The 252077-nt window shown below is 38.9% G+C and overlaps 4 protein-coding genes across 13 annotated transcripts; 2 read left to right on the top strand and 2 right to left on the bottom strand.

The window, feature by feature from the left end:
* Positions 1 to 17611: 17611 nt before the first annotated feature.
* LOC122989910 (sodium bicarbonate transporter-like protein 11) lies at positions 17612 to 43798 on the top strand. Of its 2 annotated transcripts, none has more exons than XM_044362942.1 (20): positions 17612 to 17816; positions 30057 to 30107; positions 30917 to 31012; positions 31667 to 31710; positions 32102 to 32321; positions 32489 to 32570; positions 32756 to 32879; positions 33237 to 33446; positions 34708 to 34792; positions 34933 to 35058; positions 35234 to 35347; positions 35849 to 35981; positions 36314 to 36387; positions 37123 to 37402; positions 39531 to 39637; positions 39988 to 40153; positions 40309 to 40482; positions 40986 to 41181; positions 41536 to 41705; positions 42922 to 43798. In XM_044362942.1, the coding sequence occupies exons 1-20, from the start codon at positions 17756 to 17758 to the stop codon at positions 42986 to 42988; spliced, it is 2580 nt and encodes an 859-aa protein (XP_044218877.1). In that variant the 5' UTR covers positions 17612 to 17755; the 3' UTR covers positions 42989 to 43798. The 2 variants fall into 2 exon arrangements, with proteins under 2 accessions (XP_044218877.1, XP_044218878.1); XM_044362943.1 differs by lacking the exon at positions 17612 to 17816 and adding an exon at positions 24833 to 25010.
* On the bottom strand, positions 43266 to 239507 carry LOC122989911 (ecto-NOX disulfide-thiol exchanger 2-like). Of its 9 annotated transcripts, none has more exons than XM_044362944.1 (15): positions 239200 to 239507; positions 183592 to 183738; positions 123006 to 123137; positions 103023 to 103190; positions 95010 to 95216; positions 91019 to 91252; positions 86838 to 87050; positions 76969 to 77075; positions 72919 to 73039; positions 68163 to 68350; positions 60655 to 60756; positions 56391 to 56447; positions 55463 to 55568; positions 50056 to 50141; positions 43266 to 45400 (listed from the first exon to the last, which is right to left on the bottom strand). In XM_044362944.1, the coding sequence occupies exons 1-15, from the start codon at positions 239219 to 239221 to the stop codon at positions 45269 to 45271; spliced, it is 2022 nt and encodes a 673-aa protein (XP_044218879.1). In that variant the 5' UTR covers positions 239222 to 239507; the 3' UTR covers positions 43266 to 45268. The 9 variants fall into 9 exon arrangements, with proteins under 9 accessions (XP_044218879.1, XP_044218880.1, XP_044218881.1 ...); XM_044362945.1 differs by having other exon boundaries at positions 56397 to 56447; XM_044362946.1 differs by having other exon boundaries at positions 103035 to 103190.
* LOC122989912 (E3 ubiquitin-protein ligase TRIM21-like) lies at positions 162785 to 166796 on the top strand. Its single transcript, XM_044362954.1, has 2 exons — positions 162785 to 162862; positions 162988 to 166796. Exons 1-2 carry the CDS (start codon positions 162854 to 162856, stop codon positions 164623 to 164625), a joined length of 1647 nt encoding a protein of 548 aa, XP_044218889.1. The 5' UTR covers positions 162785 to 162853; the 3' UTR covers positions 164626 to 166796.
* A 2883-nt stretch (positions 239508 to 242390) lies between the features above and the next one.
* Positions 242391 to 243314, bottom strand: LOC122990094 (uncharacterized protein K02A2.6-like; the record flags this gene model as incomplete). The annotated part of the gene is given in 1 exon segment (XM_044363216.1): positions 242391 to 243314. A coding segment is annotated over 1 exon segment (924 nt), but the record flags the coding sequence as incomplete, so codon positions are not given.
* Positions 243315 to 252077: the final 8763 nt, after the last annotated feature.

The raw sequence follows: 252077 nt of genomic DNA, 5'->3' as shown, positions 1-252077 counted from the left end.
ACTAAATGCAAACAGAGTAAAGGAAATAGTTTATGAATGAGAACAGAAAATTAGGTAAATAACAACAATTCCATTTATATTTAAATGGACAATAATATATGTTAATATGTTAATTAAGACTGACAGTTTGGCACAACTGACCAATGTAAATCTAAATGTGAGCCAGTATCCATTGTATCAATCAGTGCAAAGCATTAATCGCAAACCTGGACCCACCTTGTTAAAACAGGTATTTTCATGGAAATGTACACATGTAGTAGCTCATAATAGAGACCAAATGACAATGAAAGCTTTTTTCTTTCCTAAAATGTATGTTTATCAAATTCACAGTGAAGTGCTCAGAGGAGGTGGTGGGTACAAAAACTGCAGGACTTTGACACCAGAAACAGGGTTTTACATGCAGCATCCAGTGTGTGGATGAGTCGAGATTAAAGAAACACTTTGGTTAAGATTAGAGAGAGATTGTGGTTTTGGTTAAATATTGAAAAACTAACATTCTGTCTCCTGCTTCAAGTCAGCATTTACTTTTTCAATATTTATCAGACAATCTTTTTCTAAATGTATCCACATGCTCTGAGTTGCCTGAACGTAATAATCCAACATGTTAATCAAGCTTTAGTTGCCACAAATGCATATTGTAGGAAAAACAAATTTAATGTTTGTTAGTGAATGTTCAATGGGAACATTTTGGGACTTGGAAGTTCAATAAAAATGTTTCCTCATGGTGTTGATAAAAAAATGTAATCCTGCCGGCGTTTGCTGTTCCAAATTAGTGGTGTAAACATAATTTTTTAGGAGACATTTGGTTGTGTGCCAAAATGACTTGATTTTATGCCTGTGTTTAAGGAATGAACTGGTGTGTATCTGTAGCACGAGTGGAAGTTCTTTTACTCAGAGTTATGACTGAACTATTCCAGGCAGCCTGGTCGCCAGAATAAAACGTTGGCAGTTTATGAATATTTCAACACGTGAAATACATAGCATATTAACATTTCAACCAGGTGTTTTTAGTGAGACATCGGCCATTTTTATTTTATTTTTATTTTATTTTAACCCAAACCATGATCTTTCCCTAACTCTAACCAAGTGATCTTTGTGCCTCAACCTAACCAGACCTTAACCACAGCGTTGTCACACCATAAAACGTCATTATTCAACAGGTAGAAATGTTAATATGCTACGTTTGTAGAAATGTTGATATGATATGTATTTCATTCAATGCCAACATTTTCTTCTGGCTACAGGCCACGTATAACACAAAATAAGTAAAAATGAACACCACTTGTCTTGGTGTTGTAGCAATGTCAAACACTGGTGCAAGTGAGTAAATCATAGATAACCTACCCTTTGTATAAACACTTAGGAGTCCAGTTGTTGTATAATTCACAACGGTTTTCAGGAAAAAAGCCTTTAACATCAGAAACCACAGAGAACAGATAAGAAAATAATAACTTTTTGATCAGTCTTATGTCAAGAACATTTGACATTTCAAGTAAAAATAATAGCACCCCGCACAGACGCTGTATATGAAATACTGTTTATTATTATTTGTTGTCGAGTCTCATTCACGCCTTGCCAGCACAAATATGAAAACAAAGCATGCTACAGAACAGAACGAAATGAATAAACATGGTTGTTGAGGCAGTATTTGCATCCAGTCACAAAAATATTACAAAAATTAACAAGAGAAGACAAGACTGAATGTCCCTACATGCAAAAGTGATAATGAATTATTTGTTAATTAATTATCACCTTTATCAGCTAGAGGAATCACACCTCATTATCTGCTACAATCCAGATAATAAATATTTTCATTCTTCTGGCTCTGTGCTTCAGCACATACAATTTGAAATAAAATAATGAATACTACATTAAAGTGCCAAGTCTCAGATTTAATTTGAGTACGTTTACATCATTGTTAAAAGAACTGTATATAAGATAACCCTTTTAACACATAGGGGTTCACACAAGGGTTCAAAAGTAGTTGCAATCTTGCCAATAAATGCTTCAGCTGTGTGGTGTTTCAATGTTAGTTCAGGCACAAAATAGCTCAGATTTGCCATTTAGATTGAGGTGGAGTTGTCTGTCAATATGCGGAGTAAAGAGGTGACCATGAAAGTGAAGAAGATAATAAAGAGAAAAATATATCAGAGAGATATCAAAGGTTTGTCAAAAGTAACAGTTGGGTATATTCTAAAAAAGCAGGTGTGAACAGGAAAACGAGAAGATAGCAAACGAGCTGGTAGACCGAGGAGCACAAGTCTTGTGGATCAGTGGTAAGCCTCAAAAACAGAGAGGGGTTGCAGTTCACAAAAACATACAAAAAGTAACTGATAGAGTTCTGGAGCAAAGTTCTATGGACTGATGAAACAAAAATCAACCTCTATAAAAACTGTGGAAAGAGGAAAGTGTGGAAAAAAAGCAACAGTTCAGGACCCAAAGCATCACCTCATCTGTCAAACATGGTGGTGCTTTTGTTATGGCTTGGGCATGTATGGCTGCCAATGGAACTGGCAAACACAACAATTATTGATGGTTTCATTGCTGACTGAAGCAACAGGATGAATGCAGAGATATAAGGAGCATTCTGTGTGCTCACATTCAGCCAAATGCATCAAAACTCATTAGACCACATTTCATCATTCAGCAAGACAATGATCCCATACAGCCAAAGCAAAAAAAAGAGCTTTTCAGGGTGAAAAGGTGGAATATCCTTGACTGGCCAAGTGAGCCACTTGATCTCAGTCAGATCGAGCTGCAGTCCACTTGCTGAAGACCAGACTAAAGGCAGAGAGACCCCATAACAAGCAAGAGCTGCAGTGAAGGCCTGGGAGAGCATCACCAGGGAAGATACAAAGCGTCTGCCGATGTCTATGGGTTGAAGACTTCGAGCAGTCATAGACTGCAAAGGAATTTCCACAAATTATTAAAAATCCCCTCCAGATAGATATGTGTTAAAACAAATACAAACACTCTGCTTGATACAATAATGTGTGTCTGATATGTGTTTTACACAAAAAAGTATAATTACCATATTAAAAACCTTAAAATACCTTCCCCCTCATTAAAAAATCCAGAAGCTGTGAATATGCAAACATATATAATTTCAAAAGTTTAAGTGCTGGATACAAGATGTCTCATACATCCTTAAAAAGTCTATTCTTAGTGTTTGTGCACTGGATACTTCAAATTTCCACATCAAACTTGTTTAAGTTGAATATTGAACCAGGATTGGCTTCCAAACCAGTTGTGATGTCACAAATCATGCGTGTAGACCCGCCCCTTAAAATCAGATTTTCAGTGAACACAGAGAAACTTTTGGATTTCAGCAATGTGTCAAACTCACAACACATACATTATTCTGCTCAGTGAGGCTCAAACATTTAACTGTAAAAACATGAAGAAAAACACATTTTTGCTAATTTGACTTCATGTCTATCTGTCCAATTATGTTTGAACCCCTAAAATGTGGGCATTGTGTGTTAAAAGGGCTATATCTTCCACACAGTTCTTTCTATATTGACATAAACCTACTCAAATGAAAGCTGAGACTTTGCACTTAAAAGTAGTATCCATTATTTTATTTCAAATTAAATGACCTGTAGTACAGAGCCTGAAGAACAAAAAAAAAAACGTGTAACTTTCCAAGTACATGCAGTCTGGACATCAGACAGCAATTTCAAGCATTTACACTGTATGTTCTGCAACCTTTATCTGAACTGTACATGTATGCATATCTGACTATGACTAAAGCATCATGTTTTAAATCCACATGGTTGATATTTGTAAACCCTACCACTCACTGGATATTTCATGGTATGATGCTACTATGAACCGATGTTGCGAGGTGTAGGATTTTTAAATATTTATGACAACAACCTGTGCGGGCTTTGATTTGCTTCCCACAAATCTGTTTAAGATTTAATATGATTTGGTGTTTTAGTTTGTCCATGAGGTAAAACAACTTATGTAGTTTTGAAGCAAAGATGGTGCACTGCTTATTTATGTTATCATTGCTTGATGGAGGAATTGACTTGTGAACTGGAAAAATAGAATATCCCGAAAAAACAAAACAAAACAATAACTATAATGTCTCCCACTGCTACTCTCTTTGCCTCATTCCCTTCTAATACCCTATTCCTCATGTGTGTGTGTGTTTTTAATAACTTTTATGCATTAAGAACTATCACCTGGATTCACTCACCCCCATTGCCCTCGGCCCTCCATTCACCGCAGTTTCTACCCAATGGTGGCTCTGAATCCAACACCGATCAATAAGAACAATCAAATGTTGCTCTAGGGTGTTGAAACCTCTTACCATTTACCACACGATCATTTTACCTGCAACATATCAACACACTTTCACCACTTGTATTTCCAGACTCCATGCCGTTCATGTGTTTTTTTCCCATTTCCTCCAATCCTTGTGTTTGCGAGGAAGAATTGAAATTGATTCCTCCCACTAATTGCTGTAAACACTGCAACAAAGTACAGCCAAGGCCTGTGACATATGTCGACTTAATTTTCTCACTGCTTTCCTCTCCAGCATAATGACTTGTAAGTAGCTGCAACATGATTTCACTTCCAGTGATAGGTGTGATTAAAACTAACTGCAATCACAAACAAAACCTATCCAGTGTTCACTGTAATATAAATCAAACATGTACTGGTAAAAAATAAGTAGTGATGATGATAATATAGCAGACTCTTCACTCCAATTTTTCTGCTGAAGCAAAACAATTTGGTGTTGTTGCACAATCTCTTATTCGTATGTAAATTTTTTAGGAAAGTGTTAAGTTTTTATGTAGAGGATCATGACACTTTCCCTTAAAAATTAAATACAGCATGATTGAAATATGACTTGAGACACACTGGAGCACATATCTACATCAGCATAAGCATCAACAATGCTACCAGCTGAAATTGCCTTCAGCCTATTTAGAAATGTGGCAAACAGGATAAAATTAATATGAATAACAATGTTCACTATAATAACCAAAAGTAATATGCAGCAGGTTATAACTGTTGAAAAAATACCCATGTGAAATAACTCAAACTTGTGTCTGCACACTGTGCCACTGTCTTGGAGCCTGTAATCCTCAGAAAGGGGGCTTGTTTACTCAGTGTGGTTTTTAATCAGTGTATCTCAGTACTAATAATCTGTCTGAAGGGCATCACTGTATTTCCCTCCAAGAGTCGGGTCCTGCTGTCCAGTCCTCACAGTGAGGCAAATCTAATGCAAAGTCGTTATTACACTGCAGTGTGACATTTATAATCCTTTCTGCAAAAAGTGGATATCCTGTTTTAAACTAGAGGTATAGACATTGCTTTGAATGTTCTTTGTAAAGTAGACTTCTCTTGGGTTAATGTTTAATTATGTGAGGAGTGTTTGTCTTGTTTGATATGATGATAATCCCTCCTCACCCTCTTCCAACTGCCCCATTCATGGAGACAGCTATTTGTACATGTGCCTTTCAATCTTTGACAAGTGCCTCCATGAATAGCTGCAGAAACCAGTGTTCCATATTTTGTTGCAAGTATACTCCTCCAGATGTATGCATATGTTCATGTTTGTCTGCTCACATCTGTGTTTGTATGGAAGTCTGCATGTTCATGCATATGTGTGTGAAGCATGTAGGCGTATGTCTGCAGACATCTGTTTTTGTGTCTGTAAATTGTGTGTCCATGCATATCTGTGTCTGTGTGAGTGTGCATGAACACACATGGACAAATCTGTCTTTTAAAGGTGTTTTTTTTCCCTGCCTTATTCTACTTTTTGTTTTCTGACAGGAAGAAGACTCGGTGTACCTACAGTAATGTATGCATGTGTTTTGAGTTTACAGGTGTATATTTGCATGTGAGCATATTGTTGTATGCATCTACACTAAAGTCTCCATGTGTATGAATTGCTGTTACAGTTGTGAGCATCTGCACAGTGCAAGATGCCTTCATCTCCCTGAGTGGGACAGTGTCAGAGCGGGAGCAGCTGGACAGTAATGACTGCCCACTATTCACCAATCTTTCACTTGCTTTTACCCCTATGGGCCCCAATTGTGGCCTCATGGGAGCCCACTAGATTGCTTGATACTTGAAATTCTCCCTGTGGAGACCATTTTCTGAGTAAATGCCCCTCCTCCAGATGCACTTTCACAATTACTGCCACAATATTTCATGGTGAGCTGGTTGACACTTTGTATACAGTGCTAAGACTCAGAATCACAGTAACATGCAAACATGATTTAGTGCCTCAAAGTAGAAAAATGTGGCAATATTCTAGACCAGTATCCCTAGGAATTAGGGTCATATTGGACATTTCTGCACCTCATAAATTTACGTCCACTGCCAATGCAGAGAGTAATGTGCCCTTTATCTGGTGAAGCAGAATGTAAGGGTAATTTCTTTTGGCCACTTGGGGCAGTGCAACAAGCTGTAAACACAACAGTGACACATTATCACCATATAAAGTTGATATGGCAAACGTGTTAGCAAACAGTTGCTAATTTACACATCCAGCAGAATAGGGCTGTGCTAGCCTGTAAACTTTTACAGTCTATCCTCGACCACTAACTCATAAGGGAAATATCCAGCTCTTTAGCTTAAATCCTCCACTATGTTCATCAGCTAGTTGCAAACTTTGTCTGTCTGCTGTTTGATGCTGGGCAGGTTGCATATAATTGGTTTTATCAGAGAAAACAGCTGCTTGCTGCAGCTAGAAACAACGCTGATGGGAGCGGTGAGAGTGGACCATAATGGTAAGATGTGGTTCGAAAAACCATAAACAATGAGCTGAAAGAGGCTCAAATCCTCCGTAGAACTGAGGGGAACTACAGAGTCAGAGTGATCTCTTCTTGGTTTCACTTCACTACAAGCATCACCTTTCACATTACATGTAGTTATTTGATCTGTTGTTAATATAAAAATACTGATAAGAGCAGCTTTAACCGTACCACACATACTGTTTTGCAGAATTGTCCAATATCAATGTTCATGTCTGTTGATAAGGATGCAATATTCTTATAATACCTAGAAAATAAAGTATCCAATGTCAGTTCGTCATCTCAAGGATATGAAGATTTGAAAACGTATACTTCTTGATAATAGCTTAAAACCAACACAGGGCAGGTTGTCAATAATATTTTGGAGGAACATAACAAATATAATGCAGGCATATAGTAGAAAAGTATCTCTACAGGAGGTGGATTCAGCCTCTGGTTATTGGTTATTCTGCTACACATTGACTTTGAAGAGAGATTCTGAATTACACATAATGCTACTTTTATCTGAAAGTGCAGTTACAGCATAAACAAAGACATGGTCTCTCTGGTATTCTCTATTGTGTCCACAACAGCAGCGGCAGGAAATACCCACCCCCAATTCCCCGACACAAAACCCCGCTGAAATGAAATCTATACCCCTGATAGTGTGATACTACAGTACAGGGATGAACTACAGATAAGCCAGCTGGCAGCTTTGCTCTTCTCACCCCTTTTGACATTTCAAAAATGCCACCCCCAATCATCCCTTGGCTTAAATCATGTCCCACCACCATGAAGTCACTGCCGCCCCATAATCTCTGCAGGACAGCTGTTTTACATAAGGGAATTATTGTGTAAGAATTGAATTTGAAATATGGACACTTTGGACTGCATTTTAAAAACCATACATGCATAATAACACATAATAACAATAGGAATAATGGTAAGATTTCTAATAATCAATCAAAAAAGATAACCCAAAAGTAACACTGATTTAAATGCAACATAAATTAAGGTGTTGTGGTGAATGTAGACTTTGAAGCTTTGATTTTGCATTAAATTTTAGACATTAAACTGCCTTCACCCACAGTGGCTTTACAGTGAGTCAGTGTTGCACAGTTTCTGTATGTGCAGCTGGTGACCTCAAGAAATTCAGTGTACAAAATCTCAGAAACTCGGCAGCCTTCTGTGGAGTTACATCGTACAATACTCATCCCATGCCTCACTTATCACGAGAAGTAAAAACTCTTTTCTAATGCCTCTTCTTGGCCTCATGTAAATCTTTACTTTCATGACTTAATAATATTAAAGGGATCATAGTTTTCACTTGTTCACCCTACTCATATTTCAAAGAAATAGCCTGCCAATCATTGTATTTTTGCTTGAGAATACAGTAAGTACAACATCCTTATGTTTTAGGAAGAACTGTCCGACCCCTTCAGTATTAACCTTTAGTTTAAGGCAAAGAAAAGCAAAACTGGTAACGCATGCTGTGGTTCTTCTACTTCGTGTTAAAGCTCGGTACATTTGAGGATGGACCAAATGAATACATTTGACAGGTATCTTCAGATTTTCTCTCTTTGAAACTGCAATTGAGAAAATGTAGACAGGTCCTATAAACAGAAAACTCAAGTCAAGTTGAAGTGCAATAATTAAACGAAACTCTTCACCCATGGTTATTTCTAGGCCCGTGGGATTTAATTAGCGGGTGCTATGTTTTGAAAGAAAGAAGGCAAGTAGAGGCAATAGAAGCATAGCCTCTGGTGCAATTAATTGGATGACCTGGTGATAAAAAAACCCCACAACTCTGTGACACAGTGACTCTTGAATGACAAAACGAGGATTCCCAGTCTAACATCCGTTAAACCACTCCATTACAAAGTTTGTGAAAAGGGCTTGGGATGTGATTAATCATCCAGCATATTGTTCGACTTTACAGAACTAAACTTGTTTAAAAACCCCATTACACATCATACTGTGTCGATGTCCACTCTCTGATATATACACTCATTCTGCGCACACACATGCATACAGATGTGCACAAAAACACACAATCCCAATGCTTCAAAGGGTTGACCTTGGACCAATTCCCTGACAGTAATCTTTCAGAGCATTTCTGTCTGTATTTCTGCTCTGCTGCTAAATGAGACGTTCTGAAGGCAACAGGCTGGTGGGTTGAGTGTATGAGGATGTCAGTTCACATCCACCTCTGATACCAGCCATGCCCTCACTCAGTCACTCTCATTGTAATAAAGCCGTTCAGACTAGAACAAGCAGCAATTTGCCCTGAAGAAAAGTCTCTGCATGGGCAAAGATATGGGCTAGAGGTTGGCATGTTCTCTTTCTGTCTCTGCCTTTTCCTGCAGACATCTGCTGAACAACTTTTCAACAGCTTTAGTTCCAGATGTAAGTCAAGCCAACACCTGCCCAATGGCAGCTTATCACCTGATCCAGTCAGCCTTGAGAAAACCACCTTTGCATTCTTTCTTTTCATCTTTTCCCAAAACAACACAAGGTGAAAATCAGCATGCACAAAATTTTACCGTTATTGTTCCTTTCATTCTGAAGCATTTTCCTTTTATAATTACATTCCAAACATGCATTCAAAACCAGATATGCCGAGATATCAATATTAGAGCTGCAATTAACAATTGTTTTGATTATGGATTAATCTGCCACTTATTTTCTTGATTTATTGATTGATTGGTTTTTTCATAAAATGTCAGAAAACTGCAAAAATACCCATCATATTTATCCAAAGCTTATGGTGATATATTTGAATGTCTTATTTCGTCTGACAGTCTAAAAGCCCAAAATATTAATTTTACTGTACTATCATATCAAAGAAAAGCAACAATTCTTTACATTTGAGAAAATTGTCAAATGATTTGAGCTCTAATCAGTATTACCAATTTTGAGCCCATTTTCAATGTTTTTAAGAAAATATTATTATGATTTTCCACAAATAATGTTGACCAAAGAAAAAGCACACTCTGGTTAAGTGGAGGTATGTATGAAATGAAAGCCAGTGTGAGGGGAGCAATTGGCAATCAAAACGCAAAGCATAGCAATCAGTCGAGGACCTGACACAATCAACTACGCTTAGTAGTCATTATGTGCTTAGCAAAACGTTCAGTACCACTTAAGGCTGCAGTCATTTTGTCAGTATGACAGCAACAATATCATTAGCATATCTTCTTCTTATTATTATCTTCTTATTCAGTTCAAAACATTACTTAACTCATGTGCTTTTATTAAAAACTGAAGAAAAAAAGCAGAAATTAAGCATTTCTAGTTAATGCAGGTCCTCTGAGTAACAGGCTTTTGGGAGAGACTCTGACCTGAGGCGATACTGCCCCCTAATGCTTTGGACAAGCAGTACATAGAACATAAAGGTCCTACCTCCCTTTACAGTTGCTGTTTACAATTCAGCTGCAACAGTGTTGCTGTCACTGACATCAAACTATTGGTTAGTGCACTCACTGAGAGTAATCTTATGTGTCTTTTGCGTTGGCATTCTCTTGCAGCCGTCTCTATAGGAGGTCTGGCGTTAGGAGCACTTTCAGCAACCTGCCGTAACTGAGGCTCTCTGCAGTCATGGCAACCCCTGGGGACACATACTGAGAGTCTACACAGGGGCTCAAACATACTTATAAAAGAAATGTCAAGTTTCATACAGACCATGGAGGAAAATGGCAAATGCAAATGTCATTTATTAAGACTTACTTCAGCATTTGTCAGACTGCAAACAGAATGAAATTAACACCTGAAAGAAGAAGAAGGCTCCTTTATATGATAAAATATGTAAATAGGATCATTCCGAAATGTGTTATGCTTGTAAATCAAGCAATACTCTGTGAAGAAGAAAGAAATATTTTATTAAATTACTTAATATTTTGGTGCTGAAAAGGTTAGCCGATTAATTGATGTCACCTGACTGAGAATGAACAATTTTCATATCAATTAATTGCTTAAATAATCTATTAAGAAAAATCAATCAAAAATGTATCAGATTTGCTGGTTCCAGTTTCTCAAATGCGTCATTGTAAACTGAATATATTCTGGTTTTGGACTGTTGTTTGGACAGACTGGAACATTTCCAGACATCACTTTTGGCTCTGGGAAAATGTCATGTCCATTTTTCACTATTTCACAGTTTTTAGACCAACCGATTAAACAATTGTTAGTTACAGTCCTGAAATATTTATTCTTTTGCATAATTCAGTGCTTATGTTATCCTTGCAAGCATGTATTTTACTGTCTTCTGAAAGGAAGCATTTAATGACAACCAAACCTAATAACCTAATTTCCTTTGTATGTTATGGACAAAAGACTTTAGTGTTACAAACTGGTCAGCAACTTCTTCAACATTTCTGTGCTACTGAATAGTCTCTAACAGCCAAACTACCTTGATCCAAGTTCTCCCTGTCACCTTATTAGTGCTGCCTCGCTGCCTCAGGCCCGCTCAACCAGAAAATATGTCACCTATCTGTGTCATTATGTCCCCATTTTTGTGAAGCTCACAGTTCACGTCTCGCTGTGGTCTCTATCCTGTTAAAACTAGATTGCTGGAGACAGAGCAGTAACATCTCTGGCAACACAATCCAGGGTCACTCATTACCTAATTGTTGCTCATTAACTCTGAAGCACCTCTGACCTCTTCAGAACACCATTCCTTATCAGAATACCTTAAAAGATGCACTGTGGCCTTCATGTGTCTCAAACCTCTGCTGATCACTGCCAGACTATGTGATTATATGATCAACTTTCTTTCGTCACTAGTATGTGCAAACTTAGTGTCTGCCTAAATAATACATTTTCTCTCTTAGATCCCGGGTTCAACTGTTTCACAACTCTTAGGGGAAATGTTTATATTCAATTAACTCATACATTTCATCTGAGGACCAAGGAGGCATATTGTTTTTTAACCATCAGGATTCTCAGCTCAGTTGGGTCAGACACACTTTCAGACACCCTCTTTGACCTAAATAAACCAGAAATTGACCATGATCTCATGGACCAGGATATAAGTGTTTCTGTCTGTAAAGTTCTGTATCTTATGGTTGTAAAAAGGGCATTGGTAGGTAGATAAAAACATAGGTCCATATATTGTGTTCTCAGTGGAAGCAGGCTGGAGTCATGAAATACATGTAAGGTTTCTGTAAAGTATGCATGCATTTTTAACCCAACCGAGTGAAGAGAAGAGAAATACAATAATGCATGTCAATAGCGAGCCTATGTGATAAAATTCTAACCTTGACATGTCATTATGAAGGCTTGACTTCATAATGACAGAGAAACACCTGACTGTGTCCTCAAAGGTACCGATCCTGCCTCATCTCCTGTACTTGTATGACCTGTTTTGTCTCCACATCCTTGACTAGTTCTGACTATCTGTCATCTTTGTTTTTTTTTCTCCAAAATATGGCTATTACAGTGTCTTGTAGACTTTCACACACTCTTATCAAATTTATCTGCACACATAATATTGGATCACAGCTGACAGGTGTCACAAAGAGTATAATGTCATCATGGAAAAGAACAAACAAAACATCAGATTGAGGCAAGTATTACCTCTAGATTCATGTTGGAATATGGAACTGATCTCATAGCTAATATTGCAGAGAGCAGGTGAAAGCCTGGACAAAGCTAAGTAAGGTCATTCCCTGCCAACTGTTTTCCTGAATCTCCACATGAATACTGCATTTTGATTAACTCTATGAACTGTGCAGTTACATTTAAAAGCAAGTTATACTCAAGAGCTGCAAGTTGCTTTAAGAACACAAATCTTCCCAAAAAGTCAAAAGATCATGTTCTGTTTACTTTTTAAGTGGATGAGCACAGCTTGTACGCTATCTGTCCACTTGGCTGCTGTGTCCTGCAGGCATGCAGCCAGCGGTGGGAACAGTAATGAGCCTTATTGCTTCACTACCTGTACAAAATTATTGGCAGGGATTTATCCGTGATGGCTTGGTGCACACCAAGTAATACTAATTGAGTAATATATTCATGTGGATGTCAGGCATGTGAAAATAAATAAGTGCTTTACGTTTTGATAAAAATCCAATGTTTGTCGCAAGCCACCTTTTTCACCTCAACAAGGAGCTTCACCAGAGTAGTGCAAGGCTCCTAAAGGTCTCAGCATGTCTGTTTGCACCTATTAACACCACACAGACAGTCAATTCAGTCAGGTGAGACGCTGTTGGGCATCTATAGCTGACCATCACCAGCAGTACCCATTCAACTCCCAGGGCACTTTACATTGTACTGTTTACTGTAGTAGCAATTTACCAGTTACACCATAAGTTTGTATCTTAAACAATACTGTAGTGTAATCAATTATTATGTTTACTACTAAAGCACCACAGATTTGCTGTCCATTAATCACTGCTAATGGACACATTCATCCAACAGCACAAACAGACATAAGACATCATCAAGGACAATGTTGTTTTATTGCCAAATCACTGCAGAAAAAAACTTTGATGACAATAATCCCATTTGCATCTAACTTCTGATGGTGAGATGATAGGACTGCTGCAGCCAAGCACTAATGTTACTTAAGGATAACTCCACTCATATCATATTAAAGGTAATAAACTGTCACAAACAACTATACAAACCACTGACCAACAAGATTATATGATAGTGTGAAGGACAAATGAAGTAAAATGCTACATAAAGATGCATAATGCAGAAAATTAATTATGTTCACAACAAGCAACAGGAGCTGCAACAGGACAAAAAAAACAAACAAACAAACCCTGCCACAATGAGCAAATATCCAACGACCAAACTGCATCACACAGCACACATTACATTTAATGCAAGTCTTACCTTAAGAAGAGTTTCTTCTGGAGCTTCTGTACAAAAACTGGATCATTGAAGTTTGTCAGTTGCATCAGGCTGGACTTTTCAGGGAGCAGTGACACCACAGAATTCAAGATTGTGATGTTCTAGAGTTCTAGATGTTTGATGGTTTTAAAAGGGTCTTGTTGTCATGACAATAATTAACCAGATTTACTTTTGAGATGGATTCAGCTTTTTAGACCTACTATAAAGCTAAACTATGTATGGAGTTTTTCATCCATTTTCTAAGCTTAATGGATGTCTAGTACTGCAATAATAATTAATAATGATTAATGCAATTTAAGGATTCTGTCATTTTAACAACAGTTGAACAATCAATATTTTTACCGTGTGAAAAATATAACAAACATTTTGATATAGTTTATGACCCAGAGATGTGTTAAAATATTAATCTAGACCTCCATCCACATTCAAGAAAAAACAAATTTGAGAAATTGATTGTGGTAGAGAACAATCTCTCTGAAGCATTCAAACTCTCATCCCAGACTCTTCCATTGGGATTAGGCTTTCCAGTAGCAGCCACATCTGGACAGTGGATACTGATGAAAATGTCAAGTAACAATCATCATACTTGGACAAACAGGCCTACATAACTTTTTTCAGGTTACTTATTCATTAAATCCTCAGTTTATAATGGAGAAATATGAGTATGCTGTTGTGAAGCTGGAAATCTGCACCACATGCAAATGATATTTGAAATGCAAAGCTGTAAATTCATCTGCAGTAAACAGAGTATTTCATCCCCCTGAATAACATACAGTAAGAATCAAACAAAAGTGAAATATATGTAGTCAAATATAATTTTAGGAATACTGTGGAGCACTGAGACGAGGAGCCCAGTTATCCACTTAGATCTTATTCTAAGTGGATCTTATTCTTAAAAGTACATTAAGCAATATTGTGTTTTGAGAACAATGTGTGGAAATCATTGTAAATCAAAACCCTGGAGTTCCCTGAGTTCTGAATAATAGCAAACTATACAGGTTGCACTGCACTAGTGAAATCAAAAGTGAACTTACTCCTAAACTATGACTTAGAGGAGTCCACTGCCAATTAATTATATAATGGGGGTGCTTGTTATCATGTGACAGGACAAACCATGTGATGCCAGGTCATTTCAATTCCCAGAGACAGATTAAATGAAAAACTGTCCCAATGAATATCTCATCCGGTATGGTTGTCTGATTAGATTTCGGCACATAGATCAGACGCGGAAACTTGCTCTGAATATATCCAGCTGGGTAGAGACTGAAAGTTTGAAATGTTTGTTCGTAATGAGATAAGTGTACTGCCCAGAGCCGATTGTATGAAGCTGCAGAGGAAGGCATGACTTCACAAAATGGTCTTTGTTAGTGTTCAAATTGTTAATCATGTCCTGATATGTCATGACATGATATGTAAGAATGCACGACACGATAAGTTACAATACATTACTGGTCTCCACTTTTAAAATTGCTATATTTCATGCATTCTCGCATATTACCATACCATAATTTTTGTTCCAGACATTAGACAAATATATTGAAGTAACAAACTCAACTGAGGTAATTAACAAGAAGCAGATTTTCTGAAGAAGCATTTTTCACTGTTTCTAGCTGGACTCCCTTCTGTGTAATGGCTTGAACCAAGAAGATGAGACTGTAATAGCCAACGGCAATAATCACATAACAATTCAGATTTTCATATAGTCCAATACAAACTTAAATTAACTTGTTGTAAAGGGTTAATGTCTGTACTGTATTTTTGTGGGAATCATGAGTAGGGATAACATACATCTCCCTTGAATCTCATGACCTATCTGAGAGCCTGTACATATACAACTACAACTCAGTTGTTTATGTTATTACTCATTTACTGTAATCATGCAATCATGTATTATAATACATGCATCTTTATTTTTTTACCGAACATTAATTGATTCATCATGTCGCCATTTTCTAGCAAAAATACCAAACATTATCTAGTTCCACCTTCTCAGATGTAAAGATTTGCTCATTTTCTTTGTCTTATGTGACAGGAAACTAAATATGTTTGGGTTTTGGACTGTTGGTTGGATAAAGCAAGACATATGAAGACCTAACCCTGGACTTCAGAAAAATGTGTATTTGTACACACATTAATTTGACATTTTTAGGCCAAACAATCGAGAAATAATTGTAAGATTAATTGATAATGAAAATAATTATTAGTTGCAGCCCTAATTGGTATCAATTTTGATGAAATTCTGTTCTGTGGCATAGATACCCTTCTTCATGTTCCTTTAGCGACAATATAAATCACCACAAGGTTTGCTTTGCTGACCAATTTAAATTCTCTTCCAGCCTTTACATCAGTTCATTGTTGAGCTTCACCAAACTGTAAATCTACCTTTATCTTCATCATTCAGAGGTCACTAACCTGACCTTACTTGGCCACTTACCTTTTATATATCAGCCTCTTGAATACCAAACTCAAAGAAAGAATTTCATTCATTTCAAAAGAATGTTGCCCTCTTCTTGAACTAGTAAGTTCAAGCATTAAATGAAGAGATTTGTAAGTAAGTGCTGGTTAACTCTGCAGTGGCATTCAATGAAAATGTGTTCCCACACAGAGAGGTGAGAGGAAGAAAAACAAAAGATATAAAGTGAGAATCCAGTAAAAAGAGGTGATAATTGGAACTAATTTGCCTCTTAAAATATCTTCTTATGCGGGGCAATTTGATACAAGACAGATTTTAGTTGAGTGGAAAAGAGACGTTGGGCAATGCAAATTCATTCGCTGCAATGCATGTGATGTTTGTCTGAGGAAGCTGACACAATAAGTGACAGATTACACATGAAGGTAGATGATTGCTGTAAATTCCTGTGAAGAGTGCATCTGTAGTGCATCAGAGTATCATCCGTGTTACATGATGTATCTCATATATTGCTCTTGACTTTAATAACCCTATGTCATATACTGTATATAAAGTACAATCTATGACCTATACTAACAGATGTTATCTGTATATCAAGTGATGTTAAAGTTGAGCTATTGCATCCAATCTTGCATACTTGTTCATAAGTAAAAACCTAGGGCCTCAATAACACCTTTTCTATTAATACATTATACATGAGTCACCTTTTCAAATGTTTTCCATGGCATTGTTACCAAGGCTGTATTATGAGAGGTCTTCAAGGACTGCACTACTATTTAAAAATCAACCACTGGAAGTTGCTGGAAGATACATCACTATGTTTCACTTTTGCATCTAAGGATATGACTAACAGCTTTTTATGCACAGTACAACTAAAATGCTATTCTTGCTTTGAAGTAAAATGCTTTATTGTTAAATGCTTACAGGGCCTATTTCTTTGCAGAGTATGCATTTCTGGCTAAAATTCTCCTACTTGCAAGGTGAGAAGTGAAAAAAGAGCGAAAGAGATCAAAACTCCAGCATCACTTATAGTATAAAGAGCAACTTAATTTTGAGAGCAACGCATCAGGGCTCATGGCCTTGTGACCCTAACAAAGGCCATGAACCGAATTGCACCACTCTCACTATAAAGTTGTTCATAAAACTACAAGTGATGGGGTTGTATGTGTGCAACTTGTCTTACCTGCATTGCAAAAAGTGTTTGAAAGTGCAGGTCAGAAGATCAGTCGCCAGGGATTTAATAGGTGCCGTTGAGTCTGTTTTAAGATTGGATTGAGCCATTTGAATAACATGAATACTGCAATGAATCTTACAGGTAAACACTTTGGGAGACTATACTATGGTTGCATTCATGGTTTAACATAACAGTCACGTGGTAAACATGTTACAGGACAGTTACATTAAAATATCAAAGAGTCCCAACAGGGGTTAAAAGCAGTTTCCTCAAAGCTTCCTCCCCCATCTCTTTGTCTCTGTTTTCCCTAAAGCTCACCTTCCTTATTACCTTTTGCACATAAATCAGCTTCACTGTGATTGGCAGAGAGGACATTAAGGTGTTATTCATTGGTAGCGACCCGGTCCCATCTACCTGTGGGTTTGCCTGCAAGATCACTCATGCTGCAACTCACATACAGGACCCACATTATCCCCTCTCAGCTCTCTACAGAGTTTCTCTTTTTATTACCATATCCAAAATCTACAGTTTTTTTTGTTGCACTGCAAGAAACACCACTTGATGAAGACTAAAAAGGAAGCCGAAGAGATGTCAGGAGTCACAATTAATCACTTTGCTGAAGGTAAGAATGAAGAGAGACTTGAATCTAAATGTTATTTGACAAATCCTTTGGATTTAGGCTTGGTTGGTGCACCAGATGAGAGGGATAAACAATGTCAGGAAAAGTTTGATCAATTTTCACTTAGATAAAATTCTGGAATAACTTTGATGTATTACCTTGTCATTGTGTACTAATTCATGACAAAATCTATCAATCTTGAAAAATAGTATTTTAACAAGGTGTGATAATTGTAACTGTTATCTGGAATATGCATTTATTTTCATGGATATACAATTAAAGCTGTAGGTTGTAGATGTGATGGCCTTCTTGGACGGAGGCCACAATATGATTGTGATGGGTAGCAGATCAGTGTGAATTTATACATTCAGCCATCAACTTAATCAGCACAGAGAAGCACTTATACTGGGACCATAGTCTAATTGTTGCATCAGTACTATGTAGTAGATTGTGTGAGTGTTTTTTGTCACTTTTTTGTCAGACAAATGTTTTTAAAAGTGTGCCATGTCAGATAAACTTTAAATGATTTAAGTTCATACAATAATTCTAGAGTAAAATCCATGTGAGTCTCGACAAATTCAGTTATTCATTTAGACTTAACTGGACATAAACAGTCTAAGGAGTCAATAAGGCAACGTCCAGTGTTTTCTAGGAGTCATTAAAGTTTCTTAGAAAATTTCTCCTGTTTCCTCAATAGGAGTAATAATCACACTGCCCAGCCTGTCTGCACGTGCCTGTATTTAATGTTTGACCGCAAAAAATAAAACAAAAAAAACAAAACAGGATCACTGTAAGCTTTGCACCCTGTTGTACATTTATAGCTCTGTCAGTCAAATATTGTCAGCAAATTCATTCAGCAGCTCTTATATGTCATCCAACACTAAAGTATGAACTAGTGAGCCTGTTACTACTACTGTTGATCATAGGCCTTCCTGCACATTTTAATCGAACGTCATCTAGAGGCATTATGTCTGTTGCTTTTATAACCAACAATGCAGACATGGTGCTTGTGTTTTGTGTTTTTCTCTGATAATGCCCTCAGGTGTGCTCGTGTGAGTGTGTGTGTGTTATTCCCAGTTAGGCCCCTCAGGTGCTCTTTGAGTTTGATTAATGTTTCACAGTAGTGAATAAGCCAAACTTAGTGTGTCCTTGCAATGAACTCTTTGACCGCAGAACATTTAGTTTATTAATGCAGCATTTCATTGCTTCCTCGGCTCCTTTGTTAGTGATGCTGTGGTCACTGTTTGACCAGTACTGAAGATAAAAGTCCATGTTACATATCTTTGTGCACGAGTGGGACAGGGAGTTGAGATTTGATTATTTGAGGATAATGTGGACAACAGAATGATAGAAGGTAAGAGTGGTGAATTAGATCAGTGAGCTCAGAGCTGATCAGTTTGTGACACTAATTTAAACTTAGTATCCCCTCCTTCAGTGTGCAGAGTTGTTCTTTCATGTCTTAATGTTGCAATATTTTATTTGTAATTAAAAAAGGATGAAGAAAATACTAGATAAAATATAAAAGTACAGTTGAAGTATATAGTAATTTCAGATGATCGTCAGCTAGAATTTTAGAAATATTGAGGTTTTGAGACCTACATGTGGCTTTTTAAAAACATTTTTTAAAACCTGGCTTCTGTTAGAAGAACTATTAACCAGTAGGTTTACATTTATATTATTTGGCCACACATTTTAAGAATTTTATTTTCTTATTCATCAAAAATGGCATCTGTGACCATGTGATCATTATATATCAACCACATAAACAAACAAAAAACACATGGTTACATACTTGGGCTGAGGCATACATTTCAAAACTAAAAATTATTAAAAACATTTCCACAGTCAAATTCCACCAAAATTGAAAATTAGTTTGTGGTTGCAAAATCTTTCACAGCCTCAAAATACTGAGGACATGACCTCAGTTTTCCTACAGCTCCGTTTCACATGAGAGACATTTGAAATGAACAACCATTTCCATGATTGTAGGTTCTGTCCCCATCCACTTTAAAGGCTTTGCAATTATCCAGGGACATAAAAATAGAAGAGAAAAGCACAACTTGTTTTGACAAACCAGGTTAGACAGGCTTGCTGCAGCGTGAGGGAATTATGCTCAGTTTCACTGTCAAGCATTTAATTGGCCTCTTTCACCAAGAGGAAACCACTTCTATCCAGCTGAGAAAGTGAGTGGCCTTTAAAGTAAAGTACACAACATAAGAAACAGAGTTTCTTATTACTCAGTCCTCAGCAGAGTCAGGTTCTGGCTGATGTCATGCTGCTTTTGAACAACAGACTGCGCTGCCATCTCATGGCAGACAAGAGAACAGTCAAGCCTGCACTTCCACCTTAATCCTTGTTTTTGCCTGGGGCCAAGTAGTGATTCACTGTTGTCCCAGTTCTCTTACCCATGTAATCAACATGCAAGAACTTTTCCTATCTGGAGACTTGGTTTGTTTTGTTTGCATCCACCCACCCATCAAACTCAAGCTGCTCTGTATGGAATAAAAATTCATTGAGCACCAAGGTGTGTCCTATAACTGCCTTTGATATCAGTTAAAAAGAGCCTGTTAAGTTTTACAAGGCTTGTAACTTCTAGAAAAATAACAAGAAGGTATAATGTGAGTAATTACATCATGCAATTAGGAATTCAGGGCAAATTCAGGGGAGAGAGAGTCACCAGTTTATACAAGACTATTTGTTTTGGATGCAACATTATTTCCCTGCAAAAAGTCACTCACTCTTGCAGAGGTAATTTCTGTCCTCTGTTTTGCCGTTCGTATTAATATTCCAGTCAGGCAATGAAATTTGTCTCCTAAATTGCCAGATAAAAACGCATCATTGTAATTCCTCCTACATTCACTCCAGTCAAAAGAAATAAGTGTATTTTTTCCTTCAGGCTAAACTGAGCATTCCTCTGGAGTCAAACTCAATCAAAAACATCACAGTCTGTGTAAACAAGTGATAGTCATGTCACATTGCCTCCATCAGTTTAGCTTTATCCAGTCAAACCAACTCTTATAAGAACTTTAATGACTGTTTGTACTACACATGTCGCTACTAGACTAAGAAGTTGAACAACATAACCAACAAATACATGAGTTAATTCTAGAAATGCCTCATTCACATTCACTTTACTGATACCTGCCGTTTTTATCTCACCTAATTGACAACTAAGTACAATTAGATTATGAATGACACAAGACTACAATGTTCTGAAAAAAAATCATTATATAAACAGCATATTTTCATTAACATTACCCTCCATATCTAAAAGCCATGATCATCACTGCAGCAATATTTTATCTTTTCAAATGTTCCTGTGAAGCAGGTTTGTCAGCGAGTTGATAGTCTAATTGCTGGGGGCAGTATGGCAATTTTCAGCCTTGAAATAGGCTGTTTTTACTACTTTTTTCCAGGTTTGTTTGTGCCTGTTACTGAATCTGTCCTCTGCTACTCGACTATTGGTCTTTTCTTGACAAAATCTGAGTAGAGTAGAGAAAAGTAGAGTGTTGCAGGATCCTCACATGGTATGTTAATGTGGCTTGAGTTATGAGGTGCAATACTTAAACATGATATCATAGGGAAAGATTAATTACTGAAAAAAATGCATACAAGTGTGGTGGAGTGAAGGAGTGACATGCTCAGTGTATATCTTGTAAAGGACTGAAGTGATATTCATCGTTAAAGGTACCCTGTGGAGATGTTGATCACTTGTAGTGCTATGGAGTGACGGTTTTGATAGTGATTTTTTCTTTTGTTAAAGGGAACATATCATGATTTTTGTGATTTCCTGTCATTTATATACTGTTATGATGTTCCAAAACATGAGGTGAATGTATGAAAAAATGCTCCTTGCAAGACAAAAGGCAGGGCTTCAACCTGCTCTGAATGCTTATTTTGCAATATTTTTTTTTAAGACATTATAGAAGAAGCCGTATAGAAATCTCTAACTTAATCACTCATGCACATTATATGCAATACAGGCCTGCAAATGGTTCCTTGCTATTCCACCGATTAACAGTTGGTGGCAGTAAAATGCCAAGAAAATTAGCGATGTGCCAATAACAGCAAGGAAGAAGACTGCTAGCTTGCTAAATGATGTAGATTTCAAATTCTTTTAAAAATTGGCTCTGCAAATGTTTTATGAGGAAGGACATGTTATAAACATGTTTATTAGGCCTCAAGGATACATAGATAGCAATTTGGTGAGAAAGAGTGACTGTAAACATATATTTTTTGTTTGTTTCTTTACAAAGAACTCCACAGTTTAGTGCTAATACTAGTAATGGAGCTGTTTTAAGTGTTTGGATGCTACATCATAGAGCACATTGGCAAGGGTAAAGAAATATAATAGATTTTTTGGCCTCATTTGTGTTGTTATAATGCCACTATCTGGATACAATCTGAAAATGTCCTACTTTAGTGTCTTTCTGGAACTGAGATGAATGGGCTGAAAGCAAAATATAGCAGGGTTGCCAACTTTGGTTACCTGGCTGGAGTGAGATTTTGACGCCATGGGCATACATGCACGCGCACACACGTTTAATCACGCACACATATTTGGACTCAGTTAATCATAAGGGTTTAAAACAGTATGCAGTTTACATGTTGTGGTGAGAGTGGGAGCTTAGGTCTAGGATTTAAGATTTAACTATTTTTTTCATGGGTGCTGCACTGGCAGGACGGACAGCTGCACTAACCATGAAGTAAATCTGTCTACTAATTTGTCATCCCACAACATACAATACGTAATGCAGCCAATACAATCTGAATTAAAAATAGGCTTTTAGAAGCATTTATGTTATATTTGTTGAAATTCTCTGTACATCTCAACAGCCATTAATGAATCAAATGAAAATCCAGTATGTGTGACTGTTGCAGGCCTGTAGTAATCCTGTCCAATCATTTATATAGCAGGTTTCAGTCTTGTTCTTTGACTTTTGTTAGTGGGATGTCTTTACATTTGGATAACAGATTTTGCCTTTAAAAATATTAACCAGGACAGTAATTAATTTAGATACAGGTATAATTTCCTTACCAGTTTTCCCTGTTTTGAATGTGTTCATGACTGTCTATCAGCTGACGCCTGGGCTGCTTCTATGTGTTTCTCTTTCCTCCTTAAACTTTTTATTTCAATCTTGACTCAGTTCTTTACTTTCTCCTTGTTTTCCTTTCAACACTATTACACCTTGCAATTCGTCCTCACATCTGTCTCCTCTCTCCTGATTCCTTCAATCGCTCTGAAAATACAAAAAGCCTTCCTTTAAAAATATGTGAGCATGAAGCAGAACTTTTACTTGTATGCTGTTAATTGCAGAAACTGTGGACAAAACACACAATGGGGATGCACCAGCAGTCAAGCTATCCAAACTACCAAGCTAACGTTACATTAACATTACTGTAAAGTGGGTCAAAGCAGCAACAGATGGATAAATTGGACGATTAAAACACTATTGTCAATTTGAAAAAACTTTAGCTCCATTTTTTGCTGAAGAGTTTTTCTAGCTACTTACTTTGTTGTCTTTTGTCTGACAGATTATTATTTGATGCTGGACATGACAGTTAGTGTCATATAAGATCCTCTGAACTCTGATTCATTAGTCTGTCTCATGAAAGCGGCTCCAGTCTGCCTGCGGGCTTCAGCGCGGATGGTATGTTTGTTTTTAACACCAGCGTAGCAGAAATGGGCGGTGGATTGTTGGTCACCCCTTGTTAACAGTAACAGCTGTCTCCGTGTCTCATATAAGGATACGATGTTAAATCGGAAAACAAAACGAGCGCTCCTAGAAGGTACTACAGAAACTGCGATAGGAGGGTCTGAGCCTTTAACAGCTGTAAAGTTATGTCTGCGTTAACGCTGTTTCAGAATTTGAGAGGTGGCTAAACGGCGTTTAGTCTCCACTACAGCCCTGTGTATAAATGAAAAAATCGCTTAATTTAACCATCACCTTATACTAAAAAGACTCGGACTGTTCATCTCTGTTGTTGTTACAATGTTTTGGCGTGAGAACTGTTTGGGCAGCGTGAGAGCGTGAGACTGAAGGTGAAGGCGTGTGTCACGCGCCAGAAGCGTGAGAGTTGGCAACCCTGAACACAGAAGTTTTACAAACAGTAACTTATGCGATCAAAACTAATTAGATTGAACTAATCTCGAGATATTATCTAAATGTTAATACCTAGAGATTTTAAGTAAAAGATTTAAAGCTAAAAACTGCATCACTGACAGACAACACACTCATCTCAGTGGGTTTAGTATTAAAGTTATTGTTAAAGTCAGATTCCATCCTTGAAAAGTTTCTCTTTTTTCCAATACATTTTTATATAGAGTAAGTTGAATACATAACATGCAATTAAACACATTTTGTCCCCTTTTCGCTCTCATTTTTCACCCTGAAAAGTAATCTCCTTCCCACCCAGAACACTTACAGACAAAACACAAAACTGACACATATTTATATCTAACCAAGCCTTCAACCAAGATCCCCGACCTCATCTAAATATCAAGGTCCAAAATATAAAGCGACAAACATGAAAAAGGAAAAGACCACAAGAAAAAAAACCAAAACGAAACATTTGAGCACAGCAGAGATGAATATTAGCATCCTGCTAATTTTATGTGCATGAAAGTTACAAGTTACTTATTGTGCCTTAAACAAGACATTTGCTTTGTAATTGAACGGAATGATAAATGTAGGTTATTATGTTTCAAAAGATGTTTGAAAATAAAACTTAAAATACAAAAGCAGTAAAGTGAAGATTTGTGCAAAACCTTTCAGACTTAACTGCATTTTTTTAAAATATTGATGTATAAAATAAAATCAGGAGAATTAGAGACAGCTGTAATACCAAAAACACCAAATCCTACTGTATGTACTTCCTTATTCATATTTCCGTTCATAGGCACAAGGACCCAGCAGAAACAGACATCCCTCTCACCCTTCATGCCTTCTCTTCCTGCCCCTCCCTCTTCCTCCCCTAAACCCACGTGCTGCTGGAGGAGGTGATTTCACCCCAGCATGAGTGTGTATGTGTATGTGTGTGTGTGTGTGTGGGAGAGATATTGAGAAGGGACCACCAGTGAGTACAGGGTGTTAGGGAGTAGGGCAAAGAGAATGATGGGTTGACCTTTGGAAAACGTCTCACCTGAAAACATGGAGAACATGGAAGCCAAAAAGGTCCTCCATTTTGTGCCAGCTGGTAAGTTTTACAGGGGTTGAATGGGGTGAGGAGGTCTCTCATGGTGCAACCTGAGCCACCTTATGCCAAACACGTGGAGAACAGTATGTGTGAGTGTGTGTGCTGTTGGGATTTCTAAAATAGTTTTTTAAAAGTGTTCACAGCGTACCTTGCAGGCATTCATCTTAAGAGCAACAGTAATTTCACGGCACCCCTTTGTTTTCTTTTGTTTGACTGCTTCTTTGGGTGCTTTTTTTATTGTTAATGTCTTCATATTCTTGTCATTAAAGCCTCTGAGTACGAGCAAGATACCTGTATTGCCAAGAGAGCCAGCGAGTCAAAAGCAAATGATCTGGGTCAATATTTACAATATGACAGTAAAAGGTAGTTGTGTGCCACGGGAGATTTTAGTAACAGATCTGCCGCATATGTTTTAACTGTCTTGTGGAGGGAAAAGTTCCCAAAAATACATTATTTTTTTCTAAAATACTTATTTGATCAAACTTTTTCATTGTTGTATTAAGTGGGAATGTCTAAACGTTGTTATAAGTAACTTTATGTTACTAGTGTGTATTGCTACATGACATTTCTTTTATCATCTACCATCTTTTATCACCTACAAACTGCAGTAATAACAAGTCTAACTCTAAATCTAGAGCTGAAACAATTAATCAACATAAAATTAATTGACAGCTATTATGATAATTAATCAATCAAGTCACCTTTTCTGACAAAAGTGCCAAACATTCATTGGTTCCAGCTTCTCAGTTGTGGGAATTTGCTTTTCATTCACTTATGCAACAGTTAACTGAACATGTTCCTGTTTTTGAAGATGTTAACGTTGGGCATTAGGAAACTGTTAGGCATGTTTCACAATTTTCCAACATCCTATAGACCCAGAAAATAAGTGGCAGATTGAGTAATGATGAAAATAATTTGTATTTTCTGTTCAGTGCCACTAATGGGTTAAAAAGTCCTGCTTGAATTTTCTCGGGTCAAGGATTAAGAAGATTATCTAGCAGAAAAATGTCTCATATTGTAATCTGGCAAATTTCAGGGTTTTCCACTCTTGTTTAAGGCATTCTGTGGTTGAAGTCGATCAACCATCTAAATCAAATACAGTATCCCCATTCATTGTCACTGTATAATTATAGGTTTCACTCTTACAAGTTGTATTTTATTCACCAAAAACAACAATTTGGTCTTTGAAACACTTCAGTCTCCCAGAAAATTAGTGCCATATGTCACATTAAATTCTCTGATGTCTATATGTGAAAACACTTCCTCAAATGTGTGCTGTGGCTAGGAAAAGTATAAATTGTGTGCATGTGATTACTGTTGGTCCAGCGACCATATCCACTGTACTGGATAAACAAACATCAGGTAGTCTTTATCGTCAACCTTTGAGGTGTTGAAGTGGAATGAGCTGTAGTTCCTTCTTCCTGTTATTTGCTTTATTTCGATGTATGAATGTGTACATTGTGACTTAAAGTGTACACACTGTGCATAGTACAACCGTTTAAAATTCAGTCTTCTAAAGGGTGATTGACCTTAAACAGCATGTATAAGAGTGTTATATGTATATATATTTGATAACATAGTACTAAATAAATATTTTATTACTGAAGCACAGCTGAAGTGCCTTCATATTTAAAAGAAAAGCTGCCATGCTCACTTAAATTTCTGAACATCATGTCCATTCTGCCTTGATGGTTTGACCTTGCACAGTTCAGCACAAGATAGTTCTTAACTTTGTAGCTGCTTGTACTTGTTTCCAGAGACCCAACAAGGATTCTTCTGTTTCCTAATGCTCAAGGACATCCCCTGTCCACAGATAGCAGGGTGGCAGCGATTAATAAAAAAATGCCTTATAGGCTTTAAGTCAGCCTTGTTGATCAAATGAGAAAGTGCAGTTACAGACATGAAATAACAGACATGAACAGAGCACTGTTTCAGTATCTTAGAATGAAAGAGCTGTAAGATACCAATTTTAGATTTAAAAATTCAGAAAGAAATCCATTGATGAACTGGTGGTTCAGACATGCAAAGACCATGGAAACATGACACACTAGGATGCACTATGAGGCTTTCATTAGGTGCAGCAGTTCTTTGAGCAAAAAAACTAACCTCAGCATTAGAGCTGCAACAATTGTCAAAGTCAATTAATTGATTAGTTGATCAACAGAAAATAAATTGTCAACTATTTTGATAATTGATTACATTTTGAGCCAGTCCTTAAGGAAAAAAATGCCCAAATTCCCAGGTTCCAGCTGAGTTAGTTGCAGCCTTAGTCAGCATGCCAACATGCTCACAATGACAACGCTAACATGCTGATGTTTAGCAGGTATAATGTTTACCATGTTCATCAAGAAAACACCAGGAAAAACTATATTGTTAAAACGAAACTGAAGGTAAAGAAAGTTTTACCAAAGCCTCTTCTGCCATAGTTCAAGCGGGGTCAGGGGATCAGAAAGCAGACTATTTTGAAGAGTGGTTTTGATGTCATAGTCACAGTGCCCCTTGTGGAAAAACTCAAGGCTTGACTTACACCACTCACTGTCACTGTCAGTGCTGCCTGACTGCTCTGTAAGCATGAGGAAGTCAGCCCGCTTGGTAACAGGAAACCATCATAACCCACAGGCCTACAGAAAGGCTGTAAAATCTGTCTACTATAGCAGTCTGTACTGATTTAACAGTGACTGGCAGAGAAGACAAACAGATGAAATTTGCCACACTGACTGTCCTGTCAATTTTCATTTTTGAAGCACAAATGTGATTTGTCTTCATACTGGTTTACAATTATGAAATGATAAGAAAAGTGTTGAGTGTTGTGTGTTGTGTGAGTAGCTGTTGTTGATCATGCTGCTGATAAGATATAGTCGAGAGTATTTATACTAAAGTTGACCTTTATCTTTATGAGACAAAACTGTAAAGGTCTCAATCAAGCAGACAAAATCATCCTCCAACACACCCGGCTGTGGTACAAACAGCTTATTGTATGAGCTGTGAGGCACCCTGGTGTCTGTGCAGACTCCTGTGAAGTGGAGGAGGCCTGGGAATGTTCTGTCTAATCTGCTTTGAGATATAGCCTTGCTTGGCAGCCCCTGGAGCCAAACTCTGCCTCAGGCAAGGAAAAGCTCATCTGTACAGCTGCAGCAGCGTCTCAGAGATACATGACTGCCTATACAAACATCAGACACAGCTGGCGTTAGATTTTTGTTGTAACTGAGAGTGAAAGGATCTTTTTCTCAGTTTCTCAGCATATGTTGTTTTTATTGTCCTCCTCAACATGTCACTTTCTGTATCCATTTTCATCATCTAATGTATCTCCTCACTTTAAAAGGTCTTTAATGTCCAACCAGCTGTGTCAATTTTGTAAAAATATTGTATTTTTATCAACAAAATCAGGCACCATGTGCAGTGAGAGCAGCTGTAGAAGCAGACATATTTCTGCAGGGTAGAGAGCTGGTTTTGTCGGTCGTAAAATGAGAGCTACTGTTGCACAGGGAAGAAGCAACAGGGTCAAACTGTGTCAGTCCACGCAGAGTCCAGTTTCACACAGTTTTAGCACCATGTGCTGGTCAGTTTAACTGTGTCAAACATCTACATCAAAACATACCGAACAGCGGGTATACAATGCAGGGATTTCAGAGTGTTCACTCGTGTTAATATTTAAGATGTTGTGGTGTCACATAGTAACCAAGTCTCTCCCACGGAAGATTCTGACCAGATCTAACTTAGGATGTTTCATATTTGATTTATTCAGTTACTGCTCAGTTATATTTTCTGTACATTTGATGTTCTAAATGCTGTTACAGCAAAATGCAGTGGGGGTTGGGACAATCTTTTTTTTTTTTATGTAAGTGGCCTGAAAGTAGTCAAATTTAAATATATAACCTGTTGAGTTTAATAATACTGGAATCAGCCTATAAAATACTCAACATGTTTTTAATTGTAGAACACAATCTCCCCTCCAAATCAAAGCTGCAATAATCTATGTCCTTATATTAACAATGGGTCAAATGACTGTGTCTAATGTGAAAGATGTTGCTCATAATGACAATAATGACAAGAATTATCACTCAACTCTGCAATTGCACTCAGCTCTACAGCAGAGCTGTAGAAAGAGCATTTTAGCGTCTTTCTGCTCATTGTTTTGGTTTTATGGTCTTTATGGTTTGGTTAAATCTCACTGCTCTCATCAGTGTCATTTCCAGCAGCAGCAGGCGACTCAGATAAAAGCACCAAACAGCAAAAGCTTAGACCAAATAAATGTTAATTATGCTCAATGTCTGCTTGATATTTACAGAAGTATCATTTTTATTAGGTGATGTTAGTGTTGTGTTCACAACTTGTTTGCTGCCCCCAAGTGGCCAAAAAAAATATTATTTCCACTCAGAAATGTGTTTTGCTTATTGTCACTTCAGTTGGATGTTTGAGCTTCACTGTGAAGAAAGATGTATGTGCAGAGTTTGACACTAGAAGGCTGTTTTCACATTCATCCGCTGAAAGGGGAAAGCTTCTCTGTGCTCACCTTAAATCTTAGTTAACACATGTAAATATGAGCATGATTTGTGACATCACAACTATCCAATCGTGGTCCCGTATACAACTTACACAAGTGTGATGTGGAAACTTGTAACTTCGAGTGCATTAACACTGAGAACTTCTTCAGTTAAACTTCTGAAATTAAATATATTTGCATTTTCATAGATTCTATATTTTTCAATGAGGGAGAAGGAGTAGATGTAATTTTAATGATTAGAACGAGGTAATTGAACTTTTATGGTATAAAAACCTTAGTAGAAACAAATTATTATTCAAAGCAGGGTGTTTTTATAAGTCTGGAGGGGATATTTAAATTTTTAATTTTCTGCACTCTGATATGAACCTCATAACTGTTTTTATTTCACATGACTAACCTTTTCATAATCTGCTTGAAGTACTGGTGGGTCCCTTTGCAAGTGAATACAAACTACTACAGGAATAATCAAACACTAAATGTAAAAGACTTAATAAAAAACATCGTAAAACGTAAATATCATGTCTGTCTTTTCTCCCCCACAGAGGCTCCATCAGCCGGGAGGTCCAAGAATGGATATGTTTTCCAAGAGATGGGTTAGTAGCTGGAGTTATGCATATTATATTTACAATGATTGCTTTGCTCAGCATGGGCCCTGCTCTTTCACATACTTGATATGATCTGCTTTGCAAACGCAGGAAACATTATTCAGGTTTTCCCCTTCAGGATCTAGAACGAGGGAAGATTACAGCAGTTTTTCACATGGAAATGTATTTCAACAGTTATTTATGCTAATGCCAATGCTCCTCACTGCTCACTGATGACCCATTTCACATGCTGGTGAGCACAGCCAGTCCCTTCGCTGGTGTGTTGAGAGGTTAATTAATGGGTAAATAACGAGGCAGATGATCTCTGAGTCAATGATGGTAAAAGGGAATAATCATGGCTCAAAGCTTTGCTCATGAAGGGTTAAGGTTAATTCTCTAATTCTGAGGCTGTTTCTTCTCCCCTCATAAAACCTGCAACCTAGATGCCATATTTATCTTCTATAACAATGAAGGAATTTACGAGGAGCTGCTATTGTTATATTGCTGCAGGTCTGGTTTAAGGGGGACTTTTTAATGGGTCTCTCTCTCCCTCTCGCTGTGTGCTTGTCAACAGATGGCGGAGTGGTGGGAGGGCAAAATAAATTGTCGCCTACTGGAGATACTGTTAATGTGGCTAGCATAGCATCTTAACCTTGATACAAAGAACAGTTTTTTCTCACCATAATGGCTTGGTTTGGTTCATCTTATTACTGGTTATTTTTTTGTGATTTGCTCAATTTTAACAAAGCACAGCTACAAAATCTGTTATTCACCTATGAACTGAGACTTGACTGTGATCATCTATGTTTTATCCACAGAGCTGCAGGATGGAGAACAGGAGGATTACGGGCAAGATTCACCTGTCACTCACAAGGACCACATGTATGACAACCAGATCCAGATCAGTGTGTCAGGTGTGTTTAAATGAGTTAAATGTTATGTGTGTGGTGGTATTTATATAAAGAATGAACACCAATGATCAGCTCATTACAATGGGCAGCCATACAGTTATATTTGACTTGATGTTTTTTTTAAAGGATCATTATATTACTTTCATTGTCTGAGAATAATTTGCTGCCACTGCAATTAGGAAATCAAGTGTGTCGGCTCTGATTCCCTGAGTCGGGACAACTGAGAAAGAGTTCATGGATGTGAACTGGCAGCTAGTGCTCCTTATTAACTATTAATACTGGAGAGAAGTAATACTATAGAAATATGAAGTGAATGTGCAGCGAGCAGTAGAGCATGGATAAGGTGCTGGAGACTGAGCGTGAGAGCAATTACAATGTGTCCATCTAAAGATATTGTGAGATCAGTGCAAATGACATCCTTTAAATCACTTCCTAAAACTTCACTTTAAAAAAGCTTTTATTAACTGTTTAGTTTTACTGTTATATCTTATTTTACTATATTCTGGGTATTTTATTCTCTACCTTTAATTGCTGGATTTCATTTAATTGTGTTTTTTTTCCTTTGTAACTCTTTGAACTCTATAACACTGTTTTGAAGGGTGCTATATAAATAAAGTTTATTATTATGATAAATGTACATGTTGCTTTTATTCACAGATTCTGACGGCCATGAGTTTGGGCTTTTAAATACAACAAGAAAAGTAAGATCCACTCTTCCAGTCATTCTTCTTTTTCAGAATTATGATAGCAGAAAACAGCATTTTACATACATCATTTTATTTTTCCTTTAACTCGTTTGAGTGATGAATTTGCAGCCCAGAAAAGATCAATCCATTATTTTAACTGTTCCGTCTAATGTAAGTTTCAAAGCTTACCTCCACTTTTCTATCCAGCTCATTGTTGATGTTCTGAAATTACCTGAGAGCTGACACATTTCAAGGTGTCAGCATTAAGAGGGAAGGAAACGTGGGGGTTCAGTGCTGCTGTTTGGCACTGCAAGAAAATCACAAAGTGAATCCCTAACATTTCACCTGTTTGCACTGCAACTTTGCTTTACCAGCAATCAAACTTCCCTGTTTTGTCTCCCACTAGCATGTGAAGCCAATGAACTTCCAGGATGAAGTGCGTGCCCACAGAGACCTGGACAGCTTCCTGGCTCAGGCAAGCATCCTCTTGGATGAGAAAGCTGCCACTCTGGACGAGGTCCTGAGAAGAATGTTAAGTCATGTGGCGGAGGACGGCCATGGGGGCTATGACGTGGATGAGGTCATGAACTCGCTGTTCACAGATGCAGGAGGGAGGGAGTTTAACGGTAAGGAAAAATGAAATGAGTAATATTGAAAGTGCATGAGCAGAAGATGATTTAGTTGATGTAACCTGTACATCAACTGTACATTTAGTTCATGTAACCTGTACCTTTAGATACATGAAAACTTTCTTGATTGTTCATTTGTTTGTGTTTATTGTTATTTCCCACAGTTCATCTTCTGTCAGAGACCATTCAGGGTGTGACTGCTACTTCCACTGGCATTCGTTACCAGCAGTCTTGGCTTTGTATTCTGTGAGTTCATCTCCAATAAGATTTATGTGCAGACGTCTGTATTTGACTAGTTCTTTCAGGCTCCAGCTCAGTAGGTGAATTTTGCTCAGTAACTAATTAACAGAGTCCTGGAAATCTCCATAAAACGCCTCTTGATTGATGTGGACACAGGGGCACATTCATTTATTAGTTTTCTATCAATTCAGCTCTAATGTGAGGGTCCTGCAAAGACGTCATGTCTGCATTGCCCGTCTGGAGAGGCCACAGAACTGGGGAGTCAACTGCTGCGAGGCTCGCTATGTCATCCTCATCCTGGCCCCTCCCAGAACGGTAAGGCCCAGGTCTTCCAGACAGATTTTTATTACTTATTTATATATTTTTTGGAACAAGTGGCTCACTTGGCTGAGGAAGAAGCCTCATAGTATTGGATTTAAGGGTTTATTCCCACTGAGGAAGCTTCTCAAATGTCACCCTTACTCTCATCCTTACTGTTTCTCTTGGCAATAATGCCGCTAACATGGCTAAAAAGGATATTAAGTGTGCTACTTAGTGAGACTTAGGTTAAAAGTGCAAATTAGTGGCACAATATATCTAAAATCAAGACACAATCATACAGTCTCACTGTAGCACAATACTAATTTTTGTATCTATTAAACTTCTCTTTAACATTCTCATCATCCTTTGCAGAAAAGCACCAAGACAGCCATTGAACTCGGCAGAACATTTGCCACGATGTTCTCCGATATTTCCTTCAGACAGAAGCTTCTGGACGCTAAGACCGAGGAGGAGTTCAAACAAGAGCTGGTCTACCAGCGACAGCAGCTCTCCATAATCAGTGAGAAGCCGGTTGTAGAGGAAGTGGAGGACTCAGATCCACGCAAAGGCAAACCACTTCAGGTGTGGGAAAAAGAGTAAATGTTCATACACTGTTCTGACAGCAGCTCATTGGTTCTGTGCTGTAGTCAATACAAAATATCATAAAAATAGCAATGTGGCCACATGACAAACTGGGCTTTAGTATTTTGTAAAATGTATAAAATAATGGCAATTTAAAAAAGCATAAACTTGAAAAAGAAACAGCCCCATTCAACAAAGCATACTCGTAAAACCAAGATTTATACTCTCTACAGACCTTTAGGTCTCTCCACATGTGGAGACCACCCTCATGTTTTCCAGCTCCATCCAGGCATATAAAGATGTGGTGCAGTAAAGTGAAGAAGTTGAGCCAGATTATCTGATTATCTTGTTTCCACACTTTATCAGCCCGGCCGGAGGAATGAAAGGCAGCTGGGCAACAGACTAAAAAAGCTGCCAAGTCTGCCATGGATCTGGCAGCAGAATGTGTGCAGCTCCATGTAATGATAAAGTACTTCATTATGTCCAGTGTTTAAAATAAGAGGAAATGTGTGTGCTCAGCAGGGGTTTGGAGAAGAGGGAACACCTTAATACTGCCTCGAGAGAAAGCATGTATTTGGGTTGTAAAAGACCAAAGTTAACAACAGGATTTAGTTCCACCTGATGTCCTGTTTGAGTTCAAAACACATTTAAATGTCGATTTGTTTCCAAACCAGCTATTAACTTATTATTATAAAATACAAAAACAAGACAGTGGGCAACCACTTATGTTAGTATCTTGCTAACCAATCAGAAGAGAGTGGGCTGATCAGGAAGGGGGGCCTTAAAGAGACAGGAGCTAAAACGGCCTGTTTCAGAAAGAGGCTGAACTAAGGGGCTGGGTAAAGGGCCAGTAGAAGATAAAGGAAATTTGCACGATATGTCCCCTGTAAAGCACATGATAATTGCACATCCCTGATCCAATATGTTACCCAATAATGCTGCGTGTGCTATAACACTGATTCTATGATCTCAATGTTGGAGACTTTTAATAATCACTATGCTGCTCCAACAGTTGCTGGACACTTTGTGGATGTGTGTGCTCATCCTGATTGGCCCCTTGCTCAAGAGCACATTACATGCAAATTTCATTGCACTGACAAAAAGAGTTGTTAATTCAATAGTCCCATTATAGGGCTCTCCATCTAGCCATATAACACTAGAGTTACAGCATAGGACTAGATATTGTTCCATAAAGTCTGTATACTCTTTCTCTCCTGCTGACTACAGTGTGCCTAACTGTATTCTGTCTTTTTCATAACAGTGCAAAGATTTCTTCAAGGCTGGTAAAGGGGTTTACAGTGACCTCCGTCGCAGACTTCCTCTCTATCCATCAGACTTCACAGATGGTATTAACATTACCTCGTAATGCTGCTTTCTTAGTGAGCACATACTGTATCTATTTAGCCAATTTGTTCTTCCCTTTTTTACACTTTTTTGGTTGGTTAAGTTTTTATATCTTTAATAACCCTTTGAATAATCCCTTAAGGTATAACAGGGAAGGACCGCTGTCTGCTGAAGTACACTACCACTGCCATTTTCCTCTACATCGCTATTCTACTGCCTGCTATTGCCTTTGGCTCATTGAACGACGAAAGCACCAGAGGAGAGATAGGTATGGACCTCTGTCTGTTGTTATTGTTTTTCTCTGGAACATCCTGTTATACTACAATACAATTACTTCAATGGAAGTGTACCAAAGCATGTTGAAAATAAACCCAAGAATAATGTGATTCAGATGTCAAATAGCTTTCACAAACACTTTAAAGTTTTTTTTTTGTTTTTGACAGATGTTCAGAAGACCATTGTTGGACAGAGCATTGGCGGAGTGATCTATTCTTTGTTTGCTGGCTCACCACTTGTCATACCACTGACCACTGCACCACTGGCCATCTTCATAAGCGGTGTGTATTGAGTGATGATATTTTATTATAAAAAAGGAGTGGAAGCCATATCTGTTGTTTTGCTAATAGGCGAATACATATGTGGATCACATGAAATGTAAAAAGGAAAAAAAAAAAAAAAAAAAATATATATATATATATATATATATATACAGTATGTATTAAAGAACAGATTCACAATTTTCTTCCTCTGTCCTTTTGGATCAGCAAATGCAATGTTTGTGACTGCTCACTGCTTGTGAGTGAAAACTTTTTACATTAAACAGGAACTAGGATTGTAACACTTTAAAAGACATGTACCCTAGCCACATTATTCAGAACAACAATTTACTAACCAACATGTTTTCTACTTGTTAAATACTTTTCAAAAATTCCACTGGGCATGTAAGCCACTGAAAGTGTAAGCCAAGCAGTGCAAAAGGAGAGATGATGTGAAATTGTTATTAATCATAATACAGTTCAATATAACTGTGTCTTTGTGCCTTTATGTATGTTCTATAGTGATCAGAGGCATCTGCGATGACTATGACCTTGACTTTGATTCCTTCTATGCCTGCATTGGTTTATGGAACAGTTTGTTCCTCATCCTCGGAGGCCTATTCAATGTCAGCCTGCTGATGAAACTGTTCAAACGGTGAATACACAACTCCTCTTTCAGACAACATTTCTTACTATTACATAGCGCAGAGAGAAGTCCTCATACTTCCAATATATTTAACAGAATCTATTTCAACATTGAACCGTGTGGCCATGCACTGCGGTGAGATCACTGATAAGAAAAGACACATCTGTTATGACTTCCTGTTTTCAGCCATAATCATCAATTTTGTTTAGTATACACTCTTTCCATTTCCACCATCATTTCGCCTTGAATTGGCTGTTATGTCTTTGCTGGTATGAAAAAAACATGTTTTGATATAACATGAATTATCACACCACGGCTTTTTTATTTCCATTATCTCTCAGCTCAACAGAAGAAGTCATTGCACTGTTCATCTCCATTGCATTTGTCGGGGATGCAGTGAAAGGCACCGTCAAAAGTGAGTCAAGTCAAGGTCAGACTACATTAAACATGTTTTGAATGCTTCCCCTGCAAAGCAATTTTGCCTCACTGTAGGGGTATGTCTAACGTCGTCCTGTCTACCATTTGTTATAAGTAATGTAACCTGGCAAATATACAAATCCATCATAGAGTCTTTAGAGGAAAAGCAAGCATGAAATCAAACTAGAACCCCCGTGTGTTGTATCATAATGTTAGTATGGTGTAGTCTTTCACATCACTTCTGTTTATATCTTTTTCACAAGAGTTTATCACAAGAAAGTAAAGAGAAAGACAAGCATATGGTGGATTTTTTAGAGCTTTCTTCCTTCCTCTGTGAGCCTCAGGCTGTTGTACGCAGCAACTAAACTACACCAAACTGAATGCAGTGCAATACCTGAATGCTTGAATGTGCTTAGATGCAGTGTACTGTCTGGAAATATACTGAGAATGACAATGTAAAAGAGAATTATATTGATAAAGTGGCACGATATGAATATGAAGGCACTCATACTGCAGTGTGAAATGGACATAAAAGTTAAAACAATTCACCATTTAATAATTTTTGGGGGCCAAAAATGGGCCAGAGGCATCTTTTCTAGATTTGACAAGCATGTTTAATATGTCATTTCCTAGAGAAAGAATAACTTATGAATTAATGTTGGGTCTTTTCTGGTAATACTCATTCTTGTCCCCAGTGTCATTTTTTCTTCCTTCTTTCCTCCACCGTTGCTAGTTTTTCAGCACTTCTACCACGGGCCCACACTGGCTACCACAAACAGCACGCTGGTGCTCCAGGAGATTACTGAGATTCTTGAGAAGATGAAGAACCAGACGGGAAACACGCCCGGGCATCATAATGAGACTGGGCCAGTGATGGTACACGCAGACGAATATGCATCAATCTTCCTGCCTGAGTCTCTGGTGTTATGCTCAAGAGAAAGGCCCATCCTCTGTCTGCTGCTCATGCTGGGGACTTTGTGGCTGGGCTATGCCCTCTACCTTATTAAGAGGAGGTACGTCCACTTATTGCAACACATTCATGACATTTGAATAATTTAAATTAATTAATTTAATTATATAAAAATATAGGTAACATTTTTTTACATGTCCATTAATTTTACACTAATTTCTTGGAAAATTTTGATGTAATTTGTAGGTATTTAACAGTTCATTCTTTAGGACATTTTACAGAGAGGGAGGTGCAATCTGGAGATTTAGGACAACAGTTAGACAGCCTGGGCTGTAGAGTATATCCCTGCAGCCCCTGTGAGGTGGGGGTGCCCCACAGTCCAACAGGGCCCTGCCCGTTATCATCAACTGTTATGAAAAAATACATATTTTTTAAAATTTGAATTTGTCCTCTTAACAGTGATGCAGGGTAAAATTTGGGAAATGGTCAACACTGTTTCACAAAATCTTCCAAAACAGAATATCGATGTTTTGCAGGCAAGCAAATATCTGAGATCCTTGCTTCATTCAGAGGGGAGTTTCACAGCCTTAAAGAGACTGCCAACTGCAGTCATGGGGTATTCCTCCTTTATTTCCACAGAAACATGTAAGGTGCATCAAAAGACATTTTGATGAGTTATGTGAGGATGAAAGACTATTGAATGCGGAGGAGCACTTCAAAGTGTCATTATTTTACGCAGCTGTAGACACTGCCATAGCACAGGTGACACGCAGGTTCTGTGGCATGCAAGAGGTGGGACAAAGGTTTGGGTTTTTACGCCTTTGTATTGCCCTAGATGACCAATACAAAGATGACTTATCCGCAGATTTTCCAGAACAAGTGCAAATGCTTGTCTCCGACTGTCAGTGATCAAACCAAACAGCCAATCAAAGGTCATGGACAGTATTCAAAGTGACCAATCAAAGGAGTGGACTGTCTATTCCACCCGGATCTGCAAAGTCTCAAAAGTCAACTTGATGAGCAAGCAAGTATTGAGCAGTTGCAAGTGTGTATGGAGGGTTTAGCTCACACTGGTCACTACCCCTTGCTCGCGGGACCTCATTTCTTCAGAAATGCTCCCTTGTGAGGATGCTTTTCCGCTCACGGGTACTATTCTGTGCGTAACTATAATTACTGGTTACTTCGAGATTTTAAAAACTCATAATGAGTTTGTAGAATATGGTTCTTTGTTATAAATTAAACCACCCAATAATATAAAATAGCCACTCAGCTCCTAAAACATTTAAATGCTGCCATCCCGTCCTCACAAGAAAAACAACATTTTTTTAAAAACTATAATGATTGCAGGGTCTGAACTTTAAGGAAGTAGAAACCACATTTCAAGAGATCATTTTAACCCAAACCATGATGTTTCCTGAACTCTTACCAAGTGCTTTTTGTGTCTAAACCTAATCAGACCTTAACCACAGTGTTGTCACACCATAAAACACCATTCATTTTTAACAGTGATTTGTAATGGCTTTTGAGGCGGCATGTTATGGTCCTATGGGTCATTCTGGAGTGCAGGTACATTCGACCTATGTGGTCTGGTCCCCATCCGTCCTATAGAGGATGTTGAAAACACTCAAGCCGTCATTGGAAAAAGACCTGTTCTGTTGTTTTGATATGATGGCTTTTACATGTAATGGAGTATATTTTACATTGTGGTATTACTACTTTTATTTAAATAACGGATCTGATTACTTCTTCCACCATACAGTTTAGATATGAAGTACCATAAAATGGTACAGTATCTACAGTAAGCTGCTTAAAATTGTACTTAAGTACAGTACTTGAGTAATTAGTCACTTTCCACCACTGCCAGTAGTAGCTGCATATAAATGTACTTACTGTAACTTGTATGAAGTTGGAAGGATCTGAAAAAGAGGAAATATTCACATCTTAGGAGTCAGGCACAAGATTACAAATTTTGTACAATGATTTGCACCCTTCAGGTATAATAATGTAATACAAGACGTAGATAAATGTGACTCTGACATTGTATATTTCCATGTCTGACTCCTGGGATGTCATTGTTCTTTCCCCTCAGTGGCAAACTTTCAGCACTTGACATGGATTATTTTTCAAACTAAGAGAGTAACTACCGTAAATACTGTAGTAAAACTACCTGCATAATGTATTACATCACAGTTACACCATGTTGAAATATGCACTGCTTCTTTTCCCCACAGCCCATATCTGAATGACAAAATCAGAGAGGTGGTGTCAGACTGTGCTTTGCCTATCTCTGTGGTGATATTCTCCTTCATTGGCTCCTACCTTTTCCTTGACATACAGCGTGAGTACAGATCTCTCAAATAAAAAGAACTGATAGAAGAGTTCTCTTGAGACTTGATGCCACAACCTTTGCACAGAGCACCTTTCACTCTCCATAAATCCTCTGTTGTATGGGGAAAAAAGGAAAATTTTTACTTCCAGTGGGCTTTAAACCCAGTGTGGGTTCTGGATCAATGTAGGACAGACACAGTTGCTTATAAAAGAAAGCTTACCAGCATCAAAGTTCACTATTGAACTATTTCTTTTATCATAGATTTGATGTCAACTTTTTGTACCATACAAATGTGAAAAAACTTTTTGAGATGTCTATATTCTATTTTATGTTTTCTATATATCTTACGCTCTTGACAGTTCCTGTGTTCAGTGTCCACAATGGCCCGATCTTCAGATACCCTGCATTTGACAAGTTGACAGGAATGAACACACTGAGCGCTGTGGGGCTGGGTTTTCTCCTCGCATTGCTCATCTTCATAGACCAGAACATCGTCATTTCGCTTACACATGTACCAGAACACAAGTAAGACCCTTATTTGTGTGTTTTAATTGCCAAGAAATTTGTCAATCTACCTATATGTTCATCTCTGATGTTTCCAGTAGAAACTCATGAATAAGAATAAAAGTACTTCTGCCTGTTATTCACTGAAAAACCACTTGTGTGAACGTCCGTACCAGGCTGTTAAAAGGCACAGCATTCCACTGGGACTTAATGCTGACTGGCTTCATCAACATCCTCATGTCCTGTCTTGGGTTGCCATGGATGCACGCTGCCTTCCCACATTCCTCCCTACACGCCCGTCAGCTGGCCAAAGTGGAACAGCACGTAGAGAACGGACACCTCTACACGACGTGAGTAAAGTTATAACAGGGACAAAAAAAAAAACCTAGCAAAGCTTTAAAAGACATCCAGAGTGTGTCTGAAAACACCAGTTTGTCTAAATCCTTTAAAATAGGAGGCAAAATACTGACATGAAGGATTTAAACTATTAAGTGAAGGCGAAGTTTGGTGCATTTATTTCAAAACTACTTGTAAAAATATTTGAAATATAACCTATGAGGTCCACTGAATACGAACAGAACAGAAGATCTTCAAACTTTCCATTATTCAGAGCAGCTTGAGGACTACTTGTCCATGTTGGATTAAAAATTGAGCTTGACAGAAGACCATGTAAACTCTGTGAGACTGCCAAAAGCTCCAGAAAAAGTGAGTAAGTGGACTTTGATTTAAGATGGTTTTGTAAAAAAAAGAACAAGAAAGGGAAACATTGCTCCATGGTAACTAAGATGTTCTCTAATCAGATAAGAAAGGTGTATTAAGATCCTGACACTGCTTTTCTCTGCCTTTCCATCAGTATCGTCAGTGTAAAGGAAACACGTCTGACCTCACTGGCGGCCAACATCCTCATCGGCCTGTCTGCGTTCATGCTGCCCATCCCTCTGCAGTGGATCCCCAAGCCCGTCCTCTACGGCCTCTTCCTCTACATCGCAGCCACTTCACTTGATGGGAACCAGATGGTGGACCGTATGGCCCTGCTGCTGAAGGAACAGGTGAGTGCGAAGGACATAAGAGACTGTGGCTTGATTGGTTTGCTAGTGGTTTGTTTGCCTGAATAAACTTCACATGGCAGCAGCCACTGAGTTGAACTTTGGAATCCAGATATTATTTAATACTGTAATTCAGTGGGCAGAGAAAGCATTCAAACACAAACCAGATTTAATTTGACTTAATAGGGAAATCAGTAGGAAAAATGGGCTTGTAATTTATACCGGTACAATAGATGCATTTTCCACATATAAATCTTTTCTATTACAGCTATATTGTGTCAATCTTCTGCAAAATATGAAGCAAAATGTCACTTAAAGCAGCTTTTAACCATTTTGTACTCCCACCTCTCTGTGCAGACTTCTTATCCTCCCACCCACTACATTCGCCGTGTGCCTCAGAGGAAGGTCCACTACTTCACAGCGCTGCAGATGATCCAGCTGATCATCCTGTGCGCCTTTGGGATGTATCCTCTGCCCTACATGAAGATGGTCTTCCCCCTCTTGATGATCCTGCTTGTCCCTATCAGGTAAGATGACCCAGGCCAATGGGGCAGAATGGTCCAAAAACTGAAGATACTCTGTGCACAGCAGTGGCTCTCTCCTGGGTGCCAGCTGGTGCAGGGTAAACCACAGTAAACCTGACTTTGTATTTTGAACTCTGACATTGTATCTCATTATCTTACAGAAATGGGTCTTATGGAAATGCAATATTTATATTTAATTTGTACAGTAGAATTATAGTTTCTATTGCCTATTATTATTGACTTTTATTATTGAAGTGAATTGAAGTGCATTTGGATTTGAAAATGAGATGCGAATGTGAACCTGTTGGATTCGCCGCTAATCAGCACCTGATCATTTATAGGCAAACCTAAAAGCAATCAAGTACAGAGCGAATCTGATGAAGCAACATGCAAAATGCATAGTTTGCTCCTCTTGTTTTAATGTAATCTATTTATAAAATAGTGTCGATCCTAGTCTCTTAGTGTGCGCTGGAATACTAGAAGGTTTTCAGGGAGCAGAGTGGTGTCATGGAAACCAACACAGTGCTCGAGTGTCTGCAAACACTTCTTTAGGTTAAGATCCAAGCTGTGATATTTTTAAAGGGGCAGTTCACCGATTTTGCACACGAAGATCAGTTTACTAATCAAACGGAGTGCTACTCTGCATGAAAACAGTTGGATGTAGTCTTCTGTGGCTCTGGAGAGAGCTTTCTGCAGTTAGAAAAAACAAAAATAACTTGATATCTGGGTTATCTCAGGTCAGGCTTGGAGACTAGATATTTTTAATGGAAAGTCTTTTAATCTGGGGCCGTGGAATTTGAAAGACATGGCTGTTTACCAGTCAAGAAGAGAAAAATGTTTTGATATCAAGTTGCATTGAATTTAATGTGAAGGAACCAGCATTTCTGGAACTTGACCCCCACAAAAGACTAAAAGTCACAATATGTTTGACTCTGCTGCCTTGATTTTGATAATTATTTTTCCAAAAATCTGTATCCCCCAAAATACTAACTTGCTAATGATAATAGTTGTTTCTATTAAGGTGTTGCATTACATTCAAATTATAAATCATAGTGACTACATAATTATCAATATTGCATTATATTATATTGTATATTGCATTTGTGGTTCACAAATTGTTTTAAGTTTTGTTCTTTAAAGGGATTCACCTTTAAATACAGTTTTCAGGTAAACAGTACACTAACTGCATCATGTATTATCTCTCTGTGTTTTATCGCAGGACCAGTCTGCTCCCTAAAGTAATCGACGCTAAGTATCTGGATATCATGGACGCCCAGCACATGTAAAACAAGAACAGCAACCTTCAGAAAAGATTCATTATCTCCTGTGAAAGGGAAAAAGACTCAGAAGTCACTGATTGTTAACGACTGAATGGAGCGCATTTGGACTGCAAGATTTCAATGCAAGCACTCTGCTGGTGGCGGAAGTGGTCGAATGACCATTTAACACCCCTCACTTGCTTTCTCATTGTTGAAAACTCATTTACTGTCATGTCAGTGTAGCTGATTTTAATATGTAACATTCCTACACTGTATGCAGCAATATAGTCATGAATTATTTTATTCTGTTTTGCTTCTTGGCACACACACACATACACACACACACACACACACACACATATGCATACATCTGTCTTGAGCTCGTAACTGACAGGTGCGCTAGTTAATGTCAGAGACATTTTTTCTAATATTTAAAAAATGTTAATCATTCATTTTAGGCTTCATGTTGTCTAATAGAGAGCTGCATGGTTTGTGTCCTCCTTGAGTTTCAAGTGTAACGTTGATGAGGTGATCTGGGGTATGGAAATTTCAGTGTAAGTAATTTTACCACCGTAGAAAATCCATTAATCATTTAACTGACCGAAAGGAATTCCTCCCTGTTAAAACATGCAGAGTGGAGTGTATTCCCACATCGGTAAAGTTTTAATCAATCACACTGAAGCCAGATTTCTCAAGATACATGTCCCAGTCTTTTAGATGTGAAAAAATTATATTTTCATTTTAAGGGGACACGTAACATGATGACGTATGTTATTATAAAGGTCATGTGGGGAATAAACCAAACTGTTGTAAAACAAATAAAACCCTTTAAAGGAACTGACTGAATATTTCTCATTATACTGCACCTATTCCACTTCTAAAGCAAAATACATAACATCAGACATTTACCATCACATACAACATCAGCACAAAGCCCCCCTGTATTGAGCCAAAAGGACTGGCAGCTGTAAAGCTATTAATGTTAAATTCCACCAATAGATGGCAGTAGAAGCTCACCATCTGAGATCAGGTTTGGCTGATGACATATGTGTACTCACCAGTACATTACAGAAAAAATAAGCGAGATGTATATCATCAAACATGTACAGTGTATACTGTATCATGATTTTGTTTTTTTTCTTTCATAAGTCACCACCCTTAGTTGTTGTCATGTGTCATAATTTTCTTTCATCTGTTACTTTGTGTAAGTGGGGCCCTTTTTTGTAAGCAAACAAACCACCTGATGCATTTTACTGCCTCTTTTCACATGAGCGATGCTGTGTTCAAATGTGTTATTCCTCTATTAATGTATCAACTGTTTTCCTGGCATGAAAACTGGACGTGTTGAAAACATTTGCAGGAAAGAAAATCACCCAGCTGTTTGACAAACAAAAGAAAGCTCCTTTTCACATTCTGCAACAATAAAGTAATGAGCAGTTAATGTCTGTGGATACATGACAAAAAATATAATCATGAATGCAGCAGAGGAGAGTAATAATTTAGAAGAAAATTATGCAGAGAAAATAGTCTGTCTTTGTAAAATGGACCAGACCTGGAAGGCACAACGTGAACATTGATTCATAATGATGAAGCACTGGTACAATCAGATTCAAATAAAACATTTGCAGCATTTTAGGTTCATGGTCTCACAACTCACAGTACAATCATGTGACACCAAATAGGAACATAATCCAACGCTGAGAGATGTAGAAATAAGAGAATCAACCTGATCACTGCATCTGCCACGTTTTCACTTTTAATAGTCGATACAGAAAGTAGAGGGAAATAATAGAATTTATTTTACATGCTCGTACAAAAATCAAGAGGTGGAAAAAGAGAAGCCGGAGGGTTTCAATGTTGAAAATAGACCCTGATGACTTTCCTGTGTAGCCCTGAAAGTCCAGGCCCGAGTGAGCAGAATTAGCCAACTGTGGGCTCGAGTATAAAAATACAAACGATCCCATAATGCAGCTGAATTTGGGATTTTTAGTTGAATCTCATGAGTACAAAAAAGAAAGAGAGAGATGTCTGTCACCATAGAGATACATCCACCTCTTGGTCACCATAGAGATGCTGCCAATTAATTTGCCATTACAAAAACCTGTATATTTATCTCTCTGCCACCTACATAGACCACCCTTTTCTGATCTGAGATCTGCGGTGAATAATTTATGCTGTTGTCTAAGTGGGTAAGGCCCATTGTCTAGTTGTGGGCTTCCTCCCCATTTCTAGAGCATCCTTAGTTTACCTACGTTTTCCTGTCAATCTCTCATCTCTTCATTGTCCCAGAAGTGTCACCAGCAGAGTCTATGTGCTCTTGATGCCCTGGAAGCCGTAGAAGCTCCAGCGTTTCTCCAGACTGGCTCCTACTCCGGTCAGCTCCTGTCTGAAGGTGCAAGGCAGCCGAGAGAGAAGAGCCTCCACTTCGCTGCAGTTAATCTGAAAACACACAGATACACAAAGGCAACATTCAGATGCCACACAAAACTACTTTCACACACAAATTAACAAAGACATTCTCACACCTCAACTATTCGCACCTTTGCTATTCATTTTCATTATGCTCACATTTATCTCTCACACCTTCATTTAAACCCGATGACGAGGGCAAGCGTCAAGACAATATGAGATACGTGACAGGATTCATCCTGGCTCACACTACTCGGGTGGGCTGAGGAGAATCAGTAAGCTGAAAGGCTAAGGTGACAGTACAGAGACAATTTCACCATACGAGCCGCTGTAGACTACCCACAGTGTCTTGCATTAATAACTAGGTTGTTACAGCCCTGCACTGATGTCAGGATGCATTAAGGTCCATCATGGAGATAGGGCTGGTGTGTCATTACAGACAATGGAGCTGTGTGTGTGTGTGGAGCCACCAGATAAGCAGAGGGGATTGGGCTTGTTGTTGGGGAGTCCAGCCAGTGGTATTGAAAAAAAATTCTGTGGGCTGCTTTATGTGCAGAGTCATTATCAAAACAACAGATGCACAGAAAAACAGACACACACACACACAGACCTGAACAAAAATTCAGATATGCACATCCACACTCACCTATAAAACATGCCAAACACATACAAAACACACACATACACCTATACGATAATAACTCTACAACATTTTGGGAAATACTTTTTCTTCTTTACTTAGATGAGAAAATCAATACCACTCTGATGTCTTTCAGCAGATTATTAACTGGAGAAAACAGCCTATTAGTTTAGCTAATCTTAGCATAAAGAAAGGAAACTGAGGGAAACAGCCTAGATGTGTCTGAAGGGAACAAATCCAGCTACCAGCACCTCTACAAAACTCTACATCTTCCTCATAAAAAAGTTAGATTTCTAAGCAATAAAATCAATGTTCCACACCCACCCTGACTTCTGTTTTGCTACAGCCAAAAATTTCTAACTGTTTCAGACAAGAATAACCCTTCATGGTCTAGCGATAAGACGATGAAAAGAAGCAAAGCAACAGCAAACTCTGAGATGTCTGAGATTCCATTTATCGATCATTGGATCAACAGAAAAGGACATTTTAAAATAACAGATTAAAGAGTAACTTAATATCAGTCTGAAAATTATTGTTTCACTGCCCTTGTTTTAAGTTTGAAGTGTGTTGCACCTTTAACCACACCTGATATGGTGACACACCCTGAAGTACACTTATACAGCACTGCAGCAAGATGAGAAGTTAAACTACTGAAGGGCAGCTATGGCAAGCTGTTTTAACATTTAATTGAACCGCACTCCTATCTGTAATTACATTTTAGATATCCATAATAGCATTTCTTATTGTCAAAATTGTATTCTCACTAATCAGAATGGCAATTAAAGATATCCACAATAACATTCTTACTAGTAGAAATTGTATTTCAAGATATCTACAACTTTGACTGTACTAGTCAAAAATAAATTTAAGATACGTAAAAAACCTAAAAAAGTAGAAGTGGCTGTTTTAGCGTTCAATAGCTAAACTGGACATGCATTGCAGATATCTGTAATTCAGATCTTCCTTGTCAAAATGAACATTTCAGATATCCACAATGTCATTCTTCCTGGACAGATGACGCTTTTGAATCACTTTTGTCATTTATGTGTATTGGGCTTTCAATTTCAGATATCCACAATTGCATTTTTGATATATGCAATGTAATTCTTACTGGAAAAACTCCCATTTCAGATTAAGATCTACAAACCAGTTGTAACTATGCATAATTTTAATTTAAGATATCCAAGATGAAAAAGCATTCCAGATATCCATAATGTAATTATGAATATCCAAAAATACATTTTGACTGTTAAAAATGTCATTTTGGATATATACAATGGAAATTTTACTAGGTTGCAGTTTTAGATATCTGAAATTGCAATTGACGTAGATCAGCGTAGTGGGTAATGTACTGCGAGTTGGGCGGTGCTTGGTTTTGGCTCGTCCGTTTTCAAAACAGCAGTCTGATCAAAAATTTTTATATATTGCAGTTAAAAAGTACACAAAATATGTTTCTGAAAACATTTGAGGCGAGAAATAGGCAAATCAGTAACAGAATCTTGATTCATATTTGATCAGCACTGCCCAGTTTGACAGTTTGATCTGATCATCACTCAGTCACAGTCATCTCTGAGTTTAGGACATGCGTAGTGTGACATCTAGCCACACTTGGCAGCCTTTTTCTTTCTTCACCGACAGCAAATAACGACTTCGGTTATGACTAGTAACAACGGGATTTTAGATATCTGAAATGGGAGATTTTCCTGGTAAGAATTCTATTGCAGATATCCAGAATGTTCATTCTAGATACCAAAAATGTAATTGTGGATATCCTAGTGCACATGAAGCCCAATACACACGAGTGGCGACAGGGACATCATTTGTGCTAGGAAGAATGTCATTGTGGATATCTGAAATGTTTATTTCGACTGGGAAGAACTGAATTATGGATATATATCCAGCCAAGCTATTAAATGTTAAAACAGCTTGCCATAGGCAGCAAAAACAAGATTCTCACCAATCAAACAAAAATGCCAAATATATACTGTTTCCACCCTCTAAAATGTGAGCCTTTGCTGCTTTACTCTGTTATATAACATTGTATTAACATATCTTGAAGTGTCGCCATAGGCTGAGGGAAATCATTATGGACATTTTTCACCATTTTCTGACATTCTGAGACTAAGTGATTAATTAGTTAATCCAAAAATAATAGACATATTATCTGATCATAAAATAATTGTTACTTGCTGCTCTACTACATTCTATTACAGATAGTGACCATTTCATTTTGTGTTTATTTCATTACATCAGTTTCTTTGTAATAGATAAATAAAAGAGGAGAGCTATCAGATCCAACAGAATAACACTGACTGTCTTTGTTATTGAAGGTTGCTGGATTTCTGGTTTATGAACTCAGTTATAAACCAGAAATCAGCTCAAACATGTCATCTCGTTCAGAGAAATCAAACTGACTAACAGCCTAAACTGGCAGTGGCAGGCAGCAGCAGATGGATGCAGAACATGAATACATTTATCAATAAGTTGCGTGAGCGAGGATGTGTGATAAAATTAGAAAGCGATCACTGCAACAGAATAGAAACAGAGAGACTCAAACAGAGCAAAGAAAAACATGCTGTACATAAAGGTTCTCACTCTCAAAGGGGACGTAATACCCTAGCTACATTTTTATTCTGGGACTCTACTGGAATATCTTTACATGCTTTACAGTTAAAAAAATCCCTATTTATCTTGTACCAGCCCTTTATACAGTATCTACACAAAAAGTGTTTCAGCTGTGTTTTTCAGTCGTCTGTCTCACACATGTCTGACAGAAAAGATACCCTTCAATTGGTTCAAAAGTCTATTTTCCACAGTTTTACAAGTGTAACTACAGTGATTGTGTATTGGGCGTTTCAACTTCAGTTTATTTAAAGTGCACATCACCCAGAGAGTCTCTGTACACTTTACAAGTCAATAAAAACAACAACAGAAAAAAAACAAAACAAAACAAAACATGGGTGACCTACACTCAACACTGCACCTGAACGCCTCCAGTGTAGACAAATGGAGCACTCACTGTTGATGCTGCTCTGCTAAACATGTTGCTCACACTACCCTGTCTGTGTAGACATGGTGTTATGCAGTTCAGCCTCTGTCTGAAACAGGCCATTTTAGCTCCTGTCTCTTTAAGGCCCTCCATCTGATGAGCCCATTCTGTTCCGATAGCTCAGCTTCTCCAAGCTGCATTGTGGCAGACTTCCAGCGGTTCTGGTGGTTGGATTTCACTTATTTTCTTGTTGTTTACTCAAAACGTCAACTTCTCAAATACATCCGTAGTCCAAATCCGATCCCAAATATGCAAGTGGACAACACGAACAGCCCATAGAACAACCATAGCACCAACAACCATAGCAACAAAGACTATGGAACAGACGGGCATTTGTGGGCAATCTGATGTCAGTTTGATGGGGAAGTAGAAGTAACTTTGCAAACGGAGCGTTTAGAGCAGGCTGAAGCCCTAGCTTTTGACGTGAAGGTGACATTTTCACATACGTTCACCTCAAGCTATGGAAATCTATGTTTAACATGAATATCCAACATTATAACAGTGTATAAATGACAAAAACAAAAAACATGTTATATCCCCTTTAAAAAGGTAGGAGCAGCTGTGGCCTACAAGGTTGAGATAAAAAAGAGTTTGGCTGCAGGGAAGGTGAGCAGTTCTGAATCCTGCATCAGTAGGAAAAACCTAGTGGGATTCACCCGAGTGCCACCTGCTTCAGTAACAAATGCAGGTTACTCAGCTGCCCATATTAGTTGGATGTGGTTGAATCAGGCAACTCCCAGTGTGATTGTGTGTAACTACAGGTGAACGAATGTGAGGCAGCGCTGCTTTAAATCAACACATTTGTTCAGCAACCTCTGCTCAGACAAACAAAGACTAAAAAAATGGTTCTCGCTTGCACTTCAGGCTTGTTGGCGTGCCAGGAGTCTAAAATGGCACAGCGGGACCCTGGCATACAGCAGGCCCATATGTCAGCCCCACAGGGAAATTTAATCTATGTCACTATGTCTAGGATGTGTGTGTGTGTCTGCCTGTTACCTTGGTGTCCAAACGCTGCAGGTAGGAACAGATGTACTCGATGCTGGCTCCAAACGGGTGGACGTACAAGAAGGTTGAAATGATCCCTGAGGGTAAACAAATAGGTCATGTTAAGATATGTAAATTAAACTGTCCTGATTCAAAGACAAGCCTTGTCACAAAGCTCCAGCCTTTTGAGTTTCAGTAACCTGTCAAACATCAAACACCACAGAATATTACAGAAATCAGTTTGTATTATTGTTCGTCCCTTTGCCTGGCTGAAAAACAAGCGAGCATGCATCAAGTGGTTTTTCTCAGATTCCCAGCACAGTTAAGAGCCTCTTGTATATTGTGGCTCCAGATTAGAGGGAGTGTTTAATGACAGCTTTGATGCTGTTGTCGCTCATCAAAGCCATGTGGTACTGAAACTTTCCTCCAGCTCAACCAAACCATCTGCTCCTGACTCACTCACAGGGACAGGAGAGAGATAATCTTCCACTTTTGCTTGTCTTTAGAGCACCACAAGGCCAACAGAAGTAACAAAAACACTATAAGCAGCCAGCTCAGTGAGTGGTGAGTGGTAAATGGTAAATGGACTGTACTTGTATAGCGCCTTTCTAGTCTTCCGACCACTCAAAGTGCTTTTTACACTACGTGATGAGTCCCCTAATGATCTGACCCCTCTGTGCCAACGATGCTCTGACAGGATTTCTACACTGAACAATGTGGTTTTTTTTCTTTTATAGCCAGTTTTGACAATATTTTACTTCAAAAAATGTAATTGAATAAGAAGAAATATCTGCAAAGAAGAACAAGAGAGCAAGGATCACAAGCAGTCAGACAGCAAGCCAACAGTTTGGCAAGATTATCTGAAAGCGATCACACCCGCAATATCTGTAAAAAAAGCCTCATTGCATAAATAAATCTGTAGCAAGTACAGCAAGCAAAAGTTATACATGAAGGTCTTTCTGTAAGCTGTAATGGGTGTTTATAATGGACAGTTTAATAATTTAACAGCTCACCTTTGTTTTCACTTCCAAATAAGTTAGGCTAACCTGGGGGTGCTGGTTGTTTCAAACTTGTATAATTATCAGATCACTCATGTTTCTTGCCTTGTCTGGCATCTTTTTAAAAAAGAAAATATAATTCAACAGTTAATACATATTAAATGTCACACTTTGGGACTTTTAAAAACTTTTTTTTGGTGGGTAGGCAAACATTAAATTGCACTCATGACCTCAGTATTTCTAAAATCCTTGCTCCAGCCCTGTTAATGCGGTGAGTAAAATCTTACTATTAGTCAGGGAAGCAATGACCAAAACTATGAAAATAGACTCATGTTGCAATAAACCAGAATTATTATTTTAAGAGTGTATAACTCATGACTCTAATGGTGTTCTCTGAAGTACAATAACGCTTTCATTGTTATTGAAAAAATACCACATGCTCTGAAAAGGCCTTTTGCCACTCAACAATACAAATAAAAACTCTCATCTTGTATACTTTTGATTCTGATTTTCTTGAACAGAATAGTTAAAAGACTATGCAACTGTGTTAATCTACATTCACTGTGTGGCACGTATGGAAGCCCTGAGAGGAAAGTGAGAAAAAAAAATTCTGGTGATCCATTTCCTAAGTCTGATCTAAATTGTTTTCTCTTCTGTTTATGACTTATTGGAAAAATTCACCACCATGAATATGATGATTTCTTTAAACTAGGTCACCTATGTAGTAGAAATGTGCAATTATTTTTGAATTTTGTGTCCTATGACTAGAGAAAACTAAGAAAAAGTTTGTAGATTCCCCATACTGCTCTTAAGGGGGAATCCTACAACAACAAAAATGCATTGCAGTCATCCCGTCCAATCAGACTTACTGACTCTACTTATGGTGTGTTCTCGTCCAGCAGCGCACCGAAGACAAAGTTAGCACAGACAAAGTTAGTGAGCACCATAATATCTCTTTACTGAGACTTATTTTTATTTACAAAACATTTTTCCTCATCAAGTCTAGATAAATCGCATCTGTTTTCAAAGGATCATGAAACAAACCAGCGCGCTGGAGTCAGTTAAGTTAGTGCTGCATGGTGCTGCTGGATGTAGCCGCAAATACAGGTAACACAGTTGTTGTTCACTGTTGTTCTGTATTCAGAGTTGCTTAAGTCCGATATAATATTCTGTCAAAAAACAAAGTCAGGTTCACCAAAGCACCGCAAAGTTTGTTGCAGCGTGGAGTTTTCTATCCGTCTCCCTGACAATCACCAGTGATCATGATGCAGCCGCCTCTCCGGCTGCAGGCGTGTCCCTCAGCAGTCAGCTGATGCTGTTACAGCTCCCGTGGTTGCCCTCTCCATACTCTGTTTTGTCTGATTGCACAGCACTAATTCAGTCTCAATAATTGTAATGGTGGTATGACTCTGAATGATGTTGTCTTGCTTCACAGAAGGCAGAATGAGACCTACACACTGTTGAGGAGAAATTCAAGCCTGATCAGTTGTGCATAGGTAAGTTGTTAGGTAGGTAATGTATGACCAGAGCTATCCAAGCATATTGGAGCAGTGAGCTAAACTTGATTTTGTTGGCAGATGAAAGTACTCAGAGAGAAAATAAGAACATGTTGTAAGTCTTACCTCATGAATACTTTTATGCAAAACACAGTAATGATTATACAATGTGCAGTGCATTAAAAAGACCCACTTTTAGCTCACTTTCTCAATACATTATAAATATGGTTCTCACTCAAAGTGGATTTTCCTCTCCCTTTCGTTTTTTTACTTTTAGACCCTTCCCTTTGTTTGCCATGATATAAAATACAATATAAGATTATCGCTGATTGGAGTAGCGCCATTTCATTTAAATGAATCATTCTTTCTCTTGATAAAATCGATAGGAAAAATGCAGAGTGCACAACTCAAGGGTACAAGCACACCTGAAGGTTTCATTGTTGGTCAAGTACCTGAACCTGATCAGATGCGGACATGACAAGTTTCCAGCTTTTCAATATTGGGTCAGAGTTGTACCTATGGTTATTTTTGGAGGACATAATCAGACATTTACACAACTTGATTATTTTCATTGCATGTCCAAGTGTGTTAGCTAGTGGGCTAATGGCTAATGGCAGTATAGCTAATGTTGACGGCAGATTAGCACCGATTAAAATACAATTCTGGCCAAAAGAAAGACATGACATAAATGTTACATAACTTGCTATCACACTTGTGTTTAGAGTGCATGGTGAAATTAAAACTCATCTGGAAAAAAACATTCTGCTTTCAACCCTGTATAGAACATGGGGTAAGGGGTGTATTTCAGCCTCTTGTGGCCAAAATGAGTATTACAACAACAAACACTTGGAAAAATGATCCTGAAAAATATTTTCAGCTACCAAAACTTAGAGCTTAGCAACTTAGAAAAAATATTTTTCCCCACCTGTTACAGACGAAGAAAAAATTAAGGAACTTAGATTATCCTGGCAAAACCTTTTTTTCATTTGCTCTTGAGTCATAAACACAGGAGAGAAAACAATTTAGATCAGACTTAGAAAAAGGATCACAACAATTTTTATCTCTCACTTGCCTCTCAGGGCTTCCATAGCGGAGGAGAGAAGGCAAAGAGATTCATCCCTTTGTTTTCTTGATGAAACATTTTCCTTAAGGAGCTGGGTGTCGCTTTTTCCTGCGGTGCTCACATCAGCTCAGCATCAAACAAGACATCAAGAGGAATGATTCTGACATAAGAAGGTGGCAGAATCTTTAACTGTGGCCCATCTCTGCCTCAGCAAACAGCCAGAGTGGGCATGAAAGGAGGACAAGCACCATTGATTACCTAACTACCTGTAAGCCAATCACACAGTCGCTCTGCTATATGACAGTGGACACTGTGCGCTGGAAAAACAGCAGAACTGGACACAAATGCACAGATACACAGAACTGCTATTTCTTAGTCAATTCTAGCCCAATTTGCATTTCTTTTTAACTCCCTAACAAGACACAAGTTTTATCTTTCATGCTTTGAGCCAGAGAATGTCCTTGACAATGAAAATGCAGCGTGCCGGAAAACAAGCAGCAAAACAGAACAAGGCTTTGTTTACGTCTATAAATAATGTAGTTTATTACACACATGGGGGATAGATGTTGGCCATATTTCCCATTATCATAAAGTCACATTGTGTTATGTAATCTAATGGGTAAAGTGGGCTCTTTCTCTTTTCATATCTTCCCCCTCTCTTGCTCTAATGTTTATGTAATTATGTATAGTTATTACCTCAAAACGACTGAAGCATATCAGGAAAATCCAGCAGCAGTAGAGGCAGCATTGGTAGTGCATGTTGTGGTTATGTTATACAAGGGATGGACAGTAAAAAATGAGCAACACATTAGAAAATAATGCAATCTCATTCAGTTGCTGTGTAATAAGTACTACCTTTATGAAGCTTATAATAGTTCTGTTAAGACTATTAGAGAAGTGTTAATTCTAGTAGTTTTTGAGGCCATGATTGTTGGCCTTGTGGTATTGGATCTCTTCATATTGGAAGGTGTTTCCATTATTTTGTCCACTCCTGTTAGTATTTTGATGGCAGGATGACCTAATTGTATCATTAAAAACAAAAGAACGCACAGCAGGAAATGGAAAGCAGCATAAAAACAGGGACAAGCATGAGACATAAACTGCTGTAGAGCAGGCCTTGTAGGTTGGGATTTAGAGTTAAAACTGATGATTACATTTCTTGAAGGAATGGCTCCACATTTGGGGAAATATGCTTATTAGCTTCCTTGCAGAGTGATAGATGAGAAAATTGATACGACTCACTCATCTGTATGCTAAATATGAAGCTAGATCCAGGAGACCTTTAGCATAGCATTTCTGTTCCAGCATGTAATCCCCCCAATAAAACCACAACTTGTCATTTTTATATTTCAGTTTTTTGGATTAAATAAACAAAATATAATGTGTTTTAGTGAGCTTTAGAGGTGCTGGCAGGTAGATTTTGTTACCTATGGACAGAGCATGGTTAGCTGTTCGACCCTGTTTCCAGTCTTTATGCTAGTTTACTGGCTGCTAGCTTCACATTTAACAGAGAAATGTAAGTGGTCAATCTCCTCATCGAACTCGTGGAAAGAAAGTGAATATGAGTTTTTCCCAAAATGTTCAGCTATTCCTTTGATTCCTCTTTTGTTGCCAGTGTCAGTGTCATATGTAAAGGTTTGGTGAAGAGGACAGATTTCCATCACTGGGGAACAAAGTTGTATTGTACAGTTTATAGGATCCACATTAGCTGTTCCCTAAAGCACGGCTAGTATTCCTGGGGTCAATATTTAAAAACATATATTAAACATTACAGTCAACACAAATGACATATATTAGAGAATAACACTGGCCTCACCAGTGCAAATGTAGTGAGGCCATGGATATACAGAAAGACAGCATACCGACTAGCAGTGCGTCCCTCTCAGAGTGCACAGGACTGGGCTGATTCTTCTCTGGAAGACCTTCCTTCTCTTGACTGCATGAGACCACTGATGATGCTGTTACATCCTGAAGAATGATGCACAAAAGCTTTTTGTGTCAAACCACAGAGGTCACAAATGGTGTAAAAACACCCACACAGTATCTGAACAGAAAAATATATAGTATAGTGTATAGTAACAGTCGTAGCAGTATTTGAGGTTGTACTACATTAATTTGCTTGGTGATGCAAAGGTGCAAACATGTATTAATTAACATGCAAAGTGTTTGCACTCTGAGCAAACGCAAAAGTAGAAAATAAACACAAAATAGTCTACATAAAAAGAAGGAGTGGAAGAATTAAATCAGCAGCTACAGCTCTCACAAAGGGGCAAAACAAAGCAAGAGAGTGAGAGTGCTAACAATGCTAATGATCAAGCTGTTGTTTACTGTGAGCCTCTGACAGCTTCATACACAGAAGTGTGGATAGATGATGAAATCTGGGTGTGTGTATGTGGCGGGAAAAGAGATCATGTGTGTCTTGCATGACTGAAATTTCTTGAAGATAATTATTTTCTCAGCAGCATGTTAGGTGGCCTCCTCTGTAGAGTCTCCCTTTGTGTAATCAGGATGTAGTGGCCTTCAAGTTGTAGTCTACACTGTGTGTGTATATTTATTGTATATGTATCTTTGTATGCTATGGCACAGTTCCTTCATTTTCTAACCCAATCATGTTGGGGTGATTTATTCAGTGACAAATACAGTCCCTGTGAGGACTGGCCTGTAATGGTATGTCATGTCAGTGGAAGAGTGAGGAGAGGAGAGGAGAGGAGGATAAATAAGTAAGGAAAAAGAGGAGGTAAGGGGTAGACAAACATTCACTGTGCAGTAGTGAGGTTTTTTTCCACTTACACTGACTTGATTAGCACTCTGTTTGCTCCCCCTGTCATCTTGCTTTAACATCTCCAGCTAGAGTCAATTAGAGAAATGAGAGGAAACGTCAATGAGAAACAAGTCACCCACTAATGCAATAAGACACACCAAAACTCACACTCCATCCCTCTCTAGCTCCCCTTCTCTCATACACACACTCTGACACATAAACACATCAGCAGCAGCATGAACAAGGACTAGTTTCAGGTTTTGGAGACAAAACTATATAAAGAAAAGTCAACTAGTTTACTAGAATATATGGCCTAAGAATAGCAACCAAAAGAATTGATTATTTAAAGTGTCCCCTGCTCCGTTCTGCGGTGCTGTGTGGACAGTCATTGATTCGAGTAATGAAACTTGCATCCACACTTCATAGCTGAAGGCAGCGATAATGTAACAACAGTGCTGACAGGTGCGTGACGAAAGATGACATCTTGAGAGTGGATTTGGGACACTATTGGGCTGATATGGTAACTACATTATTAAACGGATACATAGTATTAAGAAATAATGCAGCGCTGACAGCTACAATCCTGCATGAATGCACACAGTGAAAGTACGCCTGCAAGACTGAATTATCCTGTCACATTGTATGTGAAGAGCTGATATGTAACTTAGTGCAAATTACATACAGCACAGAACCTATAGTCTTGAGATTTTTTAGCTAATTAATTTAATGTCTGTTCTATTTTTAATTGTTTTACTGTATTATTTATAAGATTTCTGTCCTTTGTCTTTGTTGGTTTGCTGTATCCTATGCACTTTTTCTGCTCCAATGAACTGTTTTCCAGGAAATGATCTTGACATGATGACAGCATATCCTGCTGAATGACATGATGTGACGGGTCAGGTCAGAGGGACGTGAGCTAATATAGATCCAGTACTACAGGAATCGGTGAGGGTCAGTTAAAGGAGCCTTTAAGTGTGGTATTACTCCACTATTACAGCTACTCATTGTCTGCATTACCAGTACTTAAGTACACTGTAAATGCAATTGTGGAAACTGTGCTTCGCCTGAGCATTTTTATTTTAACCACAATACTCTTTGGTAATGGGAGACTGATTGTTGGGACCATGCTAAGAATTTATGATTGTTCATTGCAGCTGCGACAGGTCAGGAAGATCCCTACACATTAACCTTTTCAGTAGTTTTGTGGAGCCACATTTAGGGGCATAGCAGAGGGAGTTGCTGGAGTAATACTGTGACTTGTCAGACTCTCACTGACAACAGGCTCATGGAAAGTTAAGATGATGCTGTTTCTTTTTCTTGCTGACTCCACCAGCTGAGCCCTTTTTTCCTCTTGACAATTCTCCTCTCCTTTACACCTGTCTCTTTACCTCTTTTCTATCTCCAGTACAGTATTTCTTGTACACACAAGAAGGGGAATAACAAACAAATAAAATCAAGGTGTACCAACATGGAACAGCATTATTTAAACGTTACAACTCAGAGGTCAGTTATGGCAAATTAGTTATAATTATTTATAGTTTAAATACCATAACACTATACTATTATTTATAGTTTAAGCACTATAATTTTGTTGCAAACTGTGTGCAACTTATATAATCTTGCATTTTCACTTCTGATTACCTGATGAACTGACCTTGTGTCAGTTTCTTCTTCACAACCACTGACAGCACTCACAAAGGTCAGTCCAGCACAGGTACAAAGTTCACAAAACAACAATAAACTTTTGTGTAGTGTGGCCCACAAAGCGCACCACATATATCAGTGCAAGATAGTTGCCAGAGGAAGAAAACAAGTGCACAGCACATGAAGAAACTGCTGATTGCAATAATGTGGAAGAAGCTTAAATCCAGAGGGAGGAAAAAGGTGTTTTCTCCAGTGACAAAAGCAGCTTGTAGTTGAAGGATTGTCTCCTGGGAGAGTACGAGAATAGTTGGACAGAAGGCTCTGTCATCTCCTTAACGTCACCTAAGGACAAATATCCTTGCTGAGGTCCAGATGATTAAGCATCTCTGCTACTGTACAGCTTAGCTTGCGTGGAGATATAATTCTCTTGAGAACAGGGAGTGATGAATACCAAATCCAACAAATCTAGAAATTCCTGGTCCCTGAGAGAAGCATTTCTACTGTATAAATGTAGACTAGAAAGAAACTTGCTCAGTGGTGTAATTCCTGATGAATCTGCAGCCATCTTCATCACCAGTGCAGAGTTAATGTGAAGAATCCAGTAGCACCTCTGGACTGAAACAGGTAGAAGCTGTACAGACAAGCCTTGCAATCAAAAGATTTTTTAAAATCTAATCGTGGTGGTCATCACAGTCAGTCTGCAGATGTATCTTCAATATGAGCTGAGTAAAAAGGGGAGCCAAGCTGCAGGTTCCTGGCTCTTTTATAGAGTATTATAGAACCAGCCCATAGATCTGCCTCAAGGTCCAAGAACAGCAACGTCTGGTAGGGAAGGTAGGGAACATACAAATGCAACTAACTGATATAGTTCAAATATCTGCAGTTGAGTGACCTTCTATCAGCTTACAGCAGACCAACTTGAACAGCTCTGTGGATAAAAAAAAGATGACCTGAGAGCAGAAAGCAAGCCGCCGGAGTCCTCTTGCACCACTAGACAGTAGTATTTCAGTATTATCATTATCTAATTGCATAGCTGATTGAACTTGAAGCTCATTCTCATGTCAGCCCTCTTCCCTTTAGCCATGCTGTGTCAAAATTGGATGGCAAAAAATGAAAACATAAGAGTACACCTGCGCTGAATAAGATCTTTGTTGTATTTCAATAGGTGACCTGCAATGAAATTACATCTTTGTAGTAGTCTTTGAGCAGCTTTACTTGAGTTATCACTTAACTGCCTTACTCAAGGCACCTTGAACAACAGAGAACCCACATGTACATGTTTATATTTTTTCCATTTAAACTACCAAAGAGGTCCAGAAACTCGACCAAATGAATTCTGGTCTGGCTTAAAATCCTCCCACTTACAGCTGACTCCCTTTAACCAGTTTGTCCCATTTCTTATTTTATGTAATGGTGGGCCTGTCCTCCCAAAAATGTGTTTTGGTATATATATATTTTGTATATGGATTAATCTAAAGTTTAGATTTGGGCTATGTCCTGTATATGTACCACCAACCTTAAAAAAATGTTTTGCTTGTTGGTAATATCAAAAGGATTTTGAATGTGTAGGATTATAGAGATTCTATGTTTTTAACAGTTGAGGGAATCTTGAATGAGTGACCTGTTGTGCGTGATCATGGAAACTCCCCCAACACAGCTGTGGACTGTGATGCAATTATGGACTGTATTTCAGCACTATGTCACTTTATGACTGATATGTCTTGAGAAAGGTCCTTGTGACCGAAACGTTGACACTTTTTAAATAAATCAATAGAGAGGTGATAAGTGTGTGTGAGAATTGACTTTTTTTCTTTGGAATTGGATCTTCAGGGGAATTGATTCCCTGCACAACAGGAGAGACAAAGCAAGAGGTGTGCGTGCTCTTGTAACACCAACATACAACATCACAAGAGTTAAATGGAAGAGATGGCAATGAATGCACCCAAGACATGCAAACATTTCCTGCTTCAGAACTACGTACTCTAAAATAAATCTCATTTGGGAGTTCATTCAAGGATTTTATGTGCCCTCAAATGTATTCTACCCACATACACAAGGAACAGTTTTAGGCTATATCTCGATAACTTTACTGAGAGAAAAATCTAAATGTGCAAACTATAATTATTTGAAGTTATTATGTGGAACTAATCACACAATTTAGATTTCAACCTTTTCTTCTGTTCCTTTATTATCTAGCCTGAATCTCAAATTAAAGGTTAAATTATACAGTATGACCTGATCTCTCAGGTACTTCAAATGACCTGTCTTTTTCAATTTTCTTTGTGTAAGGCATGGTTGATACCAAAGATCATGATTATTTATTGCCTTTAGGCAACCTTCCACCCATTCATTTACTTTGCTGGGTTGATTTAGGGACAAATCATTAGCCACCACTTTAAATTCACTAAAATCTTCACTAAAATGCAGGCGGCAGTGTATTGAATTATTTTCCCGATATTCGTCATGCACTGAAACTCATTATAAAGTCATTTCTAGAACACAAATGAGGCAAATGGCTTTTCAGATTCAGTATTTCCATTTAAGCACACACAAGGTCTTTTCTTGACTTAGTGTCACTTGTGTGTATGTGTGCGTGTGCTTTCTTCTAACCTTTTGTGAGTGTGTGGCCTGCAGGTTGTGTAGTCTCACCTTGAAGTTATCGATTTGGTTCTTCAGCAGCTGTTTGTCTTCAATACTCCTCTCAAGCTCTGCCTCTCGCTCCTTCAACTCTTCTCTCATTCTCAGAAGTTGCTAGACATAAAGAAGAAGAGTGATTAGTCATTGAAGTTCATGTCAGCCATGTTTCACCAGTGAAAATCTTCAGAGTCTACAGATACAGGATTGAAACTGTAAGGCTCTGTCCTGAATTCCTTTGTATCAGAAGATAAAATTCCTCTTGAGAAAAATCTAAAATAAGGGCTCCCTCATCAGCTTCTTTTCATGAGATGCTGAACAATCCATCTGTTACAGTGGTGCTGTGCAGTGTGTGTCAAGTGAGGTGAAAATTGGGCGCTTGTCAGGAGACGGGGAGCTACGAGTGATTCAGCTGATCAGCAAGGCAGACCTGCACATAATGAGCTCCTCTGCATATCTAGAACCTCTTTCATACTCTGTATTAAAAGATGCCTTCTGCATATGTCATCTAGATAATGAACGAGCCAATTACACTCTAATATTTTTACATTATGCAGCATTACGGTCGGCGTTCAGTCTGCATCGTATATTATTTTTGGCATGCACTTCGTAAAGCAGGTGTGCAGATAGGTAGCTGGCAAATAGCACATATCCAGTAATCATTGCTGGCACTGTGATGGTGGTCTAGTTAGGAACTGGCTGTCAAATCGTGCTCAAATTACAAGGATTGAAAATGTGAAGGCAAAACAATATTTTATTTGTTTTACATAGCACAGCTCAGAAAATGAGGAAATTTAAGATTTAATTTAATTTAAGAGGAAAAATACTAAGAAATATCTTTAAATATTGTTGGGCTGTTGGTGAAGATTAAATAGCAATGGTTTATTTAGGCAAGTTACTTTCGAAATCTAGTTTTTTTTGTCACAGGAAACTCTGATATCAGAGTGAGAAGATTCAGTTCAGGTAACCTGAACAAACCCAAACAGTTCGGCTTTATTAGCTAATCAGCCAACAAACTATACAGTATATATACAGTACCAGTCAGAGATTTGGACATACCTTCTCATTCCCTTGAATAAGAAAGTGTGTCCAAACTTTTGACTGGTACTGTACATAGTGTATATACACACACATAAGGAATGTTCACAATAATGGACTGTATTTGAACTGCAAGAAGACTGATAAGACAAACTGCTAGCCAGCAAGTGGAAATCTGACATTGAAAAAAATGCATTTTGCATGTTAATGCAACAGCACATATTGCAATTGGAATATAATTGAACCACATGATTTCACTCTATTGTGCTGCCTAGATTTCAGATAGGTGTAAATGTAATCTGTATAGCTCATATTTGTGACATACTATGAGCTGAAATCAGCTGAAAAACCAAAGTTGTTGAGCTCACCCAGCTGCTTATGTAATTTTCCATAACAATTGAGACATAATGCAGGTAACAACAATAATTAACAATATCCTGATATGAGGCCTATTGAATTAGATTATTATCCAGATAACATAGTAAGATTAAGATTGTTTCTTCAGTGTCAGATGTAAATGAGGCCTTATCCTCTCATGGGAGGATATTTTCTCACTAAGGACAATCTTCTGCATAAATTGCATTTACATCTGGCAACCTCTGAGATGCTGAGGTCATATCATAATGCAACACCTCTGGAAGAGGTCTGACAGATCTAATCAAATTCTGTGTTTATATCTTGCATTAATATTTTCTTTACCGGGATAAGATACAGCTTAAATTTAAAATGTATAAATATTTGTCACAGATGCACCACAGAGAAGCTTGAGGGCAGAAACATGGAAATGTGGTGTAAGGCTGGTCAAACAAGGCTACGACTTTACACATTATTAGACGCAAGCCCAAAAGCGGAACATTAATTTAAAGGCTTGACTCAAAACACTGAAACCAAAATAGTGACTGCAGCACTGATGCAATTTGTTATAATTTAGACTTGGTGCTGAATAGACTATTGGCAAGCACCAGAGGCAAATCTCCACATATGCTTCCCCGCCCCTCAGAGACCCCTGTCACAGTGATAAACAGAAGATTGTGGTTGCACTGTGCAGCTCCCTGATGTAAACGTGTATGTGGAAAAAACAACAGATGTGCTCAGCCAACCATTCATAGGTAAATATATAATCTTAAATATGGTAACATTTGAGCTTTCAGCATCATTCAGATGAGGAAAAAATGTGGTTGACGGTGATATTTTGCAGCTTAAAGGATGCTTTTCTTAACATGAAAATACTCCACGCCAATATGTTCTGGATATATATCTTTCTCCGCTTGTCATTATACAACAGTTAACCTGTACATATACATTTGGTGTACATGTCACTTTGTAAAGAGAAGTAAACTTCAAAGGGCGAAACTAGAGAGATACTAAGGAAAAGGCTGACATGAAGACAATCTGGAGGTTAAGTTTCAAGGTAAACATCAATTCTCTCCTGCAGATCATTCAAGTGGTGTCATGCAAGTGTAAACAGGATAAATCTATCTGCTGATAATACTTCAGCCTTTCCAAGATCAGAGAACAACTACATTTCAGAAAAAGGGAAAAAAACAAAGTGTTCACATTGTCAACTAATGTTTCAACACATCCACATACCAAAACAACAGAACAAGGCTAGTGCCAATGACTTCCAAAATGACCCATATGAGTATTTTCAGGGTCCTCTAGAGGACGGATGGGGACCATAAGAACGACCCACAGGACCGTTTTATAATATAATGATGTTTTATGGTGTGACAATGCTGTGGTTAGGTTTAGGCACCAAAACCACTTGGATGGGGTTAGAGAAAGATTATAGTTTGGACACCTGATCGAGCCACAGTGACTTGTGGTGTAAACAATATCCTGTTAACAATAATCGCAGTGTAAACACCAGTGAAATACATTTGTGGGGAAAGACACTTGCATTTAGTGGGAGGCAAATACTGGTCTCCTGCAGCAAAGGCAACTTAATGCCATCTTGCTAAATATCTAGTCACCTCCCCCTACCCATCTCCTACTGCTAAGGAAGTCACGTAACCATAAGTTGTTTTTGGTGGCCTGAATTTTAGACCTATACGGTTTTTTTTTTTTGTGAGAATGAGCTCAATGTTTTCATATATGTGCTGGAGACACATTTCATAAAAGTATTTACAGTGCACTTTGTCAAATTAGATAGAAGTGGAGAAAAGCTCTTCAGCCTTGAAAACAATATTTTCTGTGACATCTCTTCGCTTAAGGAAGAGTAACTGCAAGCTGGGGCTATTTGACAACACAGCAGGTGATCAGAAAAGTGGATTGCTGCCTGAGGAAATGTTTTCTTTTTTCAAGCGAATTGCTAAATGTTCCTAAGGGTAATTTTCTATTAAAAATGGCCTGAAGCTCTGGTTCTCAATCCTGGTCCTCGGGACACAAAGACTTATTCCTTTTTCTTTTTTTTTCATTTTGTATGAGTATAATTTCTGTCTAAATGCTAATTTCTATTGTTCAATCAAAACAACAAAAAATTGATTCACACCCTGACCTGCACACAAACACATGACTGCAGCTGCATGTTGAGTCAGATTAGAAGTGTTACTTAAATTTACAGTTCTGTATGTAAATTTTTAGTATGCAAAAGTAAAAGGTACAATACACATTTTTCTGCAAATCCACAGCAAAGAAAATAAACTGACATTTACCAACCAGATAACACAATGTAAGTGTAAGTGTGAATGTAAACTAGATTTATTTATGAGAAATCTGATCAGTTTTTCTCACAAGCTGAGTATAGGAGGTATATCTAACTAATGTGTTATATCTGAAGATTCACCACACTGTGTTTAAAGAGGAATATAATCAGCTTGAAAGTGAACTGAAGTCTAAAACTATAAGAAAAGCTGTACAGGACGGGGTGTATATTAGGGCTGAAACTAAAAATAATTTTCATTATTGATTAATCTGTCGATTATTTTCTTGATTAATCATTTGGTCCATAAAATGTCAGAAAATGGTAAAAAATGTAGATAACTGTTTCACTAAGCCCAAGGTGCAACTTCAAATGTTTTGTTTTATCCCAACCAACAGTCCACTATCCAAAGATATTTAGTTTATTATCATAGAGGGCTAAAGAAACCAGGAAATATTCACATTTAAGAAGCTGGAACCGGACAATGTTAGTATTTTTTCTTAAAAAATAACTCAAAAAGATAATCAATTATCAAAATAACTGGGAATTAATTTTCTATCTATTGATTAATCAACTAATCATTGCAGCTCTAGTGTTGCTATGTATAAAATGATATCAAAAGATATAAACACCTATGGAGTGGAAGAGAGTGGCGGTTTTTCAATCCCAGTGTAAACATCTTTGCCTCTTTTGTCCTCTGATCAGGAAACTGATCAAGGCCCTCCTTAGCTTAACCTCAGCAGGTTGTGCTATACAATCAAGCCTTGGCTGAGTGTTAATATGATGAGGCTTTAAACTTCACTTGAACTAAGTGTGCAGCAAATTTTAATTAAATGTGGGTTTCAGAAAAAACATTGTTCATTAAACACCACCTTCTAAGGACAGGGGACTCAAGTTTTAGAGACTGCATGCGACCAACCTTGATCATAGTCCACCCACAGTACACCCACTCAGTGTACCTGATTCAGTGTACCTGAAGGCCTTCTCAGGACTGTGTAGGCACACAGGTTGTCCCTGACTCTCCTATTAGTTCTTTTGCATCTGTTAGGGCATGAGAACTAAGGCTTGAATTATGCTTGAAAAGAAGTGGTTTGTATGACGTGTTGTTTGACCTTGTCAGAAATCAAACGTGTTTATTGTTGTACTGAGTGGCCATACTCAAAGCCAGACTGAAAAGCCAACCACCATAATGCAACAATTACTCCTGGAAGGCATTCATAAAGTTGGACTCAGCTGTACATGTGAAAAATTAGAGAAACAGTTGATACAAGTTCAGATCCTCATTTGTTTCTCACCTCCACACATCTAGCCAATCACAGTGTCATGTGGGGATGAATGCTGGATTTATGGTTCAGGAAAATTACAGAAAATGTCGGACACAGCCCCCCTTTATCCAATGTTGGAAAGGTGTTGAGGGAAGGATTCCTGAAGCTGTTCAACTTCCCGACAAGCTGCTCTGATGGAGTATACTGGTGCCATAACACATTTATCATTCTAATTGGTACGTGGAGTCTGGTGACCTCAGTTTAGTTCCCATCAGAGCTCCACCCATGGACTGTATATAAAGATGGATGTAGCAACATCACCCACTGGTAGTGACATCACCCATTTGTTTTCAGTGGAGCCAGTTTAAAGCCCAGAGTTGCTGCTTATGGTCGGCCCCATCTTTTCTGTTTAAAGTCAGTACCTTCCAAATAAGAAGTGCAGGGTGTTGCCTCTCACGCTCTGGAAACACACCCCGCTACCTTGGACCGAAGAGTACGCTAGCTTACTGGGAACACTGAGTGATGCACGCTTGGGCTAACGTTTGCTACTTTATCTAAATTGTGCTACCAGGGCAGGTATTGTAATCAAGTAACATTAAACTTACCGAAATACTGTGACATTAGTCCGACTCAGTGCGAGTCCCGGAGCTGGGGAGAGCAGCGGGTGAGCAAACTGTCAGTAACAGTTGTCAATCATTGCCCACATGGCAGACATCAAAGCCTTGTATAAGTCTTTGAATGTTATTAACAGAGCAATGATTTCCAAAATGCCCACCAGCACATTTATAAGAGAACCCAAATTTGGTGATTTAGACCATAATGACTATTTGAAAAAAATGATTGACTCAGTATTTCTAGAGAGCTGTTGAGAGAAGTTTTTTTGAATGGGGGTCATTTGGAGCCAGAGACTTTTGGAGAGCCGGAATAATGTCTGTGCAGCCTTAAAATACACCTGAAAGCAGCCAAGCCAGATATGTAGCATCCCACCAGGCTCTTTAAAAAACACAGTGAACACACACAGTTAAAAAAAACACCTAGGGGCCATCAAAATCTTAAAAGTTTTACTTTCCTTATTTTTTACAGACTATAACATAGTCTGTAAATCATTTAAAAGAGAGAGCACATTTAGTAGTAAATACTGCCTGTTTCTCCCATTTGTTACACAGAAATGTTCAAGGGGTCATTTATTCTTGCCTGCCTTTCAACCTCTACTGTAGTTTTACAGTGCACTGACAACATTATCACACACTGATTTGTCTGAAAATCGTTGCTTCAGCTTATTTCTCTACATTCAGGTAATTTTGTATTGTCATAGCCTTGAAGATGATATGTAATTTCCGGGATCAGTGAAGTATAGTCCAGGCCAATCTTTGATTGAATCACTGATTACTATCAGCTGTGATAAGCCAAAGCTGCAATGATTTACACAAAAAAAGTCACTCCACTTCCTCTGAGGTTACAATTGCATACAGTATAAGAAATAATTGAGGCAGCTTTAACAGCAATAAAGATTTCACCTGTGCTGATTGGAACGAAGTTAAACATAATTTATTTTGTTCATGGCCTGTTAAAGCATTGCGTGCATGACTGGAATGAGGCTTTTGTTTCGCTCTTGTTTTCCTGATAAGTGAATAATCTCCCAGTATGATGATAGAAGCTGGATATATTCACTTGTTTTCCATGCAAAGTAACTTTTTTCAAGGGTGTTTTTGGAATTATGTGATATTGTAAAAGTCAAGCAGTGATCTTTTATTTCTCTGGTAGCAGGGATATTCTCAAAGCAGGAAATGCTGCATAGGAAATTACTCAAGTGCATTAAATGGTTGGTTGAGGAGGATTTTTTGCAGCGTCAGGGTTATTAATGTGTTGATTTTGTTTATATCATTTAATTTCATAATTATCATATACTGCTATATAAAAATTGTGTTAAAAGAACTTACTGAAGTCACCTGTTTAGTGGTCTAATCTTGAAGTGAATTATACATCTACTGAGATTATGTGATGTGATGTAATAAATACTTTAGAAAACACACCTTTATCTAAATACAGCCCATCTTCAGAAAGCACTATTGTCAAAATAACATACCCACATCAGTTGTAGCTGATATTGTTTTTGTCATTATTGGTGTCTTTTTCCAAACTTCTTTCCATGGTCAGTGGTAAACTTCAGCTCCCATGAGATAATTATTATCAAAATATCAATCTAGGGGCTGCAACTGACAATTTTTTTCATTATCGATGAATCTGTCTGGTTCACTGTTTTGGCCATAAAATGACAAAAAATAGTAAAAAAATCCAGTTTTAAAATTCCAGATGTCTTGTTTTGTTTGATCCATAGTCCAAGTCCCACAGATAATCTGTAAACAATCATGTTAGACCATGAAAAGCATTAAATCACCACATCACATTTGAGAAGCTGAAACCAGCTAGTATTTGGCATTTTTTGTGTAAAAAATTATTGAAACGACATCAAAATAGCTGCCAAATAATTTTCTGTCAATTGACTAATCGTTTAATCACCTAATTGTTGCAGAATATCAATCTAACTCTATTACGTATATGTGTATACAACACATTACCTTCTGCATGCCTTGCAGAGCCCGCTGTAAGAAGCTGAGCTGCTGAGAGTGTGTGTTGTCCTCCTTGCTCCTGGCTGGTTGGTTCTTGCCTTGCTCCTGTTTGAACAGCTCCGCCTCGTTCCTGTAGGCATCTAGCTGGCAGCGCAGGGAGTCATTCTCCTCCTTTAAGGCTTCCACTTGGGAAACACCTACAGATACATACAGTACATGAAAACAAACACACATAATGAGATATTATTTGACTGCCTAAGAAAGAGTATTTTCCTGTAGGTAACCAATTCAGGCAGCAACAAGAAACACAAATATATGTCAGATTCAGAAAAGCCAATTAAGGATTGAGAAACGGATTCTAGAAATGACAAATTCTAGTCATATATTCAGAAATGCTAGCAACAACAAAATACCTAATTTATTTCAAGTGTAAGATTTATTGTCACAAAGAGATGCAACTTCTTTGAAGCACTTGTCTACCTCACTTTATGCACATGTCCAGTGACTTTATACTGTAAATGGAATTATCATCCATATTTTTATTATACAAGGAAGCATTAAAAATACCATAAAATGTTTCATTAAGCTGCTGCAAAGTTAATTCTGTTTAATCTCAATAACAGCAAAAGTGTAAAGAAACCTCTAGAGACTTTTAGACAAAGAATCATTCGCCTGCTTTCATATTTCTAAAGCAAATGGAGAGTATGAGAGCCTTTAAGAATTATGTTCCCATGCAGGCACTGAAATACAATCCCTTTTGAAAAATGGCAAAAGTGCCTTTTATCTCTGAATAGGCTTTTGACTTCAATAGGATTCTTCTTTTTCCTATTTTTTTTTTCTTATTAACTTTCCTGGAGAAATTGAATTCACGCTGACCTCAGTGCAATTGAAAGCAGAACAAAGTGGATTTACTGATTTTGATATGAATGCCACCGATAATGTATTCATAAATGCCCCAAATGAGATTATTCAGTTCACTCAGAGAGACATAAAAATGCTAATCATGACTTAAAATCTATCCCAAAATATCAAGGTTACATGGGTCTAATGTGTCATATATAATATGATGGGAAAAGGTTTGGCAAATACAGTGTGTGCAGGATATATGAGTCATATAGGATTAAGAAGCTTATTGTCAGAAGAATAAGAATGTCCCCTCAGTAGTTTATAGCTGTTTTTTCACCACATGAACTTAACCACCAGTAACCTGGAGCTGCCCATACCCTAAACCTATCTATCTGCTAAAGGAAGGAATCATTATGTCTGTATGTCTGTGTGTATGTCCTTCACGTATCTCTTGAACCATTCATTGGATCGACACCACACTTGGTGGGTGCATTGCTGGGGAACAAAGGGATTGCCATGTTGAATTTGGTGCAATTTGGACATGCGATAGCTTAATATTGATAAACTCTGAATAAACCAGTGCTCGATGAGCCATTCCACTCTGTGTGGGGGGGCAGGGCGGAGCTTCAGGGCTCTGCCGACTGACTCCCGCAGGGAGAGAACATCTGAGATGAGGCATGACACGAGTCAGAGAAAAGTGCTCTAAAAAGAGAAAAGTAGACAGCGAAAACAGAGCTTTTAATCAAGAATGGACACTCTTACCCCGTGTCTAATCAGAAAGTGTAGTGATAGCAGCACGTTTAGCAGATCAGCAGCGAGTGACTACACAGGAGGCGTTCAGGTACATTGTTGAGCGTAGGTCACCCGCATTTTGGAAGTGCTCCGAGCCCAGTACACAATGACTGTAGTTACCTGCCTAAAAAGGAGCAAATACTTCCACGGGCAGATCAAAACCAGTTTGTTTCATATGTTCCGAGACCATGGCGAGGAGGTGTTTAGGTACATTGTTGAACATAGGTCAACCATGTTTTGGAAGTGCTCAGAGCCCAATACACAATGACTGTAGTTAAAATCTTTTAATGTGTTCGTACATTCACTGACTGAATGGAAGTAAAATTAATCTTGAGTTTGTGTTGATGTGTAAAGCCTTAGACTCTCAGGAACAAACAGACTGATCATCATCATCTGTGTGCTGTTGGATACGCTTTCACACTGCAGGTATAAAGCTTTTGTCAAGAGCTACCTAAACATTATTACATCTGCTAAAGTCTAAGCTTACCATCTGCTGCTTGAATCAAATCATCTGTTTGGTGACCACACAGTCTTCCCTATCTTCCCTTCCTTCAGTTTGATGGCTTTGATGACGGTGCCCTGCCCTGCACCTGTAGCCTATAAACTAATTCAATTTCAAGTTATATTCTAACTTGAACTTATTTTTGTTCTTCCATGTAGCAGTATATTTTCCTTTCTTAGACCCTCGATAACATCAATAATATTCTTACCGCACTATTCCTGCTTGCTTCTTCCACCACTTTAATATTTGCAACACCTTTTTAGATATTTGGGTTTTTCTTCTTGTGTCTCTTTTCCTTTTCATATGCGTTGTCTTTTATACATGTCTAAAATAGCAGATCAAATATGTGATTGCCAGGGTGTGAATCAAAATCAGCAAAGATACATAGCTTGTATTCATTAAGAGATAAATGTATATTTCATGAAGCCTAGGTTGTTTTATTTTGAAGCCAATTTCCTTAAGAATAAAAGTGAAAAGAGATTCATTCTGTCCAGCATTGCATAAAATTGAACAGTTAAATAGAGGTGTGTAGAGGGGTGTAAAAATATAATTCACATTTCCTGTTATTAATGAAAGAATTTTCATAAGATGTCTACTATTTCATTTAGGATGGATCCAATAGGTAACAATTATAAACTGCATATTAAGATAATGATGGTATAGATAACAAAATTCTTGTGTTGATTTTCTCCCCTATAATTAACGTGAACCATATCAAGAATACAGATACACAATAGCCATACTCACATAACATCATATACTATATACGTTCTTTTGTGTTGAGAAATTTATTAAAAGGACATTTTTCTTCCCCTTCCTGAGCCATGTGTGGAAACATTGTTAAATTACTGACTTATTGAGATAAGAATATGGCACAGTTTGTGTGTGTGTGTATGTGTGTGTGTTGTGATTTCTTCCAGCAGTATGCAGTGAGGCAAGTAAGGGTTGAGGATAGTATTGATTATCAAGTATTATTAACTTGGTGCCCAAAGAAAACCAACAGTTTGGCCAGATTTGTCCAATTTCCCCCACATTTTCTATTTCCCCAGTGAGGATTGTTATCAACAACAGCAGACACATGTACCTGCACGCATGCATGTACACAAATGCTAGAAGAAGAACAAGTTTATTCTCCCATTAATCTGTGTGCTGAGAAAGAAAACCCTCAGCCATAATTTGAGCTTTTTTTCAGCATCTTTGAACTTGTGCATCTGTATGTACACTGTGTATGTGTATATATCTAGCTCCATTTATCAAATCTGACAAAGCATACCCCAATATGACATATTTTTTATTGGAGAAAGCTAATACTAATGCTATTCCCTGTTTAATTCTACAGGGTTTTTTTTGTTGTTGTTGTATATCAGATTTATCTGTGCAGAGATTCTTGGTAGTAATAATAACAAAGCATCCTCCAATATGAAGCCTAAAGGGCGTAACTTTCCTTTAGAAAAGAGATTTCAAAAGATTAGTTCTATTTCCTGTTCCGCACAGCTTATTTATCTCTTATTGTGTTTCCTGTTTCTCATATCAGATTACAGGTTCTTTTGAGTGTTAATGCAGACCCCAGTTCTCTCTCTCTCTCTCTCTCTCTCTCTCTCTGTGTGTGTGTGTGTGTGTGTGTGTGTTGGTGATTTAGGATTCAGTGCTGTTTAATGTGCTCCAGGGGCTCCTTTGTGACTAACAGTTGTAATACAATCTTTGGTAAAGCCAATTTAATTGACCCTCCTTTGTCTGTAACTGTATTAGTCAGAATGTCTTTCAAGAACACATTGTAAGAGGCCTGTACTTTCTTCCGGAGAGAAAATCAAATGCTGGTGTCAAACATTTGCCTTCATTTACCTTTGTGACCACAACAGCAATTTATCAAACTACAAGTTTGAAATACAGATTATGACACATAGAGTGTTTGGCCAATGTATCATACCGTTGTGTGAGCATTTGTTGGATTCACCAAAGTTGTTTTGCTGTCTCTAATCACAGTGATTTCTTATTCTGAAAAATATCACTTTAACAGTCTACTGAAGAGTAAACTGTGTCCAAACTGAATACTATATACTGATTGTAATTGTGGTTTGTGTCATTTACACAGTGTAAACAACAAAATGTGTGTACTTGCTGATGCCAGCACACTAAAATCACTGGATTTTTTGTACAGCATGTTGATGGCCACTATTGTCCTGCAGTTCAATGCACAATCAAATACATGAAGGGTTTAATGACAACTACTAAAAAGTGGCAGAAGGGTGGACAGTGTTGCGATAGCTCAAGTCACAACTAGGCAAACCGAAATATACAGCTTATCATAAACACATTTTTGCTTGCTATTTTATGAGGTTTTAAAATTCAAAATTAGGAGTACTATCTGAATTGCACTACACTGTTCGAAGCTTACTAACTAATGCTGTCTCACTCAAAAATTAAACATTGGAAAAGTTATTTTTGCTGCCACTCAGAGGAATCAATATGCTTATCTAGCACAGCTTTGAATTACTTTGGTTGTAAAGAGTATACGCTCCTTTGTGCCAAAATACTACTGACAGGTACAGTATTGCCTGGTAGGATCACAGTATTCATCTCTATCAGCACCTGCACACTGTTGAGTGTCATCCCAAAAAACTTTACCTGAGTCCTCAGAGTCTTTGTTTTTGGAAGCAGAAGAGTCCTCCATGTCATCATCAGACATTTCCATCTCCTCTTCTCCCCTGATGCCCATAAGCTGCTCATGGTGCATGTTTCTAATATCCTGACAAACACAAGAAAAGCAGCAGATAAATATCTGCACTGTGGATATGCTGTATACTCACTCTACTGGTTGTAAAGCAATACCGCCGACTGTGAGTTGTTCACAGTTCCACCCCTAAACTTCTCAGATGATTCACAAAAAAGCAAAGACTGAAGTTCAAAAAATGAATCCAAATTTGCATAGCAGAACTTCTCCAATAATTATCTCACAACTAGTGATTGAAATTCCGGCTCTTTTTAGTGAGCCAGATCATTTAGCTCCGCTCAGCAATGAGAGCTGGCTCCTTTGACTCCCAAATGGCTCCCAAACGGCTCCCAAACGGTTCCCAAACGGTTCCCAAACGGTTCCCAAACGGTTCCCAAACGGCTCTTCATTTAGTACCACTTCTGGCTTTTGTAATTCAGCCAAATTTAGCAATGTTTTGACATATGACTGGTATGTGTGCACATATATCACTTATATTATTCAATGCAATTATACTAAACTGTATAATTTCCAGAATACCATCATTTTAAATGATTTTCGGTATAAAAACCTTAAATAATGTAAAAGGGTTAGCAAGGCAGCTATAGTCCATCAGAGCTAACCCCACCTCCACACACACACACACACACACACACACACACACACACGATTGGTCGCACATACATAGAGATCAACACAACATTCAGTCAGTGCATGGAGAGTGCATGGCCAAGTAGTGTGATGAAAAGATCATCCTATTATTCTGTCTTGTATTCATTTAAAAAAAAAAGGAAAGTAAAAAGAAATTGGCTCTCAGACATGAGCCCACTCCCATTAATTAAATTGTTAATTTAAAGGAGCCAGCTCATAGAGCCAACTCATTCGTGACTGACACATCACTACTCACAACCGCTCCAATTTATCTATCTAGGTCCGACCTCTAGGTTGGGCACCACCAAACTAAACTATCTAAGCCACCTGTGTATTAAGTTGTTAAACATAACTCCACCTTGAACAGCTTCTACAGTAAAATACTGCTTACACATAAATGCATCAGTATTAATACTATAATGATGTCATATATAACAATGCAGAATGAATACTTTTCCTTTTCATACTTTAGCTGAAAAGTTAACTGATAATTCTTCTGTTCTTTTTCTATTAAGTGGAATTTTGAATGCAAGGCTTTTACTTGTAATTGTGCATTTCAACATTATGGTATTGGTACTTTTACTTAAGGAAAATATCTATATTTCTTCCACTGCTGGGTAGACTTAACATTTTTAGCCCTCCAAGGAGGATAAAATAATGTGAAAATACTTTGACCATCACTCTGGAAACTATTAGTGTGGTACAGCTTGACCTGTACCGAGATAATTTTGTTCTGTCCACCTTCTACCTTACTATTAGTGCCTGGTAAACACACACACACACATATACACACCTACGTGTGCACACAAAACGAGTGTGCACCTGTTTTATTATCAAATTGGAGGGCATAAGGCCTTTCTTCTCTAGTTAATGCAGTGTGAAAGTATATAACAGATAAAAGACAGAGGGATTAAAATAGGCTATTGAGCATGTTAAGGTACTAAAGCTCAAAGAGCACTGTAATCCTTCATGAATCTAACTTCATGCTGTTAACACTGAAAACCCTTTGAATAATATCCCAGAGTGTTTCAAAGTAGTCGTGAATAAAACATTACAGAAAACATTTTTAATGTCCGATTTTTACATACGAGAATTACTACTACTGAAAAATACATTACATTTTCCAACCAAGCTTAAGGGTAGAATAACTACACAAAAGCACAGTGTGCAATAACTGCAATTTTTACAGTGGTTAAGTCTCTACATTTGTTTTCCACAACCATCTACCTTTCAATTTGTCCCCTTCAATTTCCGGTGCCATGTCAAAGGGGAAGAAAAACTGGTGTCCTTTAAGAGACATAACAGGTTTCACTTTACTGAGAGCAGGAAGGGACGTGACATGTCGCCTGAGCCGCTGATTTCCTCTGCAGCAGAAGCCTGTACACTGATACAATGATAAGACTGATTCTCCATGGTTTTCAGCACATAAAGCCATTCCCCAAACTTACAAAAGTTTTTTTTAATTAAAAACCAGAATACCCATTTGAAAAACAGCAATACCTAGTCTAAAACAAGTATGTCCAACATTGAAAACAGTGTGAATACTTAAAAATGATAGATTACAAATGAGCAAGACTAACAAGCTGAACTTTAGCAGGGATTTTTTTTTTACCTTGTTCATCATCTTTCCCCTTTCGTAACACAGCGTAGATGTTTAATATGGAGAACAAAAATAGGTATGCTTTTTCTATTGAAAGAAAACTGCATGCATAAAAGAAATGACAAGTTAACAATAATTGAGAAAGAAAAGAAGAAACACAGAAACAAAGTATGACTTGGTGGATTTTGATTTGCTTCATTTAGGAAACTAAAAAAACACATCAAGTATAGATGTGTGTCCTGTGTTACAATGGAGTTATAGACATATTTCTGCTGTGGTCTGTCTGGTGTACAGATGGTGAGGCAGTTTGCCTTATTACAGATACAGTGATGGAAACAACACCCAGGCTGACTGAGGCACTGAGAATAATTCAGGAGCTGATTTGCACTTACGTTGAACACAAGAGGCTCTACAGCAGCAGCAGTAACAAACCTCGAGATCTGAACGCACACTAACCCTACGAGCTAAAACCTCTGATGCAAAGGCTATTGTCTTTACACTGGAGAGTTAACAACAATGTGTAGAGCTATGGTGCTCCACCTAACAGCAAATCAATATTAGTGGGTCAAGTGTAAAGTGTGATTAATGTATCAACATTCTAATGTGGACAGCTCCCAGTAGCTGTTCTGAATGCTTGTTAATGTCATAGATCTATTTATGGAAAGTTATTAGCATTTTCATAGTTCTGCAGGGGATGGAACAGAATGAACGCTATTCTCTTTTGATACTGTACATGAATATTCACACAAAGAATAGGGCCTCATTGACATTCAACAGAGAAAATGTTTCAGCAACACGCTGTGACAAAGCTTGATTTGCAATAATGTGTGTTTTCAGTGTGTTGATATATCACATTATGCACAGTGTTTTTGTGAGTTGATGAATCTCTTTGTGTGTATGTGTAAAATATCTAAAATCTAAATAAACAGTTCCTGCACTCAAGCATCAGGAGAGTCTCAGCAGATCAAACCAGATCTACATCTAATGCTGCACTCTCCATTGAAAACAGTACAGAATCCATTAAACACAAGTCTTCATCATAATTAGTGTGGCATTTTCTGGCAGTGAACAATAATGAAAAAAAAGGAAAACATTGTCAGTTTCTGAAAAGAATTATGATATTCCTGCTAAAACAAAACATGCAATAATTTTCTATCTATATATGGCCACAAACAGCAAATTATGAGGCAGTTTAGAGCAGCAAGAGAGCATCTAAAAGTTATCTGTCTCCACCTGTATTAATGTACCATCTGTATCAGGATCTGGATAATGACATCTGATCACAGGCCTTTGCATTTACACCTGTTATTAATAATCAATAATTAATACTGAGATCTGACATGGTCTGGCTGATTCTGATTGCAATATTGATTCAGTGTAAGAGATTCAGACACAGCTCACATAGATCATACTAGGTGTAAATGGGGTTACTAAAATTAGAAACTGAGTGAGACAGACTGGAAAAAGTAAATCGGACCAACACATCTGAGAGGTTTAGCTTTGGATTTTGTTTCATTTTTGGATATAGATAATAATATTTGTCATAATGTTCCTGTATTGTTTCAGCTCAACCTTTGTTTCAAACTTATTTTTTCAACTTAAAGTTAATTAGTTTTTATAAGTTGAATAAAAATCAAATCAAAAAGAAACGCTCACAATTTGAGCACATAGCCTACTGCCAAAAAAAGTCCTATAGGAGAATTAAGATACCAACCTCTGCTTGTTTGCACCACATGTCCAAGTTCTTGCGCTGAGCTTTGGAGAAGTGGTCCCATGCCTTTTGTTTTGAAGCAGCGTGGAATACAGACACAATCTGTTCAACTGTGGTGAGGAAGAGATGTGTAGATGTAGAGAAGGGCAAGAGAAAGAGACAGAAAGAGGGCAGGTAGGAAGAAGCAGAAAAGTGAAATTATGAAGTCAGGTGGGGACAAAATAGCTGTCTGTCTATAGTACATTAATGTTTCAGACCTGTGACATTTAGCGATACATACAGTATATTATAATATTGTATGTGTGGTGATGTTGCCACAGAGACAGACACAGAGGATCCCATTGAAACTAGCTTAAGTACATTTTTACAATCTCAAAAACTGACTGCATGACATAAATTCCATCAATCTCATACTCATAATATATATTTTCCTCATCCTGTCTAGATCAGGTTTGGTATGGCCTTTTAATTATGTTATTACAACAAGTTCCTGCCTACCAAAGAGTCTTCTTTCAGATATGTAGGACCAAAAATTCTTGACTGTGAAGAAACTGCATCCAGGATTCTTTTGGTTTCTTCAAAGTTCAATGATATTGCATAATTTACAGAGGAGTGGCAACCAGCATGTTTCACAATAGTGTAGTCATATGTTTCATACCATTTATTGATATAAAGATTTGTGATTGTCCTGACCTATTAAGCTGCACACACCAGTAATTTACACTCTGTCCAACAGATTTCTATACCGCACTTATTATCTTAAAAATATGTCCTTATTGAAGAAGTGGTTGTTTTCTAATGTAATTGATTCTAATATTGGAGCTAATGGGAGTTCCTTATTTGCTTAGGGAATATAAAAAGGGCTAAAAAAAAAAAAAAAAAAGGCTGCTCTCCTCTTTAATTGTAATTGGATGTTTCAGATTATCCACCATACTCTGGGATTCCACCGTTTTAAATATATGAATAGCATTACTGATTGAAAATCACATACAGTATATTTTTAAATATCTTGTACTGCAATCCAATGGGACCATCATCAAGAAAACACTTGACATTTTCCATTACTAATTACAAATTTGCAGTACATAGAGAGGTATTCCCTGTGGTGGCATAAAATTGAAATTGCAACGTTGTTCTTTCAGTATAAATTGTATTAAAGCTTAACGAGTTTTTGGCACTGGCAAGGGGAAGGTTGAGTCAAAATCTGATGAAAAGTAAAATCTATTTCATTATGTTTATCATCTTTCCATAAGAAAAGGACAAAACTGTTAGCCAAAGAGACAACATTCCCTGTGTGAAATTAAGCAATAGGGTTTATAAAAAATCTGGCTGTAATTCTGAGACATTACAGTACTGACTAAACCAAATTTTCATACAGTGCATATAGTGGTATTTAAAATCAACCAAAATGTGTGTTTTAGTTGGGTGCTGTGCATGTAAAGTCTCAATGTAATCTCTCTGTAAGACTACTTTAAATCTACCAAACTACCAGCCACTTTATTAGGTACACCTTGCTAGTACCGGGTTGGACCCCCTTTTGCCTTAAGAACTGCACATCCATGCAAATTTCCCACTCCACAACATCCCAAAGGTGCTCTATTGCATTGAGATCTGGTGACTGTGGAGGCCATTTGAGTACAGTGAACTCATTGTCATGTTCAAGAAACCAGTTTCAGATGATTTGAGCTTTGTGACATGGCTTGTTATCCTGCTGGAAGTAGCCATTAGAAGTTACACTGTGGTCATAAAGGGATGGACATGGTCAGCAACAATACTCAGGCAGGCTGAGGCATTTAAACGATGACCAACTGGTACCAAGGGGCCCAATGTGTGCTAAGAAATAATATCCCCCACATCATTACACCACCACAACCAGCCTGAACCGTTGATACAAGGCAGGATGGATCCATGCCTTCATGTTGTTTAAGCCAAATTCTGACCCTACCATCTGAATATCGCAGCAGAAATTGAGACTCATCAGACCGGGCAACGTTTTCCCAACCTTCTGTTGTCTAATTTTAGTGAGCTCATGCCAAATGTAGCCTCAGTTTCATGTTCTCAGCTGACAGGAGTGGCACCCGGTGTGGTCTTCTGCTGCTGTAGCCCATCTGTTCCAAGGTTTGACGTGTTGTGCATTCAGAGATGCTCTTCTGCATACCTCAGTTGTAACGCGTGTTTATTTGAGTTACTGTTCCTTTTCTATCAGTTCTAACCAGTCTGGCCATTTTCCTCCCACCTCTGCCATCGACAAGGCATTTTTGCCCTGAGAACTGCAGCTCACTGGATATTTTCTCTTTTTCGGACCATTGTCTGTAAACCCTAAAGATGGTTGTGCGTGAAAATTCCAGTAGATCAGCAATTTCTGAAATGCTCAGACCAGCCCGTCTGGCACCAACAACCATTCCACATTCAAAGTCACTTGAAGTGAGAGTCACTCTGATGCTTGGTTTGAACTTCAGCAGATTGTCTTGACCATGTCCAAATGCCTAAATGCATTGAGTTGCTGCCACATGATTGGCTGATTAGATATTTGTGTTAACGAGCAGGTGTACATAATAAAGTGGCCGGTGAGTGTATATTTGATTTGCATTCAAGTGTCTGATTGGCAGTGTTGTCATAAAAGACAACAAACAGCCCACACTAATTGTTATTTGTTACTATGCATTTTTGTCAAATCTGGTTTACCATAATGTGGCTCACAGTAGAGAGACAGGAGAAAACACGAGGGAGGACACAAATGCAACTGAGATCAGACATATCACATCATAAGACATTATTGTAGATAATTTAGACAGAAATATATTCAACATACTGTATATAGCTTTTGATATTGATAATCATAATATCATTTACATAACAGTGTTTTCATTATAAAGTCCTTTTTAAGAAAGCCTAATGACAAAGCAGTGAGAACAGAAGAAAAAAAAGACATTTTCTTTTTGTAGATATTCTATTTGGCAGCTAACTCATTTTGAGTCATCATGTTAGCAATCTTTAATCTACTCACCTGTAGCAGATGCCTGCGATGGCTGTCTAGACCAGCAGGCAGTCATTTAGAATCATAAATACTTCAGCATTCATAAATTGCCAAGATAAACTTTGTGATGACCCCTGTGGTTTAGGCTTGGGTTGGCTGTATGACTGACCTTTCTGCTCTGTTTTGCAGGTGGGTCATTAGTGTAACTGGGAACACCTCAGTGCCCCTGTATTCCCAGGTTATAAAAGTTCTGGCTGCAGTTAACCTCTCCCTCTGCTCCTCCCCACAGGCACCCGTTTTGGTTTGATTATGCTGCCTTAGTTTCTTTTTCTGCACCTTACAACATGCACACACATCGTACACTCATGCACACCTTACACCACTGACACTACTGATATCAACACCCCATGCTTTAAATATTTAGTTCACTCTTTAATTCATTCAATCTGGTTTAATAAACTTTCTTTTGTTAAAACCTCTACATTGGTGTGTCTTCCTATTTGTTGTGGCCTAAGACCTGGGTCATGACATTTTTTATTTAATAGTTTTTGCTGACTGGCTGCCTTCCTTCTCTGAGGAGGCCATCATGGTACTTTGTAGGCTATTTTATTAGACTATACAAGTGTATGTGAATGTGTATCAGTATTATTGATACATTTATTCCCAGAATACTTTATTTTCATTGATCAATGGAAAATGGGGAGACAGAGCAACATTGTGACTGCAGTTTATGTGTGCACAGTATTTGCAATCTATATTTGCAGTCCATGGCATGCACCCTTGAGTGTGGTGGTCTAACAAGATAAAACATGTATCAAAACAAAAGTTTGTATGATCTTGTATTTATGTTCCATGTGCTATAATGTGTGAACATAAATAAAAGTATCAAATTGTGTGTTTATATATGAACACATGCATTTATCAGTATAAGTAGGCACTCCATCTATGTGGTATTTGTAAGAATGTCTTTATCATTTGTTAATTATGCTTTTGTTGTAGGATTCTGCTCATGCAGCACTGCTGCAGGGTTTAATATCCTTTTAAGGATACATTAAATATATGATATTCCAGCACTGCCATTAGTAGAATTAATGATAAGGCCACAAGGTCAGATCAGAAATCAAATGATGGCAAGTTTGAGAAGTACTACAGTGTCTATGTATCTATAAAACGTCATGTTTACAGCGTCAATATGATGATGGACAAACTGAAAATTTTGATGTTAATAGAAGGGGGTTGTTATACTAGTAGAATCAATATAACCAAATATGAATTTAATAAATCTTAGGTTTACTTAAAGTCCAAAGGCAGATCAACCAGTTGGTTGAAATGAATGAATCAAAACATCATATTTTTCACTGTGTACAAATTCTGGACCTAATCCACAGCAAATAAATTAACATGGATGGTTAGAGAACACAAGGAGGATTTATTTAGGAATATGTTATAAATTAGAATTGCCAAAACTATTTTAGAGTGACTGTAAGTTGGTTGTAAGAGGCCAGAAAACATTCTGTCAGCTGGAAGAGATAATTCAATTTAAGGATTTTAAGTGGTTGAACATTGGCAGAAAAAAACAAAAATCCATCTGCAACAAATTGAACCAATTGCAGATTCCCCATGTATTTATACTGTCGCCCAATCCTACTGGTGGGAGCCAGATGGAGGCATAAAAGCCAAACCCACTATGGAGCACTTTCTCTTCCAAAGCAGAAGGATGGCAGGAAAACTCTAACAACATAGCGGGATGATGCTTTAAGCAGGCTTTTTTCCTCTTCCTCTCTGGAAGCACTGAGTGGTGAAACAATCCCACTGGTGAGAGTGAACACCCTTGAGATCTCCCCTGTGTTTTTGATGGAAAGCAGTCATGCCTAGCAAGACATGTCAGAAACTGGCTATGGTTAGGGCCACGCCACAGGCCATGGTAGTAGCTACACTCCTGGTCAGGTTTTTTTTTTCATTTTCACTGCTAAAAGGGACACAGTCATAAGGTCTCGTATTCCCTGAACAGTTAACAGAAACAGGTGCAGAATAGGCAGTCAGCACTTCATCAAGTGGGGGAATCACTAGGCAACAGAGGCAGGTCTGGAACAACCTAATAGGGGTGCCAATATACTGTATACTGAAAAACTCCTCAACTAGTAAATACTTGTTTGTCATGATTTTGGGGCAGGAAATCTTATCAGATAACTATGTAATGTCGAAAAATTCACCTGTCAAGTTTGTTTATGTTCATGTATGTGGTGCATAACATTGTTACATTTTAAGGAGGGTGTGCAGAATCTGCTCAAGTCTGCACTGCAGGGTGCAATGTAGCCCCACCCTTACACAGAGCACTACTGTATAAATCACACAATACTTTTGGAAAGCTACAGAAACGGTTGGATGCAGCTCCTGCTTCATAAGTGAAGGAGTTTCAGATGCGTGTTGTTTGACTATTCAAGAAGCACTTCTGTTAGAGCATACTGCACAATTTCTTGTGTTTTAAAAGCATATTGAATACCAGGAACAGATATTTTGGGGGTGTATTTTACTCTTTGTAATACTTACTGTGTGCAACACTATTATCTTTATTTTGTACATGTATTTTCTGAACAGGGACCCAAAAATTCCTGGAAACCATTGATTGCATGGGAGCAGGGAGTAGTTATTGGATTTGCTGCTAGGTAGCAGGTAGCGTATGCGTACAGCTTAGTGAAACTGAAATTGGAGCTGAAAGGGAGAAGAATCTCCACTGTCGAAGAAATCCAGGAAGAATCACAGGAGACTCTGGACATGGTGACAAAAGACGACTACAGGAATGAGAGAAACACTGGGTCAAGTACATTGTATCCCAAGGAGAGTACTTTGAAGGGACTTAGAAAGGTACTAGTGAAAGATTTATGACAATGCCGTGAACTTTTGAGTCTCCCCTCGTATATAAGCAGAAGGAAAACCGAAGCATTCCTTCTTTCTTCGCTTCAAAGACTTCAGTGGAGAAGTGACATAAACAAACAAGAAAAGCTAGTTTTGCTATATACATGCAGAAAAAAAACAATAGCAAATAAAATACTCTATTTAATTTTACTTTCATGTCAATAATCAATAAATAAAGGCATTTATATACATACACAAGTGAATTTCATGCTTCAAAGACGAGCTGCTTAAGGAAAAATAGTGCTGGTGCGTTAAGATAGCACAGCGGAGAAGGGAGCAACACATGAGCCTCGGGCCCTCGGTTCACACATCAGGTGGACAAAGGCAGCATCGTCTTCAGCAGCTCTGATAAAGCTGGAGCTCAAACCAGCAGCGTCGATCGGCCATGAGGGGTGAGATAAATTTCTCAATTGAGGAGGTATTTTTCCTCTATCCTCTATTGAATCACCTTGACCAAAGTGTGTCTGTCTCGTTCTAGCTGTCTCACTCATGCCAATCTATTTTCTTGGGCATGCTTTACCTCTAAATTGTTAATGTCTACTGTGCGAACAAAAAGATGTGTGGACTGCCCGTTCAACTGGCAGACACAACCAGAAAATCCCGTGAAACCTTCACACTGTCAGTGTGTAGTAGCAATTTTACCGGATCCCATGCTTTGTTGCTATGGCATTCAGTAAATTGACTAATTAAAAAAAATCAAAACAGGGATAATATCCAGAGTTTTTCAATGAGGGTAATTCTATTCAGGGTGACAGAAGTGAATGCATATAATAATGTGTCCTTGAATGGCAGTCTGAGGCTCTGACAAAAGTAGAGCCTTGTGAATATGGATGTCTTTTGTTCACAGGTGTGGTGTGTAAAACTGCCTCGTGGGAGACCAATCCCGGTGTTGACATTTGCATGGGTGGAACCACAGTGAGCGAAAGACAAACTCATGAATAGAAATAAGTGTTTGTATGGATTACTGTGTTGGATGTGGATGGCCTTTAATGAGAGACAATCACAGACAGAAAGACCGGAGTGAGAAAGACAGTGAGTGAGAGAGACTGACGGAGAGAAATGGAGACATACAATGTAGGAGAGGCAAAGAAAGAGAATGTCCTGGGAGGTTGTAACCCAATTCAATCTGCCCTTTCAAAGCCAATACAACGTACACAAGTATCAATATTAGCAACCTCATAAATATGCATCAAACAAAAGGACAGCAAAGTGACGGCCTAATCTCAGGTGACGGATCTTCATTACTGTTGTTTTTTGCCATTCAGCTAAGCATTCATAGTTTGTTTTGCCCTTATTTCAACAATTGTCTCTTGTTATATGCCAAATTTATGTCCAAAACATAACTTTTGAATGTTTTTATATCAAAATACCTGTTTTTTCTCTTCTGTAAAATGTTTTCATATGTCTGATGACTCATCTCGAATTATATTTGCATATTCATAGATTCTGGATTTTTAATGAGGGTGAAGGAGTCTATGCCATTATTAGGATTTTTAAAATTGGTAATTATGTCTTAATACATGTCTGGAGGGGATCTTTAACTTAATTCCTCACACTGATCAAAGAAATATGTTGATTTAGGAGTTTTTATTCCAAGCTCTCCAGCTGTGTTGATCTCTGTCACGCTTGTCACCATTTTTCTAACACTATCTTTGATGACATAGCTAAATAACTAGCTAGCTATGTAGGAAGATGATGTCCCCACTCTTAAACCCACCTACTAAGGCAAACAGTTGTCAGTAGGCACAACACTAGATCTACAGTATATGAATCCCTGAACAAATCTGAAACATCGACAGCAATTCCTAAATCTGGAACAAGGCCATGTAAACATGGTTACTATAACAAATTCATGATACATAAATGATAAATGCATTTTATTTCTGTAACAATGTGAAAGGGAGTCAAACTTGGGTAGCAGTAGTAAAAGTAGAACAATAGTATTGCAGTCCATTTATTCCTGTGTGCTTGAATAGAAATAACCCATCTTACCTCTGTTATCACAAGGAGCGAAGAGGAGAGAATCTGTTTCAAGTTTATTTCTGTCTTACAGTGAGCCTTTACAATTTCACTTGCTCCTACATCTTATGTGTCTTTAAATAAATCTATTTTCATCATTATTGTGTATCAAATGATGTGCATGTGTTTATATGTGTGTGAGTGAGAGAGAGAGAGAGAGAGAGAGGGAAAGAGAGAAAGACCTTGTGTGTGTTGGTAAGTGTATGTGTGAAGAGCGCATTTATGTCATGGTATTTCTCTCTGGGTATTTCAGCATTTGATATGCCGTGTATAGAGCGGTGACCTGTGATAAAACGGCAGCCTGCAGTGTGTCATGGGAATTACTGTAGCGTGGCGTGGTCGATTGAACCTGTTACCCAAGTATAGCGCTAACTGAATGATAAATTCTGTATGATGGAGTGCTATTCTCATGGGGCTGTGACATAAAATAAATTGTTTACTGAGTGCACGTATGCATGATCAGGAGAGACACGCAAAACAGCCTACAAGCTGCTTAACCTGTAAATTCCCTGGTAATATCCTGTTTCCATGACTGGCGTCGAGGGGCCACAGCCAATTTCCCATGTTAAGACACAATTTGCCAACCAAGAACCTAGTAGGTTTTTGGTCAAGACTTCGTCATGGGTCAAGTGAACAGAAAAGAACAGAAGGAGCAGCATTTCTGGATACAGTGTACAAATGGTTATTGTGTTATAGCCAGCAAGGCTTTCTGGAGTTAGAAAAGAGATAAAGTAAAACGAAACCGTATCAAACATCAGAGAGGAAAAATTAGCGAGAATATAAACCGTGTACCCTCTGAATGTACTATATATATGTGGTGTTTAAAGGGGACATATCATGCTTTTTGAGAATTTTCCGTTATTTTTTATGATTTCATGATATCAGACATCTGTGTTAAACATGGTCAAAAGTCTGAAACTTGAGGTGAATGTCTGTAAAAATACTACCTGAAAGTCAAAAGCCCAGGCTTCAGCCTGCTCTGAACGATTCATTTGCAAAGTTACCTCTAATTTCTCTTTGTGATGATGTCTGATTGTTCATGCATGCCTACAAATGGCCATATCCTTTGTTGCTAAGGTTGTTCAATGTATTGTTCACATTGTCCACCCGCATATTTTGGATCAGATTTGATCAGAGAACAGAGTGGGCTCATCTGAAAAGGGGCCTTGAAGACACTGGAGCTAAAACAGCCCGTTTCAGGCAGATGCTAAGCTGCTAACTAAGGGGCTGCATAAAGAATATAAGATAAATAAAGAGTTTTTAAAACTGTTAATCATGCAAATATATACCAATAGAGCCCCAGAATATAAATATACTGTAGACCTGGAAATGTGCATAATACATCCCCTTTCACATGTTACACTCCAGAGAGGCATTCAATGTGGTAATTAATTTATGTCAAGTACACTTGACATACAGTGTGTCAGACACTGTGGTCAAAGCTTTTATGACACTTTTCCTGAGTTCCCTCCTTTACACTTTTATTTGGCCCTCAAATGGCTCAGCTTACTCAAATCAATGAATGTTAAGTATATCACCAGTCATTTCAGTGTGATTTTTTACGAGTATTTTATGAGTATTTCTTTTAGTGTTATGCAGCCACAGTGGTGTAATAATTGTATTTCCTCTTGTGGTACATTGCCATCCTTTTTGTGTTTTGATGGATTTGAAAATGAAGTATTTGCTATTTTCTTAATCACAACTCAATTACTGTATCTCCTAGCACTCATCAATCAGTCAAACAACTGCTCTCTTGCAGCTGTAATGTCAAGTAATGTGGAGAGAGGGGGTATGATGTGAATATAAGGGCTGCATTGGCCTGTTTATGGTGTGTCACATTTTAAAATGTAAGTTACATGAAAACACTCTTTAAAAAGACCAGCACATCATATATGTTCAAGAAGTTATATTATACGTGTATTATAGTGCAATAAACTGAGACAAAACTTTGAAGACTCACATTGAACCAGTATGCCGGTCATCGCGGTCTTGAACTTGTCTTGGGCCTCTTCCATCTCCTTCTCATGCTGACTCTTTTCACTCATCAACCGGCGGATGTGGCTGTTGGAGGACTGGATCATGGAGTAGAAGTTGTTGGCATTTCTGCGGTTGACGTCACCTCGTTCCAACCAGGTCAAGAGCACACGCACAGCATCTGCAAACTTATTGTCATCTTGGGAAATATAAAAGAGAAGAGGTGAAGAAAGCAAGAGTCAGAGTCAATATGAGCATAGCAAGATAAAGAGCAAATTTCCTTCAGTACTGTTTCACTGTCAGAAGAATTAGTGTGAAGGAAAAAGGCATCTACATAAGAAAGGTTTTAAAAAGTGCTGTCTTTACAAACTCTCAGTCATTTGACCAAAACAGGAGGAAAATAGAGAGTGAAAGGAGGGAAAGAAGACAAGAGAAATGAGGCCAAAATCGATACCATGGAAGTACAATAACATAACAGCCTCTGCCAACAAAGTTTCTCTAGCCAAGAGGGGACAGAAGAAAAGAGTTAGGGTCACCATGAGCAAGGAAAGCTGCCTCTGCAAATTTACTCCACATCCTTTTGATGGTCAGGAACAGGAGTGTTTCACAATGTACACATAGTGGAAATGTTATCAAAGCTTGTCATAGCTTTGGATTTTCCTAATTTCCTAAAAGGAGGCAAAAATCATCTCAACTTTAGCTTCAAATTTAAGTTAAATATAAATGTAAATTTCTGTATCTATATAAAGCTGCAGTTCCGTTTTATTTATGTTGTTGCATTATTCTACTGTTTGCACAAGCTGTATTAGCAACATCTAGAAAATTGTAAGCGGGGTTGTCTGCAGGTCACCAGGAGGAGTGCTGGGGAAGAAAGAATGAGGACATGAAGATAATGAGATGAAAGGAACTCCCAAGAACACATTTTCATCTTGGGATAGAAAGAACAGAACAAATTAAATAAATGTGCAGCATGACTGAGGATAAAAATGATCATATATATATACATATATGCTGAATATAAGAGAGCAGGAGGTTGAATAAGATAAGAACAGTTTGGGGTAAAATCAGTCAGCTCCAGTCTTTCCTATAAATATCTTCGGTAAACAACCCTTGCCAAATGTCTCTGGTGTCTACAGAAAAGGTGAGCACCATGTTATATAGCCACTGTTTACAAAGCCCAAGTTGTTTAGCAGTACTCCCGCTTTGTCTAGTGAATAATCAGATGATGTCAAGAGACTTTATTGATTTCTATTGTTGTTATTCCGCTGTGGTTGTCCTGTCCTCTGCTGTCTTGCTGTGTGCTTACAAGTCAGAAGAGCATAGGATGGAATATGTTCCCACACACAGACATCAGTTCACAACAAACTCCCTCAGACCTCCACACACACACACACATACAGACACACTTACACACACACACACACAAACAAATAGTAGTGCACATGCATCATGTACACACACATAAACATTACTTAGCATCTTTACAGACTGTGCAGCTGGAGAGGTTTATATTTATTTAAGCCCAGTCCTGCAGATGCTCTCAATTTCTCGCTGTCACTCTCTCTCTCACACACACACACACACACACACACATACTCTCATATATTCAGACACACACATAAACACACAGTGGGGTCCGTCAGATGGCTTGCATGAATGATGATCTATCACAGCTACATATATTGAATCAAGGTGTTATCTCATGAATCCCTGAAGTGTTCTTGTTTGTTTACAGGCAGACTCTGGTCCCATACATTACCCCCTGCAGTGACATTATTAATAGACAATCTGGAGGAATATTAGTGGTATTCAATCACTGACAATGGCCTGAGGCCAGAGAGATTCAGATTCTCATTTAATGGGTTTAGCTGAGGCATTACCTGAACATACATAAATTCACATATAACAATGTATTACCTTGGTTTATCAGAATAAATACACGATTAGCATCTAAGGCTTTCTCTGTTTCTTTGTTTTTTTCTTTAATCAGAGCTATTCTGAGAAATACCACATGGGATCGTTATTTTAAACATGCAGAAAAATATCCAGGACATACTGTTACAATTTTCCCAGATAAAAGCATACTATTTCGCTGTCAAGTGTCATTTGGTGAATACAGTCAACCTCAAGATGCCCTGAGAGCAGCTGTAAGAAAAAAAAGGCATTTAGGAAAAAATTTGAAATCCTCCACTGGTTTCCTACAGTTAGTTTTTCTCCTAATTAAACAAACAAATTAATGTTGGTAAAATCACTGAAAAATGGATGAAACTGAGGTTAAAAAAAAAAAAAAATCAACCTTTCCTCCACAAACTATCCAAATAGATAAGAATGGTGGTTGTGAAGTGGTCAATTAGCAGCTATTTTAATTAAAAGGGCAAGATATTTATCTTCCATTTAGTTTTACACTTTTGTTATATGATTTGTTTTGGTTGTATATTTGCAGGGCACATTTGTAAATGAGTATGTTGCTCTGAGTAAATAAAGGTTATCTATATCTTATCTGTCTATCTACCCAAACATAACCAACACTTCAGATCGAGTGCCTTCCTAGCTTGGATGTTAAAAGTAAAGAGATGTGGCTAAGGACAGGAAAGTCACTAAGGATCAACAAGGAATCTACTGCCTGAGATGTTTAATTGCATTAAGAATCCATAAGACTCTCCTCCTTATATGTACTTTGAACACTGATCAGAACTATACTAAACCATAAAAAGCATTTTTATATTTCAAATTATTGTACAACTTCTTGCAGTCAAGAAAAAAAAAAAGATTAACACGTATCAAGTCACTTTGAATTCCCAGTCGGAAGCAGAAGTGAAAGGCACTCACATAAGAAAAAGTCTCTATACACTAAAAGAACACTTTATGAAATGTCAAGTGTGTTCAGATTACCGTCTGTAAGGCTCTCGATACATTCAAAATCAGCATATTTTAAAGAGCATATTTTCATCCAACCGGTAAAGATTAAAGTTATTTCAATTATAGCTGAAATGATGATTAATGGGTGATCAACAAAATTTTAATCCGTAACAATGTTGATAATTAATTTATAATTTAAGTTATTTATCAAGCAACTATGAGTCTACTGCAATGCTATAATAATAATAATAATAATAATAATAATAATAATAATTTATATAGAACTTTTAAAAACAGAGTTTACAAAGTGCTTAGACAGACAAAGCAAAGGCAGTACAATACAGAAGCAAAGGCGCATAAAAGCAAGTCTGTAGAAATGAGTTTGATTCTGCAAGCATTATCTCCTCAGGCAGGTTGTTCGAAAGCCGAGGGGCCCTAATGGCAAAAGCACAGCCACCTTTAGATTTAAACCTTGACTTTGGAACAGCCAGAAGGGCAACACCCGAGGACCTAAGGCTGGAGGCTGGCTCATACGTCAGCATTTCTGTTATGTAGCTTGGAGCAAGTAAAATCAGTAAAATCTTAAAATCAATTCTAAAACGAACAGGTAGCCAATGGAGAGAAGCCAGGATTGGGGTGATGTGATGTCATCTGTTAAAACCTGTAAGACCAGTGAGATGCTAATGCTAGTGTCTCTGTGTGACTGTACTCACTCAAAACTCATTCAATATCAACTTATAGTGACGCTGGAGAAAGAGGGCTTGAACAAAGCCATTAGGATTCATCATCCAAATTTCACATCAATCTATCCCAGTGCCGCTGCTACATACACACGCATCATGAGCTGCACGTAGGGCACCAAGTGCCAGAGGGGGCACCAAACAGCACCTCGGTAAAGTTGCAAATAGACAGATTCAAACTTCCTGGATCAATAACTCATAAGTGAAACATTGTTAAAACACCAACAATGACCTCTTTCCTACCACGCCCTCCAAATAACACTGTTCTCTATGTTCAGCCGGCTGTGAGAGCAACCAGCAACCATCTATCTATCTAATAGTTGTTGAGATATTTCAGTCTGGACCAAAGTGACCGCCAGTGACTTACATGGCAAATAAAAGTGGCAGACTTTTACTGGTTCCAACTTCTCAAATAGGAGGATTTGCTGCCTTTCCTTGCTTTACTCACTACTCACATCATAGTTGAGTAGTGAGTAGTTGCTCTTTCATGTTTTTGTCTAGTTGGCAACCCTTATCACCTGCTCTAGGTACAAGTGTATGTATACATGTTTCATGTTTGTCTACCAACCTTTGATCTTGTCTCCCAGCTCACAGCACTCATGCTCCGAATAGTGGATGATGGGAGGAGGCGAGGGTGGCCTGAGGCGATCTGCCTCCATCTTGCGCCGGTGCCGCTCCTCTCTGGCCAGCATGCGCTGCCGACACTCCCACTCATAGAAGTCATCTCTGGCCTGGGCGAAGTCCACGTGGAGATGACCAGAGTCTTTTTTGTCTGTGCTGGAGCCCAAATGGATGCGGTAACCTGGGGAGACGAAGGAGAGGTTTGACGAAAGAAGGAAGAAATTGGGAAAAAGAGGAAAGTGGAGAGAAACTGATGGGCTGTAGAGACGCAGGAAAAACAGAGGACACAGAAGAGAGCAGAGACATTCTATTGATTGAATGAGAGTGACAACACAGTGAAATATCAATTTCTATTGATATTGATATAGAACACCTTCTTTGATCCAAATGTACAGTAGAAAGACAGCGATAAACACAGACAGAACAAGATACCCCCCAACACACACACAGGTATGTGACAAGGTTAAACTGACCAACTTGTCCTAGTTTTCCTCTAGATAGGAGGGAACACACTTATCTACGTCTTCTTTGTTCTCTTTGTGCGTCCTGAGGTTTGTAGACAAAACTGAGACAAAAACTGAGCAAGTCACTTGAGCTTTTTCCTCTGTATGTACAAGAGTGTGAGTACTAATTACAGTGATAGCCCTGGATCACCCCACAGCCTCTCACCTGACACTCAAAGTGCATTGTACATTGTCTGTTTGTGGGTGTAAAGTGTAATCATACTTGTTTTGTTAATTGATTGGTCTGAATGATCTGTGAAAGGCTGAGCTGTTTACATTACAGTGTGCAATCATAAACCAGGAAATAAATTCAGAGAGTTTGTTCACGCTGCTTAAGGCTCTTGGTTTGCTTCAATATTTCATAAGGGGAGACCTCAGTGCACCAAGGCTACTGTAATGTGTATCTGTGTGTGAATGTGTGTGTGTGCATCTGTATACATGTATGTGTGTTTGGAGGAAGAGCCCGCAGTGTACAGAAAGTCATATCTATGGGGAAGCTACACAGGTCTGTCATCTGGCTAATATATGGACTTATAGCTCCAGTCTCACTGTAGGGAAGAGGTGGTTGAAATCACACACACACACACACACACACACACACACACACACACACACACACAATAATGCATTAAATAATGCAGAACGTATTATTGCAGTGCCTGGTGTTTTAAATGAGCTTTGTGAAGCGGGAATATACGGCCAGCAATTCACATAGAGAGATTTAAGGCATCTGTGCAGGAGAAGCTGCTGGAAGGAGATAAAATAAAAAAAATCATAAGCTGGTGTCACATGACGAGCAGAAGGACCTCTTCTTCCCCAAGCAGCAGTTCAAGCAGCATCTCATTGGTCAAAGGAATTTCAGTGTGAGCAAATTCATTTGTACAGTAGTGCGAGCCTATAAGAGCGACTAATATTCATGTAAAAATTGATAATTACAGCTGACACTGTAAGTTAAGGGGCACAGAGCTAATTGAATTACCAAATAACAGAAATTGTTAGACTACTTGTATAGCTTGTGTAGCAAAGTAAATATTTACTTAAGATATAGTATATTTTGCATAAAATAACATAACACAAGATAAGTCTATTGATAATGTAATGTAATGTAAAATACACACTCCAATCATGTTGTTGTAGGCCTCCTTTTGCAGCAGTGAAGCATTTTTTTATTCAACATAATGGTGTATTCAGACTGAGAGAGAAGCAAATATTAGAGATGGAGAAAATGCATATGCAAAGATGTGAGTGAAGCAAACAGATGCATCAATCTATGCTCTACACATCACGAGTTGAGGCAAAAACACAGCTACACGAACTGAAAAAGTCTGTGTTTATCACAAGCCTTTATGACTCCTATTTATGGATGTATAGAGACAAGAGGAAAAGGGAGAAGGCTGTGGTGGTAAAATAACAGAAAGAACTGGAGTCTAAGCTGTCACACAAACATGAAGACAAGATTGGCATTTAATCTGAAAACACCTTATTATTAACAATTATTGACAATTATTATTTTCTCTTTTCTCTTAAGTTGTGTAGGCGGGTGCAGACTGTTGAGAGTGAACATAACATTAAGCTCAGTTACCGACTCCTTTTCAGTAACACACATCTAGCATTTCCACTGCAGTTATTCTGCTCACTCAGACGACCACTTTGTAGTGAAGGAAAGAAATTAACTCCAGTACTTGCGTAGCGTGGTAGTAAAGCAAGTAAATATAGGAATGTAAAAACAATTACTGTAAGGAATATGGCTAAAGCATGATATGACCTGATCATGTATGATTATGTCAACTGTTGTGGTGGTAAAAAGATTTTAAAGATCAAAGCTAGGTTTCTACAGCAGGATGGCCACAAACACCTTGTATCAAGTATGAACCCAGCTTCACACAGTTACACACAGTCACTCCTCACTGGTAGTAATAAGGGAGGGGGCAAGCACCGCTCTTTAAATTTACCCACCCAGATTTATCACTGCTTTATGGCTGCCAGTAAGATCTGCACACTGGCAATGATTTAACCTTGTAAGTCTGACTGGGGATTGAAGCAGTAACTTTCTGGTCACAAGTGCTTTTCTGTAACCTTAAGTCCTCTATTGTCCTACTTTACCTGTATATCTGTTCACAAATCTTCATTAATCCCCTTATGATAGAGAATTCTTGACATTTGCAAAAAAGGGAGTTTGACCTATAAAATTTGTAGACAATAGAGGATTTATGTACTGACTGCAGAACAAAATGTGACAGGACGATAAATTATATGACTGAACAAAAGAAATAAACAAAACCGCAGCTGTAACATATTCATTTAAGTCATTTAACTGGTGAGATCATGTGGCTCAGGTCCTATCTATTTGGCGGCACTTAGAAGTTCCTTGACGTCCTCCTGATAAGGTACTTCATATATGTTATCAATCTATAATTTTGTCATCCTCCTTGTCCATGATGTATTTCTGTAATTTTGCTGTCCTGGAAGAGAGATCCCTCCTTTGTTGCTCTTCCTCAGGTTTCTTCCTTATTTCCCCATTTTCTGGGAGGGGTTTTTCCTTATCTGAATCAAGTGACTAAGGATAGAGGATGTTGCATTGCTGCACAGACTGTAAAGCCCCCTGAGGCAAATTTGTGATTTGTGGTATTGGTCCATACAAACAAAACTGACTTGACTGTACCAGTTAGGCCAAAGCAGCAGCGAGTTCCTATGGTTAATAACAGGATTATGACACAACCACTATCTAAAATGTATAACTACCCTAGGTTCATGAGGTAAAAGATGCACAAATTATAAATTTGAATATTTACAAAAAAACAACATGACTGATGAAACAGCAGGGGTCTTTTAATTTTGTCTTCTTCTGGCTTCTTGACCAACACGACCATATATCCAGTGTTGTTCACGTCCAAACAATCAGTATGGAGTGCAGCAACTTTCCATCTATCTGTCCATCCATCCCCCTATCTATTTATCCATCTGCCAAAAGATCCTGAGTGAATGTATGAGGCTGGAGAATTGTAGTGCTGAGTGATAGATATCAGCTGTTTCATTTCCATCAGAGTAAAGGTTGACAGCTCATCATTCTTCCTCCACCAGAGGTGAAGGAGTGCTGAGGCACTGAGCAAAGGCTGGGTGCACTGATAGCCATGGACTGACAATACAAGTGGTCTTTACAAATTCAATATTTTCCAGGTGAGTAAGAAAGAAAACCGTTATTCTCTGACCTTTAAGCCCAATGTAAACCGATACATTCACAAAAAATAAGGTTGTGGGTTCACTGGGGATTCCAGTTAACAGTGGTGAAGATTTGGCATAAACAAAACAAACAATATGTGTGGAAGATGGTTTACCTGACATAAAATGTTCCTTATCTAATGGTTAGAAATAAGGATGAAATATTCTATATGAGGTCTAAAATAAGAGCTGGTTTTAGAGTGAAAGACACTTTACCAGAAAGGAGGAGAGCCTTGTCCACAGTAAACTCTTCAGCAAATCGAATATGGCAGAAGTTCTTCTTGCTCTTCCTGATGGCAACAATATCCCCGCACTGACCAAAGACCTCCATGATGAGCTGTTCAGTGGCATTCTCTGGCAGACCGCCAACAAACACCGTCTTACACCCTGGAGGGCGTTCCCTCATGGCTGGAGGCGGAAGGTCTGTCAAACATGGAGAGAGAAACAAATAGAGATAATATTATTTAATTTGAAAGGTCATCTGTTGTTGTAGCAGTCCTTCACACAGCATAACTGATGTACTACAGGATATCCACCTAAAATATTCATGCTATAGTTGGTTGACTGGTCCTCAATCTCTAGCTACAAGCATCACTTTTGAGCCAAGTCTCAATCAGGAAACATCACTGATACATGAAAAATACGAAGTCGTGTTCATAAGAGATGTTACATTGAGTAAAGGCATATGGATTCAGTACGCTTTCCAATTTCAGTCCAACAACAGGCTTAGTTTCCTTTACGTTACGTCCCAAGGAGTCAACGATTTTCTCCTTCTCCTGTATTTACAGTAATATGCAGTAGACAGTTTGCCTTCCAAGGTCTGCTATAGGTCGTAGCTTGTAGTTTAGTTTGCTTTCAAACTATTAAAACATCATAATCTTGCTGAGGGAGAAAAAAGAGGTGGCATCTTGTTAGGTCTGATTTAAAGTACAGCTGCAGAGATTAGTTGATTAGCTGATAGACAGAAAATTAATCAGCAACCATTTTAATAATAATCATTTTAGTCATATTTTAACAAAAAATACTAAACATTTGCTGCTTTTAGCTTCTCAAATGTAAGGATTTAAAGCTTTTCTTTGTCATAATGGTGGGTTTTAGAGTGTTGGTTGCACAAAATAAGACATTTAAAGAGATGACATTGGATTCCAGGAAACAGCAGTTTCACTATTTTCTGACATTTTGTAGACAAAGTGATTAATCAATTAATGAAGGAAATAATTGGCAGATTAATTGATAATGAAAATAATCTTTAGTTGCAGCTAATTTAAAGTTAGAAATCCTGCAAAACAGGATAGTTTTCCTGCCTTCTCAATTAGAAATACCTACCGAAAAACTGGTCTTCAGGTGTCAATCCAAGCTAATAAGAGTGGTCCATGGTAATGCAATGTTAACCTAAAAACTGAATTTATTATTATTATTTATTAAAAAGCCTTGAAAATATCTTAAGTTTTAGTGTGAAGTACATCTGCTCACTTACTCAATTAGATGCATGTTTGCATGATAAAACACTGTAACATGACCATTAAATGCATGAAATCGAGTGCTTGAAAATTACTATATTTAAGCCACATTATAGGAATGAAAACTCGATGCTATAAAGAATATTACGGGAGAAATCAAATGAAATGGCATCCACTGTTTCTAATGGTGAAACAGCCTCTCCTTGATATTTGTAGTGCATTTAGTTCCACATATTTTCTTATCCTTATAATGAAGTGATCTTGGGCAGATGAGGCTGCTGTGTTAAACCAATAAAATCATTCTAAAAGGTTAGCCAAGAAATAATTTCTCTATGATGGAAATATAGAATGATACGCTATTACATGGAACAAGATGCTTTAATTCCTTCTGTTTTACAGAAATAATCATGTCACGCCTTCCCTAACATGGAAATCTAATCCTTCTGACCAGAAAAAGGTTGATCCTCTCATGTCGATGGTCCGTGGCATGAGGTACGTCACTGCCTGAACAAAGATAAATGTTGACCGATCTAATCTCAGCTAGATCAGGCTTTTCATGCTTGATAGGAGTGACTGGTTAAGTCTGCACAGAGGGAACTGGAAAACTGGATGAAATGGATGCTAAATCACCTGGGATTTGATGTTAGCACTGTTATCTAAACCAGAAAAGGTAGAATAAAGCTTGAAGCTAAAGCGTAGTGTTAGTATGGTTCATAGTCAATTTTGTATATTCAGTATGCAAAATAAATGTAGCTTCTGTTTGTTTATTGATTTAACTCTTGATGCAAAGACTGTAAGGTGCACTTTGGGTTTTGAAGCAACATTTTCTGTCTTTGTAATAAAAACTGGGATAAAAACAGTATTTTCAAGTTATGATTGTTTAAGAAAATAACTTTCCCATTTATAAATCAGTCTCACTAATGGGGCTTTCACAGTTAAGCAGGTGCGATTCAAATGAACTCTTGCGCATTTGCCTGTTTGGTTTGGTTCATGTAGGCTGGTGTGAAAGCTGTCAATTAGACTGCAGTTCATTTGTAAAAGCAAAGCAGACCAACCACAGGATTTTGCGATAGCAGGTTTGATATTTTAGCATTAATTCAATGATATTAAATCCATCTGCTGATCCCGGGAACTGTCAAGAAAGCAATCCCCAAAGAGATATAATTATGCAAAAATGATGTGGTAACCATGGTAACACATATACAATTCAGAACATGAGTGCAGAGATTTTCTGGTACATCAGAAAGGGAAGTCATGTCTGCATTCAGTGTTTCCTACCACAGCACCTTATGTGTATCTTTAACAAACATGTTGAATGCATTTTCTCCCTCATAAAATATGTGCAAAGCCAATGTTTTGCTTCTCAATTGTTTCAACCATGCGTACGTGCTAGAACTTTTCTTCTTCACTGCCTTTTGCTGGCACAGTGATGTGTATCTTGATGCATTACCACCAACTGTAGATCGGTGAAATAGTGTGAAACCATCAGCGGGAATGTGTGTAGCGCCACCCAGTGGTTCGTGCATGTGCCTTGAACCAAAACAAGTACCCTTTCTCAGAAACTCCCCCTGTAATACAAGGAACAAGGTGTCTGTTTTTGTCCTGTTTCTAACAGTTTGTCGTTATTCATGTATCATATGTCTCAATTAAAATTTCAGTCACCACAACTGTCCGATATATGAGTTCATTTTTACGCTTCTTGGTTCAGCTGTAATAGTGAACAATGTGTCAAGAAACTGACCTAGAACTTAAGGGAAACCATGCATGATTTATTTCACTGGCTTGTACAAAGTGAACCAAGAATACAGCTTAAAATGTTCCATATGTAGAAGGTAAGTGTCCACATACCTTCTTAAGAGTAAAGTGACATTTGCTGACAGAGCAAAGCGGACCCAGCAGAAATGTGAAAAGTACTGGTGTACACCTGAAATGTAGGACTCATTCATGTACATGTTTGAGTGGCTAAAATCATTTTTCCCTTGGCTATAAAGCTGTGGCCTAAATCATAGGGCTTTCCATCAATCATTTCCTGAATTAGAAAAAAAAAACACAGTATATTTTCCATTCTGTACTCAAAAGTTTGGGCATGAACTTTTAAATTATGGGCCCAAGAGGAGCTATTATCTAGTCCCGTAGCTTTAGTGCTGGAGAGCCTGTAGCAAAGTTATGGTAAAACACATCAAAGGTACTTTATTGCTTTGTCCTCCTCATGTCACAGCTTGCTCTGGCACGTGGCCCAAATGCCTTCGTCCCCCGACCTTGGAGATCATGATGGCATTAAAACTGGAACATGCACATACTCACAGGCTGTTCTCTTTACTCGCATACCCAAAGCCAGAGCACACACACACAGACACACACATACCAACTCTGGAACAGAACCAAGGTGATAGTTTGCCGTTACTTTGCAGTCAGCTAAAACATGCTGCAGCTTATTGCACAATTCAGCATTAAATTACAATTTCTGACAGAGATGGTCTGATGAGCAAGGAGGACAATATAAAAGGACAACAAAGAAACAATCTGACATTTAGCTGACACCTTTGCTTCATAAAAGCCTGCCTTTAAAAAACAACATTTCTTTTCTAGACACACAAGTGATGTGACTTTTTCAAATGTTTGGCTTTGAAGAGATGATGAAATCTATAATGGGGACTTTTTAGAAATGTAGGCACGTAGAGTTCTGGAGGGCATCTTTGGTCTTTTACTTGAGGGTAATTACAGACAGACAAGGCTGACATCTATGAAAAAATGTAGGAAAAGGAAAGCCTGAGGAAGTGATGACCATTAAAGATACTCACAGAGTAATTCCCTGAAGCAATGAATGAAATGTAGGTCTTCAGCATTAAAGGGCCAGAGACAAAAATGGATTTTTGTCTGTGTGTATGGGAGTCATGGATTGACAGAAAAAGAAAAGAAGATGGGAGACAAAGTTGAATCAGATCTGAACTTTGTCTGTGTTGACAGAAGAAACAAATCTGAATGAAAATTGATGCTACTGGTCAAGCTGCTTATTGAATACATGCCATTTACTCTGAAACTATTATACAAATATTACCAGGTGTTACTGTAATGACAAATAAACTATTTTTCATTATTGTAGTATAATTGTTTCTCTCTGTAGTGTGGTAGGGTGTTAACAATGTTGAGTATCTGTGTAAAAAAAAAAACCCAAAAAACCAAGCAATTACCAAGCAAAATATTATATAGTATTATATGTAGTTTTAAAGAGAGAAAAAAGAATAAAAATGATAATGAAAGCTACAAAAAAGTACTCATAAATGTCAAAAAATGAAGGAGAAACAGAGAGAAAGACAAAGAGCCTGATAGAGAGTGAGAGCTGCAGTGCTGTTAAGTTAAAGGTCAATGAGGAAGAAGCTGCATGTTGTATCCGGGGTGGTGTAGCTGGGGGTCCTGCTTCCTGTGATAGCCACCATATGTAACCTGCTGCCCTCTATCCCCGTCACACACACACACTCACTGCTATCGCCTGCCGGACACAAATACCTGAGGAAATAGAGCACTGACTCACAATCATCCTCTAACTTTGTACACAGCGCACTATGTTATAAAGCAACATTTCTGTCCTCATCTTTCATTTTCTCGCATTTTTTTATTCTCTCACATGCAACCTGTACAAACACCTTATGACACTCCTTTTTAAAAATAAATGTAGAGAAAGATGCTTGTCAGCTGCTATTGTGACCCCCCGCGTTGTCCCCTGTGGAGGAGCTTTATCATGCTGTGACCCCCTTAGACGAACCCCAGAGGCTTCAATTACAGTGGAAACCCTACCAGTGAGAAAAAAAAAAGAACATCTCCTCAATCGCTCTGCTTGGTTCTGGGAGAATGTCTTCCCATCTGTTTAAATAAATTGCTCCATTAAATTTCTGCCCTGAAATACAGTTATTTAGATCGCATTTTCCCTTTTTTCTTTTTGTCCGCTTCTGAGAAATGTCTCCTTATTGGTTTCAAAGGACAGTTTTGACGCCCTCTTCTTCTATTGTAGAAGGCAACTTTCAAAACGAGGGAAAAAAAAGTGCAACTCTTTCATGTTGGGAGTAAATTGGCTTCCTCTGAAGACTAACTTTCCGACCTTGCCTTAAAGGTGGCATGAAGAAAAGGAAATGAGGAGAAAGAGACAGGTGGTATGAGAGAAAAAGTGGGTGGGCGAGTAACTGTGGCAGGAAATAACATAAAGACATGAAGAAACTGTTGTAGATAAGATAGAAGGAAAGGTTAAAGCTAGAGGCTTCGTTCAAGCGGCTCGGTGTACTCAATAGGTGCGACACATTATATCTTAACACGCCATTGGGTGGATGCTTTTATCCAAAGTGCTTTACAAGTAGCATGAGTGCTTAAATTTTTAGTATGAGTGGCCTTAACCTTAACCGTATCCACTGAGCTGCATCTGAATCTCTGCTTAATCTATCTTTAGCTTCTTGGCTGTTGCCCTTTGTCATCTGCACAATCGCCGACTCTGAGGGTGAAGTGAAGGCTTGAATGCAAGAATTTACTAACAGCAGTCTGAAGGATTTAAGGACATGGCTAACTCTGCTCGAAAACAAAAAGGAATGAAAATATGATAGTGCTCACACTGGGAAAGACCTTAGGTCATACAATGAGTGTTTTTGACAAGTGCTAGTGTTGTAACGTTGAGCAGTTAACAGGCTGACACCTCATTCAGCCCCAGGATTACAATGAACTCTGTATAAGGTACATGTTTTTCATCCATGTCTGATCACTTGTGAAGCTTGTGTGAATGTCTAAAAGTTCAAGGAAAAAATGTACTAATTTATGACGTGTGATACATTTTTCTGTCTTTATACTACAGGTGAACACTCAACTCAAACACACTTGGTATCAAAGGCAGACACCCACTGGTTGTAGTGAGGAGTGCTCACTACAGTCTGGGTTGAAACTTCTGTGTTCTTAACCTGACATGTGAGGCTGCCTTGAAAAAGACCTCAGACAGACAAGTTTTCTTGAACAGCAGGGAGAAAGTTCCTCCCAGAGGGAGTGAATACTTGAATCATGTTTAATTATTTACAGAATGCAAGAGTGAAGGAGAAGTGTGAGCTCAAATCATGCTCACTAGGAAAGGTTTTATTTTCCAGATGTTATTTTAAGCCTTTATTTATATATCTTGATGTGGTAACTGGAAATTCTATTCAGAAATAATTTCTGCCTTATTACCAGATGGAAATATCTATTTTTGGTTAATTCAGTGAATGAAATACCTGACAAACAAGGGAATTATTTACTGTAAATCCCATATTCCCATAAAGCAGTCCAGATAATGGCTTCGCAGCATTACCACAATGACCCCATACAACCAGAGAAATCAGTTCAGTATAAATGGTATAGAAGCATCATCTCACAATACTGTCATATCACCCAGCCCTATTTAGATCATTTGCAAGGGAAAATGTATTGAAAAATGAAATAATACATTTGTGTCGAATTCTATGGAGGCAGAAAAAGGGGGCCAGACTTCTTGTCACAGAAACAATGGCCCCTGTGGGACCAATCCCAGAATCCACTACTGGACTTTATGGGAGAGGTGCAGTGTTCCCCTCTCCGTTCACTCTCTCAACTCCTCTATTGCTGAGCTTTATATGATATTGGCTGTTTAACTTAAGTTGACCTTCTATTACTATGGTCAACATGTGCTGCCAACAATTTCTCTTGGTTCAGGTTCTCCAATACAAAGACAAATTCTCTTTTTATTCATTCAGAAAGAACACAATGGAAAGAATAACCCAATTACCATGAATCACCTATAGTGGCCCACAGCATATAGTGGCCATAAATAATAATGAAGATTGAACAAAAAGTGTGAACTCTGTGAAATGCTTAAAAGAACAGCCTACTGTTTATTATGAGGGTAAAGACTTTTGCTTCTTCACCCTTAATTTAGCATCGCTTTTTTTTTTTTGAATATTTAAGGATATTGTTGCCCCTATTCATTTCAGAACCTGATGCACAAACACAATATTAGGATCTGGAGTGACAGGGTCTGGTGCACACAGCACCTGTGTTTGTCCAGGTGTGCGTGTGTGCACAAGAGAGTGTGTGTTTGTATGTATACGTATGTAACAGACAGCCTGACAGAGACCTTTTGAACTGCAGCTAGTAGCTGGAAGACACAGAGGTGTTCAGGTAATTAACTGGATTTGACCCCTTAAATGAGAGTTGGGAGAAGAGGAGATGCAGTATATGATAGAGCGAGAGAGAGACATCCTGTATATACGTACATTGTACAGTAGAGCGAGCAGGTGAGGAGAGATTAAGAACAGATAAAGCGATAAGGGTGAGCTGAGAGAGGAGGACAGAGTCCATCACCTCTTTGGCCTGGCATATTGAAGACAGCAGCACAGCGTTATGTGTTCACAGAGGTCACTTCTCCAATTATACATTCACAGACATCACACAATGCACGCTCGCATGCATACATACACCCTCACGCCTCCTTTAATTCCTCCCTTCCCTTCCTGATGAAACTTGAATGCAAATCAGCTATGCTCTGCTGGATACAGGTACTAAGAGGTATTGAAGGTGACATTAGGGAGGAATACTCTCACCGACTGCTGCATAGGTGCCTATCACAAGCCCAAGTGTGAGGACTAGAACAGAGATACGTCATAGATAACGCACACTACTGCATCGATAAATAAAACATGCACCGGGCTTGCTGAAGATGGGTCATATTGCAGTGTTGCACTTGTGATGCTTATACAGCAGTGTTACAACAGCGGTGATAACTTACTATGAGACTTACTGGGGTTGGGAGGAAACAGTGTGCAGCTCTTGCAGTGGATGATCTCCTTGACAACTGGCAGGTCCTGGGAGAAGGGTGGGGGCACCAGGCCCAGGCCGGGAATCATGGGATTTATGGTGGAAATGCCAGTCATCAGCCCGAGATTGGGGTCAAAATCTGGAGTCAGGAGAGAAACACAGATGAGAATACATAGCAAGTGACACAGCAGCTGCCGGGCGAGCGTTGACACACAGTGCACACATATTTAAGAAATCTGTGTCTATTTCCTAACTGCTATTCAGTCAGACCTAACCTTTACCATGGCGTTGTTTGAGCACATGCCTGCTGTTTCATGTTCCATTTTACATCGTGTACTTTGTCCCTGAAGACAGAGCCGCACTTCTGTCAACAATGGTGACACACAAGTGGTTTATAAATAACTGAAAATATCAGCATCTCATGAATAAATCATCTAACGAAAATCATGAATGCTAAAATCATTTTTACTCAGTTTCTGTCTTTCTCTCTCTCTCTCTCTCTCTCTCTCTCTCTCCTGGTGTCTGTCGTTCTTTCTTGAAAACTCTCAGTCACTCTCTCTGTTTCTCTCTGTCACTCTCTCTCTCTTTCACACACACACACACACACACACACACACACACACACACACACTCACACACACACACACACACACACCCACACACACACTCTCTCTCTTGCTTCTGTGTCTCCCCCTCCCTTCCTCTTTTGTCTTTGAATGACGACCTGTAACATTACAAAGAAATTTCAACAAAACACAGCAGCTATAGTCTGATTGAGACTGCACCTGGGCGCACACAAACACACACACAATCATACTCATACACACACATTCTCAGCTTTTTTTGAAATGGAAATACATTGCCATCTCCACTGCACCTGCAGGAGACAGCAGCAGAGAAAGGATGCCATTGTGTGCATATGTGTGTGTGTGTATTCAATGAGTACGCCAAGTCTCCAGCCCCATGAGTGATGAAAACTTGGCTGAGACAAAACTGAAATGAATGCGCAACAAAACACTGATGCAATGTACGCTCAAGAGGACTAACATTGAGGGGGGTTTTTTGTGTGAAGTCAACTGAGAAAAAAAAAAAATCTATTTTGATGTGCTATCATGCAGTAATGGCGTAGTGGGAGGGACTGAAAAAGTTATCAGTGACATGATGCTGCTGAACTAAACACCATAAAGATGAAGAACTGTGATACTGAGGTGGTTCAACCTGGCTTTCTCTGTCTCCTGTTGATGACCTCTACATCCGTCTTTAGCCAGGTGACAGAGGAAGAGGAGGCAGGTGATAATGAAAACACTGCTAGGTTGCCAGAGGGATGAATGACTTCTTCTGGTGAGGTGGAGGAGAGGAAGATGGATCACACGGAGGGGAAGAGATAAGTAATGCAGGAGGGAAGCAGCAAAACAGAAACAGAGCCATAAAATCCAATCCAATTATCACTCCAGCATACCAGGATGTACAGTTTTCCATTAAAACTGTATCTCTGTATCTGTCTGGGGTGTTCACAGATGTCACTAATTGTATTTTTATCTGTATTTGTTGCAATAGGAAAACAAGAGCTGACTGCTGAATAGCCATGTATGCTTTTCACAATATTCATGTTTTCTTATTTCTGGGTTTGAATTTGCTCGGCAGCCACCTTTCATATTTTATAATAGTGTTTCATCAACACAAGGACAAATAATTCAGTGGCTTTTTGAATGAGTCTGTGCTTTCAAGAGCATTAGCCTGCAACATAAGGTAACTATGACATGAAGAAAAGAAATGAACAGTATGCAAATACAGTTTTTCCAAGTCAGCTCCACGTCACCAGTTTTAGGTCTTAGCACCTAGGTCACCGTGACCTCCTGTACCACTTTGGGACAAATCTGTTTTTTCCATCAATACTCCTCATCTAGAATTACAAAAATTACTACATTATACTACATTATTTGTATCCTCTGCCCAATTACTATACACTGTACTGTACACTGTAAAAGTCCATGGTTTAATCGCTAATTTTACTGACTGTAACTGTCATTGCTTTTAATGTTTTTAATTGTTCTTATTGTTCTTATTGTTTTATTTATTTGTCTCATTGTCAATTCCTACACATTTACTTTTTATCATTGTTAATTTGACTTTGTTTTTAATTGATATAGTCATGTATTCTTCTTTTATTGCTATTTGATTTTAGTTGTGTCTGCATTAATTGTATGTTTGTACCTTAGCGCCATTAAAAATGAGGGTGCTCCCTCAATATCTTTTCCGAGGTTTTAAATAAATAAAATGATGATGATGATGATGGTGATGATGATGATGATGAATGACACTACAGGCCAGAGCACCTGCAAAGCATCCGCCCGACAATAAGCTCCTATAACATTATGCATGTAAAGTCGTACATTTTAGGTTTCATGTTTTACATTATTGATCATCATCTATACTGTAAAAACATTTGCACACAGTCACAGAGATAAAGACCCCAATTTAACACATGGTATGAACATGTGATCTGTATCTGGATACATTATCTGGATAATGTAATCCTATCTATGGGCCTTTACATTTACACCTGGTACTAATAAGCGTTATAGTTATCTCTAATCTGCCAACATTGTGATCCAATCTCAATGTGCAAATTAGTTTGGTGTGGCTGGTGGACAACTTTGTGATAGGGTTACTCTTTTCTTAAAGAATGTGGTCATGCAGTCTGATCACGATGCAAGCCAGCCTCCAGATGTGGTCTGGTTGATCCTTTCTCATTCAGATCACATCAGCCCTCTGCGTGCGTTTACCCCTTGCACCATAGTTCCACCTCTTCTGTGAGCCTGCTGACAGCTCTGTCAGCCGAAGTGGCATACAGCAGTAGAGAAAGCAGTGCCAGCGTCTGCTTCAAGAGTAGTTTAGCCAACTTTGCCAGCATTCAGCACTTAGGCTGAGAACATCGAAGCAGCGGGTAGGAATGAGGAGGACGAAACGGTACGCATTGGGCTGTGCTGAGTCTGTTTGTCCACCTTTTCCACTACCCTTCTCTATTTTAATTTAAATCTGTTAGGTAATTTGGAGACAAGAGTTATATAGCCTACCATGCTGTTTTCCTGTGTTGCTCTGTGTATAATGATGGCCTCTTTTTTACTTCCAGTCTGGCTCCTTAATATGTGCTAATGGATGTGACAATAATTCACCTGATACTGTTACACCGTAGGAAGTATCTATAAAGACAGAGACACAACAATAGGAAGAAAGTCAAAGAATAGCTTCAGTTCAGTCAGAACTCAAAGGCACCTTCTGTAACAGAAATGTGTTCAAACCAAGTGGGAGAGGAAGAAAATAGACATGGACGTTATTGTTACTTTGTACACGCATGACTTTTCAACATCACTGACAGTTCATACCTCTGGGGGATATGGGTTACACACTGAATGGATATGAACAGTTGTCTGAAATTTTGAGATACTGTATGAGCAGCATTTAAAAGCAAATCATGATAGCCTGTTGTGTAGATGTACACATTAATCTGTACAACAGAATACAAATCACACATCATACATACAGGTAATCATTTATGTATTTTTTCTGGCTGTGTGGCAAAATGTGATCCCTGTTTGTGTCAGTGTGCTTGCTCCTGTGTTACCTTTTTGTACTTTTTGTGCAAAGTATTAAATAAGGCTCTATCTGATCCAAGGAAACATCGAGATCAGACAGGAAGTTGTCCCCAGGGTTACATCCAGGCTTCACCTGCTTATAGCACTCTGAACCCGGGCCAGACAGTACCTCCACCAGACATGATCTGACTGCTCAGGGCCGAGTTACTCTGTGTGTATGTGTTTCCCTGTGTGCTTGCATATTTCTGTATCGTTACTTTGTTCATCTGTTTTGCTACAGTAATCCTATCTAACTCAGAGCTGATATTCCTTTACATGTGCAAAAATGCAGTAAGAAATGCAGCTTATTTCTTTTGTTGTGTTCACAACTTAGATATTGACTGAGGGCAAATTAGGTTTGCATTTAGAATAAAACTAATCTGATTAGGAGCACGGCTGACTCACCTCAAGTTAAGTCCATGTGCATTTCAATTTTGATTTGCATATTGTTTTAAAATTTATAACAGATTTTAATTAACCCCTTAATCCAATAAAAAATATGCAAAAGTTTCCTGATGGTAATTACAAACATAACTGAAACAAGACTCGGTAGTATTAATAGTAAAATTGGGTCCAAATGAATTTTAACACAGTTAAATATTTTCGTAGTAGTGAGGCAGATTGGATTTCTGGGCATATTTTGATGGATTGGTTGGTCTTGCTTCTGCAGATAGAATCAAACACAGTGATTTCTTGTTGACACATTTCAAGCAGAGCTGCTGTGGAGCATCAAGCTAAATGTCATGTTTTGGTTTAAGTCCATCAGAATCGAACAGCCAGGGCTTCTTTCAACAATCAGCAATCACACTGTCGAATCACACAATCAAAATCCATAATAGAAGACACAGAGATACAGATTTTGCCACGCACACAGTAGTCTCAGTCGAATGCAACAGCCTCCAGACATCGCAGTTGAGGTTTGACTCTTACTCACTCGCTCTCAGACAAAAGTTGACAAGTTGATCACGATCAAGAGAGAAACATGGTGAAATCTTTAGTTGTCTCTCTTTGTCTGTTTATCTCTGATCTCTTTTTCTCTCGCTCACTGTTCAGCTCCGGCTTCTTTTTATTATCTATCTCTCTGTGTGTTCCTTCATTACAGTTCCAAAGCGTTTAGACATACAGCACAGCACACCCTCATCTTGCTCCTTTATTTTCAGTGTAAAACCTTTCCTGGAGGTTTGTTGAATGTAACTACATTTCAGTCTGCCTGCATATGAGCAGCATAGACATGAAATTAAATTTAGAAAATATGAATCTGACTACAATAAGCTCCTGGCTATCAATGTCGTACTCCCCCTTTTCACCCTAACACAACCTCTCCTCCCCTTCTTCTTCCTCAAACTGTGATTTCCAGAGTAAATGTTCCCTCTCAGCAGAGTCAGCGATGGGTGGCGGTCGGAGGGACATGGGCAGCTGCTGTGAAGCATGCTGGGTAATATGGGTAATATTTTCCGATGAACAGACAGGCAAGCCTCCTGGAACTTGGCCTTTCTCTCACTCTGCCAACTGTCCCCCATCTGCATTTCATCCATTTCTCTTCTTACCTCGACCAGATATCTCTCTAAAATCCATCAATCTGTATTAACCATCAGGAATTCTTTATTTAAAATCTCCTATATCGTGACAGACGTGACTATAATACATTTGTTCTGTAATAATCCTGCAATAGCTGTCAACCTTTTATGAACTGCAATTTCTGTCATTACTGTTTACACTGTTCATTCTTCCTCGCATTTAATCTTCCTTGACTTCACCATAAGGAACATTAAGTTCAGTCAGTCTCTCGCTTATCGCTGTAGTAGATCAGATCACAGAGTATGAGAATGTATGTGCGTTTGCGTCTGTTTGTGTGCTCATGTACAACTGGTGTGTGCCAAGCAAACACAGCGGAGAGAGCTGTGGGAGACTCTCCTCCTCCTGTGAGCTGTTTTGTTCATTCAAAAATACTGAGAACTGAGTGGATTCCACTCGTGTGTTTGTGTGGAAAAATACTGCCTGTGGTGTGTGTGTGAGTAGCGTTCATGTGTGTGTTTGTGTGTGTGTGTGTGTGACTGACTGGCTGGGAGAAACAGAGCGAAAAAGAGAGAGAGGGTAAATTCCTTCACATATCTGCCTTATGGCCGCCATCCAATAACACAATCAGAATCCAAACAGGCCAATCAATGCCATTATTGCTTGTAACAGAAACATCTATTTCTATGAGGAGAGCCTATCATAAATGCCCTTGTTGTCCTGAGGCACAGTAAGTCAATGTAATTGCCATTTTGCAGTAAATAAAAAGTCTGTCCTGTGACTGCAGCACCAGGATCTACAGATACCAGCACTGAAAACAAGGCACTCCATTTCCAGCTGATTCTGGCCTTCGACCTCACAATGGATTAGGGCAAGCGAGCATTGGATTTCCTGACCAGAATCTATATATCCTGTACTTTAGTATAAAGGGTCAGTGTTTTGCCCCGAAAGTTAGCGGGGAAATAATGAACAGCACTTGACAATATAAAGAGGTAAGCTATCTGCAGCCTTCAGAGAGGCAAATTAAAAGCCTTTCAATGCCTTTTTAATGTTTTGTGGAAATTAATTCAAGGCCAAGTTAAAAGGCAAAATAAACAAAGCTGTAAAACCAGCCTATTACTGATAGAGCATAACCAATTACAATGGGGATACCTGTGAATGGGCTGCAAAGGAAAACAAAAGAAACCAAGAATATAATAAAAAAGTACAAGATTTGTTTTGCTACTTGTGTTGCGGTGGGAGAGAGGCTACTCTGCATTACAAGGGAACGCTGACACACACCGGCTGCCGCTCCTCTTTGCTTAATAGACAATTGACTGTCAACTTCACTCCTCATGTGATTAAGGTGGCCTTCCTGCAGTTGTCTGTTTTCTGTCTGCATGTTTGGATCACTCGTTTGAACACGTTCTGTTGAACTGGTGGACTTTGGATTAACTAAAGTACCGTCTATCTTTTCTACTGGGATTTATGGATTTTGGATTATTCAATGCAAAGTGCTTCCTACCTTTTCTACTGGGATTTGTGGATTTTTGGATTATTTATTGTAAAGTGCTTGCTACCTGGATCCCTTTTCTCCAAGGGATAGTGGCTGTCTTTTCCTCCAGCCTGCCAGCTCAGGTGTGCCACAAAGCTCTGTCCAGCCCCCCTGCACTCTCTATCAGTGCGGACATCAGCCAGAGCTGCCCTGTCACTGATGTATTGTAGTGACTGGGGTTTTTCTTCAACTGGAGCTTTCCTCATGTTTCCTGAAATGATCTCCACTGTGTGACTGTGGCTGTTATCAACACCATTCTGCCCAGATTATGCAACTGCTTTAATTATGATGTCCTGAGTCGCCACACAGCTACGGAGTTTACGCAGCTTCCTAATTACACCCAACAAGGGGTTTTTAACCTGCTGCCAAAAGTCTGTGATTTTAAGAAACAGACCTCATAGTTACATCCATGGGGGCTTGTGCTAGAGCCTTGTGTGGGACTGTTTTCTTAATCCTGCTCCCTCTGGATTTCTGACCATTATCACCTGCTCCTAGAAGGTGTTTTAAGCTTTGTTTATACTTACGCGAGACACTGTGACACTGGCACAAGCTACGAGCATGCACAGAAGTGTAAATGCATTGTTTGTTGCAGTATTCTGTGAAATGACAGGGGGCGTCCAAACAGCGAAGAATGTCATTATCCAACATGGTTACACGCACTGCCCTAGAGCTTGTCGTTGCTGAGGAAAAATTTTTCTGCTTATGGCTATTAAAACTACAAAAGCAATGCAAGAGGAGATGGTCTGTCCATCCCTTACATGCTGAGAGATGTCTCGATGGGGTATATAGGTGATTGTGAGGCTGATGTGTGCTATCAATGGGGAAATACATTTCAGCTACTTTTGCATGTCCGTGCGCAGCACGTACCTAGTTACAACAATTCAGAGCTGCATGACCAAGTGCTGCAACATCTTGCAGAGCCTTCATGCTCAATGTGAAAGACACAATGACGTTATTTTTGGCATGCACACCCTCATGCTGGAGACACTGCAGTGAGCATAAACCTAGCATCACACACTCGCCCGCTCCCGCAATGTGCATGTCTACTCCCACCCACACCCACAAACATTCTGACTATTCATGCCCGCACATTAGAGTTCCATTGATTTAGTGTCTTCTCTCGTCCCGCAGGGAAAACACGTTATTTTATTGTGTAGTGTTAATAAAGAGATGCATACCTGTCAGTAATAACATAGCCAAATTATGTTCTAGTGCATGATTACATTCATACTAGTGCAATAATTAGAGTTGTTCTAGTGCAATAAGTTGGCCTACACCTATTGTAGGGCAAAATTACATTGTATTTATTCATTTTATTTATTATTTTAGAACATGTGTTGTTGGTTGTGGTTGTTTGTTTTGCTGAGGTTGTTTTATTTTGTCCAATTTATCCAAATGTCAGACTTGCCTTGCTTTACTTTTGTATTGTAATGACCTGCTTTGATCTTCTTTTCAACTTTCGACATTTGTCGACTCCATCCTTCTGGTTAGTTTTAGCTAAATCCCAGGACCCCCAGTTTATTTTTTGAACACCTGCTCCCACCCGCAGCAAAGTTAAAAACGCCCGCTCCCCCAAGATCTGCGTCCCTCAGGACCCCAATCGCAGTGAAACCTGGCATAAACTAGGGGACTACTCTGTGCTTAAAATATTTCAAGTAGTCCTTCATAAATGAAGAGATAAAAGTGTTGATCTCATCTGACAGACAGGGAGGGCCAGCCTACCTTCTGATACATGACACGATGATGGATGCCATGTGAGTTGTCAGTAATACACCTAAGAGTTGAGTGACAGACAAATCCAGATGTTTAAGATTAGAGATAGGAGCATGTCTATAAATAACATCGCCATAATCCAATACAGAGAGAAAGCTTCCACAATCCTTTTCCTACTACACAATGGAAGACAGGATCTGTTCCTACACAAAAAACAAACAAACAAACAAACAAAAAAACAAGTTGCATCTCTAATTTGAGACTTAAGTTGTCTGGGGGTTTTAAAAGTAAATTTATTATCAATACTAAGTATTTATAATGAGGAACTTTTTTAATCCATTTAAATTGCAGATCTGAGGATTAATGTCTGTTTCCATAGCTCTCGAGAAAAACATAAACTTTGTTGTATCTGCATTTAAAACAAGTTTAAGGTTAAGAAGGGCATACTGTAGGGTATTAAATGAGAGTTGCAGATTATCAATGGCTGACTGGATAGAGTTTGCTGAACCTGCATAAAAATGTAAATTACATGTATTAAGGGACATGGCAATGTTATTAATATAGATAATGAATCATACCGGACCTAAGATGGAACCCTGGGGAATGCCCTTAGTAAGGAAGAAACTCTGATTTAACTTCATCCACTTTTATACACTGCTGTCTGTCTGTCTGAGAGGTAGTTGATAAACCATCTCAAAGTGTTTGAGCCCATGCCAATATCTATCTATCTAGTCTATTTATGAGTGCAGCTCTTTCTGTGGTCAACAAAAAGTGCTGCACAATGCACCTTTTTGTCTACAGTGGACACAATATCATTAAAGACAAAGGCAGCAGCAGTGATTGTGCTATGTGCTAAATCCAGATTGATAAGAATAGAATATTTGGTTAAATAATATTTCATCTGGTTATTGACTAAAGATTTGAGGATCTTTGAAAGGCAGGGTAGTTTGGAAATTGTGAGTGAAGTGATCTTCTGCTGTTGCTTTCTTGCCATCAGTTGTTTTTTAATATATATTCAGTAAAAGGCAAAAGCTAGACTAGACTGAAACACTGAAAAATTGATATATGCATAAATATATTATTTGGGCTACTGCCACTACTACTGGTTCATATTGTTGATTTATTAGTGTTATGGTCATGTTGGTCCAGAATAAAACCATTGCAGTAGTGAACAAGTAGAGCTGACATCAGCCAATCAAAAATGCTTATTTAGTTGTGAGTCAATTAGGGGGTGGTAAAAAAAACATCAAAAACAAGTCAGGTCCCCAGCAGTTTCCTGGATGGAGGGTCAGATGATCAACACTTTGGGTTGAAAAGTAAGATATTGTTCCAAAGTAAATTATTGTGCCTTTCGTTGGTTTGTGATGGCTATGATATTTTTAAAAAATTTGCCACTAGACATGTGTGACACCTTGTCAGCAGTTGGGCCAAGTGAAAAGCTAGCTATCCCACATGCTAAAAACTTCATTGCATGCATTGCAAGAAGTAACAAGATGATGGTGAGGAAGATAATGGAATTGGGGATAATATCTAGGGATTATCAAACGTTTGGAGTTTAAAGTCTGGAGTGTCTGAAGTGTGAGCATGACTGACTACTTTGGAAAATGTGGAGTCATGTGGAGAAAATGTGGGGCATCAGCTGTGATGACCTTCTCTGGCTGAGGAATCAAATGATGTATAGTGTGGAATAACAGGAGTTTTAGGTGAATACTTTCAGGCCCAGATGTTTATAATGGCTGTGGTCCATTTTGGTCACCTTGCCACCTCAAATTGAATTTCATTTCTGTCATTTTGGCTGCTGAATTGTATAGTCAAGCTCCCATCAGATAAATCCTGTGCTGCAGAGATGCTATGGAAATCTTTAGGCTTAGGAACATGTGTACTGGAGTCTGTGTCGAACTGTGTGCTGGGATGGAAGGGGGGCAACAGGTGTGCATGAATGCTGCTGTGTGGAGTGAAAGATGCATTCAATGCCTCTGTGCTGCTATTGTCAGAGTATGTTGGGCAGTTGATAGAGCACACATTATAGACAGTGAAATTGAAAACAGATGGAGCAAAAGGGTGAGTGCCCATTGGAGGGTTCTCTCTCTTTAGTGCCACTAGCCAGCACAGCAGTAGGCTACTGTTTTCCGTTTCAGTGGCAGTTTATGAAAATGGGCTCCCTCCTTTTTGTCTTCTTCTCTCCTGTGGCTCCTCAGTCTCCATCTTTGTCTCTACTGTAGTATCTGCAGTTAGAAATTAGCAGCAGATATTACTTCTAGCTTTTTGGTCTGTTCAGACAAGAAATTGCTGGCTAGGTTGACCAGAGGACAGAGGGATACAAGGATGTAATCAGGACCACACAAAAAGTGAAAAAAAATGCCTTAATCTTTCTTTGGAGGAGAATGTGAGTTATGAGTCCCAAAGTCTCTTGAAAACTCTTTAAAAAAGCTAAATTATATCCCTGAGATGAAGTGTCTTAGACATAGCTGCCAGAGTGAATAAATCCTGCCAGATTTAGAGATAAGAGTGTCTGTGTGTCTGTGATAATAAGTGGTAGCTTGTAAGGTTGTAAGGTCACAGAGAGAGAGAGAGAGAGAGAGAGAGAGAGAGAGAGAGAGAGATGTAGAGAAACACTGAAAAAGAGAGATGGATGTAATCATATTTGACATAGAGGGGAAAGATGGAGGAGAACCATTCTTCTGGCTATTCCACAGTATTCTGCTGTCATCACAGTGTGGGTGTATGACTCAGTGATATAACAACCTCCATTCAATATCCCAATAATAACACTGCACCACTATACACAACCTCTATTCACCAACCCCAACCATAAAGATATCCATCATGTAGAGATCAATAGACTTCTTATCTTTATGGTCAACACAACTCAAACTGAGTACAAGTTTACCTTTTAGTTCAGAGCATCTCTGTGTCTAGGTGCAGCCACACAGAGCAGCTAACATGGCTGTGTAGACCTCTGGCTGTCTTATGGTTGGGGTTAGGGTTAATTATAATCCCATGGTATATTAATTAAGTATGCAAAATAAAATGTCGAAACTAAATATATTACCCCTCAAAAATAAAGCAAAATGATCTTTAAAATCAGTCTTACTGACCAAAAAAGAACTGAGGCATATTTAGTTTCGGTTTTACAGTAAAATCATCATCAAGAGCAGGTAGAGGAGCTAAAAACAAACAAACAAACAAACAAAAAAACAGCTAATAAACACCAGTTGAGCCAGCTGTTTAATCAGTTGCATTTAGGCAGATGTCACAGGACTATGAACAAAAAGATAAAAACATCTTAGATATTGATGTTTTTGTCCCTTTGTGGACCAGCCGGTGATAAATATGTTGCTTTGCTTTGACCTTAAGTTGTTATCCAAATCGATAAAAATGAGCACAGTGTTGAGTTGTAATATTTCTCCGAGTGTTATCAAATCCAGATCACTGATGTGATGACAGACAGATAGATAGAGCTGATCATGTGCTGCCTCCTGCTGTCACACTGATGGCAGATAACGCAAAATAAAATTAAATTATGCATTATTTCATGCTGACAGAGTGATGACACATTTGCTGAAGGAATTCTATATTCAGTCTGTCCATACCGGTAATACTTTCATAGCATAGCGCTTATCCAATAGCAGAATTGACAAAATGCTTCACAGGCTGTTGGTGCAGCTGTTTGGACAGCACTGATTAAATCACAGAGGATGAAATACAGGGACTTAAAGGAATACTGTGAGATTCTGGGAAAAAAAGATTTTGTTTTTTATCATCAGTAAGATGAGATTATTGATATCAATTTAATATCTGTCTGTTCACTACAGAAGTAGGTCCAGCTCTTGTTTAGCCTGGATTACAATCAACACTGGAAAGCAGGAGGAAATGGTTGGCCAGTGTCCGTCAAAGATGCCTTCTAGACAACTCCAAAGCTGTCATATGTGTATATGTATATGTGTACAAGTAGAAAATGACACATTGTGGTATAAAGAGCAAATAATTTCACAGACAGCAAGCAGCATCTCTAAAGTCTTGTCAGTGGAGGTGCTTGGTTTAAAGACCCTACAGAAGTGTTAATATTTTGCTTGATTACAGCTCTTCTGAAGCGTGTACAAACTGTGCTTGACTGACGTCTTACTGACTCTTCTTTTAGCTTGGTAACACCTCTTAGGGTCGGACAACTTCATAAATGTATTACCTGGATACTGGACTCTTGCTCGCCAGGCACATGAGCCAAAAAGGTCTCTTAGCTTCCGGGTTTGCCTCTGGGTTGTGTGACCCCCTGCACATGCACACTGGGGTTTTCCAGCTGGCGTAGTCTCACTTGGCCCACAGATTTTACATTGGGATGTCACACAGTATAAATGCCTTCCTGGGTTCTGGGAAAGTTTTGCAAATATAAAATAAAACCTGATAATACAAAAAGAAATAATACTTCCATCCAATCTCTTGCTCCAGTACACCGTGTGCCGAACCATTCACTGGTGTCCTCAGTAAGGGTCTGCCCAAATACAAATATGTTATTTGGCAAAGCACAAATAGTGGTTTTTTTTATGAATATTTATTTCATACAAATATTTTAAAAATCATTTGTTTTTGGGAAACAAAAACCATGTCAAATACCAATACGCAGGTTGGTTACGTAACTATCTCTAGTCTCTCTCCTGTGTTCTGCTTATACCTCTATCTGCAGGTCTCAATGAGGGGAGTCACATCCACCTGCTACATGACGCACATTTCCTCGTTTGGACGTCACACCCGGAGTTGGGGGTGTTCCCCAAAGATAAAGCTGAGCTACGGACCTCCTTTCCACAAAGCTAAGTTGTAAAAAAATAGGCAATAAATGAAAAGTGTAAAGCAATAATCACCTTTGAAGTTCTTCTTTACACATTACACACTGCGCTGTCTCTGTGTTATGGGTGTATAAATAAGTAGAGGTCTGTCTGTGTATTGGTGATGCACTCTGTTTAGTTCAGTAGTCAGCGCAGTCGTCTATGATCTGGGAGACTGGAGCTCGAGACCCGTTGTGGGGACCTCCTTTGTAAGATAGTTTATTCATAAACACTTATTTTAACACTTTAATATCCTAATATTAAAAGCATAATAAAAACAAAAACTGGAGATCTATAGATACAAATACAAATACTGGGCTCTCAGCACATCCCTAGTCCTTAGTCTACAGAAATACAATATGAAACATAACTGGCAGATAAGATAAATGGGCCATAGCCTTAAAAGTTAACTGCATTTATGAATTAATGAATTAATTAATATGGAAGCATCTTACAGTCTCCTGCCTGTATGAGAATAACAAAATGAGTGCCTTTTGTGAGGATGAACTCCAGCGTGTGCCCGCTGTAGACTGTCCAGGTGCTGCAGTTTAGTTTCGCCTTCTCGTTCTGTCAATATCATGTTATTAACTAACATTTACAAAATCAACTTTTGACATTCATGGATTGAGGCAGAATCGTCCATGTCCGCATTGGGATGTATCTTAGAATGGATTTTTTCCCCTACCCTTATTGGTAATTGGTGTTCTCTAGTTGGGTCTCCACTTTGGGTCCGGTTGAATTTATTCTTGGGTCTATTCAGACCAGGTTGTTGGGCCGGGGCTGTCCATGGCTCCCTTTTGGATCAGCTCTCTTAAAAACAAACAAAAAACTGCATATAGGGACATGTCTGTACTTTGGTTTAGAGGGAAATACAAGCACAGCAGATTTCCTTTAGCTATGATGAGGAGTCAACAGTAAATCCACCAGGATTAGTTCAAAGGCTCAAGCAAAAATGGTGACAAACACAGCACATCATAGCATGTGACTGCGTGTCTATGCATTTTTTATAACTTGTGTAAAGTTATGCTCTCCTCCTTGTGTGTGTTGGGGGGGGGGGGGGGGGGGGGGTTTGGGGGCAGGCATGGTTTTGCAAGTGTTGAGTATGTTCAGAGTGGCTCACAAGGTTCAGAGCTAACAGACTGAAAATATGACCACACATCTCTCGCCAGAGTCTACTGAACCAATGGATTATGGATGAAGTTCAGCAAAGGTCAGGTTTACTGCTAGGAGGCCTGCTTTCAGCTGCTTGCTTAAGTGCAGGCAGAACAGGGAGTGGGGACTCACAGTCATAACTCAGACTGCTGCAAGTTGACTGCAGCAGTCAACTTTGACTGACCCGAGATTTCCTCCTCATAAATGGTTAAAGTGAGAGACATACTGAGATGGTAAGAGTAGAGTTAAATAAATGAGCTGGTAGGCGTACTTCAAACAGAATAGTTTCATCCTGTCTGACAAAGTGTCTGTCTGTCTGCTCCACTGAGACAATAGTACCACACTGATTTAAAGTCCCCTCTACTGAAAAACGACACATGATCTAGACTTTAGATTTTAAGGATTATAAGTGAGATACTGTAGGTTTTATTATGTTAACTATCTAAATTGATATTTACTCAGTTTGCCACAGAGCCCAGTTAATCACATGTTCTGTTTTTTTAGTGCAACAGAGTGCAAACTAAACCTGTGAAAGCTCTCAACTCTCTAAAATCCAAATGAACAGCATGTACTCTAATGTGGCTGTGGATTACAGTGGCTGACTCAGCTTTAATGAGACATTAATGAAGATGTTAGGTAATTTGGGCTGGCGAGGCAGGGAGAAAGGGAGGGGGGAAATAGGGAAGGAGAGAGGTGGAAGGAAGAGGCAAAAGTAGGGAAGCACCAGCTGCTTTTCCAGATGATCAGTGAGGGGAGACGCAGCTGTCCTCTTCACCTGACTCTCCTCCCCCTCTATTTTTTGCTCCTGCCTTCCGTCCTCTCTGCGCCACCCTTCAGAAACTACTTCAGCAAAATGACTTTAATGAAGATATATTACCACAACTAAGGCCTTATCCATTGTTTGCCACACAGATCTAGTCCCCCTACACACCGCTCTCTCTCTCTCAACGCGTGGGCAAGAGCATTTCCCTCCATCTCCATCATGCCGGACAGCTCCCCACTCTGTTGGTAATGTTTATGATACTCTTGAAAGGAGAGCTGGCGGGGGCTGTTCTGAGCCTGAGAGCAGTAAATACCACAAATGAAATTCAATAAACAAGGTATGGTAGTGAGGGGCAGCAACTTGCATATGCATTCATCATCAATATGGACTAACAGACACTTGTATGCACATATGTGAACACATGAGTGAAAAACATATGCTCTGTTGCTACGATGATGAGGAAAAGCACCTCAAATAAGGAAAAGGAGAGAGAAAAGACTAATCATAGATGGAGGGTGAGACTACAGAGCTGAACCTAAAGTTATAAGTGGAAAGTGGAATTGTTAAGGCTGAATGTCATGTTATCAATGCAGAATACTTAACAGTAAGTGCTCTCTCTCTGAGGTTGTAATGACATTGGAAAATAATAAACAGATGAACTCATGCCTTAATGCTTCATTAATCTTAAAGCTCTTGGTTATAAAATATTCATCCTATCTTTCTTAAAGTAATGTTGAAGTCTGTGTTGGCTGAACCTGATTTGTCTGAGGGAGACGGTGTGTGCTTATTTAAGGATATCTCAATGTCACAGCTCTCTGATTGGTTACATAATTAAGCTCATGAGGCACATATTGTTAAAAAAAACATCAAGGTGACAAGCCTCTTTGAACAGAGTTGTTTCATAACCTTTACCCTCATTAACTACAACATGAGAACATCTTATGGTGAAAGATGATGACTGAATCTACCTTACTTGATTCTTTGGCAGGAAGCTGCCATAATCTATTATCCATAATTCATTATGTGATGCCAGGTAATGCCAGGTTAGCTTATCATTATAAAGTCAAAGCTTCAGCTTTTTGTTAGTGAATCAGAAAAGAGCTAACCTCTAATCAACTGTTGGTGCTGAGCTGCTGTAATGTGCACGATTACAGTGCGTGTGTATATTAGAGTGCAGTAACTGTTTAAGGTGTGTTCATATGAGACTCGGGTAGAGTTCAGCTTTTCTTTTCACATTTGACCTCACATGTTTCTCTATTATATGACACCAAAAATATTACAATATTATGTAGATCCAAATGTAGTCCAGACACACAGAAGAGACACATACAGACGTCTTGTGAAAATATAACTGGCAGATAAGTGACACAGTCAAAGTGGATTAACTTACAGGGGACATATCATGCTTTTTATGACTTTCTGCTATTTTTTACGATGTTGGATGTCTATGTTAAACATGATCAAAGGTCTAAAACTTGCCCAGATTTCAGCTTGCTCTGAACACTCCATTTACTCCTTGTGATGATATCAGATTGTTCGCACAGGCCCATAAATGGCTGTCCGTTCCATAGCCTTTGTTACTAAGGTTGTTCCGTGGGCTGTTCATGATGTCCACTTACATGTTTCAGATCATATTCAAGCTCAAACATGTACAGATGTGTTTGAGAAGTTTCCATTTTTAGTAAAGAATGATGAAAAAAGTGAAATAAAAATAAGATAAATAAGGATTTTTGGTCGGCATGCGAGGCGTTTGGGGAACATCCGTAAATTGTAGTGTCTACAGATGCATGTGAGGGGTTTAGGGGATGGGCTCTGTTCTCTCTAGATATTGAGAGATCGGCCTGTTCCGAACAGGTGCTGCACTAGTCCCCTTTAAAGTGTGAAACTAATTCAATATCATACTAATTCCGGTGTAAAAAGAGTCACAAATATTAGTTATTATATCATTAATGATCATCTCGATCATTAATGATATAATATACTGTAATTTGCACAAAGCCTTCAGTGTGGGCATTCTTGAACCTTCTTTAAACCCTGATATACTGCCAGGACACTGACAGCAGGGTGAACAGCGTATTGCATGCGGTTCGTTTATATCATATTGAATGTTTGCACAAGAGGACATTTTCACACGTTTGTCGGCACAGTCATAAATTCTGGGCTGCACATGAATATACACAAGATGTCTGCACAAACTCTGGCAGACACAGGCAGATGAAAAAATTTAATCATGTGGACCCTCGTAAACCCTCTAAGCTACGTGGAAAGTATAAATTTAGCTTTAACCTGTGGTCCAAATTGTCCAGAGGAGTGAGGATACATACTGTGGAGTGAACTCTGCTACTCTTGTCCTGTGGGCATTATTGACTCTGTGTATAGTGACACATGTATATATGGAGTACAGTATAAAGTTGACAAAGTTTAACAATTGTCATTCTGAGAGGTGAGCTTTTAGTATATTCAAAATCCCTTATTATTCCGGTTTAATGATTTTCCTTTAAAAAATATGGCCCAGAATGCACGTAACACTCCTTGTGACACTTTGCAAATGAATGTAGATTAGTTAAAAGGGTATTCAACAAGCCAATTTGAAGAATAATTTCTCACAGGCAGAGCAGTCACAATACTATCCCTGACTGGCAGACAATAACAGCCCCTCTAAATTAACAGCTGAAAAAATGCCTCATTAGAGAGAATTCAGTACTTTTCAAGTGTATTGTACCAATAAACATCCCATTCAGATGTGATGCATTGCCTGTGCTTCATCTTAAACTGCCTGTAAAATACAGTGCATACAGCCTTAAATTGAGTCATCTCAATGAAAAAAGCTTAAGTAATAAGTAATAGCATACAATATGTTAATAAACATGGGAACTGTAATCTTATTTCAATATGAGCCCTTTATGTTTGCATCCTCTTGGTGTGAGCAGTGGCATTTACGGAGAGGAGTATAAACTGCTGTCTTGTGCACTGAAGTTTATGGTTTTTGTATAAATTATTTCTTTTATGGTTGAATGTATGTGTATTGTTGCACTGTAACTGTGGCATTTGTGTTCTCAGGGCATAGCATACAGAGGCTGAGTCACACTCTTCAACAAAAGAAGTCTGCTCATGCCTCAGTTGGAGGTTGTGAACCTGAGTTTAAGAAACCAGGCCTGAGAGGGATTATAGGGATGTTGATGTGTTTTCATATCTCGACTTCAAGCAAGCTAGGTTATACATAAGGGATCAGCATACACAAACAGTATCTTCTCCTAAACCCCTTTGTTGTAAACTTGCCGCATTTGATATACCAACACACACGTACCACAAGCTGGCACATTTTCAGCTGCTGACCTGATGTGACCTGACCAAAGCAGGACGCTACTTATACATCACAACACTATTCTATGAATACACAGTGAGCCCTCTAATAAGTCTCTTTAAAGGAATAGTTCAACACTTTGGGAAATGCACTTATTCACTTTCTTGCTGAGAACTAGTTGAAATTTTGATACCACTTTCATATCTGTCCATTAAATATGAAGCTCTACCCAGCAGCTAGCTAGCTTAGCTTAGCATTAAGACAGGAAACTAGGAGAAACAGCTTGCCTGACTCTGTCCAACAATAACAAAATAGCAGCACCTCTAAAGTTCCCTATTGACTTGTTTTTTGATCCCTACAAAAAAATGAAGAGTAAAAACAACAATTTGTGGTTTACCAGATGGATATGTGTGGGATTATTTCTTTGCCAGGAGCAATAACATCCTGTAGTCTTGTCATCACCGTGCCAGGCAACAAGGAAGTCCTGTAGAGAGCTTTAGACTTCCTTGTAGTTGGATTTTGTTACCTATGGACCGAGGGAGACTAGCTGTTAGCTTTTATGCTAAGCTTAGCTAACCAGCTGCTGGCCATACCGTTACATTTGACATACGGATATGATAGTGGTATCAATTTTCTCTTCTAACTCTATAAAAAGGCAAATAAGCATATTTCCCCAAAATTTTTATTTTATTTTTTTTATCTACACCAAAACTGAATGTGCTTATGATGAACTTACTCAACACTACGGGGGCTGGATGAGGATTACTAGCTCTTCAGTGGAACAGCAGGGAAACTCCTTTAAGGGGTTACCTCATTCACTGTAAACACTCTGAGCTCCAGCTGGATTTTGTACACTCAGACAAGGATGACTTCCAGCCCCCACATGCCCACACAGGTATGAAAACACACACACACATATATACACAAAATCATCCTAAGGGCACATTTGCCATTTTAAAACCTTTACTTAAGGAAGTAAATGAGTTAACAGCACATCCTTAATTATAACTGCCTGGGAGAGTGGATGCAGAGGAGGGTAGGCTCCAGACATTCAAACACTGACGCATTGGGAGCTGCCCAGCGCTATGAGTACAACTGATGCTCACCGACTTGCTCAAGGGTACTTAGAGGGCAGCAGAGGGGGAGGAACAATGTTACTCATCTGTCCACCTACACAGATTTTTCCAGCCAGTCTGTGAATTCAAGCCAACAACCAAAAAAATATTCTCTAACCTTTAGGCTGCTTTTGCTCCCACCTCTAAACATGTAGGCCGCTATATCTTACTTACAGGACATCTCCTAACCACACAGAAAGCAAAATTATATTACATCAGCAACAAAGTTTGAAAATGTTGCTATCACACTGGAGTGTCAACATAAATCTAATAAATTTAGGTTTCTTATGGGCTGTGAGATATAAATTCCCACATCAATATATTCAGTTTACAACACAACACATTACTGTGGCACCTTGTGGTCTGTTCGGCAGCATGTACTGTAGCAGGTTTTCTGTGGTACCTGGCATGAGTTGCTGTCCGGTCATGCTTAATGGAGCCATCCCGAGGTTGCTCATGGCTGTTGCCCAGGCGTTGGGGTCTGACATGGGGAACATCATGGAGTTAGAGTCCATGGTCAGGTTATGGTTGCTGTCTGGAGAAAGACACACAAAAAGAGAGATAAGGGAGTGAGATTAAAATTCTCTTTTGACTATTTCAATTAAAATACTACAAAAAGATGTGAATTGATTTAGATGAGTAAAGTAGGGTACAAGGTCAAAAACAGAATTTCTGTCTCACAGATCTCCGGCTTCCTTTTATGACAAAATCTTCTTATTGACATGAGTGCTTTGTGATTTCCAACCTAATTTCAATTCTGTGTTTTGTCACAAGAAAAAGGAACGAGGAGCCAAGGAAAAAAGTAAAAATCCTTCATATTTACAAATTTAAGAATAAAAGCTAATATATTAATTCAATTTCTTATGCTTTCGGATTCAGTAGAGCTCCGGAGATCTCTTGGTTGCAGTACAGAGACAGAGGTGAGTACACACCTTCTGAGACATGTTCTGGAGTGATTGTACAAAATATCATTGGTTATAATGAACAAATATGTTAGCTGTATATGTATAATAATATGTATAAACCAGAATGAGGTAGTTTAGGCCTATCATTTGAATTTGATGAACATTTGATAGGATGTTACACCACTTTTTCTTTCTTTCTGCCATCACTCATCCTCATGCATAAATGTGGTACTTACATCTCCAGTTTGTTTTTCTTTTGGTCTCCAATTCAGCCAATTTCCTATTATATCAGGCCTATGTGCTGTATATATTATGTATTAGAGTATTAGATTAATTATTTAAATTGTCAATTGCTAATTAAGACATAAAGTATTTAAAAAAAAAAAAACTTTTTAAAAATCTATGATTACACTCGGACAGATTTTTTAAAAGAATGAACAATGGGGCAGGTGTAGGTTAAATCCTTGTCTTTGACTGGCTATTCCTGCTATGATCTTACATGTGGTCATTTAATGTTGTGCTTACCCCCACTTGATTAATGTGTCTTATTCTTCACACGCAGCAAAGGACTTTTTTACTCCTAAGTTGGCTCTGAAGAGCCAACTTAAAGGACAAACATGGCCCCTGACCAAAGTTCAAGACACAAAGCAGTACATCTATAACATTACCTCAAAGCAAAGTGAAAATCCTCATATTATTTTTCTGAGAATAAACACTGAAAATTCTCTTACCTACCACTACAGATTCACATATCGGCTGCCACACAAAACCTCAGGCTCATGTTTCTCTGCCAAGTCATAAGTCTTTCACTGCAAAGCAAACATATTCAGATCCCCACAGAAAAAAATAACAAAAAGAAAAACCCTGCAGTAAAGTCAACAGGAACACATCTTACATCCACTGGCGCTTCATTCTCCCGATCTGGAGTTAATTTCACAGCTCTAAATACTCTTACAACTCTTGCTGGTTGAGCTCTCGCTGGCAGACCTGTAAATTACTGAGTGGCAGCGGCTGCTGGCTGAGCAACAAGCCTGCCCTACTCTTCCATGACACTATGTTTAACTGTGATAATACAAACTACCGCCGAACAGCACTGGACCAGGAAAAAGCTTTATTTCCAGTGCCTGGTTTACTTGTGCTCACAATATGTGTGTATGGAGTTCCTGTTCACATTTGCTTGTGCATGTACTATACCGTACCAACAAACATGGCTAAGAAATGTGTTATCCTGCTGACAGACCAACACCAAGAAGCTTCTTGTGCTGTTTCTCTACAAATATGCTGGTGAATGTTTATAAACTAAACAGCTGGATGTTTTCCACATAACTGCATATATGACTGTTAAACATAAGTGTAATTATGCGATTTAAAGCATAAGAATTTCACACTATTTCAGACTATTCATGTTTACGTAATCGTCATGATTAGGACTGTGCTAGCGCTGCACTTTGTAAATAGGTTTCGACAAAGGGAAACCGTGCTCCTGACGTGTTTGTCATATAGCAACGGGTCTGTTTTGCAATGCCTTTCATTCAGCTAATTAATATTCTTCTAAAAATTCCACTAACACAACAACAGCAGACCCACTCATTAAAAGTTGTCTGTGTGTTGCCATGGCAAAGCCTGATAATACATTCATTGTTGTGGTGCTGCTATGTTAATGTTCCTGACAACAGCTTCACAGGCCTGTTAACCACTTACAATCCCACTGGCTGTCCTGCATGACTGGGTGGCAGTACACTCAGGGGAGAGATAATACAGTGGGAGGAGAGGAGTGGTGAAACATAAAGGTTTAAAACACAGGCATGATCATTTTAAAGCAGGTTTACACAGCAGCAACACAAGGAGTGGTGTTCACATTCTGTATAAAAAACTATTGCAGGATTTAACAATATACTATCTACTGTACTGTCTTGTTGCTGGCAGTAAGCTACTGATCTGGACTGGTAAAGCAGTCAGAAACTGGCCCAATTGGGCCAGTGCCCAGAAATAGTTTCCTGACTACTATTTGTCACCCGCTGATGCTGTTATCTTTGTTCTGCAAACAGCCCACTCGCCACTTTCTTACATCTTTTTAACAAATCAGATTAGATGCCAGCTCAGAGTTAGTCATAGTGTAGTGTGGTGCATTTGTGGGGGCTACTACTTTGAATTACAAAGCAAAGAAAAGCATCAGTTACCCATTAGGTGAAAATGATGAATCAGTCTTCACAAGGTTTATACTATTTGTCAGCAATGAGTTGCTCAGAGCTGGCAGAGTTTTAAAAGGCATCAACAGTTGACACATACAGACGTGGCCAAAATTATTAGTACCCTTGCATTTTATTAAAATAATGCACCATTTGCCCTGAACAGTGTTAAAATTAAAAGATATTTTATTATCAATGCATGTCTATGTTTGGTTTGCAGTGGAACAAGGAAAAAAGTTGTGAAAATAACTGAATTCATGCTTATTCTACAAAGACATTTTAAAATAGCCAACAGCCAAGCATGGTCAGTGTAAAGGTTACAAGACCATCTCCAAATAGCTTGATGTTCCTGTGACCACTGTTGCCAATATTATCTTGGTGTGTGGTGTGATTTACCAAAAATTGGAGCTTTTTGGTAAATCACACCAACCCTGCGAAAGAAGAAAAAGAACACCATGAAACATGGAGGAGACTCAGTGATGTTTTGGGGTTGCTTTGCTGCCTCAGGCACTGGGTGCCTTGAATCTGTGCAGGGCACAATGAAATCAAAAGACTGTGAGAAAAGGCATTTTGGAGCAAAACATACAGCCCAGTGTCAGAAAGCTGTGTCTTAGTAGCAGGTCATGGGTCTTCCAGCAGGATAATGACCCCAAACAGACATCAAAAAGCAGCCAAGAGTGGATGAGAAGAAAACGGTGGACCGCTCTGAAGTGGCCGGCTATGAGTCCTGATCTGAATCCCATTGAAGATCTGTGGAAAGAGCTGAAACTTGCAGTTGGGAGACCCATTAAACCTGAGAGAACTGGAGCAGTTTGCTCAAGAAGAGTGGGCCAAACTACCAGTGGAGAAGTGTAGAAACCTTTCTCAGAGTTACAGAAAGTGCTTGACTGCAGTTTTTGCCTCCAAAGGCTTCATATAAATTGCATACCATGCCATATTTTTGACATCTTTGTAAAATGTCCTAAAACAAATGTGTGAAGAGGAAGAAGAAGAAGAGCAGCCCTACTAGTTTTTTTTGTGGAGCTTTCAAACACCTCTCCCATCTCCCTGATACACACCCCTGCACAAGACACACAAGACCGTCCTCCAAAGAAAAAGAAATACGTCCATAAACAACACGTCTATGATGAAGAAACTACGCCCTCTAGTGAGTGTAGTAATTATGACTAATTGTAGAGTGGCAAAGTCTGCAGGGGTATTAGGTTGGTGTGGACAAGATCAAGAAAATGTCAGATTTAAACATAGGAGACTGCTGTTTGTTTCCCGTTTTCTATTGACAGTCAACCATGTAACCATGGCAACAACAGTCCCCTGACCCAAATGTTTGACAGAACAATCAGCATATTAATTGACAAATCAGTTGTCAAATAACTAAATTATCATTTTCCTTCATAAGATCAAGGACTACTACACTAAGCTGTTGCTAATAGAGATGAGCAGATGGAGGAAACAACTGTGCTATCAGCAGCTGAAATTGTTCATTTTATTTATTATGACATTAGGACTGCAACTAATGAATATTTTCATTGTTGATTAATCTGTCAATTATTTCAATTTTCAATTAAAGTCCTCCTCCAGTGACCTCATCACTGAACTGTTTCATGAAGAGTTTTGAGAATGACTCAACTCATCAAGTCACTGGAGGGGGACTTTAATCATTTTATCTATAAAATGTTAAAACTGCTGTATCACGCCCAAAGTGAGATTGAGTCAGATTGCTTTCTTAGTCTGACCAACAGGCAACAAATAATCAAATAAACTTTGTAATAATACAGTTACAAAAATTAGGCATTTTAGAAGTTGTTAACATTTTGTAATAATATGGAACTGAGAAAAACAGGTAATTCTTAACATTTGTGAAGCTATAACCAGCAAATATTTGGCATTTTTGCTTGATAAATGACTAATGTGATTAATCAAATATCAAAATTATAATTAATTATCTTCTTCTTAATCAATTAATTTTCCTGTCAATTGACTAATCAGTTAATTGTTTCAGCTCTAAATGACATGCACTTTTATGATATGTAAACCCCATAGTGATTTCAAAAATATAGTTCATTATTTTGGAAAGTAATAAAGTTCTAAAAAACAATTCAAATATGTCATTTTTGTGCACAGTCAACTATGATAATATGTGTGATATGTGATAAATGATTGATAGATATGTAACAAAAGGTGTATGATTCAAAAGATTTATTTTGTAGAGACAATAGCAACAAATAAGTAACAATAAACGTTATTAGTAACAGTATAAACACATGGTAACATATCAAGAGCCACTGGCAGAGCAACAGAGATCAAAAGTTACACTCTACTTGGTACAAAACCAACTTATTGGTTGTGTGAGTCGGGGTACCGGGTCTGAATTTCTCATACACAGCAGCTGGGGATCACAACTCTGTGTCCTTGCCCCAGTGCTCCACACTGCAAGACAACAAAATTGTTGGTAAGCAGCATACTGGAACTGCCTGTTGTCCTTTCCTGGATTGGGAGGGTCCTCCACAGCCCGGACATCCATCCCAGATCCTCCTTGCTAGCCAAAGAACCCCCTCCTGGAGGACGTAAAGCTCCAGATGTGGCAACAAAGAAAGGCAGTATTCAGGTTTCTGACTGCAACACTTTCTTTCTATGTCAGTCAGCATGTAATGGCACCATCAAAGCTGGTTTGAGGTCTGGCTAGGAGGGCCAGGTAGAGGGGCATTTGAGAAGGACATGGTAGATACCTGTTCATCTTGAATGCACTGGGCTTGCAGCTGCTGAACATCCTGGCTAAGAAGGTCTGCTCCCTGGCTCTGACCTCGACTCCTTCCCAATCCTCTGCCAAGACCCCATCCTTTGGCTGACCCTCTACCTCAGGGCCGGCCTCCAGGAGCAGGTGAAGGATTATCAGGCACAAATCCTGCTGAGTCCTCTCTGCTCTTGAGGCTCTAATGTCAGAAATACACATATAGGCTACTCTGACTTGTAAATTGTAACTTTTTAGTTAATCTACATCAGTGCTTACAACAGTTACACTGAAAAGTTACACTTACTTGTTAGTGAAATTGGAGTTTACTTCAATGTGATTTAATACTCTCTGTGGATGCCATCCATGCCAATATTCAACACAAGCCAATTAATGTTGTAGTTGTGGCCACAGAACATATATCAGATGCTGTACCTCTTCAATTAAATGTGCAGTTGTTATCAAAGATTGACAGAATATACTCATCTTTGTATCTGTGTGTAAACTTTCCTCACATGCTGGCAGACAATATAATGTTCTCCTCATTTTATCACATTCTGATTCACCTCATGGATCATTCCTTTTGCCCTACATTGCAGCATTTTCTCTGGCCAAGCATTTCATACTCCCAAACGCAATGATTTTGATGTTGCTGATGCACACTGACTTTCCCATAAAAAATTTAACATTTTTCTCATACCCAAACTAACTGGATCCATATATCCAGCTGCTTGGTGTTTGGGTTTGTTTTTCATACAAAGTCATAACTACTGCCATGTGTTTTTTGTTTTTTTTCTCTCGTATTTGCTGATTGCTCAACTATTGATGAAGAACAGCAACGGAAGTTGGGAAAAAACCCTGCATGGTTTTGTATAAACAGAAACAACAAAGCAGGTCAAAATTGCACACATTGCATCAAACACATGTGCAGTTCAATAAAACAGAGGAAAATATGGACAACAAACAAGGCATCTAAACATTACAATCCTCCAAACAGTTTTAATATTACACCAGCAGAGTCATAAAAGGATTTATCTGAATCTATTTGATGTTATTTGATCTGTCAGATATTTGCTTTTCATTTCATCATGCTCATATCCTGCTCACATCATCTTTCAGAAACAATAGACAGTATCACTAATGTGTAAAACCAATTCACTCTAAGAGCCACCTACACTGACTGAAGATGTGTGGCTAATTAACAGAGTCACCTTACTTTTCAGCTAGCAATTCAGGGGGGCATTGTAATCACAGGGTCAAGGTTAAAGCAAAGTCTGATAGCTGCTGATAATGAGTCAAAATGCATCAGTGAGAGACAATTCTCATTTGATTAGTCTCAGCTGGTTGCCACTGAGTTGAGTTTGGTTTGTCCAAAGGCCAACTCAACATGTGGCACCACGCTGTTCCAGACAATTATTTCTGACTCATGAATGATTGATTCTGTATTGGGTTGTGACTCAGAAACCGAGCAAGTCATTAAGAGAGCTGAAATTATGTCATGTCAACTAAACTCTGCAGGAGTTATAGAGATAACACTTTCAATGAATGCAGACCATGTGGCAGCAAGTCGACATGCCCTATTTGAAAGGCACATGTGTCCATACAACACTTTAGAAAAAAAAAACAAATTCAGACAGATGATGGTGATCCAGGAGCTGAGGCAAACAACGCCCAGTCAGCACGTTTTAGTGAAAAATTCATCCTCCTTAGGTCCAGGATATTAGAGTGTATTACTGCCCATGTGTACTAGTTTGTGTGGCAGAAACCATAACATTAATGAGCACTTCTGAGTAAGTATTTTTAATTGAAATTGGGAATTTACTTATTTATTTTAGTGACACTTTTATAATTAAAAAAACATTCAAATGAATGAATGAATCAGATTGACTCAGCTTTGAATTGTAGTGTATCATATAATTACAAATATATGTATCATGTTTTTGTATTGCGTTCTGTGTATTTAGATATGTATAGGAGGAACAGATTCACATCCCTAATAAGCTGTCAACCTTTTTCATTTGTTTTCCTGACAATATCTGCTTGTTGCAACTGAAACATGATTAAGGAATTTGTAGTTATAGTGGTAAATAAAACATCTATGTTAAAATGGGAGAAAAGACTGTTGTCAGGGTTGGATATTGGGTTTGGGTAGACATGAAATAAGAATCCCAGACCCCCAGGGTCAAACTGTCATTGAGTAAAAACCTTATTTACCTGACATTCCCTAAAAAATGATCTTGGGGAATATTTTTTGAATGATTAGTATTTGTAAATGAGTCAGTCATGAAAGTCTTAAAAGTCTTTAAAAAAAGCTAAAATGACTTAAAAACAAACTTTGAGAACCTGATACTCAATAGTTCCTCTCAAAAACTGAACATGGATAGACATACAGTGCAAAGCAGTTCAGAGCATACAGTTTTGGGTTTTGTTTTTTTTTTTTTCTTTTTGTAATTGCCAGCCAACACATCTAATGATGAATGCAGTGCTATCCCTGTGCCTGTAGTGCCAGATTACATTGCAAATTTAATTAGGCAAAGACAAATTCTCAAGTGCTTGTCATTTTCTTTGTGCCTTTTTATGACTTACATTTCCTGCTGTGTCAGAAATTGTAGTGTCAACTCATGATCTGAGTCTAATTGCTTGTAATCACTGATCGTGGGAGCAAATTCATTTGTATTTCAGCCTACTATCAACTTTATACAGTAAACATTGTTTTTCTAATGAATGAGAAATACAGACTTTCTTTGCACTTTTTTGAGGTCTAGTAAGTCAATTTGTAGTTTGCCTGAGGTGGTAGAGGAATTTCCTGCAGTATATTATATTTGATTTCTCTGCCTCTGATCATGAAATTTCATTTCCATTTTAGAGCCAGAGTGCCTCCACTATACAGTACTTCCTGTCAATTTGGTCTGAACCCTACAGCCAAATGCTTTGAATCCACTGACACCCTCTTTGCACCATGGAAGCCAGCAGTCAGTGAAGGGTGAATTAATTATTGAACATACCGTTAAAGCAACAGGTGGGAGCCTTCATGTACATTTTTTTTTTTTTTTTTTTACCTCGAATACATTTTTGACTTTAGAGTGAGCAAATGCCAGTATATTGGCTGAGGAGTGCTACTTCCCGTATGCAGGTATCAAAAAACAGGAGCTCTTTAGATCCAAGGACATATCATGAGATCAAAAAAAAGAGCAAAAGGTTAGACTTGTACTTTGCTTTGTGATCAATAAGTCATGACCAAAAAATACCAAGGCACACTGCTTTGCAAATATTAAAAAGCCTTTAATAAATGAACTTGGCACCTATGAGCTAAAGAAGACGGCGTAGGCGCTAAGCCCATTCATTAAAGGCTTTTTAATATTTGCAAAGCAGTGCGCCTTGGTATTTTTTGGTCATGACTTATTGATCACAAAGCAAAGCACAAGTCTAACCTTTCTCTCTTTTTTTGGTCACATTTTTGGCTTTGTGAGCTCACAGCTAAATGTAGAAATTTTATCTGTCTGCTTCTCTTAACATCCTTCTCTTGTGATTTTTGCAGATTTAGTGAGGCAAATTAATGCAAGATTACACCTTTTAACATAAATTCTGTCCCCAGAATTTTTTACATGCATGTTATTATGTCATGCATAGATTTTTTAAATTGATATTGACAGACTTTTGGTGTTTCTAGAGGGACTCTGTCTGGTCAAAATGAATTTGTCGATGGGAAGTTGATTCCCCCTGTGCCCCACAGTCATGAGCTCGTGAACTCTGAGGATTGATTTCAGACCACGGCTTTACTGATCTCCTGGATTCTACTGATTGGCCTTTAGCTCTGCTAAACGCTCCCTCAGGGGGGTGGGGCTGATGGGAAATGAAGCCATTTTAAGGCCTATTGGCTGTAAACCTCCCGGTCGAGAGAGAAGCCATGGACCATTTCGTTCACAATGAGCAAGCTTTCAATAGCAAGCCTTTCCTGAAGAAAGAAACAGAGAGGGAGAAGTTGGAGTGAGATAGGGAGAGAGAAAGAAAGCAGGAAGGTGATGACAGAAGTGAGAAAAGCTCTTTGAATTTACATTAAATAATATATTGGCTGTCTGGCATGAATATGAGAAGAACAACCGCATTAGATTATGTATAAGCTCATTATATTAAAAGAAAAGAAAAGAATGTGCACATGAGAATGTATTTGCATGCTTAAATTAAGTGGTGGTGGTGAGTATCACTTCATGCAGTATTAGTTCAGTTACATATATGATATATATATATATGATGAAATCCAATCATTTACATGGTAAGAAAAATTTCACAGGATTTTCTTACAAGTGCGTCCTTAATCATGAAAACACACAGCAGATACAATAAAATGCACAGATTGCAAAACTGCCTTCTAGTAGTGGATGGCTTTTTGACCTTACTGAGTTTGTGTGCATTTGTGCATTCATCCCCCTTTCCTCAACTACAGACTACATCAGCAAAATGAGGCAAGTGAAACTACATCAGCACAATGTGGCAAAACTGGGACCATCTCAACCGAGAGCAATCTATCATAAATGTAAGTGGAGAGTTTGTCTACAGTATGTGAGGACAACTTTAATGAAGATGGGGACACCTGCCCTCATACCAGTCCAGTCTCAAGTGACTGTTTTGCATTAACAGTTATAGTTTGGGCAAATATAATACAGGCTGAAAGGCATTATGTAACGATAAAAAAAGTGGAGTAAGTTTGGATCGTGTACCATAATGGTAGTCAGTGAAATGTTGTCAATTGTCAACTTTTTTCCCTACTTATAACCATATGGTCTTAGTTGCCCAACATTATGAGGGGGGGACACAAAAATTCCTGGAATTGTTTAAAAAAAATTGTCATTATAAATCTTTTAGTAGTACCTTTCTAATCTCCTTCAAAGTACTCTCCTCCAGACGCGATACACTTGTCCCAGCACTTCTCAAACAGTTCCTGTTGTAATCTTTTGACACTGTGTCCAGAGCCTCCTGCGATTCTTCCTGTATTTCTTCCACAGTGGCGAATCTTCTCCCTTTCAGTCCTAGTTTTAGGCAAATCCGAAAACTACACACTACTCCCGTGCTATCAATGGCTTCTGGGAATTTTCTTTTTTTTTTTAGTCATATATTTTATTTTAGTAGACTTTGGTATCATATTTAAACCCCAAATTAATTCAGATTAAAAGGCTAGTATTGTAGAAAACAAAAAAAATAACTTTGGATTGATTAAGGTGATGGTGAGGGCCCTCCTGTGCTGTAAAATTGCCTAATTCTATCTCCTCTGTCTTTTAAAGTTGAAATTTTGAGATTCGCAGCTCAAGAACTACCAGTGTTGAGCCCATCCCTGCTGCGACTTCTGTAGTCAGAGTTTACATGCACTCTCACATTTGCTTGACGAGCAAAGCAGGACACTGGAAGTGTGCTGTTACTGGTTGTTCAGCAGCTAAAAACTTTACATAGCCTTCCAGGGGATGGAAATTTAGGTCAGGAATGGCTAAAATTAATTTTTGGAGACAATCTTCCCTCCGTTATCGTCCATAAGTGGCTGTGCGTGTGTGTGTTTCACACATTTTACAGGATTTTAAACTTTTTCATCTTCAATCTTTGGATGAAGTTAGAAGAAATATTGTTTCTTTCTGTTACTCAACTCAAGGGATATAAAATATCTGTGCTAAAGCTAAGCTAGCAAACTATGGCGACATTTGAAAAAATGACTTTTACTTACAGTTCTGAAACATCCTTTTGAAATCTCAACTGTGCAACAGCAAGTTCTTCCCCTTCAGGATCAGATTCTGGTTCATAGACCGCTATATACTGTCTTATGTCTCCAGCTGCAGCCATTACTCTAGGTAAAGATGTGGTGTAAGGGAATTTGCATTATTCATTAGGTAGTATTCTGATTGGCTGGGGGTGAAGGTGGGGGCTACACCTCCAGCCACTCAGAAACGCTGATTTTATGTAAATAGCGTCTGAAACAGCCTGCCGGAGGACAGAGAGGAATCTGGGCTGTAAGGAAAGATGGATTTAGAGAAATCTAAACAACTTTTGGGGAATAAAATGTCACAGATATCTTTAAAATAGACTCAGTATTTATAAAAATGAATCAAAAGAGACCATAGTACCAGATCTGAAAGTAGTGTCCAATAAATGTAATGGTTGCATATAGGAACACTTATTCCGAGGAAATATTCTTGAATGCGCGCGCGCACACACACACACACACACACACACACACACACACACACACACACACACACACACACAAAGTTGCTCTTACAGTCTTACAGTACACAAAATACTGTAGATCCTTGTCAATCAAATATGCAGCCTTCCTCCCTGGTGCACACACACAAGCACAACAACATTGTTAATATTTTATATCTTTTCTTCTCTGCTGCTTTGATCTGTTACTTACAGTACAATAGAACCAGTGGGGGTAAAATAATTAGAGTTGTGTTGTGTAAGAAATTGCAATTTATCTTATTACTATTTATAGACCTCAGTTCTTAATGAGAAAGACAAGTAGCATCAGAAGAAGCTGAAGCTTTCTCATCTCAATATGACAGCCTACTGTACATCTCCTTTCTTCTTGTAAATGCAGATGTGTGACTGAACCACATCCTCTAGAGTGACTTTGTTGCAAGTATGCCTGGATTTTTTGTTACTTTAAGATAATTGTCGTACTGTGACTGTGTCTGATTGACTGTGTGATTAATCGAATTTTATTTTCCATTACGATTTTGGCTTCCAACGATTATGAAAACAAGATAATCGAGATAAAACGATTATTGTTTATTATTGTCATTTCTAAATGATGCCCTCATTTTGTCTTGTGTTGCAAATCTAGCAGATCCCTTTCCTTTACAGCGGTGCGCTTTCGCCCCTCTCTAAATGCCTCCGACAGGCGTTGAGCGTCTCTGTCCACAGACTAACCTGTCTTCACCAGGCAAACTGACAGCTGAAATTTACTGAACCAAAATAGTTTGCATGTCGGCTCCACAGGAAGAAATAAACAGTGTTTGTACTTATTTATTTATTGGTTTTATTTCCTCGCCCACTGTAGCGAGTGAATCTGCCTGTAGTGAACCCGAGGCTAGCCGGTGTTTCCTCCGCAGGCTCCACTTCACTCAGCTGCCTGACAGACCCGCTGCTTCTTCCCACTTTAACCTGAATAACAAACCAGGGCTCTGCGCTCCGGCTAGATCCAAACGGACAGCTGAGGCTAACGTTAGCTGGGAGGCTAGCAGAGGCTAGCTGGCTGTGCTTCCCTCCGGTCATGCTGCGGCTAACGCTCCGCTAGCCTCCCAGCTAGCCCTAACCCTGGCTCTCTGTTTGGATCCAACCGGAGCACCGAGCCCCAGAACAAAAGATTAAATCCTACACATTAATCTTGTCTGTCTAATAAACTCAAAGAAAACTACTGCTGCACCCAATCAGCAGGTTCATTAAAGTTTTAATGCTGAGCTCCTGAACTCCAGTCTTCCTAAGTTCTTCCCTCATATATTGTCTTTCTTGATCATTAGCACAATCTATGATTGCATGTTTAATAGTCTCCTCAGCCAGATGGAAAAAAATATGTGCATATATCAACATTGGCAATCGGCAGTCAAAAAGTAATCGTGTTAAATAATGGTGATCTCAATATTGACCAAAATAATCTTGATAAAGATTTTGGGCATAATCGAGCAGTCCGACTGTGTGATGTAAGGAGCCCAGGTGGCACTGCAACCATGAGACAAAACAGTGATTCTACCTGGTGGCACCACATGCAGTAAAAGTTGCGTGATACGTTTAACAGCTGTAATATAAAATGTCAACAGAGAGGAAGAATATAACCTAAAACAAAATGCTGTCTGTGTGAGGTATCTGGTCCTGCGCTCACCACCCTATATCTGCAACTGAGAATTATTATCTGAAAGTCGCAATATTCTACTAAATCAGTCAGATCAGAGTTTTCACCACTTACCTGTTTTAGGTGTAATCAACTAAATCTAATTTATCTGACGGGTATTTCTACATTATTGAACAGATTTGACAATTGGACTATTAGTGCTGCAACTAACGCTCGCTTTCATTATTACTGGATTTATCAATCTTTTTTTTATTTTACTAAACATTAGGTCTATAAAATATTCAAAAATATTCAAAAATGCATGTCACAACTATTGAGAGCCCAAAGTGACATCTTCAGATTGCTTATTTTTTCCAACCAATAGTCAAAAACCAAAGATTTCCATTTAAAATGATATAAGAAAGAAAACAACATATCATCACATTTCAGAAGCGGGAGCCAGAGAATATTTGGCATTTTTGCTTGATCAATAAACTCAATGATTAATTATCAAAGCTGATGGCAATCAATCACCTAACTAAACTAAATTATCAACTAATAATTTCAGCATTAATAAACACCTCACAAAACAATGTAATACATGACCACAAACTAACCTCCAAAATCAACATCTTTCTCTAGATAAAGTTAAAAACAAGCTTAATGTAAACAGAAGTTTCTGCACTGTTGCTGTACTGGACTGTAATAGACTTTGAGAGGTATACCTAATAAACTGGTTACTTGCACATGTGTATTGTAAATCTACTACAATGCTCATACTGTACTTTATTCGGATAAAGGGAGGGTTGGATAGCTTTGCATATTACAGCAAATAACAGCAGTAGTATATTCTAAAACAATCTGCCATATTTTTCAGATGAAAAAATAAATAATACATAATGCCACCACTGGTCCGTGATGCATTTCATTACAATGAATGTCTCTTTCTAAATGTGAGTTAATAAAAGGCAGGCATATGAGGAGAAAGCACTCTTTTTTGGAGTGTATAGTTGGAAACTTCCTGAGGCGTACATTTTTGTGGCTGTAAACAACCCTTTTTTTTTTTTTAAATCAGAGGTTATTGTCAGGGAACAGCATTTGGAAGCAAAGCTTTTCTTTTTCTTAGGGCGCAGATACTTAGATTCCCTGGATGTGGATGTGTGTGAGTGTATGTGTGTGCATGCATGAGTGCATGCATGTGTGTGTAAGACAGAGAGAGAGAGAGAGAGCGATGATAGCGATAGGGAGAGAAAAGCCTGGGTTCTCTTATATCCATATAAATCTCCTCCAGCTTTGCACTTCAAATAATCAGCAATGCATTATGAAGTTTGAGATGAACACGATTGATCGATCCTTTCTTCTTCTGTCCTTGAGGGTGTTCTGCCAGAAAGAGTGTCTTCCTCCTCTACAATTAATCTAATCAGCCTTAATAAAAGCATCCATTACTGAGGCAGCATCATCGACTGGCAGAGCTGAATGTTTACTGATGAATAATCCAACACAGGAAAATACTGATTGGTCTGCTGATCTTAACAACCTCCAAAGCTGCCACATTACCAACCATGTATTCAGCCAATGAGCCAGACTGTATCTGTTTTCTGTCAGTCATATTGGACAGTCAGCCTGTAAACCACTGAGTTTTATCTTAATCAGCTACAGCCAGCTGATGGTTCGCAACATAAGTAGGAAGAAATTTCTCAACAGTCAGTACAGACACACAAATATGGCTTACATTATACATTTAGTAGAAAGACAATGGTGATTCAATAGTTGCAACGCATTTCCATCAGAATCAACACACTATTATCAAACACACAAGCAGACGAGGATGGTAACAGACACTTCTTTGTAACAATACAACTGCTTACAGGGTTTATTTTCCCTTTACTTGCTCACTGGCTCAGATAAGGTGAAACACAACTTCAGGCGATGTGAACACAGGGGAACAGGAAATTCTGATGTATTCATTCTCTGTTCTGTCTTTGATGAGCAACACCACTCAGACAAGAAGCATCTCGGTAAGTTTTTTTCTGTTACCTGTACAGAGAGGAAAACTGGAGTCTGGAGGCACCACCTACGACTGTCTTAAATTGCGAGTGTGCATCTGACACAAATGTCTTTTATATTAATATAAATGGAGTAAATAAGAAGTAAACTTATAAAAGAGTAATTTGAGAACCTGTAAACATCTGTGTTTTGGGACTAACTTCAGGTTATTTTGTTTTCTATATTTTTCATCACTAGAAATAATTTAGTTCTGGTTTTCTGGGATTCCTGTGGCACAGCTGTCGGTGTAAACTCAATACACAATACAACACTGCTCTGCCCAGCGCATGACTGCATACAGAGAGTATAATAGTGAGGAGGCTGACATGCTACGCAGAGAATTTTTTGGGTTTGACATAAAACATGTCTGGGGCAGTGGGAGCCTAGAAATGAGAGAAGTGGACTTGTGACTGAAATCCTCTTCTTGTATTTCCAGGCCAACAGGGGAAATATGGGAGGAGAGACCCAGTGACTATGGCCTTGCTCAGACTGCCAACCCAAATCTGTTTTCTGGCATATCCAGATTTGTCCAGATTGATTTTAGTAAGTCTTGACAGCAAATCAAATCCAAGACACACTTGGAGGTGGTTTCACCAGCGTCACCAGTGTACATAGTTACTGACGCCTACGTCGTTACCACAGCAGCCCGTGCAGATAGGTTGGTGATGTCTGGACACACAAATCCCATCTGATCACTTGTAAATAATAGTTCGGACACTCTGTCTTAAAGATCTGATTTGAGAAACAAATCTGATTTGCCTGCAGTCTGAACAAAGCCTAACAGTCTCACCTCCCTTAACTACCACTAATTAGGCCTTGATAAAGAAACTTCATCATCAGCTGCTGCAGTGAAGCTACCAGGGACCCCAAAGTAGAAGACTGCAGTCAGACTTAGTGTGAAAAGAAATTGAAATGTGTATAATTTTATTTACAGCTTGTAACTTCACTGTTTTGGTTCACTCTCACCACTCAGCAAGCAGCTGTTTTCAGTGAAAAAGCTCTAAAAAAAAAAAACCAAAAAAAAAAACGAACCTTCTATACAACCTGCCAGGCAACAAACAAAGAAAAAAGTTAACTGCTGTATCTGGGGAGCGAAAGTGGAGCATTTAGCAGCTAGAAACCAAAACAAAGTTTAAAGAAGAGTGAATATTGAACTTGCTAATGTTGCTCTGTGTCTGCTGGATGTGTAAATAGGCAATTTGTGTTCGCCATAACAACTTAATAATGCAATTATATGCCAGTGTTGTGTTAACATAACTGCAGGTTATAAGAAATCATTGTTGTCTTGTGCTTTTCTAATATTTTCCTGGGCTCTTCAGTTGAGTGGTAAAATATTTTATAGCCTTTATTGGACAGAGACTGTTGAGATACAGACAGGAAACACAAGGATAAAAAAGAGGCGTATGACAATATGAGAGAGTTATGTTTCTATGGGATGTGTCTTAACCACAAGGGAATCAGGACTCGGAACATGTTTCTTTATTTGAAATGGGCGGAGCAGGTGAATGCAGTTGAAAACATGTGAACCCTTTCTGATTTATAGATTAAATTTATCTGAGTCATAAAGGAGAGATGCAGATGAAGGCGTGAAGATAGGTGCTTAGCCCTCTGGACAATCAAGATATCGGTTGTGCACAACAGGGTGCAATTTACAGTGGGAAGGATCTCATATTTTGCACACTGTTTGTAAGCTGCACTGAGCAGGTGTAGTACTTGTAATTAAGGTTATTTCATTTTTAGATTATGCATTGTTACCACAGCCCAATTTATTCTGTACATCTGTCAATCAGGTTTGTATTTCTACTGCAAACCAGATGCGTCTTCATTGACTGAATCGCAGCTGACCAGTAAAACCTTTAAGTACACTCATTATCGCTGCTGAGTGTAAGTGTAGGAGAAGCAGTCAAGTAGATGTCTGTACACGGCGGCCTATTCACAGGCTTCTACGTGATTATCAGGTCACAGAGGCATTTGGTAATTAAGTGGAGGAGCTCTGAGGTCCCGGAGCTGGTCAGCATCCATGCTGACAGAAGCATGACACCCAGGAGCAGGAACAGGAACAGCAGGTCAGTTAACAAAGACAGCCACTTCCTGCTCCTGATGCTCGCTACTCATTCCCCTCCCTGTCCTCCAGCTCCCGTTGGATGAGCTGGGATTATGACCTGTTCCTGCTGACTAGTCATGGTGGCTCAGTTTCTGTCTCTGGCAGTGATTGCATGTTTGCTGAAGTGTGTTAGAGCATGTTTCTTTGAGCAACAGACCCAAAGCTGTAACCCAAATCATGAGAGCTGTGATAGGGACCATGGAAACAAACAGGTTACACACCACCTCACCTGAATACAGAGCACCTTATCGTCTCCATACAGTCATCAATCACTGCATCAGATAACCATATGCAGGTGCACACACAGATATCCTTATTTTATACGTGAATTAGTTTCTTTGTTTGATTTGAATTGAACCTTCTATGTGGGTTCTGTCATTGTTTTCTTTTCATTTTCATGATATAGAGATGATGGACAAGTGAAAATGTATTTATTTATGGTCAATAAAAGACTCCTTCAACCCACCTCTCAAGCATATGGTACATCAAATACTAATCTAATCTTGCAGAAGAGCAATAAAAATTGGTTTTACAATACCTATTAAATATGTCACAGCTCAGTATGAGAATATATTGGATGAATAATGATAGGCACACACAGGTAATTACTATAGCAATGACTAGAAAGGCCTCCCCAAGAAAAAGTAATTGGAAAAAGTTCCTGTTGTGTTTCTGTAATCAGGGTGAAATATTCAGAACCAGAATGACCGCAGGAAGTATGACTTACATTTTAGAGTAATAAAAAAAAACACATTTGATTGGTGGTTGTGTGAGTTCAACTATATATGCTCCAAATCTCAAACTGTGCAAGGTGAAGTGGATTTTTCAGGTGAAGTTATAAGTTCATTAAAGATGGCAGCTTAAACATTCCCTCATGTGATTCATCTGACTCATCTATTATACAGTGAGTCAGAGTGGCGTGATGTGCGCTGGCTGATGCATTCAATGACATTCAGCCCTCCTGCTCAACAGCTAGCCAGCCATTCAGTCAGTCATAAAGGCAAAATGGACTTGAGCAAACAAAGAAAATCCTTATGGCACAAAAAAGGAGTCTGAAAGGGACAAAACAAACTTTTAACAGACACAATAAAGATGAAGCCAAAAGAATAAGGGCTGTCAGAAAATCTAGCTGTCAATCAAAATGATCCCTCAGAGACCCGCAACAGAGAAAATACTCTGCTGTTGTCTTGTCACTCAGACATACGTTTCTTCAGAGAGAAAAACAAACAACAAAAGACTGAATAAGCTGTTGATTCTGGGTGAGCAAAACATAACATAACAGAAGACCAGGTACAAAGGATGGTCAAAGCCCAACTTGTAAAAACATTCTGAATTTTTCAATAAAAAGAGGAAAGTTAGAGTATGGACATATTTTTCTCTCACTCAGTTTTGAATGCTTTCATTTTCAACATCTTTAAACCTTTTTTAGAAATAAGAATTGAAAGAAGGGCATTCCCAAACTTTTTAAGACTCCAGTGATACAAAAAGGATTTAATGAGTCGTGGGCATACAGTATATGTGAGTTATGAGTAATGACTTGCTGTGTTACTCATTAACTCTGTCAAAACAATGGATTCATTTAAATAAATTTTAAAAAATGAGACTCATTACAAATGTCTCTTCAGCCTGGTTTGGGGGCTATTTAATGGAAAAAAAGACTCAATTAAGATACTTATACCTCATTTTAAAATATCTCTGAACTTTGATGCAACACATAATGGTCTAAATTAATCAAAAAGCTCCACATTGACCAGTACAGGTCCTCTCCTCCTTCTAAGTGGGTGTCTGGGGAGAGGAGCAGCAACTGAGATGTAGGCGTATGGTCAGAGATATTTATCTATACCCTCTCTCTTTGTTTCCCTCTTCTCCTCTCTCTCTCTCTTTTTCCCTTCCAGTCTTTCCTTTGAAGACATGAAGATGCTCTCTTCAAAGCCATATGTTATTTGATTCAGAAAAGGCCAGTGCTTTTAAAGTCTGGCAATTATGGCTCCCTCACTCTTGTGTCTGAAAATAAACAGCAGGAAGTATCTAAGAGGACCAAATAAACATGCATGCAAGTGCATGATGGATGCGTTTCGTACATGTACTGCATACACACCGCAACCATATACACAAAGCAGTGTTGATGTGGCGTACACCTCCCAGTTCAGCACAACTTCAGTGAGCGCATCATTAGTGCTTTCTGAAGTGTGCGTTATTATTGCTATAAAGCAGTTTTTTTTTCAGTTGGTAAGTAAGTACATGGATAATTGATGCATGGCCTTCAGCTATAAACTCGAAGCTTATTATAATTTTTTACCCAGTCTTTCAATCCCAAACCTCCACCACACTGCTGAACCACAGGGGAAAAAAAGGTGCCATAAGATCAAGGCCAAAGTGAACATTAATAGTCCTCTCTTTGTCCATCTGTCTATCTGTCAGACTGCTCTGTAACTAAGCACTGACTCCCAGCATCAGTTGTCATTGAGACGAATGACTTAATAGTTTATTCAAGAACAAATGACGGTGAGAGGTTGAGCTGCATTTATTTTCTCTCTCTGCAATCTGTCCCCCAAATTACCTTTAAAGGAGACCTATCATGCTTTTTGTGGTTTTCTGTTATTTATATACTGTTATGATGTTGGATATCTATGTTATACATGGTCAGAGTTCCAAAACTTGAGGTTAAGGGCTTCAGCCTGCCCTGAATGCTTCATTTGTGGTGTTTTCTTTCTACCTTGCTAATAAGCTGACATCAGATTGTCACGCATGCCCGTAATCGGCCACCCATTCTGTAGCCTTGGTTGCTAAGGTTGTTGCTAAGGTTTTTCCATGTGTTGTTTGCGTTGTTCACTCATATATTTTGGATCAGGTTCCAGCTCAAACATGTAGAAGTGATATCCTACTACTGTAGTTTGTTTCATGGTTTGTTTACAAAGCAGCTGGAAGTTGGCTGTGAAACAGCTTCCAGAAGCTAACCAATCAGAACAGAGTGGGCTCACTAGGAGGGGGGCCTTAAAGAGACAGCAAAAAACAGCCAGTGTAAGATGAATATGGATTTTTTTGAACTGTGAATTATGCAAAGCTACTCTAGTGGAGTCCCAGAATAAAAATATAGAGCTGGAAATGAGCATAGTGGGTCCCCTTTAATTAAACAACATAGCTTTCCTAGCAAACCTTAATTGCTGACGTGAGCAAACCAACTTTGGTTAACCACATTTTTTTCCAGTTATTTCAAAGTGCTTTATTGGAAGATGAGAGGGGGAAAAGGGAGGTAGACAACTTACAAAGTTATAAAATCAAGAAATAGCCAAAGACAACAAATGGGTTTTGAAGTTATAATCATCAAAACTATCATAAAATAAACCCAGTATTTAGTCCATTAGTCTGCATTTTTTCAGCAATATTCCTTTAATGTATATACATTCTGTAATTATCTATACATGAGGGATTTACAGGAAACGATGCATGTCTGTAACCCAGTATAGCTGTTTTTAATGTTATCTCATTGATATCAGTCTCAGTGTTTACTGTTCACTCTCCTAGCGCCATGTCAGAGCTGCATTGAGTTACTGCTAATGCAAACCCAACATTTCCGACTGCAGCTGCTTCACATTAAAAGAATTTAACAGGTGAAACACAGAGTGGCTCCTTATCAGAAAGACTTCTACAAAACAAGACATGGTCGTCCAAATAGACCAAAAAGAAGCAGCTACACTGAGCTGTTAGATGAAGAGTTGCAGGCAACAGGCTGCACACCTCCAACCCCTCTGTGATAACCTACTAATTTTAAAGTGCTTTGCTGTTGGGAAAAAAAAAACTACTTGCACCCTGTGCAGCATGAGCTCAGATTGCAGATTATTTTAAGATGCATTTTAAAGATGTGAACTGATTTGGCTCCGATTTGGCTTTCTGTGTGTTGAGACAGACTTTAAATTTTAGAGGCATGATTGTATACAAAGTCAATTTCTTGACAGCCACACCCAGGGTATGAAGTGATTGAGACTCCTTCCAAACCACCTCTCTTGGCTGCTTCGCCTGCTGCAACTGCCCAATGAGTGTGAATGGATGTTTACAAGAAAATGGCAGATTCCTAGCCTCCCTCACTCTAGCTGGCTGGATAAAACAATTCATGCAGGAGGCCAGGTCCTGGCTGGCCATGTGTGCATGGTTCAGCCCTAAGCAATGCACACATTGATCATGACCATCCTCCATTGGCATCCTTATCCCACAGCCCAAACAGGTGTGGCCTACTGGGCTTGCCATTTTCTCTGCACAACAAAAAATATGGGAATGCTTATGAGCTGAAAAGTACAGTATGCACTCAGTGGTGCTATTCACCTCTCATACATTCATCACGCTGACATGGAAGCCCAAGTGGACCGTGGAGGCATGCCAGTTACCTGGCTTTGTTTTCCCTTTGGAATTACCCATGGCTAAAGTACACCTGCTCGCGAAGGTCGGATTCCACAAGGGACCACAACTGTGGATGCTAGATGGCGCTGCTGCTGATACACATGAGCCACACTTGGCCACAGTGGTGTAGCAATCAGCTGGAAAGCATGCCCACTATTTCTTCTGACAGGGTCAGATTTCACCTGAGACAATGGCTATGCAAGCAGACCAGCAAATCTGATGTCACAAGCTGCCACGTTTCCACCAGCCAGAGAGGGTTCCATAGACCAGCTCTCCTACTCACTAGGTAAGCGGACAATGCTGATGTCAAAATACACATGCTAAAACATGCACAACTCAAATGTCAAGATACACACACGTCTGACTGCTTGATCATGGGAATCAAGGAATTGGAGAGGTCACATACACATGGTGCTTATGTAACCACATGTTGCTAATCAGTGCATGGCCACCACAGGTGATGTATCCACATCAGCTGTCCCCGTAGGAATCGTCCCTGTACATATGGAATATGTAGGGGAGATAGTCTTGACAGCGGCTGAGATGTCAAGACTATCTCGGCGTATGTAGATGTAAGCATATGGACCATGCACGCATAGCCAGCCAGGACCTGCCCTACTGCATGGATAGTTTTATCCTGCCAGCTAGAGTGAGGGAGGCTAGGAATCTAGCATTTTCTCGCAAACATCCAGCCACTCTCATTGGGCAGCTGCAGCAGGCAAAGCTGCCAAGAGAAGTGGTTTGGACAGAGTCTCAATCACTTCATACTCTGGCTGTGACTGTCAGGAAATTGACTTTGTATACAATCATGCCTCTAAAATTTAAAGTCCGTCTCAACACACAGAAAAAATGTGCTACAATACATGTCTTTGGCCTTCAACACCAAAGAACACCTTCACTAAACAATCAACTCAAGACTTCCACAAAGTTCTTTTTTCATTTAGTATCAATAATGAAACCAAGAATAACTGCCCAAGAAATATTTGATTCTCTGGTCCCTTGAAACTGCGGGAAAATGGTTACAACAATGTGGCTGTAACCTTCAAATTAAAGTTGTGGAATAATGGAATTTGGTAATAAAACAAAAATATGTCTTTGTACTTAAACTCTGCAGCACTGTTATGCAATTTGCTGTAAATGGGAAGGACACACACTAATGGTCCTTTAACAGGGAAATGGGTGGGTTTTTGAGCACCCTTTTGCAGTTCAAGCAGCATTCATAGGAATCATGACACTGCAACCTCTTGGGCTAACCTTTAAACTTGTATAATGTCATCAGTGTGAAAGAGGACAAAAACACATAGGGGTAATAATTGGAGGAGTATCTAATACAGGTTTTTGAACATTGATGCCAATATATATAACTTTAGGTCATTAGATATTTTGTCCAAATGTTAAATACCATTATTATTATTATTATTATTATTATTATTATTATTATTATTATTATTATTATTATTATTGTTATCAGTCCACAGAATGTTCAAAATCAAGTCTCACACTTGTTTCCTCTAAATCTCCACTGCTACAGCACATACCCATAAAAGTATTTTTAGAAGCAAATGTCACCACACTAATTGTCTGAATTTCAAGCAGTTACCCATCATTTCCTCCCTTGCACATATGCTTGATATTAGGGCATCTTCCCTGCAGTAATGGCTCAGCCATGAATGGCAATAAAGAATAAGCATAAACAATACAGTAAACACAAATTACAACAAACACCAAAAAACAGCCAACAAGAAAATACACAGACAGTTGCTATAAAGCTGAGTTACAACAATGCAAATAGGCAAGAAACGACTTTACAAGGGTAACACACCTGTTATAAATGGTGTGTTACCACAGAATGGTTCAGTGGTTGCTGATATGCTCTTGCAAGAGACAGTAATTGCTTAAAGGAAAACCTTCTCTCTTAGATTTCTTGCAGGTACCCTGAAACAACAGTCTGGGCTGACATGTTAAGACTTCCAATACAGGCTAGAAAACTAAAGTTCAAACATGTTCAATTAAACTTCTGTAAAAACAGCATTTTTTTTTGTTTTTGTGCAATGATTCAGTCCTGTGTTTCTTGTAGCCCTATCCCCTTGTCAGCAGGATAGCTTCATGAGCAAGAGTACTGTTCTACAGATGGAGAAACAATTTTGTAGGTACAAGCCCTCGTGTAAGCAAGCAGCAATTTTGCTGTTGTGTCCATGAGAAAGACAGTGAATCTACCACCTCTAGGTATAGCTGTGAAGTGAAACAGGTATTTTCCAATGGAGCTAATGATGTATGTATAACATAATCATGATTTTATTGTTTAAGGGACAATTACTCTCAAGTGACTGAACATTTTGGGCGTTTGAGTCAGCAACACTCTTAATTCCTCATCCATCCCTCACATCAACTGTGAGCAAAATGTGTTATTCTCATTAGAGTTGGGGAACCCACAAAGTCAAAAAAAATTGTCGTGAAAAGTTACCATCAATTTGGTGTGATATTGCTTCATCAAAGGTGAGAGCTATATAAATCATCTTTTATCAGTTGTCAGTGGATAAAAGCAATGTACCTTGGAGAAGTGAAATCAGCTGGAGTATTCCCCATCTTTTACTGTCAAGCCTGAAGGTAACAATGCTGATTCATGTCAAAAGGGTGTGCAAGACCTTGGGAAAAGTTACTTTAACTTTGGTGGTCATCATGTTTCACGGAGCAACTACAAGGAAACATGGAAACACTACAGACACTACACTACAGTCTATTTGATCCATTCACCACAGATGCATTGTCTTTCTCTGGGTTTTTCCAGGTCCCCGGAGTTTGAGAGGATAGACAGAAAAACAGACAAGAGAAATGAGATCCTGCCAAAGATATTGATTCACTACAACATGAGAGTCCACTGGAGCCCCATAGAAGATTTGGCATACCAGAAGCTACTATGTATACGGTAATACATGATGGGTGGGGGATCAATGAGTAGTCATGGAACTGGATCTCTCCATGGTCACATAAAGTATGTGAAAGATAAGATCCATACGTTTCACAGACACCTCCATCAGTTAGGCACTGTGGACTGCAGAGGGTGTTGCCATGTAATGGATCTGTCTCCCAACTAATGGCTCTGCTGCGATCCATTTACCAATAAAAGAAATTGCAGCTCTTTCACAAGACCAATTAGTTAATTATCCAGTCATGTCCTGCAACCAATGAGATTTCACAAAATAAGCTTTTGTGCAAAGTTTCTTTGTGTAGCAAAAGAGATTACAGTTAGACAGATAATTAAGACTGAAACTGTGTTATCGAGAAGGCAACAAAAATCCTCTTTAGCCTAAACATGAAATTTTGAGCCACTTCAGTTAGTGACGAAAAAGGGTTTAATACGGTGACCATTTCAAAGAAAAAACATTGGTTTCAGCTGGCAGCTAGAAAGAAAAACTTGAAGTGGTTCCCCTGGGAAATAGCCAAGAGCGCCAAAGGCCATAATATACCATAATATAGTGAGATGGAAACCAAGGATTTAAGTGACCACATGTGGGCAAAAGTAAAGGTGTGCTACAACAAGTCTTTTGGTATTATGTAGCCTTTTCACAAATTGAGCTGCAATGCTTTCAAGAAAAACGAAAAACATTCAAAAGCTTTGACAGTGACATTCAGAAGCTTTAATTTTCGTCCATTCAGGTTAGCTGCAGTCACCTCACTCTCCTGCTCAGCACTGCAGTATTTTTATCATCAGCAGCCAAGTACAGCACAGGAATCAGCCAATTAGAAGAAGCCAGGGAACTGCTGTTTGAGAAAATGTCAAAAGCTAAAGTGAACTCACCAGAGCTCTTATCTCACCACGCCTCTCCATCCAGACAGCTCTGAATCTATTGTCACAGTAACCACAGATGTTGTGACTGAGGATGTTGGAGGTGTAGGCTGCCTTCAAATATGCAAATCTCTCAGGATGTTTTCAATAAACCTCGAAAAGCTGTGAATATTTTCCAGAACATTTCTGATACTTGTTTATTTAAAAGATTGCCAACATTTACTCATTATTTACTGTATATTTTTTTAGGAAGCAGCTGTGTCTATATTTGTTTATGTGGAAGAAAGGAAGAGGAAGAGAGAGGAGGACCCCACCATTTAACAGCACAAATTGTTCAGTTTCCTCATGATTTAATACGTTAAAGTGGATTTTCTGAAAAGTGACTATAATGATCTCTTATTTTGCCCCTGTGTATGTGAAAAATCTGCTTGTTGATAAGGATTTTGGTTAAACTTCTTTTTTTTTTGGTAGCTTGCGGGGATTAAAAAACTGCAGTTCTGTACCTTGGATCACCCCAATCGAACACACATACAAACAACACCCTCTAATTCTGTTTTACTGCCACTTCATACAGAAATCCTAGATATTAAAGGACGATTACATCTGTGCTTTTTTCCGGATTGCTCAAATGAAAACACCCACTCGACCGTTAGCACAAAGCAGTGACATGGGTTGATGGTGATGCCAGATTCTGCCCTGATCTGGAGCCATTTACTGGCGGGAGGAGAGTTCAGAGTTTATTTTTTAAACTTTGAGCAGCAGCAACAGTGAGTGTTCAGTCTGTCTCTGTGGCTACTGGCTAGGTAGGCTGGGGGGTTTATATTGGTTTATATGTAGCAACATAATCATGCAGAAACCTACATCAGGTCACGTGGGAAAACCTCTTTAGAACGACTCAGGAAAATGCCATTTTCATGCTAAAACATATGTACTTCCACCAAAATTTGAATTCTCATATTTGAGTACATATGGAACACTACGGGTAAGCTAAAGAATGATATAAAAACGTCAAAAAAACATAAAATAATGAACCTGCCCTTTGACTAGTTCACAAAACATCTGTAGAAAATAAAATAAGTGTGTACTTTGTAAAAGCATAGGATTGCTAATTGGCAGAGTTCACTTTAAAACACGCAGATAGTTTTAGAGCAGCTGCTCAAGGTTTCTGTCTTTCTTGCACGCTACATTGAAAAACCAAGGTTGGACAGAAAGAGTGAGTGGTACTTTGTGGTCCCTGAAGGCAACAGCTACACACATGGTCACACACAAGTGTTCATCAACATAGACAGGCGTGTCACAGACTATCACGTGTCATTAAATTTGATGGAGAAACTCGACAGCCCGACCTGATGTTCCACACAGAAGCTTCTACAAGACGAATAAAAAAACAACAGGCGTAACCTCCAGATGGTCCATCAGAAAGCTCCAGTCCATCTATATCACTAGTATATCATCATCACTCAACACAGAGTGATGCACCACCTGGACAATCCTGGAGCAGAAGTAACGGTCATGAGATATGTAGCTATGGTCAGCTGCTTCAGCCATTAAACCCGTCAAGACTCAAGGTCACTGTTATTGTTTTAACGGTTGACCTTTATTCAACTCTTGGGATGGTTGACTGGAGCTCTGACGGAAAGCTGCACAGCAGTGTCAAAACAGGAGAGACATTGATGGAAAGAGGAGAGAAGATGAGGGACAAGAAGATCACAAGAGTAAGATTTAAAAGAACAGAGTAAATGGAGAGAGTGGGGGATGGAAAATGCTTTAAAAGCTCCCATTAAAATGGGCAGACAGTGTATATTTTTATTAATCTTGTACATTGTGTTAAAACACACTACATGTTCAAATCGCCCTTTCTACAAGACCAAAATGTAGAACTTTTCTGCTTACACTAAATGGATCAATTGACCAGTCACAATGTGGATGCTCACCTTGGACTTGAAGGTGCTATATATGAGATTCAGAACATTAAAATAGCAGCAAACGACTATTTGCTATGTAAAAATATAGTGGAGAAATGGCATCCGTGTTGTAATCCGAGCTTCTCTGTTCTTTGTTTTGATAGCCGGTCAGACTACACATGCATGTTAGTGCATGCATGTCTCTTCCTGTGAAACTTCTGGCTCTCCCAGCATTTATAAAGAGACTAATGGTCCACACAGACCGCCTCTCCACTCCCTTTGTGTTCAGCTGGTGGTGAAGTGATGGGTGACGTACTGCAAGTTGGACGGTGCTTGGTTTTGGTTCGTCTATTTTCAACATGGCGGCCAGGTCACAGATTTTCTCATATTACAGCTAAAATGTACACTAAACTGTTGTGTTACACGTCACTCCTCTGAATCCGGCATGCCGTGTAAAAAAACATACACGGGGGCGGCATTATGCCTGCTTGGTTTGGTTTAGTGTAAAAAAGAGAAGGTGTCTTAATGACAGATCTTGTTTACAGCTATAATGCGGGATCTCTGTATAAAAGAGCCTTGTGTTTCACAACACATTGCTGTGAACACAAAGGGAGGGGGGAGAAACGTGAAGGGAGGGAGGAGGAACATGAAGAGAGGGGGAGGTTTTGCAAACGTACCCATTTGTTTTGGTCTGAGATGCTGGTGCTCCAGTGTGAGATCTAGTGGGGCTGAATGTCGCATATAGCACCTTTAAACATGGAGCACCTTTGTCTGCTGATAATTTCATTAAGGTTCAAATAAGATGACTGCTGCCTCAACAAAATAAACCAAAAGAAAAAGAAAAATTTAATGTAGAGCTGGGCGATTAATCAAATTTTATTTTCAGCTACAATTTTGGCTTCCAATGATTATAAAAACAAGATAATCGAGATAAAACAATTATTATGCCGCATTCTTTTTTGCAATGATGTTGTTGTTTTGTCTTGTGTACCACTTCATTCACAAAACAAGGAAATGCTCTAGTATTCAAGACCAATTTAGGATGAAGGGAGGACATTACTCTTCCACTGCCACGAAACAATCATAAAATGTTTTATTTCTCTCATTCACTGGCTTTGTTCTCACTACCGCCGCTCCTTTTCTTCATTCACTCTCTGGCTTGCTCTAACTTTTCTTTTAACATTATCAAACATTAGGAGTTTTCAGTGGGTTGTGGCAGTACACTACAGCATAATTGATCTTATTTATTTTGATCCAATTTATTTTTGTTTATTATTTTTATATTATTTATTTAAATGTGTATATATATTTATATATCATATGTTATTTATTTTTATTAATTTATTTATCTCATTTTTTTTACATGTCTTTTTTTATTTGTTTTTCAGTTGAATTTCAAGGAAATCCACTGTTGCTGTTAAAGACCAGTTTTTTTTAAAGTTTGATAAATTCATGATGTTTCCAAAGTCAGTGAGTAATTGTGTTAAATAATCCTGATCTCAATATTGACCAAAATAATTGTGATTTTTGCCATAATCAAGCAGCCCTAATACTACTCCAGTAATATTAAAACAACTTCACTACAGTTTATGATGTATCTTTTGACAATAGCCATGAGGGAGATCAAAATGTGGGACAGCTCAAACTACAAAGCAAACAAACAAAAGCATATTTTATATACTGATAGTATTATGTATAAATGTTGATCTGAAAAAAAGCAAAGAACTACAACTCTGAAGTGGAGTAAAAAGTACAATATTTCCCTCTAAGTAGCATAAAAAGGAAATACTCAAGTTAAGTATAAATACCATATACTTAAATACAGTACTTGAGTAAACGTACTTAGTTATACTTGATTACTGTCTGGTGGATATTCGGCCAAATGCTAATAGTCAGGATCGACCGATTTGGGGTTAAAATCTGGCTTAATCCATGTGTCTGCCCATTATTGCTGTCCTCAATAACAGAATATTGACCAATACCTGCTGTCATGACACAGATTACATATACATAGCATGTATTTACTGAGAATCTTTTGGATGATGGCTTGTCAAGCCACAGTCAATACTGTATGGGATCACTGTAAGAGTTAACCGTCTAATCATTTGCTGTAGTGAGTTCAGACTAAATGAGCAACCCTTCTTATTATACAAAGACCTGCGGGGAAGGGAAACCCATAAGCTGTAGCAGGGGAATGTTAAAAGGCTGCTAACAAAGTGACTGCTGTGTTGATACTAACATTGCAACGCTTCAATACCCTGCGGCCCTTGTAATACTGTATATATGAACTGACACTTCAAAGAGACAAGACTTGTTGTCACTGCCAAGTCGCCTGACATTAGCAAAAGAGACTACTGTGCACTTTACCAATATATATCTGTACAACACAACGCACATTAGCTTTTTATTGAGGGTTTTAATCAAAAATTGCTGGGGACCAGGACATAACTCTATTTAATGTGGCGATACATCAATATAATCATTATAAATACAGTAAGTTTACTTTGTTTTATCTCTAAAAGAATCAAACCAGAGTCCTCCATGAAAAAACCAAAAGGGCCAAATCCACAAAGAATGGATTAAGCCCACTAATAGCACCGTGAAATGTGCAGAATTTGCACCCACAATCTGTCCCGTTTTAAAGTCTTATTCACAAAAGATTTTGCGCTAATGATATGCCAGCGCAAACACGTCCATAAAGATTTGCAGCTGAGTGCAGTTTGCCCTTGTTTTACATCTGTTTGAGTGAGTGGAGCGGTTTCCAGTGTTTCAGGCTCTTGTCTACATTTCAGCACACAGATTGGTCCATAATGAAAACTGCAGAGGGCACAAAAGCTTCAAATTGTGCTTTAATTAGCAGAGGTGCGCACACACAGGCATCGGTTAGGATCTGATGGTAATTGATGTTCTGTGTTTATCTACACAGATTAGGACACACAGATTCCAGGTTTATATGGTTGAATTGTTTGTATTAAAGCAGCCCTTATGAATGAATCCTGAGCTCCATCAGAACTGTCAGGACATTTTTATTTTAAGTAGCTGAAAGTCCAAGATAAGCCTGCCACCCCGTACTTGATCCACCCCCATTGTCTGACTGAAGATTTCACCCTTGATATCATTCAATATCAATTCAATATCATTCATGCCTCACAAGCTTTGAAGATGGGAGAGAGAGATTTGAAGAGAGACAGAGAGACAGAGTGAGTTAGGAGTGAGTGTGCGCGCAGTTAACACCAATTATCTGAAGACACTAATAACTCCACCGTAATATTAGTGCTGGTTTTTGTGAATTAGACTGTTTTTGCAACAAGGCTTTTTTGCATAGAAAGAGGCCAATTTTGTGCAAAATGTATGAATATGACCTAATTTACATACATGCAAATGGAACAGGCACACTATGATGCTATTTGCTTGGCAGCACAGTTTGGGGTGCATTTCACACTTTACAAGTGCTTTGTGAATTACACATACTCTGATTGTCTTATTTGTGCAGGTTTAGCAGCCACAAAATCCATGCAATCCTTTTGTGGATTTGGTTTTTAAGTATGGTTCATTTAGTGAATCTACTTTAGTAAACTTCATGATGATCGCCATCATGAAAACAACTGTGTGTATGTTGTGTTCAGTATAGATACAAGAAAAGAAATACAAAATTGTCACTTGTGTGAGAAAGATCAGAGAAAGCTAGAAAAAGAGGAAGAGATGCCACACTTCTTGTTTTGGAGGAATTTAATTCTTAACTAGCAGAGCAGTTTGTCAAGCAGATGATAAGCTACATTTTCTCTGCACAGTGGATGTATGTGTCATTCTTATGGGTCAAGGATAGAACAGACTCAGCTAAAATAGGAATCAAGAAACAGGTAGTGTCTTTAATTTAAATCCACCAGATGTCTAAAACATGAACATTCAAATGCTGTCTCTGTAAGACCCTGTAATTTTCAATTTGCCATTTAAGAGCTGATAATTAATATTTCAAGAGAGTATGTAGAGGATAGCTGAGTCTTAGATAATGGCTTTCAGGACAAAAAAGGTTTTTATGAATAACCTTTACCTGATCATAAAGCTTACCTGTCTTACAAAATCAGCGAGAATACAGGCTTTTAGGTTGTGTGTGGTTCTAGAGATGATTAAAAAAAAGAAGTACTGACAAAATGCAAATATGTTGGCGTATTCCCAACAGATCAAGGCTCACAATAATAACGAGAGGGGTGGAGAGAGACAAGTAGAGCCATGGGCCAAGAGCCTGCTGCCAAACAACAATAAAAAGCACTTGTGTGTGATAGATCAAGCTGTGAGAGGAAGATGAAGGGCACACCGGGGTCAGATAGATAGAAATCCTCAGTGATCTCTCCCATCTTTCACAAAGACCGTCTGTGGTGTTACAGGAGACACTGAGGGGAGACAGATGGCACAGAGGGAAGATATTTAGTAGGAAGAAAGAAGGACAGAGACAAAAAGAAGTAAAGAAACTAAGAAAGAAACAATGACAGAAGGAACTAGACATGGATATGTTATTAGACAATGAGTCCCTGGGCAAAGACACGCAAAAGACCCCCAGACAAAAGTCACTGTAGTCATTTTGGGTCTCTTTGTGGTCATTTTGTGTGTATCTGTAGTTGTTTTGAGTCTTAATAGTTTTTTTTGCATCCCTTTGTATTTGTTTTGCATCTTTGTAGTCCTCTTGCATTTCTCTGTTTTGAGTCTTTGTAGTTGTTTGAGTCTTTGTAATTATTTTGCATCCCTCTGTTTTGCATCTTTGTAGTCTTCTTGCATATCTCTGTAGCTGTTTTGAGTCTGTAGTTGTTTTGCATCCCTTTGTATTTGTTTTCCATCTTTATAGTCCTCTTGCATCTCTCTGTTTTGAGTCTCTGTAGTTGTTTGAGTCTTTGTAGTTATTTTGCATCCCTCTCTATTTGTTTTGCATCTTTGTAGTCCTCTTGCATATCTCTGTAGCTGTTTTGACTTTTTGTAGCTGTTTTGAGTCGCAGTTTACACAGTTGTTTTGCATCTCTTTAATCATTTTTGCATCACTCTGTAGTTGTTTTGGTCTTTGTTGTAGTTTTGTGTCTCTCTGTGGTTGTTTTGCGTCTTTTAGTCATTTTGTGTATCTTTGTAGCCATTTTGCATCGTTTTATGTCTCTCTGGTTATTTTGCATATTGTTTTGCATAATTGTGGTTATTTATCTGTCTTTGTAATGCTCTTGCATCTCTCTTTGGTTGTTTTGTGACTCTGTAGTAATTTTTTTTTCTCTTGGTAGTCATTTTTCTTCTCTTTACAGTCATTTGACTGACTTTACAGTAAGAAATATGAATAGTCACCTCAAACTGAGGCTCTGGACCCCTCTGACCCCTTGGGACCCTGAGAATGTGCCCAGTAGGCCCATTCAGTAATCTATCCGTGGAACTAGAGGGTCTAGCAGGACATCTGGGAGATGGCTAGTTGACCTTTGAAGCTTCAGCACTGCATGGCTGGCTGAACACGCTGCTAAACCAATCGAGAGAGGGGATGGAGGTGGTGGGAAGGGGTGCAGTGGAGTGGGGTGGGTACTCTACGGGTTAGGTGTGAACCAGGCCTTTCTCACATTAATCATGGTCAGGTGGAACACTGAATGAACCTGAGCAGCCACCCCTCCCCGTCCTTTACTGCAGCTTAAAGATGATGGAACGCCACAACCCACTGGGGCTTTCTGGGAGAACATTGTAGAACGCTGTAGATTACTGGAGAAACAGTACCGAGGAATACGCAAGGGAATGTATTTCAGAATAACACAGCAATACTTTGAACTGTTTCACTGGTCTGCTGAAGCTCACTAGCTTTTGCCTTCTCCTAGAAATCAATTAAAGAAGAGATTTACTAAACCTTATAGAAGTGTGACGACTGATGAGTATTTAAAAATCTCTCTGCCTCCCTGTGTGTCTCCTCTGCTATGGATCAATAACTCCTTTATACTGTCTATAATTGAAATGCAGGGAGCCTGAGGTGATTTAGTCAGCTTTAATTTCCTTGTTCGTTATGAATACAAATATAAGCCCAAGGACATCATATCTCCATTCATCAAACACACAAACACAGCTATTAACTGAGACGTGCTTCAGTATATGCATTGAATTCATCCATAAAGCATAGAAGGGCTGCAACTAACCTATTTTCTACCAATAATTGTCTCAATTAATCGATTAACCATCTATCTATAAAACATCAGAAAATAGGAAAAAAATATCCATTACAATTTCCCAGAGTACAAGTTGACATAATTTCAGATGTCTTTTTGTGTCTGACAGTCCAAAATGTTTGTCAATTTTGCTTGAAAAATGACTGAAACAATTAATTGGTTATCAAAATTGTTCCAGATAAATATTCTGTTGATTGACTTAACAATTAATCAACTAATTGTTTTAGCTCTAAAGCAAATTCATAATATTCTTTATAATATACTGTATATCCTAACATTTTTTTTTAATATTTAAGAAGCATCTCATTGGTTCCTATTAAAAAACTGAATATAACATTCTCATTCAACACATGCCTGTGCATTAAGTCAGTTCCAGTTGGAGCAATATGTTCTTCCAGAGCCTTAAAGGGGGCTGAGAAATGTCCAGGATTCATATTAAATAAAAGGCAAAAACGCTCAAACCACTTCCCATCTCTCTCCCCCTACTTTAGTCAGGCAACTGTGCACTTTACCCTCAGAGAAAGGCAAAATTACAGGGGAAAGAGGGGAAAGTGGTGGCAGCATGGTAAAATGAGGAGGAAAGAGTGAAAGGAGCGCAGGACCTTGTTAAAAGCCCCTCTGTGACAGCCAAGGAAAGGCTGCGGCTCAGAGTCATTAAATGTGGCTGAAGCTGGAGAGTGACTGAAAAAAGAGACGGAAGGACAGAAAGAGGAGGTTTCAGAGGGGTAGGGTGCTACAAAAGGAGGAGTGAAGTGCTGGTTTAAAAGGGGAAAATAAAGTATAATAGCTCATTTAGATTACTGGTGTTGGAAGAAAAACCAATGATCAGTTTGATAAACTCCTACTACCAAACTTAACAGAGTTTTTACTGCAACACTGGAAATGAAACATTTAGCCTTGTGTCATGAAATCAGAAAATGGCTTGTAAAAATGTAAATAATATAACAGAGAATGAAGGTATGGAGGAAGAAGATACACAGTTTAAATTTCAGCTTGAGATTTTGTTAATTGAATTCGCCATGACCATTACTTTAATATAATCCTAATAAAACCTTTGCAGTAAGCATTAGTTAGTAGTTCGCAATTCTTAAAGTTATCATTAATCATATATTTTTTTTAAAAAAACAATGAAAACTAAATAAGTTGAATGTGCCATCAAAACATGAACTGCAGATTTACTTTCACCTTTACATGGAACTGGAAGCTAAACTGCACAAACTGATGGTTTTTGGACAGAAAAGACACAAGGTTATCCCACTATACTGACACTGAACTTGAGAGCAAGATACAGTAGGCCTGGTTATATTTTCTTGACTTTGGTTCTGTCTGACATGTTTGCTTGATGAGCATCACCGATTTTTCTTTTCTTCCCTGTCAAAAATCTGTTCATCTTGTACTTGACATGTCATTTTGCTGTCTGAGTCTTGACAGCCTTGCTAGGCAGAGAATTCTTTTGTTTATTTATTGTATCCTCATTCAACTTTAGTTCCACTCCGCATTTTTCCCTTTGACATCAGCATAACCCCAGCAATACCTCTATGACCCCAAGTGTGGCCCTCCCTTCAATATTAGGTCTTTTACACAACAGGATCTCAATGACTTGTAACCTGGAACTTCTCATGGTCAGAACTTTTAAGAACTTGTAAGATATTGGTTCTTGGTTCTGTACAAACCAGAACCTTTTGGATATTCATCACTGAAATAGAGACATCACTTTGGTGTTTGTGTTATGGGAGAGATAAAAATGGAATATGGGTGGCTGATATTGATTAACTTTCACGTTTACACATAATAACTTATAAATGTCAGTATTATTAAATTAATGGAAGGGCCCCACCCACAGTAGGAGGTTGAAAAACTGGCGCTAAGAGAGAGAATAAGATCAGTTCCCAACCCGCTGACACCTGGCTCCAGTGCCGGGTGTGTCCTTGTGGGCAGCTGACATGTCCCAAAGGACGCACCAGCAGTTTCAAGTCCCGCTCTCTCTGCTCTGTACCGTCAAACCAGCCCGCAGCTCAATTCTCTCTGGAATAAGACTAACAGAAGGTGAAGGTGAATGTGAAGAATCTGGTGGAGATGCAGCACAATAATTTTTGTCTTCCAGAAAAAATAAAATGAACGGATGTAACATCTGGCTGTGCTGCCGTACTAGTTAGTAGGAAAGAATGAATATAAAAACACCAGTCTAACATTACTGAGAAGCATAATTAAACTAGCGTACTCCCCGACACTGAGCAAACAAGCACAGTTTACACTTACAAATGCATAACAAGGCAGCAAAGCACACATGATTTTGCTCGTATATTTCCTTGCAGTATTTACTCTCTGTAAATGTGTGACATGCCATAAACAAGCTGTTGTTCACCTTTCTGAGAGTACCTGGAACCTGGATTTCATACCTCCTGAGCAGTGACAAACTTTAAGCGGAGGAATCCACTCTGAAAGTAGGCATCGGCAGAACCTGCGGTAATGGCTACAAGTTACGGTTTGTTAAGTTCCTATATATTGGAAAAGGCTTAACCTAACATTTAATCAAGTGCTACCATCACAGAATAAAAGCTTCACATCATCATGTACATCTGCAAAATCTGCATTTCAGGGTTTATGCTTGTGCAAAAATGTTCTACAATTTCACTAAAATGAAGGAAACAAAAAGCTGTTATTCTTGCTTACTCAGGATCCGCAAACAACAAACGCTGAGGAGTTTTTGACCTCTATAACATCAAAAATATTCTACCTCATTGAGTCTTCAATCATTCGATCCTTGTTGAATTTTCAGTCACGGACACCGACTCTGGCAAATAGCACAAATGAATAATTCACCAGTTGGAGCAGCCTATCAGAGAAACTAACTCCTCTGGCGGTTTGGAGCCATCTCAGATGGTGCTGTAAATCCAACAGTCACCACACGCTTAATGAATAAGAGTGTAGATAAAATAGCTCAACAGCCTTTACATTTGAAGCTAAGCTTTCTGATCCTTTCAAATCTCCAGGCACCCCTCCAGGTACGAGAAAATGTCCGGTTTGACTTCAATGCAGGTGACTAGAATCGATACAATTCAAAATACATTCAGGTCTCAAAGAGATTTCTCACACTTTGACATATTAAAAACATTCTTCAGACACCAAATATATTCCTATACCAACAGACCTTCATTCAGTATTCATTTTCTATTTTGGTTTCAATGTGTCACTTAATGAACCTCAAATAACTTCTTAGCTGCTGGTGTCCCACATTTATCCATTCCTTTTCATATGACTGTACAGAGCCTAAATATCTTCCACCACACTGAGAAGAAGATGAGAAATGTTCTGGGTGGAGAAAAGATGTAATATTACAGTTGAAGATTTGAATGGCATGAATTGCCTCAAACAAGATCTGCTCTGAATTGACTTGCAACTCAGGTTCAGTGTTTCTACTTTGCCAGGCAATTTCGATGAAAAGGTAAAGTAGTATCTCCGCTCCCTCTTTCCAATGCTAAAAGCACTGCTTTTAACAAGAGCCACGGAAAAAAAAAAACTGCTTTTAATCTGTGAACACCCTGACAAAGATGGAGTTGTCCTCACAAGCTTTTGAACGTTTCAAAGTCATCCTATCAAGGAGGGAAATCTCAAGCTGAGTGTCTGGGGAACAAAAACACTGGAGGGAGAGGACTCTCATTTGGCTTCAGTTCTCCTATAGCAGCCATGTTCCCCAGGCTGATGGATGAAGGGAGAAACTCATCTCATGACTAATTATTTATCTTCCCTCCAGAACTGTTGTGTCTGGGGGTTGGAAATAACACAAGCCTCTGCTCTGACCAAGTAGTAAACAAACTAGAATGATGGAGGTGACTGAGTCTCCTCTTCCTCCCTCACAACACTGTACAGCAGGGCTCCCATACATACACCCCATGGACAAAATCTGACAGGTTATATTTTCACCTTCCTATGGCTGAGTATATTTCTTAGGAATTCTATTACATTAAGAATAGTATGGTTTTATTAGGAGTGGATTTATTAGGAGTCTAACAGCCTCCACTATTCAAGGCAAGACTATTACACCAGAAAAAAACAACTGTGATGTTAAGATATTTTTTTACTCAATACAAAACGTACATGCCATATTGCCATATTTATGTGGAAAGAGTTATCGGTTGTTGTAATCATTCCTCCTCTCTGAACTGGTTGTAAAGAGATACCTTTGTTGGGTGACTACACTGTAACAAATGGGGGACAAACTCCACATAAAAAATACATTCTGAGGCTAATATGAGATTCTAGCAGTCAGGGTTAGCCAAATCAGATATGTCCTTGTCTTTGTGTACAAATGGTCTTTGGCTGAACTTCTGAATACAGTTGTGCACAGGACAAGAGCTGTGGATTTTTATCTCTATCTTTTACAGAGCAGTTGCTGTTGCTTAATGGACACTGTGGAGGAATGATTACAGTGATCAATAACCCATTCAAAGAACAAACGGCATGTGACTGTCATATTAAAATATACTTGAAAAAATCAGAGCCTATCCTTTAAGATGTCCCTTAATTGAGGAGATGAAAACCTCAGTATGTGGACAGGGAGTGCCCCCACACTTTAAAGTTTATAATATTAATATAATGTTGTTTTGTTGATGTATTTTCTTGTATAATCTGAGAGTTTAGCCTGTGAACTGTTGGCTGTGTTGCAGTTTACATTTTAGGCTATAGGATGTGCTGCAGAGACCAGGCTTTACTGGATATTTACACTCTTTTAAAACTGAGCAGACACGTAGCAGGAGGCATTCAATTCTAATAGAAGAGGTCTGTGTCCTCTAGCAGTTTGAACTCCTCTAATCTCTTATTCATGTATTGAAGGTGAGAGGACAAAGGCACAGTTACAAGTCAGAGCCCAACGGGTCAGAGGACAGGGTTGAGGAGGCGAAGAAAGCGCAAGTTGAGAGATGGAAGGAGTGAGGGAAAGAAAAACGGGAGGAGAAAATCCCTCACTCTCTCTCATCCTGCGTTGAACCCATCAGTGGATCCTGCAGAGGAGAAGAAAGGCCTGGGTCTTGGAGCTCCACACAGACCTGGATCAAAGGGAATCCCCATCTGATCAAAATGTCGTTTGAATGTTTTATAGTAGCCAAGGCATTGAGGTGAGGCTTGAATAAGATGTGGCTCTGGAGAGCGTGATCAGAGGTGGCCTGTCATTCTCAGATGAGAATCTCACTTTGGGGAGGTTTTTTTTTTGTTTTTTTTCTGAGCACATGAACTTTATATACATAATTCAAAATTCTACATATGATTGGATTTTCAAAGTCTTGCTCTCTTTACATTATGTCTTGATATTGCCAGTCACTGAATTCATTAGTGCCTACTCAAGCTGCACCAGCTATTCACATTTACACAGCAAAGACTACAGCAAACACACGATTATTAAATAATGGAGCACTGAAATACTGAGATATGAGTATATACTGAGCATGCAGTGTACACCCACACACACACATATTTAAACACATACAAATGGAGTTTAACTGACATAACAAACTGTCACTGGAAGATTAAGTACAACATATAACTCACTTTCTTTTCCAATTTATCAACCATCAGTCAGTTTTTAGATCCTAACATCAGCATACCTTCCAGCAAAGCCCACTTTGCGGATGAACCCACATTCAGCAAAATATATACATTCAGCCATGCATGAATGCAGCTAACGTGCTGAAACCTCCACACAAACAGAGACTCTTTCAGCTCTGACAAAGCCCTTCAAGGATGCTGGGAAGCTATTGTGTTCAAAGCCTTGTTTCCTCAGAGGAGAGAGCGCAGGACGAGTGTATTTACAGTTTATTGTGCAGATACTGTCACTAAGCGCTCTCATGTAATGCAAATGCACGCACATACATGCATACAAACTCATTTACAATCTAGCATGTTGTGTTGCCTTGGAGATTTCATTTCAATTGTGAATACTGTTGATGAGAGAGATTTCTAAAGCAGTGTGGATACATCAACAAGTAAACAACATATCTTATGCAGCTAGAGTGGATCTGAAAGAAAAAACAAAAGAACACTAAACGTGGGTCACCAGTGAATTGAGCCAATAAAGGGTTAACTTGTTCCAGTTAGATAAGGAAATAGGAGGAGACTGGTACTCTGACCTCACTACCGAAAGAGAAACTAGAAAGACGGAGAGAGACGTTTGTTTTTATTTTCCTTTACACATCTGAAAGAAAAACCTACATGCCTCAGGTAAAGTTGCATTTTACCATATTTGCAATCCTGTCTTGAATGTAAATCAGTGCATTTCATACACTGACAACTGTACAGTAAACCTGGATTAACTCTTTTCACTATTTCACATCACATTTTTCTAGACAATGGCTCTTGCCAGAAGTCTAATGGCTGTGGAGAATTTCCAATGTTCCATCTGTCTGGATGTGTTCACTCAACCCGTGACTATTCCTTGTGGGCACAACTTCTGTCTCAACTGTATCACAGGCTACTGGGATACTAATAACACTGTCTATGTGTGTCCACTATGTAAAGAGGAATATAACACCAGACCAATGCTTCGGGTTAACATTATCATTGAAGAGATGGCGGCGCAGATCAAGAGGTCGGTTCAAGAGAAATTTTCTGGTAACCCTGAACAACCAGGAAATGGAAATGTGCTCTGTGGTGTGTGTACAGGGGCAAAGAGCGCAGCCCTGAAGTCCTGCTTAGTGTGTGTCATGTCTTACTGTGAAACACATCTGGAGCCTCATCAGAGAATTTCAGCCTTGAAGAAACACAAGCTGATCAATCCAGTTGAGAATCTGGAGAGCAGGATTTGTGAGAACCATAACAGGCCATTAGAGCTGTTTTGCAGGGTGGATGAAATGTTTTTATGCGAAAGCTGTAAAGAAAGTGACCATAAAACCCATAACATAGTGACTCTAGAGGAGGAGGCTCAAATCAGGATGACCAAGCTGGAAATAGAAAAGAAAGGCAGGGATCAGATGATCCAGGCACGTCAGCAAAAAATTGACGAGATTCAACACTCAATGGAGGCTAGCAAAAATAATGCAGAGAAGGCACTGTCTTGCAGCATGCATGTGATGTCAGTTATGGTGGAATACATACAGAGAAGCCAAGCTGAGCTGACTGAGGTAATTGAGACAAAGCAGAAAAAAATTGAAACAAAGGCAAAAGGCTTCATTAAAGAACTGAAGGGAGAAATTGGACAAATAAAGGAGAAAAATGAGCAGCTTAATCAGGTCTCACTCACCAACGATCCCTTTAAATTCCTTGAGAATATCTCACATCTTACCATCACTCCGCCCCAGGTTAAAGACTGGTCTGATGTGATGGTTGACAGTGATCAGTTTACTGTGCAGGGAGCCATGATCGCCCTGGAGGAGACAGTAACTAGAGAAATAAGGATGGTGTGTGATCCCGAGTTGAAAGAACTAAAGAGGCACGCCGTGGATGTGACTCTGGATCCTGACACAGCAAACCCCTTTCTCATCATTTCTGAGGATGGGAAACAAGTCACGCTTGGAGACAGGAGGAGGAATCTCCCAAACAAACCAGGGAGGTTTGATCAAGTCTATAACATTTTTGCAAAGGAGGGCTTCTCCTCAGGGAAATTTTACTATGAGACACAGGTTAAAGACAAGACTCAGTGGGATTTGGGGGTTGCAAACCAGTCAATTAACAGGAAGGGGGATATAAGACTGAGCCCCGAGAATGGATACTGGACTATTTGGCTGAGAAAAGGAAATGAGCTTACTGCCAATGCAGGCCCTGCTGTTAAACTCCGTGTGAAGGAGACGCCACAAAAGGTTGGAGTATTTGTTGATTATGAAAAGGGTCAGGTTTCCTTTTATGATGTGGACAGCAGGGCTCACATCTTCTCCTTCACCAGATGTAAGTTCACCGAGAAGCTTTTTCCATTCTTCAGCCCCTGTGTGAACGACGGCGGCAAAAATTCAGCCCCCTTGATCATTACGCCTGTAAAATACAACAACTGAAACAACTGATGGCTGAAAAGAAAGAGGGGGAGAGAGTTGTAGAGAGATCAAAATGTCAGAACACTGAAATGTTTTTATCTGTGTTTCCAGTGTGTCATTCTGTTTCTCCCATCCATCAGTGTCAATCCTGTGTGTCACTGTGTATCGCCTGTCACACAGACAGCTGTAGATCTCCACCAGACTCTCTATTCTGCCATCAGGACGCTCACTACGCATATACACATAACTCTGGGGGACACTGATACAGCCATTCTTAAATTACAAAAACATATCTTTATGAGCTGGCTGTTAATTTTGATACTTTAATGCTGCTTTTATCTGCCAACAGGGCCATACCAGTACCAGAGCTGGGTCATTCACAAATTATTTATAGTATCTGTTTTGTTCTGCTATGAGTGCCATATATCAGGACTGTATATTTATCACATGATGGATGGGCTTGGTACTTGCAGCTGGTAAAAATAACTATTTTTGTATTCACAAAATACTTGTCTACCCACCTGACAGCACTACCCAAGGTGACCCCTAATACTGAACCTGCAATGGAAAATAAATCAGCACTCTGGTGTAATAACAACAACAACAGCATACAGAATCGAATACAATAAATTAAACAGCTCTGGAGATTCAGATTTTCTAATGTGGCTCAGGATATGAAATTATGTTCTCTATGACTTGTTTCCCTAAAATAAATGTTATTTAGATGAAAGGGTAGTTATTGAATGGATCAGCCAAAATACTGGAGTCTGACTGGCACATAATACCATGTCCTCTAATTAAAATTAGGTAAACCTGCAAGGTGCAGGCTGTGGTTCAAATGCAGCAAATCTGCCTGATTAGGGGACTTAAGCAACTGTTTATTGAGCAAAGACAATTATATTATCTGTTCACTGGTGGATACATTTTAATTCTCTGTTGTTGTTTCTTTTAGTTGTGTATCTATTTTGTCATGTCTCTCAAATGATGTTGTATGTTTTAATCTTCTTTTTAATTTTGACATAAAGTAGCTGAGGAGGTTAGGAGAGTAACAATAGGTCCCTCGGCTCAGCAAAGGATGGAAATTAATGAACCTGCCGCATTTAGGAGGGGAGGGGCAAGTTTTTGTCCCAGCTGAGATGCATCAAGGAAACTTGAACTCTGTATGAACTTTGCACAGTTGCTGGGCAGAAAAGCTAAATTTAAGACATTGTTTTTTATACAGTGAGTCCAGAGTCACATATAGATCCAGCAAGCATTTCGTTAGTGCGGGGATTTTTTATTGATTGTGTGCCTTTAACTTTTCTGTTACTTGACTTTTACTCCTTTTTAGACGAATCACTGTTCATGTTTGATAAATACTTTTAACTGCTTATGAATACTCTCAAGCTGCTTGACATGCTTAAGAAAAACTTAGATACTGATAACACTCAGTGAAACATTTGATCTGAGTATCCATGTTTTACATATTTGTATAAGTTGACTGAAGAATGAATTTACCATTAATTTACTTTGATTTTGATTGATTTATTGATTCATTATCAGTGAGCTCCAGATTTTGTTTGATTTATTGATTGATTGTTGCTTAGTTCTTGAATTTGGAGTTGTGATTCAGCTCATGTACAAAGTGTTATGAATGCATTTTTAATCTGTCTCTAATTTATGACTTATTATGACTGTCACCTTTGGAATTGAGATGACATTTCATACATTTTTTTAAATTTTTAATGATAAAAATATAATTATACCTTGCAAGACAGCTGGATTTGTGAGGTCATGACATCATGAGATCATGTGAGAATCCATCTTGCCTGGCTTCAAGTTATGTGCTTATATCCTATCAGTGTCCCATGAGGATTCTTGTGTGCTTTCATGTATCCAGCTGCCTCGCAAGGTAAGACGGTGATAGACAGATGGTTCATCCAATCACCTGCCAAGTATTCTTTTTGAAAGTGCCTGCCTTTTTCTAAACGGTTTCCAAGGAAGACTTCTCAGATAGTTCTGTGTAACAAACCATCTGGCGTGTCAGGTTAGTGAAAATAATCACCAGATTAATTGATAATGAATGGATTGTAAGGTGCTACCCTAGTACATATGGAACAGTACACATGTTGATAGACAGAAAGGTATCTGATGTCCACTATTTCATATGTGACTAAAACATAATGATGAAAAAAATAAAAAGAGATTTGAGGAATTGCAATAAGTGATATACTTGATTTCTTTATTTTGGACCAAACATTTGATAAAGTCTCTTATATACAAAATTCTGGCAACAGATAAAGAACTCTGAATTACTCCAATATGAAATTAAACTGCATCTGTCACTTTGCGAAATATAAACACAAATTAGAGACTCTCTTGACAGCCTGAGACTCCCACAACATTCAGTTTGCAATTTTGCAACCACCACTCACAAAATAATCCATTACATTTCTCCCCATTGCAATTTGAAAAACAAAAACAATGTTAATTCAGCCTTTCACAAACAGGGGAATGAGATTTTAATGATGATTTACATAGATAATTGCATGCCATGTCTAAAGTGACAACAGGTTATCTACACAATGGGAAATATGTAGATGTTGCATGAATAGAAATCTTGGGTTACTGTCATGCAAGCATTAAAAGATTTGTTTTACCGTTTACAATAGTCAACAGGTTAACAGGTATTACGGGGGAACTTTTGATTTGAAATCAACCTTTTATTATGTCACCAGATGCAAAAGATGGTGGGGATTCATCACCCAGCTCAAGGACACTTCAGCATGACAGCTTGCTCAACATCATCAGAGTTCGATCTTTCTTTTTATTGACTACTTAATAAATCAGTCAATTGTTAGTTGGTCTGACAGCAAGAATTCTGAAAAGCTACATGACGACCAAACTATAAAAAAGCAACAGTCACTTGTCTTTTCCTAAAAGTATTCAAAATATTGAAAAGCTTAGATCAGCTTTCCTACACTCACAATCTTTTCTTACTGTGGCTCTGTCAAGGTTTAATTGGCTTGAGGTTGTATTGTGAGAAGACTGAAACTGTTACAATGCAAATTAGCCCTTTTCAGTATTTTTAAAATGTTCTTTTTTCTTCACAATTCATGACTGACAGTATAATTTTTTATGCTACATCATCTAATGCTGAACTAACTGCAGTAAAAGCCTCAAAATGGTCAGTTGTGGTTTAAATATAATAACTGTAATTGAAATCTGGTCCATTTTAATATTGTCATGGAAACAGGCTTGTTATAATAGGTGTTGGAGACTGTTTAAGCAGTCTAAGGTTTATGTCAGGAAACTTTTTATTTATTAAAAAAAAATCACAGTACTACTGTGCGAACATGTCTGTGGCTAAATGCTTCCAGTGCAGGTGCATATTGTGAAGCCAACACATCATGTGTAACTGCTATTGATCCAGTAAATGAATGAAGTCATGCTCCCTCAAAACACCAGCATCTTTTTAACTGTTCGTTCTGTTCACTTACTTTTAACAGAACAGCAGAGATAAGGCCATCCTGGACTGCTGATTTTTAGAAAAAGGATAATTCAAGCAGGATGTGCAGGGGCTCTGAGGCCATCTTTGCTATGCATTGTTTGAAAAGAGACACTGCTGAGAAGAAGTGCAAGAGTGAATAATGAAATCTGTATGTGCATAAAAAGATCATAATGTGTTTGACAATCCTAACCCAATGACACAAAGCTTTCTATTAAAGTGCATGGTACCTTCATTTATGACTTTCTACATATTAAATGCACTAATTTGATTCATTAGTAGCCTAATTTTATACTTAATCTTAAGTATAGTGACAATTGGTGTCACATGGTTGAGATAGACACCTACAGACCTTTGAAAATTTGTGTCCATTAAGCTGCATTCAGTATCATTACTGTAGTCTTAAAGGACCACTTTGCTGATTTTCAGCCTTATCTCAATCCATCTGAATTAGGGATATAGTATGAAAAACAATAACAGTTTTTTTTTTTAATGTTGTCTGTGTCTCAGGGGCACAGCTTCAAAATCTGTTGTTCTTCCGGAAACCAGTGACATCATTGGTCCCCGAAAGGACTACAGGCTATTTCAACTCTCAGACTGTTATTTGTAGTGTCTACCATCTACCATGTTACGCCAGCGATAGGGGAAAAGCAGACACTAAAATATCATACTACTAAATACTTTAAAATATCAGCATATTTAGAAGAAAACTAGTGTCATGATACAAGGTTGAATATCACCCTGTAGAATCAGACACTACAGTTTGTGGATTTAGTGTCTGATTCTACAAAGACTGGAGCAACACAGCTGCAGCTAAACTAAAGTTAAGCTGCTAAGTTTATCCGTGATTCATCCAGAAGAGCTGAATCTAACACAAAAAACAACTAGCTTTACAAAATAATGTCAGAGCAGAGATGTTGCAGTACTTTTAGGATTTATGGGGCCTAATATAGTGCTATGGTGTCACACAAAACAGAGTATGGAGGACAGAGCTACGGTACAGTTGCTGCCGAAATAGACGTGCTGCAGCTGGGGGAGCTTTGCACCATTGACCCGCTGACTAGTGAGGATGGACAGTCAGAAAAAATGGAGACAGACTTAAAATTCTGCGGTTCAACAAACTCTGCGGGGCTTTGGTAAACCCAACTTTGTTTTCTGACAATATTATATCACACTTTAACTCACACTTAGCGCAGCGGCTGCTAACAGGTACATCCAGGCCCTTCCTGGCACTTCAGCACCGACTGTTCAGATAGGAAGTCCCCGGGGAGAGGGATAGCATTTGCCAGGCAGTACTTCACCAAAAAGTATGACGTGAGAAGCTTTTACTCCAAGGGTGATAGCCAAAATGAAACCGCAAAGCCCTCTTCATCAGATAAGTGAGTAACACCATTGAAAAAGACATCAATTTAACATAACGATACTTGGTGATGTATTGCTTGTTAACTAGTCATTTAAGTTACATTTTTACTGAAAAAAGTCCAAATTTACCTACAAAATAGGTGCAGAATTAAACGGTGGCTCCTGATGTTATATCATTTTTAAAATATCATCCATGTTGCTTGTCATACACATACAAACAAGTTTGGCATGAGTGTAGATAGTAACTTACCGTATGCGACTCATTATGCTTTGTCAGTCCAAAATGTGTGTGCAACTCTCGCTAAGTTTGCACTGATCCACAATTCCAGTGCGCTGTTTGTGTTATGATATTTGCACACCGATATGAATGAGGAAACACATTTTGTAGTCTCAGTAAAGTACTCGTATTTTACTGTACTTGTCAGCTGCGTCCATAAGAACATTAGTATCTGATTGGACAGGATGTGCGCAATGCATCCTGGTACATGTAGGCGCTCAGCTTTCTCAGTCAGGAATTTCTTGCTTCAATTGACCACATTTACCATCACATAAAAAGTGGCAAATTTTCCCTTTAACTATGTGCACTTTTGCAGACAGGATAACATGAAAATAAGATATACAGTATATTTGATATGTTGCATGATATATTTTTAGTCAAGTCAGGTTTATTTATGGAGCACATTTAAAAAACAACAGGTGTTGACAAAAGTGCTTTGCAGAAAAATGTAAAATGTAATGTAATGTAAAATGCAGTTAAATATTTTTAGCCATGGAAGTGCCTCTGAAACAGTTTAGGGAATGGGATAGGCATCTGTCTAGGTTCATTTGGAATAATAAAAGGCCCAGGGTTAGATATTCAACAGCTGCTCGGGGAGAGGGGGGGCATGGCTCTGCCTTGTTTTAAAGATTACTATTTGTCAGCTCAGCTGGGGCCCCTGTGGTGTTGGTGTAACCCAGTTTATGAAGCTAAATGGAAAGAGATCGAGTTGTCTTTAATGGACACACCTATACAGTTGGCACTGGGATGCCTCAGCAGAGTAAGTGAAGTACTTCAGCTCCAAAATCAGTGGGTTGCTTTCTCAGTGAAACTGTGGTTACAAGCGGTTAAGAGGTTCAATCTCCACAGAGAGATGAAGCTGCTGTGCTGGCCTGCATACGATCCACACTTTCTCCCAGCAGCTTTGGACCACAGATACAGATGGATGGCTAAGCAGGGCATAACTTCTTTGTGTCGGATGGTAACAAACAGAGACTTTAATGATTTTAAGGATAGAGAGCTGGACAGAGGAGATTTTTTTCGGTGCCTATACTTCCGTAACTTTTTTTTAATGGAAGTGCAGAGCCGTGACTCTTTGGAACCCTCTAAAATAATTGAGGTATTTATTGATGCATACAACTCAAAAAACACCAAAGGCATCGTAAGTAGACTATACAAGGCTATCACTTCAATGAATAAATCCTCAACAGATTACATAAAGGAACGCTGGGAAAAGGAACTAAACATGGTAAAACATGTGGGCTAAAGCATGGGAAACCCAGTCTACTACTACAAGTTCATTTCTTTGGAGAGACTTTTGCTGGTAAACTCTGACCCGTTTCTTTATTACCCCTTATCAAAAATCAAAATCAAGTGGGACACGACACTTTTGCTGGAGGGAGTGTGGATCAGATTCGGCAGACCATGCACATATTATCTGGTCATGCCAATATGTTCAGCCTTTTTGGAAGGGAGTGGGAAATTTAGTATCAGAGATTCTGGACCTGGACACTGGTTTCTCTTTCAATGAGCTATACCTCGGACATGTCCCTCAAGGTCTTAGTAAAAGCGACACATATCTCTTGAAGATATTTAGAGTTGCAAGTAAAAAAACAATAACTAAATGCTGGCTTCAGAAGAATCCCCCCACCATCGCTGCCCTCATTAGTATAATCAACTCTATCTGCCTGCACTCTTCGACTTCAAAAAGAGAAGGGGGATGCATACTGGAACAAATGGGACTGTTACTACCAAATAGACATTGAGTAGTCATATCTCTCTGTATCTTCCTGACACTTTTTGAATTCTGTGGAACGTACCTATGATTGTTTCTCCCTTTTTTTGCGTACTGTTGTGCCCCAGACCTCCCCGCTTCTGTTTTCTTATTGTAAAAACTGAAAAAATGAAAGTGGAAAAAATATATATATTTTTAGCCATGCTAGCGGCAGAGCTCCTGACAGCCCTCAGCCTCAGCTGTACTTTGTGTTTAGTGCTAAATTGCAAATGAAGAAGCACCTAAATCACATCAAATTTCTGCTGGTGCTGGTAGCCTTGGAACTCTTAACTGCTTGAAGGAGGAGGACCGCACACAGACTTGCTCATTTAATCAACTTTCAAACAGCATTGTGCTGAATCAACGCTCAATGTTTCAGCTTGCATCTTCATCAGGGGCCAAACAGGAATATTGGGTGGAAAACCACTTTTTATATATTTTCAAACATTACACAAGGCATCCTGTAGGATAATTACATTATTCAGTAATCAAGCCATCATCTGTATTGTTACCTCTGTTTGCTTTACACATTGTAGTACAATCATAAATCAGTCCAGCCAAAGTAAGAAACAAATCAAATTCCATTACAACTTCCAACAAATTGTATAGAAGATAAATAATAACAGTTAAGCTTAGCTTGTAAGGAAACACCTGAAGTCTAGGTCTTCATTCAGTCCATGTTTTGATAGTGTGTTTAATTTATGTATCCAAAGTGCTTCACGTGTGCATGTGTTCTGAATTCGCAATTTTCAATTGTTGTTTTGTCTTCCCCACATATATCAAGCCACATGGACATTTCAGCATGTAAATAACCCCACTGGTGGCATATGTGATACATGCCTTTACATTAAAGGTCTGTCCTGAATGGGGATGCCTGAACTCTTTTGTGCAGGTATTGTTATTGTTATTGCACATGAATAATGAGGAGAATTCACATTATCACGGACTTCAGGGTGAATCTGAAAAGCCTGCAATATCTTTAAGATTTTTTCCTCTCTTGTATGCAAAAAGAGGCTGGTGTATAAACAAATTTCCAATTCTTTCATCGGATTTCAAAATGTGCCGTTGTTTTAAACTTTTAAATGTCTTAAACTTTTAGTGCTCAATAGCAAATCTTAACACAGTAAACTGAGATGCTGAACATGGTAAACAGTATACCTGCTAGATCTGCATGTTAGCGTTGTGATTGTAAGCATATTAGCTTCAAAGCAGTGCTAAGTAAGTTGTCACCGAGCCGTTGGCTGTAGATTCCTCGTCTTGTTTAATAATAAAAAATACCAAAATATGCCTTTACTCTAATGCACATGACAACTTGAAACTTCCTCGGGTAACAAGACATCTGGGACCTCTCAGGTCTCTGCAGGCTCTGAATGAGGTTTTCCTTCCAGTCATTCTCTTGTTTGATACACTTGTGTCAAAGTTTATTAGATTATGAATACAGACTCTCAGTACATTGGTCACGGTAATTACACTGCATTAATGAATGACAATATGTGAAAAATACATTATGTGGTGTGTGTGTGTGTATGTGTCATGTCTTTCTATCTTTGTGAGGGCAAATTTTAGTTTAAAACCATCACAGTGAGAACATTTCTGCATTGTCTGGATGGTCCTCATAAATTCAAAGAGCTGTTTGAGGTCTAAGAATTGGGTTTAGATTAGGGTTAGGGTTAGGCAATTAATTATGATGGTTAAGGTTAGAATTAGGGGCTAAGAGAAAGCATTATATCAATGAGGGTCCTCAAAACTATAGAAAGACAAATGTGTGTGACTGTGTGGATGTGTCCGTGTTTCTGTTGGTGTTATGCCTTTGTCCTACAGTATGTGTATCTAATGAAGTGCCAAATGTAATGAGATAAATCTATCCATTAGGGTTCCTTAATGAGACTAAATCCACATGGCTGCTAATGAGTTGGTGCTCCATCAGTCGTCCTCAGAGAGCTGGAGGACCTGACTGAGACTGGAGACGACCCTGAGTCAGACAGACTCAGACCCTGTAAACCAGTAAATCCACAGCTCCAGCTGTTTAGATCTCCATCATTTAGCTGCTGGTCCTTCAGGGAGTGACTTCAAGTTAGCAAGCAGCAACAACTGATAGACACTGGAGTCATAGCCGGCACTGAGAACACTAATCATCTGTAATCATTGATCTGCCATTACTGGGCCATCCTCATTAGCCTGATGGAACAATGCTCTGTAGAATTCTGTTGTTACTGATATATTATTAGCTTTCTGGCTACTGCTGTGCTAAACACATGCTTTCTACGCAGGCACTACATGCTGTGCACATCTGGCTAATGTAACAGTATAGGGCTGAAACGTTTACTCAATTAGTTATTCAACAATAAAAATCTTCGATTCAAATACTTTTCCTTGACGTTTGATTTAATCTGCGGAACCATTATGTAGCGAACATGTCCACGGACATTTATCACTGTTACGCCAAAACCTGATGCTGTGTTTTGACCTTGCAATGGAGGAAAGACAGACATGGAAGCCAAATAGAGAAAAGCAGGGTCCAGCAGTAAAAATGCCAGAAACTGTTTAAGTTTTAGCTGCATTTCAGTTTGAAAGGGACTGCATAGCTGGATTAGCTGCACTTTGCACCATAGACCATGTATATAAAGATGGACGTAGCAAGGCATGACGTCACCTAGGGCTGTGACGATAACCACATTTCCACGGTCATGTGATGCCTACCACAGGGTTGAGCTCATTACCGTCATTACCGCATTTTTTTTTTCTGAAGTCAACCACTATGTAGGTACCTCTGTGTCTTTATTATGCAATCAAATAGAATAGGTCTGCAATCAAAACATATATTTGAGAGCAAAAGTATCAACATTGCAATCAAAAAAATGTAAAATTAATTTGTGATTAAAATGCCTATCAAAACTTTCGTTTTGTTAAATCCAAACCAAAAGTTTTGTTTGCAAATCTAAAAGTTTTGTTAGCTGTTGCGCTGAATCTTGTGGGTGGGACCTATGCTGAAAGATGTAAGACACATCTCTATTGGCCAGTCTTGATCGGAGTGACAGCTTGGCAACATCCACAGTTAGTAAACGAGAGAGGGAGTTTTGTTCATGGAGAAGACAGCGGGAGCGGAGAAGACAGAAAATCAACACACAGGTATATTTACACATAACTTCCATTTTCATAATAGCAAGAATGTTATGTTTGAACTGGTGCGTTTAGATTTCTTTTGTTTAACGATCTGTGATATTGTAAAGCCCACATGGCAGGCATCAAAGCTACTACTCATCTCTTTATTTTATTAATGGAGTAATAATTTCCAAAATGACCACCAGCACACTTATTAGAGGGCTTGAGTGATTGAGACCATAATGACTTGTTGAAAAAATTATTCACTCAGTATTTAATGAGAGAAGTTGACCCTTTTTGAATGGGAGTCTATCGGAGCCGGGGATTTTTTGGAGCCGGCACCTAGTGGCCATCAGTGGTATTGCACTTTAAGGGACTTCCGCATTAGCTTCAATTTCAAGCCACGTTTTTTGCCGCTTGAGCAGCACGAGGAAAAGGGCTGTATTAAGCCATAGCAAGCCTTGCTAATTCTGTATGTAGGAATCAGAAATTCCTTCTCTTTAGTGACATCTGTGTCCGTTAAATGAGGTGCAGTCAACATCTTGGTGCTCGGGTGCATGCTCACAGCATGAGACTTTTGCAGGTGATGTCTTTTTCCTCGCTTACACTTCTCACAATTACACAAAAGATTTCTAACATTGTGTTTTGCACCATGTATCTGCAAAGCATCCCCATCCCAGCTGCACTGTGGCTGCTGACCGGTGACAGCCAATCCGCACCACCTAACTCACACAGATATGCGTTCATCAACTACCTGAACCTGACCTGACCCTAAAATCGCCAAAAAAATTTTTACCAACCGTGTTTACTAAATACCAGAGGACTTAGTGAGCTGCAACGTGCTGCAGCTGGGGAGCAACAGGCTGTGTCCGGGCAGCAGCAAGCTGTGTCTGGGGAGCAATGCACTACAGTTTTGTTGTGAAATGTGTGCTTCTTACGACCTTTGGACTACCAATAGGAAAAATAAAAGGGGTAAGCAATCACCCTGAAGCGTGTTTTTTGCTCCTTTGTTGAGGAAATAATGTTTTTTTAGCTGTGTGTGCGGGGTGTTTCTAGTTAGATAGCACTGTTTTTGCTGTATGGTTATGCCGGTCGTTTGTTGACGTTAGTGGGAGAGAGGCAAGGCACTCGAGAGAGCACAGAAACGTCACTTCCTTTGGATTTTAGCAGAAAATCCGGCTTGAGTCCTTCTCATAGAAATCAGTCCATAGGCTGTTACAGATAACCGAGAAAGTCAGGGAAGATCTCGTTTTTTATGTTACATTACTACCTGTTCACTCATTGGCAGTAAAATAATAATAATACATGTAAATTGCTTCATAATTCTACATATAGAACCTTTAAGTGTCTGTTGTCTTAGGATTGGTACTGAAATGTTTCAATCCAGTTTAAAAGAAACCTGTCATTTCTAAGTGGAAAGTGTCAGCAGAACAAGAACTTCAAGCCGTTTATAAGAAAATATACCAGCAGAACAACAGAAGGATGCCAATACTTACATTTTTACATTTACATTTTGTCATTTGGCAGACACTTTTATCAAAAGCGACTTACAAGTGAGGGAAGACAATCAGTGACTCCGAAAAAGTCGTTGTACAAACTCTTAAGTAACTGACCAGGTAGCAAGTGCAATGAGAAAGGGCGCTAGGCAGAAGGTTTTTTGTTGTTGTTTTTAATATATAAAATAAGAAACAGCAGGAGGAGGTCTTGTGGCTTCTGTTTGTATTTATAATTTTTATATTACTTTTATCACTGTGAAAATGATAATAATTGATATCTGGCCTTCTTAATTTGTCTAATATTTACATTTGATCTTTCAAAAATACACACAAAAGAAAAAAGTAAAGTAGATGTAGTAGATGGCAGCTGCTACATTAGCTGTTTTTAACCACAAGAGTCCCATAAACTGTGACTTAAATAGTTACACTACACGTGCACCTGTCGCAATTTACATGACTGTTGCTTGTCTGGCTATCTCGTAATAAATTTAACAGTCGCATCTACAAGAAGGACAAACTGAAAATGACTCTGCACACTGTTTTTTGTTCTCAGTTTGTGTTTGTTCATGAGGAATCATCTCTGGTTACGAGAGTTGAATTGCTGGTAGTCGACTGAACAGTTTCCACATTCTACTTTGAAAGTTTGTCCTTTAAAATTTTGGTGAAACTCAAACATACAATGTACAAATAAATAATTAGAAGAGCTGTTGGGTTTGTTTAATTCATGTATCACCCCTAATTTTGATGGTCATAGAGGGCAGATGAGTCCATTTTGCAGAAAAGACAAGACAATTTTATTTACAGTATGTAGCTCAATTCATTATAGGTAAACGTGTGCTTTACATAAAATGGATACAACATCAAATATTTGACAACGTTATGTTTCATCATGATAGTGCACTTGTACTGCTTTAATGGAACCTTTATTATAAAAGTGTTCATAATTTGACTAAATGACAGAAAGGAAAATAATAGATGAGAGACTTTGCTCTCTATCTCTAAGATAGAAGGAAAGAACTGTGGCTTTTCCAGTGACAGATCAGATTTGTGCTCCACAAAGGCTTTGATCTTAAGGCTTTCTGACAGGCTTTAATCTGAGCAGACCACACACACACACACACACAGACGCACGCATACACACACGCATACACACACACAAACACAGATATTTTTTCATTGAAGCCACAAAGTATAAAATAGACTTTTGTGCATTTATTTCTGTCTGTTTGTAGTTTTGAGAAAAGTCAGTACAGTGACAGTGCTACAGTGAATTCTTCCAGAGGACACAGAGGTTAATAAATAACTGGAAGAGAGCACTCAGTAGAGCGCAGATCTCCGCCAGGTGTGTACAGTCAAGATGGTGGTGAATATAACAGAAATGGAAATGAATTCATCTTGTATCTAACTTTAGTGGATCATAACATATCAGGTATGGAATTAATCAGCAGATGCTCCAGTTCAAGATGAAATCGAACTTTTCTATGGATCTCAGTTTTTGAGACATGACAAAGGCCAAAACGTGGCCTGCAACAGACTAAGTAAGCCTTGTTTTTAGCCTAGTCGATTGCTGGAAATGCCTTTTGCTATGTTGTAACACATATCGTAAAATAGCGAGGACGGCTGAAAAGACAAAAGTCTAAGCTTTACAATAGGCTCATAAGGAATGGCGCTATAAAGTAGGTTTTTCAAAAATTGTTTATCACTGCAACCATGAGAGGTCCTTGAGCATACAGTCATAAATGTGCACAAATAATATTAGGCTGATAAATCCAGTGGTATGGATATACAGACACAATGACACACACACACACACGACCTAATGCATGAACCCCTCCAGGCTTACACCTGGCAGAGATAACAAGAAAGGGTATTTAAAAAGGAAAATAAAATGTGGAACCATGCTGAGATCATCTATTTGCTTTATACAACACACAAATTGTGGTGAGTCATACCATACTGTAACTCTGGGACTTCTTTTTTATGATGACCATTGAGCTTTTATGAATGTCCCTGCTGCACCTTTTCTTTTAGTTATATTCACTGGCTCTGTTGCAGCAGGTGCAAATTTATCTCCTCCAAATTTATATTTTTGAACAAAGGAGGGAGAGACCATGGGAAGAAGAAAACCTTAAACCAACAAAACAATAAAGGGAGAAAACAGAGAAGATGCTGATCTTTAAACTCAGTATGACAAACCGACAACAACAGCACCTGGAAGAAATCTGCCTCTAATTTGAGAAACAATTGACTACAAAAAATGATAAAAGACAAAGGACAGCCATGGCAGATCTGCCAAACAACACTATTTTTCTACATATTTCACTTTCTAACTTTTCATCATTTTGCTGTAAAACTTTTTTCAGGCACCAGCTGTTCCTCAGTTCAAGCGTGGCCTAGTTAATTTTAAAAGTTTACAGAATGGAGTAAGTGCACCACTAAATAAAGATGGGTTGTAGCACAGAAACTTCTTCTTAAGTAGAGATTTGTTAGTGTTAGTTGTTTATGCCTTCTTATTAGATGTAACGTTTATCTAGGTGACTGAAACAACTGACAGAACTAGCTTGCTGCAGAAAATATGATGGCAGAAATTTAGCAGTGGATTTACAAATAGCTGGTGGGATCCAACAGGGCTGTTGCTCCACACAAGGGTTGTGTCCTCTGTAAGCTTTTAGACACATGGGGGGGGCTTTACATTTTTCAAATAAAATTATACACCTGATGTGTTATTTACTGGCTGTTTCTATTGTTTTTAGCTGCAGTAGCCATGTTTAAATTTGACAACTTTTAGGTCGATGAAGAATTTCTCTACCAGAATTTGTCTGGCACTGTGAATGCATTTAGACCTTCATGTAGGGAATCAAAATTTACAGACAATATAATTTAACAGTTAAGTGAATTGTGAAGGTTGAAAAATCCAAATAATAAGAGAAAAACTGTCTGGCAAAAGGAAAACGTTTGAGCAACTTGGACTGATGACCTTGATATTGCAACCCTGTCTTGGAGTTTATTCTCAATTTCTTGAGTTATAAAAATGGTTTGACCATGCTTTAATTTTTGTCAGAGATCTTTATTATATGACACTATTGGAAACATCTTTATCCATTCATATGCGTTTTAAACAGCCTCTGGATCCCAGATGGCTGAGCCCACCCCAGCATGCACTGGACGAGAGACAAGGCCTTTACTATCCATAATGGAGAAACAAGTTATATTTCTAAATTGAGCTGCCTACTAGTCAACCTATCATAGGGAAGGGGTTCAATAGCATTTTATCAAATGCACTTATTGAGTCTTACCAGGTTCACCTTTTAACTTTTGCAAGTAACTAAAGGCTAAAATAAGTACAACTCAAAGATGTCTTTGTACCCTCTGTTGGCTGAGAACACATAAACATAACTCTTTGTAGTGGCAGCCTAATTAATGTTCACAATCTGTGCCTAAAACCTGAAAAATGAGGTGAGCAGCATAATATATGAAATGGTAATTAAATGTATCTGACACATTCAATTCAAAACAGCTGTAGCCTATTTACTATAGCCTACCTACTTCATGAGCTACTTTCTCCAAATACTGACAGTTTGGATCCAGAACTCTGAAACTGATCAGATTAAAATGTTGATATGATATAGAGCTGCAATGATTACTCTATTACTTGATTAGTTGCCGACAAATTAATTAATCACCAACTATTTTGATAATCGATTAATCATTTTAAGTTATTTTTTAAGAAAACTACTTCCAAAGTCTCTGATTCCAGCTTCTAAAAATATGAATATTTTCTGGTTTCTTTAGTTGTCTTTGACAGTAAACTGAAAATCTTTGAGTTGTGGACAAAACGAGACATCTGAGGACTTCACCTCCACCTTAGCTGTTAATGAATTAACATTAATTACCAACAACTCATCTAATCTGCCACCCATGAAACCTGTTATTTTGACAGGTGAAATATACGCTCAAGGCCAGCTAAAAATAAAAGTCTGCTACCTGAATGTTTTGTACATTGTTCTTTGCAAATGTATTTTGCCGACCAGGAACCAGATCCAAAATGAAACCAACCCATTCCCGACCTACCACCACTTTTTTCAAGATTTGAATGAATGGCTGTCTCAAGGTTAACATTTTTGTTAAATGGGGATAAACCTTTTTGCTTTAACCTTATACCTTCCATAATTGGGAACACAAGCCAGTGAGACTGAAAGAAAGATGGATCATGTGCAGATTCTCTTCAGGTGGACTACCTTATCTCTACCTTTGGGAATTAGATCCATAATAGCAAAAAGAAGACTCAAATATTGTCTTGGATCGAGTTACTTGAAACAGTCTTTGGCAGGAGAAAAATTAGCCACTTAGCTGGCCAGTGTGAAGTTCCACAGTCTATATTTGACTAGAAGCTCCACCAGTGAGTTAGCTGTGCCCTACAAGTACTGATATTAGTTCATTTAGATCCCATGTGCATATCTTCTAGATTGAAAATCCAGACCAATTACAGTCACCCTGACAGATGAGAACATGGAGAAACACCTCTCTGTCTTAAGGGCCCTCTTCTTTCTACTGATCATAATGCAATTAATTAGAAAGCTCTTCTTTAATTAGACAGCACACTGGCCCTGATTAAAAGTTAGACTCATTGGGTGGGTGGGCATTACCACATGGTGCACACACACAGCTACAGCTGGTCAATATGCATGAGAGAGCTATGTGAGTTTTGATTGGCCGGACTGTCAACATGATGAGAAGGGGGACGCTTCCAATAGGAGACATATGTGGCCACCTCAATTGAGCCCCCCCCCCCAAAAAAAGCTAGTTAGCTAGTGTGTGTGTTAGTATGTGTGGTATAAGATTAGCATTAGCTCAGCTGAGCTACGTTACCGTTACCTCACTTTAACCCTGTTAAAAGATTAATGTTACCTGATGCCAACACTGTCAAAAGGTTAACGTTACCTTATACCAACACTGTCAAAAGGTTAACACTACCTCACACTAACCCTGTCAAAAGGTTAACGTTACTTCACACCAACCCTGTCAAAAGGTGCATGCATGTGTGTTTATTCTGGGTTGGAATGAAAAAAGTGTCAGGGCAGGCTGTTCACATTAGGATTGGGAACATGTACACAAGGACACATGTACTTGCTGGTGAATTTATAGTCATTTCGAGAAAAAACTGTACACGTTACTCTTTTTTTGAAATAGACACCCATACACATATTAACAAAAGGAATGGATAAAGAAAAACAATAACTATTGCTAAGCAATTGCAGATATGGTTCTACAAACTAAAAAAATTACTCATATTGGAGAAAATAGACATGTAATTGTTTACAAAAAAGGTTAAATGTTCCCACACCTAGTCCAAATTGTTGATAATACACATATTTGTTAACATTGTCATATCATATTTATCATTTTAGATTCACTTTTAAAATATCTGGGACCACTACCAGCTGCATCAAATGACTAGGACAGCCAACTGAGCCTGTGCCGGTTTCCTCAGGTGAGTGCAATGTGACAATATATGTTCCTTATGATAAATAATTTATTGTAAAAATAACAATATCTTGTGCCATGTCAAATCTAATCAATACATTTGCTCTTGTGTGTTCTCTATATATTTATAGACCCAGAACCACTTTTCATCCTGGTTGCACCACTGACTCCACAGATTCCACCCTTACACTCTTCTCAGGTGTGTGCCACATGGAGGTAAAGACTTTTAGCTATAAGCCTAATTGTCCTCATGTTTTATTTATCTCAGCTGGCTCAAGGATGTTCTCTTTAAAACAATATTTTGTCTGCGTGTGTGTATGTGTGAAGTTATTGTGAATATGAGGTGAAAGTGTGCTTCATGTGTCCTCCAGATGCAGCAAAAACAGACGATCCACTACCAACTGATGCTGCCGACTGGCTTTCATATCTCACAGGAAAAATGAAGACAGAGTTTGTTAGGGGAAGACCTGGACCATATCAGGTAACTCCTAAAACCATGTTTCCACGGAGAGATGGGAGAAGTTGCCAGTACTTTAGCAGGACCTTAGTAAATGGAAAAAGGATCAAAAGAAGTTGGCATATTCAAAAAAGAAAAAAGTCTTTTTTATTTTTGTTGTCAACCTTTTTTCTGCAAAACTAATTTATTTTACCAATTGAAAGACTGTCTGATTTGAAACATGCAATTGCTGTTTTGTATAGCCATGAAAACAGTCCTGAACACCTGAAAAATGTGGCCTCGTGGAAAGAATTGGCAATTCAATTAAAGCAAGATACAACCATAGACAAAAAAGAGCAGGTCCTCTTTGAATCAGAGCAGAGTCGGTGGAGAGCAGTTCTGACACAACTGGTTGCTATTGTACAGTCTCTGGCAGTGAGAAATACGGCATTGAGAGGAAAGACAGAAAGACACCACTCTCCTTCAAATGGAAGCTTTTTGAAAGAGGTTGAGCTTTTGGCACAGTTTGACCCAGTGATGACAGACCACGTCTACAAGATTGAGACTCAAACAATACAACAGCGCATTACAAGAGCTTGGGCAAAACCATTCAGAATGAGTTGATCGAATGCACCAGAAGAAAGATTCTATCAAAAAAATTGTGCAAGAAATAAAGAAATGAAAGTACTTTTCCCTCATTTTAGATTAATTTACCTGACTTGCCATGAAACATGTTTGTTTTTTTTAAAGTTAAAACTCATAAAAACATACCTAAGGTCAACCATGTCTCAAGAGCACCTCAGTGATCTGACTCTAATCAGCATTAACCATGAGGTTGCTGGTCAGATTTCATATGCAGATGTAATTGATGACTTTGCAGTGAGGAAGGCCAGAGGGATTGCACTGTAAACCAGTAGCAGTAGAAGCTAACATGTGACCTTTAAGTCAAGTGTGATAATAGGGAGTGGAATGTAAATAGTTCTTGAGACAAAGTGAATTTGTACTTTTTATTTATTTTGCATGTTATATTTAGATTATATAACATGTGTAACATATTTTTACTTGAAAGCAAGTTTGTTAAATAAGTTGTTTATTTATATTTATTTCCTAGCTCTTAGCTCTTGTTCTGGTTTGTAATAAATAAACCTGCAGTACTTTTACTGTAGAACTGTTAATAAGTTTTGGTTGTAATTAATTAATTTTTTTATTTTTGCCTAGGTCCGGCCCTGTGAGAGGCAGACGGATGTGAAATCTCCACCGTGCAGCTTCTTGGTTTTAGCTATAAGACCTCCAAACTGTCCAGACAAGCCGAGCCGCAGGCTACAGCAAGCTAATCAAAAACAGCAAAGACCAAACAAGGCTACCTCTTTCAGGTTGTCTCAAAATAACAGGATTATGGTTTATCTCTCACCAGCAGTTATTTGATGCTGGTAGCATTTAAATTACATTCAATCAGTCAACAACAGAAAGTGAGTAGTTCCATGTGAGGCCTGTGTAGCACAACAAAAAATAGCATTGTTGAAAAACTAGAGAGACAAGGTTCCTTTAGTCCTGAGTGCCATGACAGTAGTGAAGTAGAAACGTCAGTACCTGGAGGGAGGCTGGTTCTTTTCCTCTTCTTGCCATTTTCAGCAGCGTTTTCCAGAGAGGGACACTTAGTCACCAGTGGCGCGTTGGAGCTGCTGAACTGGAGAGGGTTGTTGTTGCTTGCTGGGTCAAACGGCAGAGCTTTGAGCCCTAACAAATAAAAACAAAAATCACGTAAGATGAGATGGCACAGCTATGTACATCTAGCTGTGGTTCAAAACCAGATTTTGTATCTTACAGGTGCAACTTAAGTTTTGTTTTTCTATAGCACAAATAACCATTAAACTGTAGGTTCAATGTCTATTACTGCCCGTCAAAATCTGACCTTCTGACACATTGGTTGTTCATTTTCTTGAAACAGGCAATGTTATTTTGCAATTAGACTGAACTTAACAGAGTAATCAACTTGTCACACCACTTGGGTACATGATAGCACAGGGTTGAGTAACCCACATGCACTCATAGCTGCAACGTGTTTTGAGAAATGGGTGCTGCATTGTCGACCAACTAAGCCCTACTTAGGACATCACCAAGTGAAAGTGTGATACCAGTAATAAATGTTCTTCAATCAATAAAGAAATGACAAGTTATATGTCAATGAACAAAATCAAAGCCCTCAAACTTTTTTCACTGTGATGCCAATGAGTGTAAACAGTCATGATCACACTGCTCGAAATGATAAAACAAATATTGCAGCAGATACGGTGACAAGGTCCAGCAGAGATAAGCTGTTGACTTTGGGGTTGACACCTGACATTTTAAACATTAAAAAAATCTTTAAGGACATGGATCCCCCTTAACTCCAGGGTTATGTGTACATGCCCACTTTGTCTATACAGTAATACTTAACAAATACTAAATCACATTTCTTTCATGTTATGCTAAATGTCTAGTCCACACAAATAAGTAGGAAATGTAACAAACTTTCGCCATATTGTATTTTAAAATGAAAAATTTTACAGCATATAAAACAGATGGACAGATAACATCTGGATTCATAGGATATCTGATCAAAAGTCATTAGACAAAGTTAACATTTCCCTCCCAGCAATGTCCAAAAATAAAATATGTCTATCCTGAGAAGCTGGTGTGACTTTCTGACTGTACAGTGAAAAAATGTGCAAAAGTGCAAACATTTCAGCCCATGTTGGACTTTCCTCAGCCCTGCAATGTAAATAATTGAAATATTTAAAATCCATTATTTTTTGTTCGATGTGTGCGAATCCCTCTTTGCTGTACCGAAACTTATAAAAGTAAATCTTTGATGAGGGTTTGGGAGACAGCAGGCCCATTCTAATGTAAAATACAATAATGCTTAATTTACCCCTGTTTCTGCAAGTGTCTGTTTTTCGACCGAACACAATAGGCCTGGATAATGACGAATGAATCCTGCTCTCAGGCCCTGTCAGCTTTATTGATTGATCACGGGGGGGGATGAGAAGCAATTTCAGGTATCAAACTCAGACAACATTGCCCTGTTTACCTCAAAACATGCTCGTTTGGAATTTGTGGTTTTGTTTTTTTTTCTTTCACACAAAGCTGCATGTGTGTGACAATGGTGGTATTATTTTGACAATTACTAGATATATGTGTGTCTTTGTATTCTCATTTTAAAAATGAATGATTGATGTGATGGAGGCATTATGATGAAGAGTTAAAATTATTATTTTAAATGAACAGGTGATAACCCTATTTTAAAAATACCATTTGAAGTGTTTATTGTTTAGTTGATCCGTTAGTTGTTTTTATTCACATACTTAGAATGATCAGCAGCTTTTTATCCCTAATTTTCACTTCACTTTCTGTAAGCTTTCTTTAATCAAAAGTGTCTCAGATGAAAATGTGTGCAATGTTAACGAAGCATGCTTTTTTGTCTTCTGACAAGTGGCCAAAAGGCATCTTTTGATGTGTGTGGACGAAATGTTTACTTGTGCTTTCGTCAGTTCTCTCTCTCCTCTTTTCTTCTGTGTAACTACATCACATCAGGATGCACAGAAAGTTGCCAGCAGATGCTGACAGGAGATTGGCTTCATGCATTTATGGATGCAGCCCAGCCTCTATATCACTGTTATGTCTCGGTTCTATATATTGGACAAGACCAGGCCTATAATGTGTTTACAAGGGATTTTAATAGCTGCCTTCATTCAGCTGAGTCTCTTCCCTATTCACTATTAGACAAGAACTGATGGAGCCTTTCTCTGTCTGGTCTTTCGCCGATCTGTCTTGTGTTTTGTCTTTTGTGGGCTTCTCTGCAATGTGTATGTAGCATCTTTTTATGTAGGTAGTTATCTATCTATCCCTCCATCTATCCATCTATCCATTGTATCTGTCACCAGACTTTCTAAATGAGCTAAATAGCTTTAAAAAGAGGGTTAATGGTTTTAATAAGACAGCCTTTCCTTACACCTAAGGCAAAATGAAAATCCCTAAGAAGTGTTATGAGGTGTGTAACACTCACTCTATTCTCATTAAACTGGGTGCATGTGCAATTTCCACATATGGGCCAATGCATTTTTTCACATTGGCGACCAAAGGCAAACCGAATCTGTCACAGGGCAGATTAATCTGGAGTATTCCAGGTGAAGTGTGAGCAAGGTTCAATACGGGCCAATCAGCTCCTCTTGTTCCCGTTAAAAGTAACAGTTTTTTAATGGGTAGAGTCCACTTCAGCTTCTCCTTAGAGAAAACGGTTGTTGTCTAGGAAGGAGTCCCAAAGCACAAACCTAAAACACCTCAAATATGAAAATACAACACTCATAGTTCGCTTCCAAGTGCAGATTATGTCCCTCTTTAAGATTATTTTTTAAAGACATTTAAATCTCTGTCACCGGGTGTTTCATGTGTAAGGACAGAGCTGATGTGCAAATATACAAAATCATCTAAGAAGGGAATGATGCCATTGCATTTATGCATGAATTTATAGCAAAGTAACTACATTAAAATGTATTTCCATTACTACCTGAAGCTTTTGCATACTAAAGTGATTAAAAAGGTTGCACTCAGTCATATTTTGCAACATTTACATACATTAAAGTATTAAATTATTGCTAAGAAGAAGAAGCCTTAATCGTATTGTATCCTTTAGTTTTGCATGTAAAATGTGTACTAATCAAAAATGTATGTCAAAGTGACATAGTTAAAAACTAAAAAAAATGTATTTGTGAGATTTTGGAGATGTCTACACATAAGCCTCCTCCAACTTCTAAAAGACAAACAAAAGTGACTTTGTGCATTTGAGATAAAAGGGGGTCTCAGAAGGCAGAAACACAGGCACAATTTCATGCCAAATGATTAGCAAAATTGCAGCATGCCACCTGATATGCATAAACACCATCGCAGCTGCGCCACTTAACTTCACATTTAGGGAATAAACATACCAATAATTAGGAAATGAACAAATCAAACAACAATGAAATACTTTAATTTTGCTGGTATTTCTGCTCTAACCATAAACAGAGATCAGTGATGCTATAATCTAGAGCCTGTGACACCAAAAACATGTTTACCTTCAGTTCCCCCTGTAAACACAGCTCTTCAAATTGACTGTGTTGCTTCCCTTTTTGTGAAACAGAATTGTTATCAAAACCTTCCTCCCTGACAGAACATATGAATACCAATTCAAGTATACACGCATGCTTGAGCCTGCAACAGTATTTCTCCCAGAAAGTCCTTCACCTCTCTGCTGTCTGGGGTTACATCAAACACACCTACGCACACCTTTTCACTGAGTGCATCAGTCTTTCTTTCCTGAGATGTCTGCAGCCCATCAACATCCATCTGTCTGGGATTTCTCTTGCACCGTCTCTGGTGCTGCATGACAGATGTAGCAAAGTGTCAGTTCATCCTCTGTTGCTGATTTGATATCACTGCTGTCAGTCTACAAGCTGATCTTTGTCAACTTTTTATCCAAGACATTGGAGCATGAAGGAAGGAAACATGAGGGGCCAAAGGATCAGAGTTTGTGAAAGAGAGAAAAGAAGACAAAGAAAGGGCAGGCTTGTACACAGAGGTGCTCCTAGAAAATCTGGGACTCAGAAACAACATGTAGCAATGTGTCTCCCACCCTGAAGTGTCTGACATCAAACAGCATCCCCTTGCCACTCTAAACAACCTCTGGAAAGTTGTTGTTTTTTTATTTACCCCACTAGCTGTTCTCTAGCATGTTTGTGCACTTTCTGGAGTACTGTGTGGACGTGTTTTCGCCCAGCTACAATCTGTGTCTCTTCTCTCCATCTGTGTCCAGGCAGATGGATGTGTGTATTTTTTTTCCTCCAAAAGCCTTAACCTGAACTGCCTACACTGCATGGCAGCGGCCCTAGGACTGGAGGTGGGCAGACATATTCTCCAAGGGAATCACAAACACTCTAAAAGAGAGCAAGATGAGGTTATGGTGGTATACGGCCAGACCTAACAGAGACATTTGTGCAGTAGTATTATCAGCAATTACAAATTTATAGTAGCTGGGTTTCCATCTTTTATTTTTTGTCTTTTTTATTCCACATATAGTATGATGCATGAAATTAGACTGCTGATTAGACCTGACTGAAATTCCTCACTATCCCATAAACAAATTTGAGCTCCTTGAGGCAGAAAAGATTTTGTGTTGAAAATTGTAAAATAACACATTTGCTGAATAATTAATGCAGCTGTGTAGAGACCCAGTCCATTTTATTGAATGTGCTCTCTGACATAGCATTCAGATGGTCTCCAGCTGCAATAATGGAAATTCGCATCTTATTTTTTTGCATGTCAAAAATTCACTTAAAGCTGCTCTGATCAATATATGTTAACCATTGGTCAAATCACTATGTGTAATGTGAAAGAGGTTGCTCGCAGTGCCAAACCAACAGAGAATTACTACTCTACAGAATTAATTGTTTTGGTTTTAGGGCATTGCAACTTCACTGTTTGGGTACACTTTCTCTACACTCATCAGCAGAGTTTTTCTAAGCTCTAAAAACTCACTGTACACTACTTATTCATCACCAAACGGCAGACAGACAAATTCACTGGTGAACATAATGGAGTATTTAGCGGTTAAAGAGTAGATTCTTCTCTCAGGAGTTATTAATGAACAAAACAAAGCTAAAAGGACAGTGAGTATTGGACTTACATTTGTCAGGTGCAAACAAACAGGAGGGCAAATGAATGTTAATGTTGCTCCAGGTCTGCTTGATGTGTATATGAGCCACTGTTTGCTGACATAGGAGATAATACGTCAATGTTATGTTCAAAGCTCATTGCGCTGCCCCCAAGTGGCCAAAACTCAATGAATGCCATTGGATGAAAACAGATTTGTATACACACTCTGTAGTGATCCTAAAGTTGAAGTATATCTCAGTTCATATAAAAAATGAAGTTTGAGACAATTACCAACATTTTTGGCATTTGCCTTTATCACACACCTAGAGTGACAACAAATATGGGTTTGGAGGGACATGACATAAGTCAAGGGTTCCTTTGGCTAGGCTTGAAAACTAGGGACGGCACAGAATGCACCTTAGGCCGACACGATACCAGGATGCCTGATGATCAGGGGTGCTGTGGACACACACGTGGACACACATGCGGTTCCATTTATACTTTTCGGGGGTCTGCAGACACAGACACATTCCACATTTTGCACACTAGTAAACAGGGTTGCAGTGTTACTTTCCAGAGTTGTGAGTATTACGAACCGCTGTGCAGTGTTTTTCAGCCTTTAAACCTAATAATCTGTTACTCCAACCGGACTTGCTGGATTGTATTTCACGGTCTCACTGGCACTTTAAACAACATGCCCACACCAACACAGCTCCTTGTATTGTTTTACACTGGACTGTTTTCAGCAAGGGCGAAATATTCAGTCAGACACTGGAGGCTAACCAAGTGGGTATGGGGTTTTAGGCTTATCTTGGACTTTTAGTGAGGCTACTTGAAATAAAAATGTCCTGACAGCGCTGATAGAGCTCAGGATTCATCCATAAGGGCTGCTTTATTACAAACAATTCCATCATATAAAGCTGAAATCTGTGTGTAACAGCTGACCTCTACAGTCAATGATGTAGATGGGTAGAACACAGAACATTAATTACCGTCAGATCCTGACCGATCCAGTGTTAATGAAGTTACTGCTGCTGTGCCGCGTGCATAAATGCGCACATCACTCAATTTAAAGACACTTACTGTTTCAACTGCTGTGTGATGCTACAGGTATTTAATAAACTCAAAGGAAAGAATCTGACACACAGATAACTGTGGACAACAGACAGAACATCAGTACTGATGTTTCTGCGAAATCCCGGATACATTCAGTGACACCTGAACGACATTATTGTAAGATTCAGACATTAACATGTTTCAGATCTGCCTGAGTCACATAAATAGCTGTATTTTGACATTTGACATTTCAGTAGATTATGTTGTAGATGTGAAATACTAGAGAAGTAAAAGAAGCAAAATACTTGGAAATTGGTTTGTGATTGTGGAGAGTTCTGTGTGTGTGCACCTCTGCTAATTAAAGCCACACAATTTGAGGCTTTTGTGCTCTCTGCAGTTTTAATTATGGACCAATTGCTGTGCTGAAATGTGGAGAAAAGCCTGAAACACTGGAAACCACTCCACTCACTGTAAACTGTAACTTTACTGCTGGTAACACATCTATGGCCTGTATGCATCTTGTTATGTGCAGCACCGTATTTCTCCCCTCCCCCGTCACTCCACGTTAAGTTCCACTCTGTTATATTAAAATACCAGTTTTGAGGAGCAGAAATATGCAGGGCTTGGTTCAAGCCTGAACTGAAGCAGTGGCAGCCCACAGGACCCACAGGACCAACAGGACGGATCTAAAGCTTTGGCACTGAGCTCACAGCTGTTGTGTTCACAACTGCTGTTAACATGGACCCAAATGAGATGCAACAGCTTTTCTGTGTTTCAAAAAAAACCTCCTGTGTCTTTTTACCATGAGTGTTGCAATATAATGGCATTTGAGGGGATACAGTAATTTGCGACTTAAAAATGTGGGAGGAGGGTAAAGTGGGGGGGACAATGGCCTGTTGGCCCCCCTACTCCTGGAGCCAGTGCTGATGGCTATAAAAATAATCAGCAAGAACTTACGTCAATGCTTTATGCATATGAACTTTGCACATCTGGATGCTGCAAACCTGCCTTCATTCTTTTTGGCAAAACCGCCCTAGCTCTATGAGCACTACTTTTCATCATGCAAGCAGAAGCAGACGCGCATTAACAGGAAGCAGACACACTAAATTTATGGAGAGAGATGACCACTGAGGAAAAACACTTGAGCCACCGATGATTAAAAATATCTTGTACTTAAAAAGTAATGGATATACATTAGCTAATGGACAGATCGATTGATAACATGGGGTAATGTCTGCTGAATATGATACAACCTTTTATCAGTAAGATGAGTCGATGCCAGAATACGAACAACAACACACAATTTATAGAATCATTTTAAGCATGTGATGTACTCTAACACATACACTGTACCTTTAATTTATTTGTCAGTCCTGAAACATGCAGGAATTTTACAAAATATCTGAATGTGTAAAAAAATAAATAAACGTTCAGAGCTTGATAGCAATGAGTATAATGTACGGTAGCCTCCTCTCTCGTCCTCCCTATACTGTAGATATCAGTGAAGACGGGTCTGTTAGAAACTGAAAGAACACTGTGGGTCAATATTTTACCACTATGATGGTAAAAAATGTCTTGTTTTGACTTGACCAACCATTCACAACCTAAAGATATTTAGTTTAGTATCATAGAAGACTAAAAAAGCAGAAAATATTCACATTGTTGCTCTGGAATAAACTGCCCAAAAGAAGTTAAAATTGGCTCCATATTGATAAAATACAACTTCAAAATGCTGCTTACACATGAGCAGATCAGTAATTCTTTAATAATAAAAGTTAATATTATGATAATGATATATCTGGTGGCCTAGGGGTGTAAAGCACTGACCATGTAATTGCAGAGACCTCAGCTGAGGACTTTTGTTGCACTTTCTTATGGCGTTACACCAGGTTCTGTTCCCTTCCCCCTGTTAAAATTATTTATAATTCCACATTACACGTTCACTTCTGCACAGTTTGTCTCTACAAAACCATTTAAATTCGTTTTAATAGCTGTGTAAATAGGTGGATCATTGTATCTTGTTATGAACATATATACATGTTTATCAGCAGAAAACAGACACGTATTAGCACATGAATTTGTGTGCATCTAGAAGTGTGAAAGGCAGTATAGCCTCAATATGTCAGCCAGCTGTGAAAGAACACACATAGATTACTGTGTGCTCATCCATCTGAAGCAGATAAAGGTCCACTAAAAGACATAAAATATGAACACATCATTAATTTGATTTTTTCTTAACACAACTTCCTGCAGACATCTGTGCTTATTTTCCCATGCAGTTCAGGGGATTTGACTTTTATGACAATGAAAAATATCAAGGACAGTGGAAGAATTTGAATTAATGCATGAACTAAGACTTCTCGGCACTGGTGTTGGAAAATATGAAATAGAACATCCTTTATGCAGCCCCAATCCTCATAAATATACACCAGCAATCCATTTAAACCCAATTCAATCACTACATACATTCATACAGGGTAATGTAGGCTCAAAGTTAATTATATGTTTAGCCATACAGGCACACATCAGCAGGGAGGAAAGACGTGTCAACACAAATGTGTTTCAAAGCTTCAAACCTTCATTTTACAGTATTCCTGTAATGAAAATTTTGAATAATGCACAGCATGGGGCAGACCCTCTCAATAGCCAAATCAACTAAGCTTTCCTCTGCTGCTTTTATTCTCAAAGGGGTAATTTGTATTTGAAAGGTTATAGCTCACATCTGGCCTTTATATTTCAGTTAATAATGTAAACGCTTGGCCTTAGACATACAGTCAAGAGTACAGAAAGTGTTTTCCTCTGTTTTTTTAAATTAAATACAGACACTATGTTGTTGCCTATTATTACCCAGTCTGTGTTCTACCCTCACACCTCACCATTAAGGAAACTGCTCCTAAATAGAAGCCATAACAAACATGCGAACAATTGAATTGATGGATATAATAGAGTTGCCATTAAAGGTAAACACTTTTTCAGCACTTCAGTAACTTTGAAATTGTTGTTATAATTGATTTATTTGTGTGGTCTTTAGACACAGACATGCATATTTTCTTTCTGTAAAAGAACATAAGTCTCTCTAACCACAAGGACATACTATAATGCTTTTTATCTCTGTCCTGTATTAGAAAAAGAGCAATAAATTAATACTTTTAAGGTCATTTTTAATCAAACTGTCTGAAGGCTACTATTTGCAATACGTTCCTCTGAGAGGTCATAACCTTTTCATAGAGAGGCTGAAATGAAATTCAGCCATCTATGACCTTTCTATCATCACTTGAATTAGCTGCTTCCTTCCCACTGAACAAAGATATCCAGGCAGAGGGTGACAAAGCCAATGACAGTCGTGCTTTTTACAAAAATTATATCGGTCATAAAGGCCATAAGTCACACTCGGTCACAGCTGAGGGTTCAGGGTGCAATGTGGCCACTCACATTAATCTACGGGCTGATAATCCATTCCAGGTTGGCTGCTATTGATCACACACAAGTGACACATTTCTGGTTGTGTCGTGCATGATGATAGCTCTAAAATTAGCCTCCTGTTACCAACAGCAGCTATGTTCCCATATCTGGAAGTTTGCCTATGAAACCCAGTCATAAGACCTTGAAGAGCAACCAATAGGTAAGTCAACCACTGGAACAAGTCATTGCTCTATCTATAGCCTGGACTGTCCGGTTCAACAACACATGAAGTAGTGAAGGTCACAGATGCTTGGCTATAAAATAAAGTTTGTCATAAAACTAGCAGACTATGCTGAATGACAGATGACCCCGGCAGATGAATAAACAAGGTGTCTCACTGATCCGGCTTTGCAATAGCTGGTTCAGCACACTGGGTGCGAGAGACATCCTCATAAGGATATTAACCTGGCTTTTCACAGCATGCCTGAGTATTCTTAGCAGCAAAAACAATAAGGTGGCAATTTATACAGTGGCATAAAGTAAACAAACACCTTGTTTTTATCTATTACTTATTCCTAGAGGTTTGCTCTTAACCTTTCACAACACAGAAATGACCTAGCTAAAGTGGACTTCTTAGAAAAGGTTTCTTTACTGCTTCATAAATTTATGTCATCCAGTACGCCTAAAAAAAACACCTCTGATGAATCTATCAGACATTTAGGCTCCAGATGTAGAAACGCAACCAGACGGACAGCCTTCATCCTGTCAATCTCAGCACAGCGGGTGACTTACTGCATGCCAGGACCAATGAGGACATGTGAAAGAACATTCATCAATAGTTTCTCAGTCTGCCCACATAACATCTGCCTCTAGTGAAGATATGAAAGGCCCATGCATTCAGTAAATGTAGATATACCACACATAAACAGCAAGGAGAACTGAGTTACAGCTATTCAGCCACAGCAAGTACAATGAATAATGGAAAAGCTAAAAAGTAGTAAATAGTAAACATATTTTGGTCAACTGTCATGACTCTCAACAGAGTTGTATCAAGATGTAGCATGCAGCTCTTTTCGTCTCTAAAATCTGACTGTACACTACCTGAACAGCAGCCAGCGGCAGACAGACAACATTAGCGATTAGCTGGTGAACATAGTCAAGCATTTAGCTGCTCAAAGGGAGAGTGAATAGTGGACTTCATCTGTTGGCCAGACACATGACTCCAAATGATTGTTTAAATCACTCTGTATCTTCACAAAATGTGATATTATGTCAATTTAGTGTCTACAGATTGTTTTTGCTGCTCCAAAGTGGCCAAAAATCTGCAGGCAAACTATTTTTTTGTCACAAGTTGTCAAAGTAAACCATTTTCAATTACTTATTACAGATATTTACACTCATATTCAATAAACTGACTGGTTGGAGCTTTTTTCCTTTATTAGACAAAGGACCGTATAGGGGTCACAGGAAATGAGGGAAGACTAAGTTGGGGGATAACAGGCAACAAAAGCCAGCCAGACCTGAACTACTGCAACCACATCTCCAGTCCCAAACCAACAGGCCACAATTTAAAGGATTTTTGATGCGTAGAACAACATATTTTCCCAATAAGTATTAAGGTTTTCTAAAAATAGTACCATGCTGAGAAGTGTTTGCATTGCCATGACAGCTGAAAGAATTGGCTATGCAGAGTAGAATATCCATAGTGACACTGTAACCCATGGTGACAGGTATCTGTTGGCAACTGTACCAGCTGCTGTTGTTCAGTTTGACTGTTTCCACAGAGATCTGAATGCAGAAAAACTGAGAATCTCAGCTGTGCCAGCTGTCAGCTCTACGTTGTACACACACACACTGACACTGGGAGAGACAATACACTCACAGTCGCTCTTGTACACAGTGACAAGCACACACACTTAAGCGTGAAACCAAGCACACTGAGCAACACAAGAGCACACAGGCATACATAAACACAAACACACGCCTACAAGCTCTCTTTGTTGTGTCTGTATCACACTCAGCCACATGCACTTTAGCATGCAACATTAAAAACAGGCGAGGCGGTCGTCTTCTATACCAGTAATGACAACTTATCAAATCGACACCTTTCTGTGAAAACAAGCTTAAAGGAAACAGTGAAACCACTCGGTCTGCTTTTCTATAAACTGTCCTTTGTGCAGACTGTTTGGTAACATTCTTGTACAAAGGGGCCAATTGCAAATTTTATGGTACCAGGCCATGTATTCAGACAGCAGAAGATATGTGAATGAAATTGCTGGTGTGAAACTGCCTCATCTGTGCAGTTTTAGTATGAGTGGAGAGTGGAGGGAGACTGAGGAAATGCTGAAAAGGCTGCTGTTTTCATTGACAGTGTTAGTCATAGGGCCTCCTCGCTGTTCTGCGCTATACAGAATAAGAGTCTATAGCCATGTTAGTGACTCTTTGAGACTGTACTTGGGCACAGCTGTGCTTTGAGCTAAATGCTCACAATGACAATGCTTACATGATGATACTAAGAAGGTATAATGTTTACCACATGCACCATCAGCCCATCATGACATTAGTTTTGTAGGTATTTTGTCATTTGCATAAGCGAGGTGGCAATCTGGATCTATTGCTTTTGAAATGTGAAGCATTTTGGATATAAATTAAACACACTATCACCACACTGAATGAATGAAGAGCTAGATTTAAGGTGTTTTTCTTACAAGCTAAGTTGAACTGTTATAATTGGAAATTATACTGGAATTTGTTTTGTTGTTTGTTCTTTTGGCTGAATTGATTTGTGATGGTACTACAATGTGTAAAGTAAACACAGGTAACACTAAGGGTGACACAGATGATGGCTTGATTACTGAATGATGTAATAGGATGCCTATTGTGATGTTTGAAAATATATTAAAAGTGGTTTTCAACCCATTATTCCTGTTTGGCCCCTAAGGAAGGTGTAAGCTGAAATGTTGGGCTTTGATTCAGCACAATGCTCAACTAAGAAGTTGATCAAACGAACAGTCAACCTCCTTCAGTTCCAAGGCCACCAGCACCAGCATAAATTTGAGGGGGTTGAGATGCTTCTTCATTTGGTATTATGTGATAAACCAAAGCACTTGACTAATTGAAAATTTGATCTGATGGTGGCACTAAATGAAACGCCAGGGGATTGCCAAAGTTATTACAATTGATCCTGAGGTGGACATGATTGTACGAAATTTAATGGCAATTCATCCAATAGTTGTTGAGACATTTCACATAAATCAACATAAACGTGGACCTCATGGCGGCACTACACAAAAAGGCAGGGGATCATAAAAATTGGTAAAATTCATCCTCTGGGGACCATGAAGGTTTGCAGAAAATTTCATCTGTATCCATCAAATTATTGTTGAGATATTTCAGTCTGGACCAAAGTGGTGGCCTGACCAACACTGCCCTCAAGCCATGCTGCAAGCAAGGCCAAAATATCAACACATTTTGGACCAAAAAAGAAAGCAAAAAGAATTAACAGCTTAATATAGATGTAAAAACTGAATAAAACTGATGAAAATAAATGCCAAATGGCTTACTCTAAAACTAAAAGGGAATTCTAATAAATCTCTTATAAACTCATTAAAGAAGGTTAAAAACTTTAGACTGCTGAGAAAAAGGAAACATAGTTTTACTGTCAGGACTTTGCAAAACATAATAAATTCCCAGCTGAGAGAATGACATTTAAAAATGAGGCTTCTTTCACAAAACATCACCATGTGTCCTATTCAGAGCATATGATTTTAACTTTCAGTATTACCCAGATAAAAAATATTTTTTGGATACTCATAGGAGTGGTACCACATCCCCGTTGACATTTTACATTTATAAGGTCATTTTCTGTTTGAAATTTTCATTGCTGCATGCAGGTTTTTAAATTTCTTAGTTCATTCTTATGCTCTGGACATACTGTTCCTGTTATGACAAGTGTTTGTTGTGAATTCCCTATGAATCCACGTCCTCCATTCACAACATTGCCACATGTTTGTGAAGCAAATGAAGCATGCAAGCACGCATGTATGTCGACAGAAGTATAGACGAGACTGTTTAGTGTTTTCTCAGTTAAACCTTTAACATACAATCATGAAAATATCAAAGTTCATCTTATTTATCTTCTATTCGCCCTTCATCATTATCTCCTGTCCATCCACACAGGCTCATGTTTACTTATAGGTTAAACAAGAACAGAGTGCATTCAGGCCAGAATCATGTCATCAGTATTCATTACATCGGTGACAAGGAGAAAATTCCTTCTCAGCCCCCTTCTGTCACTCCCCCGGGCCTCCGGGAATCCACTGAAGGTTAATTTATTTAAATCCCCCATCCACTCATCTCTATTCCATTAAACTCCACTAATAAATCTTTGGTTTGCCATGTAATCTGTTTTCTACTGTCAAAGGCACAAGCCTCAGCTGCATTTTGCACACATGCTTGTGGATATACGCTCAAAAATAATATGGCAGCAGATGAGGTCATGTAGAAATCAGTGGATGTCATATTCTGTGTGTGTGTGTGTGTGTGTGTGTGTGTGTGTGTGTGTGCGACTGTGCGACTGTGGTGAGACGTCTGCCCTTTGAATGTGGCCAAAAAGCCTGGTTTAATTAATCTAAGTGCAGTTCATGGTAGGGGCAATAAAATCAAAAGGCTGAACCCTCTCAGAGCCCAGCGCTGCACTAGTGTCCCAGGGGTCCTGTAAAGTCTAAGCCCTTGGTATGAAACACAATTTCCCATCTGACCTCTCTCCTGTTTTTATCCTATAATAAAGAATACGGTCATACCTCTCTGGCCATGATAGCAACGATTAGTCTGAGCTACAAGGAGACCTTGGCTATATGGACAAGTGCTGTATCATTATTACAGCATGTCATGTCAGCACTACACAGATGCCGTTATGATAATGACTGTTAAAAAGCTCAGCTGTTGGTTTAATAGTGGGTGAAGCCATTTGCAGTCTGTTGGAAAGGACGTTTCATTGATGTCAATGTGCTTTTTTGTGTTCAAGAGGTTTGCTTAATGAGCTCAGAGGAGCAGAGGAGTTATGACATGAAACTGGCACCCAAGGACCTCAAAACTGACAGGGTGGGGTCAGTGCACACTGAGGTTTGCAGGTGTGCACTTGTAAGGCCTAATTCAGACTATGTGATGTGATATCAGCCTGATAATGGACTGACCCAACAAGTGTGGGGTGCCACGTTCAGGCAGACTTGAGCCCTGCAAGAAAAAAAGGTAGCCCCACCTGGAAAGTTGCTGCATTGGCCATTACTTTGTCAAATGAATGGCGTATTTCTACTGTTTACCCAGTGATCATCGCGACAAAAGATAAAATAGTTGTCGCCCTTATACCTTTATAGAGTTGTAAAATCCTATCTGTGAGTACTACAATCTGTTGTGAAAGTTTCTTCATTTTTTCTTCTCAGCAATCTACTTAAAGGAAAGAAATCTACTCTCTTTTAATATGACTGAAATTCTGAGATATTCACTTAAATAGAGTTGCTAGTCAAGTAGAAGGTAATGTGTGAATATCTACACTGTATTTCTACTGCCATTTCATTGGAGTCTCTCTTAGAGCAAAGACTGCTACTGGAATAATGCTTCATCGTTGCTTGCTTTGGATCACTCAACAGTTTTATTTTGCCAGACCCCTGCTAACACAAGCTTTACTGGACAGCAGGTGTCCTAATAATTTAGCATAGCACAACACATCAGAGTCAAACTCTATTTATACTGTGGATCGTACAGTGTATCTCTTCTGTTTAAAAGCTTTTGAAGTTTGCTCCAAGGTGTTTGAAATGCTGGCTTCATTCACAATAGTCTCCAATTCAGCATAAAGCAAAAATGTCACCAAAAGATGTCAAATATCCACTTTGAAACAAAGCTTTAGAGATTGAATAAAGCTAAGCTAGCACAAAATACTAGAATGTCCATGTCTCTCATATTACCAACCATCCATGTAACACTACCGCTGAGTTTACCATTTTGTTCTTTCTCTCATTCTTCTTCTATTGCTGTGTCCACAGTTTTCTGTTGCATCAGTTTCTGTAACATCAGCCATATGGCATTTATGCCATTTTCAACACAAAAATGTTAAGTATAATACATGTTCCTATACTGACATTTTTCCTATTTTCAACATTTTTCCATTACTTGCCACTAATGACTTCCATTTACTGCCACTATCATATCCATCACATAAAGTACACAAGTTACATGAGCAACGCTAAACAAATCAGCTTCTGTTTAACACATCCATACATGTTTGAGCCCGAATCCAATCCAAACACGCAAGTGGACAATGTGAACAACCCACTGCACAACTTTACCAAAAAAGATAACAGAACAGAAGAGACGACCGTTTGTAAGCATGTGCAAACAATCTGATCAGTTTACTGGGGAAGTAGATGTAACTTTGCAAACGAAACATTCAGGGCAGGCTGACTTTTTTTAAGGAGCATTTTTAGATATGTTCACCTCATGTTTGACTTGGAACTTTGACTACATTTCACACAGACATCCAGCATTATAACAGTGACAGAAGATCACAAAAAGGATGTTCTGTCCCCTTTAATCACAGTTTGAACAGTTTTGAGTATTTCACATATTTCAGTATTTGTGTTTTTCTCTGTGCTTTTTTCACAGCTTTGAAGTGGATGAGACTCATTCCTGAAGTTGAAAAAACATCAAGTCACGTACGTCCATACACCAATCAGAATTAGCAACATCTAACTGAAATTGTGATGATAGTTGACAGTTGAAGTTTTCTTATGTTACCAGGTGACTATCAATCAAATCTGATCAAAAGATACCCACACAGCCTTGACAAAGCTGTTTTTAAGTTTTAAACTCTTAATAGATAATAACTGAGGATGTTGATGGGTTTTTTTCAAAACTTTAACTGTGTTGTTTATTTAGCCATGAATATTTAATGTTAGAGAGAAATACTTTTTCAGGGACTTTTACTTCTCATTATGTTGTGTTAGAAATCACCTTTAGCACATTTCAAATAAGTGAAGTTAGGAATTGTGACAATCTTAAAGAAGATCTTGATTCAAATTACTATTGTACTGAGTCAATTTGTGATAATTTAAGAAGTAACTTAGATATGCGGGAAACTAAGGAAATTATTATCATTCTTTTCCAGCTTTTTATTTTCTAATGGTTGCATATGCAAAAAAGTGTTTCTGGGCCGTTACATGACTTGCCATTTCAACCGTAGCCACTACTCCAAAATCGTCATACAGCCCTGCACTTCCTGTGAGCTTGACTAGCCCACCCTGCAGCATGCCACCAGCACATTCACTATTGTTGTTTTGAGTTTGTCTTTACCAAAGTACTAATCCTCCTCTTTAGCATTTCTCCCACTCTGGACCCTCCATTGCATTTCTCTTCAATCAGGCAGAAAGCACAATGAGCTTAAGTCCTTTTTTTCCTCCACAGGAGTGCAATGATTACGTATGATGGACTCTGAAGCAGAATGAATTATAACCCCTGAGGTATGACACAAGGGAGGGCTTTAGTGCCAAAAGCCTTCTTTCAAAAGAAGAGGCTTTCTCCTTTAAAACCATTCCAGTATGCAGTTAGTGAATAAGCCTGGGGAGAAGGATAGCCAGATGGCTGCTTGTCATTCGCAGTGAGTCGGAGTTTTCAGTTCAGCAAACCTAACAGGGATGCTATGACATTTCATATTCAAGTGTTCAGTTATTTTTTACACCACCACTTGACCTAACATTTAAATAAAGACTCAGCAGATCATGACTTCAAAAAGTTAAACCAATAAGAAGTAAATAATTTTTAATTTAAATCCCTTATGAAGTAAGACACTTATTCTCAAACTGGGTGATCATTTAATATTACTAGTTATCTACTAGTGGAATTAAATATTGAAGATATGATCATATCGTGTTAACTTTGTAAAAATTTCGATTTCACTTATTCAGTTATTAATTAATTAATTAGTTTTTGTTTTACATGTTAATGATGCATTGCATAATAGTTCATTAGCCTACATTCAACATCTATTTGATTATTTTATATGCAATTATGCATAGATGTGCCATTTCCTAAAATATATGAAGTAGATATTGGAAAAATATTGATACAACCATATCTCTATGGATGGTATTTCAGGTACACGGTTCAGTATGTTGTCAGTACAGCAGACTAAACAAAAGTAAGGTAGAAAATAACAATAATATAATATTTTGGTCCTTTATTTTGAAAAATGTTAACATCTAACAACGGCTCATTGGTCAAAACTATTACTGAAACAGTTTAGATGCTGCAGTGGAAACTATTACTGACACAGTTTAGTTGTGCCGCAGTGGAAAAGGAAAAAAAATCTTTCTGTTTCCTGCGAGTCAGGACACCTGCTGACAGCTGTTTTATGCTGATTTATGGTCTAACTGTGTATAAAGTCAGGGCTGCCAGTTTTGACTTTAGCTTAGAGTGAAATTTGTCCTAGGGAGAGGAGGGAGTTACTTTAGTAGTACTTATTTTTGCTCATAATAAAATGGGCATTATTCATGGTCAATTAACCCACTCGACCTCTCTGTGGCCTTATACACCAACACTTTTTTCATAAGACTTTTTCTTTTTGCTAATTTGTGTTTGTATGGTAGCTTTTTTTATACACACTCCAGATATTACACATATTTGTCTTCAAACATAGGATAAGAAAGATCTATGCTCCTCACCATGGGTGCCTGGTTATGTTTTAAACTGGGGGAGCAAACTTGGGAAGATACATACTTGGCATGGGGTTCTGGGGGTCCTCCCCCAGAAAAAAAAAAAAAAAAGATATTTCCTGCATTTCTACACTGGATTAAGTAAAGAAACAACCACTTGTACTAGTCTAGATTAGATTGAGGGTGCTATGAAAACCAAGAATGCATCAAGAACAGTATATAATTGGGTGGATCAGGACAGGAAATGATTATCAGAAGAAAGAATGGCTATTTCTTAGTTGAAAGTATATTTATAAAAAAATTATGTAGTCTAAAGTGATAGGTTTCAGGCTACAAGGCCATCTGCAAGGTTAAACAAGGAAAAACAATTTATATAAATGAAATAGCCTTACAACACATCACAATATGATTTGGATTATCAAACCTGATTAAACGATGTTAAACCTGAGGTTTGCTATTCTCAATACTCACAAGGCCATCTTTGAGGTCTAAAAATTGCAAAAAGTACAAACAATTTAGATGAATGAAATGGCCTCACAACCAACCTAAAAACTTATTATTGGGAACCACAAGAAAGTTTCAGAGTGACAGAGATACAGAGCGTCCCCGTAACCATAGTAACTCACTCTCCTGCCTGCGTGCGCAAGGCGCAAGAGGAGATGAAGAGACGCTGTGCTGCTGCCAGAGGAGATGCTGACTGAGATTACTCTGAGCAGTGCTGTGCTGCTCTGTCCTCTCTGTCTGTGCACTGTCAGTGTCCTGTCAGTGTGAGTGTGTGAAAAGTGTCAATTGTGTGAGTCTCACAGGCAATGCGTGAGACTTGGCAGCACTGATAAAGAAGTTGAAACTAGCTCCACCTCCAGCAGCTACGACAGTGGGCTGACATGCTGCTCACACACTGATGCTTCAGTATTGATAACCTAATGATGCCATGTATAATGATAATAATAATAATAACAATAATATCAGTCAGAGGGACCAAACCACTACTTTTACACTTTCATAGTTTTTAACTACATTTTTCTCTCTCAGAACTGGTTTTTACGTTTTTACAACATGCTGTCTGACCACATCAGAAATAAAATGCGTTTATCATTGTTCTGGACAGCTTCACACAAAGGTGGAGTGAAAAGCCAACCATCACAGAGAGGGGAGAGGGATGGCAGATGCAGTATTATTTCACTACGGAGATAACAGTGCATATTTTAATAATAGTGTTGCACTCGGTCAGTGTTACGGGTCTCTCCTGTCCTGTGTCCACCGGCTGCCTCATGGCTCTGCTTGCTCTAGTGCTGTTCTGCCTTCCCCAGTCAAGATGGCTCTGCTCAACACATGGTTTATTGGAAATAAGTCATTTATCCTAAATTACTTATTTTGTAGTGAAAGTATGGACTTTATGTTCTTGACTGAAACATGGCAACAGAATATGGATAATTCCCATTTGATCGAGCTTTGTCCTGCAGATTGCTCTTTTATCAGTACACCAAGGTGTGATGGGCCGTGGTGGTGGTGGTCTTGCCGTAGTATTTAAAAACAAGTTTACATGCCAGATGGTAAGCACCGAGCCTTATTGTTCTTTTGAATTGCAAATGTCCAGATGTTGGCTAAATCCTATCTATTGTATTTTAATTTGCCGACGACCAGGCCCAATCGGCTCCTTTTTAAATCAGATTTTAAATATTTTTTATCATCTATTATAAAGCTGGACAAGGTCCTAATACGTGTAATGTTGCGTATCTGGCTCTACACCCACGGGTGGGCATACTCTGGACTTTGTTTTTACTCATAGTATAGATATTGAATTTATTGGCTCTAAGGACTTATCTGTCAGTGACCATAAATGTATTTTATTTGACATTTGCTCTACATCGGAGTCTCAGCTTTCTTGCCATATGAGATGCACTCGTATCATAAATGAGGCTGCAGTTGTCAATTTTTCTATGGTGTTTGACAGGAATATCGTTTTAAAGGATGGAAATGTGGAGACTTTAGTCCAATCATTTAACACTCACTGCTCCTCGGTGTTGGATAAATTGGCTCCTCTGAAACTTAGAAAGATCCCCAAAAATCCATCCCCATGGATAAATGAAACTATCTGGACTTTTAGGCGCAAATGTAGAAAGACTGAGCACTTGTAGACACAAACTGCATCTCAGAGAACTCATGGGTACCCTTAACAATTTGGTGAAGGCTGAGAGATCTTCTTACTTCCCTAATCTAATTTACTCTAGCAAGAGAAACTCTAAAGTCCTGTTTGACACTGTAAACTATATTGTCTCTCCCAGCACCCCAAATCTGCCAATCTTCTCAAACAGTGACTGCAATAACTTTCTTAAGTATTTCATAGACAAGGTTGTAAATGTTAGGGCAAACATTTCACCCTTGTCCAGTCCACTCACTAGTGATTCCTCAAATCCATCCATCTTCTCCTTCTGACTCCTTCTGTCTTGTGTCCAAAGATGATATTGCAGCCTTGTTAGGACAAATTAAATCCTCCTCGAGCCCATTAGATGTCCCCAATTACTTTAAGCAGGCTATTGTTCAACTTTTGTTTAAGAAACCTGGATCCCTCCCTGACAACTACAGGCCCATTTGAAAACTCCCTTTCTTTTGAAAAGCAATTTGTTCAAATACTGGATTTGCACAGGGTGTTTGATAAATTTTAGTCTGGTTTCCGTAAACTGTACTCCACTGAAACGGCTTTCCTTAAAGTCTCAATCTATATTTTCATGGCTGCAGATGCCGGAGATTGTTCACTTTTGGTTTTATTGGTTTTATTGCAGCGTTTCATACTGTGTACCACCACATTCTAATCCACAGGCTAAAACACCTATTACACACTTCTGGGCCTGCATATGAGTGGTTCTCCTCCTATCTCACAGATAGATCTTTGTCAGTCTCTGTAGGTGAATTTATGTCAGACGCTTCAGCCTTGTCATGTGGCGTCCCCCAGGGATTGGTCTTGGGACCCATTTTATTCTCCATATACATACTGGCTCTAGGATAGATTATCAGCAGTTTTAGCAACATCTCCTACTACTGGTACACTGATGACGTCCAGTTGTGTTTTTCCATTTTAACCCGATAAGCTTTATAAACTCCCTGTACTGAATAATAGTTTAAATGCAATTAGGAACTGGATGGCAAATTATTTTCTGCAGTTAAATGCAGATAAAACTGAGGTCCTGATTTTTGGCCCTGATAATCTTCACTCATCGATCAGGCGGAACCTTGGTGCCTTATGCTTATCTTCTCAGTCTTCTCTATGTAATATTGGTGTGATTTTTGACCAATCCAGGAGTTCTGAAGCTCACATTAAGACACTGACTTGATCATGTTTCTTTCACCTAAGAAACATAGCCAAACTGAGGTCTGTTGTGTGAAGAAATGAGATGGAGATGCTAATACATGCTTTTATCTCATCACGTTTGGACTGCTGTAATTCTCTTTTTACCTGCCTTAATAAATCTTCCTTACACCACTTAGAAATCAACCAAAATGCTCCTGCTAGGCTCTTAACATGATCCAATAGATAGTCACATATTACACCTGTTTTAATTTCACTGCATTGGCTTCCTGTTAATTTTAGAATTAATTTTAAAATTTTGGTGCTCACTTAGAGCCCTACATGGACAGGCTCCACAGTATATTACAAACCTTCTGCACCCATGAGCCAAGCTCTTAGGTCCTCTACCCAGGCTTTTCTAAGTGTGCCTCGGACACATTTTAAGACTCGGGAGATCGTGCTTTCCAGTTGGTAGCCCCTAAGCTTTGGAATAGTCTCCCAATAAGCTTGAGGTCCTTGGATATTTTATGTTTTAATTTGCCTTATGTCTGTTCCCCTTGTATATTTTATCTGGTGTCTTTGCTTTATTTATTTGATTTGATTTGATTTGGTTGTATTTGATTTTATTTCTTTGATTGCAAAGCATTTTGTGACTGGTGCCTGTAAAAGGTGCTATATAAATAAACTTTGCTTGTTTGCTCTCATTTGTCATTCTGACGGCAGTGACACTACAGGGTAACCAAGATAACCAGACTACCCTGGCTAAGCTAGCTAGCATACACCCATGAGCATGCTACAGCTAAGTGGTGCACTGTCAAAATGTTCTGGGTGGAACTTGCACCCTAGAATTATTGTTCTGCACATCGAAGTGGATTATTACGCTGGTCATAGCGCATACTGAGCTGAGGAAAGTCACGTACCGAACCGAACATTCTGTACCAAACGGGTCAGGAGGAATACGCATATCATTACACCCCTACTAAAGATCTTCTCTGATGGGGCACTTGTACTATGGTAAAGATAGTGATATTTCTTGGCCAGATTATTGACCCTTAGGAAGTTTACTACATGGTTCGACTGGACCATAGGTCTGTCGTTGTGGAGTAAAATGACACATCCTCCAACTGCTTTGCGATTTTTTCAGATACTGTTGTATAGATGGGGCAGGGCAACTTCAGCAAAATACTTTCAGCTTGGTAGCACGTATCTGGGGTTAATTGTATTCAGCATGTGGATGAGCCCAGGCTTTTCAACTGTATTTATGGGCACCATGTCTTTGGCTATGTGAAATGCCACCATATCTGTAATGTCTTTCCACTGGGGCCCTTTCTTTTCATATGGGATACTATAGGAAAATGATTCTGCTAAAGTTACCTGCTTTTTAGCAGGTGTTTTAGGGCTGCTGCTGTCTTGTGCAACTCACAGTGCCACACATTTCTCCCACTGAGCTACATGCCTCTGTTTGAGTTGCTGGAATAAATTAGTTGTGCTTTAGTTGCCACAGACTTCAGACAAACTTCACAGCGGACAGTTGTTTGCTAAAGGTAGGACGCTGCAAAACTACACGACTGGGGAGACAGTACCTTTTTTGGATTCGAATTCCTAACTTTTATGAGCGCATGCTGCCATGTTGATATTTTACCTGTGTCCGAAGAAACTCTTGGGGAAGAAGGCGTTACTATGAACTACAGGAGTTCAGGGAAGCGGTGGCGGTTCCATACCGTAATTATCCAAGTTAAAGTGCAAATCGATTTTCATTTTTGAACCTCATCCTAAACCATAAATTAAAATTAATTGATGAAATCAGTTTATCGGTGTGATTAGTCAGTTATGATTAGTACTGAACTTTACTCTCAGCAGTCACTCTGCACCCGACCCAGTACTCAGTCCGCTTGTCGTGACCAAGAAGTACAATAATTTGTTCATTCAGAAGTCCTGAATTTTCAAGAATAAATGACGAGGTGACGTAGTGAGTCATTTCATGAAAGAAAGAACAGAAGGCAAGCTGAATCATTATTAAAGTACAGTAGCTTTGTAACAAAGAGAAAAACACCAAATGACATGTTGTACAGTGAAGAAGAACTGCTTCAGGACAAACAGATGGCTTTAAATCCTTGCAGAATAGTTGTCCACCTTGTCATCAGAGATGTTATGATTCACTTTTAACATTTTAAAGCACTCTGCACAAAAACATCTCAGTCAGTACAACTATAGATGCTACAGTAATGGGGACAGACTGTACAGACTTTAAGACATTGCATCAGTCAGTCTCAGTTTGTTCTGACAACAAGCAGAAGTAAGCCTCAGTCTACTTTTTGGCCATAAATGAGGTCCAAAAACCAACTCAGGCTCCCTGTTTCGCTCTAGTGAACACCTCTCCCAAACAAACAGATGATGAATTTGGATTTTCAGCACCTTTCACCTTCACCAGTTTTCAATCTTTTCTTCCACAGAGAAGTGCATTTTCCCCTAAACTATCCCCCTTTCCTCCTCTTGTCATTTTGAACCATTGGAGGTAATGTATGGCAAAACTGCACTATGTTAGCCTGAGTGTTAAAAAAAAGTTAAAGAAATCATTTTTTTCACTATTTCTCACTATTTCTTGCTTTTGCAGACAGAGATAAAGATGGATGACAAGAGAAAAAGATTAAAACAAACTTCGCTGTGGAAATGTATTACAATTTTCCCCACAAGCTAGACAAATGGCATTTGAATTGATGGCCACATTCTCAGGATGGCAAGAGGAGAATCAACCTTTCAAGACAGGAAATGGCCCGGTCACAGACACCATTACTGCTGTAAAGGAGAAGGATAATCAGCCTGTCCATAGATTACAATTTAATGGCTGTGAAAAAAGGCAACCAAGCCAGTCAGAGCACATTTAGCTAACATTACAGAGGACCTTGTAACACCAATATTTTGCTCCCTCAATATCCCAAATTCCATCTTAGAGTTCACACCCTGTGATTGAAGTGACTGAAATGATAATAGCTGTCATCAAGGCTTGTCTGACATTTTTCAGACCTGTGTAATTTGATTCTGTGGACACAACAAAATAGTTAAAACAAGCCTAAGATCCAGAGTTTAAAAAAACTGGGTTATTTCACTCAAGTGGTATTCAGTTATATATTTAAGCCCAAGAATATAGTTTGCAAAAATTGTAGGCTGTGGACAAAACCCTATAAGAATCTATTCAGTGATGGAGAAACCAGCCCATTAGTTCAACATTTAGCAATGTTTCAAAGGCTGACATACTGTGAGACTGGGATAAGGTACATCAGTGCAGTACTAGTGATTTGTAGAAACATTGCAGAGAGATTAGCAAGGACTTTTTATTAGGAGCGACTGACCCTCCTGACACAAAGACATGTTCAGCCCTCTAAATACCTCAAAGGCCTCCTTTAACCCACCTGTCCCATGGCAAGCAGCTGGGAAATAGCTTTAGTCTATTTCTGCGCATTGAACCAGAGAGGACCCTTCACACTGTCTACATTACAATCCCACCTTCCATATAGTTGATTTGACCTCAAGCCACATGGAACTTCAAAGGGTCATGGTGGAATCACAGTCAACTGCACCACATGTGTGTATTCCCCCAAAGACGACATTTTAGCCTTCATTTCTGTACTGCATGTTCCCAAAGTGTCAGATGGTTAATATTTGCCAACATCTATAACTACAAACTGCAACAAACACTAGCAGAGTACAGCACTGTATCTGGATTTAGATTCTTGGAATCAAAGGAGAGAGATTGTCACCAGTCATTCAAATGAGTGAAATTAGTTGAATGTGAAGGTGTTTGCAGGGAAATTAATGTAAAGAATTAAACATTAAAGCAGGTTTATGAGCTACAGAATCTCTTTGATCAGTCTATATTAGGCAAGACAAACATCTAGTCAAATTAACATTACACTGAAAAATACTGAGATGTTTATGAGGGAAACATTTGTATATCCGTTATAAATAGGGCTGCAACTAATGATAATTTTCATGATCGATTCATCTGTCAGTAATTTTCTCAATTAATCAATGATTCGTTTGATCTAAAAAAAAAAATCAGAAAACAGTGAAAAATGTCCACCACAATATCTAGAGCACAAGATGGCGTCAGTAAATGTCTTGTTTTGAACAGTCCAAAACCTGAACATATTCAACTTACTGTCACGTAAGAACAAGAAAAGCAGCTAATTCTCACATTTAAGAAAACGGTATCATCATGTCTTTGGCATTTCTGCTTAAAAAAATTACCTAAACAATTCATCAATTATCAAAATGGTTGCTGATTAATTTTCTTTTGACCCAGCTAATTGATTAATCAAATAATTGTTCCAGCTCTAGTTATAAATTATTACTAAATTATGTGTACCACTGGGCCTGAAGGAAACAAAGAGAATCTTTGTATTCAATATTTGAAATACAGATGAGAAGTGTTCCTTTCTAATAATACAACTTGTCATTAAAAAACTCTCATTCTTGGCGTCCTGAAAGACACACTACTTCAACCAAGGATTCTAAGCTGTACAGTTTTAATTATTCTCGGGATTACTTGAGGCCCATTTCTCATCTTATCCAAACTATAATAATAGAGGAGTGTTGATATAAAAAGAGAGCTTAAGCAGCTTAACCTCTTTTCACTCAGAAAAGATCACCCAGGGACATGTGAATCATGCAAGATGATTATTTGAGACGGAATTGAAATAACTGTATGGATATGTTGGTAAAAGAATGATATTGACAACACCCTTAAAAAAAAAAAAAAAAAAAAAAAAAAAAACGTGTGAAACGTACTCTACAACAGGAAATTGTTCCTCTCAACTGTAACATAAAGTACCTTCCAGCTCATTCCCTGTAGCAAAGCTATGAAATGGCTCTGTAGGAGTTATGATTATGGTCAATGCAAATTAATGTAGCAGTGATTCATGGGAAAGCCCTCCATTGGTGCCCTCTGTGCCATTTTATGACCGTTATAAACCACATCCTTCATCCACCTTTATGCTACATGCCTTATGAGACAGAACCAGATGTGTACAAGAGAAATATCAAAATTGGGACGGTGAAAAAAATGTGAAGGGACAAGCAGCACAGTCTGGACTGAATCTACCAATCTTGAATGCATTTCCACTGTGCCTATGACATCTCCGCCACCTGATCACACCTTTGTAAAGGATAACACCACGTCCTCTGTTATCAAGTGTATTAATAGGCTTATCCGGTGTCAGGACTATTCAACTGAATAGTGTTATGGCTGTATTTTTTTGTATTTTTGCTGCAACACTACTATTGCGCCACAATAATCTGACGTGGGTGGCATAACAGATTTGTGGACAGTTAGAGAAAAAAACAATTTAAAACAAATGAAATGACAGCGCTGGGAGCTAAATGATTCATGGCATGGGCTAATGAACCAGTGGTTTTTACCAGCTTGACTACTCATTTTCATGTAGTTAATATCATTAAAATGAAAGGAAATACTAAACACAAAGGCAAAGGAGCTCTGCCAACACACGTGGCACACACAAGAGCCTATATGAACCCTTCCCACAAAGACAAGGGATATGAAGTTCATTGTACTGTTAGTTAATAAAGCCAAGATGTTTCATATGTCTAAATTTGTAAAACTCTTCAGATCAGTTTGCTTAACAGAAAATAACATCTTGTTTTTTCAGCTCCTTAGAGGCAGTCTTAGTACACTGACCTGGTTTTCTGTGAAACTGTTCATTTGAGTAACCACAGTGGAGAAAAAAAGGGCTTTGGGCCCTTCAGGCTGTCGTGCGTAAGGAATAGAAGAGCAGCAATTGGCATCAAACCCCTGCTTCTTGATTTTGCAGTAGGACTGCAGCAAGAAAGCAAGATAATTAACAGTGACAAAAAGCTATCTAAATAAGGAGATGGCACAGAAGCTTGTCAGGTTTGAGCTCACTTGCCTTACGGACTCTTCTTCGTCTCTCCAACCACACTCCTCCGTTGATGAGCCAGTCAAATCAAGCCAACGCCAGAGGCGGCGCAGTGTGAAGTCCTCTGACCAGCGCCAACATAACACATTTAAAATGAGTGAAAAAGAGGCAAATGCCTCAACCAATTAAAGAAAGGACTGATGAGAATTTGCTGCTAGGCACAGACTACAACAAAGCAACATAAAAGCGGATAAAGTGTCTGACTCCATATTTGTGCTAGTCAGCTGAAGATCTGAATGCCACCTGACTTGGCACAGCCCAGAATGTCCTGCTGCACAGACCCAGGGAGCCCATTACTTAGAAGTTAAGGCTCATCATTTTTGGGTTTTTTTTTTTTTTTTTTTTTTACAGATTTTCACTGTAAAATAATTTTCAGAAAGGAACAGGTCAGTCTAGGCTGAATTTCACCCAGTCTTTAGATCTGCAAGACACAGAAAGTCAGTAGAAGCAGTAAAAAAATTATGAAGTTATTCTGGATGTTGGGTCAATTTTGAATAGTGAACAGTGTTAGAACAGGGTTTGCAGAGGCAAAAGTCTGATACTCTCAGTACAGATTGAAAAATCCTCTACAGTCCTCTACAGTAAACATTTGCAAAGCCAGATGACAAGTTTAGTTTCCGCTGCAAAAATCAAGTCTGTAAAATTGAAAATCAATCGAGGCTGACAAGTATGCGTTAGAAAAAACTTGTTATAGAGACGTGGCTTTCCACATCTTGAAACTATTTACATCACTGTTGTATAAAATGAGGCATAGTTTGTTCAATGGCATCAGGGATGATAGTGCTTTTAAAATACAGGGTCATTGATTTATAACATATTTTGCTACTTGTAAAAAGCATTAAGAGCTACATATTTGTCTGTGAATTGAAGAATTATTGGAAGAAAACCAAGCTCATATGCAAAAAGCCCTTATTTTTAACATAAATGATGTAATATTACTGTATTCGACATTTTTCAGTGCTTGAGGGGAAAAATATTTTTCAGAAACTCTTTGGTTCACATCTATGGTTAGTTATAGCATAATAATAGACATTCACACCTGGGATTCGCCCAGAGCAATTAATCTCTCCTATGCTGCCCACTGAGCAACTCCACTGGAGAAACACAGGAAAAGTAACCTTCCTCTAGGCTATATTAGTAGTGACCATTGAGGAGGGAGAGACAGATTTCTATTCACATTCTCTACATGGATTTTCCAGTTTGGTTAAACACGTAGAAAGGTAGCCCATCTACCTAACATCAGGTAGGCTACAGTCTCCTACTTTTTATGCTCTGAGTCATGCCCCTGTAATGTGCCTACAGTGGCTTATAACCCACACCCCAAGTAAGATATTGACCCTTTTCTCCCACTCATCTTGTTTAGTTTCAAATATCTCTGCATTCTCCTGTCTTCCAGATGTGCTCAGGGCTAATGTAAGACTGTCTAGGCATCTGACAGCTCATCTCTTCAAAGGCTTTTGTCAGCCAGTTGCTCTGCAGGAGGATTTGAATTGCAGGCTCCCCACAGGAGCAAGTCTGCCCTGGGCACATTTCTCATCCCAACACTGGTCTGTTTACCTTCAGGCTACATGTCCTACTGGAGGGGTCGATGGCATTTCTAGAAAAAAACTCATCACTTGTCAACAAGCATATGCTGAATGAATAGCTGTATAAATTTGACTGGATAAAGAATGTATGAGAATCCATATCGAGGAAAACTGCTGCCATCCTGGGGTTTTGCTTTGACAGCAAACACTGTAAATGGAAAATACAAAGATTTTAAAATTAATTGTGTAGTCAAAACTATTATTCTTTGTTGCATTTTTCTATTCCTTTAATTGCAAGCGACAATGTTGGATAATTAAAGCACTGTATCGAAGCTAATTCTAACAGGGAATTGTTCTGTAATTACTCTCCAGCTTTTGGCCCACAGAGATGTTTCCCGCATGCCATCATATGCAGTTGATGATCATTATTCCTCTCTAGAGCCTTGTGATTGTCTACAAGGAGCTCCTGACTGATGCCACGGCCCCAAATGTCTAATAACCATGGTGATGGCTTGCCCTTGCCCACATTCTCATTAGGAAAGTACAGGCCAAGGAGTAAGTTGGGTAAACAAGCTGAATCCATTCCATTAATGGCTGTAGACTCAGCTGCCACATCACCATTAATTATCTGGTCTTACAGAGAGATTAGATGAGTGAAAACAACGAGCCACATGCCAAAATCAACTGCCTGGAGGTCTGCTGACTTTTTAATTATACAGGCTTTCCTAATGACGCTTACAACATGACAAAACTTCTTCTGTCATCTATTCCTGTATTTTATTGTTCTCTAAACATGTCCAAAATCTACAAATATGGTGAAATCACTGCATTTTATATAATATTTTCACATTAGATTATTATGACAAAAGTTAAGCCAACGCTGCGTGAAACAAAAGTAGCATTCCCCCTAGAGAAGTTGTTGTGAACTGATCTGGAGCTTAGAGGTGGGAGTGCCTGCTGTATAACAAGAGCAGACCTGAAACCCACATCAATTAAGAGACATAACATCTCTGGAGACTGTTGCAAATAATAAACTTGGTGGATCACTCAGAGCCAAGGAAATATTGTTACAGATATTATAATCAGTGACAGCCTTACATTTTCTCCACCTGTGCTTTTAGTCTTGAATATTTGCAAACTTCAACACAAATCAAGGAAACAACAATTATAAGATTGCAACTTACGTTTATTTTCATTATTGATTAATCTGATGATTATTTTTTCAATTGGTCAATTAGTTGTTTGGTCCATAAAATGTCAGAAATGGTGAAAAATGTAGATCACTGTTTCCCAAAGCCCATGGTGGCGGTCCACAACCCAAAGATATATATATATATAGATTAGACAGATAGACAGATAGATCCAGAACACTGTGTGCCAAACCATTCACTGGTGTCCTGAAATACAATATGAAACATAACTGGCAATTAAGATAAATGGTCAGCAGTTAAAAAGTTAACTGCATTAATTAATGAATTAATTCATTTGAAAGCATCTTACAGTCTCCTGTGTGTATGAGAAAAACAAACTGAGGGGGAGGCGGAGTTCTCCGCTGTGTTGTTATTAACGTCATGTCTCCAGCAGTGGAGAGCAGCCTCTCTGCTGCAGTGTTAGCTCTGGGGAAAGCCATCGCTGACGTTGAGCAGGCACAGGGTTTTTGTGGTGAAAAAGGATGAGCATCGAGTTATTTTCTTCACATCAGAGTTGGTTTACGTAGTTTAATGCTGCAGTGTGTGTTGGTCAGCCAGTCTCGCTTATTGCTGTTCCGCTAACGGTAGCGCCTAATTGATGGCATAGAAAGTATTCACAATATACTTAACATTCGTCTCCCAAAGGCAATTATTTAGTCATTAAATCAAAAAACGCTTGCAACCACTGTCTTTTTAAAAAGATGAACTATAAGATACCTCTAGCGTGTGTGCGCTTTAGACTGTCCAGGTGCTGCACTACCCTCGCAGTTGTTCCACCTTTTTAGTTCCATCAACATCACGTTATCAACTAAAATTTAGAAAATCAATTTTTGGCATTTGTGAATCAATTAAGAATCATAAGAGATAAGAACTGAGATTCTTATTTGAATTGATTTTTTTGACCCACCCCTACTATGGCTACTGTTACAGAGAAACCAGAAAATATTCACATTTGAGAAAGTGGCAGAGAATTTGAACATTTTCTTCTTATAAAATGACTCAAAACATTAATTGATTATCAAAATTGTATAATTAGTAGATTAATAGATTAAATAATATATATATATATATTAATTTAATAGTTGGCAACTAATCAATTTATCAACTAATCTGATATAATCAACTAAAATACTCCACAGCTACTCATAAAATTAAGACCATTTTGTGTAAACTGAACGTCATGCCTTTAAATATGCATTGAGCAATGTTTGAGACTAATATTGAATTAAATCAAAAGCATAAAAGGGTTATTCATAGCGTCTAACCTGCTGAGACTACACTTTGCAGCAAAAACAATCAGGCAGGCCAAGAGCGCACTATGTGCCCAGCACAAAACGGCAGGAAACTACAGTTGGTGGACCAAACCAGGAAGCGAAAAAGCAAGTGAATACTGGTGCATCCTCCCACCCTCATCCCCGGGCCCATGCTAATGTTTACATTCCTCAAAAGCCCCCAAATATGATTCCAGTGGGATGCACATGTTGCTCTGTGCCTGCTGGATGTATAAGTGGGCAAGTGTTTGCTAACTGTTAAGCCATAATAAGTTGATGGTGTATCAGGCCTGTTTTTCAGTGTGTTTGTTTTAGTCTTTCTGCCCTATGGAGATAAAAAAAAAAAATTCTATTCAGGCAAAACTTTCAAACTTATTTTTCTTTTTACATTTTCAGAAACAGAGAAGTTTTATCAGCCTTTGCTTCATAGCCTGATCAAAAACAGCTAATGGTCTGGCTACAGCAGTGGTGGAAAGAAACTAAGTACTGTACTTAAAGGGGACTTATTATGCTTTTCATTATTTTGAGTCATATGTATAATGTTACAATGTAGGATGTTTATATTAAACATGGCCAAAGTGTCATATAATGAGGTATATGTATGTAGAAGTAATCCCTGTGAGCTGAAAGCACCGGCTGCAGACTGCTCTGAACACTCGGTTTCCACTGGTTTTTTCTACTTTCAGTTGACGTTGGCTCGGATTTCTTTATATGGTCATCTGCTCCGCTCCACTGACAATATGACATTTTTCCATCGTTTTGGGGGTAGTCTAGCTGAGCCATGACTTGAGTTGAGCTAGCGCGCTGTGAGTGTTTTTCCATTACACAGCACAGCAAAGTAAAATAAGTTGTTTACCTGTGTTACCATCAAACATCTCACTATGGCTGTTTCTGCTTGCACTATTCCCCCTGCATTACTTCTAACTGATCAAATAGCTCCAAATATCTCCATATGTTGTTGTGTCGACCTGTTTTTAGCACCGCTAATGAAGCTCTGCTAATTCGATGAGGAACACATTTCACCTGCCCCCCAACGAAACTGTCAACTATTCTGTCAACTCAGGCACCCGAAAGCTAATGGCTGATTGCTATTTAACTTGCTAGTTTACTTGTTTTAATTTTCTTGTGCTGCCCTAGCAAATTACTAATATTCACGCTGTTGTTCAAGAGCAAGAAAGGATTGTTGTAAATACAGATGGATATTGCAAAAACATTGTAAAAATGAAAAGTTATTCTGTGGGCCTGCAGAGGGAAATCTTTAGATAGTGTACAAGTGTAAATGGAAAGGTTATCACTGCCTTTAAGGCACAGTGCCAAAGCATTAAGGCACAGTGGGCATACTTTCAGTGTTTATACAACAGTGTGTCATCACACTGAGGCTGTGAAAAGATTTTCAAAGTCATATCATCTTTCCTCAGGGCAGTAAAGTAAGTAATGCTGGTGCAATACACTGCATCAATCAATGTAGGAAATTCTATGAAGTAATTTCACCACTTTTAATAAGTACATGTCCTTCATCACTGATACCTACAATCAATGGAAGCTGCTTGCTATTTGCTAGAATCCTTCTTTTACAGCTAAAGTGGGCAAATGACCTGGAAACTCAGCAAACATTTATTATATCAGTGATGTGATGAATCATTGTGGTTCTGCTGGTCTCTAAACACCACTGCTCTGGGGGCAGTCCTCCTTATTATGTAGTGATTCAATAGTTTTTCCCTTTAGAACTCTGTCTCTTTCTGGTTTCATTTTCTAATGCAAAGTTTGTGTATAGACTAGGTTAATTAATATTCTTTGTAATAAAGGATAAGTTAAAGTTCATGAACTGAGTATTCTATATGCTTAGATCTGGTTACTTAAACATATGTAGTTATCACGGTGGTACTGTATGCAAACAAGCCATGTTTTTCCTCTTTAATCCCATTTTCTATTGTCTGGACAATAGACTGTATAGAAAGATGGACGTAGCAAGGTGTCACATCATTCATTGGTTTGCATTGGAGCCAGTTTGAAGCCAAGAATTGCAGCTTATCATTGGCACGATCTTTTCAGTTTGGAGACAGGACATTCCAAATAATAATAATAAGCTTTATTTATAGCGTACCTTTCATGACATAAAATGCAGCTCAAAGTGCTTTACAAAAGAAATGTAAAACATAGATACAGATATATACACATGCACAAGCACATAGATACACACACACACACACACACACACACACACACACGTACATATAAATATACGCATACCTATGTATGCATATATATATGCATACATACATATACACACACACATACATATAAATGGGCTAAATATCCGTTAAGACATAGTAAAGGAGTAAAAGACAAATTCTAGAGAAGGGATAAAATCATAGGGGTAAAACAAAATCAATTAAAGGCAAGGTCATATAAGTAGGTTTTGAGTTGCTTCTTAAAACTGTCAACCGAGGTTGCCTGTCTAATATGAGGAGGGAGCATGTTCCAAATCCTCGGTGTATAACAACTGAAGGCAGCATCGCCATACCTCTTGCTGTTCGTCAGTGGCACCTTTAGCGGACGAGCACCATGCGATCTGAGGGAGCGATTTGGAACATACTCCGACAGAGAATCTGACAGGTAAGAAGGTGCTAGCTCATTCAGAGCTTTAAAAACAAGTAAAAGAATTTTAAAATCTATCCTCAATGTTACTGGGAGCCAGTGCAAAGATGCTAACACAGGAGTAATGTGAAGTCTTTTACTGGTTTTTGTTAGAATTCTTGCTGCAGAGTTTTGGATGAGTTGCAGTCTATCAATAGTTTTTTTTGGCAAACCAGTTTGCAGTGCGTTGCAATAATCTAACCGTGAGAGTACAAGGGCATGAGTCAGTTTTTTTGCATCCTCCAGGGAGAGGTATGGCCTGACTCTTGTAATGTTTCTCAGGTGATAAAAGGCTGTTTTAGTAACATTGCTGATATGATTGTCAAAATTGAGGTCAGGATCAAGAATGACACCCAGGTTTTTCACTATTGGTTTTACATGTAGGGCCAGATTTCCAAGTCTATTTATTATTTCATCTCTTTGAGTGTCCATGCCAATGATAAGGACTTCAGTTTTGTCTTCATTTAATTTGAGAAAGTTGCCATTCATCCACTGCACAATACTGGAGAAGCAGTTTAGTAGAGGGTGTAGGGCATCCTTATTGTCAGGTGCTACAGATAAATACAGCTGGGTGTCGTCAGCATAGCAGTGAAAATGAATCCCGTGGTTACGAATAATTTCGCCAAGTTGAATCATGTAAAGAGAAAATAACAACGGACCAAGGATCGCGCCCTGAGGAACACCATAGAGAATGCTTCACTTCTCGGAAACATAGTCACCAAGACTAACAAAGTAGTTTCTGTCTTTGAGGTAGGTGTTAAACCAGCTCAGTGTGGTTCCTGAGAGACCAATCCAGCTTTCGAGTCTGTTCAGAAGTATCTCATGATCAATGGTGTCGAATGCAGCGGTCAAATCGAGGAGAACAAGGACAGAAACGTTCTTTTTATCTGCGCTCATTCTAAGATCATTTATGACTTCAGTGAGAGCAGTCTCGGTGCTATGTTTACCTCTGAAACCAGACTGAAATTTTATCATTGTTATGTAAGAAAGCCTCTAGCTGTATCAACACTGCCCTTTCCAGGATTTTACCTAGAAAGGGCAGATTGGATATGGGCCTGTAGTTACTCAGAACAGAGGAATCCAGAGTGTGTTTTTTGAGCAGAGGCCTAACTAGAGCAGTCTTTAGTGGATCCGGGAAGATACCTGACTCTAAGGAAGAGTTTACAATATCTAGAACATCAAGAATAAAACCATCTACAACCTCTTTAAAAAAAGGAAGTGGGGATGGCATCGAGTGAGCAGGTGGAGGATTTCAGTTGAGAGATGATATTCCAGAGTTCCCCTTCACTAATTTTCCTAAAAAAGTTAAGATTTCCTTGAGCAGCGCCGGCATATTTTTGATTGGTAGTATTTATAATACTAGTCCTGATGCTGACAATCTTATTTTCAAAGAACGAGGCAAACTCCTCGCATTTTGACAGTGAGGGAATATGGACATGTTCGTTAAAGTGGGTGGGTTTTAGGAGACGGTCAATGGTTTCAAATAAAATTCTGGGATTATTCTCATTGGCGTTAATAATTTTAGAAAAATATGCCTGCCTTTCACAACGCAAGGCATTGTTATAAGCAGAAATAGATTTTATAAGAATCTCCTCCATGCACGCTCTGCTCGGTGGAATTCCCTCTTTAGGAGGCATATTTGTTCATTTTTCCAGGGGGTGGCCTTAGTTTGTGATTTCTTTTTTATTCTCTCCGGTGCCACTATGTCTAGAGATGACCTTAATTTATGATTGACGTTATTAACCTTTTCATGGATTGATGTAGGTTCATCAGAAAAAGCCTGACTGTGCAAATGGTTTGAGAACATAGCGGCTGAGGAGGGACCAAGAAATCGTCTTTTGATAAGACACTTAGTGTCATTGTTATCTAAGTGTGAGATGGTAACATTAAAAAACAAGCAGTAGCGGTCTGACGCAGCTAAGTCAACAATCCTATCAACCACAGTATACAACCCTCTAGAAATCACTAGATCTAAAGTGTGGCTGCAGGTGTGAGTTGGCCCGGTAACACGCTGCATCGGAGTGGGGCTGTGAACCGGGGCCATTCCCATGCCGACCTCCGGATCAGCTGGCAGCTCCAATGCAGCGGCGGAGGTGGTAGTGTCCGGTGCCCCCGCAACCAGCTCACGTTCCGAGGAATGGCCACCCGCTTCGGCTGCATGACTCTCCGGGCGGGCTGTGCCGGTGTGCACCGAAGGCAGCCAAGGAAGGGTGGCAGCAGAGGCCGAAAACCGCTTAAGATCTGTGTCCGATGATTTAAAAATCTTATCCAGTTAAAATGTAGGGTTAAAACAACCAATATCTAAATGAGTATTGAATAGATATGGCATAAAACGGGTTAAAAACTGGCTAAAAGGCGATTTCTGACACATCTTCTGGCGGGACACAACTTCTGGCGGGCAAACACAGAGGTTGCAGAGGTAAAGAGTGCAGAGGTTGCCTACCTCGGACTGAAACAAACGTTTACTGGGAACAGCGAGTGGTGCACACTTGAGCTAATGTTAGCCACTTTAGCTGGACAAACGTCTGCAAACTTATGAAATATTTCCAACTAATGCATCCCATCCTTATCATGAAAGTCTTAGAAAACACTAAAAATAAGTAAAATCTGTGTGTGCACTGGCTCTGTAATTGGGAATGTAAACAAAGTGGATCGGACCACACAACACTATTCCAGCCAATCAGCTGCAGCGGGCATTTGTGCTTGTGCACAGGACGGGGAAGTCTTCAGTACCCTGTTGAATGGTGGGGGAGGGCTGGCAAACTGGTAAGAATGAGCCCGTGGCCAGTTCACATAGAAAGCATTTTCTCACAGAAAAGATATGCTTCCATTTTATTAAAGGTATCAATCCACACTGAATCTGAGACACACATGAGTGATGTGCATCTCATGGAGACCCCCTGTGTTTTTTTACGCTCAGAGTCTCTTTCTGTCACATTTAGTGAAGCGTAATCTGAGCAGGCAGCTGTTTAAATCACACAAATATCCCACTGTTTATGCGTTTTGAAGTTATTTACCATATCTACATTGATTGATCAAGGCTCCCAGTCTGTCTGTGAGCTTGCCTGTTTCACGGGGCAGATTCCCCTCACTCGCTATGGTGGGTAGGGAAATAAAATCAATGAATCAATAAATACAAACACTGTCAATTTCTTCCCATGGAGCAAACATGCAAACTTTTTTGGTTCAGTAAATTTCTGCTGTCAGTCTGACTGGTGAAGGCAGTTTGGCCGGCTGCTGACCCCTAAACGGCTGCTTCTGTGGACAGAGGCGCTGAACGCAGGTCGAATGAGAAGTAGGGAGGCCACAGTGAGCCATGGATGTGGATGGACTGCTGTGCTCACATGAGATGAACATTTTTTTCCGCTTGTGATAATATGTGATGGGAAGAGAAGTGACTCTACAGCTGATACATCACTCTGGATTCCTCCATATTTCTCTTTTGCTCATTGCCTTGACAATGTGTGTCCATGAATTTGGGAGGCAGAGCTTCTGAAGGAGCACTGAAGGAGTGTATTTGTTTGGCTGTTTATTTCAAATGTCAACAATATTTCTCCAGAATCATTGACTCCACCTTTAAAACAATATAAAAATTGACTTGATCCATGCAGCCAACTTTAAACATCCATCCATCACACCACAAAGGGTTCTCAGACACAGCCAGCTATAGGCCAGATTGCTATGTGGTTTACTCATCTTCCTCGCCTTCCGCCACCATTCAGGTTATCAAGAAGAATAGCAAGAAAACAGAAAGATTTGTCACAACATCAGCAGTCTGCTTCCCAATTCAGCTATTAAACTATATACATAGGCATATGGAAAGCTGAAGGTCATCTGCAGGATGATGTGTGCATGTGTGTGTCTGTGTATGTGGTGAACACTAAGCTAATTGAATGTAAGGAGCTGTATGAATACTGATGTACCATAGGGAGTAACAGATGTGAGGCTTCAATCCAAAGCTGCGATATAAAGTTGAGAGTGAAAATGTGTGTGAATTGGCGAGAAGGGCTCAATCTTGTCCCACTGAGAATTAGGCTTGATAGTTCTCATTCTGTCTCTTTTACACACATACTGTAGAGTAGTGGGCTCATTGATTCAACAGAAGGGAATTATCATTACACAACCATTCAAATGCTCTAAAAAAATTAGTATTTATCTTTTTTATGTGGGGGGAAAAACAGTTTTGCAGTGCATGCACACCATTGTTTTGCCGTAAAACCACACATTTAAAAGTGGAAATGCAGTGGTTTAATTATGTGCTTTATTTTTGGGGGCCTACTGTATTCACAACCATCTGTAGTCATACTATGGAACTAGGAGTACAAATGGATATTTTGCTGTGCCGTGTATATGTGGGAGCCCTAAAGATATTCCAATGTAGCAGATGTCGTGCAGAGATAAGAGTAGAGTTTCACTAATGAGTGCTTTGATGTGAATGCAAGGGACAACATTACATGATCAAGTTGAGCCGAAACAATCTACAGCTTTAAATATTTTATTGACTGAGTTAAAAATGTGTCACGACCATAGCAGAGATTTCAACTCATCCAATTATGTTTGTACTATATATTAAGTTTATATCCAATTAAGTGTATGAATATTCTGCTATGATTTTAACATAAAGAAATGAATTACTTACCGAAGTGGGATTTAAGCCTCAATGCTGTTGTTAAACTGTTGTAAAAAGAGGAATAAGTATGCAGAGATTAGTATGGATGAGGAGATTGTTTGACTCTGTTTATAGAGGCAAAATGCTTTTGCTTGGAGTGCAAATCCCTCTGGAGGGAGTGATTTGGTTGCCGTTCGTATCCTGCTGCATTTGCATCGCCTCCAACAGTCCATCCTATCAGACGATCCCTGTGCACACCTACAGTGACATCAGCACCTCCATATATGCCAGCGGCAACAGCAGATATCATTCATGACCCCATCAGTAACAGAACTCCTCCACTCACATTCTGTTTTGTCTTTAATAAATCAGCCCTGCAACACCCACATATTCCAGTGGCCTTCAGAAAGGGAATTTATCATTCAGCTGTTGACCAAATCTGGCACACCCCAAGCTGTGCTGGCAACAGCGGGGGAGGTTACACACATACTGTTGATTTATTGGCATGATATACTGGACATAGCAAAATAAAATATGTTCCATGGGACATAAGCCATTTATCTTGGAACTGTCACAAACCAATCTTCACCGCAAGGACAGGCAGAAATTGAAAAGGGGAAAACACAGTAGCAAGCTGACCAAGTAAACAAAGTGGTGCCCTCAAGGCCTCCCTACATTCAAGCATACAGATATCTTGAATTGAAGCTGCTGAAATTATACCTTTTCACTGAATTTAGCTTCAGACCAAGTCACTTGATAACATAAGATGTTCTTGAAAGAAAAGCCAGTTTGAGGCACAAAAGGCCCAATGGCTCACATGTCTCCACAGTGCTTCCCCTATAATTGTATAAGTCTGGTGGGCCGCCATGCCAAAAAAAAATTTTTTAATGCCAAAACTAACAACAAATATCCATTAATTCGGAAATCAATAATCATGTGTGTTTGGGAGCCTCTGTGCAGCGCTGTTCCGAAATGTGACACCTGGGCCACACAGCCCACCTCTACCTGAGCAGCGCGTGTGCGTTACTGAACTGCTACGGCTCGCACGTGTGGTGTCCACAAAGATAGCGCTGCTGTTGCGATGCTGATACTGCCAGCCCTATCTTTCTACATAGAGTTTGACTTTGATAATGACCATCAATAATAGAATGTTTCATATCATTTCATTAAGAATTTCATTGACATTTAGTTTAGACAGAAAAAAGGTTAAGAAGCATGTGCTCAGTTGTGAAAAATAAATAATAATATGTAAGGTGAAATCGGCTTTCTTTCTGACAGGCACGGTGGGGTCTGGTTGGACTATTTCTGTGTCAGCCACATACACTCCTCACACAGGACAGGTTTATTTTATTGATTATATTTATTATTCTGCCAAACCCCTGCTGTCACCATTCCAAATGAAGAAAATCCCTCCACAATGGCACCAAGTTCCCCAAACAAGCCACACACTCTGACAAATAAACCTCTAAACTAACTTTCACTGGGGGAACTGACAACAAATACCAAAAATAATGACACCAAATCTCCATCTGGAAGCAGGTAAAACAACAGGCAGGCATCCTGGTTTGAACTAATATCACAGAAAGTCCCTCGCCAGAGAGGCTCCCTGCCTCAGTGTGTACCGCGCAGGCTGACCCGCAGTGGCAACACTTTTTCATGTTGTGACATATTCTACAGATATAGACATTGAAACTACAGTGAAAGGTGTAATGTTGCTGGTATGATGTCAATATGACTATCAACAGATCATTTTCGTTGTCTATTTTTGCTGAGAATCACACGCATTAGTGAAAAAAATAGGTGAGATGCTGAATCTCTAGCTGACGTGCCTGAGACACACAGCTCACGTGGACTGTGTGGCTGCTCTAACCGGTTACCACGGGCAGTGAAATGTAAAGCAATAGGTTCCACAACGCATACGCAGGTAGGCTGTGTAGCCCAGGCATGAGTCAACCTCTGTGTCGTTGCCTGGGAAACTCTTGATCCCCTACCCCCCCCAAAGAAACAAAACATTTTATTTATGTTATTTACCTAATTTATGTGCACTTGTTTCATTTCAGCTTAGTGTGAGAGTCTCTACTGCATTTTGCTGTCATTTATGGTCATGCTAGTTCTCTCCTATTCTCTGCTCAGCCCCCCCTCCACACACACAGAGCGAAGCAGAGGAGAGACAGATGAAGTGAAGATAATGTTACTCAAGTTGACAACTAGACAAGTTCATTAATTTACTGTAAGTGCAATAAAAGCTTCACAATCTCCCTCCCACAACCCCAAAGCAGTCAACTTTGGGGAAACACTGCTCCAACAACAACAATCCCTCTGCAGTATAATTATTTAGATGTTTGTAGATTTCATAGGCCAAGTGGATGGCATGATAGCTGAGATTGGATGCTTCTTAAACTGGGAGCCAAGCCACAGTCAGCTGCTCAGTTTAGTACCGCTGCAGTCCAGAGTTCAGACCAACACTCAAGCCAACTCATCGGGAGAAAAGGAACAGATTTCACCTAGCATATGGAATCTCAGTAGGGACCCAATAAAGCAGACTGCTGGTATTGCCCTCTGTACCTGCAGAAAACAATTAATTCTCATTTCTGTCCACTTTGGTGGCTCTTGTTTGGACCGCTGTCAGCAGCATAGAGAGATGGAGAAATGGCAGAGATGAAATTCTGAAAAAAACATGCAGCTGGACTCTTTGGCTACTTATCACATCTAGGCATTTTCATCTCCTGTGACCTAGGAGATGCAGCACCAGTATTTCTCTGGCAGCACTCTGCAGCACTCTGCTCACTCTGCCATAATAAAGAGCTCAAGACAGAGATGAAGTGAGAAAGGGGTCATCCCATACCGTGCCAGGCCATATGCTCTGACCTCTCCATTCAGTTCAGATGGCCTCCGGTTTTATGAAGTACAAAAACTCTGTGGATGACATTCCTCTTGATGTCTTTCATCTTCCCAGCTCAGTCCTTGTCAATGACCAGAGCTTGTTGTTGCAGCATGAAGAGCAGAAGGGCAAATGACTCATCATATCCTGTGGCACATTTGCAAACTGATCCAAACAAATGAGTAAATTAATGCAGTTTTGAATGCACTTTGATTTAAGTGGATTTGGTAAAACCAATCAGAAATTACTTAGCCTGGTCTTCATCTTAGACAATAAGTCAAAGGTTTAATTACCTTCAAAAGCATGTATCATTCCAGTCAATGATGCAGGGCTTAGTTCTTTGGGGCTGAGTGGTATCACAGTGACTCATTGCTTACTAGCAGTTTTTGCTCAGTAAAAGCTCTACAAAAAGTTAGAAATGAATGCTGGTGCTCCCCTGGTGCTCGCAGCTCCTCGCTACCTACAAACTACCTCTGACAAACTGCCCAACAGCGCCTGAAATATTACCCATAAAGCCCAATGTCACTATAAACCTGAAGCTGTCAGCTGATTTGTGAATCCAATTACCTTGCTCTCTGTAATGGGTGTGTTCAGTGCCATGATGTAAGTCAGCTGCTGCTGGCATCTGTCAACAAAGATTCAGTTTTCACAAAGAACAACATGTAGCACTAGGGACAGATAACCTAAATACTGACTTTATATCAAAGACTATGAAAACAAAAGTGACATTCTGATATGAAAAACAGCAGATGGAAACTATTGTTAAGTATCATTTTAAGACAAGTGTGGAGGCTGCCCATCTTCTCAGCCACAATCTCAACCGTTTCCCGTAATTTCTCAAATGTACGTGGTAATTTATTCATACTAAAAGGCAACACACATCACTTACATTAAGAGGCCACTAATCACATTCACACCTTTGTGCGTTCATGGCTGAAACACTGAGGCGCAGAAATGTATGCAGCAAGTTTGGCATGTGATAGTATGCTAAAATCAGCAGCACAGAAAATGGTGAGATGAGCGTTTGCTGACAGCACTGTGGGAGTGCAAACTGAAGGTACACAACAGTTGGCATCAGTTGACATCTGGGAGAGAGACAGGCTGCTGACAGGGAGATTATCTCCACCGGAGCTGCAGCACAGTAGGAGCTGTCCACTGCAGCTGTGATGCTCCTTAGGGAGCAAGGACTCCAAGGTCTGCTTGGAGAGTCTTTAACAGATACAGTGAACTGTAATTGTGCAAACTGTAATCTTTTTTCTACTCACTTAGCACACATTGTCAGATTAAAAGAAACAGAAAAGTGGAGAGCACATCCATCAAAGGACTGGTGAAATGATATGCAGGAATGCAGCGATGATGACTCAGATCCCTTGGGCATCTGTCACCTGCGGGAGGCCGTGGTCAGGCAGGTCTGATGTAAAATATTCAATGTGTTGAAATAAAAGGAGAAAAAGAAAGAGTGTAGGAGGATGGGGAGGTGGGACAAAAGGAGGAAAAGGACAGCATCCTACGGTGTGTGTGTCATTGTCATTAGCTTCCCTCCTGCCTCTGGCCAATGTTGGATGGATTATTTTTAGCTCTATTTCAGCCAGTTATAATTAATTTAATGAAACCCCAGTCCAATATAAGGAACAGTGCGCTGTAATTTTAATCATAGTTTTTCTTATTACTAACAGTACCAAATCGCTAACGTGATGTCAGGGCTTTGATGTTGCTGTTTTCACCGTTACTTCCTGCTGTGCTAGTAAGGGTCTTGCCAAAAGGCCAAGTGCACTGAGGAAGATATTGACAGTTTCTCCACATACAGTAAAGTAATAATTTTATTTTATCACACTGCTTTTATTTCCTCAGGCTCAGAAAATAATCAGAGGGGGCATCTGAACTGTTTGAGACCTGCAGCCTGCAGCATAAAGAGGGATTCAGATTGGGTTGACCCAGGTGGAGGTCTCCTCAGCTCACAGACGAGGCCAAATCAATGAGGGGTGCAGTGAAATGCAGACAGCAAACCCCACCGGGAAGGTGTTTGGATGCAGAGCCACAGGCAGAGGAGGGATGTGAATGTAGATGAGAATTCACATGGCGAGGACTCACATAAGCATGAGAGGTGAATAAATGAGCCCTGACAGGAACCATAGGAGCTGATGTCTTTCACTGGATCTTTGTTGTTTCCATCTTTCTCTCATAATTTTCTTTGGCAGATGTTTTAAAAATGTTATTGCACAATAGCAACGCAGAGAAATGCTTTCAGGTAACTAGGAGTTACAGGTAAGCTGTGTTTTCATTTTTGTAGTTCTAGCAAGTGACAAATATCTCAAAATCACCCTAAAATGCAAAATTTTCTCCATTTACCCTTATATGTGTATTAATGACTACGGATGAATAGATTGCGAAATTATGGTGCAGGTTCTCCCATTGTTTAGTATAGAGCATCCCCACCAACATCAGAAGGCATTGTTAAGATTCTATGAAATATGATATTAGGTTTGATAAGCTTAAGTGAAAATGAGTAGAAACACTACATCATATAGCAGAGGCCATGTATTTAGTGAATGAGGCAAATATTTAAACCATTGTCTAGTGACTACATAAGGCCACTAACAAATTCCCTGGGAGAAATCCTGTATGAATGTTAGAGGGATTGCAATATGTGCACCAAACCTAACTTAAAAATGTGTTTTTTTATGTAATACCCTTGATAGAACACAATCTAAGAGCAAGAATGATCATAACAGAGACACAGTGATAAGCAAATAAACACACTGGCAAAAAAAAACAACAAAAAATCCAGTAACTCTACATTTTGTGAATTTACTTTTCTGAAACTTCCTTGACAAACAAAAACCACAAAGACCAGATTTACCCAGAGAGCAATCAAAGTAAGGGCTGTAAGAAAACAATATAAAATAAAAATAACCATACAGAAAAAGGGAAATGATTATTTTCAACATCCAATTAACTTAGTTGTTGTGAAACAGAATGCATAAGTCACTGAATCATGCATAGTGCTGACTTCAAGGTGCATTTTACTGGTCACAAATAGACACAACTAGCCTGTACATTATCAACTTGAATGAAAGCTGTTTTGTTCTCCTCTTGAAATGTCACACCACTTCCTTGTAAATGCTGACCACAATCCATTCCCCAAGAAGACTTTAAAGAAAAAAGCAACCAAACAAATTTTGGTCAGTGGGTGTGCTGAATGCACAAAAATCCACAAAGTTATCCAAACAGCAGGCGTCTGACTCTGACTAGGCTCAGTGGGGTAAACAGTCAGGTACAGGGCTTCTTTTGAGCTCACACAGTGAATCCTTCATCACCACTCTAAAATTACATATTAGATAGAGCTTCGTCTGTGTGTATGATGGTGTTTGCACAGCGGGGATCTGTCTGAGTGAGAATGTTTACAGAAAACAGGGCAAAAATTCCAAAATATGATTCCCATAAACGTCCTTTCAGGTAAACGGAAAATTACCAAGCTGCCATGAAGTTCCTCCGTATTTCAGTATTTCTAAGATAAATCAAGTTTAAAGGTGTACTACACAGGATTTTTCGGCTGCTGTTTGTAAACACACAGCATTCAGAGTTGGCCCCTCCTCCCTGGCTCAATGAGTGAGCGAACTAGAGGGAGCAAGAGAGCAGTGGTGGTCAAAGGAGCTAGAGAGTGAATGAAGAGAGGGAGCAGCGCTGGTGAGAACAAAGCCATGAATCAGAGAAATAAAACAATTTCTGATTGTTTCGCAGCAATTACATTCTATAGCACAAATAAACATGCCCACACCTCCATACCACCCAAGGTGCAGCATTGCCACAGTTTTTGTGAATACAGAGCTTCATCCTGTCCACTGTGGCCTCTCTGCTCTGCGTGTGTGTAGCTCAGTCCCGCCCTCGGTCAAACAGACACACAGACCTGCAGCTCTTTATACATCCATGACACGGAGAGCAGAACGGAGCAGAGGAGAGAGATGGAGACAGTGATGTATCCTGGTTCCTATGCTATAAGTCCCGACCTCACACCTCTGTGCCGTTATTGGCTGGAAGCTACACACCCATTGCCCAAAGGTCGATGCCCCGAAATGCCCCAAACACAGCAAAATAATAAGAAAATACAGGCAGAGGGCAGGATCTCTGTAGATACATACACTCACACGCACTTCTAGTGGGTCATAAGTGATGATTTAAAGGGATTATTTTTGTATGAGTCTATGCATTATTTTATTGGAAAATACTGCATAGTGTGCCTTTAATCTGAAGTAGCTCTGATTCCACCAAAAAATCCCTACCATGGTGATTTGACTTTCATGAAGTAAATAAAAATCTCCTCTTGTTCACTGAAGCATATAGGGATGTTCTTCATTCAGTGCCAGACTGCCTCTAAGGACAGGATTTATCCAGCACCCACAGAGCATTACCAGCACTACTGATAATATGTTTGGTTCAAAAGTCTGCATCCTCTCCTTCTCCCTCATGGTTTTGTTTTTCATTGTTGAATCTATTTTTGTGTCATGCTAGTGTTCATGTCCCTGCTCATGCTTAAGCTGCCATCAACGCCCCTCAAGGCATCCTGTGTCTATTATGTTGAAGACATGGCTGCTTTTCAGACAAGCAATCTCAGTGGAAGCTGCTTCTTCTTGGGCCAAACCATTGAACCACAACCTCAGTGTTCCACCATTGTCTCTACTGGGAAACATATCAATGTCTCCAGAAAATGGGACGTTATAAGCAACTTCATCATTTCATCTATCAAATAGTATGGTTTAGGTGTGGACTAAATATTAGTTACCTTTAATAATCATAAATGTATGAGTATTGGAAGTGTTTTGGCTAACATATGTTGTTGGCCTGTATGTAATGAGTCCTGGTTTGACAATCTGTCCACAACAAATGTTCTAGACCATATCTACATGAAATTAAATCAAAAAACATGTCTTATTTTAATTTTTTATGTAATGATATATAGTGTACACTAGATGAAAGCCTGTATGTGTAGGATTTCTGACTTTGGCGACTCCTTATTGTAGTATCAAAAACTACACTGTAGAAGACATCAACACACACCAGTTGGAATGCAGCCCACATATTTGATTATGCTCCATGTAGAGGATTACTCCTCCTATTTCTATTTCTCATTGTTCTTGCAATTCACATAGGCAATATCACACGGAAGCTGAGTGAAAAATTTAAATTAGATAGCATTTATATGGCTATACCAATATGGGGAATTGTAATTGTATTATACAACACTTTAGAAGCGAAATGTCAGAAGTTTGCAAGCGTCCATCCAATTCCAATCCACCAACTCTGACCTCCATTACAGCTAAGGTGCTGAAAGGACAGCGGCCAGAAAAATTGTCTTTACCAGGCTAATATCAGAAATTCAATTGAAAAGATAATGGTTTCAAGTAGGCTCCATGCGGAATATACGAGGAGAAAGCACTATTTTATTCTCCAGTCCACCATGTAGCTCTATTTGCCCATAGTGCAAAGCTCAAAGTAAGACTGCGAGCTTTGGTCAATAAACATAGTTACAGTTCATACATCTACAACATAGAAAGTAGGAGAGTTGTCTGTTTTGCATGACTGCCAATGGAGATTATGCTCACTAAGCATGTAGCCCAAAAAAACATAAGTAGAGCTACAACAATTAGTCGATTAATTGATTAGTTGCCAACTATGAAATTAATCGCTAACTATTTTTATGAATAATTGTTTTGAGTCATTTCTTAAGGAAAAAAAAGTCAAAATTCTTATTCCAGCTTCTCAAATGTGAATATTTTCTGGTTTCTTCAGTCTTCTATGATATCAAATTGATTATCTTTGGGCTGTGGACTGTTGATTGGAAAAAAAGAAGACATTTGAGGGCATCATCTTGGGCTTTGGGAAACAGTTATCAACATTTTTCACCATTTTTCTGACATTTTATGGACCTAACAACTACTCAGTTAAACGAGAAAATAATCGACAGATTAATCGATAATGAATATAACTGTTAGTTGCAGCCCTAAAAATGAGCATAAAGGCGTTACCTACAATGTGTCACAGTTGGTGCAGATTAAGACATTTATAGAATTGGAAGAATACCTGTTCTGTGTGACAGGAAAAGTTATGGTTTATCTAAAACGCAACAGAAATGCCACCAAACATGGTGGTGGTGTGGACTGCCAATTAGAACCTGTTGGATCCTGACTAGATTTTCACATGAAGTTCTTTGCATCAGGACATCACTCATTTTTAAAATAATGATTATTATCATTATTATTAGTAGTAGTATTACATACATTTTATTCATTTGGATTTACAGTCAAAGGACGGACAGTTTACAGTCAAAGGTAGCTTCTATATATTCCCACATATACTCCGCTCTGCAGCAGTGGACGCAGCCACATTCTGATGTAGTGTGTTTCATCCCTACAGTAATCCATCATAGCCCGTGTTGTGCTATTTCCAATTGTTTATCCTGGCATTGCTGGAAAGAGAAAAATGCCAGAATCACAGCAAAATCTCAGCATCACTTTGTCTCCTGAGAGAGGCCACTGTGTAGTGAAGGTGATTCACAGTAATATTGCTTACAGTCTTGCTGCTACACAACTGTTTTCCTCCACCCCCAGCAGGCACTGAAACTGAGGAGGTGGTGTCCAGTGGACGCACTCCACTATTACATGGATACTGTACCTGCGTTTTAGTTCAGGTTTTCACATTTGTAAAACAGCAGAGTCCACAGGAGGCCTGGTGTTTAGTCAGGATGCAGCTGTCTTATGTTCACAATTCAGGCGGAATCTATCAATCCATCTCTGGCTCAGTCCGTACCTCCTACCACACAGAGGCTTATACTGACAGGCTGAGGTGAATCCTGATATTGATGTAGCGGAGTGAGGGCTTCTTTCTCAAGATGATATGTGAGAACAGAAATAAAAAATCTTCTGAGGTGTAATCACAGTGCCACTCCCTGGTGAACAGTCTGATTTAGCTTCCTCCATCAACTCCTGTTCCTTCTTCTCACTTTTCCATTTCCACCTTTCCCTTTCCTTGTGAACTTGTGAACAATTAGCCTTTTCTACGCTGTCCTTCCATGCTGTTTTTAATTTTTTCTAATTTAAAATTATAATTACTTTATTCAGATCCCTTCCAACTCAATAGGGGTTATTTGCATATACGACATTTTTGGATGGGCAATCCAGTCGCAAAATGATTTACCACACAGTGCTACAAATTTTGTACAAACTGTGTAACTGAACTGTTACAAGCTTCACTAAAATGGACTGAATTAGACAGTCGCCACATAATACTGATTGTTCAGCTTTGTAAACCTCCAAAAGTTCACAAAGCTGAACAATCAAACTGTCCCAAATGGAGTTTCTGGCAAACACAGACATCTGAACATTCTTGGCAAGCTAACCCAACAGCTATCACCTAATAAAAGCAAACCACAGGGAGAAACAGCATGAGTGGTGAAGCAATGAGACAATCTGAAGTTATTGCCCAAACTGTGGTGTGGCTCCTGCACCTGCTGCTGCAGAGTCCTTAGTTCCAATTTCAACGTTCCTTGCATGATACTTTATCTCTGAAGTGATTAGGAGCAAACAGCTCCATCAATCAGGTGGTGGAGCCCCAGAGAGCACCAGAGCTGATCCAAAAACACCTCGAGGCTGCCAAGCTACAACTGATTCTGCTGACACTCACAGTGTTCAACCACACAGTCCTTTACACTACTCTTCAACTGAACTGATCCTGGTACTTGTTAAAAAAAAAAAAAAATCTGCTGAATATCTCACCAGGAAGACAAGGCCAGCCAACAAGAACAAGGACACAAATGGATATTCAAACACAGGCATCAGAGAAAACTAAAGTTAACAAGGCATTAATTCACTGGAAAATTAAGCAAAACTGTAAGAAGATAATCAGGAGTCGGTTTCACAAACTGTGAGCACTGCTTGCACGCAGATCATAATGGTGGCAGCGTCACATTTTACAAACTATTGTCACTCACAAATTGCAGATAAATTTGCATGCTCATGCATGCATGGCAAATATGGTGTTTGTTTTGAGTGAAATGTGTCAAAATGAGTGAGAAGAAAATAATCTAGTGTGATCAGCTGGCACATTGCATTTTTCAATCTGATATCACGTTAATGTAAGACAATTTCTGTTTAGAAAGGGATTGTGATTGGATGCACTTATTTTCCTGGCTCCAGCACAGGAAAATGATAACCCAGCCTTTAAAGCTCTGATTGGACAACACAGCACCAGACCAATTTCTCTCACTGTAATATTGGAGATTTTGGCAGTGATTTAGAGGTCTGGAAGTACAAGAGCGGAAAATTGCAAGGAAATCTGAGAAGACTGGGCTTTGTAATTTCATAAAATTTTCTATAATGGCTTTGGTTATGTATTTAGAAGAGGTGAAAAGTTCCTGGTAATAAGAGTACAATGAGTGATGTATGTCAGTGACAGTGTCTCAAAGGTGTTGATTTAACTTTATTGTATTTTCTGCCACTGTAATTTGTTGTATTACGTTATTGGACAATATGAGGTGTTTCTAATTTTGTTTAATTGATATTTGTATATGTAAAAGAAGTGGACAAAATAATAGAAACAGCTTTCCATATAAAACAAATCTATACAACACCTCTAAGACATTGTGTCAACAACAATAAGAAAGCTGTTGTTACATACATTACAATGTACAGGAGGTTCGATTGTTCTGCTCACTCAATGTAATGTGGAAAAACATGCAGTATAAAACTATATTGAGATTCACAGTGTGAATGGGTTTCATATCCACGCATGCATTTTCTTTAATTATGTAAAATATAATTAACTGGGATAGAAACAACTGTTGTTTTATTTTACAGCCTCTCCAAGCTATTCATCTGAATATTTCACTTTTTATTATTGCTTTTATTATTAACCCATATTTACTCGTTTGATGAATAACTTACCAGTTTACAAAACAGGACATTTTAAATATCTGGGGAGCCAAAGAATTCCCAAATTGTCCAAATAAAAACTATTGTGCCATTTGTTGATGCTTCAAAGGACTGTCAAATCACACTTCACAACAGAAATTGCTGCAGCATAATATATTGCCTCTATTTACTTTATTGTCTCCACATTTGCATGTGATTTCCACTGGGATTCTGGGACAATTGGTGAAATGTAAAAGCATTATTCTTTTTTTATCACATTCTTAACAGTCTCCAATGACAGACAGTGTTGGTGAAAAAAAAAAGCCTCCACCTGCTCAACTAGTTACATGCAAAATAGAAAACCCTCAACCATTCATTAGCATTAACTGAATACTGACACTTAACTGCTACTGCGATAGTAGCAGTTACCTGCCTTCATATGCCTGGAAAGAGCTCAGAAAACTGGCCAAACTCTGCTTTCTAACCAAAAATTGTCATCAGCCGCTGACATTTTTGTACTCAGAATATTTGTGCTTCCTTCCTTCCCCTTTTGAGGTGATTTTGATTACAGCCCTTCAAAGCTTTCTGCCACCCTGTTATTTTTATTTCAAAGACTGCAAGAGTACAGGTGTTAAAACAATGACTAGGGAGCAGTCGCCAACTTGCCTCCATAAATAATTGAGCATTCTGTTAATTTCCAATAATTAAGTCTCATTAGCACCACTATCTATAGTAACTTCTAAACATAATGCAGCATAGAGGGCAAAACTTAACCAGCGAAAATGACACAGTGCACAGAACTTGTTCAAAACTTTGTAGCTACATGAGTCTACTACATAGATGCAATCAAAGCCCCTCATACCGCCCACAATCAATCGGGAGAGAGCAGCCTATCAACCAAGTTGCCAGTGGTGGGAATGCACAATGACAATGCTCAATAGCACAGCTGCAGTTGTAGTAATTGCAGAAAAGCACCATTATGCACCAAATTCTGATGTAAAAGTGTCTCTCTAACTGTAACAGGAACATTTCTTACACCTCCCTACAAGTTTAGAAAAAAAAAAAACAATTTGTGAAACAATTGCTTTTGTGGGTGTAACACTGGTACATCAGATGTGCATGAGGTGCTCCAATACAAAGGGGGCAGAGTGAGAATTACAGACTCAATTACTGCCAAACAAGCCATGAACATGGCTCACTGCCTCAACTAAAATAAAAAATCTCTCTTTATCATGGTATTTCTGAATCTAAGACTTAACCAGATAAGGAGAGTTGTTTAGGAATTCAGTTAAGATCCTTGACAGGTTGCTTGCTCAAAAGAGACCGCTGTTATTGAATGGATGCAAAAGGGTTCAAACTGCATTCATCAATCAATATATCCTCAAGAACCAAATTTGATGATGGCTCTGCTTTCCTCATAAGTATATTTTGTTCTGAGATATTCCTCAGATTCTGCTTTAAATAATTACCCTCTGCCTTGAGGGTAAAACACTCTGCTCTAAATGTTGAGGTGGGGGTAACGTACCTAGAAAAGCAAAAGCACTAGAATCGGCAAAAAGTCTTCTTAGGTGTGAGGACTCAATAAAAGAAAAAAGAAAGAGAAAGAGAGAGATGGGGAATGACGTGCAGCAAGACTCTCTGGTGGCACCTGAACCAAGGATGTTGCGGTTAATGCTACGTCTTAACCCCCTATGTCACTAGGACGCCATGTCTTCCCCTCAAAGTTTTTCACCATCCAGGTGGCAGAACAAATCTATTACACCTGCTGTGGATTTGAAGAGCTGTGATATCAGGAGGAGAACAAACAAATATCTTGAGGCCATCCAAATCAACAATGATTCATATGAGGTGGACGTAGAAATTATTACATTACTGACCATGGAAACACTCAAATATTTATTTTGTGTATGATAAAGAAACTCAGTGGAAGTACAAAACAGGCATAGGGCTTTAAGCACACAATTTACCAGCATCATTTATTCAGCTACACCCCTTGGCTCTTGACAACAACATTAGCAAAACTCCTCAAAGATTGGCCCACAGTAAAGAGCAACTCATAGCTACAGAAACCTAGCTCAGGAGTTAAACAGCCGAGGGGACTCTATGTCTTCGCAGGCCTTCGAGGCGCCGCTGAATGATCCATAACCAGGTTACTAGAGCTTTCAGCAGGGTACCCTCCTGAATCCTCCATTCTCAAACAGTGATATTGCCAGCGGTACTCACAGAACGGGAGCTTCCTTTATCTCTGACTCATATTTTCACGTTTCATTATGCTGCCTCTTTTCCCCATAGCCATTGTTACAAGACGCACACTTACTGCTGAATTGTTAGCAAAACTGAGCTTACGTTTCCTTGTTTAAAGGGAGGTTTTTCCAAAGCTGACAAATCTCTTCATACGCTACAATATCTCACTCCGCAGTCGGTTGTGCTTTAATTTAGCTGTACCACCATTATCCTGGGACCACTGTGAACTCATAACAAAGCAGATATCCAGTAGTTTCTCTCTTTCTATGTCTTTCTGTCTCTCTATCTCTCTGTATTTCTGTCAACCCTCTCTGACAGCCCCTCCCTCCTGAAGGCAATCCAACAATGTCCTGCTCATTGATCAGAGAGGGGATCGGTGCAGTGTGGAGGTAAATGGCTGTCACAGGGAATGATAGACCTTAACTCAACCATGGTTGCTCCTGAGGCCACTCAGCCTCCACTTATAGTGATGGATGCAAGGATGTCACCCATCACGTTCTTGAGAGTGGGGAAGTCTTTGTTCCATCGTTAGAGGAGTCAGAAAACATTAACATAAAACATGTATTTAAAATAGTTCCACATGTTTTTTTCCTAGTGTGCGCTGATGACAGGGTTGAAGATGAACAAACATAGCTCCAATTTATTCAGCATGCTTTTTAAATTCTGAAATGACTAGTCAGTTAATGAATTGACTAAACAATGACTGGGCAACAATTTGATAATTCATAATTGTAAACTATTTTTTAAGCAAAAAGCCATTTTTGTTTTTTACAGTCACTAGTTCCAGCTTCTCAGATATTTGATGCTTTTCTTTGTCTTACATATTAAACTAAACTTTTTGGAAAGTTTGTCTGTCAAAACAAGCAGTTTTTGAAGAACTGAGATTGAAAAGTAATTCTTGAAAGAGTAAACATTCAATCTCAACTTTTACATTAAAAGATGAACAAAAAGTCCTTGAAATGTTCAGGAAATGGAAATTACACCATCTACAATGGCATGAAAACTGTGTAAACTACATCTGCTGAGGAAGACCGTGTGATACCATTGAAAGCTCCAGAACAGCTATTAATGGACCTTGTGATGGAATTGTTTTTGGAATTTTGAAGACGTCACCTTGAGCTCTGGGAACTTGGGATGGACAGTCTTTACTATTTTCTGACCTTTTATAGACCAAATGATTACCAATAATCAAAAGAAATGTTAGCTGTAGCTAACATTTCTTTTGATAAAATGTCAGAAAATAACATTAAATGCCCGTTACACTTTTTTAGAGACCAAGGTGACATCTTCAAATTTCTTGTTTTGTTCGATCAACAGTCCAAAATTCAAAGATATTCAGGTTATTATCATGTATGACACAAAAGAGCCTCATATGCTCACATTCAAGGAGCTGCAACCAGCAAATGTTTGGAATTTTTAATAACCGCAAATTACTTTCTGCCAATCAACTAATCAATTAATCAACTAATTGTGGCAGCTCTATGCCATAATGAAAAATTTCTTATCTAAATACAGTATTACACTATGTCCTCAAAAATAAGGGCTTTGGACAAGTCCACTGTATGGCTAAACTGCATAGCTGTCTACAGAGATGCTCCTTCAGAAAAGATTTGCTTGCATATGCTCAGCACTTAGCTGGCTAGTTACTGGGGGAAACTAATCATCCAATTATGAGCACTTATCCATCATTACACTGGGTGTGAGAGACCTGGAGTAAGTTCTAAATAAATCACAGCACTATAAAGTGGAGGCAGCTAAAACGGTGAACAACGTGTTCAAACAAAGCTGACTAATGTAAGCCTTTTAAGTGGGAAGTTCTTGGATTGTATGATCCCCCCAATGGCTCATTGACTATAGTGAACTGTTTTATTTTACTGCAGTTAAAGGATCACAGAGAAATAAGGGAATAAATGGAGGGAAAATACAAAGTCAGCGGCACTCCACTTAACACTCTCAATGACTTTAATTCAGAAAGCCTTTAAGAGCTGAGCCCAGTAGTTTCCAAAATGAACTCATAGTTCCTCCCCAGAAAGAAATCAAGAATAGTTTGATGCTACCATTCACTGCAAGAGGGTCATAAGCGCAAAATACAGAAAAGTTGGTACTGTCTGAGAATATACTGGAAATCTCTTTAAATGGGTTTTTATCATATGGGAGTCAGTGGTCTCAATGAAAGGAAACTTTGGGATCCCCTGCCCTGCACATATCAGATTTAAGTCTGGAAACTCTGATAAGGTCAACTTTGTTTATCCGTATCCAAGCCAAATCAAATGATTTTTCAACAGTTAGTTCACACTTCCCCAAGTTCTCCATTGCTCACAGGATGGAAAAAGGGATAAACGACATTAGAAAGTCAAATGAGCAAGATGCATTTCATTATACAAAGCAGTAAAGTAATCCCATAATAAAGTTTTACAGGGATAGAAACTTCACAGGGCAAGTTTAAACACAGCCTTCACCACAGATGTGTATATATATATATATATATATATATAGATAGATAGATAGATAGATAGATAGATAGATAGATAGATAGATATTAAGGCAAACACAAAGTAACTTATTATAGGTGTTATAAGGGAACAGCTGGTTCATATACTGTCCATCATGTTACATTACAACAATAATGAATGTTAAAACACCAAGAAATGTGTGGATGTTAAAATTAAGCTACAATATCACCATATTAGAAATGAATATTGACTTTTACACGATCACAGTATTATCAACGGGGGAAAATGCCATTAAACAAATTTATGAACTTATAATTTACTGGAAACTGAGACACTTTTAAGATTATTTTCATATTAATATTATCATGTGTATAACGTGTGAAAGCTGAGGATGTTAGTCAGACCAGCCTACCGGTGTACTGCAGGAGAAACATTGCTCTGTCTCAGCTTTTGAGACGAAACAATCCCACCGAGGAAAAGTCTTTTAGTTGGTTATAAATCCTTGAAGTGGAGGAGTTTCTTGGCCGGTTTGCTGCGGTAAGATTAAAAAAAAAAAATCCACCGCTCTCTGTGTCTGCTAGCCAGCCAGTCATGAGCCAATTTGTTTTTCCTAGGACGGCGAAGTCATGACCCGCCCTACTCTGCCTCTCATTGGCTAATACTCGTTACCTTCGTTGGTTGGATTGGTTAGGTTTAGGCATGAGGAGTGAGATTGGTTAGGGTTAGACTAATAATATGAGAGTAAGCCAATCAGAGTAGGGGAGTAGGGAGGGTCATGACTTCGCCATCCTAGGAAAAACAATATTGGCAACGGTGAGGGTTTGTCACCTGTCTCTCAGCACGCGCTATGCTAGAATCAAGCTACCATCCAGATTAAAAGAACTTCCGGTTAAGACTTTCAAAATACATCACTAATGAGCAAATACTGCGGTGTACTTTAAGATTGCAACGCAAATTTGATTTAAAAGATAAAGTAGAAGAATAGACCTTTTAAAATCATAAAAGAGTGTCGCTATGTACACCTGTCCTGAATATTGTCTTTTGCTTTAGGTACATTTTGCGCTTTTACTTTGAAGGTAGGTGCACCTTGTTTTCCCGTGTTACAAATAATAGGGGGTGTAAAATTTCAGGTGTGCAGTGTTGGTATTTAATAATTTGACTTTTAAAGTGCAGCCCTGCAAACTAAAGGGGCCTTTAGGCATTCAATAACCAACATTAAAGGACAGTTTCCCCATCACTTACACTGAAAACGCATTTGAAGGGGATCTTTTAATAGCCAGTATGAACAGGGGGAATGATTACAGCAAGGAAAACCTCTTTCAGTATTCATATGGATACCTAACTGTTGTTTTAAGACAGTCTTAAAAAATTGTGAACCTATCTTTCAAGAGAGAGACCAGAATACCAGAAACAGCTGTTTGCAAGTTTGCCAATACCAGATGAAAACCATTCAGCACTGACTGGAAAGGCGTCAAGGTCATCGAGTTCATGAAGTAGAAAGTAGAAGGGCTAGAAGAAAATTCAAGAAGGCCAGTCTGAACAAGACAGTCGTTAAGATCACCATTTATGATGTCACCAAAGTAAGGTCATGTGATGACAACTGAGCAAATTAGTTCATTCCAGCCATGGAGGAAATTTTTTCACAATCAAAACTATAGTGACCCCTTGTGCCCTGTGAATTCGGGCATTGTAATCCTGGAAGAGATGACTCCCATCAGGATAAAAATGTTTCATCATAGGATAAAGGTGATCACACAGAACAACTTTGTATTGATTTGCAGTGATCCTTCCCTCTAAGGGGACAAGTGGACCCAAACCATGCCAGCAAAATGCCCCCCAAAGCATAACAGAGCCACCGGATGGTACAGCTGTAGGCATCAAGCATTCAGACCTGAACCAGTTTTCCTTTAATTTGTCACATCTCTACATATACATATATATGTATATATATATATATATATATATATATATATATATATATATATATATGAGAGAGAGAGAGACAGAGAGAGAGAGAGTCAGTTATTGGGTTTACTGAACAACTGAATATCTTGTCCTTCCTAGGCTGTGGTGTTGTCCACCTTGTCCACACTATGGAATATGTCACAGTAGTGGGTAACTGGGTTGTTTGTCCCTGTCCTAATTAGTATTCCTCAACCTAGTTCATACCACTGGAAGAGATGCAGGGATCTATTTTGGGGGCTATGGATGTAGAGTGGGTGTCTTTGCACCATCAAGATTGCACTTTCACTGGGGAAAAAGCCTATGTATTCAATCATATGAATGCCTGTTTGGTACTTTGGTGACAGTTTAGACTAAAAGAGCATGGCACGAAATGCTTGTTTTGTGCTTCTTTTGTGGCTTATGAAGAAATGCATCCACGAACAAATCCTGCTCAAAGGTTTACTGACACTTTTTCAGATGTAACAAGGGCTAATTTTAGTAAAGCAGAACATTCCTCATACAGAGACAAAAGAAAAATACAACATTTTGTTCTATCTGCACGATTATTTGCTCTGTGAAGGTGGTCTCATCCTCCATAAAAGTTGAAGACTGGCTGGTGGAAGTGCCTTGGCTGTACCCAAACTGTCCCTCTGCTTCACCGCCAATGTCTGGTTGGCTCTCTGCCTAATATCACTGAGCCGTTTTCTACACAGGGAAACTGTTCTCCAAGCACCGGAGCAACACATGTTAACCAAATGTGTTATTTCCTCCCAAGTTAGTTTAATATGATCCACCCTCAGTGGCTCATTTGATGAGCTGTACATTTGCTTTTGGCCATTCTGCTCCATCAATTTTGTTATGGGAGAGGTTTTTTTGGCAACTGTTTTGGATTCATCATCACCAAATCATCACAATGTTGTGGTTGTCATAAATCTGTCATAACTATGTGCTTAGATTGGTGCAATTGATTCCCATATGCACTATATACTTCATATATACCATAAAGGCCCACACCAGACGGCAACAACAACAAGAGAGAAACAGCAATTTTGTATTACAAGTACAAGTATTCTCCCATCAAAGATGTATTGGCAGGAGTGACTGTTATATCTTAAGGCAGTTAAGTGTTTGCGTTGGTTGATTCTGTGCCCTGCCAAATTGCACTCCATTTACAAACGCTGCTGTGTAGTAATGTAATAATGTCAAGGGTTCCAAAATGATTCACAGTCCAGTACATCCATTTAACTGGTCATTTATTGTACTACTATTTATTGTACTATTTATTGTACTATCCAAACTTCCTGTACTGACTCTGCTTAATGTTCTTGACTGCCATTGACTCAAGGACCTCACATAGGCCCCCATGGTGGTCATCTGACTCCTTTTTTTTCCCTTTTTTATATGAACACAGAACTTAAATCTAAGCTACAAGGTAGGGGGTAGACTTTCCCTCCTCCAAGGGGGTTATTCTGCCCTTGCAAGAATATAGTCCTTGAGATAAGTGGGTGCCTTCCAAACTTGCATTTAATAACATTGCCCTAGTTCAGGACCCAGTTCTGGGGGCACCAGTATGACTGCCTCTTGTGCTGGATTCTCTGGCTAAGGATTTGCTGGTTCAGTCAGTTTCTGGTCATGACATGGACGAATCTGATCCTGATGTCATCTCACCAGCTTGCCACCCTGTGTTTTGACTTTCCAAGATACTGGACCTGTCCTCTCAATGAATGCTGCAGGAATCCACTTCTGGCCCAAGAACCCTCTCACATAGACTGAGTCGGACTCTGTGAACATCTGGTCCAGGGCATGCTTATCATGATGCTTTTGTTTGGCCGGGTTCAGTCCAACCTTGCCAGCTAGTGAAGGATGCAACAGATCCAGCTGGGTCCTGATCCTCCAGTTCATGACCAGCTCAGCAGGCATGGCTCTGGTCGTGGTCTGAGGGGTTGATTGGTACTTGAAAAGGAACCTGGATAGCTTTGTCTCCTCACTACTCTCCCCTATCTTCTTGATTCCCTGTTTGAACACATGCACTGCCCACTCAGCACAGCCATTTGAGGACGGGTGGTTTGGTGCTGTCATTACATGCTTTATGCCATTCTTTGTCAGGAAGTGTTTGAACTCCGCACTGACCAGGCTAGGTCCATTATCACTAACAATGACAGCTGGGATTCCATGTGTGGCGAAGATGCCCCCCAATTTTTCCACTGTCATGGATGAAGTTATAAACTACATTGGGTAAACCTCAATCCACTTTGAATAGGCATCAATGACAATTAGAAACATCTTCCTTAATACTGGCCCACAAAAATCCAGATGCAGCCTCATCCATGGTTGGTATGGCCATTCCCATGGATGAAGTGGTGCTGTTGCTGGGATGGCTTGGTTGGACTGACATGAATGACATCTGTGCACCGTTGACTCTAAACCTGCATCCATGTTTGGCCACCACACATAGCTACGGGCCAGTGTTTTCATTCTTGAGATCCCCAGATGGGCCACTCGAAGCAACTCAATCATAGTCTGTCTTCCTTATGGTGGTATTATCATGCTACTTCCCCCCAGGATGCACCCCTCCTCCACATTCAATTCATATTGTCATCTCATACTGTATAAGGCTGAATTTCTGAGTTGGTGTACACTGAGGGCCAGGAGTCTTGCAGCAGCCACTGATGTACTCTGAACAGGATGCAGTCCCGATGGGTCCAATTCCAGATCTGTTTTACTTGTAGTGGTGTGCCATCATGTCCTCTATGAGCATTACCCTGTCACGTGGTGTCGCGATGGGTGTGGTCGGCAAAGGGAGTCTACTCAGTTCATCTGCCTTCCCATATTTTGAGCCCTCCTTATACTCCAAGGTGCACTCATAAGATGCCACAATCACTGCACTTCTTTTTTTGATGAGGCTAGGTCCTTCTTGTTTTACAGTACATGTGTATTGAATGTTCAGCGGCTCCCCTACTCTGGTCCGGCGGCTCCGGAGATCCCGCTTGCTGCATGCAGTGTCTCGCATGCTGAGTTCGCACTCATGGGGCTCCACAGAGCCTCGCGCAAGCCTCCCACCCCTAGCATCCAGGCTAACCAGCTAACCCGGTGTCCATCCCTCATAACAGAGCCGGGCTCAGGGTGAGCTGACTAGGGCTCCGTGCTGATGCTTGGTGGTTAAAAACACACCTGTATGAATATTTTGTCTTGGTTATATGTTTAAACTCTCCCAGGTCACTAAGCAGCCAAGCACGTTGCCATTTAACCTGCGAGGTAAAGTAGTTTTCCACCAATCATACAGTCTAAAGGCGCATCCAGCCAGACTCCATTCATAAATCCCAAGTTTAAGGGGACTCGGCTATAGGCCAATGTTGTTTCCTGCCAAGTGTGTGCCAAGTGTTTTAAGTGTTTTCCATGTTCGTGAGGTACTGCTGCTCCATTTGGCCAACACATAATCAGACTAACATACCTTGATTTTCACACAAAAAAATGGCACTAATACCGCATATGACCGCATACTGCGCTGTTGATTCATCCTAAATCACTGCAGGAGAATTCGGTCACCACGACAGCCCTAGCCAGCGCCTCTTTCTCAAGCTGGGAATAACCCCATTCTGCTGATGACAGTGATCGTGACATGTATCCAATTGGTTTGTCAGTGCCATCTGGAAACTGGTGGGATAAAATTGCTTTGACACAATAAGGTGATGCAAGTAGAGAGGCTTTGATGTTTCTCCCATCTTCACAGGGCTCCCTTCCTCAAGAGCCCATGCAGTGGCTCCAGCACAGTGGAGACATTGGGCAAGAACCTGTGGTAATAATTAAACATGCCCAGGAAAGAGTTCAACTGTGTCTGGTTGGTTGGCTGTGGGGCATTTGCAATGGCATTAACCTTGTCAGCAGCCTTAACCTTGTCAGCAACTGGATGAATCCTTTTGTGGTTGATTCTTTTTTCTTTAATTTGTCACCCATCTGTACATCTTTAGCCACTGTTTCCATTGTTGTTGCTAACTCAATTGCCCTTGCCAAAGTCAGTTTGTCATCCACTTCTGATAACAAATGCCTTTGAATGCTGTTGTTGTTAATGCCACACACCAGTCTGTCTCTAATCTTGTCATCCAGTGCTGTCTTAAACCCACAGTGTTCAGTGAACCTCCTCAGTTCAGCTACAAATGATGCCACCGACTGTTGTTGCTGTTTCATTTTTGAATGAAATTTGAAATGTTTAACAGTGACACTGAGCTTCGGTGTGAAATGGTCACTCAAAATCCTCAGTAACTCAAAGAAAAATCTCCGGGCTTACCCGACTGACACAAATCCCATAGCATGGCATAGGTTTTCCCACCACATGCACTGAGGAGGATGGCTTGCTTTTGTTCTGCATGCAAGTCCAGACGTTCCACATACTGCAGCGTGTCATCCAATCCCAGGTCAAACTCATTGATTTTGTTATATGTAACCATTATTGGCCAAGACCACAGTTTATCCCTGTCACCAATGTAATAATGTCAAGGGTTCCAAAATGATGCACAGTTCAGGACATCCATTTAACTGGTTGTTTATTGTAACATCCAAACTCCCCGTACAATCACTACTCACTCTGCTTAATGCACCTGACTGCCACTGACTCGAGGTACCCATGTAGGCCCTCCTGATGGTCATCTGACTGCCCAACTGAAAATAACAGTCACATTAAAACAGGTCAAATAATTTGAAAACCTTTCAAAGTAAAAAGTTAGATAAATGCTTGGGCAACAGATGCCACGCATTTTCTCTTTACCCTGTCTGAAATAGTTTTTGTTCCCCAGGTGATATTCTGCATTTACCAGTTGACATCAATGTCTCCTTAAAAAATGATTTTGAACTACTGTCCCTTCACAATGGAACTAAAAAAGGTCAGAGATAAACAGAGTGGCAGATGTATATTCAAGTGAAAAAGAATTAGGCAGACTGTACATCCATCATGCCCAGTAAAGTGTTCTCAGCATTCATTTTTAAACAACTTTCATGTAATTACAGAAATAAATGAGGCAACTGCTGTTCACAGAGCACTAAATGCTGATTTCCCAATCTGCGCAGTCGTGCTCTAGATATGGAAATGACATGTTTACTGCCGGTCTCTGCAGCAGCGATTATATGTCAAAGCAACACAGCATATGAAATGCATTAAAGTTAAAAAAAAATATGATGTATGAATATATTAAAGGTCAAACAGCACTCTAACTTAGTTTATTATGGAAACAGTAAGTAATTTTTCATCTAGCTTGGGAAAATATAACTTAAAATAGAGTCTGTCTCTTAATGTGTTTTACTGAATGCATAAAGGGCAAAATAAAATAAGAATAGGGCTTTTGAACTTAACTGATATTTTTCTAAGAGGTATTATAACTTGTTTGACCTTTAACACATGCAAGTGTGTAATGTTTAGATAAAATGGCAGACTTTGCTGGTTCAGAATACCTTGAGGCTTCAAATAGCTAATTAAGAGGGTTTGAAATTCATCACAGTACACATAAGATTGATTTGGCAATCGTTGGCATTGCATGCTGATTCATAGTTGTGAAGATAGCAAAGATTCTTTACTGCAAAAGAGACAGATATAAAATCTACATGCAATAAGTTATAGATTCTGTATACATGTAGTTGCATGCCAGTATAAGCATCCAGTATTCAGTGGTAGAAGATGTAATCAGATTATTTACATAAGTAAAGTAAACGTAAGTAACAATACCACACTAGAGAAACACTATCATAAAAGTGAAAGTCCTGCAGTGAAAATGTTTCCTAAAGGGAATGTATCATGCACATTTCCAGGTCTATATTTATATTCTGGGGCTCTACTGGAATATCTTTGCATGATTTACAGTTAAAAAAAACTCCTTATTTATCTTATACTGGTTCATTATGCAGCCCTTCAGTTTTAGCTCCTGTCTGTTTAAGGCCATCATCCTGATGAGACCACTCTGCTCTGATTGGCCAGTTCCCGGGAGGCTACATAAACAGGTAGTAGGATTTCACTTATTTTTTCTCGTTCTTTACTCGAAATTGAAACTTTTCAAATACATCCATACATGTCCATGCCCAATCTGATCTGAAATATGCAAGTGGAGTTTTGGACCTTTGACCATTTTTAACATAGAAATCGGACATCATAACAGTGTATAACTGACAGAAGATCACAAAAAGCATGACATGTCTGTATGTGTGAAATTTACTTAAAGTATCAAAAGTAAAATAATTCAATGTTATAATGTCATACTATTATATTATTGGATTAGTATTGTAGACATATTCATGTGTAAGTGTCATTTTACTGTTGTAACTGCTGAAGTTGGAGATACATTTAGATATTTTATATATACTTAGGTAGTTTCATCTATAATAATGTATTATATTTTATAAGATTATCATATGTTTTGTGTAAATCTTTATATGTAAAGTAATTAGTAACTATAGCTGTCAGATAAATGTAGTAGTAATGTAGAGTACAAGCACTTCATATTTTTCCTTAAGTACAGTGCTTGAGTAAATGTACTTAGTTACTCTCCACCACTGCCAGTATTATTGCAAGTGTGGAAGGCCTTGTGGAATTATGCCATTTGTTGTGATGGACAGCAGGTGAGAGTTCAATTAAGTCGCTGTGTGCTGTAAAAGTGTTGAATGTGCCAAATTTAAACACTTGTATTGATCATTTGATGTTGATGTCACTGAGTAAGGCCAGGTGGGATTTGGCTGGCTTGACAGGAACACGGTTGAATGCGAGCACTAAGGAGATCAGAGCACTGTTTTTTTGCTTTTCTGTATGATGTTTTGAAGCCTAAGACAATCTATTTTTATACAAAACAAGCAGAAAAAGAGATTTAAAATCCCCCACTGGGTGAGCAAGATGTGCAAGCGTTGGCTGCATTGGCCTTTAGTGGTCGTGCAGAAATGTACAGCCAAGCAGGGCTTTCTTTCACTGTTCATGTTTACTCTGAAGAAAGGCAGTCATAAATAATCTTAATGGTTTCCAGACTGAATTCAATTACCTCTGTCACCCAGTAGAAATGAATAAAAGCCAGTATGTGCTCTTATTCTGTTTGCATGTCCCTGGGGGATGATGTTTGCATTTCTTCAATTTCCAGACAATGGTTTGCTCTCCATGGCTTGCTTAGTCAGAAAATTAATTTAATCAAATGCTAATTTGACATAATACCTAACAGATGCAGGAGACCTTCTGTGGCTTTTATGGATAGCACTGTGCATTAACAACACAACAGTCCACCCCGGCAAAGTGAACTGGGTGGCTAAAAAGTGGAGGTGTAATAAATCAAAGTAATTCCTGCCAGAACATTTCCACTTCCTCAGAAATGAGGAAAAATCTCTACCATCACAGGAAAGTCACAGGAGCCATTTCTTAAGAAGAGGCATGAGTTTGACCCAGCTCCTTTCAACCTGAGGCAAAATGTACAGAAGAACGGACCACACCTGAAAACAGCATCCAGAATTTAATTAAATTAAGCACAATTGATTATTTTAGGTAACTTACTATATCACACAGAAGAAACCCACTGACAACTAACCCTCTGGTAAATGATGACTCTCTTTGTCAAACCCTCCTGGTGTGCTCTCACCATTGTTACAACCATTTCATCATTAAAGCTAACCTGACTTTGAAAATGCAAATATGTAATAAAAGAATTGAAGATTCATAGATATTCTCTCTGAATGTTTTGTAGATCAAATAAAGCCACTTATTGTACTTTCACACGTAGCGTGACCTTTAAATCACAGTTGGGTTCCACTTTCTCCGCAGGGTCTTCTCATCCTCTTCTGAGCTGGAAACACTTTTCTGCTGTTGTACGTTCTGCACTTCTGAATTGAGCAGAATATGTGAGATACCCCACACAGAACAAAATGCCTTGCATAGCAAACATACTTGCTTTCTTGTTGAGGGTTAGATGATTGATACCTCTCTCATATCTGTGGAGGCTACATCTAGGAGGCAATTAGCTTAGCTTAGCATAAAGACTGGAAGTTTGGAGTCTTGCTTCCAGTCTTTATGCTGTCTCCTTGCTTTAGCTTCATATTCAAAGGACTGATATGAGAGAGGTATCGATCTTCTCATCGACTGCAACTCTTGGCAAAAAAGTGATTAAGTGTATTTTTTGAAATGTTCAGCTATTTCTTTAGAAACTGCAGTGGTATTCACTATCTTCTTATTTGAAACTGTGTGTTTGTAGTTCAGCCAGGAATGAAAATGTCACATCTGAAAGTTGATGTTTCATTATCTCCACTGTCCTCCATTGAATAAAAAACAGCCATCTGATGATTGTGAGCTTCAGACACTTGTCTTTTTGGCTTTTCATTTTATTCCCCCTCATATCTGTGTGCTCGTCTTGTTCACTCCAATCCCACTTTCTCTCCTATTCTCTGCATGCTCTGTCCCTTTGTGCAATCTGTCCTTCATGCTGGATCATCATTAATTCTCATTATTTCCCATCATCTGTTCCATGGCTCCTCTCCGTACCTTCTCGTTCATTAGTGATTAGCGAGTGATCATTTGGACTGGGAAGGTTGAGGCGATTCTCCAGTCTGACAGAACCACACCTCATTAACTGAGCACCACATTGTTCCAGTGAACAGGGCTGGCATTTACCAGTTTGAATGATGTAATGTACTGGTGGAGGTGAAAGAAGTGATAACAAGAAAGAAAGTGTGGCTGGGGTGTTATATGTTCCAGGAACCTTGTGTTGAGGTCACTTATTTTCTCAGAGGGGGAGGAAAGAGATTGGCATTTTGTCAGTGGCAGCATTCCGTAAATTGGATTAAATCCACACGGAGGCCAGTTGGTCTCTGGAGGGTTTCCCCCCAGCATGAATATTGATGTAAGAGTTTCATGCAGAGCACATAATAACAGCTCTTAACCTCTCTCTCTATCTCTGAATCCCTGTCAACAGCAAAGGCCTCCAATCATCACTCAGTCTGGAGGTCACTTGACTCAAAGCGATGTCCCCTTAAAACATCATCAATATAGAGACGAAAGCAGGCTAAATTATTTGTTTTCATCACCAGGGAGTTAAAATTCCCATTAAAATGCCACAAGGATCCTGTTCCGCAACCCCACAGGTCCATGACTGTGAGTGGGCACTCTAATGCATTTTGGCAGCTGTGTTGTGCAGTTAGCTGGTCATGATATCTGGCACCAAATGTGCCATCTGTGCAGATAAGCATCACATACATTGGCCCTTAGACAGCATTAACACAAGGCTGACAAATCCGGTGTTTACCATGCAAAGGAGAAGGCTTTGGAAAAAACAAAACACCATTTTAGCAAAAGATATCAGGATCCTATTTGAAGGATAATTCTGCTTCATACAACTTCAGCCTGCAACCTGACACACATTCCTGCCACATTCACATCATATGAGATGGATGGTAGAGATGGGAAAGATCCCCATGTTAATGACTGGCAAGCATTCACATCATCAAGACGGGTGTATGATTACAGAGTTGATCGTGTGAGGATTAAAATACTGCACACTGAGAATATAACAAGATAGGAGTACACACACACATCCAAAACAGAGAGGGCAGGTGCTGAGCTGCCAGTGAGCAAGTCAAGAAGTAAACAAAATAAACAGCTCGCACACTGCAGGACTCCAATTTCCACTTAACTTATTTATTGCACCAAGGTGACGTTTCGAGCGCCACCGCTCTTCATCAGACTCATGAAGAGCAGTGGTGCTCGAAACGTCGCCTTGGTGCAATAAATAAGTTAAGTGGAAATTGGAGTCCTGCAGTGTGTGAGCTGTTTATTTTGTTTATTTCACTGAGAATATAACACCATATCCATTGAATTTGGGTTTAATTAGGTTGAACGTCAGTCTCTTGGCTGATGTGAGGCATCTATATTAGTTTGGTTTTCAGGCACTTCCATGTTACTAAGTGCCAATTTGGATATATTGGTGCTTTCAGAACAAAAGACTTGCAATTATGACTTAGATGTTTGACCTGAAAACTATTTACAAGTCAGAAATGTATTAGCATAACTCTAATATGGCATCAACATGGCAAAAAGGTGGAGTTTTAATTGTGCAGTATTTTGATGAGAGGATTGTTTGTGTTGTGCACATGCAAGAGCACATGGCCGAACTTCTGACGATCATTTGACACTATTTCTACTTCACAAGGAAGCGAAGAAATGTGCCTACAAAGGCAGTGAAGAAGAAGACTGCTACAAGTAAGCATGGATGTAAACAATGCAGGATATAAGATAGTTTTAAAAAATGGTTTTACAAATGTTTCTTGAGCAAGAAAATGCATTTGAAACTCCATCTTTAAGTCTTAAGATTGCTTGGCTGAAACTGGTTGTCCTGAGTGCTTTTGGGTTCACCTCAGTGTCACAAGTTAGATAAACTGCCATGATAAGAGGATGTAATGTGAGTGAAAGAAAACCACCTGGACTAGCTTTCTTCCTTTAATTTGTGGACACAGTTTTCCTGTACATTGAAATATTATTATATGCTCACTCTCAGTTGTATCTCCAAATTAAGTAGATTAGATCATCTGGCAGATCATCTGTTGGCTTGTTTACAAGCTGTCTGATCATAGTACAGCTCATCTGACTTTATTGTGTTGCTGCCATGTTTCCAGCTCTCACCAATTAGTTCTGTGAGTATACAGTGTTCCAGATAGAAATGATGGCCAAAAGTATGAAAATAAGACAGACATTTTAATAAACTGGAGATATCTGTTAACTGTGCAAAAATATAACCATCATGAACATAAGCTTATTTAAACCCACATCATCCCCTTGCTTATGGCTCAGCATGCTCATTCTGTGGTAATTATGCATCAGACACACTCCAGGTTCATTACCATCACTTTCCTCCTCCCGCAACATTCAAGTGCCAGTCACAACTGATAGAGGAAACCACCGAGGCATTCCAAATCCAAAAAAATCCAGCACCCTCTGCCCTGCCCTCCACCTCTAACTCTCACCAATTAAGAGGGTGTGGTTAGCAGCCCTGAACTTGACACTTCCCATCTCTCTGCCTTAATTATGTCTGAGTCCCTGAAGGCCACAGAGAGGACAGGGTCCAATTAGCCGACAGAGACAGAGGGGGCGATGACGTCACACGCACACATGCCAGAATCCATCTGAAAGAGCCAAATGGGCAGCTTTGCTGTTTGGGTTGAATGAAAAAGGTCATCTAAAGGATGGTTGGGATTAAAGGGAGGGGGGTTGAAATATGGAAGGAACAAAGCTGATGAAAAAGAGATGACAGATATGAGGCTAAAATACAGCTATAACAAATAAGGACACTCATCATGTGTGCTCTAATCACTCTCAAGGAACTTCTCATTTGATTCACCCTTTTA

The sequence above is a fragment of the Thunnus albacares genome, chromosome 10, assembly GCF_914725855.1.
Source record: "Thunnus albacares chromosome 10, fThuAlb1.1, whole genome shotgun sequence".
NCBI classification, from domain to species: domain Eukaryota; kingdom Metazoa; phylum Chordata; class Actinopteri; order Scombriformes; family Scombridae; genus Thunnus; species Thunnus albacares.
This window is presented reverse-complemented; position numbering and strand designations above follow the sequence as displayed.

Coding starts and splice junctions, on each gene's coding strand:
- LOC122989910 (XM_044362942.1), top strand. CDS start 17,756: ATGAAGACTAAAAAGGAAGCCGAAGAGATGTCAGGAGTCACAATTAAT. Junction 32,571..32,755: donor CAGTCTTGGCTTTGTATTCT/GTGAGTTCATCT, acceptor CTATCAATTCAG/CTCTAATGTGAGGGTCCTGC. Junction 35,982..36,313: donor CTGATGAAACTGTTCAAACG/GTGAATACACAA, acceptor ATTATCTCTCAG/CTCAACAGAAGAAGTCATTG.
- LOC122989911 (XM_044362944.1), bottom strand. CDS start 239,221: ATGTTTCTCCTGCAGTACACCG. Junction 91,253..95,009: donor CAAGGCTCTCCTCCTTTCTG/GTAAAGTGTCTT, acceptor TCGTCTCCCCAG/GTTACCGCATCCATTTGGGC. Junction 45,401..50,055: donor TGCAGCGTTTGGACACCAAG/GTAACAGGCAGA, acceptor GTGTGTTTTCAG/ATTAACTGCAGCGAAGTGGA.